This window comes from Notamacropus eugenii, chromosome 4 (genome assembly GCF_028372415.1).
Source record: "Notamacropus eugenii isolate mMacEug1 chromosome 4, mMacEug1.pri_v2, whole genome shotgun sequence".
In the NCBI taxonomy this organism is placed as follows: Eukaryota; Metazoa; Chordata; class Mammalia; order Diprotodontia; family Macropodidae; genus Notamacropus; species Notamacropus eugenii.
Genome location: NC_092875.1, coordinates 294,948,894 through 295,237,251, shown reverse-complemented (window position 1 = coordinate 295,237,251; position 288,358 = coordinate 294,948,894). Strand labels below are relative to the sequence as shown.

At 38.3% G+C, this 288,358-nt stretch overlaps 2 protein-coding genes and 1 long non-coding RNA gene across 10 annotated transcripts; 2 read left to right on the top strand and 1 right to left on the bottom strand.

Moving 5' to 3' along the window:
• Positions 1-57,333: 57,333 nt before the first annotated feature.
• Positions 57,334-153,920, top strand: JPH1 (junctophilin 1). Of its 4 annotated transcripts, none has more exons than XM_072604909.1 (6): positions 57,334-58,048; positions 66,134-66,890; positions 121,975-122,093; positions 137,165-137,811; positions 151,206-151,301; positions 153,241-153,920. In XM_072604909.1, the coding sequence occupies exons 1-5, from the start codon at positions 57,670-57,672 to the stop codon at positions 151,284-151,286; spliced, it is 1,983 nt and encodes a 660-aa protein (XP_072461010.1). In that variant the 5' UTR covers positions 57,334-57,669; the 3' UTR covers positions 151,287-151,301; positions 153,241-153,920. The 4 variants fall into 4 exon arrangements, with proteins under 4 accessions (XP_072461010.1, XP_072461009.1, XP_072461008.1 ...); XM_072604908.1 differs by having other exon boundaries at positions 151,790-153,920; XM_072604907.1 differs by having other exon boundaries at positions 151,517-153,920.
• An 18,493-nt stretch (positions 153,921-172,413) lies between these two features.
• Positions 172,414-255,259, bottom strand: LOC140501359 (uncharacterized). Of its 5 annotated transcripts, XR_011966151.1 has the most exons (7): positions 254,074-255,259; positions 238,911-239,122; positions 223,644-223,709; positions 187,725-187,898; positions 176,653-176,794; positions 173,944-174,153; positions 172,414-172,946 (listed from the first exon to the last, which is right to left on the bottom strand). It is a non-coding gene; the product is annotated as an uncharacterized lncRNA (long non-coding RNA). The 5 variants fall into 5 exon arrangements; XR_011966150.1 differs by having other exon boundaries at positions 173,944-176,794; XR_011966152.1 differs by lacking the exons at positions 172,414-172,946; positions 173,944-174,153; positions 176,653-176,794; positions 187,725-187,898 and adding exons at positions 204,118-205,323; positions 213,999-214,064.
• A 253-nt stretch (positions 255,260-255,512) lies between these two features.
• Positions 255,513-261,976, top strand: LOC140501358 (methyl-CpG-binding domain protein 1-like). Its single transcript, XM_072604904.1, has one exon. The coding sequence runs from the start codon at positions 255,632-255,634 to the stop codon at positions 258,341-258,343; it is 2,712 nt and encodes a 903-aa protein (XP_072461005.1). The 5' UTR covers positions 255,513-255,631; the 3' UTR covers positions 258,344-261,976.
• The last annotated feature ends 26,382 nt before the right edge of the window (positions 261,977-288,358 follow it).

Below are 288,358 nucleotides of genomic sequence, written 5' to 3'. Positions count from 1 at the left end.
ATGTATGAGTCAAAGTGCCTTTATCAGCCCCGAGGTCAGGGAAAGCTCCCTGGTGGGGGCAAGAAGGAGGACAAGGAAGAGGATACTGGAAAATTTCTGCCTAAATCATCAATCATACATCTCTAGCATTTTAATCTTCTTAATGATGACTGCATAACAAGGATGTAACCCAATCTATTGACTATCTATTCTACATTTATGTCACCAGCACATTTTATAAGCAAGTCATCTATGCTTTTATCCAACTCACTGAAACATCCTAATCATTGCAAGATCAAGAAGAAATCCCTGTAGCCCTCCAAAATCACTGATGGCTGCTTTTTGGCACTTGGATATTCAACCAGTTTTGAATTCATTTGAGTTATCATCTAGGGCATGTTTCACCTGCTTGTCCTCAAGAATACCAGATGAAACTGTCAAAATTCTTGCTTTAAAATCTGCTCTCCAAAAATCTGTTAAACAATAAATCAACAAGAATTTATTAAATATGTGCCAGGTACTGTGCTCTTAATGCTGAATAAATAAGCAAAATAGCAAGAGTCCCTGTCCTCAAGGACTTTATACTTGAACAGGGGGTATAACAAACATATACAGGGGTGTACAAAATATAAAACAAGCAGATATAAGGAAAGAAAACATTAGTGACTGGGGGAACTAGAAAAAGTCACAGAGAGAAGGTTGTGCTTGTATCTTGAACAAATCTAGGAATTCTAAGAAGCAAAGATGAGGAGGAAGAACATTCCAAACAAGAGGAATAGCCAGCACAAAGAAAAATGTACAGGAGATGGAGTGTTTGTGTGGAGAATAAAAAGACTCTCAAGTGGTACTATCATAGAGTTCAGGGAAGGACATAATATGTAATAAGGTGGAAAACATTTTGAAGAGCTTCAAATGTAAATTGGAAGCATTTCTATTTGATCCTAAAGGTACAAAGGAGCACAGGAGCTTATGAAAGAGACTAGAAGTGGGCGCAATGAGAGCAGTGGCATGGTCATACCGGAACTTTGAGAAAATCACTTGGATAGTTCTGTGGTATATGAATGGGGGGGCGGGGGCAAAGATTTATTCAAGGATATTGATGATGAGGATGTTACAATATTCTTACTGGTTGGACATATACCTAGAAGGGAGCATATGCAAAAGATTTTATAGAGGTAAAAATGATTTTTAATTGGCAATTAATTAGCTATGTGAGGTGAGAATAAGGAATCAAAAAGAACACAGATTTTGAACTTAGACAACTGAGAAGATGGTGGCATCCTCAAGAAAAAAGGGGAAGTTCAGAATAGGAGTGGAATTTTAGGGGTAGATAATGAGTTTTATTTTGGTGCCCTATGAATAACCAATCTGAAATGTCAAAAAGAGTATAGAGAAAAAAGGAAAGGGAAATAAACATTTATTAAGTACCCACTACATGGCAAGTACTGTACTTCACTAACATTATCTCAATGGATCCTCACAGCAACTCTGTGAGACTGATGCTATTACTATTCACATTTTACACTGAGGAAACTGAGGCAAACAGAGGTTAAGTGACTTGTCCAAAACCACAGAGCTAATGTATGAGACTGAATCTGAATCCAGGTCTTCCCCATGTATTATTCCACTGCACCACCTCTAGGAAAAAAAAAAAGGAGGATCAAGATAGATCCTTGGGATACATGTACTGTTCATGGACATGACAGAGATGGTGATCTTAAAAAGAATAATCATGTGTCACATGCTCTGGGTGACCTTTCACATAAGTCAGGGCTCCAGATCATAGCTATTCTAACTCTTCTAAGGGTCCATGGAATCTCTGAGGGATTGTAGTGTCATGTCAAGCATTTATTAAGCACTTACTGTGTACCAAACGCTGTGCTAAGCAAAGGGTGAGTCTTTCTGATACTGTAGCTCAAGAGCCCACAGTAGTATGCTTCCTCCCATGACTATCAATTGATATCAGTCAATGATTATTGAATTAGCTTTTACAAAGGCATACCTGTTTAGGTAATATGGTAAGAATTATACCAATCTGAATGGATTGACTGTGTAACAACACTCCAGGTAGTTCATTGGTTTCAAAGATACCTAAATTGAGCCAAGATTGTTTGCACTTAGTATAAACCCTATGTTTGAATGATTGATTCAGTGGAAATGTGCAGGCTTTGTTCCCACTTACGAAGTAGTTGGTACATGAGTTGGACTTAGAAGAAGGATTTCAACAAGCAGCTAGGTGAATGTAGTATAATCCAGACTTCAAGGAAAGTCTACATGAATTCACAGTGGCGATAGGAGGCAGAAGATCAGAGAAAACCCAGCAGCCAAATTTTAATAGGACATAGAGATAGCAGAGAGTAGAATATAGTAAGTCTGGAAAGACAGATTCGAACCATATTTCAGAGACTATGTATTTGTATAACACCTGCTGCATGTCAGGCATTGTGCTAAGAAGCACTTTTTTATATCAATATTATCTCATCTATTCCTCACAACAACCCCATAAGGTAGGTGCTATTATTATCACCATTTTAAAGTTGAGGAGATTGAGGCAAACTGAGGTTAAGTGACTTGAACCAGGTCTCACAGCTAGTAAGTACCTGAAGCTAGATTTGAACTGATCATCTTGATTCCAGGCACAGAGTTCTATCCACTGTGCCACTAGCTGCCTTTAAAGGGTTTCCAGAACAAAAAAATGTTGAGAACAATTGCTCTGATACAAACCAGTTATATGACTTTGGACAAGTCACTTAAGCTGTCTCTCTGTGTTCCCAGGCAATCAGAGTTATAGATTTCTTTGGGATCTGCACTGTTGTAAGAAATTTCTATAGTGGAAATTACTTACACCAATTAAAAGCATGGATCTCAAATCTGCCTCTCCCCACCGAAAGAAATTATAGGTCGATTATATTTTGGGGGCGGAGCCAAGATGGCGGAGTAGAAAGACGCACATACACATAGCTCCGAACCCACAACCCATAGAACGGCTACAGGGGAGTAACTCACGGCGAATTCTGCACCCAGAGGCCACGGAACATTGGAGCGAGGGAGATTTCTGTTCCGGAGGGACCTGCAAACCTCTCACGGGGGGGTCCTTCGCGCTGTGGACTGGGCACCGGGACTGGGAGCTGAGTGCAGCCCTGCCTCGGCCGCGGCACCGAGAGGAAAAGATCTGAGCGGGCTTCAGGGACGGGATCTCCAGTGGCCACGCAGGTCGCTCCACCCACAGAGGGACCTGCAAACCTCTCACAAAAGGTCCGTCACGCTGAGACGCAGAGCCCAGCCCAGACCTGCTGCGGCCACGGCACCAAGAGAAACAGATCCGAGCAGGCTTCAGGGACAGGATCTCCAGCGGCCACACAAGTCCCTCTACCCACAGGTGATGGGGGTCAGTGAGAGAGTCTCTTTGGCGGGTGGAGAGGGGAGTGGGGTGCCCCCATGATTCGGACCCCACCCCACCCCGGGAGGTAGAAGCTGAGAGGCAGCTGCAGACCAGGGCTCCCCAAGTGGGCGGGAGCCTGGATCCATTGTGGAAGGTCTGTGTATAAACCCCCTGAGGGAACTGAGCCTGAGAGGTGGCCCTGCCCTGACCTGACCACCTGAACATAATCTTATACTGAATAGCAGCCCTGCCCCCGCCAAAAGCCCTAAGACTGGAAGCAGCATTTGAATCTCAGTCCCCAAACGCTGGCTGGGAGGATCAGGAGGCAAGGTGGGTGTGAGGAGATTATTCAGAGGTCAAGTCACTGGCTGGGAAAATGCCCAGAAAAGGGAAAAGAAATAAGACTATTGAAGGCTACTTTCTTGGAGAACAGGCATTTCCTCCCTTCCTTTCTGATGAGGAAGAACAATGCTTACCATCAGCCAAAGACACAGAAATCAAGGCTTCTGTGTCCCAGCCCACCCAATGGGCTCAGGCCATGGAAGAGCTCAAAAAGAATTTTGAAAATCAAGTTAGAGAGGTGGAGGAAAAACTGGGAAGAGAAATGAGAGAGATGAAAGAAAAGCATGAAAAGCAGATCAGCTCCCTGCTAAAGGAGACCCAAAAAAATGTTGAAGAAATTAACACCTTGAAAACTAGCCTAACTCAATTGGCAAAAGAGGCTCAAAAAGCCAATGAGGAGAAGAATGCTTTCAAAAGCAGAATTAGCCAAATGGAAAAGGAGATTCAAAAGCTCACTGAAGAAAATAGTTCTTTCAAAACTAGAATGGCACAGATGGAGGCTAAGGACTTTGTGAGAAAGCATGATATCACAATACAAAACCAAAAGAATGGAAAAATGGAAGATAATGTGAAATATCTCATTGGAAAAACAACTGACCTGGAAAATAGATTCAGGAGAGACAATGTAAAAATTTTGGGACTACCTGAAAGCCATGATCAAAAGAAAAGCCTAGACATCATCTTTCATGAAATTATCAAGGAAAACTGCCCTGAGATTCTAGAACCAGAGGGCAAAATAAATATTCAAGGAATCCACAGAACACTGCCTGAAAGTGATCCAAAAAGAGACACTCCTAGGAACATTGTGGCCAAATTCCAGAGTTCCCAGGTCAAGGAGAAAATACTGCAAGCAGCTAGAAAGAAACAATTCAAGTATTGTGGAAATACAATCAGGATAACACAAGATCTAGCAGCCTCTACATTAAGGGATCGAAGGGCATGGAATAGGATATTCCAGAAATCAAAGGAACTAGGACTAAAACCAAGAATCACCTACCCAGCAAAACTGAGTATAATACTTCAGGGGAAAAAATGGTCTTTCAATGAAATAGAGGATTCTCAAACATTCTTGATGAAAAGACCAGAGCTGAAAAGAAAATTTGACTTTCAAACACAAGAATGAAGAGAACCATGAAAAGGGGAACAGCAAAGAGAAGTCATAAGGGACTTACTAAAGTTGAACTGTTTACATTCCTACATGGAAAGACAATATTTGTAACTCTTGAAACACTTCAGTATCTGGGTACTGGGTGGGATTACACACACACACATGCACACACGCACACATGCACACACGCACACATACATAGAGACAAAGTGCACAGAGTGAATTGAAGAGGATGGGATCATATCTTAAAAAAAAAATGAAATCAAGCAGTGAGAGAGAAATATATTGGGAGGAGAAAGGGAGAAATTGAATGGGGCAAATTATCTCTCATAAAAGAGGCAAGCAAAAGACTCATTAGTGGAGGGATAAAGAGGGGAGGTGAGAGAAAAACATGAAGTCTACTCTCATCACATTCCACTAAAGGAAAGAATAAAATGCACACTCATTTTGGTAGGAAAACCTATCTCACAATACAGGAAAGTGGGAAACAAGGGGACAAGCAGGGTGGGGGGGATGATAGAAGGGAGGGCATGGGGAGGAGAGTGCAATTTGAGGTCGACACTCATGGGGAGGGATAGGATGAAAAGAGAATAGAAGTAATGGGGGACAGGATAGGATGGAGGGAAATATAGTTAGTCCTATACAACACAACTATTATGTAAGTCATTTGCAAAACTACACAGATTTGGCCTATATTAAATTGAATGCCTTCCAAAGGGAAGGGGTGGAGAGGGAGGGAGGTAAAGAAGTTGCAACTCAAAGTGTTAGGATCAACTGTAATGTTCTTACCACTAGGAAATAAGAAATACAGGTAAAGGGGTATAGAAAGCTATCTGGCCCTACAGGACAAAAGAGAAGACGGAGACAAGGGCAGAGAGGGATGATAGAAGAGAGAGTAGATTGGTCACAGGGGCAATTAGAATGCTTGGTGTTTGGGGGGGGAGGGGATAAAAGGGGAGAAAATTTGTAACCCAAAATTTTGTGAAAATGAATGTTAAAAGTTAAATAAATAAATTTAATTATTAAAAAAAAAAAAGAAATTATAGGTCGTGAAAATTTTTTGAATCAGGGAATTAATCTTATTTATGCTTTAGGAAAATTATTGGTAGTTATGTAAAGGATGTTTTGGAGAAGGGAGAGACTGGAAATAGGAAGACAAGTTAGAGGATGATAACAAAAATCATCACAAATGGAGATGAAATAAGCGTAGGTGTGAGTAGAGAGGAGAAGCATATGGGAGCATTATTGCCAAGGTAAAATAAATAGCCTTAGCCAAAGATAGGATTGGGGGGAGAGGGCTCTAGAAAAAGGGGGATAAGAAAGTGTAATAAAAGGTGACTCCCAAGGTTTTGAGCCTGGATTAATAGGAGTACAGTGCATCAATAGGAAAGTTGAGAAGTTTTTTAGGAAGATGATGAGTTCAATTTTACATAGGTGGAGTTTGGGGTGGGTGCCAATGAGATATCCAGATGGAAATATCCAGCAAGAATTTGGAAATTTCTGACTAGAACTTGGGGGAGTGATAGAGATTTAAGAATTATCTTTGTAGAGATTTTAATTGAAGCCTTGGACATAGGGAGAAGAGGGCCAAGGACAGAATCTCAGAGGGCAGTCACATTTGGTAAACTGAGGGAGGAGAATGAACAAGCTAACAAGGAATAGTCAGAGAGAATGGAAGAAAAACAGGTTCAATCAATGCCCCTGAAGCCAGCAAAGGAGAGTACATCCGAAAAGAAAGTAAGGGAAAGTTATTGAGCAGTGTCAGATCCTACAGAAAAGGTCAAAGAATATGAGGCCTGAAAAAATTGAAGAGAATGTAATGAAGAGGAAATTATTTGGTGACCTCACAGAAAGCAAATTCAGTAAATCTGTCACTTCAGGAACCAGATTGCAGGAGACTGAAGAAAGAATAAAGCAGAATGAGGACATAAAACTATGACTGGGAAGATTATATCTCCCCACCTCCCACCCAAGCCCTGAAATACCTCTTAATTCAGTTTGCTGGTGGAACGATTCTTAGAATCGTACACCCTGGGCCTTCTAGAGCCCACTGCTGTCTGGGGACAAGGCAGCTTGAGTTGCCAGTGACTCAGGATCCCAGCAGGTGGGAGAGGAGGAGGAGGAGGAGGTAGTGGTGCCAGCTGGTGCTAAAAACCAGAGTCAGTACTCACATACCACACAATCAGTGCAGACTCTAACTGGCTTCAAAGCAGTAGCACCGTCCTCCCTCCTTCCAGGCCCAGGCTCACACACCCTGAGGCTACGCAGGCTATATAGGGCTATATATACCCCCTTTTTTATTGGTTTCTCCTTTTCCTTTCCAAGGCTGCCCTTCTTCATGTTAATCAGATTTCACTTTCAGAAAAACAATGACTGTTGCTCAAAGATGTTTCCCCTTTTCCTCAGTGTTTTATTACAAAGCAGGGCTCTCCACTTAGTAGCTACCCAGCTAATGGACATATATTAATTCACACTAACCTATAAAGATAAACAGTATTCTATTCTTCCTAGTCAAAACATTTGCATTTCAACCAGGGCTTTCAGAAAACAATCACTTACCCAGCAGAGTAACAAAAATGGTTGGAAGTTCAGAAAGGCTAAAGATGGTATTTTAACATAGGTTTCTGAACCTAAAGACTCCTATCTTATGCCTCATGAGTACACTCAACCTATGTATAATGCCAGCACCAGAAGTGCTAGGTTCAAATATTACCTCTGTGAACTTAGTAAGGTCATTTAATCTCTTTGAGTTTCCGTGTCATCTACAAAACAACGGATTTGTAAAGAGGTCAATGCCAAAAGATGGGATAGATAAATAAATAGACTGATATAGAAATACCCAAATATTTTGATATCAGTTTTTGTTGTTGCAAAGAACTGGAAACAAAGTAGGTGTTAATCAGTTAGGGAATGAATGAACAAAATATGGCATAAGAATATAATGGAATATTATTATACCTTAAGAAATGGATTAATAAAGAAGCATTTATTAAATCCTATGTCCTAGGCACTGTGCTGAGCACTGGATATACAACACATATGAGTTTGGAACTATGTGGGAAGTATCATGGTGGCCTGGTTCCAGGAAAGATAATATGAAAGCTCACCCATCAATGCCCAGGACCCTAAAGAATAGGGGTTCCGCACAGTAAAGTGAGGAGAATCAGGATAACAATTTATAGAAGGATGACAATAATGTAAGAGGAAACAATTCTGAAAGACTTAAGACCTATAATCCATGCAATACCCAAAGAAGATATTGGGAGACTGATGATGAAGCAAGTTTGCCATCTCTTGGGAGAGAAGTAAAGCCCTAGAGATGCAGGAATGAGACATTCTTTTTCAGTCACAGCCTTTGTCTAGATTATTTTGCTTATATGTTCTAAGGGAGGATTTCTATATTGGGTGAAGGTAATGCTCAAGAGAAGAAGAAGAAGAAGAAGAAGAAGAAGAAGAAGAAGAAGAAGAAGAAGAAGAAGAAGAAGAAGAAGAAGAAGAAGAAGAAGAAGAAGAAGAAGAAGGAGGAGGAGGAGGAGGAGGAGGAGGAGGAGGAGGAGGAGGGGGAGGAGGAGGAGGAGGAGGAAGAGGAGGAGGAGGAGGAGGAGGAGGAGGAGGAGGAGGAGGACAAGGAAACATCAATGAAACATTTAAAAATATACAGAAAAGAGGAGAAGCAAGTTCAAAAGGTTACAAACAAGCAGGATAGTTTTATTATCATGCCATATTTACTATACACTTTTTAAAAATTGTAAGAGAAGTTCACAATTTAATTGTCTTTTTCTATTCTTTGTTCATGTATGACTATGTATACGTTCATAATAAAAAAGAAACTTTTCTTTAAAACAAAGAAGTCAGACTAAAGCACCCCTAGAGTACTTTTGAGCTCCAAATCTCTGATCCTATGAAAATAGGTTTGCTATGGGTAGAGAAAGTTTCCCCAAATCAAGGAAATCACAAATTATTAATTTTGTTGTTAGTCATTTTTCAGTCATGTCCTATGCTTCATGACCACATTTGGGGTTTTCTTGGTAAAGATGCTGGAGTGGTTTACTATTTCCTTCTCCAATTTATTTCACAGATGAGGAAACTGAGGCAAACAGTGTTAAGTGACTTGCCCAAAGTCACACAGCTAGTAAGTGTTGGAAGCCAGATTTGACCTCATGAAGATAAGTCTTCCTGACACCAGGTCCAGCACTATATGCTATGCCACCTAGCTGCCCAAAAGATCATCCCTATATGCATAATAAAAACACTTCATAAGGATTTTAAACACATAAATTAGTACTTTCAATACCTCACCTATTTCTTGATTTTGTGATATACCTGTTTTAAAAGAAATACTTAAAGATATTGATGTCATTCAAATAGCATGTAGGATATTGAGATAAGAAAAGTTAAGGACAAAAAGTGAACTACTTTTCTAAAGACCGTAAAGACATCTGAAAGAAATAATGAATGTAATAACTAATATAATCCATTGATGTTTCACTCCAACCATAAAGAGTGCTTTTCAAAGATGCATTTGACAACTGTTGTCCACCCCCTCTTTCTTGATTTTCTCTCTCGTTATTTGGCTGCAGTGATACTGCTTGATTCTCTTCCTGCTTCACTGAAGCCTCCTTCTCAGTTATCTTTCCTATTCATTTTTCTCCGGTGTATGTCATAAACATGGTCATCCTCCAATTCTGTGTCCTCAGTCCATTCTCCCCACATTTACTGCCTCCCTTGTTGTTCAAGTCTATACATACAAACCAGATTACTTCTCTGAACTCCAATTCCACATTTCTGACTATTTATTTGACATCTCTATCTTGAGGTTTCATGGACACTTCAAACTCAATATGTCCAAAATTGAACCTATCTTTAGCCTAAATTTTTTTTCATCCCTTGAACTTCTCTATTTATGCTGATGATGTCACAATCTTGCCAGTTATCTAGGTTCAAAACCTCAGAGACATTTTGACTCTACCCACTCCCAATATCCAATCAATTCTTACTGATTCTCCCTTGGCAATATCTCTCACAGCTTCTCCCTCCTTTTTATTCTTATTACTAGCCCTGATCACCTACTGACTAGATAATTTAATGACATTGTAACTGGTTCTTTCTGCCTTCAATTTCACTCATTGAGAAATCATCCCTTATATAACTGCCAAAATAATCTTCCTCATCTATAGGTCTCTATGTGCTATTCTTCCGCTCAAAAATTTTATTACTCATTTTATATGTACTGGGAACGCAACAAGAAGATTCATAGTAAAAGTATATGAGTATTTCTTAAAGGTATTAAGTCAAGCCCTCCTCTTCCAACTGTACAGGCCAGAAGAGGACCCAAGGGCAAATACACTCAAGAATGAAGGAAATAAAGGAAATGCGCATTTATTAAGTGTTTGCTATGTGCTCAGCACTTTGCTAAAAGCAAAAAGAAAGACAATCTCTGCCCTCAGAGAATCTACATTCTGATTGTGGAAGACAGTACACAAAAGACAGCTAGCTGAAACAGGGGAGGGGTGGCAGGGATCTTTGGTACCTGGCATTTTTTTAATTAGCTAATATTTTATTTTTTCCCAAATTACATATGAAAAAAAATTTTAACATTCGTTTTTCAAAATTCTGAGTTCCAAATTCTCTTCCTCTCTTCCTCTCCTCCCCCATCACTAAGAAGGCAAGCAATTGGATGTGGGTTATATGTGTATGGTCATGCAAAAACCAGCATGATTTTGAAGTACAGAAACCATGAACAAGGCCAGAAGGGAAATGAAGGTCTACCTGGTCCCCTCCACAAAACAGAGATCCCAGGAGAAACATTGCAATTAAAAGAAAAGGGGGTTGACTTCATTGTGGGATTTGCCAGAGAAGGACATATGAATGAGTCCAGGACAAGGAAGTCTCAGTGCTGAGGAAAGCTGCAGGATGAATTAGTATTAGAGCCATGGTCTTGGAGTCTGGAAGCCAGAAACAGAAGGAGACCTATGAGAGCGATCACCCAGAGGACGAAGGTTTTCAGGTGGAAAAACTGCACTATAGATGAAAATGGATCTTCCAGATAGAGTGGCTCTGAGGAGTTCAGAGTTGACAGCAGCAAAACCAACAGTTATCAATCCAGAGCCTAAGATTTCCAGAGCAAAACCAGAAGTTGCAGGATTTACAATGACCTGCTTGTGCTGAATTAAATCCCCCCAAGAGTGATGGGACATGATGAAAAACAATAACTAAGGAAGATAGCTACAGTAGTGAGACTGAGCAGGGAAGCAAACCGCTCCCTGAAAGAAATCAGCAAGCAATGAGACAAAGTCATCCTTCTCTCAATGTTTCTTATGACTACATTGACACAGAAGCAACTTCACTTCTTGATCTGGTGAAGGCTGTTACTGAACTCTTGAGGGTGAAGTAGAGAAATTGAGTTCAACAGATGGCCAGCTATAACTAGTGTTTTGCTAAAGAGATTTAGACATGATTCCCTTTTTTTGCTCTTTTACATTCCATTAATAAATCTGGTCTATGGTTCTTGTTTTAGAAGCTTGATGCTTGAAGGAAATGAGGACCACAAAAAAATATGAGCCAGATTCTGATGTTCCTAGGAGATTTCTGAGTGGGGGTAATGAGCCATAGAGATTATTACTAAAAAGAAGCCCCCAATATTAAAACCAGCTTATCCATCAGAGAAAAAGGGTCATTGCATTCATTAAAATTTAGGTTGCATGTTTTTACATACAAACTCCATATCTTGACATTTAATACCTTCCACAGTCTGTCTCCAATCTACCTTTCTGTACCAATTTCATTTAATAAATCTCCAAAAAATCTATATTCCAACCAAACTGGGTAACAAAATTCTTCCTCATCTTTTTCCCTCTTCCTCCACCTCCATGCATTCCTTGTAAGCTACCCCTATATCTACTGGAATTTTTTTCTTCTATCAAGACCAAGATTAGGTGCCAATTTTGCCATGAAGCCATCTCAAGCCACGTTGCCATCTAAGTCGTCATCACTGTCCTGTTACTTCTCATCAGTTTCAGCATCCTCCAGACTCAACTTCCAGAATCTGTGCCTTCATTCTTTGCAGAGGTTAAGCCATTTGTTCAGCTTTAAAATTCACTCCCTGAGGCTGAACCATCTTATCTGGTAATTAAATGAGTAAAATATACCTAGCCTCTTATCTCTAGTTGGCCACAGACCATAAGACCATGTTTCACATCCTATCCAACCATCTACACAGACCATTTTTCCCACTTTCTCTGCCCACATGGTATATCACCCTATCTCACTCCCACTTTCCCCTTCTTGCTTTGGGCACCAAAATAAAATCAAATTGTACTTTAGAAATGTTCCTGTGACTCTCCAAACTAAAGCTTTCTTTCCTAGGCACTACTTCCCTTTATGTGTTGTTTCTCCCTGTTAGGATTAGAATGTCAGAAAGGATTGTTTTCCTTTTTATATTTGTATCCCTAGTGCTTAGCACAGTACCTGACTTTAATAAGTGAATCTTCATTTATTTATTCTCTGGTATCCTCAAATTAAAAATAATCTCTTCCTCCTGATTATAATAGACTTTGTCTAAATCCCGCCTTTGTTCTTATCATATTCTATGAAGAATGCCCTCTATTAGATCAACTTGAGAAAATGGATGATGCTACTTTTCCTATTGTATCCGCCACTTCTCACAACATGAGGACTGCTGTTCAGTCATTTTTTCAGTCATGTCAGGCTCTTGGCAAAGATTCTGGAGTGGTTTGTCATTTCCTTCTCCAGTTCATTTTACAGAGGAAGAAACTGAGGCAAACAGGGTTAAGTAACTTGCCCAAGGTCACACAGCTAGCAAGTGTCTGAGGCCAGATTTGAACTCAGGAAAATGAATCTTCCTGACGTCAGGACCAGCCTATCCACTCTATCATCCTTTTGACTGAGTCCAACTGCTACAGAACAAATCCTTTTATTAAGGGCATTTGTTCTGTGAAGTTTGGATTCAATCAAAGGAACACAATTGAGGACCTGGAGGGCCACATGTGGCCTTGAGGCCACAGGCTCCCCATCCCTGTGCTAGGAGTAAAAATACAAGCAGAAAGAATAGTCCTTAAGAATTTACATTCTAGTGGAAGAAGACAATACATAAAATGAAGATGAAACACGTGGGAGGAAATGTCGATACCCATGATGGGGCATGGTTGAGGAAAAAGACCAGAGAGTGAGTAACGACACCGGAAGAGGAATGAAGCATTTTTCTTAAAGTGGAGTTTCTAGGAATAACTGACCAATCAGAAGAAGGAACCACAGGTGTGGAGGGAGAAGGTCCCAGAGGCAGGTAATTGAAGTATTCAGTAATTTTGTTTTCTATAATTAAGTCCATATTTACTAATTTTTAAATATGTTGCCATGGATTGAAAGGGCTTTAGAAACACTATGTAATATGTCTTTTCACTTTTTTTTGTTGGGGGGTGGGGAATTCCAGATTTCACCAGAACACTTCTTATACCAAAGCAGATTACAAACTAGTCTGTAACATATAGAGAGTCTTAGAGAGTCAACAGGCACTAAGAGGTGAAGTGACTTCTCAATGGTCATGAAGCCACTATGTGTCAGATACAAGAGGTGAACCCAACTCTTCCTTTCTCCAAGACCATCAATGTGTAACTTACAATTTTGTTATAGCCATTCTCTCAGGGGAAGATTATTTAGTTAGGAGTTCAAGACAGCTGGTTTTATTACGCTTTGGAAATCTTCTGAGTTTTAAGATTGAGAATTTTATCCATCTTTGTCATTTAGATTAGAACATATTTTACATTACAATGGTGTTTCCTTTTCAGATTCCCTTGTCCTTGTGATCAGATTATTGATTCTCTGAGTAATGAATATGGAAGTGAATTTGCATTTGTATCCTCTGTTGCCCACTTGAGGAAAAATGCAGAACTCAACAGCATGAAATTTAAGGAAAGAAAATGTTAACGTCACAAGTACAGCTCTAAAAAGGAATTTGGTTTGTGAATGTATAAATAGGACAAGATAAGGTTCTGGGCAACAGCAGCAGCAGATACTGGGCACTGATTCACTGTCTATGTTCCCTTGGCACTGACTTTGAAACACTGATGTGACTTTTTCTTAACCACCCAACGTCACTGAGGAGGCATAGGGAACAAACAGCAGAGTTAGTGGCATGAAAAGATATTTTCTTTATCATGTTGTTCTTAATACGATTCTAAAGAAGAAAAACATAGGAATGACAATGGAACAAATGGCTGGATTTTTTTATTCAGGAAGACAAAAATGTAAGAAGACATCAGCTTTATTTTTTAATAGACATCATCTGGAAGCAGACTTGGGACCCACGGAGAGGATGAATTTGAATTTAAATCCTGTGCATGTAACTGATACAAATGAAAGCATGAAGTTGACTCTGTGCCCTGTTAAAGATTGCATGGGAGAAACGAGTGACGTGGGTGATGGTATGTCTGAAATAACAAACTCCCTTCCAGAGCAACTCTTTGAGTGGCATCAAGACTAGGCAAGAGAAGCGAGGAAACCACAGAGTGAATGAGCTCAATTCAGCTCAGCAAGACAGGATACAAACTTAGAGAAGTGAGGAAGAGCTTTAAAAAAAAGAAAGAAGAAATAGGATGGAGTTTATGGCACATGAGGACTCTAGGGATCTTTGACATAATGATAAAATTTATTATGAACTGATTGAGAGAGGGAGGAGCTCACGCTGGCTTCTATGAGACTTAGAGAAATCACCTACCAATATTGGTATATAGGATGTCTAGAATTTTTACTGAAAACAGTCAGGTAGCATTACGAGGGGTTCACAAAGAGCTACATGACACTCTGAAGAAAGCAGATGATTCAGTTCCTGCCATCAAGGAACTAACTATCTGTCGAACAGAGGAATGGACACAAGGCACAGAAAGAGATTTATAGATTATATAAGCATAGCAACTGAACAGACATGTAAGCATACGTGCTAAGAATTTGGAACAATGAGAAAAGAGTGAAGGAAGAAGCATGGTAAGACTTATTGGAATGACCAGTTCCAGGTGAATTTAGTCTGATAAAATGAAATATTTCTTGAAGTGGTTTGAGGGTAGGGAGAAATAAGTTCTTTCCTTCAAGAGCTCCCTGAGTAAAATGTGCTGATTCAGCAGAATGAAGTGGCTGAAATCTGATGGGACCTCTTTAAATAACCAGAGATGAAGAGAGCCCTCTTTTGCACTTTTATCATTACGCATGTGCCTTGATGACTTTGTCAGCTGCAGATAAGAGAGTTCCCAAGCAGACGTGCTGGGAAGTTCTCGGCTCAGCTCTCAGGAGCCCTGAGCCAGCTGTCTTAGAAGTTGATTTAGAACCTGGTCCCCTGCTACCATAAGTGCGCAGAGGACCCTCTGGTCCTATGATTGTGTGTCTTCCTCCCATATGCTTTATGTCAAAGCAATATGTTTTGGAATCAAGTCTCTCCAAAACACAGAAACATTTGTCCAGTTTTCCTCCAAGTCCCCAGGCACCTGGTAGCCAATGGGACTGTTAGGTTCTGTGAATGTGATCTGTGTCTGTCATCCGTGTCTCAGCAGAGAAGAAACATGACCATATTTACTGCTGTTGCTATTCTGGGGTCCATGTGACGTTCTTCTCCCCTTGTGGCAGAGCACTGCCTGTTCATCTTTCACCACTTGCTCCAAGGATAAACTCAGTTAAACAAATATCAGGAGGAAATAACATAAGGAATACTGAGAAACTTTCAAGTATATTCCGCTGTGTGCCCTTAAACCATTAAAATCTGATAGATCTGTATTTCATGTATGTGAACTCAGCAATGAAATGGAAGCACAGACTACCACAGTTGTTATCCTGGTGAAGAAAGAAAAAAGGAATATGAATCTACAGAAACAACAAATTGCATAGTCTCCAATTCAGTGTTAGGCATGTCCAAAGGATATTAGAATGATTTTTTTTAGCTTGTTCACTGCTGTCTATGTTGAGCTATCAATTCCTGACCTAGAAGTTGTAGAGGGACAACCATGATAGGCAAAAGAAACTACCTTGTGCCAATACTGTTGCACATGAAAGAACGCAATGAAGTTTCTTGTGTTAGCAAAAAATGGAGATAAAATAAATGCTCATCAATTGGGAAACTGCTAAATCAATTATGGTACATAGATTTGATAGACTATTACTGTACCATAAGCAATGATAAATATGTGAAGAATTCAGAGAAGCATGGGAAGACTTGAATGAACTGATACTGAATGAAGTAAGCAGTTAGGAAAAAATCCATCCTCTACACAGCCATCAAAGTGCTTTTCCTAAAGCATAGGTCATGGTATCTTCCTTCTCAATAAACTGCAGTGGCTCTCTATTACAGGATGAAATATAAAGTCCTTTGGCATTTAAAATTGTTCACAACCTGGCTTCTTCCTACCTTTTCAGTCTTCTAAGACTTTAGTTCCCTCCCTACATTCTAAAATCCAACTATGCTTACCTGCTCACTTTTCCCCACACAAAATATTTCATCCCTATCTCCATGACTTTCCACTAGTTCTTCCCCGCTTCTAGAATGCTTTCCTGCCTTACCCCAGGCTCTTAGAACCCCTCAGTTGTTTCAAAATTCAGTTCAAAGGCCACCATATTCAACATAGTATGATCATCCTAGGTGATAGAACCTTTCATCTAGTCTGAATGTGTCTTAAATATGTAGCCCCTAAAAACTCTGAGGATCCTTATTCCAACTTCTATTCTCACAGATGATTTGGGTCTCCAAGTAAGGATACATCTCCCCATCAGAATTCTGTGAGTGCCCCAGAGGGGCTGGAATCATCTTTCTCTAAAGCTAACAGCTCAGGCTCTTATTCTGATGTATCCTTCACAATATCAATCTCCAAAAATTAGTTCCAGTAACATTTAACCAATCAACACCAATTAGCTTTTACAAAGAGCTATTTCTTGAGAAGCTAGATCAAGAACAGAAGTATAAATATTCCTTTTCAAACACTTAGAGGCACGGTTGCTTCACTATCATTCTCATCCCTAGGGTAATGGACTCAAATTTAAAAGTTTCTACACTGCATTTACCCCTCACAAGGTTCACTTTGGGATAGCAGTTGCTCCCTCTTGACTGCCTTCAATCTACTTCTATGTTGAATCAAAGAGGTCACACTTTTGGGTCACTCCTCACTGGACCTGGCTGTCCACAAAATCTGGCAGGACTCCATCTCCTGGATATTTGCCAGCTCATTCTCCCAATTTTTTAAAGTTTACAAGGTCATAGACTGATCCAAAACTCCTTCACCTCAGAACATGAAAGATGCAGCACCAAGAGGAAAAGAGTAGAAGCGTGCATTCATTAGCATAAGTGGGCCCAAGTGAAAAGAGTTTCCAATTCTTTGCCACCACAAAAAGAGCTGTTATGAATATTTTTGTATACGTGGGTCCTTTCCCCTTTTTTATGATCTCTTTGGGACACAGACCTAGTAGTGATATTGCTGGATCAAAGGGTATGCATAGTTTTATAGCCCTTTGGATATAGTTCCAAGTTGAAGAGCAAGGACAGTCTTTTTCCTTACTTTTTATCCTCAGTGCTGGGCTTAGTACCTGGTACATAGTAAGAACTTAATAAATAAGCATTTGTTGATTAATTGGTTGACTTGACAGACTAAATAAAAAAATAATGAATTGAAAGATATGTAATTATAGTGACCAAGCTTGGCTCTGGAGAAGAGATGAGGAAATGCACCTCCCTCCCTTCTTTGTAGATGTGGGGTACTATGGCTGTGGAAAATTGCATAAACTATCAGACTTTCTTGATGTGTCTTGCTTAAGTATTTTTTTCTTTCTTTTTTATTCTTTTTCTGCAAAGGATGGCTTGATAGGAGAGGGAGAAAGGATAGAATTGGAAATCAAGTTGACCTAAAAGCAAATTATATTCTAAAATTTATTTTAAAGAATCCAATGCTGCTGTTGACTGCTTGGAAGTAATAGCCACAAATGTAGCAACATGCAGCAATCAGATCTAGATCATCAACATGCAGCAATCAATTCATGTCCATTTTAAGCAGATATTATCTCTTGCCCTTGAGAATGAGAGGAATCTCACAAACAGAAAGGATATTTACAAATTTATCTTCAGATACCAACAAATGTTATCTTCAGCCTTGAAGGCCTTACATCAAAACTGAGATATACAAATTAACACAAAAAAGTCTTAACGTAGCTTCACATAGTGGATAAAATTTGGAGTCAGGAAGACTTGGATTTAAATATACTCTCTAATACCTGGGCAGCTAGGTGGTGCAGAGGGATAGAGCACCAGTGCAGGAGTCAGGAGGATCCGAGTTCAAATTTCACCTCAGACACTTGACAGTCACTAGCTCTGTGACCTTGGGTAAGTCACTTAACCCCAATTGCCTCATCCTGGGTCATCTCCATGTCTGAGCATTCAATATCTGGTCACTGGATTCAGATGACTCTGGAGGAGAAGTGAGGCTGGTGACCTGCACAGCCCTCCCTCACTCAAAACAAAGTCAAGTGCAAGTCATGTCATCATTTCTCTGATGGCATGGTCTTCTTTGGAAATGAAGGATGAACACACACTCTCTAATACCTACTAGCTATTTGGCTGTGTTCAAATAACTTAACCTCTCTGAACTTCTGTTTACTTATCCCTAAAATGTGGATAAAGTAAAAAATGTTTCCCAGATTTTATAAGTACTATACAAACGTCATTTTTTTCTTTAACTATGTAAGATTATAAGAGAGTCACCTGTCCATTTACAAATAATAATGAAGAGAATCTTGGGTTCCCCTCTGATTATTGGAAAACCCTCTATTCATGGATTTACAATGCAATCATACATACTCACTTTTTACATGCTTAGCTTCAACCATACTCTCAGTGCCGTAGTACTCCCCCCAAACCTGGTTCAGCCCAAGAGTTCCTCCACTCTTGGACCTCAGCTCCAGGGTCTTCTTCACGTTGGCAATGTCTCTACCTCTACAATCTCTTTCTCTGGTTGGTAAATTTAATCAGAAGCTCCATTTCAGGAAGCCCCACACCAGCTAGTTGCATTTTCTGAGTTGTTGTCCTGCATTAGAATATAAGCTCTTTGAGGGCAAGGGCTATCTTTTTTTTCACTTGTATTTGTGTTCCCAGTGCTTGGCACATAAAAAACACTTAAAGCCTTTTTCTCTCTCTACCTATAGTCTACAATACACAGTTAGGAGATGGTAGAAAGGAGTCTGAGTTAGTTCCTGTTCAGAGAACAATTCACTTCTTGAGGATTATTCACATAATAGGTTAGTTGAGCACTTTCAGAATCCAGCCTAGTTGCCACAATGCCCATATGCTTCAAGGCTGTGGGGAATTTTACCCAAGGGATCGTTGTTACAGTTCCAAACCATCTGGAAACTTCAGCAGCTAGGGAGCTGAGGTTCCTTGCTAAGTGGGTGGTAGAGGAACAGTAGAAAGTTTCCCAGACCATCCTCCCTCCAGCTGTTCAGTATAGCTGGATAAAAGATGCTAACTATAACCATCATTCCCAGAACATTACAGGCGACAGTTCCCATAGTGGGATGCCAACAGCAACTTTAAAGGCACTAAATATGAGGATTTAGAAAATCTCATTAATTCACGCTCCAGTGTAGTTCAAGGTAATTTTTAACGCATGAATTTAGTTCCCGCCTCATGAAATACTACCATTTTTATAAACGTATCGAATGCCTGTCATTTATTTCTTTCATTGCCAGTTTCAATTGATATACTACTTCTAGAAAGGATACGTACTGGCAATAAACAATTAAACTTAGAAACAAAACAAAATTAAAAATGAGATAGGAATGGAGAAATACTGCTAGCCACTCAGGACTTCTTAAAAGATATCAGGCTTGGGATATTATGGAATTAAAATTTTAAAATCATTACCATAATATTTACATGTGTATAATGCATTTCTGTCTTGAAAGAGCCTTGGAAAATTCACAAAGGGCAAGGCTAAGTGTGGTATGATATATTAATCAGTACAACCAGGCAACTTAGAATTCATTTCATCAACTTAGAGAATCTAAGGCAGTCTGTCTGAGCATTCTCTAAAGGAGTCCCCTGGAGGGACTTGATTTTGGGAATGGAGCTAAGTCAGCCTAGGAACACGTAAAGAAATGGGGTTATGACTGTCTCTATATAGCAACGCCAAAAAATTCAATCCATCTCACTCCCCAGAAGCTTTCTTCACAGTACATGCTGGTAAGTTTGTTATTTTTACCATGTTTTACTTTGGTCAGAGATTTTACTCCTATCCAATTCTGCACACACTTACATTTATTTTTTCAAATTAGCGTATGTGTGCATGCACGTGTGTACATATATGTATATGTATGTATATATACATATGCATGTGTGTTTATATATACATACACATATATTATATATATATTATATATATATATATTCTCTCTCTCCTACATCTTCCCACACTGGGAAGAAGAAAAAGAAAAACAGACCTCAACTGATACACGTATTCAAGCAAAACAGTTTCCACATTGGTCAGGCCCCAAAATGTATGTCTCATCTTTGTATCTGGAGTCTCTCACCTTTCTGTCAGGAGGTGGGTGGTATGTATCATAATAAACACAGTCTACAGCTTACTCCATTAACACATGAATTGAAAATGATTCCAAAATTATCTATATTCTTTTTCTATATTAATTTTATTTATTTTCAGTGTTCTACAATCACTACCATATAACTTAGATTTTTTTTCCCTCCCTCCCCTCCACCTTCCCCTTCCCTCCCCAAGACAGCATACAATTTTATATAGGTTATACACATACATTTCTATTAAATACATTTTCACCACAGTCATGCTGTATAGAAGAATTAAAAAGAATGGGATAAATCATATAACAAACCAAAATGTAATACAAAAGAAAATGATCTGCTACCTTCTGCCATTGAATTCCATAGTTCTTTCTCTGGATGTGGAAGGCATTTTGCCTTAAAAGACCATTGGGAATTTTTTTAAGTCCTTGCATTGCAATGAAGTTCCAAGTCTACCAGAAAAAACTTCCGCACATTGTGGTCGTTGCTGTGCACGAAGTTCTCCTGGTTCTGCTCCTTTCACTCAGCATCAGATCATATAAATCTTTCCAGGTCTCTCTGAAATCTTCCTGTTCATCATTCCTTTTAGAGCAATAGTATTCCATTACATTCATATACCATAATTTATTCAGCCATTCCCCAGTTGATGAGCATCCCCGTGATTTCCAGTTCTTGGCCACCACAAAGAGTGCTGCTATAAATATTTTTGTACATGTGGGACCCTTTCCCATTTTTATGATCTCTTGGGGATACAGTCATAGAAGCAATATTGCTGGGTCAAAGGGTATGCATATTTTTGTAGCCCTTTGGGCATAGTTCCAAATTGCTCTCCAGAATGGTTGGATCAGCTCATAGCTCTACCAACAATGAATTAGTATTCCAATGCTCCCACATCCTCTCCAACATTTATCATCTTCCTGTTCTGTCATGTTAGCCAATCTGATAGGTGTAATGTGGTAGCTCAGAGTAGTTTTGATTTGCATCTCTCTAATCAATAGTGATTTAGAGCATTTTTTCATATGACTATAGATATCATCTTTAATTTCTTTCTCTGAAAATTGCCTGTTCACATCCTTTGACCATTTACCAATTGTGGAATGACTTGTGCAAAATTATCTCTATTCTTAAGGCAAACTTTGTTTTTGGTTTGAATGACTGGAGTTCTTGATAGTCCCAAATTCAGCAGACAATAGCTGAACTTACTTCAATTAGACTATAGACATCTTACCATGCTAAAGTTAGGCCCCAATTAGTACAAAAAACATGAATTCTATGAAATGTCACATGCATTCTAAATTGAACTATTTGAAATTATAGTTATGTAAAATATGGTCGTGGGTATCAGCAAAATGGCAATTTGCAATATAATTTTTAGTAATGTAACCACTTTGAGAGATTCATTATTCATACTAACAGGAATCCAGAAGACAATATATGAAGAGAGGAAATATGACATAGTGGATAGAGTCCTGAGGACATCAAGAAGACCTGGGTTTAAATCCTGTTTCAAATACTTGCCAGTTATGCAACTCCAGCTAATTCGCTTAATCTCTTTAGGTTTATTTCTTCATCTGAAAATGGGATTCATAATAGCACCCAGCTCGCAGAGTTGCTTTGAGGATCAATTTTTTCAAATCTTAAATTGTGATATAAATACGAGTTTTTGTTATCATTGTGCAGAAGTAAGTCAATTTATAAATTGGCAGTTTTTTCTTGTTTCTACAATGGGTGTGACATATCTATATATGTCTTTCTATATCTGTATGTTTATATCTCTATCTAGACTCAGGAAGTTAGGAAATTAAAAGGATGTGACTACAAGGAAGACAAGTGAGATGGAGGAGGTGATGGGAAAAATGCAAAGTAACAGAATCTTGAAGGTGGGGAGTCTTGATGTGGAAAGCATTGAGAATCCTAAAGATGCCGAATGGAATTTTTAGTATTGTGGAAATGGACAAAGATCACACAAGATAAGAAGATATGGAAAGGTTGCAAACTGCCCCACTGCAAGGAATACCAGATATATGAGCTCACAGATCCACTTATTAATAAATAGATCCTGCTGCAATGGGAGTGATGTAGAATAGACTGTAATACCTAGGAATAAAGTTCATTTTAGATGGTGTTGTGGGATGTATATTTAGATGTTGTTGCTAATTTCAACATAACTTACCTTTCATCAAATATAGATGTTTGAGAGACACAATTCTCTTTATACCTTTGAAGCTGTATAAGCCAACTATTCCAATATAGTCTACGTTGGAGGGAAGCAAAATATTCAAGAAATCAAATCAACAAGCATTTATTAAGCACTTACTATATGCTAGACAGTGAATAAGCACTGAAAATATAAATTCAAACAAAAAAAAAGTTCCTGCACTTAAGAAACTTACATTACATGTGGGGATGGGAAGAATGGGAATGGTAGAGAAAGAAGTTCAGAGAGTAATAAAAACAGAGGCTCCGGAAAGACCTAAATAACTAAGATGAATTTAAACACATTGTTTCAAATGCTATGCATTAGAAACATGAACAAAAATTCTGAGAACGTCAATATTGCAGAAATTATATAATGCATATATCTATGAAAGATGTCCATTTTTCTCAGCTACATTATCCCTACAAAAAATTTACCTACTCTTAGCTATCATTCAGCTATTACTCAATTCCTTTCTTATTCTTCCTGAGTATCTTTCAGAAAATGACATTTTCCTCCCAAAATTTCACCTCGTTATCAGTACATGATCTCATTAATTTTTCTGATTTTCAGTAAGATCTCAACATTTATGTTCTATAATCTTTTTTGGTCTACTCACCATCCCCAATTTCTGCTATTTCAATTGTTCTACTCCCTTTTAACTTTCTCTTTCAGGATATAACACTGTGATTTTAAATGTAACATGAGAGAAAACTAGCTCATTATATTACCTCCTCAAATTTCAGTGACCCCTTTTTTAGCATCTCTATTACTGTCTTCTTTTTTTAAACTCACATTCACATAATGTGTGTCTTTATTTTTTCTTCCACTCTACAGGGTCCTCCTTAGTTCAAGATAAATTTTCCTCTACAAAATCTACAATAATGTGTCCTTCCCTTTGTCCTGTCAGTTAAAGTTTTTGTTTAAGGCTAATGATTCCTAACCCTAGCTTCTCAATAGCCCAAAGCAGCTAAATATTTGAAAATGGGTCAGGAAATACTCTAAGTTTTTAAAAGTAGGTAAGCCATAAGTGTCAAGAACCCACCTCTGCTGGGGGCTGACATTGTGTGGCTCAAAGTGAGACAGAATAGAAATCTCTAGCCTCTTCTTTTCCAGTCCCCCTTCTCCAAGGGAAACATTTCTGCCATTAGAGGAAGCAGGATGTTGCAGCCAGACGCTTGACCCTTTCTCCACCAAATGCCACTTCCACAATGAATATACATAGTGAATAGTAAAGAAAATCCATTTATCCAATTCAATAACAAAGTAGGAATCAGAGAGGATATGTGATGTATGATATATGATATCTTCCTATGGCCAGGAAGATGTAAAAACCAGACTAGAGAGTGAAGTAACTTTCTCACTGGGTGGAAGATAACTCAGCTCAAACAAGGGAGAGAGTTCTGGATCTCACCCAAGGGATAAATGTTCAAAGTCTCTACTGTAACTGGCTAGTAACAGGGACATGATGGAATCTGCTGGCTCCTTTCATGTCAACTTCTCCATCTTTTCTTTCAGCAACCTGAAATGGAGTTGGCCTCAGTCATCTTCCAGAACAACCCAAAATGACTTGAAGTTTAAAGAGTCCCTAAGAACTAAAGAAAAGCTGAAATTCTTCAGCTCTCACAAACTGTCCCGTCCCTCACTTAGGGCAGGGCATTCATCTTCACCAATGAGGAGAGAGTCTCATTCCAATGGGCTTTCACACAGGTGTTACACTACTCCCCGGACCAAAACTCTTCATAGTCCCTTGCAGAGATCAGGTGGGACAAGTCCAAAACTTGTTAGTACATAGCATAAACACAAATATCAGCACTTTAAAAAAATAAAAATGATTTTCCTGGCATCTAAGGCAACCAACTTTCAGTACCATGGAAAACGAGAAAGAGTCAATATACATTAACAACATATGCAGTAGATACGACACTATACAAAGTATCACCTGAAGGGATACTGTAGTGACAACATGCCTAACTACATATAGGACACATGCATAATTCCATTCATCCATAATACTCAGAAATCAACCAAAAGTAATAAGTAAGGCTCACAAACAAACAAAGCTAGCTATAACAATTGTACTATCAATAGGCTAATATATGAAATTCAACTTAACTATAAGCTGTAGTATATACACAAAATAAACACGTAAACACTACTATAGAATGAACAAATAAATAAAAAAGCCAACTCAAATTACAGTAATTCAGGTGGATAGTAGTACGTATATGTATGGCACTTTTCACAGAGGAAATTTCCAGCATTGTCGCCTAGGGGACATGTATATATATACTTGGATTTACCCATATCGTTATAACTTAGCCTAGTGACTGATCTAATAGGCCTAGTTTTCCTGACACTGACCCATCTCTCTCTTCCAACATCATTTGGTACGGGCTAACCATCAGAATTATTATGAGCTTATGTGTCTTTCCCTGGGCTGCCAATTATTCCAAGTTGACTATCAGTATTTTTTTTGAGTTCTACAGGTTGAACCTGCACCCTATGCAGCAGTTTTGGGGAGGAAAGGAGTTGCCTGTGAGTTCACCTCTCCTGCCCTGTAATAATACACAATTTTCTACACTAGATAACATCATCTTCGGTGCCTGTCAGAAAGTTGTTGACAGTCTCTTTTCCTAGGCTTTTCTCAGGTGCGTGTTCATTAGTTCTCTCCACTTGCTCATGTGAAAATCCAGCTAACTCTCCTATGGGCTACAGGTGGTTGCAATGAATAGTCCAGACAGGGCCCCTTCTATTCTCTGGGGCTATTTGGTAAACAGGCAACTTGCCAAGTCTCTCAATTACCTTGTATGGGTAAGCTTTCCAATAGCCAGCTAACATACAAGTCCCTGAATAGTTGAAAGCAGTCTTTTCTTTGTTCTCCTCAGACATGGGAATCTGGCAGTATTCACAATGCAACTCCAAGATTGAAAACCACTGGATACCAGAAGACAATCCAGGGCATCTTGCACCTGTGGTACAGTGCATTGGTCCACTTTAATCCTTTTGTTCAAAGTTCAGTAATCAATACAAATGCATACATGTCCATTTTTCGTGGTACCATTAATATAGGTGATGCACAGAGATTACTGGATTCTGGATGCCATTAACCAACATTTCTTTGAGATGATTTCTGAGATTTCCCACCATAGGTAGAGGAATCTTCCTAGATTTTTATCTGAATCATTGGGAATCAGTAAACTTGATTCTATGGATTGCACTCTGAGCACATCTCCCACTCTCACTCATGCAATGAGAAAATATATGTCCTTTTGTTCAGTTTGTCTTAACCTGCTCTTCCATTCTTGTGGCACTGTGGAGTCCCCAGAGTCAAACATCTCAGAATCTAGCCCAGATAGTGAATAGATGGGGCTATAGTGGTGTTCAAGGGAACCTCTTACCTCTATCCTCTTAGAAGCATCTGCATAACCTTCATGGACAGTCAAAGTAGTTGAGTCCCAGCTTTTCACCTGCAATATCCTGCAAGAATTCTGAAAAGACTAGAATTAGTTCCAAGAAGTGCTGACACTCCAATGAATACTGGAGGGTCTTAGAAAAACCTCAGATAATTCCTTGGAAAATTTCAAGCTCACCTGAGTGTGTCCCAGTTCCGGATAGTCTTTAACTATCTTCAAACTAACTTCAAACTACTTCAGACTTCAAACTTTTAACTAACTTCAAACTACCAAGTCCAATTGTTGCCATAAACTTTGTATTACAAAATATCTCAGAGTTATTTTAATTTGCATTTCTCTAATGAGTAATGATTTAGAGCATTTTTTCATGTGACTATTGATGATTTGGATTTCTTCTTCTGAAAACTGCCTGTTCATATCCTTTAACCATTTATCAGCTGGGGAATGGCTTGTTTCTCTAAGTCTGGCTCAGTTCCCTACATATTTGAGGAATATGTAGGACTTAAAAGAAGCCTTTATCAAAGAAACTTTGTGTAAGAAAATTTCCCGTTTCCTGTTTTCCTTCTAATTGTGAAAAAACTTTTTAATTTCATGTAATTAAAATGATCCAATTTACTTCCTCTAATCCTCTTTTTCTCTCATTTGGTCATAAACTCTTCCCTTATCCATAGATCTGACAGGCATATTTTTCCATGCTCTCCTAATTTACCTATGATATCACCTTTTACATCTAAATCATTTATCTCTTTTGACCTTATCTTGGTTTACAGTGTGAGATGTTGGTCTATGTTTAGTTTCTGCCATACTGCTTTTCAGTTTACCCAGCAGTTTTTGTCAAATGGTAAGTTCTCACCCCAAAAGCTTGCATCTTTGGTTTTAATACCAGACTACTATGGTCATTGACTACTGTATATTGTATACCTAATGTATTCAACTGATCCACCATTCTATTTCTTAGCCAGTAGCAGATTGTTTTGATGATTATTGCTTTGTAATATAGCTTGATATCTGGAAATACTAGGCCACTTTTTTTCATTGATTCCCTTAATATTCTTGACCTTTTGTTCTAATTTTGTTACTATCTTATCTAGATCTATAAAATAATTTCTTGGTAGTTTGGTATGACACTGAATAAGTAAATTAACTTAAGTAGAATTGTCATTTTTATTATATCAGCTCAGCCTACCCATGAGCAATTAATATTTCTCCAATTGTTTAGATCTTTCGTTATCAATGTTTTATAATTGTGTTCACTTAATCCCTGTGTTTCTCTTGGCAGATAGACTCACAAGTATTTTATATTGTCTAGCTATTTTAAATTGAATTTCTCTTTCTATCTCTTCTTGTGGGACTTTAATGCTAATATACAGAAAAGCTGATGATTTATGTGGGTTTATTTTATATCTTGTAACTTTGCTGAAGTTCATAATTATTTCAACTAGTCTTTTAGTTGCTTCCCTACGATTCTCTAAGTATACCATCACATTGTCTATAAAGAGTGATAGTTTTGGTTCCTCATTGTCTATTCTAATTCCTTCAATTTGTATGGTCTTACTGCTATAGCTAGCATTTCTAATAAAATATTAAATAATACTGGTGATAATGGGCATCTTTGTTTCACTCCAGGTTTTATGGGGAAGGTCTATAAGAAATTGATGATGGCCTCCATGGGCCTCAGTTTCCTTGTTTGTAAAATGAAGTGGTTGAGATCCTCTCCCAAGAGATCTTTAAGCAGAGGCTAGATGATCACTTGCTGTGTAGGGATGCCCTTTGTGAGAAGATTGGACAAGATATTCTCTGAAAAGCCTTTCAGCTCTCAAATTCTGTGGTTCTATGAGATTATATAATCTCTGAGGTTCTTCCAGCTGTAAATCTCTAATTCTATGAACTTGCCCATCCTTGTTTCCAATAATACAGTGCCTTCCTATTGTCAAGGCTAAGCCCTGCATTTATATATTAAATCCAATTCTTTTTTCTACTAGGAATATGCTCCATGTATCATTCCCCTCTTACTTTCTTACCTTGAACCAATCTCTCCCCACTATTGTCTTTCTGCCAGTTTAAAAATACATTTCCTATATTAAAATCAAACAAAAAGAAAAAAATCTTCCCTTGATCCCACTACTCTTTTAAGCTATCTCACTCCACTCTTACCTCCACCACTAAAAATCTAGAAAAAGTAGTATATACTTGCAAATTCTACTACATCATCAATACCTACTAACTCCTCAATTCTTTATACTCTAACCTGTATCCCCAATACGCTTATGAAACTGACTTCTCCATGATCAGTGTTGGTTTGTCACCAAATCCAATGGCTATTCTTTGTCCTTATTCTTAAATGTTGGACAATGTTGATATAATAACAATAGTAAGTATTTTTATGGCACTTTATTACACAAATGCTCTCTTAACTTATCCTTACAACAACCCTGGGAGACAGGTGATATTATTATCCCCATTTGGAGACAAGGAAACCAGAAGGTTAAGTGACTTGCCCAGGGACAAACAGGTAGTAAGTATCTGAGGGTGATTTTGAACTCAGGTCTTCTTGGCTCTAAGACCAGTGCTCTATCTACTCTATAACCTGTTTTCCTGTGCACTCTTTACATTCTTTTCTCTCTTAGCTTCCATGGCACTGCTCTGTCCTGGTTCTCTTTCTGTTTGCCTGAACACATTATATTGGCTTTCTTCAATGATAACTTTTCCTCCTTCCATCTCCAAACTGTAGGTGTTTCACAGAACTATTTTTCACCCTTTTTTTTCTCCATGTTCTCTATCTTGGTGATATTGTTTATCTTCATGACTTCATCAATACGGTATGGAAGGGGAAAAAAACATTGAATTTGGAGTCGGAGGACGGGGGTTCGAATTTCAAATCTCTTTTTTCTATTGGTGTGATCTTGGGTAAATAATTTAGCCTATGGATCTCTCTCCTCATCTATAAAGTAAAGGGGTTAACTCAGTATATAAGATCTCTTCTACCTCTAAAGCCTATGAAGCCTTCTCTTAGTGCCTTCTTTCTAGGACTATCCCCAATTTGTCCTGCATATGACTTATTTATATATGGCTATTTGTATGTTGCCTCTTCCATTAGACTCTTTGAAAGTAGGGAATGGTTTTTTGCCATTCTTTGTATCCCCAGCACTAAGCACAGTACCTAGCTCATAAAAGCCACTCACTAAATGCTTGTTGACTGACTGATTCTTTAGCATCTATGCAGATGTCACCTAAATATTTCCAGCCTCAGTCTCCTGAGTTTCATTACATTTGCAAATATGTGATGGATCTCTCCACTTAAATATCCAAGTGACACTACAAATCAAACATGTCCAAAACCAAACTCATCATCTTTCCACAAAATAAATTTCTCTTCTAAATTTCCCTTTTTCCATTGACAGCAACAAAATGTTCCCAATCATCTAAGCTCAGAAATCTTAGTCCATTTTCGATCTTACTGTCATTTACCTCCAACATTCAATCAGTAGATAGTCCTTTGCATTCTGATTTGGACATATATCTTACACATTTCCTCTCCTTTCCACTCACATTAAAAACTTTCCCTCACTCACCTTAGCCCAATGAAGTCTATGCCTTCATTATCTAGCCTAGACTATTGTAACAGCCTCCCAACTCTTCTTTTTGATTCCAGTCTCTCCCTTCTCTAATCAATTCTTTACAACCGTTAAGTAATTTGCCTGTTATGGATATCTACTCTATCATTCTATAACTCAAAAAACCTTCAGGAGCTAGTGGAGATTAGCTACAAAATAAAATATATATTCCTAATTCTAACTTTTCAGGACTCTCTCAATCTGGTCCAACCTACCTCTCCATCCTTATTTCATTCTATTTCCACTTTTACACATGTTCTATTAAAGTCAAAATGGACTGGTAGGTGTGCCCAATCTCCTGCACTTTCCCAAATTCATTCATTCACACAGGCCATCTTTATTCTTCTTAAGTTGTTCACATTTTTTGTGTTAAGGAATCCTTTAGCAATCAGGTGAAACAAATGGACCTGTTATTAGAATAATGCTTCTAAATATATAATATAAATTACATAGTAATACAGAGGAAATCAATTACATTGAAATGTAACTTTATAAAAAAAAATTTTTAAGTTCATGGACCACAGATTAAGAAACCAAAGCATAAAGAAATCACTCAGCTGTCCTCACACAGGCCAGAGTACTACATCATTTCCTATTCTGAACCCAGAAATTATAGTTTGTGACATGGGTTCATCTCAGGGAAACTTGACCTCTAAATAGGGGAATTAAGATGCTCTCTGTCCAGGTTGTTGTTGTTGTGTTTGTCCTTCATTTTCAAAGAAGACCATGCCATCAGAGAAATGATGACATGATTTGCACTTGACTTTGTTTTGAGTGAGGGAAGACTGTGCAAGGTCACCAACCTCACTTTCTTCTCCTGAGCCATCTGGGTCAGTGGCCTGATATTCATCAGGATGACTGGAGAGGGCCCAGGATGCAGTGTGAGATCCTATCCCTTTCAGCCTAAGGCCTTATAGCATTCTCACTTTGAGTGAGATACACCCATTCAATGAATAGGCTTCTTTAAGTAGTTGCTCAAGGGATGGCCCCTTTAATAAAAAAAAAAAATCAAACTGGGAGGAGCTGGAAAAGGAAGGGGAGGAGAGCTGCTACTCACAGGCTGTTTGTCCTTTTTAAAAAAAATGTTGACAAGTAAATTTCTGTATAATTAATGTTCCTTGTAATACTGTGTATTTTACTTACTCTAGATCAAGGCTCATAAAGCTTTTATAAGCAATTTGCAAAAAACAAACAAAAAAAAATGTTGGGGGTGTAAGCTCAGTTTCATGTGGACAGTCTCGGACAGGTAAAAGTGAGGACTTCTAAAGCTCAGAGTTCTCACAAGATCCCCCCGGGAACAGCTGCAGATTGAAGCGTGAAACACAGGCTATCTCGTGCATTTCCACCTCTTCTCAGTGGGAAACTTGCTGGGGAGAGCATCTCACCCTTGAGATTGGTCCATGGTCTGAGCACACCTGTTGTTAATTAGCTAGGGGCTGAGAGCACGCATGGTATTCATGTGCAAACTATGCGGTGGGAGAGCTGAAGTAGGGACAAGAAAGCCTGAAGGTCTTCTTCTGGATGCGGGGTCCCCTTTGGGGGTCCCTCCCCGCTCTTCTTGCTGCAGGGCCCTTAGAGGGAAGAGGGTCCCTCCCCTCTGCCACTCCCATCCTCTTGCTGTATGATCCTTGCCCCTTGGGAGGAGGAGGATTCCTCTCTCCTGAGGAAGAATTCACCCTGCATATGGATATGTAACTAAGACCCTGAATAAAGCCTAACCCTTGTTTGACTCTGGAAAGTCTCTTCTCTCAACACGTTTATCCGGCTGATCACCGAAGACCTGCAAGAGGTAAGAAGGCTCGGGTAGCTCATTGGCCTCTAGGCCAAACAAAAAAAACCCTTACTTTACTCTTAACAAGTTTACATGGTGCAGTTAATGCCATAAGAAAATCCTTTTTAAGGAAAATGCTTTCTTTGGAAATAGCTGGAGTGACCCTAGGGTGTATGAGAGGAAGAGACTAGAACTAAGCAAAGAGAAATCTGAAACTCCATGATATGGGTATACTGTCCTAGGTTAGACCAGAATTAGAAAGTTTCTAGGGTAATCAAAAAGGTAAGAGACTCAGAAGATGGGCTGGTACTCAGCTGAGTGGAGTCAGACTGAAGATAGCATTGGTTCTTGTCCTTCATTCTCAAAGAGAACCAAAATGAGATCACTATGTTACAGTCAAGGTACAGTGTGTTCAGCTGTGACTGATCAGATCGATAAGAACTTGAAAGGCTCTGTCACAAATAGATATGGACATTTGGAGTAGAAATGTCTCTAATCTGCACATCTCACATTTCTTTTGAGCTATTGTAATTCTCCTTAATTCATAGAGCACAGCACTTTCTTTGATGCAGGCACACCATGCTGGATGGTCCTTTACCAACGTCTCCCATCCCTCACAATTGACTCCAATGTTCTTCAGAGAGACCTTGAGAGTGTTTTGCAGCCAGAGCTATTGAGGATAGAAGGACAAAGTGAAGTAGCTGAGGTAATCAAAACATGTGAAAAGAGAGAAGGCCAAGGGCTGGATAAAGGCTGAGTGAAATAGAACTAAGCTGGATGAGAGTTGTGGGTGAGGAAGGTCAAGTTAACATCTTCACTTTACAGCTGAGGAAAAAGAGAGGGAAGGTGAACTGTTCAAAACTAGACAGGTGATAAATAGTCAGGATTGAAACACAGGTCCTCTTTTAATGTTATCATTGACTCCAATTATTAAAACCCACCTTTTATCATACGTGTAATGTTCCTCCATCACTGTCTCCATCACTATTCAGAAAAGCAGTGGCTTTAGGCTAGGAGTGTGAAACAGGAAATGACAGGAGGCAGGAGCAGAGAAGGATTATGGCACCCAAGGTTTGAAAAAGAAAGAGAAGAATGGCAAATTGCCTTATAGACAACATCTTGCCAAGACTGTTTATTGGGTTCAACTACAAGTAATGAGTCAGTTATGGCCAGAGGCAATAGAAGATCCCTACAGGGGATATGTCAGGATCCAAGACCACTCCCTTTCTTTTTATTCCTCTCTTGTTACCATTAGAAGACACCCTGTTTTCCAGAACTAAGACCCAACAAGCAAGCTGTGCCCTGAGCTTGGCATAACAATAATCCTTTGCACTCACCCTCTGGATGAACAATGCTGCAACTATGTCACATGATCTCTTAGCTTGGGCAAGCACCAACAGGCCCAGACATGAAGCCCGGTTATGAATGGACTTTTTGTCACTAGACAACCTTGCTTCCTTGCTGCTGTCATGCCTAATTATTGTTGCTACACTACACTGTTTGATTCTTTATCTAACCACAAATATGTAAAATCAAGGTGTAGCCCCACTGCCTCAGGTCTCCTACTAAAGAAGGTCTTGACATATGTGTCTAATTTCTCTACCCCAACAAAATAAAGAAAGCTTTTTGCCTTTAGCCTGTGTGAGCCCTTTGGTAGTTTTGAAGTTAACAGTAGTTGCAAAACTTTTGTGAATTTTTGGTCACTTGTTACCAGAGCTGACAGAAAGGACAGCTAAGACTGGAGAGAACACTAGCCCTTATGTGCTCCTATTCACTGGATTCTGAGTACACCCATCCTCATTCCCTTGCTGTGAATCCCAGGTTCAGAGTTAGTGGGCAACATTCAAAAACTAGCTCTAATAGGTGTATGAGTCAAGTTCAAGTGGGCAATCCATTCCTCATTCACTAAGGTGCAGCAATGATGAACTAAATGGTGCATTTCCTAGAACTCCTGGGTTGAAACAGCTTTCTGAGGGAACTTTTGAGATTTAGGATAGCTGATCATACTGAAAGCTTATTAATATTCTATTGTTTTTATTTTGCATTGCAGACAAGTTATCATGTGCTATTTATCTTCTTATCACTTCCATGCTGGATAAAAACAAATGTATGAAGTATCCAACCATGTTTGTTTGATTTTATGAAGAAATGACCCCATTAAGCCAAGGTCACACATCCACATATCCCTTTGCAATGACTTGCTGCTACCCCAGAGAGGGAGACAGGAGAGGCAAGAGACAGGTTGCTAACTCTGAGAGCCATACAGAGCACAATACTAACTCAGCACTTCTTCCCTAAAGTACATTATAGACAACCAGAATGGGCATGGGACACCTCAGGACCCCTATGCTTTATGCTGAACAGGATTGGGTGAGTGGTTATCGTTGCTACCTGGTAGTTAAATATAAAAAAATTTTAAGGTAATAGAGTTATTTTAAAACTCAACTGAAGGCCTTGCTCTCCTCTCCTTCCTTCAGTTTTTAGCTCAATTAAAAGCCATTGTAGCTCAAAGAGAATCCCTTCCAGAGGCCCACAGAGTATTAGTTCCCTCTCACCCTGTTCAAGAAATAGGCAATTAAGTACACTAACTCTAAAAAAGAAAACAAAACAAACATTTTATCATTTGCTCTGAAGAGATTTTGACAAAGGAAGTGAATGCCTCAATAGCATTGAAAATAATGTGATAAAAACCATCTGCTCAGAGCAGAAACAGCAGGGGGAAAATAAGCAATATTTAAAACATAATCATGCTTTGCTTGTGCTTCCAGGGTTGTATCTCTCTACCAGTCATCTCATCCCCTTCCTGGTCCAGGCTGATTGCCTTCTGAGGAGGAGGATGGGATTCCCCCTAGGACTGGAAGCAAAGCCTTTGTTCTAAAAAATCTCCCCCTCCATAAATACACTTCAGCACAGACCTTCCTCAGGTTGACCTAGTCATCACTAGGGTGGCAGAAATGCACTCCACTTGGGCTCTGTCAATTCTTAATTTATAATGATTTTGTTTCCTTTCCTTCTATTTCATTCTTACTGGCATCACCCTACTCTGCATGACCCTATGCTTGTTTTACTGCAACGGCCCCCATTCTACCCAACAGCAAATAAATTGGGCATGTACACAGCTGATAGAACAATTTCCCTAAAACACTGTTTTTGGCAGGTAATCCCCTCCCTTCTTAAAAACCTTCAATGGCTTCTCATTGCCTAAAGGATAAAGTACAAATTCCCTAACTCACCATGATCTAGTCCCTATTTACCTCTTCATCTTTATCTCCCATTACTCCACTACTTGAGTCCTAGGTCCTAGCCAAACCCACCTACTCATTTTTCTCTTGTAGAAGTGTGAATTCCTGCCTCTCTCAGCTGTTCATAGGATCATAGATGTAGAACTTAAAGGGACCTTAGAAGCCATCTAGTCTAACCCTCTAATTTTACAGATAGGGAAATTAAAATCAAAGAGACTGAATGACTTTACACAGACAAGTTAGGTGGCACAGTGGATAGAGGGCTAGACCTAGAGTCAGGAAGACCCATCCTACTGAGTTTAAATCTGGCCTCAGAAACTTACTAGCTATGTGACCCTGGACAGATCATTTAACTGTCTCAGTTTCATTCATCTGTGAAATGTGATGGAGAAGGAAATGACAAATCCCTCCATTATCTTTGCCAAGAAAACCCCAAATGGATCACAAAGAATTGGACAAGACTGAAAAAACAACTGAACAATATACCAGCAATAATAATAAGTGGTAGAGCCAGTGGGAATTGGGCAATGAAATATTAGTCCATTTTGACCATAATTTGGTGTTCCCTCTATCTGAAAAGCCAAGAATTGGGCAATGTAATTCTGGTTGCCATGTCTGAAAAGCCTTTCTCTCAAGACCTAACTCCGTTTTTTTCTGTAACCAATGCTGAAGTTTAATCTGTATAAATTAAAGAGGGATCATTTCCAAAGTGTCTATCTTTATCCCCCACATAATAATAAAAAAATTTATTTTTTCCAATGACATGTAAAGATAGTTTTCAACATTCATTTTTATAAGATTTTGAGTTCCAGATTTTTCTCCCTCCCTCCCCTCTCTCTCCTCCCAAGTCAGAAAGCAAACTGATATAGGTTGTGCATGTACAATCACTTCAAAAATGTTTTCACATTAATCATGTTGTGAAAAAGAATCAGAACTAAAGGGAAAAACCACGAGAAAGAAAAAACAAACAACAACAAAAAAAAGTAAAATAGTATGCCTCGATCCGACTTCTCCAGACTTCTTTCTCTGGATGTGGACAGCATTTTCCATTATGAGTCTCTTAGAACTGTCTTGAATCATTGTATTGCTGAGAAGAGGCAAATCTCTCATACTTAATCATTGCACAATGTTTCTGTTACTGTGTACAATGTTCTCTTGGTTCTGCTCATTTCACTCAATGTCAGTTTTAAATCATTCCAAGCTTTTCTGAAATTTGCCTGCTCATTTCAGTATTCCATTACATTGATATACCACAACTTATTTAGCCATTCTCCAATTGATGGGCACCCCCTCATTTTCCAATTCTTTACCACCACAAAAAGAGTTGCTATAACTATTTTTGTACATGTAGGCCCTTTTCCTTTTTTTATATAATCTTTTTGGGATACAGACCTAGTAGTGGTATTGCTGAATCAGTTTGGTTGCTTTGGGTCATAGTTCTAAGTTACTCTCCAGAACAGTTGGATCAGCTTAATTTCTTTTTTGTTTATTTTGTGGTTAGATTTATCTAATTCAGAGAAGGGGAGGTTGAGGTCCCATTAGTATAGTTTTACTGTCCATTTCTTCTTATGACACACTTAACTTCACCTCTAAGAATCTGGATGCTATGTAGTTTCCTTCTTTATTCCTTTTATCAGATCTATTTTTGCTTTTGTTTCATCTGAGATCAGGATTGCTACCCCTGCTTTTGTTTTTTTACTTCAGCTGAAGCATAATATATTCTGCTCCAGCCTTTTACCTTCACTCTGTGTGTATCTCTCTACTTCAGATGTGTTTCTTGTAAGCAACATATTGTAGGATTCTGCTTTCCAATCCATTCTGTTATTCACTTCCATTTTATGGGAAGGTTCATTCTATTCACATGGAATTATGTTTATGTATTATGTATAGTTATGATTACTATGAATTTCCTTCCATCCTATTTTCCCCCTCTTTATACTTTTTTTTCTCCTTTCACCCTGTCCCTCCTCACGAGTGTCTTGCTTCTGACTATCACCTCCCTCAATCTGCCCTCCCTTATATCAGCCACCCTCCTTTTTCATTCTCCTTTCATCTTCTACTTCTGCCCTCCCTTCTATCAGCACCTCCCTTTCCCTCTTTTCTTTCCCCTTTTCCCTCCTACTTCCCTATAGGGTAGGATAAATTTCTACACCCAACTGAGTGTGTATATTATTCCCTCTATGAGCTACATCAGATGAAAGTAATGTAAGTAATGAAGTAATGTTCCTTCAATCTCTTCTTTCCCTCTACTGTAATAGGTCTTTTGTGCCTCTTCGTGTGATATAATTTACCCAGTTCTGCCTCTCCCTTTCTTCTTCTCCCAGTACAATCCCTTTTTTTAAATTCTTTATTTTTTTTATATCATCACATCAAAGTCAACTTATACCCACACCCTCTGTCTGTGTGTACTCTTTTTAACTATGCCCTAAAAGAGATACAGTTCTCAAAGGGCTACAAGTATCATTGTCCTATCTAGGGATGTAAACAGTTTGACTTTATTGAATAACATGTTTTATCTTTCCTGTTTACTTTTTTATGTTTCTCTTGAGTCTTATATTTGAAGATCAAATTTTCTGTTTATTTCTGGTCTTTTCATCAGGAAAGTTTGAAAGTCCCATATTTCATTGAATGTCCATCTTTTTCCCCTGAAAGATTATGCTCAATTTTGCTGGGTAGTTGATTCTTGACTGTAATATAAGCTCCTTTGCCTTCTGGAATATCATATTCCAAGCCCTCTGACTGTTTAATGTAGAAGCTGCTAAGTACTGTGTAATCCTGACTGTGGCTCCTTAATATTTGAATTTTTTCTTTCTGGCTGCTTACAGTATTTTCTCCTTGACCTGATAATTCTTAAAATTGGTTACAATATTCTTTGGAGTTTTCATTTTAGAATCTCTTTCAGGAGGTGATTGGTGGATTCTTTCAATTACTATTTTACCCTCTGATTCTAGGATATCTGGGCAGTTTTCCTGGATAATTTCTTTAAAGATGCTGTCTAGGCTCTTTTCTTATTATGGTTTTCAGGTAGTCCAATAATTCTTAAACTATTTCTGCTGGATCTATTTTCTAGGTCAGTTGTTTTGCAAATGAGTTATTTTACATTTTCTGCTATTTTTTCATTCTTTTGATTTTGTTTGACTGATTCTTGATGTCTCGTAGAGTCATTAGCTTCCACTTGCCCAAATTTTACTTCTTTAAGGAGTGGTTTTCTTCAGTGAATTTTTTTTTCCATTTGGCCAATTGTATTTTTTAATGAATTGTTTTCTTCAGTCAATTTTTGTCCTTCCTTTTCCAAGTTATTGTCTCTCTCTTACATAACTCTCATTTCTTTTCCCTATTTTTCTTCTACCTCTCTTATTTGCTTTTTAAAATCCTTTTTGTGCTCTTCCAAGAAGACTTTTTGGGCATGAGAACAATTCATATCCCTCTTTGAGGCTTCACCTGTAAGCATTTTGATATTGTTGTCCTCTTCTAAGTTTGTGCTTTGTTCTTTCCTGTTTCCATAGTAGCTTTCTATGTTCTGGGCTCTTTTCTGTTGTTTGCTCATTTTTAGCCTATTTTGGGACTGTTAAAGTTGAGCTCTGCTCCTGGAGTATAGGAGGCACTGTCCCAAGCTTCTTGTGCTGGGGACCAGGGGCCTGGTTCCTGGCTTTCTGAACTGGGACCTTAGGTGCTGGTGGCTTGCCTAGTGAACTGGGGTGTCCCCAACTCATCACACCTGTTTCGCCAGGGGTTCCAGGGCTGGCAATTTGCCTTCTGTTCTGGATCTGGAGGTCCCACAGCTGCCTTGCTGTGCCACTGGCCTGCTGAATCAGGACCATGGGGTCTTGGTTGCTAATCTTTCCTATGGCTAAGAACGTCCCACTGGCTTGCCCAGATACAAGCTATGCTAGGCTGCACTCACCTTTTGCCCAAGTGAGACAGACCTTTCCTGAAGTCCTTCTAAGTTATCCTAAGCTGGAAAATTGTTTCAGTACATCTTTTTGTAGGTTTTGTTGCTCCAGAATCCATTTAGAAGCTTAATTTAATAATTGTTTCCAAGGGAAACTGGGGAGAATGCAGGCAACTTCCCAGCTTTTCTCCACCATCTTGGCTCCACCCTCCAAGATCTATCTCTTCTATGAAGTATTTCCTGAACACCTCCCACCACAGGATCCCACCTTTCTCTGAACTCTGTAATGGTCATTAGCTGTATCATTAATTTGACATTTATCATATTCTATCTTGTACTCTTAGTTATCTTATAGGATTACAGATCTAGACCTGGAAAGGACTTCAAAAGTCATCTAATCCAACTTTTATTTTGCAGATAAGGACACTGAGATCTAGGGAAGATATGTGACTGTAATGCTATTGAGAGTTAAAGATCTTTACTACCCATTAATAGGCCTGCCTTTTAAAGGAAACTTGATTGGGGGTTGTTGGGGGTTTTTTTGTTATTGGAAAGCCCATACATTTTATTAATTTCTAATGAGGCACTGGTTCTCAAGAGTTATGATGCCCTCTGGCTCTGAAAAGTGTATACATACTTTGAGGTGAGGTTTTGTTTTGGAGTTTAATTTTTAGAAGAAGGTTTGTGTGCCAGATGAGACTCTGGGAAGCCACTAAAAAGTCCCCCGGCTTTGAAAACCCAGATGCTGGTACCTTTCTCTCTGGTAACTATGTATGTATGGTCAGACAGTTGAATCTGTCTGTTGATCTGTGATGTATGTATTGCTTACAGTCAGACAGTTGGAACCCCTGTCTGTTGATTTTTATTTCTCTGTATTTTCTCTGAAGTCCAGGATGCTGACTTTTTCCCCTGAACTAAGTGAATGATATATGTGCTTGATTAAAGTAGATTGTTGACCCCTCAAAAGTTACTTTCCTTTTAGAAAAGCAGATCTAAGAACCTGTACAGCAGGCACTCTTGTATATGTCAGGGTCCTTACTGTTACAATGACTTAGCCAAGATCTCTCAGGTAATGTCATGAGAGTTGGGACTTCAATACAAGTCCCATTACTCTAGAGCTAACGGTCTTTCCACTCTACCACACTACTACCTTTATATTTTGACCTTCCAACTAGAATATAGGTCTGTAAGAGAAGGGACTATATCTTATAACAATCAACAAGTATTTCTCAAGTGTCTACTATAAGCTAGACAATTAGAGATATAAAAGAGGCAGCTGGTGGATCCAGTGGATACAGCACTGGGCCTGGAGTCAGTCAGACCTGAGTTCAAATCCAGCCTCAGACTAGCTGTATGACCTGGGCAAGTCACTTAACCTCTATTTGCCTCAATCCACTGGAGAATAAAATGGCAAGCTACTCCAGTATCTTTGTCAAAAAATCCCATGGAGAGTGTTGGCATATGTTCCACAGGGTCATGAAGAGTTGGATATGACTAAACAAATAACATGTACACGTATAAGTACATACAGAGACAAGATAACTTGAATAGGAAGGCACCAGCAGCTGAGGGAACCAGGAAATAAGAGCTAAAGCACTTGAGCTTAGTCTTAGGAAGGTAGGGACTCCAAGAGGTAGAAGTAAGGAGGGAGAGCATTCCAGGTTGGGGGGAGCAGCCATTGTAAAATCACAGAGATGGAGATAGAGTGTTATTTGTATATTTCTTTGTATTTGAATACTGAATTCAATTATTGCATTCAAGTGTTTGAAGAATGTCATGCAGAAGATTAGATTTGTTTTGTTAATGAGGACAAGCACAAGGGGTAAAAGTTTCAGATGGAGATTTGGCTTCCATATTAAGGAAAATAACTTTCTAACAGCTAGTACTATGCAAAAGTGGAATAGGCTGCTTTTAAAAGTACTAGGATTGCCCTCACTGAAGATGTTAAATGGAATTCTGGGGATGATAGAGTGGTGGTTCTTTTTAAGGTTTGGATTGAACTAGATGGTCTCTGAGATCCCTTCCAGTTATAAGATTCTGTGATTCTGTATTCCAGGGTGAATCACAATAACTTGGAAATAGCATGCAGTAAATATTTGTTAGTCAATTGTGAACAGTGTTTATGGTATCCCTTGTCTCTGAGTTTTCAGAAAAGCCTACACCTATCCACTTTTGTTTTCCTCCAGCTTTCTCCCTAACTCTTCATAACATTCAATTTGTCAGTCATTCCTCCTACCCCACTCATTTCCAGTACTATTCTGAAAAGTGTTTATATTGCCCTATAAACGTGAATACACTTGGTCTACCGGGAGCTTTTCCCATAAGAGTAAGGACAAGAAAACATGCAGTATAATAAAAGGGAAACCCAAATTTACACAGCTGGTGTTTTTGTCTGAATTGTTTCTAAATGAGACTGTTAGTCCCTAGGGTAGGATCACTTAATAATTATATATGATACACCAAGCACACAAGACAATGCTAGCATATAGCTAATTTTTTAAATGTAAAATTAAAGACCAAATCTGTGCTCTATCACAATTTTCTATATTTAAAGACTATTACACTCTTCCCTTCAAAAGCTGTGATCTCATAAAATATAGGATTTTGAACAGCTGTTCTAGTTTTGCAATGTGACACTTCTTAAGCTCAAACTATGAGTTACAAATAATTCACCAAAATCTACTCATAAAAGATATGCTCTCTGTTGTCTTATATTTTGCAGTTGATTAAAACTAAACTTGGTTGTACTTATACAAAGCAAAATAATAAAAATGGAAAGTCTTAAAACAGCCCCAATTATATTTCCTTCATGTGCAAAGACTGGTAACCACTCTTGAAAAACAATCCCATTTCCATTTTAAAGTGATATTTAAACTTCACCACCCTGAATCATAGGATTTTAAATCCTTTGTGGGTTTAAAAGCATGTTTTTCATAGCCAACATTATTTTTTTTCCTTGATTCAAACTGGATTTACTTTTATTCACACAAGAGAAGAGAAACAGCTTTATCACAACAATTATTTCCCTCTTGAGTAAAAATTGTTGCCATCTCTCTCCATACCTCATTTGAAACTAGCCTTAGTAGTCAGTTTTTCACTCAATTGCTGTGATCAAAAATAATTTATCACCTAGTGGTCCATCTTCCAGGGGGAACTTTATATAGTGATACTAGTAATTATCTCATTCTAATGCCTAAATGAAATGAAAATTTTTTATAACATTTCAAGAAGAAAGATTTAAAAAAATTAAAGGTTAGCACACACCCACTCAATCATGGCCCAATAGGCAGTAAATATTAAAATACTACCCTATTTACTAGAATAGAGATTTCTTTGCAGCAGCTATTACAAGATCAAAATTAAGAAGAAATGAAAACAATGATTACCCCTTGTGCTTTCCACTCTGCTGTTTTCACTAGTGAAAGCAACACCTCTTCTTACTAATCTCACATTTAAGGTAAAATCAACTATTATATAGGGAACCAGTGAGAATACTAACTCTGACTCTGAATTTGCAACAGTGTTTCCACTGCTTCACAGTTGCCATATTGCCAGCTTCACAGTCTTTCTCTTGTTTTTTTTTTTTGTCTTCTCCCTCTTCATTCATTCAAAAAATATTCATTAAACAGTTACTTAGACACAATAGAAGATACAAAGAAAAAGATACAGTTCCAGTTTACATGAAGCTTAATAGTCTAATAGACTTAATAGTCTAATAAAGGAAACCGTGTAATCTGTAACCTAGGTTCTGAGCACCAATCCACTCACTATAGAGATTTTTGGCTCACAAGAAAGAGGTACCTACAATCCTAGGAACTTGACTGCATAGGATCCACTTATCTTCCTTTTCAACTTGTTGTCCCAATTAATCCAGATTAATCCAGAAAAGGCTCCAGAATTTAAAAAACAGAAAACAAAAACCACACACTTTAAGTATAGCCTGTGTCTAGTGTTTCCCAAAGGTGGATGACAGGGTCTCCAGAACCCACACTGGCATTCAATGTTCAATACAGTCTTTAGGTATACATCTTTTATTTCACTCTAGTGCTCACAGCAACTTTAAGGAAATACATAAACATGAAACAATCAAATGGTCTCTCATTTTCCCCCACCCATTTATTCAGACCCAAAGGGAACTGAATTTGGGGTGGCACATTAGCCCTCTGTCCTTCTGCTAAGTTCCTCTTGTGTACTTATAGTCTCCCTAAGACTCAGCACCTTCCTTTGGAGTTTCTTAAAAAGTAAATATGCTTTAGAAATTACAGAATAAGCAAACCTTTTCTCATCAGACCTGTGCTGTCTATTTCACGTACTGGCTTCGCTCTCCAAATAGACTGTTATGTAAGAACCATATGGACCATCCTTTTCTTTCTCTGAGTAGTATATTTTGCTAGGAAATTGCTCTCTAAAAGGCCCACTTCTTGAACTTGGAGTTATCCTCAAGTAATTCCCAAGGCTCCCCAGTTATGTTCAACTCTTCATGATCCCATTTGGGGTTTTCTTGGCAAAGACACTGGAGTGGTTTGCCATTTTCTTCTCTAGCTCATTTTATAGATGAGAAAACTGAGTCAAAAAGGGTTAAGTAATTTGCCCAGGATCACTCAAGTAAATGTCTGAGGCCAGATTTGAACTCACAAAGATGAGTCACAGTACCTAGTTAATTCAAAATCCACTCCTCCCCTTCCTCCTACACACACACACACACACACACACACACACACACACACACACACACACACACACACACACTCTCAGAGGAGTTTGGGATTCATTTGGGAATGTCCTTAAACTCCCTTCTCAGACTGTGTGTGTGAGCACGTCTCCCATAGCTATGGACTGTTACTATGTCACCATTATTGCTTCCCTTGGGGGAAGGAAAAGGGAAAGAAAAATTCCCTCCCCTTTTTGCATTCTAGAAAAAGGTGTAAGAAAAAGAATGAGGAGTTAGTCACTCAATAGACCTCTAGAGAGTGGGAACACTGATTTTATAAGTCAATAGCAAGGAGGACTGATCCTATCAGCTAATCATTAGGAATAGCCAATGTCCAGTCATGTGCCTCCAAACCATAGTTCATGCCTTGTAATCTCATAATCTACATAAAGTCACAAAATTAGATACAATTGTCAAAGAAGAGACTACAGGAGAGTGGGAAAGGAATGTACAAAAGTAAAAATTCCTAAAAACTGAAAAGTACAAAATCCTAAGTAATATAAATCTAAGGAAGTAGGAAGAGGAGTCAGTGAAGAAAAAAGAGAATTGACAGTTAGGGAGATAAGGGGAGAATCAGTTGAGTTCAGTGTCACAGCAAAGGAGGAGGAATATTTTTAAAAAGGAAGATGTAATCAACAGATCCAATTGTAGCTAAGAGGTTAAAATCGTTTAAGGACTCAGAAAATATCATTACATTTAAAAATTACATCATTCATTGACCTTTGAGAGAATTGTTTAAGTGGAATAGTATGGCACCTAGATGACCAAGATAAAACAGTGCTGGCATTAGAATCCAGAAGACCTGGGTTTGAATTCTGCCTTAATCATTTACTAACTTCTCAACTAGTTTCTTAGCTTCTTTCCCCTCATTTTCCTCACCTCTAAAATAAAGGAGTTGATGGTCTCTAACCTTAACTACCTCTATAATCTTACGTATAGAGACATATTAAGGGATTTAAGTAGTATATAGGTGTTAAAGAAAAGGAAGCAATACGGACTTTTCTTCCAACAGACTTGGTATTTAAAAAAAAAAGTTCAAGGCAAATAGAATGAAGTCGAGTGACAAAAGAATTAAGGGAAGTTTCTAATTTAACTATTACTATCATCATGAGAATCCTATCTACAGAAACTGAAGTCCCCAAGTACAGTTACTACAAAGTGGCTGGAAAAAATGATGTAAGTCCTGAAGGGATCAAGAAATAACAATAGCATATATTTTTATAGCATCTGAAGGTTCTCAAAGTACCTTGTTTACAACCCCAAGAGTTGGGTATTGCAAGTACTATTATTTCCATTTTACTGATGAAAAACTGAGGCGCTCAGCATGGCGTGCCCATATCAGAAAGGGTGCTGTGCTCTTTGATCAAAGCAGAATTGAGACAGCAGAAAGTAAAGGCAGAAAGCACAAATTTGGGATATCCACCCCAAATATTCACACAGACTATCTGTGCCCAACCTGTGGGAGAGCATTCCGAGCTCATATTGGTCTGATTAGCCATAGTTGGACACACTGATATTTCACTGTATCATGGTGAAGTCATTTTGGTCCCCTTCCAAGATGAAGGACAATAACCAATCTGTTGCTTACTACCTTTGTAACCTTGTCACTTAGTGTCTCTGGACCTCAGTTTCCCCTTCTGTGAAATTGAATAACAAATAGACTAGATTATCTCGAAAGACCCTTACAATTGTAAATCTTGAGATCCTGATTTGTCCAATCCACTTTATAAAACTAACTAGGACAGAGTTGGGATTTAAACCCAAGTCCTTTGAACTCCAACTTTAAATAAGAAAGCATTGTTAACAGATGGTGGAATAGCAATTAGAAGAAGGAACAGCTTTGGAAAAAAGACTTTGGAAGGAAACTATTTCTCTAGAGAAAAACCAATTAAGGAAAGGAGTAAAAGGCACATGGTCACATTAAAGAAGATGCTGTAGGAAAACTTGTTAGCAATTTAGCAAGTTTTCCAAAAATTCAGTAGTAAGTACTCCAGAGGAGTAGAGAGGGAGAGAGAGCCTGGGGATAACTTTGAGTTGGATAGGAATACGAGGATGGGAAGGGTGGAAATTTCAGATGAAGGAGGTGAAAGAGAGCAGATGGGAGTGTGGTGGGGGTAGAATTGCTAGATAAATTGAACCAATATGATTATATTGAAAGAGTTTGCAGAACGACCTCCCAAAATTCTTAATGAATTTGTATCTGCAACCCACTTTCCAAAGTCCATTGGTATGAGACTTTCTCCTTGATGGTGATGATCAATGCCCTAATTCTTGTTACAAGTCGGGTAAAATTGTAGAGAAATGAGAGAACTCCAGTCAATCTCTTTCATCTCTTCAGTTTTCTTCAAGCTTTCTTCAAGTTGCTGCATCTCTTTAGACTTAGGTGCTTTAGGCTTCCAGCATCAAGAGAAAATACGGACAAAGCCAATCCCAATTCAGGATGCTGAAGGAAAAGACTCTTGGAAGAAAACAGGAGAGGAGCTGGTAGTTTCCATGATGTCGCTATCCCCAACTTGCTACACTAGACTTCGAGAAACTTCCCTTTAAATGGGATCTAGGGTTCTCTGTCTCTCTCTCTCTGTGTGTCTTTCTCTAAGTGAGTGTGAGTGTGTGTGAGTGTGTGTGTGTGTGTGTGTGTGTGTGTGTGTTTTAAGCTGAGTTTACCTTGCTCCCAATGGGAGAATTCTTTTACTCATCTTGTATATATTCTGAGATGTATACTTTCTCTAATTTCTGTTTTGCTATTGAATTGGAAAAGGATTTTTGATAATTGCTATGTATGTTCATTATGAAACTGGTATTAGAAGAAAAGAGGTCATCTCAGGTATAGAGCTAACAGTGACTAGAAATTATCTTGACCCTGAAAATTATGTGCCCCATACTAATGATATGAAGGGGAGCAGATAGATATGATCCTAGTCCAGTGCTCTTTCTCTTTGAGGAGAGCAAAGCAATAGCCTCCAGCCCTAACTTCCTGCTTCCCTTCCTGGAAAGAATTAAATTCTCCCTTGGAAAATGGGGAGGCGGGGAGGGGGAGGGGGAGGGAGAGAGGGAGAGAGGGAGAGAGAGAGAGAGAGAGAGAGAGAGAGAGAGAGAGAGAGAGAGAGAGAGAGAGAGAGAGAGAGAGAGAGAGAGGCTACAGGTATTTATTCTGCCTCTCTTTGAGCTACACAATGACATATTACATACTGAGGACAGCCTTTGTATAGTTTCAGCTAATATGGGCTCCTGCAAATTTTCCTCTCCATTAGTTGAACTGGATCTGATGAGAAGAGTCACAATTGGGGGGGGGGGAGTAGGGGAGGGGAGGGTCAGAGACAGGGAAGAGAAAATAGGATGTTGGAATAGATGAGTTGAGTAATAACTCAGCAACTTGCCTTCTCAAGAACCTGGCTAGGTGTGATAAGAGCAGCAGCTTCTTGAATGGGACAAGCTGACAGGGTAGAATAAAAGGATACCTTAATAAGAAATCTACAAATGTTTTCTGAATGAAAGTATGAGCCCTCGGCACTGAAAGTAGCTAATACATAGAAAGAGTCATTTTCATCACTGAAGCAATCAACTATGATAGCTAAACGTAAAAGGAAACAATGAGTGACTACTGTTGGGATATAGTTATTCTGGCAAATTAAGACTTTTTCCAATCCAACAAACAAACCACAGAGCACTGTAATGGTAGTAGCAGAAATTAGATTTTTTTTTTATTTCATAAAGAGTAGGTATTCAATAAATACTTGTTGATTGCCTTCCTATCAATATTATTATCAGGATAAAGCAGGTACTCACAATGACTAGAAGTCATTAGAGTAATTCAAAATCTCTCAAATTCTCTACTTCCTCACCAAATTTTTTATCTGTGCTAAATAACATGTAATGTAATAAAATATAATTCTGTTAGCTGACAGCAACCTGCTCTCTGGTTTATATCATATCATTGCTGATTTTCAAAATGTAATTAAGATTAGTTTAAAAATAAACATGGCAAAATAATTTTTAAATGGAAATTTGAGGAAAGGATATATTTGGAAAGAGATGTGATATAAAACAAACAAACAAAAAAAACCAAGAAAACATGATCATTTTAGAAAACAACTAGATTGAAACTACACAGATCAGGTCCAAATACAGTCAAAGAGATAGCAGAACAAAAGAAGAAAAAAAATTTAACTGAAGTATTCTTTAATATGTTAGTTCTGTAAATGGAAATAAATGCTTTGCTATCATTTTTTTAAAAGTATATTGCTAACTCCTGTATTGCAAATAAATATTAAGCTATGAATAGCAGAACAGTTCTAAGACTAATGAGGACCAAAAAATATTAAAGGGGACAAGAACTGCCCTATTTAGGGAGGAAGCCAGTTTCAAAAGAAGAGGGAAAAGTTGGCTTCTGCATTCTCCTTGCTGTACTGCTTCTCAGATCAAACAGAACACCAAAATAGACAGGAATGTCTCTGATCTAGATCTGGTTTCTAGTCCATCCCACACCAATAGAAATGGAATTATGGCTTCATTTCAAATTATTAAGCTCTGTTTTCTCCAGGCCTAAATCAATCTCTAGTTCTATTCCGGATGCTTAGTAGGGATGCATTAACTGATTTAGTCAACAGAAATACCATTAATACTACCAAAATCAGTGAATCCACAGTTGTTTTTTAACCCTTGTAGGTTGTGTTCTGATGAAAGTTACAAAGTCTCTTTGGTTTTTTGTTTCTTTGCATTTTAAGATTTTCTTTCAGTATTTCAGCAAATCAAACAGAAATAGCCAGCTAGTTGAGCTGAAGTTTACCAGGCCAATTTCCAGTTCCTTTTCTGGTAGGTTTAGTCTACTTCTTCCCTGCTGCCTTCGCTGACACCTGCCCTTATATTTTTATCTGATTATCAAATGTCTGGTGAGGGAACACTTGGCAGCATTAATGTTCATCCAGTCATCCAAAGGCCACAGAGCTGAAGGAATAACATGAATACTCTGTAATGCAGTGTCCTTGAAAGTCTGCCTCCTTAAGCCCAACGTGACACATCACCCTCTTCCTATGCACTTTTCTTGCATAACTCAGAGATTCATATCAGATATTCTAGTGCTTATTGCTACATCTAGAGAATTAGGATTCTGCTCGTCTTTGGCAGTAAGGACCAGGATAACATCTTTTTGCACCTGATATCCTACTAATAGTACAGATTAACTGTTTACAGACCTTCAAAGTAATAGTAGATTTTTTGCTCTACATTGCATCATTCATTCAGCAAATATTTATCAAGCACCTACCAAGGGTAAAGTTAACAAATAAATATAATAGAAATATAAGTCTATATGAGAGGTACAATAAATAGATCATCCCTTTTATCATGGGAGGATTGGAAATAGGAAAGTGTCATGGAAGAGGAGGAATTTGAACTGTACCTTGAAGGATGGGTAGAATTTCAACTTGAAATGGGATATTGATTAAAGGGGGCATTGCAGACTTAGAAAATCACATAAGCAAGTTTTTCCTTACATCAAGCCTAAAACTACCTCTCTGAAACTCCAAATATTGTTCCTAGTTGGGCACAATCGAGCCAATCAAAATAAATCCTCAAGGTTTAATATCAACACATAATTGGAGGCAACTACCCTGCCATCACTTTACCATTTTGGATGCCCTTCCAGCTAATCAATGTCCTTTCTAAAATGTAGGGCCCAGAACTGAATACAATACTCTAAATATAATCAGACCAGGGCAGAATACAGCACAATTATCAGTAACATAGTCCTAGAAACCATGCTTTTCTTAATGCAACTTAGACTGAATTGCCATTCTGGGTCATTTGTCCATCAAAACCCATGATGTTTTTTAGATGAGTTCCTGTCTAAATAGAACTTCACCTTTAATATCAAAGCAATTCCAAAATGATTTTTTTCATTGGGTAGGAATTTGTATTTATTTCCATTAAACTTCATCTTACCATATTTGGCCCAACATTCTAGCCTGTTGAGATCCTTTTGGATTCAATATATGCCTTATTTTGAATCAATGATGAAAATATTAACAATAGGGTCAAACACAACTCTCTGGTATACTCCAGTAGAAAACTTCTAAGTTGATATGGAACCATTAATGACTTTTTGAATTCTGAATTCAATTAACTGTACAATGTGCTAACGCAAATTTGTCCTTCTTGTCCACAAAACTAACATGAGTGACTTTGTCAAATGCTCTGCTTAAATCTAGGATAAATGTAAAGATATATGTATACATATCTTTATATATATGCATACATATGATGATGGATAAAATTTTTATATTTATAAACATGTATGTGTTTATATGTATATACATACACATGTATAATTTCTCTCTCCCATCAGTCTAGAAACTGTATTTTAATAGTACTTGAACATTCAAATAGATCTGTGATCACATCAATTTGGAAGTTTAATTTGGCTATGTACATCATAACTCTCCATGCCTGCCATCAGCCAACATTTATTAAGTGCCTATGTGCCAGGTACTGTGTTAAACTCTAGAGATACAAAGAAAGGCCCATAGTTCCTACTTTCAAGGAGATCATAGTTTAAAGGAAGAGACAATCTGAAAAAAGATATAGACAAACAAACTATTATCAGGATAAATTGGAGATTGTAGTTCGGACATGAAGAAAGCCAGGAAAGTTAGAAGGCAGATGTGTAGCTCTAGACATGAGGGATAGCCAGTTAAAATGACAGGATTCTGGCAAAGGAGTGTCTTGTGCTAGGAACAACAAACAAGCCAGTGTTACTGGACTGCAGGGCAGGGAAGGAAGCAAAGTGTAAGAAGACTGGAAAGGGAGGATTTTCAGTGCTTGAGTGAAAGAATATTTTATATTTGATCCTACAGGTAATAAGAATAAACCTCTGGGGTTTATTGAATGGGAGTGGAGAGGGGCCACTGTCAGATCTATAGGAAGATTAGTTTGATAGCTTACAAATTAGAGTAGAGAAAGACTTGAGGCACAGAGACCAACCAGCAGGCTACTACAATAGTCCAGATATGAGGGGATAAGTGTTTGTATTAGAGTGTTGCAGTTATCAGAGCAGAGAAGGGCTCAGAGGTATATGAACAGGAATGTGCTGGTAAATGTTTAACAGCCCTCCAGGGGAAAAAAAATATTCAGGATACAGTTTTAATTTCTTCTGAATTATTAATATTTTTCCATCACTTTCTTAAGTCTAGGCAATCAACAAAACCTTAATTTAAATCAATCAAACCCTAATTTAAAGCATTTGCAGGTTTCCAAGAAGTAAATTCTGACACTGAAAATGTATTATAATCAGCTGTCTTGAGTCTGTATGACAACTATTACAAAGGCAGAAATAATAAGATTTAACAATGGAGGATATAAGAGATGGGTAGAGAAAGTAAAGAGCTGAATTAGATGATATCTTGGTTACTAGTCAGAGTACCTGGGAGAGAAACAGTACCCTTGATAATAACAGGAAACTTGGGAAGGAGAGAGGGCTTAGGGGGAAAGATAATTAATTCAGATTTGGATATATTGAGCTAAAGTTTTCTGAGGGGCATCCATTTTGGTATCATCCATCTATTAGGTAGCTAGAGATGTGAAGTTAAAGCTGGATAAGTACATCTGAGAATCACCAACACAGAGATTATAATTGAATCCACAGAAACTGTTAGGAACACCAAGTGAAATACAATGTCGGGGGTGGGGGGGGGGGTAGGTCCCAGGATAGCCTTGGGGAACACTCATATTTAGCATATGTGACCTATACAAAGATCTAAGAAATCTAAGATCTAAGACCTATACAAAGATCTAAGATCTGAGTAGTGTTCCCAAAACCTAGAGAGAAGAAAGTATCAAGGAAAACAGAGTGATTGACATCTGTCAAAGGCTGCAGAGAGATCAAGAAAGATGAAAGTTGAAGAAAGGCCACTAGATTGGGCAATTTAGCGATCACTGGTAACTTTTGGAGAGCTGATTTGATGGAATGATGAGGTCAGAAGCCAGGCTGTAGAGGGTGAGGAGGAGAGTGAAAAGAATATTAGTGGAGGCAGTAGTGTAGATAACTGTCACTCCATTCTCCATCTTCAGCTCAGCTTGATTTCTAGTCCATATAACAAGATCCTCCTTCCATGATAAGCTCATCACTTCTAATCTCATTCATGCTGCTAACTCAACCCTGGATACTCAGATACTTCCTCAGCCTCCTCTCCCTTTGACTTGAAGGGTGGAAGGTAGAAAACTTAACTCCTCCCAAAGTTTTCCTTTATAGGGGGCAGAAATTGGATTTTCAGCCCACTCCATTAACTATAACTCTGTTTGGCTTCAACTCCTGCTTGGGTAATCTCTGAACCTGCTCCCCTTTCCAAACTTCCGTTTGTGTGTTGTTTTTCCCCATTAGATTGTAAGTTTGCTGGAGGCAGATATTGTCTTTACTTTTTTTTCTTATTTATATCTTAGTATAGTACCTGACACATAGTAGGCACTTAATAATGTTTGTGGAATTATTGGAGGAGTTTAGCAACAAAAAAGGGGAGAAATTGGATGATAGCTAATGAAGATGGATGGATAAAATGAGGGATTTTGTTGTTTTAATTTTTTAGGTTAGGGAAGACATGGGCATGCTTGTAAGCTGTAGGGAAGCTGTAGAAGTAGACTGTAGAAGAAGTAGACTGGGAGAAATTAATAATAAGTGAGAGAGGAAGGATGACGGAAAAGGAAATCTACTTTAAAAAAAAGATTAGATGGAATGGGATCACTTGTGCATGAAGAGGGGATAGCCCTGAAAAGGAGACAAGTAACCTCTTCATGTAAGAAAAAAGAAAAGGAGATAGTTACAGAAGGCATCTGGGTGAACAAAGATGAGGAGGAGGGGGAAAGAGGGAAATTTCTGAACTGCCTCAATTTTTTTCAGTGAAATATGAATGGGTGGGAGGATAGCTGTGGGAGATTTGAAGAGGAATGAAAAGATTTGGAAATGTCACTATGGCAAATGAGATAGTGAGGTAATTTTTGTTGTTCAGTCACGTCTGATTCTTTGTGACCCCATTTGGAGTTTTCTCGGCAAATATACTAGAGCGATTTGCCATTTCCTTCTCCAGCTCATTTTACAGATAAGGAAACTGAGATAAACAGGGTCAAGTGACTTTCCCACGGTCACACAGCTAGTAAGTAACTGAGGCTGGATTTGAACTTATTCCTCTTGAGGGCTGGCACTCTTTCCACTGCACCACCTACCTGCCTGAGTTGAGGTGATTATGGAAGTGTTAAGGAACTGCCTTGCCACGGTGAGAGCCCAATTAAGGTTATGTTACTTAAATTTGTTGTAGGCCCAGTTATCATGGTTTCATCATTTTCTCCATGATCATTCATTAACACATGAAGAAAAGCTAAGATAGTAGATTGCAGGAATACAAAGATAAGACTTGGTAGACCAAACAAGACCTTTGATAGGATAAAGAGGAAAGGGACTAGAGAGGAGAGAAGAAAAAAATGTAGAGATGAATTCTTTCACTAAGAGGTCAAGATGCAGAAGTAAAGAAAGTATAACTAGTTATAGGAGTAACAGATGGGAAAAGAACTAAGGGATCAAGTGATTGAAGGGCCCCGTGAGGATGAAGAACAGGGTTTGGAGTTGCAAGGCAAAAAAAAAAGAAAAAAGAAGAAATGGCAATAGACCATGATCAGAGAAAAGTATGCATCAATATGAAAAGGGTGTATTTGTGGATGATGCCAAGAGATTTGTATGCTGCTGAAGTGTGGTAGAGAAATAAGTTATGTGAAATGAGTAAGTGGAAGAACTGGGCAACTAAGGTATCTGAGAATTAATATGTCTGTTGAAGTCCCCTGGTATGAAAGCGATTGGAAAGGGGTGAAAGACTATTAGCTAGGCACTGAACTCATTAAGGAAAGAAGGGAAAGGAAATAATCCTAGAGGTCAGCAGAAAAACAACTATGGGAATTTTGATTGGGTAGTAGATATGGATGCAATGAATCAAAGGAGAGGTTGTGCTGCTGGTACAGGGACAGCCTAGAAGTGGCAATGGAGAGCTGCAAGGAGTATCCAACTGTCTCACCTCAGCTAGTGAGTACATGTAATGGTAATGGGGTTTGAGTGAAAGTGTATTCAGTAGGGAAGGTATGACCAGGAAGCAGCCAGGTTTCAGTAAGAGGCAGAAAAATAGGAATGGCAAAGAAAAAGATTTAAGATGAAAGTAGGTTTGTTGCTTATTGAAAAGTTATTTCAGAGAAAACAGTGGAAAAGATGGGTGGTATTTGAGTGAAACTTGGGAGATGGAGGTGCTGTGTTGAGGAGAATAAGGAAACAGCCAGTGAGGAGTTCTGAATCACTAGAATGGGGAGAATAAAACTTAGTGGGAGTTTGCTAGTCATAGGGGAATTAGTTCAGATGGGTAAGCAACATCCCTAGGGTGTCTGGCCAGAGAGTGGAGTCTCTCAAGGCCTTGGGCAGCTCAGATAAGGGGACTGGGGGGAGTGGGGAGGAGCTGAAGAAATGACATGCCCCTTCTTCCTTCAAAAACAGGTGACCACATAGATCAAGTGTAGCCTTTCTATCCTATCCTACTCATCCTTGTGCTCCCACAAGTTTGTCACAGGGAATCCACTCAGTGTGCTGGAGATTTTCCTTTCTTTCTCCTAACATTTTGAGGATACCAGTGAAGCTGTCTGGTTCTCTGTCCATTGTCATTCTTGCTATGGGAACAACCTACCTTCTCATATCTCTACCTATCATCTTTGATGATATCTTTTATTCCTGTGCTTATTGAATGTTCCTCTTTGGTTACATGTTGTGCACTGTTCATATCTACCATGTGTGTCTCTCCATCATGTTCAAAGTAATAACTTACTTTTATTTCTTTGCAGGCAGTTGTAATCCATATCTCATTGCAATATAACAACAATGGTAGGATATATAGATTAAAAAGTTGGATTTTTGTTTTCATAGGAAGCTTGAGATGCATAATGGAACTTCACAATTTCTCAAAGGCAACATATCCAACTCTCCTCATGCTGTTCAACTCTGAACCCATCTCATTGTTCTTCTGTAATATATGTCTTGCATTCTTGAAGTTCAATTTCTATAGGGATTTCCTTCAAACATATGTAGAAATTTGGGCAATAGATATTCTTCATGTACTTAGTCTTTTTTTGGGTTAATGCTCTTTTCCAGAAGACTCTGAAATGTTCTTTGGCTTGATGCAGTCATTACAATATCATCCTCAAATAAAGGCATCTGGTAGGCCTTATTATCCCCAAGGAGTTCTTCTTTATCCTAGTAGTTTCTTTAACCTGTCAAAAATGGAAATGAGGTTTAGACTTGAAATTTAGTCCAAGATGACCTGTTATTGATAAGGCAGGTTGATTATTTGTAATAAACTTTTCAAACCAGTGCTACGTTAGTTAGCCAGCTACTATTAGAAAGTAAACATGATTTTCACCATTTTAGAAACAGGGAAATAAAGGTTTAAAGTATTTAAGTGACTTGTACAAAGCCAATTTAATAAAGCAATAGGCTGCTTGTAAATAGAACCCAAATACTATAGCCAAGTTGTGAAAATTACAGTTCTTCTTTATTAAGTCAACATCAGTGTTTTCTTCCACTTTGGAAGCTTCTACTTTCTTTCTCCAACCATAAACCCATGCAGAAAAGTAACATATAAAAAAAATGCTAGAATTATGTAACATATAGAATTTAGTTATTTGATTCTGGCAGTTCTTTTGGTATTTACATTTCAAGCTTAAAAAAAGTTTGTAAGGTGGTACACAGTTTAACAGATGTTAACAGCCTTTGAAAAGTAATAAAAAGTCTACAATCATGAAAAGTACTGTTATAACTATTACCAATAAAATTCATTCCATGGAATTTTTTTGCATTCCTTTTTTGTCTAATGTACCAATAAATACGTTCAGCCATACATACTGTGAAATAGGTAAGTATAAAGGATAGAGCTAGGAGCAACGTGTGAGTTGCAGTCAGATTAATGTAAAAACTTTCTAATAGCTAATCTGGATGGACGTCCTCAAGTTGATAAAGTAGAAGGGAACTGACTCTGGAGTCTAAACCTGTAGGTCCAAATATTCCATCTCTGATGCTTATTGCCTTTGTGATATTGGATAAGTTATCTGATTTTCCTGAGCTTCTCTTTCCTCATCTCAGTCTCTATTGACATTTACTAACATTTATTAAGTGCTTATGTACCAGGCACATAGGGCAGCTAGGTGGTGCCTAAATCAAATCGAGCCTAGAAGTGAGTCTCTGGGCAAGTCACTTTACCATTTTTGCCTCAGTTTCCTCACCTCTAAAATGAGCTGGAGAAGGAAATGACAAACCACTCCAGTATCTGTACCAAGAAAAACAAAAAATAGGGTCATGAAGAGTTGGACACAACTAAAATATGCCAGGTACTGTATTTGTGACAAGCACTGGGGATACAATTAAGAAAAAGATAGTTCTTATCCTCAAGGAGATTACATTCTGGTGGGGAAGACCACACACGAAGGGAAGCTAAAATAGGGAGGGTGTGAAGAAAGGTAATGGGGGTGGGGGTGATAATGGAGAACTCCAAAGAAGTCCAAAAGTATACAGAGATGAGTGGGAGTTGAAAAAAATGGCTCCTCAAGGAGGGGCTTTGGAATTCATGGCTCTACCCTCCAATCACAGGGGAAGGAGCAACTGATGAAATGTAAGTATCAAGGCTGATTAAATCTTTCAGGAGATGAGATTTTCCCAATGATGAGGCTCCTGGGGACATAATAGGGAATAGTAAAGAAGTTCAATGAAAGTGAAGGGGAATTAAGAAGCCCCTTGATGAGGGTGCTATGTACACCTATATAAGAGATATCCAGAACTGAAAGACTGAATAACAAAACAGTCCAAAAGAGGGAAGAATCTGGGTGGATAATGGACTACTGATATGAGAGGTCTCCTTAAAAGGAGAATTTATAGTTCATGGCTCCACCTTTCAGTCAGAGGGACAAAGGGTACTAATGAGGTGTGATCACTAAGGCTAATTAGACCATCTAAAAATTGAGGGGTCCCTGAGATCTTTCAGCTCTAGATTTATGATTTTCTAAGATCCTAAGAGTTATCAAGTTTCTCTACTTGGTATAGATGGCTGTACAGCCCCAGGTGGAAGGTGGGGATGAGAGGAGGAAGAGTTAGTTCTAAAGAAGATTTCAGTCAAGAGTTTGATTTGATGACCTCCGAAATCCTAGCATAGTTGTATGTTACTATCCTAGTGGCAATAATGTACGCCAGACTGGGGGCAAGTAATCTATCATTTCACTTTTTAATCTTTCCTTGGTTGCCTGTTTTTTTAGTTATGTCCGACTCTTCGTGACCCCATTCAGAGTTTTCTTGGCAAAGATCCTGAGGTGGTTTGCCATTTTCATCTCCAGTTCATTTTACAGATGAGAAAATAGAAGCAAACAGAGTCAATCATGTCTGAGGCCGGGTTTGAACTCAGCAAAGCGAGTCTTCAAAATGCCCGAGCAGCCACTCTAACCATTCCGCCATCTAGCTGTCCTGGTTACCTGGTTACACTTCCTAAATATTTGCTGAACGAACAAAATAATGAATTTATTGCCGTATATGCAACTAATGGCAAACTAAAACCAGTGCAGCCATCAAGGAGCTCGAACACCAAAACGACGGAACTAAAGGCTTACACAACAGAGTTTTCATTCACAGACCACTGCCTAACACAGCACCCTTCACACAGTAGGCATTTTGGTCCACTTCAAAGACGAAGGACGACAACCCACCAGCCAACCTAGAGAAAACCAGTGCACCCAGGAGCTTCCTCCACCTCCCGCCCCGACACAGAGACACACGTGCACACCTACAAGCACAAACACCGATGCTCACTCGTGACTACACTAGACACACTCTCGTTCCCACTGGGGCTACAGAAGAGGTGAGCCGCAAACGCTAGCAGCAAGAACCAGTCCGACCACTCCAGCCGGGGAGGCGAGAGCCACGGGAGGGGCCGGGGTGGAAAGAAGCAGCGGACCGAGGGGTGGGGGCGCAGAAGGGCCTGGCCTGGGAAACTCGGGGAGGGGACGAGGGCGGCGCCCGGGCTCACGTGGGCGGAGAGCAGCTGAAGGTCCGTGCTCGAGGCTTGGCTGTCCTCTCGGGCTGAGTGCTGGCGGCTTGGGAGGAGGAGGAGGAGGAAGAAAAGGAGGTGGCGGTGGCGGAGACGGTGGCGGTGGCTACGCCCGCGGTGCCGGAGGCAGCAGGACGCGGTGGCGGCGGGGACCGGAGGGAAGAGCAGGGAGGACGGGGGCAGCGTCGGACTGGGGACTGAAGAGGCGCGAGCTGCCCGGGGCGCTGTCGTCGGCTCGCCCTCCCTCCCGCGCCCGCTCGCCCGGCCCCGCGTACACCCTGCGGCTCCCCGTGCCCCCGGTGTCCGTGCCCCAGCGCGGAGCGCGCCCGGGCAGCCCCCTGAATGACGGGCGGAAGATTCGACTTCGACGATGGCGGCACCTACTGCGGCGGCTGGGAGGAGGGCAAGGCGCACGGGCACGGAATCTGCACGGGGCCCAAGGGGCAGGGCGAGTACTCGGGCTCCTGGTCGCACGGCTTCGAGGTGGTAGGTGGCTACACCTGGCCCAGCGGCAACACGTACCAGGGCTACTGGGCACAGGGCAAGCGCCACGGGCTGGGCGTGGAGACGAAGGGCAAATGGATGTACCGGGGGGAGTGGTCGCACGGCTTCAAGGGGCGCTATGGGGTCCGGCAGAGCCTTTGCACCCCCGCCCGCTACGAGGGCACTTGGAGTAACGGGCTGCAGGACGGGTACGGCGTGGAGACCTATGGCGACGGAGGTGAGTTGCGCGCGGGGAAGCGCGAACTGTGTACGTCTGTCTGTGTCCGTATGGACGTGTGTGTCCCCAAAAGGTGCTATCGTGTAAGCCCCACTGGCACTTCCCTTCCTCGTCTCGGCGCCAACTAAGGCGGCTGGAAGTGGGGAGGGCTCGGCGCGCGCGCACAGGCACACACACACACACACACACACACACACACGCACACGCACACGCGCGCACACACGGCCACACACACACGTCAGGAAAGCTGCCCCAAAACACCTGGAGCTCCTCATTCAACAATCCCCTGCCACCCCCACCTCGTCCTGCCAGAAAAAGGGAGGAAAAAGTTGCTTTTGTTTGGGCTGGTGCACTTGGGGTCATGGTCTGCCCTTCCCTTGGTCCGGGAGGAGGTGGCGCGTCCACTCCTTGGAGTTACGTGGCTTGAATGTACCTGACATAACGTCAGGTCCTCGCTGCCAAGGGGAAGGCGGGAGAGCCAGCCTCCACCCCCGCTCAGCTCTGGCCCCGGAGAGCTGATATGGAAGGGGACTGTCACTTGAGATTGTCACATTACGTTCCCGATCTGTCCCAAGCACTCCTCCTGGAGAGAGATTGAGCGCACTTGAAAACCCCGAGGCTTGGCGGCTCGTAGGCCCAGTGTATTGCTGTGGAGACCTGTAGTCTTCCCCAGACTGGTCAGGCTTCACACGGTATTTTACTTCCAACCCTGGTTAATTCTTCGAAGTGGAAAACAGATTCCAGTAATGGGGTAAGGGAGTCTCGGATAATTATGCCTCATTAGAATACATTGTGCCTTATTGTAGGCAGCAAAGAGGAGAAATGAACCCCAGCACAGTTTAGTAGAGGGAGAGAGGGGTCCCAGATATCACTTAAACTTAATTCTCAAAATAGTCTCTTAAACTAGCATAATTTATTGCTGGGCTGGAGCTCCAAGCAGGAATTACTTCGTTATTTAAAAAAAAAAGGAAAAAGTCTTTGTCAACAAATGAAAAAAATAGAATTTCAGAAGTAGAAAAATTGAATATCCCTGTCCCTAGCCCAGTGTTACATTGTCATGACTTAGAATTCAGATTACTCATTCACAATGCCAGCAGTGAAATCCCTAATATTTTTTCTGATTGTTGGAAGCTAAACACCATAGAAGGCAATGAACAAACTTACCGTAACTATGTCAACGTGCATATAAACAACCTTGGCAAAGCTGTTAATAAGGCAAATTATTCCTTTATTTGTCATTCGAGTTATGAAAATTTTTAATCATTAAGGTACAAGTCAATTGGTCTGTATTAGAAAGTTTAGCTAAAGATGTCTCCCATATACTTTAACAAAATAATATGGTCTGAATAATAATATAAATTGCTAGTTTCAAATAATTATTGTTTTGAGGCCAAGACAGATCTAAGAATTTATTCTCAGACTTAAGAGCTCTTAAGAGCTGACAGATACTTCAATGAATGCAACTCAAACCCACTGCAGTATCATGTATTGTTGCCTATATGAAACCTTATCCACTTGCCACTTGTCTTACTTTAGAGAACGTCTATAGTGTTTAAACTAGAAGTTCAATTTTTTTGCATGTTCCATATATAAAATGCCCAACCTTTACATTTTAGGTTATAGTGATTATTTAGGGCTTTTCAGTTATTTCAGTGCACTAGGGGGATGGGTAAGAGAAAGATGTGTGGAAGAAGGGTGCAGTGGTTCTTATAAATGGCATTATCAGTTGGTAGGCATATAAGTGGTGCAACAGAGAGAACACGGGGTCTAGTCAGGATGACCGGAGTTCAAAATCAGCCGCAGACACTTTCTAAGCTGTGTGATCCTGGGCAAGTCACCTAAATTCTGTTTGCTTCAGTTTTCTCATCTGTAAAATGGGCATAATAGTAGCACCTACCTGCTAGGGTTGTTGTAAGGATCAAATGAGATTATAATTGTAAAGTGCTTAGGGTGGCTATAGAAAGCGCTGTATAAATATTAGCTATTATTATTAGTTGCCTTTATTAGAGGCTTAAGGTCAGATTGCAAGCTCCGATGTTCAAATATCAATTAAGTCATTACCAGTTAGTTTTCTATTCAGAGCTCTTGGAATAGAATGTGAAATTTATTTGCTAAATGTAATGGGTAATTTCATTACTCCAACATTCTCATGTATTGTTAAAATTTGCTGCGAGTTATTTCTTGTATTTTTTTGTAATAATTGAAATTCTAGGAGGCAGTGCAAAAGTTTGGTAATCTGAGGGAGGAAGAGGAGAAAGTATGTAGTGCCCATAGCTTTATTCATGGTATAAACTCTTGATGAATTTATGCTGATACTAAGGTGCGTTACGTAATTCATGTCTCATTTTCTAGTAAGCACAGTACAAATAATAAAGGAAAATTTTAATATACATAATATTGAAGCCCAAGTAGATATCCATTGTAGCTTTTTATTAAATATCTCCCATTGTACATTGGGACTGTCTTGTTTTAATGTTAATTTTGGAATTGTTTTATTGAGATGCCCCAATATTTTGAAACTTCACCATAGTGAAAAGACATTTGAGAAAGAGACGGAGAGAGACAGACACGGACAGAGAGACAGACAAGCAGAGAGAAACAGAAACAGAGGCAGAGAGAAATGAGAACAGATAGATGATCTATCAGCAACACCATGCTTGCCACAGCCACTGTTGCTGTGTACAAATGCTGCTGGTAGATCTGAATGAAAGAGTATTGACGTACTTTTTGTAAAGGTACTCTCAAGATACAAGATATTATCCACCCTGAAAATATTTTTCAAAGCTTTTCAGATCCTTTGAAATACGTGTGATTTATAAACAGAATCAGACGGTAGATCTATATTTGCTTTCTTTTGTCTTTGCACATACTTCCATCTGTGCCTTTAGCCATGTAAGCACTCAATGCATTCCATTAAGTTCTGTGGTTATTTTCATTTTTTTTTTAAAAAGCAAGGTACAACATCTTCATCCTACAAATTAAGAAACTGAAAATCAGAGAGGTTAGGTGATTTGTTTATGGTTATACAGGTAGTAACTTGCAGAACCTAGATTTAAAGGAAGGTCTTTGATTCCAAATTCAGGGCTCTTTCCACTATACTTTGCTATATATTATAATAGTTCCATAAGAAGAATTATCTCATGACTTTTCTTAAAAACCAGCAACACAGTTGAATGCTGTTGAGGCTACAACATTTTATCTGAATAGGAAATGTTCTCTAAGAACTCCACATGATGATTAAAAATAGGATAAAACTTCACTAATCAATTACTTAATTTTAAAGCACCTCTTTTTCTTAGATGTCTTCTTACTGATTTTGACCTATCAGGGTTCATAGATTAAGAGCTGAAAGGGAACTCCTAGGATGTCTAATGTAGTCCATCCCCCGTTGTTTTATATATGAGGAAAGTGACTTGCCCAAAGTCCCATGGGTAGTCAGATCAGAGGTGGGACATGAACCCTTGTCCACTGACTCCAGAGCCAGTGCTCCTTCCGCTGTACAACTGCCCAATTGCCTAATGCTTTTTGTGCACATTTTATTATTTTTTCATTGGGTTTCTACCCATCATAAGACATTACTCTTAAGAAAAACTTGGAAGGAGCTATTTCTACTAATTTGTAGCATACATGTAACAGAGAAGGGTTAGAATCTTACTGTGATTGCAGGTTGCTTTGAGCCAAATGCTTGCCATAATCAAGTGAACACAGTTTGGAATGCTTTAAACTAGAAAATAGGGTTTAGTGAAAGAGCTGAACTAACAGTATTGTACATAATTTGTTGTATCATTATTTTTTCTGAACATGTTTCTACACTTGTAAAATTGTTTCTAAAGCAGTAAGAGAGAAGCCTTTTCTTTTTCCTAGTTTCATTTATCATGTCTTTTCTAAAGGTGAAATGTATCACAAAGTATCACTAAACAAATTTTTAAAAATCAGCTCTATGCATCAGCTTTTCTATGTTCCATATACATAACTATATAGGATGTGAAGTGTGCTAGTAGAGTTACCTAGTAGTTCTATACAACGTAAGTCTTGTAATTACTATTGTTGCCTCAAGGCATTTCCAGGTTTAAGTTGTCTCTTTTTTCTTGAAGTATGCCCAGGTTATTTAACAATTTCTTGATGAGGTAAATTATTCCAATTTAGTCAAATAACAAACCATATATGTTGTAGTTTTGGCCTTGAATTTAAAAACACTAAAATAAAGTCTTTTGAATATTTGTTTTAAAAATTCATCCTTTACATCTATCAGCATTTTGGGAATTATTCTAGGAAAAATTAACTTTGCTTTTCTTAATGTTTTAAGTTAGAATAGGAAAGACATTTCAAATGCATCTTATGCAAGAACCACAATCTATGCCATATTTTTAAAATATTTTTAATCACTACCTCAGGTTTTATCATTATCCTAAATGTCTTAGACTGTATACAAAAGCAAAAAAAAAGGAGTTAAAATTTCTACACAATTTTGCCCCTCATTCTAAGAACACTCTCGCATGCAGTAAGTGGTTTCTAAATTACTATGTCCAGTAATAAAAACTCATAATACAAATGCTCACCTCAGGCCATCATTTTCATAGTGTTATTATGTATATGTGACACAAATTCATATATGACAGATGAGAAATTCAGTCATTAAAGTGGACAGCCTGTGTGGCATCTTGGAATTATAGAGGCTAACTATCAAAAATGGTGAAAGAATAAATGTTTTTTACATTTAGGATTTTTAGGATTTTTAAGAATGAGGATTTCTAATGTTATGGTTATAAAGCTAAAGAAAGGTAGCCTTTCTTTATATAAGACTACAAACATAATATATTTATGAGCTATGATGAGTAATATGGTTGGAATTATCTTTTTAAAAATAGCTAAAATATTCCTTAATTTTTGTTTGGGAGAGTGGATGGGTGAGGCCCTAGAATTTAAGAGATAGTGTATTCCATGTATAGACTCTCTCTGTCCTATTTAAAAGAGTTGGCTTTGATTTCATCACCCTAGGAAAAAAAAAGATTCTGATCAACACACAAAGATAATAGAGTAATTGCCCTGGTTTTTACATTCTCATGGGTATCTGTTTCCTTCTAAGAACCAAAAAATATATGTCACAATTAGGTTATAATTTTGATCTCCATTATTGATTTTCATAAATAGAAGACCTTGGTTATGAATTACAACATAGAATTTAAAGTGTTTCAGGTAACAGCTCAATATTGGAAACAGACATCAAAAAGTGCTTTAGAATTGCTAAAGCCAATTTGATGCATCCCTATACTTGGTGAAAATTTTTTTTTTGCTTCACTTTAAACAGATTGGTTCACTGTTTTATGTTATCTAAGTTGTTGGAAGTATGGACATGTATGATTTTCTTTTATCTTAAATCAAGTGAAAAAGTAGAAATGACCACTTTCAGTGACTAAATATTGAATTGAAAATACATATCATGAATTGAGCCTTTTATAGGGAATTAAGGTCAATTGTATTTTGAATAATCTATTTTCTGTTCGTCTACAGAGGAAATTTATTTAGAAGATTGCAAACTATAAGACAAGATAGTACATATTTATTCAGTAACTGTAGGTAATATGACTCCCAACAAAGAATTTGGGGAATTTTGTGTTATGTTAAAAAGAAGTGATCCCTATCTTCAAGATGGGGAGATAAGATGAAAGGAATGTTAGGTGAAAATTAATTAGCATGTGCATGAGTACATCTAAATCTGTATCTAAATATACACGTATGTATGAATGGATGTTATTTAGATAATTTGAGAATGCCTCACAAACAGATGGAATTGGAATAGCTATTAGAAGGATGGTAGGACATATGATTCTGCAATGGGTTATTAAATAGATTTGTACCAGTATTATGAGGAAAAAGAAAGAAGAAAAAACTTAGGCACAGGAAGAAAACATGTTTGGAAGACAGTAACATTCTGGAGATGAGAACTAGGAAGGGAGATAATTTAATAATTGGTTCTGACTAGATTTGAATGAGGGAAAAATTTATTTAATTGTTGCTAATGACAAAAAAAAAAGCTATAAGAGGTTTGCAGCAGATTAGTGAATAATGTCATCTGGGTTCTGACTAGAAAGATGCAAAAATGAAACTGTTCTTGCTTATGGGGGAGGGAAACATGTAGCAATATAACTAAATGCAAACAGGGAATAGGTAGAAGGCCTCTCTGGCTGGAATGTAAACTGTGAAAGGAAGTGATGTGCAATACATCTGGAAAGGTAGACTAGACCTAGATTTCAAAGGACTTTAAATGCCAAACAGAAGAATTTGTTTACTCCTAGAGATAATAGGGAACCACTCTAGTTTAGTTAGCAGAGTAATATGGTCATATCTGTGCTTTAGGAATATCAGTCACTTTGGACTGAAGAGATACTAGAGGGAGGGAGATCAATTAGAAAGGTATTGTAGTAGTCCAGGTGAATTCTAGGAGCCAAAATGAGGATAAAGGTATTATATGGATGGAAAGATGTGTTAGACCGGAACAAGTGCATAAGAAAATAATATAATTTAGTAAATGTTTGAATGAGAGGAGAAAAGTGATATCAAAGCTAGGTGAAGAGGACAGTCTGTTCACTTGAGACGATTATGTTAGTAACTTTCACATGGGGAGACTCTATAGATAGTAAAGGGTGCGGTTAGGGTGGGAGGTATATTTCTGGGAGTTGCTATGTGCTGGTGTATTTGAAGCCATGGGAGTGAACAGATGAAATATCTGAAAGAAGGAAAAGTTTAAGAAGCCTAGTGTTGAATTTTGAGTAAGACAGACTAGAGGAAAGAGTCAGCAAAGGAAACCCCAAATACTAGAATCAAGATGAAATCTAGAAGAATCATATTTGAGAAACTCAAACCAAAGAGTTTGTTAAGGAGAAGGTGAATTTTTTTTATAATTTAAGCTAGGCTAAATCTCACACTGGAACAAAATAATCCCACAATTCCCCAGATAGATTTTGCATAAATATTGTAGCAAAAATGAAAGGAAGCCCTTATTTAAGATCAGTAACACAATGAATATAAAGTTTCACCTTTAACTCATTCCCCTCCCTGCAAAACAAACAAAAAAACCTTAGTTTTGTTGTTGTTTAGTCTTGTCCAGCTCTTTGTGACCCTTTTTGGGGTTTTCTTGGCAAAGAGACTGGAGTGCTTTACCATTTTACCAATGAGGAAGCTGAGACAAACAGGGTTAAGTGACTTGCCCAGGGTCACACAGCTAGTAAGTGTCTGAGGCTAGATTTGAATTCAGAAATATGAGGCTGGACCCTGCCCTCCACCCAGGGCACTGCCTAACTGCCTGAAAAGCATAGTAGCTAGTAGGAAATCCTAATCCATGTTTAATCTTAATAAAAGGATTGCTTTCTAATTGAATTATTAACACAAAACAGTTCACAGACAGTATACATTTCTTATCTTCTCATTCTTCCTGCTTCTCTAGAGGGAGTTTGGTCTCCCAAACTTAAAGCTTTTTATCATTTGAAAGCAGTTTTTGCTCTCTAGTAGATGATTTCCCTATTTTAAGACATCTAAGGCAGCCATCAGTGTAGAGATCTTCTAGTATGGAAACTCCATCCACCACATCTGTAATTTACAGAATTAAAGGTTTGTCTGGGGTAATGAGAGATTAGGGGATTTGCCAGAAGTCACACAGATGGTATTTATTAGAGGGGAAATTTGATATTAAATCTTCCTGACTACTAGACCAACTTTGGGCCCGCTGTTCTGTGGTCCGTTGTTCTGTGCCATCTCTCATGTTTAAAGTTATATATGAAAAGGCAATTACTAGGTTTTTGAAAATAAGACAAAAGTTAAAGCACTAAAACTGACATTTTAAATTACATTTACAAAGTAGGCCAGAAAGTAGAATAGGTGTTACAATTTAACATTAAATTTTTTAAAAATCTCTAGGCCTGATTATACCCATTGACTCTTTTCTCCCACGTGTGTTACAAATTTATATTATTGTCTCTTTTTACTGCTAAATCTAGCAAAATTAATTGTGGTCATAGATAATTTATTTTCATTTCCTTTTTCCAGACTAAACTCATTCTGTGCTTTATTTACCTTGGTCTTTCAAAGGTACTTATCAGGGACAATGGACTGGAGGGATGCGACATGGATATGGTGTGCGCCAGAGTGTACCCTATGGCATGGCTACTGTGATCCGCTCACCCCTTCGAACATCTCTGGCTTCTCTACGCAGTGAGCAGAGCAATGGCAGTGTACTCCATGACATTACCTCTGATAGCCCAGCTGGAACGAGAGGTGGGTTTGTCTTGAATTTCCATACTGATGCTGAATTAATGACTAGTAAGAAAAAAGGAGGCTTATTTAGAAGAGGATCCCTCCTTGGTAGTATGAAACTTAGAAAATCTGAATCCAAGTCATCAATCTCAAGTAAGCGTAGCTCTGTCCGCAGTGATGCAGCTATGAGCAGAATTAGCTCCAGTGATGCCAACTCAACAATTAGTTTTGGAGATGGTGATTGTGATTATTACCCAATGGAAGATCACGTTGATGCTACAACAACAGAAGCTTATATGGGAGAATGGAAAAATGACAAACGAAATGGTTTTGGCATTAGTGAGCGCTCAAATGGGATGAAGTATGAAGGAGAATGGCTCAATAACAAGAGGCATGGATATGGATGTACAGTGTTCCCTGATGGCTCAAAAGAAGAGGGAAAATATAAAAATAATGTTCTGGTCCGTGGAATAAGGAAGCAGCTTATACCAATAAGAAACACAAAAACTAGGGAGAAGGTGGACCGAGCCATAGAGGGTGCACAAAGGGCAGCTGCTATGGCAAGAACTAAAGTGGAAATAGCAACGTCAAGGTATGTAATAGCAAAATAAGTATTTCACCAGGTTATATAAGCAATTAGAATATGCTAATGATGTGATTCTGCTAGGGACATCTTTTAAAAGTTTCTAGAAATACTAAGTACAGGTGAAACAGAAAAATAAATATTCTCAAGTAATGGGAAGATTATGTCCTTACAGTTTTAGAAAATCTGGTTTCTGTTGCCAAAAAGATATATGTTATAAAAATTCTCTTATTTTAAATTGCCAGATTACCAATTAATGTTGTAATAAAATTTAATCAGGTTCCACTTTTATGTTCAGCCACCAAAAAGTTAACTGTCGGTGCTTTTAGGAACACTGCCAAACACAGAACATTTGAAATACTACAATAGGGGGCAAGTATTCTATGTTCCAGGAAGACAATATTGATCTATTGAGAAAGGTATCAAATACAAACATCCATTTTCATTTTTCTGCCTTGAACAAAGAAGAGCTCTGTAAAATTACTCATGTAGAGTATTCGTGTAACCCTAGTGAAGAGGCAGAATGCCTTCTCTTTCATTTACAGAGAAGAAAATGGTTGATGATATTGAGTTTGGAGAACAGAAGATGGAAGTCCAGGTTGGCTGGCAACAGTCTTCACAGTGAAATGAAAGGCTAAATCATGTGCTATAAGCATTAAGAGTAGAGTTGGAGAAAAATGAAAAGATTTAGGACATTGGCTGTGGAAAATTAGAGATGGCATTTGGTGAGGGTAAAAGATTGTTGTTGAGTACCAGCAAAGGTTCATCTGAAGCTTTGTGCCATGAATATATAGCACATGGCATCAGCTGCATTTAATGATTTTCTCTCTTTCTGTGATATTCTAAAGCCCCAAGAAGGAAAAGAAAAATATGACAGAAGGGATGAGGATCTGAAGGTCAGAACTGTAAGACAGAGAGGCAGGGAATTCTAGGGTAATAGAATTAAAGTGGAAGATCACTGGGGCACAAGGGAATAGAGGGATAAATGAAGTATAAGGAAGATGGAATGGGAAAATAAGGATGAGCCAAGGAAAAAAGATGGATACATGTAGTGTTAAATAAATTTAGTGTAAGAAAAAAATGAGAGGTAAAAGAATAGAAGGTTGTGGTGAGAATAAAGAATTTCTGAGCTGTGGATCTTAGAGGTTTTGCTGTTCTGGGAACTGATAAGGTCTAAGGTGTCACTATGCCTTTCTATGACTGAAGTGTGTATAGAAATCATTAGCACTGGGGAATTTTATGTTCAAATTGTAAAGGGGTTGTTAAGATGGAATATTTAAATCCCCACAAGACACAGAAAAAGATGGAGTGGAGAGAGACTGAATCTGGCACTGATGTGAAATGGGGGCAGATATTTCTCTCATAGAATTGTTGAGTCACTGGAGAGAATGCATTTAAAATACTTTAAAAATGTTAATGTATATAAATTTTATTATTGTCAATAACAGCATGGACCTCAAAAGAGAAAAGAGGTTATTGAGAATTTGTAGTAGAGGAATGGTCTTGAAATAACAACGGGGAGCCAAAAGGTAAGGCTGTCCTTTTTCAGATACTTCTAGTTTGGGGAAGTTGAAGAAATAGTTGGAAAGAATATAATAGTTTAGGAGATATGCAGGTTATATTCAAAAGGAGGAAGTTCAAAAGAATGCGTCAGGGTGAAATATTGGACACTTGAGATCTGAAGAGACCTCTGACACTTACTAGATAGACTGCATATGAGTGCATAAGAATGTCCTCTGTAAGAGCTTAATTTAAAAGGGTTGATAAGAGAATGAACAAATCTAGAGAGTATTTGGAAAATTCTTTTTCCCAGTGTAATTATCGTAAGTTTACATTTTCTTATCCCAAGTCAGAGTAAAGTGGGACTGGTCAGGGTTTCTTAGTGTTTAGCTCTTGGCAGCAGGAGGAAATGAAATATTTTAGGGCAACAGTCATAGTCCTCAGTGGAGGTGAGCTTGTTCCATATTCCCTGTATCTCAAGGTCATTTCTTCAGAGTTTCTCAAATTCCTCATCTCTTTATTTTTATCTTTCCTTGCCATTTAATTTTCCTGCAATCATAAGGTTTTATGTTGGTTTCATAGGTCAAATTTCACTTCCTTAATTCACCCATGGGTGCTTCTAGTTTTACTACATCATGTTGCTTTTAGTAATGATTAGCAATTACCAACAACATTAATCTTTTGATTTTGTTAACACTGCACCTCTTTTTAAACCTAATATCTTGTTTTACTTTTAATTTCACACCTGGAAATTTTTCAGCTGATTCTTACCTCATGGACCTAGTGATATATTAGAAGCAGCAAGTGTTGGGCATATGGAAAAGATGTATGTGATAGGAATTTAACCAAAAGATTTTTATATCCTTATCCTATTTACTTTCTTTAAAAGATTAGCTTAAATTTGGGGAAATTAACTTGAATGAGGAAAATAAGTCAGAAAATAGCAAAAGCTTGTGTCAGATTAGACCTGTAATCCACGGTATTTAGATACTTATTTGAAATTACAGCCTGGGCTCTTGGCAGCATTGACTTTAGTGATGCTCTTTTTGAAGTTATGGGCACAGAACTCTGTTTTGTATTGTTTGAGGATCTTTGGTGTACCTCTCAAAAAAGAAAACTCAGAATGTTCTTACCAAATGAATTTTTTTATGATAATAGAAAAATGTGGTTTCATACATTTTCCATCGTATGATTAAGCTAAGTATATAATTGATCCGAGGGGAAAGGAAAGAGTCAATAAAAATGTATTTCCTCTGGTGTTCACACACTCAGTCCACACTTTATGCTCACCTGTGGTGCCAGGCAAGGCAAAAGTGTCAAACCCACAAAACTCCCTGGGGCTGCCTGAACTAGATTAAAATATAATTGGGAAATATTTGAGAAAATCAATAAAAATCCAATGCAGCATAGATAATGTTCATTTGTAGTATTCTAAAGGGCCACTCAGGACACAGGAATCCATTTCTATTTCTTTGATATTGCTTGTGTAAGACCTTATACTTTTATCAATTAACACACATTTTAAACATTAAATTTGGACATTTAAAAGCTATCCTGTTATACTTGACTCATATTCTTCATTTCCTTTTTCTCCCATATTCTTTGCCTTTATTGTATATATTACAGATGTGAAGGAATGGTATTGTTTTTATTACCTGTTATGATTTCAGTTCAATTTCTCTGTGCAGTGTCCCAGCCTTTATATTTCTGTATAGGCTTTCTTAATTTTGTATATTTTGTATGGCTTTCTTAATTTAAAAAATAAAGAGAGATAGAAAGGGTGGAAAATGTCTTGCTAGAGTTTCTGAAAATATTGCTTGGGGGAAAAGATACTATGTACATTGTTGTCATTATGCATTATTATAACATTTTGTTGAGTCAAAATTTCCAGTTAATTCTTCCCCTGTTCATCTAATGGCTATTAGTTTGAATCTTGTTCTTGAAGGTACAGAAAAATTAAGCACTTCGGATGACATGGTTAGAAACCAGACTCTCTGGCCACTTTCCTGCTGATTAAACCACTAGGTCATTCTCTCAGTAAGAGAGAGGGAAATCAATTAGCAGCTATTGATTAATTTATATTTCGCAGTTCATCCAGTGGTTGTATCTAAAAATATTTTAGCTTTAACCTCCCCCACACTCCAAGGATTTTATAGTTCATAAACTCAGAGAAGAGCCTCTTCATTACTTCCTTTCATATTTTGCCTTAGAGTCAAGTTGACTTTTGAGGAGAAATTGCTCTTCTGAATTATAAGTCAATGATGTTTATCTGAAAGATGTACATAAGAGTGACTTACTACATCAGGAGGATAGTCTGAGAATGTAAGCCATCTACACTATAAGCAACTTGTGGATTCTGAAGTAGAGAATCAACATGGAAAGCTAATCTATCTCTGTGCTGTACACAAAGAGAGTTTTCCTCTGAGGATTTTTGAAAACATGCTTCCTGATCCATGAAAGGAAGTTACTTAGCTTAGAGGTATCTAGGTGGCTGGAGCACCAGGCTTGCAATCAGGAAGTTCAAATGCTGCCTCAAATACATACTAGTAGTCTGACATACCAGTTGGTCACTTAACTTCTGTCTGCTTCAGTTTCCTCAACTGTAAAATGCAGATCATAATAATTACCTATTCAACAGGGTTGTTGAGAGGATCAAAAGAATATATTTGTAAAAGTGCCTAGCACAGCGCCTACACATAGTAGATGTTCAACAAATACTTGTTCCCTTCCTTTATTCCCTTCCCACTTAACGTTTGTTAATTAGCATTAATTGCTAACTAATAAGTAAAAACTATTTGCAAGTAAAACCACAAAAGAGTCAGGTAGTTAGCTGTCCCATGTAGCTTTTCCCTGTTTGGTGGGTCTCTTTTATTTATCCAAAAGGTAACATTTATATTAATAAGACCCCAACGCAATAACTTGTTTCTCCCATGGTATTTTGTTTTGTGTCTTTGGAGTTACTATCAGCCCTGGTTGAAAAAGGATGAATTTTGAGATGGTCACAATCTCAATTAGAAGGGATTTCAGAAGTCATATAATACAAGAGGGAGAAGAAATATCCTTGGACTATGTAAAAAATATTTAATTTAATTCTCTTGATTCCTACACCCTGTTAATAAATTAGAGAGAAAATCAGGAGCTCATTTGTTTCCATGAAGTATTGTTGTTAGGTATATTATCACTATGCTACTGCCTTCTAACGTGCCAAATTTATTAACTGAGATGCCTTAGGAAATAATTTGATTGATGGCTAATGTGGACTGGAAGCAAAGATAATCATAGAATCTTAGAGCTACAAGGAACCTAGTTCAACCCCATCATTTTCATGATACTATTCTTACCTATTTTTACTCCTATCTGTTCAATTTCTCTGTCATCTCTATTGGACTAAGGTCCACGACATGCTCACTAACCAAATGTGTCCCACTAAGCTCTAGGGAAAGCATTGGAGCCAGGAATACCTGGATTCAAGTCTCCCATCTGACACACAACAACTGTGTGACCCTGCCAAGTCAACTAACTTCTCATTGCCTCCAAGCAAGTCTTAGAAGTAAGCTGGAGAATAGGTATCGATCTGCATTGGCAGAGTGTTGCCTACTTAACTGGTACTGATAAAATTACGGTCCAATTAAAAAAAAGAACAAGGGGAAATTAATGAAATAATAGTAGTACAATCTGAGCTTTACATGTTCTGAATATTGGGTGAAAAAATCCATACAAGGTAGAAACAGAGGGTTATATAATAAAAGGACTTAGGGAGAGGGATAATCATCAAGTAACTGAAGAACTCCTTGATTTTGGCTGCAGTGTCTTGGTTGTTCTAGAGAAACTAATGTTGAAAAATAAGCACAAGGCATAAGTAAAAGGCATTTTCCAGTTAAAGAGAGAGGAATGTCATGTTTTTCTAGCTGTATACTTGTTATTTAAAGGGGAGAAAAGAGGAATAATTATATCCAATGTGTCTTACTTGGACTTCTGTACATTGATTAAAATATGACTTTCATTTCTTCCTATGCTATGTAGTACTTTCATTGCAATAATGGGCCAGTTGGCCACAGGAGGCCAAGCATCCTATGGAATGGAATGTAGAGTAGTGGCTGGTAGAGGGCCTGGTTTCTGACTCTGATTCTGTCACTATGTCATTGGAAATTGTTAATTTTTGTGTGTGTATGTCTCCAGGAATACAAGTAAAACTAGTAACCATTAGAAAGGCATGAAGAGAATTAACTAAGAACTCTTGACTATAAAATGCTATTATAATCTATAATGGCAACAATGTACAAAGAGATTTCTTTCTATTCCAATATCAGGAAACCCTAGTTGGACCTCTTTTTCCTGCCTCTTCAAATTAAAAAAATCCTTAATAAACTAAAACAACAGAAATCTAAAAATGAAGACACTGTATAGAAAAACTTAGTGAAACCATAATAGTCTATGTTTAAAAAAAACCTGAAGTAGACAATAAGTTAAAGAATCTCGGAAGAGAATTGAAGAAAACAAGTCAAATATAAAAAGAGAGAAGGCTACTGAAATGTTGTAATATTGTATAAGTACAGCTTAGAAGTTGCTAATAAAAGCATTTGGATTTCTACATTTAGTTCTACATAATTAAAGCAAAGTAGAAAGCTATAGCATTAATCAATGTATTCAAAAGAGTCTAAATAGCCAATCCATTCAGAATTTCTTTCCCAACTGAGCAACCCTGCCTGTCTAAATAGTGCTGCTTTTTTTTCCATTGCGTCTTAACAGATGTAGCCTAAACATGTTGAATAATGTACATGTAAGCATTAAAATCTGTTAATAGTTATAGCTGGACTGGTTCTTTCGGTGGCTGTTAAAATTAACCTATCTATGACAGCGATGGAGGGATTGATGTTATGTGCCATCAGCTCTATTTAGAAAAATAACAAAAGAGTTCCTATTGCCACCACCACCACCCTCCATTCATGTTGTACTTGGCAACAACGTCTGAAGAGCAGACAAGGAATGGAAGAGGGTCAGGATAAAATGAATTGCCTTTTGGTCATAGTGGCTTGTCCTGTGGCTAAACTTTTTAAAATTGCCAATCTATTTAGATTTCCTTGGAATTAATCACATAAATTAAAACTTAACCATTGTAGACTAAAGTATAAATAGTGCAATGTATTTTTTTTTGGAAGATTTTTAAAATTCTTCTAAAAGAAATTTCACAACTCTTCACAACTAAAAATAACTTTCCAATTAATTTAAATACATAGATTATGGCCAACAGGAAATTACAATTAAAATCAATTAAAAGCTCTTTCTTTGACTAGAGATGTTGTGCTTTCTCTAGGTTTAATTTGGTGGTGGGTGCTTCTAATTTGTGTTGTATCAGACATGTTGACCACTATTTAAAGACTGATTTCCTTGTTTGTAATAATTTATTTTGCCATGAAATCTGGTATTCATGAATAGAAAAGATGGAAATGAATATTAAAGGTACAATTTTCCTTAATTAAGTCAACCTTGTTAGCATTGGTTATTATAATGACAACACATCTAAGGAAGCAGTAGCTCAAGATTTAGGCACCAACTTAAGAAACCAAGCTTTCCTTAATAACTATACAATCCTTACATGTTACAATTTACATGAGTAACTCTTTTATATATTTGTAAATTAAAGGAATCAAATGTTTTTCCTTTAATTACTTATTCAAGCTGTGATGACTTTAGTTCAGTTTTTTACCTCTGAATATCATTTTAATATTAAAGAATAGTCTGGAGAAAAATATGCCAACCTAGACCTTATACAAAAGATCATATCATATGATCTTAAAGAACTCTAACAGGAACATGATGAACATTTTTTTATCTTTTTGAAAGGCTATTTTGTGTTATAACTCCTTCATTTAAAAAAAATAATCCATGCTGATAATTATAATTTGACATGTGGAGGCAATTTGGAAAGGTAAATAGAAATCCCTGGCAAGATTAATATGCTAAATTTATTTTTTTCATTTATTATTCATCATTCAGGCTTTCTAACATTCAAAGCCCTTACTGAGTCAGCATACATTATAGATCCAAAGTGAACTTGCTACTACCATGAGGTACGAGACCTAGTCTTGCCAAGTTATTTTTTCTTTGTGAACATTGTTTTTATTGATATATTTTCTTCTTATAACATCTTCATTTCTAAATATATCCCTCCCCTCTTCCCTACCCAAAAAATTAGTAGAGGGAAGAGACAGCTAAACTAAACTAAGGAATACATCATTTGTGTCAGTGTCTGTAATATTACACATTCCACATGGTTTCTCACTTCTGCCAATAAGGGAGGGAGGCATTCTTGACTCGTCTCCAGGGATTTTGTTCAGTCGTTTTTCAGAATCAGTTATGTCTCATTCTTCATGACTCCATTTGGAGTTTTCTTGACAAAGATACTCGAATGGCTTGCCATTTCCTTCTCCAGCTCATTTTAGAGATGAGAAAATTAAGGCTAACAGGGTTAAGTGACTTGGCCAGGATTACACAGCCAATAAGTGTCTGAAGCCATATTTGAACTTGGGAAGATGAGTCTTCCCAATTCCAAGTCCAGCGTGCCATTTACCTGCCCCTACCAGGGTTAAGCTTGGTTATTTTGACTACACAGTTCAGTTTTGTTTTGTTGTTCTTTCCATTTGAAGTGTTTAGTAATTATGCATATATTTTCTGCTGAATTTTTCATATTCATAATTTCTTGTAGTATGATAATATCACATGACATTCATGGACCACAAAATGTTTAGCCAGTTTGCAGTCAATGGACATCAGTGTTGTTTTCTATTCTTGGGTAGCACAAAAAGTATTGCAATGAATATCTTTGTGTTTATGGTATCTTTCTGTCTTTGACTTCAGGATATATGTCTGTCATAATCTCTGGGTCAAGGGAATGAATATTCTGGTCACTATTTTTGTAACATAATTCTAAATTGCTTTCTAGAATGGTTGGGTTAATTCACAGCTCCAACAATGTAGATTTCATATGCCTGTCTCCCTGCAGTTCTTCCAACATTCACCACTTCTGTTTTTGTCATCTTTGCTAATTTGTTGTGTGAAGTGAAATTTTAGAATTTTAATTTGTATTTCTTTTATTATTCGTGATTTAGAGCTATCTTTCGTAATGTTATTAATGGTTTCTTGCCAGATTATTTTCCTGGAGCAGTATTTTAAAACACATTAATAACTATTATATATTGGACTTGTACTATTTCATTTCCCACCACAACCAGAGAAGGAATAAGAATAGTTTGAGCAAACTACCAGTGATTATATCAGAGGATAGAGATGACCCTATTACCAGAGGTGGTATTCAAGACAGTGCCAGTGATAGCCCTTGAGACTAATAAGACAGGTGAAAACTCAGGTAAGGGAGAGTTAAGAAAACTGAATTTGTTGTTCCTTTCTTAAGTCTGGAATTCCTGGAGACGCTTGAGGTCATAGTGGGTTTTATACATGGGCGTGTGTTTTAAATGCATTCTATTGATGACAGTTGAGTTGGTGTTTAGTGGAGTGTAAAAAGATATGTGCAATTCTAGTACTCCTTTCATGAGCATATGCAAAGATTATTCTTTAAAGTTACTGTTAGATGACAGTTACTCTGAAAAGACCTGAGGCTTTAGTGGACTGTCATAAGCCCAATATGAGGTAACAATGTGAATATGGTAGTCCAAAAAGATAATGTGATTGTAAGGTATGTTAAGAGAAGCTTACTGTCTGAGATTAGAGGATGGTTAGTCTAGCTGAATTCTTGCTCTGGTCAGACCATATTTGAAGTATTGTGTTTATTTCTGGTGCCACATTTTGGGAAGGATATTGAACCCCAGGCATGATGGAGCATGCGTATAATCCCTGCTGAGGAAGTCAAGGCTGGTGAATTGCTTCAGCCCAGGAGTTTTGAGCTGCAGTAGAGCTAAAGCCAATCACATGTTTGCACTAAGTCTGACTTCAATACAGGAAACCAGCCCTCAGAAGTTGGAGTGGGGGGAACCACTGAGTTGCCTGGGGAGGGATGTACTCGTCAAGGTAATTAACTGAGCTTGTCAGAATCTTTGCTCTGACCAGCAATAGGATTGTGGCTACTCTACATCCAGCCTGAACAAGATAGCCAAATCCAGTTCAAAAGAACCAGTTTGGAGGACTAGGGGTGAGGGGTGGGGAGGTTGGAGAGAAAGATATTGATGAGGTAGAGAACGTTCAAAAGTGAGTGAGTAGACAAGTTAAGGATTTCAAGTCATGTCATAAGAGAACTGCTTGAAAAACTGAGGATATTTAGCCTAAAAAAAAGACTCAAGGAGAATATGATAGTTGTTTTCTGGAAGAGGTCCCAGGGAGCAGAACTAGTAGTAATAAATGAGGCAAAAGTTATAGAAATACTTCATTACAATTAGAGTTATATAGAAATGGAAAGTTCTGCTTCAAGATGTAGTAGGCTCTCCCACCCTGAAAGTCTGCAAGCAACGGTAAGGTGGTATGTTGTTTGCACCATCTTTGCCATCTCTGTGATCTTTTCCTTCATCCTTCAGGATTCAAGTATAGAAGAAAAAATCAAGAAATTAGGATTAATAGGAGATAAAAAGAGAAGAGAATGAAGAATGAAAGGAATTGGAAAACAGAATGAGAGATGATTTAAGAAGAGGCAGTTAAGTCTCACTGACAGGGCCAAAGAACAATCTGTGGTTATGAATATATCTCAAGTATGTAGGATTTTAGCCCTACCCCATTCCACCATCAAATCTACGTGAAGTCATTTCTCAATATAAACAGTAAATCCCCAATAATATTTTTTAGACACAGGAAAAGAAAATGAGGAGGGGAAGAAAAACTAGACAGGAGACATTATATATTAAGTATTATTAATTTGGGCCTTTAAAAGCAAACCATGAGTAGATAAACAGCTTTGAGCCCGTGGTGTAATGACAAGATATTGTATTAACCACAGTAGACATTGTGTTAGAGATTGGTATAGCAACTTTTGTATGTACTATAAGCTTTGCATATTAATACAGTATCATTGAACTTAATTCTCCACTCGTCACCAAAGGCTGGCCATTTCCCAAGAAAAGTAGAAAAAAACTACTCTAGATCCTCCCAAGTACCTCTTGTAGTTGAAATGGACTATGGAACTTTAGAAGAAATTCATTTTTCTATCTGTGTAGTTATGCTTTCTCCCGTATAAAAGGCTTCATTCGTGACCATTTCCCCTTTAAGGGAATAATTCTTCTATATAATGCTGTGATCTAACAATTTGTATATAATTATGTGGTTTAGGAGCACAGGGCAGAGGATGATACTATTATCCCAACCCTCATCCTTTCAAGTGTAAATTTACTAAAGTCTGTTTTCCAAGTCAGGTTGATAAACATGCAAAAACCATTATATTACCTACTTTAATTTTATATATGTATATGGATGTGTGTGTGTGTGTGTGTGTGTATCAGCATCAGCATCATCTTCTGTTGCCATGTATCACAAACCTGCAATGAATACTTTCCTATCAGAATTTATTGACAATCATACAACTTCCAACTTATTCACAAATGTAGGCATGAAAGTGGCCATTTGTCCCAGTAATTAGAAGGGAGGAAGACTAGTGTATTCTGACAATACAAAGGCAATCTTGGATTAGAGTACTTCAGAGGATTCTGCAGCTATCCACATGTTTAGAACATTTAAAAATATATTTATCTTAAATTATCCAGCCACAAACTTTCTTTTCATTTAAACAGCGAATGTATCTGTACTCAGAAAGCAAGGAACAAAACGCCCTGCACAATGTAAAGACTGCAGTCAGTCTTGAACTTAGGAGTACTGTTTTAGAAACACTGGAGGAAAGGGCCTGATCGTAAAACTGTGACACACTGGAACGATTCAGCCATAGAGACGCAAGCATTGTTACAATGCTTCCTTCAGCAAAACGTATCTCATTGTGTCTAAAGGTATGAATTATAGCGCGTATTTCATTTTGTTTTACTGTAATTTACATTTATTTCAATTGACAAATAATTTTCTTTTCCTTTCACCTACCACCTCTCCCCCATTAAAAAAGAAAAAAATAAAACTCATAATATATGCATAGTCAAACAAAACAAATACCTGTATTAGGCATGTAAAAAAAAATCTAAATCTGTACTTCAGGTCCATTATCTGTTGGTTACAAGGTATATAACATGTTTCATGAGTCCTCTGGAATTGTGGTTGTTAAGTGTTCATCAAAAATATTAAATCATAAACAATATTTCAAGTATATATAAGTATATATATAAGTAAATATATAGTGAAATTTTTTCATATAGCCTTTTTTTTTTTTTTTACTATATTTGTAATGTAAAAAAATCTGCATGTGGTATTGTTTGTGTGATGAGACTAATACTTAATCAAAATGCTTAGTGCCATCCATTTAAAATTCAGCTGTGGCCTATAGTAGCTGTGGTTCCCTGTGAGTGGGAGAATTTAATGTGCATATTCACAGAGCTTGTACTCTCTCCTCAACAGAGCAGCTGCGGGTCAGCCAGACTATGCTGAATTATGTGCTCTGCACACAACTTTCCATTATGGATTAAGCTGACTCTACCAATCTCACTTTACTCAAGACACCAAACTGGACACTTGCAAGACTAGTGCCTTGCAAATCTTTGAGATGCTTTTCTTATTATAGATGAAATATGAACATTGTGTTTAGGAATAGGATCCAACAAATGCCAAAGGTATTTATGTAAGTTGTTCAGCTTTAGTACAAAGACTTCCTAAGTATGAAAGCAAACCAGATTTTTTAGTCATTTTGTTCCTAGGTCTCAGTTGTCGCGATGTTTTATATATGTTAAATTCACAATAAGTATTTAATTCAGGTTTTAGTTGTGAAAGAATAAAAAGTGCTAGAAAGGGCACACAATTAATACTGAAACTAATTTCCCTTATCTTTTCTGTGTGTATAATAAAAGTAAACTAATTTAACCAATTACATTTTATAATTTAGTCCCTTTTATGACAATTCAGACTATTCTAGAGACAAGTAAATATTTACCTTTTATAATATTGTATTTAATAGTTTAAATGGGAAAGTTTTCCTTATTAAAATACATTTTTTTCAAAATTTGCTAGCAATTTGTGTGTGCTGGACTTCAATCTGATTTTGTTTTCTTAGTTAACTGTTTGTTTATTCTTCTACATTAGTGGTTGGCCAGTTTTCTCAAGTGGCATGCCAGGTCTTAATTTAATCACTTCTCTCTGTCTGTTTGGAGGGATTGGTGCAGCAAGTGTTTGGGGAGCCTGAACTTGTTGGCAGAGGCACTATTAGTCAGTCAACAAGCATTTATTAAGCATTTACTATGCATTAGGCACTGTGAATTCAAAGAGAGGCGAAGAGAATTCAAAGAAAGGCAAAAATTGTGCCTACTTTTAAGAAGGATGCATTTTGATGGGGAGACACATAAAGTAACTAAGTTACAAGTAAGATTACCTAGAGCTAGAAAATAATCTGAGAGGGGAAGGCATTAGCAGTTGGGGTGGTGGATGACTTCTTTCAGAAAGTGGGGCTTGAGCTCAGTCTTGAAGGAAGCCAGAGAAATTAAGAGGTAGGGGTGAGGGAGAAAAGCATTCCAGGCATGGGGAACAATCAGTGCGAAGACGTAGAAATGGGGAATGGAATGACATATTTGAATAATTTCAAGTAGGTGGCCCTGTGACTAGAATGCTGGGTCTGAAGTCAGGGAACTTTTCTCCCTAAGTTCAAATCTGGCCTCCGATACTTACTAGTTTTGTGACCCTGGGCAAATCATTTTACCCGGTTTGCCACATATGTCCTCATCTGTAAAATGAGCTGGAGAAGAAAATGGCAAACCACACCAGTATCTTTGCCAAGAAAACCTGAAGTAGGGTCATGAAGACTCAGAAATGACTGAAAATAACTGAATGACAACCATTAATTGGATTACAGATTGTATGAAGGGAAGTAAAATCTAAGAAAATTGGAAAAGTAGGAAGAGGTCAGGTTTTGAAGTGGAGGATGGTTGGAGTCAGAAGAAACATGTGGAAGAGAAACCAACTAGAAGGTTTGTGCAGAGTAATAGCTATGTGAGTAGGAAATAGACAACAGGTTTAAGAGATTTGGTGAAGATAGAAAGGATAAGATTTAGAAATGGATTGTGTGTGTGGGATGAGAATAAGGAAGATGACACCAAACCTGTGACCTTGTGTGACTAGGAGAATGGTGGTGCTCTTGGCAGTAGTAAGAGAAAAGTTCAGAATAAGGGAGGACTTGTGGGAAAAGATAAAATTCTGTTTTGGACATGTTTTGTTTGAGACAATAATAAGAGGTAGCATCTCTATCACTACATATCTATGTTATCACTTAAGTATCTATAATTTTTGCAAAGTGTTTTGCATATATTATCTATCTCATTTAATCACCACAATAATCTTGTAAGGGAGATATTGTCATCCCCATTTTGCAACATGAGGAAGCAGAGACTGAAAGAAGTTGGATACTTATAAGTAAGTATGTGAAGCAGGATTTGAACTTGGCTCTTCTCATCTCCAAATCCATCACTTTATCCACTATTCCATCTAATTGTCAAAGGGATATCCAGTTCCTGATGTCCTAAAGGCAGTTTTTGATGTAGGACTGGAGATCAGTAGAATTATTAAGGTTTGATACATTGATCTAGGAATCATCTGCATAAAGATGATAATTGAACCTATGGAAACTCATCAAATGAGATAGCATAGAAGGAAAAAAAGAGAAAAAGACTCAGGATAGAGTCTTGAGCGACACTAATGGTTAGTGGGTGGGATATGATTAAAGATTTAGCAAAAAACTAAAAGGTCAGAAAGAGAAGAGGAAGATCAATAGTGAGCAGCGTCACTTAATATATAGAGGAAAAATACTTCAGAAAAGACCACCAATTCAGGAGACTTAATATAAGAATAGAAGATGAGACTCACTCAGCTTTACCATGTACATGGCCAGCAGAAATGTACAATTTAGAGATGAGAGATTGTTTAATCCAACCAATGAGTCATTTCTTTTCATTCCAAATTCACCTCTTTCCACTATATCTGAGGTTCTTAACCTTTTTGTGTGTCTTGGATCTCTTTTGTAGTCTGGTGAAGTAAAATGCCCCTTCTCATAAAAATGTTTTAAAATACATAGGACCACAATGAAAACCAATTATGTTGAAATATAGCTATCAAAATATTTTTTAAAAAACAAATTCATGGACCCCATGTCAAGAACTCCTGCACTATATTATATAACCTCTTAGCCTTGCGATTCTAGAGGTTATATATCTTTTGTCAGCTTTAACCTTTGTTATCGGTTACTTTTGGCAAGGAAGGTATGTGACATAAGAGGAAGAAGATAGCTAAAGGAAAAATGTCTACTACTACTGCTCCTCCCTACTCCTGTTCCCTAAATGTGAAGGAAGCAGGTGATTCAGAAAGATTAAGTGCTCATCAGTGAAGCCTGGGTGCACAGAGGATAAACAATTCCAAAGGGATCTAGTTATCACTATATTTTCCAGGTCCAATTTCCAGTTCACTTTTATAACCTACAGAGAAATGAAACTGATGAAATTTCCCTCAAAATCTTTACCTTTTCAGAATTCATAGAGACAGAGCTGACTTCATGTGGTTCTGTTCCATTTGGAAGAAGCCGCAGAGAGTAACATAAACTCAAACAAGAGATAGGATTCTGATTATCCTTGAATAATAAGGTCAGCCTAACTTATCATACCTGATATGACAGACGTGCCTTTTTCTGCTGCCTTTAATCTCTACCCCAAAGCCACAATGGAGACAGACCAGCATTTCCTTGGTACTCCATTATAAACTTTCCATGTTCACTGTTCTGTGATGTCTAGAAGTAGGGCACATCCACCCCTACTTTTATTCAGCATTGTTTATCCTTGTTCTCAACAGGGATGCTAGAAAAGGAAGTAGGAAGAAACTAAAGACTTTGCCTTTACAAATTCACCTACAGAGGCCCCTTGACTTGTACATAGCTTTCCATAAATCTGGCTGCACAACTACTAAAAATCATCTTGATTGAGTGATGACATAGGTGCCATGGTTTTCCAATTAATCAAGAATTTTTTAAGGGCCTATTGTGTGGTAGGCACTGAGGATACAATGACATAAATAAAACAGTTCCTGCTCTCAAAGAATCTTACATTTATTGGGGAAGACATACAGAATCTGACTTCTAGCTGAGATAATTATGGAAAAGGTGGAATGTGCACGGGACCATGAATCACAGAGCATCAGTAGAGACCCCAAAAGTCATCTAGTCCAACCCATTCCTAAAGGATAACCCCTTCTTTAACATACATAATAGCTTTAGTTTGAAGACCTCTTAAAAGGAAGATTTCACCACTTCTAGAGCAAGCCCATTCATTTTTTAATAGCTCTAATTGTGAGGAAGTTTTTCCCTACAGCAAGCTCAAATCTGCCTCTTTATAAATTCCATATGTTGTACCAAATTCTATCCCCTAAGCCAAAAAGAACAAGTCTAATCAATATCCCCTCCACATGGCACTCTCATGAGCTAATACACAAATTAAACTTTTTTTAAAAAACCCTCAAAATTCTCAGTATGTATCGATGGATTGTTCTATAAATTTTTTGTAGGCTATTTGAAAACTTTTTGAAGGTTTTGGACTAATCACTGATTAGCGGACATAGCTGTCACTCCCAGTCTTCCATTCAGCACATAATTTCTGTTTTGGAGAGGTTTGAGAGATCATGGGGATCATAGAAAATGCTTAGTCCTCTGTCTTGTTGCTCACATGACTCAGAAGTTCCAGGTTAATTCTCAGTTCCTTCAGTTGACCCACATGTGGCATGATCTGAACTCCTTTCATTGTCCTGGTAATATTTTCTAGCTTATCAATGTCATACCTTAATATGCCTAAAACTGAACAGAGTATTCCCTATGCATTCTAGCAGAGTTAGCAAGATGATTATCTATCCTTCCCCCTCCCACTCTAATCCTAGATATGTTTCATTTCATGTAACCTAACGTTACATTTATAAGCCTGTGTGTGCATGCATACATGCCATATCCATCTGTGAACTCCTATTGAATTTAGTTTATTAAACCCTCATTGTTTTTCATATGAACTTCTGTCTAACCATGTCTCTGCAATTTTATGAAGTTGATTTTTTGAAGATGTTACAATTATTTGTTTAGTTTTATTAGACTGTGCCTAGTACTTAAGTCTTTTGAGATCTTATAGTATCCTTTTACAGTCAGTCTGTAAGTAAAATATTCCCTCCTGGACCTCTGTCATCTGAAAATTCTATAGGCATCCTTTATGCAAAATCACAGAATTTTATAACTGAAAAAAAAAACCTCAGCCTTCTAATCTGTCCCATACTTAAGAGGAATGCCCCCTTTAACATTTCTGTCAGTTGATCACTCAGCCTCTGATTAAAGACCTCCAATGAGAAGTAAACCACAAACTTCAGAACCAGCCTGTTGCACTTTTGGATAAGTCTACTTGTTGGGAAGTTTTCCATGCCACTATATCCATCCAGTACTCCTGGTTCTACTTTCTGAGGCTAAACACAAGAAGTCCAATCCTTCTTTCACGTCAGTCCTTCAAATATTGAAAGGCTGAAATCGCATTCTGCCCTCCCCATTAATTTCTGCTCTTTGGGTCTGCACATTCAGGTAATACTTACTTCACCTAACTTCTCTATTGTCTAACCCTCTTTCCTCCATTTTGCCCAAGAGAATATCATGTCAGACTGTCAAACACTGTCAAAAATCTAGGTAAGTTATAACTGTGGCAATAACTCTGTTACTTCAATTTCCTCATCTCTACATAGGAATTTAATTAGATTACTCAATCTAGACAAGAAGCATTTGTTATGTATTTTCTATTTTGAAGGACAGGGCTCCCTTCTAGCTCTTACTTTTCTACAGATCTTTCAGATTAACTTCTGTATTAGAATGACTTGGGCTGCTATTTAAGTTAAGTTAAAACCTACTCCATGTCACTTTCATCATAATGTTTTCTTTGCTCTCCTACCTGACCATGATCTCACCCTTTCTCAGATCAGATCTCTTGCAATACTGGATTTATTTGTGTACTGAAAGCAGGCACCATTTCATATTCATCTTTATACTCCTTAAAACTAAGCACAGCTCATCATTACAAAGTACATCCGTAATAAATGCTCACTTAATTGAATTGTAGGAGTTTTATTGATTTTTCTCTTCAGCTTTCAAACAGAGGATTATATATCATTTATGTTAGAATTGTTCATAACTTCAGTGGGAAAAAATTTAGGAAAATGCATTGAGATATGCCAAACAATACTTTTGTATGTGTCTGAGCCAGTGAGAAAGTAGCATAAAATGCAGTGTTGAGGAAATTTATTTCATTTTTATGTTCATCAAACAAGGATCTCATTGCTTTATGTTTTAATTCTTGACTAAAATTACTGAAAAACATGTGATACCTTTCACTTTGATTACCTTCTCATACCACATGGCAGAAAATTTGGCTTGTTCTTTTATCTGTTCACTTTTTAAATGTCACCTATATAGTAAGACCTTTACTTTAAAAAATGAATATAATTTAATTCTTTTTATCTTATGTCTTTGTCTTAGCTTTTATGTTCGTCTTTTTTAGATAGACATTGGCAGAACAGTTTTTATTCCATTTTAAAGGCCCAAGTAAAATTGGATATTTTTTGTAGTGTTAAAGTGAAGATTAGTCCAAAGTCTTCCATAAGTTTTCAAATAACTCACCAAGAATTATGAAACAATTCACTTATACAAATTTAGAATTTTGAGAATTTAAAAAAATATGGGATCTGTGTATTAGTAATAAGAACTATCACATATTACCAGCAGTGTGAGTGTACTTGGTTTTATAGCCATCAAAGCTGCCACCGGTTTCTTCAAAATCTCTAAGATTTTCATCAGCGAATAAGATCTAGGGCAACTAAGAAGCTTAGAAATCATCTGGTACAACATCTTCACTTCATAGATTTTTTAGGGGGAGACCTGAAATAAACCAGTCATCAAGCATTTATTAAACACTTACTATGCCTAGGCACTGTGCTTATTCTTAGGCTTACAAAGACAAAAGTGAACCAGTCACTGCTATAGATTACTTTTAAGACCCTCACATAACAGACACAAGGTCATCTTGGCTGGGAAGGCAGCGGCAGCTGGAGGGACCAGCAAGAAGCTTCATGCAGAAAGTAGCACTTGAGCTGAGTCTTAAAGGAAGCTAGGGGTGCCAAGAGGCAGAAGTGAGAACAGACAGTCTATACAAAGACATAGAGATAAGGCAGATCATTGTGAAGAACAACAGAGTCGATATGGCTCTAATATAGAGTAATATAAAAAGAAGACTGGAAAGGTAGAGAAGGGGGCAGGCTGTAAAGACCTTGAAATGCAAAACAGAAGAGTTCTTCTGACTACTAATCTAATGTTTTTTCCACTAAGCCAAGTGTAAGCTAATGTGTAAACGGTGATTAAATAAAATTATAATGTGTTAATGTGAACACTTCCTGCATTGTATCATGTGGGTCATATATGTTTAGAGCATTTACATTAGCTTACTCCCTCTCCAAAGGCAAGATGGGGCAGTTTTTAGTAGTACTATTTAATAATGATAGCTCAGGTTTATATAACTCTTAAAGTAGGCAAAATGCTTTACATAAATAATTTCATTTGAACTATACAGTGGTTTTGTGAGTTCAGAACTATTATTGTATACTTCACAATTCCAATGTCATAATGTTGTGAGAATATAAAAAAGAAAAAATGTTAATGTCTCTTTATGAAAAGTAGTTTTATGTGCACATTCCCCTCACCCCATCTTTGACTGCTTTTATGCCCTCATTCTTAGAAAATCATTGCCAGTGTTTCTTCAAGGAAGTATTCTATTAGAAAATGCAGTAAAATGTCACTGAGGCAATAAGAATAATTAAAAGGAAACATCTTCCCTCTTATCTGTTGCTTTTATTGTGAGTCATTTCCATTGCGTCCAACTCTTCGTGACCCCATTTGGGATTTTCTTGGCAAAGTGGAGTGGTTTGCCATTTTCTCCTCCAGCTCATTTTATAGTTGAGTAAATGGAGACAAAAAGAGTTACTTTACTTGCCCAGGATCACACAGGTAGTAAATGTCTGAGGGTAGATTTGAACTCAGATCCCCCTGTGTCCACTGCCAGTGTTCTATACACTGCATCATCTACCTGCCTGCTCCTCCCACCTAGAAGCTTGCAAGCTAGTTCAAAAGAAAGTTTGCTAACTGCATAAGGCAGGCTGTGATTAAATGCCAGAATGAATGGCACAGAGAGAGTAAGGGCTACATGAGTTAAGAAGTTCCAAGAAACTACATGGACATTATCCTGGTTAAACTTCATTGGGTGGGGATCCTGCTGCCTTGAGGCCACATGTGGTCTTCTAGGTCCTCAAGGGCAGCCCTTTGACTGAATCCAAACTTCACAGAACAACTCCCCTTAATAAAAGGATTTGTTCAGTAAAACTTGGACTCAGTCAGAAGGCCACAGCCAAGGACCTAGAAGGCCATATGTGGCTTAAGGTCACAGGTTTCCCACCCCTGGTTAGTTCATGATACTTTATGAGCTTAATAGAATAAAAATAGATTTAAAGATACCTATAATTCACAGTTCTCATCCATCCCTAGCATTCTTCTCCCCCAAATGGCCAGATCTGAGAATTTGCTGTAATTGAAATGAGAAATGTTCTCATTTTAAATTTAAAAGTATGTTTACCAACCTTCTGCTTTTTTAATGGAGAGGAGAGGGAAATATTTGAGGTTTTTATGTTTCCTTTCAATAACTTTTCAGAATTGATGATAACTGGCATTTATAGAGCTTTAAGGTTTACCAGGTGCTATATGTATATTATTTCTTTTAATCCCCAGTTGTGTTTTACTTCCTGGGTTTTGTTAAGCCTCTGCTAATTTGTATAAATCTGTCTAAACTAAAGTCTTTCTATTCACATTGTTTATTTAGTATCCTGTGTGCAAAATGCTTGAGTAGTCTTGAAAGTAAAAAAAGTAAAAGTAAAAGAAACAGTTATTAACAGGAAAAAAATGTGTTTGTATGTGTGTGTACGTGCACACACAAGATTTGTTTTCAGTTTAATATTATCTCTTTTACTATCATCGTGTTTACTGTTACTCTTGTAAACTAATAGAAACTGCAGAACACTTTTTAAAAGAATGTACTTTTCCTCTTCCTTCCCCCAGAAAGGACAACATAATTTGTGAAAAGAAATGGTGGCGTGCCATACCAATTAAACTACCAGACAATTATTTTCTAGAGCTGGATAAAATAATATCAAAATTCATTTGGAAAAACAAAAGGTCCAGAGTATCAAAGGGACTAATGAAAAGAAATGCTTGGGAAGGTGGCCTAGCGCTACCAGACCTCAAACTGTACTATAAAGCAGCAATTATCAAAACCACTTGGTATTGGCTAAGAAACAGAGAGGTAGACAAGTGGAATAGACTTGGCACTCAAGATGCAGTAGGCAAGGAATATAGCAACCTTCTGTTTGATAAACCCAAGGACCCCAGCTTCTGGGATAAGAACTCATTGTTTGACAAAAATTGCTGGGAAAACTGGATAACAGTGTGGCGGAAATTAGGCATAGACCCATACCTGACACCGTACACAAGAATAAAGTCCAAATGGGTACATGATTTAGGTATAAAGATTGATACCATGAATAAACTGGAGAAGCAAGGAATAGTGTATTTATCAGATCTATGGAGAAGGGAAGAATTCTTTACTAAAGGAGAGATAGAAAGCATTATGAAATGCAAAATGGATAACTTTGATTACATTAAACTGAGAAGTTTTTGCACAACCAAACCCAATGCAACCAAAATCCAGAGGGATGTAGTAAATTGGGAAAGAATTTTTACAGCTAAGCTCGGGGATAAAGGCCTCATTTCTAGAATATATAGAGAACTGACTCATATGTATAATCATACAAGTCATTCCCCAGTTGATAAATGGTCAAAGGATATGAACAGGCAATTTTCAGAGGAAGAAATTAAAGATATCTATAATCATATGAAAAAATGCTCTAAATCACTATTGGTTAGAGAGATGCAAATCAAAACAACTCTGAGGTACCACATCCCACCTATAAGATTGGCAAACATGACAGAACAAGAAAATGATAAATGTTGGAGAGGATGTGGGAGAGTTGGAACACTAATTCATTGTTGGTGGAGCTGCGAGCCCATCCAACCATTCTGGAGAGCAATTTGGAACTATGCCCAAAGGGCTACAAAAATGTGCATACCCTTTGACCCAGCAATATCGCTACTAGGACTATATCCCCAAGAGTTCATAAAAATGGGAAAGGGTCCCACATGTACAAAAATATTTATAGCAGCACTCTATGTAGTTGCCAAAAACTGGAAGTCAAGGGGATGTCCATCAATTGGGGAATGGCTGAATAAATTATGGTATATGAATGTAATGGAGTACTATTGTGCCATAAGAAATGATGAACAAGAAGACTTCAGAGAGGCCTGGAAGGACTTATATGACCTGATGCTGAGTGAAAGGAGCAGAACCAGGAGAACTTTGCGCACAGCAACGACCACAGTGTGTGAGAGGTTTTTCTGGTAGACTTGGAATTTTGTAATAACGCAAAAACTTCTTATAAAAAAAAAAAAATCCCAAAGGTGGTTCTCAAGGCAAAATGCCTTCCACACTCAGAGAAAGAAATATGGAAGTCATTCACAAAATGTAGCAGATCATGTTTGTGTATGTGTATGTGTTTGTGTATCATGTTTTGATTTGTTATATGATTTCTTTCATTTATTTTAGTCTGACTACATAGCATGACTATAGTGAAAATACACTCAATAGGAAAGTATATGTAGAACCTATACAGAATTGTATGCAGTCGTGGGGAGGGAGGGGGGTAGTGGGGGGTAGGTGTGGGGGGGATAAAATCTCAATTGTATGGCAATGATTGTTAAACATTAAAAAATAATAATAAAAAAAAAAGAAAGAAAGAAAAATTCTACTACCCTAAAAAACAAAGAAAAAAAAAAGAAATGGTGGCTCTGCTTGGGTCAGTGTTTTGTGTTGGGCTGAAAGGAAATGATATTCATTCATATTGTACAGATGGAAGACTTAGGCACTAAGGATAATTACAGGAGCTGGACAGTTCCTGTCAGTTTTAGATAACATGACTTAGTTGTTGAATCACCAGAACTCAAAATTGTAAAATCTAAACCAACCTGTAGTTAAACAGGCAACTCCTTTGACTAGTATCTACTTCAAAAAATGTCACCGATAGCCATATTCAAATGAATGTACAAAAATTAATTCTAAAAACAGATTAACATGACTTTTGAATTATGTCATTCAAGATTATCCATACTTTCCTTTAAAATGTTTAGACAACAGTTATGTTTTGTTTTACTCTAGTATATATAGAGCAAGAGCTACTTCAGAGAAAGAGTTAGATCTGAAAGGAATGATACAAAATTATAATCCTTCCAATGGTGGGTTCAAATACAGCCTCTTAATACCTAGGTGACCATTAACCTAGTGACTTGACTTCTTTGGGCCTCTCCTCATGTCTAATATCCCTTCAAGCTCAAAATCCATGATCTTATTAAAGGGAATAATTTTGAGTTCTGAGAAACTGAGTTAATATGATAAAAAATTTGAGGTCAGTCTTTTTTTTTTTTTTAACATGGTAGTTTGTGTTAATGGAAAGCACTGGGTTTGGAAATCAGGGGAGATCTGAGTCTGAATTCAACCTCTTACCTTTGTTAGTTGTTCAGCCATGCATAAGTCACTCTCTGATCCTCAGTTTCCTCATCTGTAAAATGGGGATAATACAATCTATAGTACTAAGCCCAGAAAGTTAGTGGGTCAAAGGAGAGAAAGAAAAGTGCTACAAAAATGTTAGTTAAAATCAATAGAGTACAGTGGAGAAAGAGTAATGTGCAATCTGAAAAGTTGATGAGGAGACTACCTAACTTATCAGAGTGTTAAATTATAAGTCTTGCCTTGTGGACATGTAAAGCCAAAAAAGAAGAGGAAGAAGGAAAAGGTAGTGATCAATTGGGGGAGGGAGAAAGGATTTGTGGAATGATAATTTTAGGGTTCTAAGTCTAGCAGACTTAAGATCACAAGATTTGAGGGATATGATGATAACTATCTTGAATATGTCAGTTTTGGATAGCTGGGCATCCAAGCTGAAATTTTCAGAACCAAGAAGGATATTGCTAAAAAATTAAATTTGTTCAGGTGGTAATTAAAGAAAGGCATTTACACATCTGTGTGTCCAAGAGGAATGAAAAAGGATAAGCTTCAGATTATTTTTTGCAGAAATTTTCACTTTCCCTTCTCTTCCTCCCCAATAATTAATGATGGACAAAGTGAGGGCAGAGGGTGCGAGAGAAGAAAAGAGGAAAGTATGATCAGAGGTGTGAAGAGAACAAGGGAAAATGTTCCACCATCCTGAAATCAAAGTTAGAAAGATATTAAGAGGATCAAGAAGTAAAAATGATGAAAAACAGAAGGATGAAAAGATCATTTGATGAAATTGACTACCAATTATGTGAATTGTTAGTTCAGGAAAAAAACGTCACAGTTAAGATTTTAAAAATTATAAATACCTGGAAAATGCCCTGGTTTTCCTTAGAGGATATTAAAAGAATATAATATGTAAATTGTATGAAAAAACATTTATCAAGCATTTACTATGTACCATTTGAAGACAGTATGCTGGCCTCTAAGATAGAAAACCTTGCTTGCAGATCAAACTGAGAGTTCATATAACTTTCTAGTAGCAAAGTTTAAGTAAGCCACTTGAAAATTCTGAACTGCAATTTTTTCTTCAAAAAAGTGAATGTGGTATCCAAAATGGAGAGGAATGGATGTGTAAGACATTGGCACAGTATCTTGTTCCTCAAAGGAAAAAGAATACCAAAAGAAATGGAGGATCCAGACAAAGTGATTTATTGTGCTTGCTATGTTCAGTACTTTCTACAATCTTCCTTTCTACACTCTGTTCTGACACTTTTCAGGTTAATTCAGTCCTTTGAAATAACCTTCTCATGATTCCCTCTTACTCCAAGAGTAAGTATATGAACTGATAAAACTGTATGACCACAGACAAGCCTCTGGTTGCATGTCAGAAACAATTGAGTTTCCTTGATTTTCAGGGTCTCCAGCATCTGAGAATAAAGAATCATCCTTGAAAATCTCCTTTTCCTGATAGTGAACAAACTTAATTCTGACAGTACATTGAAGGAAGTGTCATGCTGGACAGGCCAAGTTTTTTGTTGGAAAAATATTATATATACACCTGTATCTTCTTGTGTTTATTGTTTTTAAAATTAAAATATTTCACTTGATGCTAAATCAAATGTAATGAAAAACACAGGAACATTTTCTTCAAAAACTTTTTTTATTCTGGCAGCACTATAAAATCTTGTAGCTTTCATTAATCATTCTTTGCAATTATGTATGTCCACATATGTATTTGGTATAAATACATAAGTAAAACTTCCAAACATTTCAAAATTATATGAAAATTCCTTTTTTTCTTTTTGAAGAAAGCTGGAATTTTGGTTTAAATGAAATTGACAGTGTTTATTTTTCATTACCCTGTGTAGAGATTTAAAGCTTGTTAACTTGTATTGTATAATTTGTTTTGCTCACAGGGCTAACAGGTCTGTTACATTTCAGAGTTGGAGGCCCAAATGAAAGCAAACAAAAATTTGAAGAGAACATTTTTTTTCAGATTTTTCTATTTTGCTTTTTGCCTCCTTCCCCTGGCCTTTGCTGTTCTAGGTTTAACTAGTTTTTGCCTTCTGCATACCAAGGTCCACAAATTGATTTTTAAAATTACTGTACCTGTCAACTATGTAAAGATTGAGATTGGCTGAAAGCACAAATTAAAAACTGGAATGCAGAAGACCAACACTTAGGAAGAAAATGCTCACTTGTGAGCAACAAACAGGTGGGTTTTTTTTTCTACTCCTTGTCATATTTAGCCAGTGGTAAGCACAGAGTAAGTGTTCAGTAAATATTTCTTATTTAGATAAAGTTCTGTCTTTTTTACTGATACAGAAAAATGTAGTGCAAAAAAAATTTAGTACAACTGTATAAAATAAAATTTCTATATGTCTAGTGTAACACATTGAAAATCTGCTCATATATTAAAACCTAATAGTAAGGAAACAAGCATTTATTAAACATCTACTTTGGAAACAGTATTGGATTTGGAATCAGAAGGTCAGAGTTTTAATTCTGTCTTGGTCATTGACTTCCTGGGTGATCTTGAGCAGTTCATTTCTCTGAATCTCATGTAGTGTTCATACTACTCCTTGTCTGATGGATGAAGTTCAGAAAGGTGAAGTCACAAAGAGAGTAAGTCTGCCCACTACCTTGAGAGGTACCATGGCATCCATTTATATGACCACCACCCCATATCAAACCTTCATTGCCTCTCACCTGAACTGTTGCACTAATACACTACCTCCTATCCCAAGTCTAATTCCAACGTGGCCAAAGTGATATTTGTAAAGTACAGGTCTCACCATGCTTAACAAACACCATTGGCTCCTCTATTAACTCCAGGATCAAATGAAACATCTCCATTTGACCATTAAAACCTTCACATCCTAGCTCCAACCTACCTTTCTAACTTTTAGTCCCCTTCACACTGACCTTATTCCAGCTGTTTTATCTTAGGTCTACCTTCTTGCTGTTCCTCACACACAACACTTCATCTCCTTCCTAGGTCCTTTGCACAGTTTGTCCCCCAAGTGTATCCTCTCCTCCCCTCTGCCTCTTAGAATTCCTGGCTTCCTTCAAGGTTCAGCCTATGTAAGGCTTTTGCTGATCCCTATAGCTACTAGTAACACCCTCTTCAAGAATGCCTTTTATTTTGTATATATCCCTTCTGATAGAATAAGTTTTTTAAAGGTATGGACTGTTGAATTTTCATCTTTCTATCCCTGGAACCTTGCACAGTGTGTAGAATGTATTACAAGCTTTATAAATTCTTGGTAACTGATATTACATATCTTTCAGCCATTTAAGGATTTCTAATGTTATATGGCATTAATATGGTCAGTAACATTCCATCAAGGAATCCATCCTAATTCAAAAATTCTGAGTCCATGAAGTACCTGTAGCAATTAATTATTTCTTGAGTCTTGAGATAGCTAGAAATACCAATCCATGCTTCAAGTAGGATAGGATACAGGATTTCAGATAAGTACATATGAAAAAACTAAATTTATGGTGGATAAATGAGCACTTCTGCCTATAGTTCCCCAAAATTTTTCCAGTACTCTAGTAAACTGTGGATATAGACAAAGACAACTAAATTAGGGGGAGTTTTCTGGTCAGATTTTTATAACTCATGTTATCTTCCTTTAGGTGGTGAGAATAACTTGATATATATGGTCTGCTGTGGAAGTTTAAATAGCTTTATGCTTAAACATCTGTTTCTTTATCACAGTCCTCAAATTGATGAATAGAACCTGATTACACTTCCCTTTTCAGCACTTTTCCACTTCATTTTGCTTCTCAGGCTTGCTATGCCTCATTTTGCCTCAGTTAACCTGTTCTGATGAGCTAGTTCACTTAAAATAGTGGAGAAAAAAATAAATAGAAAGGTAGGAAATTTCTTGTTCCGCTGTTTTTTTCTATTACAATGTTATGCAAACCAAAATGAGTGTAAAAACTGAGAGGTTTCTTGATTACTCAGAAGTATTTGTGTATCTTTTTTCTACTTTTTTCTCCCAAAATTCATTTAGGGAAGTAACTAAAACCAAATTCCTCATTATACTCTCATGAAAAAGAACAAATTAGCAAATAACAATTAAAAGCCAAAAAGACATAATCCATTGAGTATGGGACATGGATGTAGGCTCACACAGCTTCCTGGACTTCCTTAATCTGTCTTTTAAGACTTCTTTCATTTCTCCTTGTATGGTGGCAACAGGATCATTATTTTGTTGGCCCAGAATACAGAAAGCAATTTTTTCAGAGTATATCAACTACTGGTATAATAGAGAGATGTTTGAAAACCAGCATAATAATAGAAAGAATAAACTCATTCCCTTCAAAAGTTTTTGTTGTAATCTGTACTTGAATTTTCATTTTAGTGAAAAATGTAATTAATAGAAACAAAAAAACTTTGTGGTATAGTGAAAAAAGGCCAGGATTTTAGTAGTCCCCACTGGTTCTAGAATCAGTTCAAAGTCCACTTCCAAAACATACTCCCTGTGTGATCTTAGGCAAGTCACCCCCCTAGGCCTCATTTTCCTCATCTGTAAAATGAGGATACTGCTCTAGGTGGCCTCTGATTTTTTTTACAACCTTCCTGCTCTAAAACAGTGTTTCTGCTTACCAGCCATGCAGCCTTGAGCAAGTTCCTAAACTCTGTGCTTTGAATTCCTGATTTGAAAAGTGAGGTTATCTGACTTGCCTAATTCACAGAATTGTTGTGAAAATCGAATGATGCTTATGGAAAGGGCTTTTAAATGTCATACGAGAGCATAATGTTGTTTTATTACTAAATATGTTAGAAGACTAGAACTTTTGGCTAATCAGATGTGCTCTCTCTTCCCTGAAAAGAACCATATTATATGGAACAGTTGTGGTGTGTGTGTGTGTGTGTGTGTGTGTGTGTGTGTGTGTGTGTGTGTGTGTGTGTGTGTGTGTGTGTGTATGCCTTACACTGTGGCAGACTCACTAACTTGTGAAGAACCTTTAAAGCCAATTTGATTTTCTTTCTTTAAAGAACCAAATACCTGTATTAACGGAATTATCGCTGTGCTTCCACAAAGACAAACATTTCCCTCATGATTTAATATTGCTTAAATATATGTATAGTAAGATTTTATTAAAAGACTTATATTGGTTGCATTTTTTACTTTTCAACCAGCTATTCATCTATCCGTCTATTGCCAAATTGATCAAATTATAAAATCTTCTACTAGCAGTATTTTTATGAAATATTCTGAAAGATTATGAAGTATTGTTAGGATACACATGCTCCCTTCCCTGATAAAATGTAGTTGCCTTCAAAGCAGGAACTTTTTTTTGTATTTGTGTCCCAGTGCCTAGCACAGTGGCAAACAGTTGCTGCTTAATAAATGTTGATTGATTGATGGCCAATGCTGTTCTTCCTACTAGATACATTAGCATGGATATGCATCACAAGCTTCAATAACTCCATCTTGAGCTCTAGTTCAGCAACTTTCAAACCTAGGATTTTCAACAAAAGGAAGTTTCTTATTGAGTAGAGGAGAAAGTAACAAAGAGGGAAAAGAACCAGATGATGAAAGAAAAAAACCTACTCAGGGATGGAGAACCTATGGTCTCAAGGCCACATGTGGCCCTTTAGGTCCTTAAGTGCAGCCCTTTAACTGAATCCAAAGTCACCGAACAAGTCCCTTTAATAAAAGAATTTTGTTCTTAAAACTTGTAAAACTTGGGTGTGGCCAAAAGGCCACATGTAACCTCAAGGCCACAGGTCCCCACCCTGGTAGATTTGAATCAGGAAAAAGTTGTGTTGAGGAAAATGTGATTGAGTTGGTGATACTTTTCCCAACGTTCACTTCCTTATAGCCTTTTTTCTAGTTCAGTCCTTATCTCTGGCTATCCTCTACCTCCCTTGTTCTTTACTTCCCTTCCCATGCTCCTTTAGCTACATGAGTTGATTATTATAAAAATAACTAACATTTGCAAAATTCTTTTCATACATTAACTCATTTGACCCTCATCACACTGTGAAGGAGGTGCTATTATTACTCCCATTTTACAGATGAGAAAAACTAAGGTAGAGGTTAAGTGACTTGTCCAAAGTCACACAACTAGTAAATGTATGATGCAGAATTTGAACTCAAATTTTCCTGACTCCAGGCCCCAAGCTTTATCAATTGTATGAGCTAGCTAACTCATTGTAAACTAGGTCACTAGTTTAATTTCTACGTGTAAAGAAAAACTTGCTTTGAATACTGAATAAGAAATTCCACAACTAGTAGAATTTTGCTCTTGTGGAGAAAATATCTCCTTTTTATAAAATCCTTCAATTTTGATTGAATAAACCATATATTCTCCAGCGTGTTTAGTATATTACTGAGTTTACCTTTGGAAAAGAATCAGTCATCCAGTTTTTTTTAAGCAAAGTTGGTAAACTAAAGTCAGAAAGTAGAATAGTCCAATGAGATATCCAAATATGTGATTCAATTTTTTTTAAGGATCTTTGATTTTGTCCGTGTTGGGACAAAATGTAGACTGTTTAGTATGTGTGTGTAACTTAGATAGGCTGGTCCATGACCCATAGACACACAGGTAGTTAAAGTCCTTCCAGCCTCTTAGGATCTGACAAAGGGTGAAACTTTAATGGGAAGAAGTACCTACCTAAGGGCTTGGGAACAGGACTATGAGGAAAAGGGCTGATTTATAACTGGAATTTCCTAAGGCTTCATGTTCTTGTTTTTACCAAATTAATTTAAAGGAAAAAATTATAAATCATTTCCAAATAATTTGTAATTCAATATCTACAGTGAAAGAAATGAGTAAAAATCTGTAGCTTTCAGGAAGAACTGAAATATCTAAATCTCTATTTTTTGTAAATAAGTACTGATTTGCATCTCATTGGGGTTATAGTCAGTGAAGAATATGAGAACACTTTGAGGAACTTTAAAAGAATTTAAAATTAAGAATTCAAAGGTACAGCTAGTGTATTCTCTTGAATGTTGCAAATCCTGTTTTATTATGCACATATAACTTCATCCTTGAAAATAGCCACTCAACCAGAGTCAAGAAGCAATTTGTTCTAGAGAAGTAGAAAATGATGCCAGTTTGTATGCCTTTTACTACATGGTGTACCCTCCTTAAGAAAGAACAAGTTATGTTTGTGAGGGTTTTGTTTTTTTTTTTTAATTATGGCTGACTGTAAATTGTGTGTAGTTTTTTTCTTTCTGTGGCTAAAGATTATTCTCAGGAAGCTACCCAGAAACTACTAATTATTTCCTTTACCTCTGTCCTACCTTAATTTAGGAAGTTTTAAGATGAATGCAATGTGCCCTAGGACAGTTTATCAGAAGAATCTAAAGTAAACTAGATGTGAAGGAAGTCTAGAATAAAGGTGAGATATTTGACCTGCAGAGGCTTGAAGAATAAATCCTAGACCCAGTGTGTTCATGCCTTGCATGTGTGAGACTCAAGAGACTGCATGTGAAATCTTAGGGTCCTCCGACAAAGCAATATGAATCTAAAGAAGCAGTAATGAAGTCACTGGTCAGATTCAATCTCATTAAATTTTCCCACATATTCGGAGCCCCCGTAGGTGGTATATGAAAAGTTGGGGTGGGAAAGGGTAGAGTATGAACAGAGACAATTCAGGGCCAAAGGCTTTAAGAGTGAATCCATTGCTAGCCTTCTTCTGGACATTCAATCTTCCCTTGGCACACTAAGACACTATACTCTCCTAATTCTTCTGAGAACCACTCTGTCACAATCTCCATCTTCCTTAATGACTTTTCTTTTTCCTGACTTCTTTGGGTTTATGTGTTTTGGGTTTGGGAGTTTGGTTTTTTTGCTGCCTTTTCCTTTCCTTCTCAATACTTCTGTGACTTCAACAATCACTTTTATGTAGATGACTCCCAAACTTGTATGTCTGACCCTGAGTTCTCTTATTACCTCGTTATACATTTTCATTCACATTTCATTTGTCTAAAGGATACCTCTACCTGGAATTCGTATAAACAGTACAAATTCAGTATGTTTAAGACCAAGCTTCCCTTTCTTGGAAGAATGTGTTCTTTCTTCCTTTGGCCATCAGTGTTTCTGTCACCATTCTATGATACCGTTATTCAGTTTCCAGCATTCGTCAGTTAGATGTTGTTTTTTCACTCTTCACTCAACTCTCATGTCCCATTAGTTTCCAAATTTTACCCATCAGTTCTAACTTTGTATCTTTGGATTTCCAAAGCCATCACACAAGGCAAGTTCAAGCCCTCATCACTGACTAATATTAAGTACTGTTAATATTAAAATTGTCTTTTCTTTTCTGCAACTGCTTTCTAATAGATATTCTTGCCTCTACTATATTCTCACATCCATTCTTCATGCTACTTAAATCTTATGCATAGATGGGGTCATATCATTCTTATGGAATATAATGATAGTACTTACCTTACAGAGTTGTTGGGAAGATTAAGTGAAACCATTTACCTATGGCACTTTGCAAATTTTAAGGCACTGGATAAATGCTAGCTATTGTTTATTATTTAGATTTCTCTTTAGTTAACATCCCAGTCCTTCCACTCTGCCTTTCTTGACTTGTTTTATGTTACCCACCCCCTCAGCATAGTCTGTTCCAACCAAATTGAATCAGAGCTTCTTATGCACAACTGATGCTCGCTCTCTTACTGCTGTTCCTTTTCTTATCCTGGTCTATCTGCCTAAGATGTCCTTCTCCCTTCACCACCCTATTCACCGTATATTGAAGTGCTATTAATCCCTTAAAGACCACATGAAATTCAGGTTCCTACATAAAGGTATTATGGCCTTTCCCCCCAGATCTGTTAGTACTTGATTTGCACTTACGTATTATTTTATATTACTGTTTTTGTGTAGAAATAACATATATGTATATAAAATCAGGGATGATGTTTATCCAGATTTTATTCTTCCATAGTGCCTAGCACAGTGACTTATGGTAGATGTTAAAATATTTGTTCAGTGGATGTGCAGAAAATGCTAAACTTAGTAGTCAGGTGACCTGGGTTCTAATGCTACAGGATAAATCATAGAATATCCTTGGGTCTCAGTTTCCCCATCTATAAAATAAAAAAAGTTAAACTGTATGATTAAGTTCTTTTCAGCTTTAAATTTTAATAATGCTGTGATTGTAATGCCCCTACATTCTTCCCCTAAAAGAAAGTTCATTTTCATCTGACATGTCTATGTAACAAATCAAAGGTTTTTTTATCCTGTCTTACCTAGATGATTTTCTGTTTTAGTAACTTTTTGTGACTTTTAAGCTAAAAAGCAGAAAATTGATCAAGTTGATACTGACAACCTATGTGATGATAATAATCCACAAATTTGCATTGATAAGCATCTATTCTGTATGTGAGAATTGTGCTAGAGTAGACACTGGCAAAGACTCCAGAGTATGATAGTCCGTTAGGAAGGTTATAGTCATAATAGAAACAAACGTGATATGCTCTAACTTGCATAAATAACTACAAGGCAATTGCTACCCTCTGTTTGTCCTCAATTTATCTTATGTTTACTTCTCTATGTATTCGTTGTATTTCTCCAGTGGATGATAAGGTTTTTGAGAGTAACATAGCTATTTCTTTTTTATCTTTATATTTCCAGCATCTAGTACAGTGCCTTCTATATAATAAGAGTTTAATAGGTGCTTCCTGTTGTCTATTTTCAGTGCTAGAATATATCCCCAAAGACTCATTTTCCTTCTGTACATAAAATGCACAGACTTTGCCCTTCTCACCAATGAGAATGAAAAAATAAGTCATTAATATTTAAAAATAAGACCTTTGCCCATAGAAATAGCTTTCATAATGCAGCATGAGGCTCATGCCATCCAGTCACCATTTATTATGCACCCTCAGTGCTCAGAGAACTATGAGGAGTTGCAAAGGAAGTAAAAGACCCTGTCCCAGCTCTCAGCCAGTTTCAAGTCAAATGGAGAAAATGGGACAAATACAAATGACTATATCAAAAACAGTAACAAATACAAAAATAAGTACATCCGTCTCCCGTTTTAAGTTCTAAAGTCCCTTCCAGAGCTAAATTTTTGTACAGTTACACTGTGTGCATCAGTTCTAAGGTGACATTAGGAGGTGGCTGGTGACCAGGATGAGGTTAGATAGAGAAGGGTTTAGAGAAGGTGAATTTTGTAACCAGTGTCTTGGAGAAGGAAGGACAAGATTATGGTACCAGGAGACATTTAAAACAAAAGGCAAAGAGGGAAGCACAGAGTTTATGCTGGTAGAAAAGCAGAAAATGTAAGTAAAAAAAATTCATAGATAAAGTATTCTCTAGTGATAGACCACAGCAATTCTTTTTAGCTCTCTGTAGTTATTACTTTGGAAGTAGGTATGAAATATTTTACAGATTGAAAACATCCTTTTTAAAAATTTATTTTAAAATAGATCAGACTGGTACCATATGCTCTATAAGTAGTACATTCTTTTTCAGATAAGATTAGCCCAAGAACTAGACATTGGGGGGGAACCAAAAAGAATCTGTGATTCACATATATATTCCTATATGTCATTATGATGGAGCTGAATTATGTTGCAAATTTCTGCAGAATTTTAGAGAATTTTAGTACAGTGTCTTAAATATATTAGATACTCAGTATATTTGTGTTTATTTTATTTTGACTTCACCTTAATACTTCTAATAGTCCCATCCATAAAAAGGTTGTGACTAACTCAGCACCTTTATGATAGAACAGAGTCTAGAATCCAGATTTCTATACTTTTAAACCAATCCTCTTTCATGTGATCATACTGTCTTTTGTTAGAAATCAATAGACATCCTCACTGGATTGGAATATTCAGAAATAATATAAGCCTATGGAAAATACTGAGAATAGCTGAATTAATAAACCACTAATCTAATAAATTCAAAGCAAGGTGGTGCATTGGAAAGGACACTGGATCTGAACCAGATGTCCTGGGTTCAAATCTCAGTTCTCCCTCTTACTATTTATGTGATCTTGGGAAAGCCATTTCATCTGAGTCCCAGTCTTATCTGTACAGTGAACTAAATGACCTGAGACCTCTTCTAGCTCTAAATATATAAACTATGAGCTTCTATTGTCAAAATAAAAAAAAAAGTTGCAGAAATGAGTTGACTATACTCTATTTTGTTCTTGTAAGTAACACTTTTGCTAAGTTACCATGCTTGGATTTTTTTTAAATATTGCTTCACAGAGAATTTGATAGTAAAAGCAATAAGACCAACTAAATGGACACAGATAAATTTTAATTTAATGTGTACGTGTACTACTGAGAAAAGGAGACAGGCTTAAGACAGCATATGCACATGTTACTGTGACTGGTGTTTCAGCAGAGGAGTCTGACTAAATAAGGCAACACACGAGTTGGCCTTATCAACATTTGACAGGAATATAGTCTAACAGCTGATACACAGAAGCCCATCTTTTCTGTATTATCATCAGCTTCTTCACAGATCAGTTTATCATTTCATATCTATCATTTATTTGAGCATTCTACATTTTTACTTTATCCATGTATCTCATTTATTTGTAAAATCCCAATTAAAATATAATGCTAGATTCAATGGGATGATATAAAAGGCTTATCTTACCACTTCTAAAGTAATATACATGTTTTTCAGAAGAAAGTTCGGCATTTATCCAATACCACTATCTCGTTCCTTTTTCCAATTCACCAATGACTCTGCCCCAGATTGAATGACCAAGGAAATGACTGCCAGAGACCCCTGGTTCAAAGTCCTGGCAATGAACAGATGGAGTTGCCCTGCAATGGTTCTCTCCTTCGGTTCTGTGTGCAGGCTGATGGGAGAAAAAGCTAAATTCAGAACTCATAGATTCACATGCCTAATCCTTTTTCCTGCCAGTTCCTTGTCCACTGTGTGCATGAACTGTTGATGTTCCATATGTATGAAAATCATTTCACTTTCTAGGAATATCAGTTTAAGCCTTTAATGAGAAAGGTGTTTAAAGGAAAGGAAATCCAAGAGTTTGACTCTCATAATGAATATAGTACAAAGTATCATTTTTGGTCAGATTAAAATTGACCTTTTTTTTAAAAAGAGAGACTTCCATTCTAAAGCTTAAAAAAAAAAACTTGGCAATTTCATCACCAGTTTACTACTCTAATACTTTCTTGTACTAGATCAGATCAGAGAATTAAAGTAAGATTTCAGAAAAAAAGAGTTTTCATCTGAACTTGAATTTGTTCACTTTAATCTTAAGGTTTTAAAATACTAAGATTCACTTAATTAAAAACCGGTGTTCTTGATAGATTTCTTAAAGTTTTAAATACCATTTGTATTATGTTTTCCTCAACACAGTTCAAGTCATTTATAAGTGTTTATAGTTTCCATCAAACAATTCCTATTCTCTTATCCTGTGGACTAATGGCATAGAAAAACAGGAGGAAATGAAATATAGCTGGTAAAAATTATCTTATCTTGCTAGAGAGACATTATTGGGCAAGCTCTCTAGTAACAAATAGTCGCTATGGCTGCAGTAAGTTTAATGTATCATTTTAAAATGAAATTCTCACTTCTCCCCTAATGATATGTCATGGCTTTGATACCACCACAATAGTGGGATCGAAATCTAAACCATTAAATCCTTGTGGAAGACCATAGCTCCTTTTTAACACTATCGATCCTGCAAGCATTTTAATGTTGTGCTATACGCATAGTACATGCTTGGGATAAAGTAGGAGACTGATAAGGGATTACTGTTAGTGTTCTTTTTTAATTCGCTTCCTAGAAAAAAGGAGGAGATGATAGTTTCAAAAACTGTATAATACTACTATAAGCAAAAAGGTAGCATAATAGGGTACTAGGCTTGTAGTCAGGGAGACCTGGGTCCAAACCCTATTTGTAATAAATACCATTTCTGTGTTTCTGGGCAAGTCACTTAACCTCTTCGTCTCAGTCAACTCCCTAGTACTAAGATGAATTATGTACCAAAGTAAGCTTCTCGTGAGCACGGGTTGCTTCATTCATGTTCCTAGTTAGTGTCTGATACAATACCTTCTACATAGTAGGAATTTATTATATGTTTGTCTAAGAGATCTGAAAATCACTAGTTGTGAGGTTGGTCAATCAGCACATTAGAGTTAAGGAGAGAATTTGAACATACCTTAAAATGCTCAGCTTACAGGGAGTTTGTTGTTGTTGTTTCATTTTTTGACTTGTCTGTGTATGTCTTTTGGTTTCATTTTTTCCCATGAACCAGGGACATAATGGTTCCAAGACACTAGTACTGGAAAAAGTTAAGAACTGTAGATTGACTATAAAAAGGCTGATAGAGGATAATAAAAGCAAAAAAGGTGTATGATGCAGGAAATATTAGGAGAGAGATAAAAAGAACATGATAGGATGATACAGAGGTGGAAGCAGCAGATTTTAAAATTGAAATTGGGACTATTAAAAATATCATGCTCTTACAGAACTGAAGAGTTGGAGGGAATTTAAAGGCCATCTTATCTAACACAGACATGCCCAAAGCACAACTCTTCACAACTCTTCCCTTCAGTGACAGAGACATCAAGAATTTGTTCATCCACTTCCTATTTAAAGACTTCCAGAGGCAGGGAGCGCTTTTTATCTAAGGCAGTTCTTTCCATTTTTGTACACTTCTAATTGTTAGGTAATGTTTCTTTTTGTTGAGTTGAAATCTGCTTCTTTGTAACTTGGCACATCTTTAGTCCAAGTTCTTCTCTGTGATTCTAAGGAAAACAAGTCTGTCTTCTGTGTTGCAGCCTTTCGGATATTTGAAGGCAGTGTTCCATCTCCCCTAAATCTTGTCCCCTGCAAGTGAAATATCTTCATTTCTTTCAACCTATCCTCATGTTACAGCTTCTAGTCTCTCTCACCATTTTAATTGTCTGAGTTCCAGCTTATCAATATCTCTTCTAAAATGTGACATAGAGACCTGAGCATAGAACTCCAGATGTAATCTGACTGATGCTAAATATAGCAGGAAATCTCAACTACCCTTTCTCTAGACCCTTCTTCTGGACTTCAGAACAGCTGTGCTTTCATCATTATAGGTCCTACCTACACTGCTGACGTGACAAACAACCCCTCCACATCTGGTTAGTGTGGATGGAACCAAAACATTTATTATCTGCTACCAACGCTTCTAAAAATAGTATAGTCCCATCAGACTAAGTCCAGAAAGTTACCCCCAGACACTTGCTTCCCTCCTTTGTACCCCTCCCTCTCTCTTCTCTTTCCCTTTTCTCCCTCTTCATCTCCCTCTCACACTCCCCTTCTCTCCTTTTCCTTTCCTCTCTTACATTTTCTGTTCTCTTTATCAATTTGACTTTCTCCTTATATTAAGAGAAGCCTTTCCTAAAGTATCTTCCTGATATTATCATTAAATCCCATTGGGTTGGTTGTCTTTAACCCTTGAGTACTAACTTTGTTTTTAACCCTTCCTGAATACTGAGGAGAAAACTGTTCTGGACCACAGGGTACAATTAGGGAGCATCTGCCTTGTGCAGACATATCTTTAAATGGATTGTTCACTTATAAATGCTCACTAGTTGGTTCTAATGGAGGGTAAAGTTTTCTGTAATAGATACAATGTTAAATATCGAGTACATTAAAACTTAAAAGTAGTCAGGTCCATAAACAAATGTGTAACTAAGAAGTCGTGGTGCTTTCGTCCCCTACCCACTTTACCCCCGTCACTATGTATTCAGCCACAGCCTCTCAGAGTCCCAAGCAAATCTCTGGTTATAGATGGCAGAATAAGGGCTGATCATTTTGCTAGGGAGAGGGACATCTCTATCCAGCTGAAATCTTCCCCTGAGAAAAATCATGCTTATGTCTTTGCCCTTCGTTTACTTATCTATAAAGATGGGGTAGTTCACCCAGTAGCTGAAAGCTCCCTGAACAAAGGCACTGCTACTTTTGTGCTTATATCCCCTGCATCTAGCACAGTTGTAGTAGGCATTCAATAAATGCCTATTGAATTACCTAGTTTGTAATCCTCGTAGCTCTTACTTTCATAAAATAATTTCTCTCAAGTGATGAGATTCATATGAGCCAGAGTTAAGCCTAAATAACAGATGTATATACACATTATACATAATATATTGTTTTCCTTACTCTTTATTTTTTAACCTCATAATGTAGATTTCCTCCATTGATCTGTTTTTGATGCTTTTTCTGGCTATGATTTTTTGCTCTTTTCTTTCACAATCACATTCATTTCTGCAGCTTCAGTTACCATCTTTGTACAGAGGAACTCCAAAGCTGTTATCCTTTTTGAACACCAGACCTGCATCTCCACCTGACTGTCCCTCTGAATTTCTTATATTCAGTGTTTATGTTATTCTATTCTGTAATTAATAAACATTCATGTTTCCAGGTTCTTGGCCCCACATCCAAAATAATGCCCTGTTAATATTGTGGTATATGTCAGTCTTTCTATCTTTGATCTCCTTAGGGTATATACCCAGTAGTGGGACCACTGCATTATGGACAGTTTCATGTTTAAAGTTTTAAGCTCTAAATTCTATCCCTTCCCTCCCCTGACCCCATCCCTGAGATGGTAAACAATATATAGGTTATACATGTGCAGTTATGTAAACATTTCCATTATTAGTCATTTTGTACAAAAAGACTTGAACAAAAGAAAAAATGAAAGTAAAAAAATAGCATGTTTCAGTCTATATTCAAACAATATCAGTTCTGGATCATTGTATTGCTGAGAACAGCTAAGTCATTCACGGTTCTTCATCAAACACTCCTGCTTTTACTGTGTACTGTGTACTGTGTGCTGGTTCTGTTCACTTCACTGCATCAGTTCATGGAAGTCCTGGTTTTTCTGAAATCATCCTGCCTGTCATTTCTTACAGCACAATAATATTCCATTACAATTATGTATCTATCACAGCTTGTTTAGTCATTGCCCAATTGATGGGCATCCCTTTGATTTTCAGTTCTTACCCAGCACAAAAAGAGCTGCTATAAATATTTTTATATAGGATCTTTTTCCCTTTTTTGGATGTCTTTGAGATGTACACCGAACAGTGGTATTTCTGGAATAAAGGGTGTGCACAGTTTTATAGCCCTTTGAGCATTGTTCCAAATTGTTCTCCAGAATGATTGGATCAGTTCTCAACTCCATCAAAAGTGCATTAATGTCTCAGTTTTCCCACATCCCCTGCAACATCCAACATTTTCCTTTTTTGTCATATTAGCCACTCTGATAAGTGTGAGGTGGTACCTCAGAGTTGTTTTAATTTGCATTTCTCTGAACAGTGATTTAGAGCATTTTTCCCATAACTATATAGATACCTTTGATTTCTTTGAAAACTGTCTATTCATATCCTTTGACCATGTATCAGTTGGGAAATGACTTATATTTTTACAGATTTGACACAGTTCTCTATATATTACAGAAATGAGACCTTCATCAGAGGTACTTGTTTCAAAATGTTTTCTACTTTCATTGTAATTTTGGTTGCATTGGTTTTGTATGTGTAAAACTTAAATTTTGCATCATCAAAATTATCTGTTTTACATTTTGTAATGCTCTCTATAGTTTTTTTGGTCCTCAATTCTTCCCTTATCCATAAATCTGATAGATAAACTATTCCATGCTCTTTCAATTTGCTTATGGTATCATGGGATGCCTCTCTTCTTGGAGTTCCTCCCACATTGACTCTATCTTTTGTTATCTTATTGGTGCTGTTACACTTTAAAAGGAAAATTGATTAACTGGTGCATGTGTAAGGGAGATTGACTAGGATGATGTAGGGTCAGAAGGTTGAAGGGGGTAGTGGTGTTTAGACTGGGTAAGAAAAGATTTAGAAGCACTTATTGTTATTGTCTTTAAATATTTTTTAAAACTATGATGTAGAAGAGGAAGAAGATTCATGCTTTGTAGCACTGGAAACTAGTTAACAAGAAGGCAGATTTCAATTTGTTAGAATATTCTTTGTATTAGAATGGCTTAGAAATAGAATAGGGTGTTTTATGAGGTAACAGATTCCCCATCACTGAAAGTATTCAAGAAGAGGCTGAATGGTCATCTCTCAGAGATATTGTAGAATGGATTCTGTATTGGTTGATTGAGCTAGGTGACCTCCAAAGTCCTATACAAAGGATAGGTTTATAAAAATATAGACCTAGAGCTGAAGGGAGCTTTAGAAGTCATCTAGTCTAGCTTCTTCCCTCTCATTTTAGAGAGGAGGAAACTGAAGCCTGGAGAGGTACAAATGGCTTTTATCAAAGCTTAAGCAGGTAAGTGAGATTTTTAACCCAGGTCCCTTGAACTCTAGTGTTCATTCATTCCACTACACATTGCTACCCTTTTCCCTAAGCTAAGTTCCTGCTTCTCTTTTGGCCAGCAAATCTCAGGGTCTTCCTCTCCCAATTTTATTTTATTTTTTTTTAACGAAAGGGGCCATCCCTTGACTCACTTCGTAAAGAGGTCTATTCGCTGAAAGGGTGTTGCCTCACTCAAAGTGAGAACTTGAAAAGACCTTAGCTTAAAAAGACCAGGGTCTCCCATTGCATCCTGGCCACTGGACCCAGATGGCTCCAGAGGAGAAAATGAGTCTGGTGCCCTCGCACAGCCCTCCCTCACTTAAATCTAATTCAATTGCAAGTCATGTCATCATCTCCCTGATGTCATGGTCCTCTTCAAGAATGAAGGACAAACCACAACCTGCTTTTACTACATCCAGATCTGCTTTCAATCTCCAGAATGACCAAGCCATCCCTGAAGTTACCACCCTTGACCTTTAAATATGCTAGTAACTTCATACTGCCTTGACCTTAAGTATATAGGGCAGTGGTAACCCCCTATGTTCACTGCTGTATTTTTTGTGAGTAAAAGTTCTCTGCTAAGCTTGTCACCATTGCTTCTTTGTTCCTGTAACTTGTGGTTCTGTCTGTGCCCTCCCTTTGCCCTACTGTATCTACCACACCCCAGTTTAGATTATTGCTTCTTAGAAAGTAAAGAAATACAGAAGAGAGCCTATTCAGATGTTATCTTCCTGGTCTATTTCTAAAGACTGCAGCTTTATGACTGAATTGCTTAATAGGTAAATAATAAAGGTGAAAGAATGGCATGCCCTTCCTTTTTGGAGTTAAATGTTAGATTGTTGCTATGGTGATATCTCCCTCTCATGAACTATAATCTGGTTTTCTCCACCAGTGAGTTGTATTACTCTAAGACAAACATGGTCCGAATCTTATTCATATTTGTTATTGCTTTGTAATACTTATAAACATTTTCATTTTAAGCCATCAGGTTTTTTATATGTAGTCTTTTAGAGCTTAATACAAGGGTGCTTAGAATAAATTTCTTAATACATTAGCATAAAAGACTACCTTTGTTACATTGAGCCTATCAAAGTGCTCATCTCTCTGATATCAAGAATTTAAAAGGAATCACTTTCTCTATTTCCCCTAACATGGACATTTTGCTAGTTTTTCATTTTCATTAAAAACTTAGCTAGGTGGCAGAAACCAAAATTTCCATATTGGGAGGTTAGCAATCCTTGATATGCATGCCAGCCTGTGGCACATGAAGCCATCCTGCTCCTTTCTGGCCAGCCAACCCAGAGCCTCATTTGGCTCCCTCCTGAGAGTCCCTTCCACTCTCCCCTTTTGGAGCCCCTCACTTTCTCTCCACTTTATTCCCTTGTCATGCCCTTGTTGCCACGTATTCACAAGTGGCAAAATGAAAGTCAGTCCCATTGCTTGCACTAATTCAGGAGTTCCCTAATCCCCACCCCCAACCCTATTTGAATATATTTAAAATAAAAAAATATTTAAAGACAACTCACAGTTGATAATTAAAAGAAAAATTCTCTTCTCAGCAACACATTGAAGCAGTACTTAGCAGGAAAATATACTATTTCGATGGGTTGTTGAAAACACAGTTTGGAAGCATTTTAATTATTTGGAGTTGAAAACATAGCTGGCTAGTGATCTGTAATATGTTAAAACCACAGAAGAAATATGGGCTAAAGATTAGTGTATTAGAAATACGAGACTTTCTCTGGATGTTAGTATGAACCCCTTTCAAGTCAATTAAGCCACATTTAATTCAGAAATGTCAAGATTTTTTAAAGGTGTTAACCATTCATAGCTAAATACACATGTATGTGGTTATATACACACACACACACACGTGTGTATATATAAAATAAAAAAATAGGATACTTTAAAATATGAATATGCTTGTTCACCTCAGTGTATTCCTATGTGGAATGTTTACTCATTGAATTTGATGATGTCCATATGCCCCATTTTTCTCACTCAGAGGTAGTTCAGATCGCAAACACTAATAGTATAAGGACTGTTTGTTTTACTCATTTGCACAGTAATGCTATTACACATGAGCCAAATCAATTTAACAAATATTTATCAAGCACTTCCTGAGTGGGACTTAAAATCATCTCACACAGAAGCACTCAAGTGATAGTTGCAGAAGAGGAATGCTACGTGACCAAAACATCCATATCCAGGAATTCAAATTGTCTTGCAATAATACCCCCCAATCCACACCCAATGCCAGTAAATTTGGGACTCTATTGGATCACTGTAGGTTCAGAACTAATGGGAAAACAGCTACAGGAAGTTGTGAGAGTATGAGGGAAAGGGACAGACAGTGAAAATGTTCCATTGGGACAGTGAATGTCTTATGCAAGAAACATCTGGAGAGACCAGACTATGAAGTACTTTAAATGCCCAGTAAGGCAGTGTGCATTTGGTCCTGGGAGGGAATAGGAAGCCACTGAAGCTTTTTTGAGGTAAGGCTGGGGAAACAAGGGAGGTGAGGTGGTTGATGTTGTCAGACTTATGTTTTAGAAAAATCATCTTCACTGAGGAGAAAGGAGAGACTTGAGGCAGGGAGACCAGTCAGAAGAATATTAGGGTCCTCTTTATGGATTATATGCCACTTCTAAGGCAGGAGGGGCTCCTCAGAGGTCCACACATAACCAGACAGAATTTGTTGAGATGTTATCATCTTCACAGATTGCATGGAAGCTTCAGTGGTATGTCAGGGCACAGCCTAGAGCTGTGACCTCAAGGCCACAGGTTCCCCACCCTTGGCCTAGAGAAAGGGTAGGATGCAACAGTAGCATGGCACTACCATTGGCTTTGCACTATTATTGTGGGTTGAATTCTGGAAGCAACACCACCATTCTTGACCCCTTAATTTAAGGAAAAGTCACAGATACCTAGGAAATATTAATTGAATTCTTTACTTCATCTGAGTCCAGCCAAGCTAAATAAATTCAAGAAGCAAAATCTGGCACAGCAGCAGTGAATTTGCCATTATATCTCAAATTTGAACACATCATAACATGAAATCAAATTAGAATTAGTATCTGAACAACACTAGTATAATTACTAATAAGAACAGATAATATCACCTGTAATCCAATCTAATCAGATTTGAAGGAGATACACATGCTTTTCTGTTTTACCAATTCTCTGTCAGGGGCTCTGTCTACTAAAAAAATTTTTCTTTACCTTGTGAAAGCAAGATTTTTCAAACATTTTAAAATAATCTCATTAGCTAAGGAGAAAAGTTGCAGTAGCTTGATAAATTTTCATGAGTCTATTCAATATAGCTTTTCCTTACTAATTCTGAAAATACAAACAATTGTATGTTATTTGGATACTCAGAGGTCAGGTCTGTGTAGCAAAATAAAAAAGAAGAGTGGATAATTTGGGTCACAAAAAAGCAAGAAGTTCCAGTTTTGTTTAATTCTAGCTGCCAAAGTCAGCCTCTCAAATGACTGAGCAACTATGTCCGTACTTTAATCTTCCCACAGGCAAAATGAGGAACCTAATGCCTGTCACCAACATCAACTGAGATAATTATCTATAAGGCAATTTGAGGTCTATATATAAAACTACTATTTGTTTTTAATGCACTTTGTTAAAATTCAAATTTTAGTGCATGTTCAATTTTCTTTATAATGTGTTAATATTTATAATTACTCTACTGTGAGAGTTAATGAAATCCCATCTGGAAATTAGTATTTTAACTTTTAATGATTCAGTTATATTGATGATTTAACCCACCTTCCTTCCCACCCTCCCTCTTTTCAGCCATATTGCTTCTCAGGCTAAGAACTTGGGTTTCTTATCAAACAGAAAAATACTACAAGTGTTAAAACCAAAAAGAAGAAAATTTTTTTAAACGAAAGTACAAAAATTCATGATGAATGTAGTCTTGAAGAAAGAAAATTATTACTGAAAACATCTGCTTCCAGTGTCTGAGATGGAGTTGGCTTTTATATTTTGGGGACATCTCATAAAGGAGCTGTTGGGTGTTATGAAAATTGAAGGACGTGAATTGTCCCATAAGAATTATTGAACTACAAGTCTAGAGCTCTACACATGTTCCTAGAACCTAGAGTTAGAAACCACAGGAGCCTTAGCGGTTTTCTTTTCCCATAGTTCATGGCTCTGATAGGCTCATATTGACAGAACACCCACAGGGGCAAGTTCTGCTTAGGCTCATGCCTGCCAGCTTACTACCACCAGAACAGTGGTAATCATTACATGATTCTAATGGGACAGAATTCATGAGAGTGATCCTACCTCTCCCATTTTAGCAGTAAAATATGTACAAGGAGGGGAAGGGCAGCAGGATCATTATGCCAGTAAATATGGTATAAATATACACAAAGCTTGTTCTTAGGCCAAAGTACAATTGGATTATGTAAAAAAGGTGCCACCTCCATTTGCCATGTTTCTCTTCACAGAGCAGTCCAGTTTAAATATAGCCTACTACCACAACTTGCCCAGAATAAAAATAGCCGAGAATGAAGTTACAACAAATGGCAGTGAGAGGGACTCGTTGCCAAAGGACAGCTAACAGATGGGAAAAGATAGCTTTGAGGTAGATGTTAAAGGCTGGGGGAAAAAATGATAGTAGGTAGGACATCCTGGGTTCTTGCCACATAGTAAAATTTGTAAGTCAACATAAAGTCCCAGACCACAAGAAAGAGTAAAGCAGAAGCATTAGTCGAGTTAATAGCCATACGTTGAATAAACTGTTTATTTTTTGAGTTAAATTCAAGAAACATTTATTCAGCACCTACTGTGTGCCAGGCACTGAGCTAGTTTCTAGGAATACAAAAGGAATAGAAAAGAAAAGCAGACCCAGTCTCCAAGGAGTTAATATTCTGTTGGGGGAGTTTAAAAAATATATACAAACAGTCGTGGAAATGCAAAACAGTTTGGCAAATGAGAGAAAACAAGAAAATTAGGAAAAGTTTCTTGTGGGAGGTGGTACCTGAGTTGAGCCACTAAGGAAGGAAAAGGGTGGAAGGGAGAGAGTGAATTTCAGATATGTGAATAGCCTGTGTGGAGGTACTGAGGCAAATTGGGTTGAAACAGATTCAAATGTTATCCTGACATCAAAAATCAAGAATATACATTTATTAGAGACTACTTTGTTGTATTGGAAAAAGCATTAATATCAATAACATATATTAATATATATATATATTAATAGGGACATAGGAGAGAAGCATAACAATCCATGGATTGGTAAAGTACTTCAGAATAATGTAGTTTACCATAAAGCTTTTTCAAAATGAGACTAGATTTTTGACAGATTTTCCCAAAGAAACTTTGAGACTTTGGCCTAGAATTCCTGTTAACCCATAGATTCCTGAAGGATTTTTTCACCAAGTTTTTTTTTTTTTAGGTTTTTTACAGGGATGAGGAACCTGAGGCCTCAAGGTCACATGTAGTCCTCTGGGTCCTCAAGTGCAGCTCCTTTGACACAGAATCTGTTGATTATTCTGTGAAGTTTGTATTCAGTCAAAGGGCCGCCCTTGAGGACTAGAGGGCCACATAGTGGCCTTAAGGGCTCAGGTTCCCCACCTCTGCTAGTATGTATCATCTTTACTAGGATCCAGCTTTATAAAAAAGGGATAAGAATTCAATCTCCAAGACTTCAGAAATCTAGAAGTGCTCATTTTCTTTCTTTGGGGGATGGGAAGTGTCCAAACCTGTAGTTTCACCTGTTCAGAGAATTCTTAATAAGGAAATCTCTTTTAATAGTGTAGATTGACAACTATTCTGCAACTTAAGGGTCTCAGAAAATTTCCTGGGACACAGAGAGGTTAAAACCTAGAGTAAGGAAGACCTGAGTCCAGATTTAGACACTTATTGGCTGAAAACAACCCCTAGTCAAGTCACTGAACCTGTCTGCCTCAGCTTTACCCTTAAAGTATAGCACCTACCTTGCACAGTTGTTGTGGCATTAGATGAGATAATATTTGTAAGATGCTTTACAAACTTTAAAGCTCTATATTTATTCATTTCCATAGTGTCTTGACTCTTCATGACCATAGCTGGGGTTTTCTTGGCAAAGATACTGGCGTGGTTTGCCATTTCCTTCTACAGCTCATTTTATAGATGAGCAAACTGAGGCAAACAGGGTGAAGTGATTTGCCCAGTCATACAACCAGTAAATGCTGAGCTCATATTTGAACTCAGGTTTTCCTGACTCTCAGCTGTCCCAGTGTAAATGCTAACTATTACTAAATGCTAGCTCTTCCAAGACTTGCAGGGGTCACACAGTGTGTGTCAGATTTGGGAAATAACAAATCCCAAATAGCAGTTGCAGTTTGTGAGCACATGAATCTTTATATAAAGTCTCACAAATATTCATCTGAAGACTAAAATCATAAGAATGAGTATTCAACAATCATTTTTGGAATGGCAAAAGGGATTTTATCACCTAGGCCCTAGGGTAATGTCTGTGGTAAAATGAAAGAGAAGACTCCAAAGCAAATTTCTCAATTGTCAGTCAGTCCTCATTCATGCTTTCAAAATGCCACGGGAAATGTACACTGCAGCCATAGACTTTGAAGTGTTAAATAGAAGGAGCTTTCTGTTCCCAGCGGTCTGCTGAAATGAAAGGAAAAAGACTGTCCACAAATTAAGCAGTAGCTTCGTTGGAAACCAGCTCATTAAACGATACTTAACCAAATGAACAATAATGAGAAATAACTATTTTGGTACTTCCACAGAAAAATTGTTTTTAACTTCAAGTTTACACACTTCACATTCAAATGCAACAGGCAGCTGTGCCATGAATCTTATAGTGATGATGGCAGATGGCTCCCACTATTGGCTAGGGCCATCTCATTTGACTTCATTTAGTGATACCATATTAATTAATTGTCTTACTGCATTTATTTCATTTGGGATTTCACTCTATGAGTTTCACTTTTGTTTGACCTTGATTTGAACTTTGTTTTTATTAGGGAAAATTTAATTTAAAAAGAAGTTTAAATATTAAGTAATTCTGGCCATCGTTTCCTCCTTTCCCTTGGAAAAATTCTACCATGAAAGGAGAGCTAATTATTATGAAAGGTAGTACTTATTCCACATATCCACAACTCAAAATATAACTATCATTTCTTTCAGCCTCACTCTCCAGAAAATCTTCGCAGGAATTTTTGTCAAATATTCTCATTTTTTGGAATCCTAGAATCCATCACCGATTTAGAGATGAAAGGGACCAACACTGTTTCAATAACCTCAGATGAGCCAACTCAGGCCTATGGAAGCCTTAACTTGCCCTGGGTCACTCAGCAGAGCCTGGATTTGAATTGTTTTATTGCCTCATGCCCCATCTCTCTTTTGGTTAGTACCCTAAAGTACAATCTACCATCTAGATCTTTTGACCAGTTCATTTACTGATGGAGAAAAAAATGTCTCTTTCATCTTTACCTTTTCCTTCTCTCTGCTTCCAGGTAGGCCCACTGTTAGTTCTTCAGTATTAACCAAGCCTAATTGACAGCCAGAGGGCCAATAAAAAACTAGACACCTTTATCTGTCTTTAGGAAGGCAACTTCCAACTACAGAATAATGGATTAATGTCCCTGCTTGGCCTCTCATCTAGGAGTGGATCCTACAGTTTGCATCTCTTTGTCATAATTTACCATATCAGTATATTCTCCCTTCCCCCTTTCCTCTAAAAAATGTGTGCCTCCACCTAATATCAAATACCTTTCAGTGCTTTTTTAACCCTTTCTTGACAGTGCCTCTGACTTTTGTGCTTTTCCTTTCTGATTCCAAGGTCACTATCCTCCTTGTAACCCTTTAACTTGCTGCTTAGATCCAGACAACTTTAACAGCTTCTTTTCTCCTTGCCTCCAGCAGCATGCATTGCCCATATGAATCTTGCTGAAACACCACTTTGATTCTTGCATATTGAATAAACAATTGAATCCCACTCCCCAAGCATAGGAATCTTCCGTGGTTCCCCCCTTACTTCTAGGATAAAATACATAATTTTCAGATGTTTATTCTGCCAGGCAAGAATTTTTTTTCTGCTACTGTTCTAGTCTAGTCTGAGAAAAACATAAAAGAGTGACTTCAGATTTACTTTTGTCCATTGCTGGCCATGGCAGTGGGCCAGGTGGAAATTTCAAGGGGAAAAAAACCCACCTTTCTATTTCATCATGAGAATTGGAAGAGGTGTGTGGCACAGGGAGGGAAAATGTGTGAGAGGGAAAATACATCGGTAAATAGTGGTATTTACTCTACAAATATAGCCATAGGTTGGTCTTAGAGAAAATCATCATAGATTAATATGTCAAAAAAAAAGGGCAAGTAAAATCTTCATCAATAACTCTTGTACAGAAGAATTCTTAATAATGAAATGAACAATTTTCTTAAAATTGAGGCAGAAATAGCATCAAGATAAAGTGGTCAGTCCTGGGTATTCTGATGTAATATTAACAGTTTAGATTTTTTCCCCCTAGACATGTTTTCCTGATGTAGCTAATACAGGAGAAGGGGGTAGACTCTAATTCAAGTCAGTAGGCAATCTGTTAAGATTTTGTTCTGTATAAGGCGTTGTGCTGAGGCTTGAAGAAACAAAGATGAAATAAGGAACAGTTTCTGCTCTGAAGGAACTTGCAATCTTGAGACAAATTTATAGTCTCATAGTACCAACTATTGCTCCTTTTTCCATTTCAGATTCTACAGTAGTACTTAGGTAATAATGCATGCTACCTCCAGATTACATGTACCCCCATATTAAAGGGACTCTGAATTTCAGCAAAAGAAGACTTTTCTCTAGTAGCTCCAGGAATAATAAATAATAGTAACAGCAACAATAGTGATGGCTAATTTTACATAGTGCTTAAGATTTGCGAAGCACTCTACTCATCCTAACAGCCACTCTATGAGAAACTGGAGCTGAGAAAAGTTAAATGAATTACTTAAGCTTGTATACCTTTTAACTATCTAAAGTGCGATAGAGCCCCCGTGTTTCTCACTTTTAAGTCCAGCAGTCTATGTAGTATGCATTTGTTGGTCAAGCTACTTGTTATCTCAGTAGCATTTGAATCCACCGTACCAGGTTAACCATGATAATTCTGAGACTGTGTCCGAAGGCCCATTCTCCTATTCCTGTGTGTTAAGCAAAAAGAGAGACAGCTAGAGATCCTACAATATGGCTCAATGAAGACCTGCATGTCTTTTACCCTGGAACCATCCTAATCAAGTTCACAGAAGTTTATCAGTAAATTGGCCACAGAGTGATGAATTCTTTGGTCAAGGAAGCTTGTGGAGATTGTCCTCTAAGAAGACAAAAAGGTTACAAAATTTATGATAGAGGAAGCACCTACATCAAAGAAACCATATTCTTTTCTTGAATTCATTCTTGAAATTCATATTCTTGAAGCACTGAATTATCTGTATAACAGAGAAGCCCCCATAGGTTGGATTTAGTGGGCAAGATGGGGAGGGGAAGAATTGAGGGAACCAGCATTTTTTCCACATCTATGATGTGCCAGGCACTATGCAAAGTGCTTTACAAATATCTCATTTGATCTTCACAAGTCTGTGAGGTAGGTATTATTAATTATCCCTGTTTTACTGTTAAAGAAACTGAGGCAGACAGAAGATTAAGTGATTTGCCCAAGGTCACACAGCTAATTAATGTCTGAATCTGGATTTTTATTCTTGCATGAAGAACCAGTTTAGGCAGTAATGAAAAGTATCAGTCAGACTGGTCATGGAAGGTTTTTGGGGATGTTTTATATTCATAGCTCTGCCTTGGCTGCCTTGATGTTGTTGGACAAGCTGCTACCACTTTGTGTCTTTGCCTCCACTTCTCCTGCCTCATTAGAAAATATTCTAAAACCTGGCAGAATCAAGATAAAGAATGTGGAGAATCTCAGAGGCGAAAAATAATTGAAAAATCTTCAGAGACAATTTTGTGAATTTAGAATACATGAAAAAACAATGATAATTTGATATTTGCAGTTAAAGTTCAGAGCCTCAAATCAATGGGAGTTCAAAACAACTTTAAAATGACCACTTTTTTCCAACTTGAGTAATAATAATCTTCTGTGACATTTCAAAGCTGCAATATGCATAAGCCAAAAATTAATGTAAAAATATGTGAGCAACAGAGGAATGAAAAATTGTAGAATTATAGAGCAGTCAGGAAAAAAAGCTCATGAAAAGAAAATGTGCATGAAGGTAGAGGATGCATGGGAAAATAATACTTTGAAACCAGAAAAAATGCCTTTGACATTAAAGAAAAAGAATTTTACTTAGTAGGAAGAACATGCCTATACCATAAAAGTAAGAGGATAATGATGAGTGAATTTTACAGCAGAATTGTTTTTAAAGTGTAAATAGTTAAGTAAGTAATAGTGTGAATGACCAGTGAATTTGGAATCAAAAGATTCATTCTGTGCCTTCTCTTTCCCACACTTCTTTTTGACATATATATGAATGCGCCTGAAGGGATATTGGAAGACATCTAATTCAATTCCTTCATTGTGTATGTGTCTGTGTTAAATAGAATGGTCCACAGCTTTTGCATCAAATCTAGCACGCCACACAATCACAGTGTTTGTTCAAATGGTGGCACCATGTCATAGCAAGCTCCTGAATCATCAGAGAAAGATCTACTTATATTGTGTGGAAGAGTATACTTAAAAATTTTAGAAAGATTTGAATTAGGATTTAAACAAAAAAAGCTCTTATGGCAAACTCAGTTAAGTAGGTTTCTATAACCAGATCAGCCAAATTATAACCTTCAGTGAGGGCCCTGGAGAGGGGGAAGGGAATAAGCATTTCTATGGTACCTCTTCTGTATCAGGCACTGTACTCTAAGAGCTTTACATATATTATACAGTAAAAACCCTGAAGTGATGCAAAAGATAACAAGGGAGTATTGAAATGCAAATGGTTGTTTGAAACCGCACTGAAGTATCTCTTAATTGAAGGGGTATATTAGATAAAAACAAGGGCACTTAACCTTGAGTGGGACAGTGTGAACAGTGAAGAAGAGTTACGGGCTTAAAGAAAAAGCACCGGTTCAGTTATAAACATTTACTACCTGAATCTTGTAGACAAGTCCCTAAATGAGGAAATGAACTCTGAGATCTCTTCTAGCTCTAAATCTATGAGACAATGGAACTACAGTGAATTTTATTAGAATTTATCTCTCATTAGATGCCACCTTACCTTCATTAAAATGTTTGCAAGAACATTTCTTATTCATTTACAAAACTTGAAATGCAAGACTATATACATTATGCACAGAAGCTGATGTCATCAGGCAATTTGCTATAGAATAAGAAGGCTCAGTGACTGGCTTTGTGAGCGAGCATTTCAGCCACAAAAATTTTTCTCACACCTAACATTTCAACAATTGAGAAAAAACATTAAGTATTTGAATTCTTAAATATAGAAACACTGGCTCCCTGTGATATGACCTTGCAGGCCTTCAGATATGTCTATTTGATTTGTCTTTGGTAAGTAGGACATTAAGAGGTTTTCCACTAGTAGTGATGGATTTTTATTGATCCATCCTATTTTTCTGTTGGCCCCAGTTGTTACCAATAGCAACATTTGCAAGTTGACTGATTATAATCCTGTCACATGATCATGGCTAGGAATAGAATAATGCTAATTCATTCATATCCAAGTTGAAAACTCACCTTAATTCACATGAATTACATATACCGTAAGGTTAACCAATCCAGGGGAAATCCAAACATTCTGGGCACCAGTCTACATTAGGATTTTAGAGTGAACTGTTCAGATCATAGTTTTCCTTGTCCAGAGCTGCCAAGGGTGTAGAAACTGAATTTCAGTAAGTGAGCTAAAAAGAGACGTGTTCTCTACTTAGATTATAAAGCCACATTTGAGGGCACATACTTTTGTGTATCCGTTTATATGCTTTCCCCATGTCCATGCAAATTTTAGCATGCTTGATCTGTTTTCCAGTCCCGGTTCTCTGCTTCATTGTGTTTACATTCTGTTGGCTCTAATAAGTAGATTGCTACAATTTACCATTAACTCTTTGCCTCTCAGTTTTGTAAGACATGCTCCCCAGAGCCAGAGATCCAGCCCGTAAGGTCTAAGCATCTGATCTCAGGATCATTAGAGTGCCTGTGTATTATTGACGTCTTTGTATATGAACATCTGGTCAAGCTGTCACTAGCAGTAGTCAGTGATACAAAAGCTGAGTCTTTTTCTCCTTCCTCCCCTGTTTAGCTGTAGAGGCAACAAAAAAAAACCCCACTGTAATGAAGTCCCTGGGAAAGGACATAAATATTGATGAGGAAGAAATCACTGTCTAGAGTGGGTAAAGGCATCAAAATGCAAAACCTGTTCTGGAAGGGGATAGCTTACATGCCCTCTCTGTGGGTAAGCCACCAAAAAGAAATTGGAAAGCACTGAAAAAGCAGTGTGAAGGGACACAGACAAGAATCTACACCTCAAGATAGGTTTGGCATAAATACTTAGAAATTCTCACATGAGATATGAAAACTATGGATAGATTCCTTCTGGGTTATAGGATCAGAGCATTTCTGAGTTAGAAGGGATTTCTTCTCATCCAACCCCTACCTAAACAGGAATTCCTATTCCATCATACTTTTCTCATTCTTACTCCTTGACCTATCTGTTTAGCTTCATGCTGTTTACTTCCCGGTGTCTCCTTGGTTTTCATGTCACTAATCTCTCCTAGTTCTCATTTGCTACCTGGGCAAATTTGTCCAAGTTACTTATATCCTCTGAACCTCAGTTTCCTTAGCCACAAAATCAGGAGATTGGACTAAATAATCTCTAAGGTCCCATCCACCTCAAAATCAATTATTCTTCTACCTGACTGGCCGTTTCTCATCAATTTCCTTTGATGGATTATCATCCCCTTTGTATGGGGGGACACCAGGGCTTTGGCTTGAGTCCTCTTCTCTTCTTTCACTAATACATTACTCTCATGGGGTCAGCTATCATCTGCATTCAGATGCCTCCCAGATCTATATACCTACCTGTCTCTAGTTTCCCTCCTGAACTTTGGTCAGGCATTGCCAGCTGGGATAGACATTTTGGACTTGGAAATTGGGCTTCTGCAACTGTATATCCTATAGGCATTTTAAAATCAACATGTTTAAAACAAAATTCACTTTCACACCTCTCCTCAAATCTTCCCATCTTCCCAACTTCTTTATTTCTTTTGAGGGCACCACTATTCTTCTACTCATTTAAATTTAATACCACAAAGTCTTCCTTCCTCTCCTTCCTCTCTCTTATCCATGTATTTACCAAGTCTTGTTCCTACCTCTACATCAGTGTAAAATTTTCTCAATTATCTCCCCTTGTTTATACTCAAGAAGCCCCCAACACAGTTAATACCTTCATCATCTTTCCCTTGGACTATGCAATAGTCTCCATCTCCACTCTCTCTAATCCATCCTCCATATAGTTGCCAGATTGATTTTCCTAAAGCACAAATTTGAGAATGTTGCTTCTCGGTTTAAGAAATCCCACTAGCTTCCTCCTGCTATCTCCCCAATTATATTGTGAACATGAAAGGTGGAATTGAGGTTTTTTGTTTAGTTTGGGGTTTTGTTGTGTTTCTTTTTATACCTAGAACTTAACACAGTGCCTGACACACACCTGTTGACTGACTCTAGGATAAAATACAAACTATACTGTTTGGCATTTAAAGCCATTCATAATTTTAAAACCCTTCAAAGGCTAGTCTGTCTTTCTTGACTGATTATACACAATTCCCTTTTTAAATACAAGCCCAAAAAAAGCTGACTTGCTGTTTTATCTCCATACCTTTTCCATAGGCTGTCTTTCAAGGTTGGAACACGCATCCTCCATACTTCCGCTTATAAAAGCTTCAGCTTGCTTCAAGGTTTAATTCAGTATCGCTTTCTACATCAGGCCTAGCCTAATGCCTTAAGCTGTTAGGAACCCTGCAGTGAGAAATTATTTTGCATTTGTTCTGTATTTATTTTCTCTGTATTGATCTGTATGTATATTGTTTCCCCCAAATAGAATGTAGGCACCTTGAGGCAAAAGCTGTTTCATTTTTTAATAAAAATTTTATCCCCAGTGCGTAGCACATTACTTGGCACATAGTACGTTTTTTAAAAATGATCTTTCAATGAATAATGAGTGGTCATCTAGCCTTTGCCTAATGACCTCTAGTAAGGAGTAACCCACTACCTTCCAAGGCAGCCTCTTCCATTTGGGTCAGATTCCATCTTCTCTTGCACAGATATGTTGACAGCAAAATAATCTTAAATTTTGACCATGAAAGGACTACAAAGCAGGCTCCACAATCTCTCTCTTTGCACGCTCCATTCTTATTTCACTTCCCTAACAGGACTAGAGAAGGAAATTGGGGAGAATGTAAGGATAGGCTCTGTGGGTGTTTGGTAGATGTTTCTTTTCATAGAATTATAAAGGATTTGTTTTTTCCCAACCGAGTGAGTTAATAAGATGGTACCTTTGCTGACTCCTGACTTTTGTGCCCTGCTTAGGACTGCACATGCAAGAGCTAAAGCGGATGCTGCTGACCAGGCTGCCCTGTCTGCCCGCCAAGAATGTGATATTGCAAGGGCTGTCGCAAGAGAGCTTTCACCAAATTTCTATCAACCAGGTAAAAGCCTTTGTTCTCCTTTCATGAAAGAAGTGTGGGAAACAGACATTGGCCTTTCAGTTTATTTGATTTCATTTTACTTTCCATAGAGAGTGTTCTTTGTTATACTAAATATTCCTGCCTTTTGTATCCCAGCAATAACACAAAACAAGTGAGAGAGAACAGGAACAGAACTGTCTGAGTATTGACTTTGGGGATTTGAGATTTCTTTCCCTTGTGGGTTTTTTTGTTTGTTTGTTTTTGTTTTTGCCTTGGCAACAAATAACCATTAAACTTTAGTACTAAGCAACTCAAACTGGGAAGGGACCAGAACCTAGAAGAAATTTGGATGATAATGCTCATAAATTTAGGTAAAAATTGAGAAGATGAGGATGTCCCTCATGTCATTATAAATGTCTATCAAAATATCAGAGAGTGATACTAATATTAATGGCAGCCACACCTATATAGTACTTTCAAGTTTGCAGAGTGCTTACAAATAGATATTTAATCTTCATAACAACTCTGCAAAATAGTTGCTATTATTATCTTTCTTGAGGAAACTAAGATAGTGAAAATAAATTACTAGCCCTCGGTCACACAGCTATTAAGTGTCTGAGGCCAGATCTTCCTAACTCCAAGTTCAACGCTCATCTCCATGAGTGCTCTAACTTTGTGGGAAAAGCCAGTAAAAATTTTCTACCTGATATATTTACTAATCTATTTGTAAGACCAAGCTACTTATCTGACTTTGTAGGAAAAGTATCATCGATTTATCTATAAACAGCGCTTCAAATGTCATAAAGCAGTAGATGAAAATTTGGAGCAGGATAAACAGCCTACTTCTTGATAAAGAACTTAAAATGGATCTTCATCTCTATAGCATCATTGTCTTTTCAGTTTTTTTCTCTATTGTATAACACAACCCCCCTCCAGCTCCCCCAGCTTTTCCCATCTGTTTACGTAAAGCTACTTTGTCCAGTGTCCTAAGCCTTCGGTAGGTGTGTTATGTGAGAGGCCAGACTCTCTCAACTGTTAACACTTAAAGGTGGTTCAGAGGAAACCTTTTGGACAATGATACTTGACTGGGATTTTCTGCATTGATAGGTCTGAGTTTTATGCATTTGAGTTAATTATTATTTATCTTCATTCTCTTCTGAAGGACTCAGTTCATTCTGTTATAACTTCAGTAAATGTTTGTGTTTGATGATCAGGATTAATTTTTTTTACTCTGAACTTAAATACCAATAAAATAACCTTCTACATACATAGTAGAAGCTAAAAAAATGAAGTACACGAAGCTCTTAAGTCTCATAAGTTGCTTTTATTTTTAAATATATAAGCACAACCTCTAGCTTTCAAAGCTATCCTGTTTATTTCTATTTCTTTTTTCCTTCGTTCTGTTTTTTTTTAATTTTTAAGATTCCTCAATTGCCGTTATTTTGTTTTGTCTCATCTCATATCCCTATGAAAGTATACATTTAGAACATATAAGACTTAACCATTGAGGCTGAAACAAGGAAGACAAACCATGGTGGAAATAATGAAAGGATCAAGCCTAAAAATGGGAGGGTTAGCTGTTACAAAGATTAAATAGATGTGAGATGAATACTCTGGGTGTTCTCTATTTGCCCAGAAATAAAATAGGAAATGAAGGACTGTGCTGGAGAAATCAGACTTTGCTGAGGGAAATAGTGGTTAGGGTGGGGACCACAGGGACTGGATAGGCTTAGAATACAATGACTTTTTTCTAGTGTTCAGAATACATTTCTTGATTCAACCAGTGATAAAGAGGTGTTGTTTTTCACCTGTATTCCTTGTTTTTCACTTCTTGTGGAAAATATAGATCAGTCTGCTTATGAAACCTAAAATTTCCATTTTTAATGTAGCCCCTCATAAGCTATTTCATACATTCAAAATAAATCAACCCATTAATTCTTCTATAGTACCAGAGTTCATCTGTCATACTACTTATCCTAACATACCAAGTGGAACCTGGGTCTTCTGAAGGAGTTTTTACTTTCCCCAGTGACTCTTCTATTCCTTCCTTCTTGGGTTGGCTCACTCAAGTAACTGTAGAGAATCTCTTCAACCATAAAACAACGTATTTTTATGAAACAGCACTTAGTTTGTGCCACATTTGAAAGGAAACAAACTCACTATTGTTGTCACTTGATGGTAATTTACCATTTCTGTTTTTACAATCTGTTGGTGCATGGTATCCCTATAGATTTCCACTAGGCACGACTGAGAAGTGAATGATATGTAGAGTCATCTCAGTTTCCTTCACTAGTCTTTTAAAGGGCCTTTATAGTGCAAAAAGTGTTTGGAAAAAAAATATTGTGGGAAAATGTAATTCCACCCTTTTCTTAGCTAAAACAGCCACATATAAGTAAACTGTCTTTTTTGTAATGAATACCTCACAGAAGCATGAAATGACAACAGGGCTGTTAAGAAAAGAGGCAAGGGTGGAGGCCACAATCCCATTTGACCCACAGCCAACACTTCTTTCAAACAACCATAGGGAAGGCTTTTTGTTTGCTGAGGTATTATTGATGTCCCTCAGGGAACAGCTCATACTTTCTACTCTTCATTTACAGGATGATCAAACAAGATAGGCATTTTCTAAAGGCACTTTGAATAGTTATTTCTAAGTTACCCTGCTAAGCTAATTTACATATTTAAGATGTAAAACTCTGTTGTTTCAAGTGAATATTATCTTTCATATAAAAGTTGTTAACCCTGGGCAGAGGAAAAGAGGGACTTCACTCATAGCTTATTTTATCTTTCACAGCTTTCAAAATTAAAATAAGTAAATTCTTTATACTATTTTCTTTCATATTCTTTTGTCTAGGCACATTAGCTTAATCTAGATACACAACAAGAGGATTGTATTTTGCTCTGGGAGAATAATTGTTGTATAATCACAAAGAACACCATAGAACACACCCAATCCTAGACCATTGCAATGTGTTGGTTATTTGTCACAGAGACTGCCTGCATTTATATGATATATTTTCAGTCAAGATGGCAATTTAAAGAGAATAACTGAATTTATTCTGTTTCAGGGAAAGCCAAGGAATGATATAGCCTGTGTGTTCATACACACACACACATACACATGCACACACAGCACTTTACTCATCTAGTACCCATACCATCAATCAGTTGACACACACTGGCAAATTTATCACAAGTTATGTCTGCTCACGAATTATATATTTTAACCTTAAGTCTAAAGCTGAAAATAACACAAAAAAGAATGCATGTCTCATCATTGAAAATTTTGAAGTTTATTGTACTCAGGACTCAAATACTCAAATGAACGTGTGATCTCAAGTGGATATCATCTCTTCAATGTGAGTGTTCCCTACATTGTGTACAAATCACAGCCCATCCATTTCTTCCCATCATGTCTACCCAATAATTTCACCACGTTGGGGGGAGTGGGGATCAATGTGCTGAGGGCCTTCCTCTCTACTCAGCAAACGCTTATTAAATACCTACTATGTGCCAGGCAAGAGTGATATAAAGGTAGGAATGATAGAATTTGTGTCTTCAAGAAGTTCATATTCTAATTGAAGATGCCAATGGAGTATGCATAGGTTGTCTGTCACTCACTCTCACCATGTGACCAGCCGTTCTTTTTCTGTCATACATTCTTTGGCAGTATCCTGGGTATATGTACATACTTATAATTGGGTTTTTATAAACTATAAATTGAGTCTGTTTTGTAGTCTTTCCACATCTTAAGGAACTTGAGGCATCTTATTGGTTAAAGTGTAGTACATTGTATGACATTTTAAAGAATAAAACTGAACAGAGATTATCTAGAGGGTATTAGAGATAAAATTATATTTTCAGGGACCTGAATTGGACTTCTTCTTATAACAGTCATATCGTGTACTTTGTTTAAAAGTTTTGTGGATGCTGAAGAAAAAGGGAAGCATCTTAGGTTACAGACTTACTTAAGTCCATAGATATAGAAACTAGTATCATTACAGATGAAAAAAATTCTTATAATTTTTCATCCCCATGCTACTAAATGTAGGAAACCTCAAGGGTCAATTGTCAGTAGAGTTGAGCAATGCATGACATGAGATCATAGACCTAAAGCAGGAAATGACCTCAGAGTCCATATTATCCAACCCCCTCATTTTATAGATGGCTCAGAAATGTTCAGTGACTTATCCAGTGTCCCAGTTAATAAAAGGGAGAGCTTAGGATTTGAACTTGAGTACTGTGATCCAAGTTCAGCCTTCTTTTCCCAAGGAAAATTATACCTTAAATGAAAGCATCAGGTGTTCTATTCTGTGTCAGAGGAGAAAAGGATAAATAAGTAATAAAAAGTGGAAGGAAGTCATGGAAGAGATTTAGCTGATTTTGGACTATAGAAGTAGATCAGAGGTTGAATTTGAAGAGAAATTTGGGAAATATTGAGGAAAATTTAAAGGAGAACAATCTCCAGTCCCAAATGCTGGTCCAAATTCTACTCCAACTTGAAAACAAACAGGAGGACAATAAAGGGGAATATAAGAGATTTAAGGAGAATAAAGGGAGGCTAGGGAGTAGAACCTACAAAGGAGTCAAGAAAGATAAGCAGAAAGTAGTTGGGAAGGTAAGGTAAGGAAGGAAAGACAAATAGAATGATGAGAGAGTATGGTAAATTGATAGTTGTTTGGTAGGTGGGAAAAATTGGTGAAAAAAATGAAATATTGGTGCAAGGCTATAAAAAAAATTGGAACTGTGGAGACAAAGGAATAATTTTTTAAAAAGAATAAAAATAACATTCATTGAAGAGGGTAGGGAAAATTGTGCAGTGACTGGCATCCACCATGCGATGCTTGTATTTCTGCCACAGCTGGGTTATCTATATAACTATTCCAAGTGTAGGCTGACCTGCCTCATGGAGGAGATGATTGCTGAGCCATTGTCAGTGATATTTAAAAGATTATGGAAAATGGAGGAGGTACCACAAAATCAGAGAAAGGCAAATATCCCTTTTTTTTTTTTAAAGGGAGCAGAGTCTACAAATTCTGAGCCCATAAGCTTGACTTGAGTTCTCAGGAAATGTCATAAAAGATCACTGAAGAGATAATTAGAGAAACTCTAGAAAGAGAACAAAGAGTACAAACTCCAGAAAGAGTACAAAGCCAGCATGACTTCGTCAAGAACAAGTCATGCTAAACCAACAGTGGAGAGGAATCCTGGCATACGGTTTATCTCTGAGACTGTATGATCCTGAGCAAGTCTCTGAACCTCTTTCTACCTCAGTTTCTTTAAGTGTAAAATGTAAGAATTAAATGATATACTATTTGTAGATTGTTTTGCAAGCTTTAATGTCCTACATAAATATTAGTTATTATTATCTAGGTTTTAGCAAAATGTTTGATGAAGTAACCTATGCTATTGTTCTGAAGAAGATATGGAGTAGATCATAAATAGAGTTAGAAAGATTCATAACTAGATGATGCTAGATTTTGACAAGCTAGGCTATTGGGCTGATTTAATAAGATTTAATTCGTTGGAAAAAGTCTTTTGGATATTGAAAAAAATGAACTTTCCAAGTGTAAGATGTGAGAAGCATGGTTCAGTAGCAGTTATTCTGGAAAAGATCTGAGGATTTTAATGGACTTACAAGCTCAATATGAGTGAGCAGTGTAATGTGACAGCCAGAAAACCTGCAGTTAGAGGGATATACCTTCCAGGAATATTGGGATGATGGTCCCACTATAACTCTGCCTTATTCTGGGCATTAGAGTTTATCCACTGATAAACTGGAAGGTATCTTGAAGGTAGCTATCAGAATGGTGAAAAACCATAAGTTTATGTCATAGGGATCATTTGAAGGAACTGGGAATGTTTATTCTGAAGAAGAGTCCCAGGGAGGTCATAGTAATTATCTTCAAGTATTTGAAGGGCCGCCATGTGGAGGAAAGTTGAGACTTGTTCTGTTGGGTCACAGAGGCCAGAATTGAGATCAGTAGATTGAAGTTGAAAGGGGTCTATTTAGGCTTGACAGCAGAAAAAAAAATTCCCTGACAGTTTCCCAAAAATGGAATAAGCTGCTTGAAGAGATTGCAGATTTTCCCCTCTTGGAGGTTTTCAAGCAGAGGCTGGTTGACTATTTCTTGGTGTGTTCTAGTGGTGTTCCTTTGGTGTATCTCTTGGACTGGATGGCTGCTAAGAATCCTTCCAAATTTCAGATAGCTGTTGTCAAGTATATCAAAAGCTGTCACATGGAAAAGGGATCACACTTGTTCTTCTGGAAGCATTGGAAGGAACTGGCAGATTTAGACTTGATGTTTTTTTAAAAATTCCTAATGATTCTAGATTAATAAAAGAGGAATGAGCTGCCCCCAAAAAGCAGTGAGTCCCCCCTCATTGGCAGTCTTCAAGCAGAAGGATGAAGTGTACCATCAAAGAAATTATTTTTCCAATGTAATGCAGTGAAAAGAGCACTAACTTTGAAATCAGAGGATCTGGGTTTAACTTCTGCCTCAGAGACTTGCTACCTGCATGACATTGCATGAGTCATTTCCCCTGTTCTGGCACTCAGTTTCCTCATCAGCAAAATGAGGGAACAGAGTATATGGCCTCTGAAGTTCCTTCCATGATCCTGTTATTCTAAACTTAATACCGGCCCTTATTTAGAGGAAGACCTTTATTTCTGAGAGATCCAGTTCACAGTCTTTGTTCTAGCCAAGAAAGCCTTTTTTTTTTTCCACTCCCCTTAACTCCCACCTCCACCCCATATAGTTGGTCCTTTTCAGCCTCTAAACCATTGCATGTCATTCCCCAACATCCCTTTTGGAGTGATGGCTGTCATCCCCTTCTGCCAAACATTTCTTGACTCTCCTTCCAAAACTCTCTAACTGTAAAATTTGTCCAGATTACTCCCATCTCCAGGCATGTCTATAGTATTTATCCTTTTTGACTTTTCATGAGTGAAACATCTGTAGAGTTTTTAAAGAAAAAAAAATTTTTTTAGAACTTGAATGTGGAAAAGTTCTAAAATCATAACCAGTCAAATCTATTACAATATTGGGAAAATGTCTTGGCCCATTATTACCATTTGCCAACAAAATAATTAGTTATTAAATGTTGAAAATATCACATGCCCTATCAGGTGTTTTGGTTCTCTTAGCATTTTGTAAAGCAGTATTATCTCATTGAGTATTTTTTGGTTTGGAGTTGTTGGATTGTTTTTTTCTTCATATTTTGTTGTAATCAGGGATTCTATTAAGTTGCTCTGTGAATTAAGAGAAATAACTTACAATGGAATATTTCTAAGCATAGTAGTTTATTTCTTTAGATTCTCATTTGTGTTCACCATATGACAAATGTGACAAAAAAGAGGCAGCTGTGGTATGATAAGTTGAAAACTGACCTTAAAGCCAGGAAATGCTATCTCTCAACCACCTCTGACATTCACTGTCTGGGTGGCTTTTTTTCAAGTTACTTAACATCATAGCACCTCAGGCAACTCTTAAGGTTATACAGCAAGTACCAATATTGGTGGATCTCACTGGAAATTGACTATATAAACAACACCACAAGTTTGTTTCAAAAAGTCATCAAAAAATAAACTGTCTATTGAATTACATTGTAAGGGAAATTGGGGGGTGGGAAAGGAGGAAGGGTGCCTATGTTAAAGTTTTACTATTAGTATTTATAGACATAGGAACACCACAAAAGTTCTACTCTGATTCTTCAGCTGGTATGCCAGCTTATATTTCCTACCACACTAAAAAGACTTCAAGTGTAAGACCTAGTGACTGACATACCAGTTACTGACATACTAGCTTTCCAAGGACCAGTCTAAGCACATCATTGGAGGCCCATTACCAGTAATGTTTAGCCATAACAAACCTCAGAGACTGTTTGGCTTAAAGAAGTTTAAGGGCTGTCATGTGAAGACTTGGTCTGTTTTCAAACTACCCACTGTGAGTGGGAATTGCAAAGAGGTAGATTTAGGATTAGTAAAAGACATGCAGACAAAGGCTAGATGTCCACTTAGCAAGTATGTCCATTTGTTCATGTTAGACTGGATCACTTCTACGGCCGCTTCTAACTTCTGAGATTCTGGATCTATGAAACCTCAAAGTGGTTGCCATCTACATCAATCTCCATCCTAACCATTGAGCCCTTCCCAGGGGAAGAGGGCTTCTACCACCTTCGTCTGCACCATAGAAAGTCCATCACTTGGCTCTCTGTCTTCTCCATACCCCAAACTAACTTGACTTCGTTTAATTTCACTTCTACTAATTCAGCAGTGAGCTTTTCAGTTATTGTTAGCAGTAGCTAGGGAACAGTTAAGGTTATGCTTTTACCCCCTGGTTGTCTTTCTTGGGTAATCCAGACGGCCAATCCTTCTGAGTTTTCAGGGGCTCCATATTTATTGCATACCTGGAATCTGTTCTATAAATTCCATAATTCCTGTGCCACCAAACAGTAGGGACCAATGTCAAGCCACCCAAGCTTGGAACAACCCAGCCTTCATCATTGCTATGTCTCCCCCTAGCAAGATAGGATCCCATTTTCAATCCCACCAGAGCTTTCATACCATACCAGAAGTCTTGAACTGGACACATACAGACCCCAAATACAAGTTCATGATCTGAAGAGACTGAATCATTGAGGCAAATAATTACCAAACCTTTTCACTAAAAATAAACTAACAAGAATATGCAAGTTCAGCTCTCCTGCTCCTTAGTTTAGATGCATCTAGGCCAATAGCAACAATAGCCTTTGAAGGAATAAAAAATTAGTCAAGTTAGATAAGCAAACCCTTCTTCTTAATACTAGTTTATATAAGATTCCTCCAAAAGCAGGTTTTAGCACATTTAGGCTACCTCAAGTTTTGGGGTATCTTTGATAAGGTACTTTCATTCACCAACTGTATATAGCCTTAGGGCCTAAGGTCTTGGCAACAGTAAAGATGTTAGTACGTATTTACAAGCATAATAAGTCAGAAGAGTTCCTTTGCTAGAGTTCTTTTCCATACTTAGCGCATATACAAATTTGTCCTATCATGCACCATTTCTTTTAGGACATCACAGTAGTCTCATAAGAAAATTTTTGCTCCTGCTATTACTTCCAGCTACTAATGTCTATACCACACCAGTAGGCCTTTGTTCTTTAAGGTCTTTTTGGCATTATGTATGCCTGGAACCGAGGTACTTTGGCTTGCTACTATGAAGAGCTTTTAGGAATTGTCATCCACCTTGCCCTTCAGACTAATAGGGTTGGCAGCTTTAACCAGCATATCAGTGTTGTTGGACCAGCTGTGTGCTCTTAAGTAAGATTTCTGACAAACCTGTATTGCCAGAAGATAACATTTTAGGTGTGACAAGTGGCATCCACCTAGGTCCTTCTTTAACTTGGAACATTGAGTAAAATCACCTCAGATTCAGACACTGCTACTGTCTTTCGAAAGGAAAGATGAGAATGATGACTGCCACCACTACCAGAATTTATTTCTTTCCATCTCTGAAAGGTTCTGAATAGTCTCTCCAATTGGCTTCTCTTTAATATCATTAACTCAGTACTTTCACCATCAAAAGGGTGCCATACATTGCTAAATAAGGAATGACTGATCTTTTAAAAGCAGAAGAAACAGAAGTTCCAAGAAAAAGACCAATACCTCTACCCTCTTTGTGTGTGTGTATATGTAAAGCATTTGATGACATCAGTAGTCCTTTAATAAAGTAGCTTTAAGTATGAATACCAATTAATCAGCCAGTCCACATTTGAAGGCTATTTCATGATTAAATGACCCATCAGATTAAAGTCATGGCACCACATTGTTGCCATTCTCTGTTAAAAGGGATTTTTTCAAGGTATGTCTTAAGTACTGTCTTATTCATCCTGTTTTATGCATGTGTTAATATTCAGCAGCAAACTTGAAAACCAATAGTAGAATACTCCTTAATTGCTTTGATTCCAGTTCAACAAGTTATAGAAATTTTGGAACAAAAAAGATTTAAGAATCATTGTTCATTGAAAATGAACATACAAGTTTTGCTTTTTATTCAGCCTTTGTCTAGGGACATGCAAATGTTTTGTCATGGACAAATGTTTTCGTTGTAGTACAGCAAATGAAATGAGAGTTGTCCTAACAGTTTAATTATATAGGGTTAATATAACAGCTTATAGACAGTCAGCCCAGTGACATAGATTTGTAATGAACTTGAAGAAGGTTCCTGTTTTTTCATCTTGAAACATTTCGACTTAAAACTGTCTCTTGTTTTTGTTATCACTTTTAGATCAGACATCAAAATGGTATTTTGGGAAGACGTTACTAGAGTATGGGACCATTTGCACCAGGCTTGCTGAAAGTTACTAAGTAGCAGCAAATTTATTACTTAGTTGTCAAGATATATGATGCTAGTTTTTTTTAAAAAATGATCTGAAACCAAAATATCTTTGCCAATATAGTTTCCATAATTCTGTTTTGTTGTTATACCTTGAAACTGATTTCACCAGTGGCAATCAAATAGTTCCCACATTTGATGAAAATCCATTTTAAAAGCAATTAATGTTGAAATGTTGTGATGGTCAAATACTGCTCTTATATTTCACTGAGAAATGAGGTCTCCTGAATGAGGACCTTTCCCACATAGTGAATTTAATGTTTAAGTGGGTATTTTGAGAAAGAGCATGAAATAGTTGACTAAGTCCTGGACTTGGAGTTGAGAAGACTTGGGCTAAAATAAAATTTGTTTTGATTATGAATGCACGTTTTACTGCCAAGTAAATATACCCACTGAATCAACTTTCCAACATTCTCCCTCTTTGCATACTCCTTGGTCACTGCTCAAAACTTTCACCACAAACATTATCATTCTGTCAAAAACCACACTCCATCATTCCCAAGTCTATCTCTGTCCATTCACTTGACCAAACACCAGCAACAAGGTAATTTCCTGGTGCTCTTAATAAGCCCTCAAGATTTCAGTTTCCTCCCTTGTCTTGAAACCTCTAAGGCATAGCTGAGTCTTTCTTCTCCCTTTGGCCTAGTTGTCCCCATCTTCTCACACATGCTGACAGAGGTTATCAAGTATGTGGAGCAGTTTTTTTCCATTTTTGTTTGTTTGTTTTTTGCTGTATTTTTCTAGTTGATGGGGTTTCCTGGATTCCTGATTGCATCTTCTCTCACTTTATGCAATCACTAGGTCAGTTTCTTAAGTATCTTCTACCAGTTTCTCATCTGCACTTCCCTTAAATAGCAAAGCTCATTATATCAAGAACCTTTACTTTTCTACAAAAGTCTTAGTCAATAAAAGTCTTAGACAGCCTAAGAGAGCCTTCATATGTCTCTTACCAAGTAAAGTGCATGGGCTTTGTAATAGGCTTTCCCTTCACTACTCAGAGGCTTCCTTTGATTTCCAGCTGGTTTTTTTTTCAGGATGATTCAGATGGTCAGAAATCTAGTTGCTAAATTTAATCATGTATGACGCTTTTATACTGGGGGGTGGGGTGGTGAGGGGTGATTTTAAAATGTTAAAGTCAGGTTTTATCTAATTCAACCTAGGACAAGCCAGGTTGTCTCAAGGCTTCCTTGTCCACATAGACATTGGCTACTTTTACATAGCAGTATCTTGTAAGCTAGACACTGCACAGTGTAAACTCTTCATAATGTATGTATTTGATGTTTAGTTTTCATCTTGTTCTTTACATATAGCCATGTAGATTAGTGTTATTTGTCCTAGATGATAAGCCCCTTGAGGACATAGAGCATGATTTGATTGTCTTCTTTATACATCATCTACATACCACTTCTAGCCCCATTGGGGTGGGGGTGTAAGAGGAAATAAATTTGCATCTACATAGATGAGTATGCAGTTCTTTTCCTCCATACTCCTCTATTCCATTCCTCATATTGTGTTTTGTTGAAATAACTATAACAGTTGACAGCTAGCTGGGCATCTGTATGACCTTGGGCAAGTCACCTCAGTTTCTTCATCTGCAGTATGAGGCTTAAACAAGATAATATATTTTAGAGCTCTTTGTAAACCTTCTGGTGGTATAGAAATTGAATGCAGGGACTTTTGTTTTTACAGTGGTCTACCCAATGCCTCACACTCTGCCTTCAACATCGTAACAGCTTAATAAGTGTGAAAAGAAAGGTGCTCATTAATTCAGTGGCCTCTCAATCCAGGATGATAGCATCCTTCTCTATAAAGAATAAGGAATAAGATTCATCCATGAATTAAGTTATTTATTAGAGGGCTATTTATGGAGGAATATTATTCTCTAAAATTCCTTATTAATGCAGTCTTCAACTCCTACCCATTGGAGAGCACGATCCCTATTAGTAGGTTAAATGTTTATTTGTTCTGTGCTTTGAATCTCTTCTATATGATGCAATCCTGTGGGAATAATTTAGAAATAGAAATGCTTGATGTCTTCTGTGATTTCTGCTGCCTTGTTACATTTCCATACTGATGTGCCCCCACTTTTGTCTCATGAATATTTATACTTATTCCTTGCTGAAAGATCTCAGACACAAATACCAGGGATTTTTTTTAACCATTTTAACTCATCAAGTTTTGACAATAATTCCAGTTCATAATACATTTTAAATGGTAAAATAAGTTCCTGGCATGTTGTGAAAATTGCTAAGCCATCTGGTCCTCAAATCAGAAGAACTGAGAGTGGGATAGCCTAGTGATGCTAACTCAATAAATCTAAGGAAAAAGTTCTTTCACAGGTTTTAAAGATATCTAATGACAGATTTAAAGATATCTAATCTCTGAGATAGAATATTATCCTATACTATATAGGGCCTACAGGAATTATATGGCTGTTTTGGGATTGTACATGTGCCCAGCTCCAGAGCCACATCCCTCTGAGCACCACTGGGATAGCATATGGCAAGCACATGATTCTGTGGAATGAAAAACAATCCCGATAAAGCCTCTGTGTGGAACCTTTAGTGAACATATTTGTAGGTGAGTGGTGCCAGTGGGCACATCACTAGAGGAGACAGAAGTAACTTATCAAGAAATTGGATGAAAACAGTCAACTTCCTGTACCTAGGAGAGGCAGTCATCACCTCTTGCCCAAATGTTTGACTACTCTTACTGGATTGACCAAAGGGAATGTACACATATGAGAAGGGAAGGTTCCTAGGAGAAAATTATGTACAGGTGAGTTGGGAGGATGTAAAACAATTATCATACTACTAAAGGTTTAGAGCTGGAAGGGACTTTAGAGGCCATTGAGTCTAGACCCCTCATTTTACAGATAAGGAAACTGAGACTAAGAGGTTAAATGACTTACCCAGCTAGTAAGTGCCTGAGACAGGATTGCGGTAGACACAGAGGGTCCATGAACATCACTTTGTTAAATTTTAGAGTAAAAAAGGTTATCTTACAGAAAATCACAAGGCCTGCACTGACCACTAGTATTTTCCTTTTGAAGTAATGTGGTGTAATGGAAAAAGTGGTAGACTGTAACTTTGTAACTATTAACAAGTCATTTAATATCTCAGAGCCCATGTCCCCATCTATACCTGTAGTACCTACTTAACAGGATTATTTTGAGGATCAAATGAAAGAATATATGTAAAGCACCTTGTAAATCTCAAACCACTGATTATATAAACCTCCATTCTTATTACTGAAGATTTCATATTTCAGGAGTGGGAAATCTGCAGACTCGTGGTCACATGCGGCCTCAACTTCACAGAACAAATCCTCTTAATAAAAGGATTTGTTCTATAAAACTTGGACTCAATCAAAAGGTTGCACCCAGGTTCCTAGAGGGTCCCATGTGGCCTCAAGATCTCAGGTTCCTCACCCCTGTTCTAGACCACAGGAATAATTCTCCACACTTTCATTGCCCATGTTCATCCCTTTGTTCAACCCATTTCTTAACTTGCCAATCTGAGACAGCCCCACAAAAGAGATATGATGCCAAATCACAACTGATGGGAACATGGTATGCCATAAGTAGTTTGTTATGGTGTTACCAACTTTCTAATTCAATTTACTGAGATTGTGAGTCCAAAAACAGTCTCTGTGTCTTAATACATGCATATTGTTTTTGTTGATTTGGTGAAGGGGAAATAAATATTGGCCTAGGACATCAGGTTAGGTAAAAGCTTTTCTGATAGTAAATATTGAAATGGGTCAATTAGAGAGATTTTAAGACTCTCCTGTCCAACTATCTCTAAAAACCATCTCTAATGTTTCTTTTCAGCCTTTTGATTCTCTGACATTATTATTTAAAATGACACAGTGAGTACTTTGCAAAGCCCCATGTTTAAATAAAAATTCTATACCTTATAAGGTTTAGATTGTGTCATGTAGATCAGAATTGGATAAATGAATTTGGTGTGTATCACAATTTAGTTACCAATGTCACTTTGGTGAATATGATGAGAGGTCATCTGAGTCTTCTCAAGCTTTTTATTTCTATATTAACCTTTGAATGCAGGACAAAGGGAGAAATATTAAGAAGGCATTCTAGATCTATTGTCATCAAGGTAAAGAACTTGAAATTGTGAGGATAGAAATTTCTTCCATCGATGTAAGTCTGCAATTTATGAGTAACTTAAAATCTTAGAAAGTTCCGTGCAGCACTAAGTGGTACCCAGACATCTAGTGGCAGAATGAATACAAAATTGGGCCTAGAGTCAGAAAGGCCAGAGTTCGAATCCAGTCCCACATTTATTAGCTGTGTGACCTGGGCAAGTCACTTAGCCACTTTTTGCCTCCATGTCCTTAACTATAAAACAGAAATAATATCACACAGAATCAAATGAGATAATATTTATAAAGCTCTTAGCACAGTGCCTGACACATAGTAGTTGCTTAATGATACTTCTTTCCTTCCTTCCACACAGATATAGATGGAGAACTCGAACTCAGGTCTTCCTAACTCCAAAACCAACCTTTTATCTACCTATACTAGGATACCAAATATATAGCCACCTTCAGATTAAAACATGTAGCTCGTCTAAATATATCTGTTTCACATCTAAAGGCAGAATAAGTGAATTTAATCTAGCAGAAACTGTCATCAGAATTAATAAGACATTATATCCTATTTTAGTCACATTTTTCCATTGTCATCTCTTGCAGGTCCTGATTATATAAAACACAGATTTCAGGAAGGCATAGAAACTAAAGAAAACCCAGAAGAAAAAGTCCCAGAAAAGCCACCTTCACCAAAGGAATCTCCTCATTTTTATCGGAAAGGCACCACTCCCCCCAGATCCCCTGAGCCAAGCCCAAAATCAAGCCACTCTCCTGAGCCTTCCTCCCCAGTGAAAAAGCAAAATCCCAGCTCAGGGGCAAGACTCAGTCAAGAAAACAAGAGTATAGCTGATGAGTATGTAATAGCAGTTGTCAACAAGCCCCTACTTTCAAAGGTACCCCCAAAAGAGGAGGTAACAGTATTGCCTCAGTCCAAGTACACTGGCCGCCACAATACCTCCTTCCACCCTGGCAACGGGGAGTTGCATTCGCAGTATCATGGCTATTATGTGAAACTGAGTGCACCGCAGCATCCACCAGAAGACAAGGAGGAAAATGAAGGGATGAGCCAGTCTTCTTTGGCACTGGTGTCCAAGCATCCACATCAGAAGTTAAGTCCCCCTAAATCCACGACAAAACTAGCTGCCAAAGAAAGCAAATCTGAGCCAAAAATGAAGAAGTCTGAACTTGCCACACCAAAGAATCCAGCAAACAATGATTCAAGTTCTTCTTTGGGAAAAGAAGATAATTCGGTAAGTTTTATAGGAAACTTCTCCCTCTTTCCTAGTACATACTCTTAGGGAATTTTCCTTTCTGCTAGCAATGTGGGATGATTATTAGCCAAGAGGTTATTGAATTACACAAGCCAAGATCTAAATGTCCACAGAATTGCTTCTAAAGTTTAGCATCTTACTTTAAAACCATGAATTTTTGACTCAGAAATCTTCTAATACCCATTTTCCAGTCAAGTTAAAATAATCCAGAAAACTAATGGTCACCTGCCCTTTTTTTATCCTTATTGTTTTTCAAAAATAGGAGCAACTTTTTAAGTGCTAGGAAGGAATTGCGGCTCTTGCTCCTGCCTGGTATTAATACCTGCTGTTTGCAAAACACCGTGATGGACTTAAAGGAGAAAAAGAGATGATACGGAAGCTGCTCTTCAGAGGCTTAATATCTAGTAGGGAGTAAAAGGCATGTGCACTAAAAACTCTGATACTAGACTTGTAAGTACAGAAGAGCAATATGCTTTGAGAAATTTGAGGAGGGAGAGATGACTTTCTTCTGGGTTTCCCAGGAAAAGCTTCAAGAAGAAAATGTTATCGAAGTTTGACCTTGAAAAAAAGGAGAACTTCAGACAGATAGATAGGGGGTTAGTAAGGAATTCATTCTAAAGGATAATGTGGAAAAAAAATGACTAAGGAGAAAGCAAGATAGGAGTAGTCCCTGAGCCTTGGCTGGTTTTCCTGGAAAGTACACAAAGAAAGTATTGAAAAGGCAGTTTGGAACTCCATGGTAGAGGGCTATACATTCTAGGATCAGTTTATACTTTATTCTCTAGGCAATGGGGAGCCACTGAAGGATTTTTAAAAAATTTGTTTCTTTTTATTTTTCAACTAGAGAACTGATATGATCAGTCGTGAGGAAGATTACAGAATGAGTAGTGTGAAGGCTAGTTTGGAGATCAGTTAGGAGATTGGTGCAGTGGAAAAGGGATGAAAGCCTGCCTGAACTGGGATCATTTCAGTGGTAGTGGGAAGTAAGAGAAGAGGTGATTGTGAGAGAGATGGGGGAGATAGAATCTTCAGAATCTGATAATTAATTGGACATGGAGACCAAAGGAGAGAAGGAAAAGTGAAAGATGACTCTAAGGTTACTAGGATGCATGACTGGGAGGTAATAGCAACAGAAATATAGAAGTTGGAAGAAGGACATGTTTGGGGGAGAAGATAATGTGTTCCATTTGGAGCATATTGAGTTTGCAGTGCCATCAGTTCATGCAGGCAGAAATACCCAGCAGGCAGTTGGAAAGATGGATATTGATTGGGGAAACTTAGCCAGTGAAGGTAGAGATTTAGGGGTCATGAGCATAAATGTGATTATGTTAACCTTTGGAAGTCAATGAAATCAACTAGGAAAAGAACAAGACCCATGACCAAAGCTCTTCCTCCTCCCACCTCCCCACCTCCATGTGGAAGAACAGTAGGAAGGGATATATGAGAATATTGTATCACAAAATCAATTAAGGGAACAAGTACCAAGAAGTAGGAGGATGATCAGTGATGTCAAATGCATTAGATCAGTCAAGCATAATGAGCACAGAAAGCCATAGATTTGGCATTAAAGAGGCCGTTGCTTTGAAGAGAGCACTGTCAGAAGAATGGCAAGGATAGAAGCCAGATTGTCAAGGTCTAGGTCAGTAACATGCTCCTAGACCTTCCTTTAGTACTAGAGCTAGTCTGTAGCCCTACACAAATAGACACACATAGGACCTCTTTAGTCCCCAGTTTCCTCATCTCTAAAATGAGAGTTGTTGTAGCCTATTGGCTAAAAGATTAGCTGTATAGTCAAGATCTAACATTAGCTGTGTGAGTACAAGCAATTCACTTCAGTGCCCCCAGACAAGTCTCTTGAGTCTCCAAGTTACAGGTGGGCTCCATCAGGGCTCCATCAACCTATCAAGAATTCTTCATGCCAATGGAATCACTGGTCCCAATCACCCACCCCTACTTCCCAAAAACAAAATATGAGGGGGTGGAGGGGTTGCTTCAATATTATGTGATTTTTAGAACCAGGCATTTAACTGAAGGCATTTTACGTGGCTAGTAGTATCCTGTATATAATGTTGCCTTCACATGTACTTCTTTGAATTTAATTTGATGAACAAAGCTTTGTAACCAGAACTCCTTTCCTCACTACCAGCTTCCTAAGTAGTGACTAAAAAATTCCAGCATTTTACAAAAGAAGTCCATGCAAGGAAAATGTTGTACTAGAATGTTCTTAGACAGCTAAGTTTTCTAGCGGATGATTTTGTTACCTATCATTTCTCTTTTATTTATTATCAGTGCTTCTAATTTAGTATTTGTCAACACAAGATCTGCTGTTATTCCCTATTATTATGTTGTTGGCAACTTCTAAATTCTCATCTACATGTAACGGATCCTCCTACATGGCTTGTGGAGATTGTCTCTTTACTGTATAGGGATATGTGGTACACAGTGACAACCAAGAAAGTGTGTTCCCAGACTCCATAGTACTTACAGACTTTGCAGCTGCAATTAATGGTTAATCGAAATCTGTCCAGCAATTGCAAAACAGCCCAAATGCTTGTGGGTGGAATAACTAGCTTAAGAAAAAGACTAACAATTTCAGAATGACATTTTTTTATTCAGATCTGAATAATTTTAACTGAGAAAAAGGACAGTCTGACTATGGCCTTGATATGATGATAAAATAGTTGAAGTTCATCAGCTGAAGTTAAATACATTTTTAAATTAACATATAATATTAATTATATAAATCAATAAAATATAATTTATATAATATATAAATATATTTAATTTACAATGTAAGTATTTTTAAATTAAATGTAAGTGTATATTTGGAGTCTATCCCCTTGAGTCTTCTTTTTTCTAAGAGTATGACAAACATTTATGACATTAGTTACCATTGTTATAAATCTAGATTGTTTTCTCTAGATAAGTGTTCTTAAATTACCAAAAATAAATTAACCAGATGAACTGTATCATCTCCAGAAATGTCATTCTGCAATAGAGTAAATGATTTGCTAAGACAGTGAATCTTTAATGAAGCATCAGTAGGATGGTATACATTGACAGTGAGTGTCATTGAATTTGTTAAACATGATTCACCTGCCATTTATTTTTCAGCATTTGTTATCCATATACAGGTTATTTTTCAAGGGCTCATGAGTAATAAATAATGTACACACAAAGAAAATTAGAACTAGTGTTGTCCAAGTACCTTTTCTTTATATATACATGGGTGAAAGTCATTCTTATTCTTTAGCTCTCTTAAAAGTAGTATTACACTGTAATTCAACTGTGTGGTTTAACAGAGAACCAGGATCAAAGAGTATTGGGTAGAGAGGACAGATTGCAACACAATAGTTGTCTTAAAATGGAACAGGTTACAAGGGTGGCACCCTTAAATGATGAGCTCCTTATCAATGGCCACAATCAAGTAGAAGTTAGATAAATATTTACTGAGAATATTATAGAGGGGATTTATAATGTCAAATAGGGGACTGGGATAAGTGATTGTAAATATGGGTTATGTATTTTAGTCAACATAATATAGTAGGTGGAGTACTAAGGCTTGGAGTCAGGAAGATAGGTTCAGATCTCATGAGCATTGACACTATGGTCAATTCCTTCCACCTCTTAAAGCCTCAGTTGATCTGTGAAATGTGCGTCATAGCTACAGTACTGATCTCACAGAGTTAGCGTATGGCTCAAATGGAAAATGATGTGTGTACAGCACATGGCACATAGTAGGTACATAATAAATGTTTATTTGCTGACAGTCTTTTGTAAACTTAAAAACCCTGTATAATGCTGATGAGTCAGGAAACAAAAGTTCTAATTCTTTCGTTACCATAATTTATTATGAGTTTAGAGTAAATTATATTCCTACTGTCCATAGTATCTTTTCTATAAAATGAATTTATTAATTGTAGAAGGTGGAGATACACCTATCTGAAATGAAGAAAGGGTCTAGTTGACTTCGAAAGATTATCCCTCAATATTATAACACCTTCCTTGCTCTGAATCATTACTCAGTGAGTAGATTTCAGGGTTGTGTTTTGGATTCCTGATGCCAAACCCTTAGGTACAGAATTCTCCTCACCATCAGACTCCCTGATTCCAATAGCGATTGACAATTATCCTTGATGAGAGGTATATTTTATCTATAAAGATTTTTTTGTAAGTGCTCTGTGTTGTCATCTTTGAAAATTAGAGCTGCTAGTCACATCCTCAGTAACTTTTTTTTTGCTCCTAAATAGTCATTCAATACCAGTATCCACTATTTGGTGTGTTTTAATACCAAAACCTACAGTCCCCCTAATAAACTGTGACAACAGTCAACCTGTCTCAGATTTTCTGCATCTGAGATATGAGAATTATCTAGCATATTTAGAGAAGACTTAGATAGCATAGCACAAAGCAGTACTTGCCATAAATTTGGGAAGGAAAAGCCATATGTAGCTTTGCTACAGTTCTCTCCAGAAAAAGATTTCAAATTCATAGCAAACAAGTTCAGTAATGTCTATCTTCCTTCAGACACTAGGAAAATGGATAGAATAAAAACCAAAACTTTTAAACCAGAAAGGTAGTGGTTTTAGCGGATCTACTGAAACTGCTACTCCAAGACGCAAGAAAGACGAAAGCAAATTAAAGTGGAACTTGACAGTAATGTTCAGTACTTGTGCTGGTTCTGCAGAACAATCCTAAGGAATGCCTTAGCTCTACAGTAACATTTGATCCATCTGGAAGGTGATCATAGGTCCTCTCTAAATATCCTAGACAATTCTCACATCTTAGACACAGAAAATCTGGGACACAGTCTGATTGTTAGCACAGTTTATTAGAGGGCATGAAGGTATTGGGGAAGGGGGAAGATGTTAGGGATTACCCATGAGAATTGCGCATTATATGAGTATGTGACTGTACATATGTAACCTTATTCCATAAGTGTGCATTTCCATTTGATACACAAATTAATGAGATTTTTCAAAATGATGACTTTGTTATGGGCCAGTAGAAACAGATTTAAGATACTGTCTCAGAGCCAGCTGAAACTTTTTCCAGTAGAGAATCCTAACCAATTATCTTTGAAAATTACTCATGATTTTTCCTGTTTTTTTCCAGTCATTACTGTGATCTTCCAGAACACTTTTGAGCATTACCTTGAATAGAATTCTTCCTCAGGTCATACATAGTTTCCTTTGAATTGAAGTAAGCCCTAAATAATCCCCAAATCAAATCAGGCTTGAACCTGGAATAATCTGTTAATAATTATTTTTAGAGAGAGGCTTCAGGTTTATTTCAGGTAATAAAGAGAACTGTTTTATACGTTTTGTTTTGGCTCAGAATAATTCCATTTTTACTCAAAGGATAACAGGCAGGCTCACTTAACTAACATTAGAATATCAAAGATGAATTTGGTTATATGTTTTCTCCAGATATATTTCTAATTATCTTTGATTCACTTTTCTTTATTTGTCACATCAGATTCAGAATTTCTTTCCAAAAGAAAATTCTTCCTAATTGTGTATAGGAGCAACAATACCGCTGAATAAAACTGTACTTCCTTAAAGTTAAAATTTAATTCCATGTTTTGACTGGCCCATATTTTGTTACATAAGATATTGTGTTGATTCTAATCAAGACTGAATCTTCATGCTGCTGCCCCTTCTTTCATTGCACCTGCCCTGATCACTCTTGAAAAGCAAAGACTGATTTTTCATTTTGCTATGTTAAGCTCCTACTGGGCACGACAGTCATATTTCTGGGACTTTGCCTTTCCCTGCACATAACATAGATATTTGAAGAATGAAAGGGTCACCCACTGGCACCTGTCTCTAAAACACTGTGGCCTCGAGCTAAAAGTGACAAAATAGCCTTTTTTTCTTCATGTTGCTGTTACTTAAGCTTAACAACATAACTTTACTGAGGCTTCTTTAAAAAGAGTTGTAGGGAATATTTCAAAAAGTAGCTTAACCAGTGGTATATTTCATAACTTAAGGAAAGATTTATAAGATAGTTTGCAGACTTGCTTACTAAATCTGGAAACCAGAACAGTGGGATGCCGCTACAGTGTGTCCCAAAAGTATTAATACCCAGCTTTTTTTTTCCTAGGACTTTAGGGTTTTATTAAGAGCCTATGTGTATTTTTTGTCATTGGAACTTAGGACAGCCCTGTGGAGCAGTGTCAAGATAAGTTTTACCGGTAGTAAAACTTAGTAAAGCATAGTCTCCCATTTTACAGATGGGAGAGACTGTGGCTCAGCAGTTAAGATCTGTCCAACATTACATCATCAGAATCCAGATCTCTTATATCTACTTTCCTTTGATCTCCCCCTATGAGGCCATGAGGCTTCACACTAGCTAGTGAGCATAATTTATACCTTACAGACTATACAAGTGAATACATTTTTTACAAATTCTTGGGTAATTCCACCAAGTTATTAAAAGAAAGGAGAAAGGACTTGGGATTTTAACATAGACATCATACAGCCAGTATGATATAGTGGGAAACATGCTGGAGAAGTTGGCTAAGGAGGGACCTGGCTTGAAATCCTACTTCTACCACTTAGCTAGGTATTTGATCTTAAGCATGTCATTTAAGCTCAGTGTCCTCATCTTATAGGGGTGGTGCCTACAGCTTCTCACAAGGTGTGATTGTGAAGAATCAAATGAAATGTTGTATGTGAAGTGCTTTACTAGCCTTAAAAGGCTACAGAAATGGTAGCTCTTCTTATATAGAGGACGCTTACCATCTAGCATGGTCCTTAGTGCCGCCATGGTGCATGGAATGTAGTATGTTTTGCCTACTGCTATTGGAATAGGCTGAGGTATGTATTTCACTTCAGGAGTAATGTATAAATTCCAGTGTCCTGAAAGGATTGAAATGCTTTGCAACAAAACATGATCATTGACAGACTGCTAATTGGAGTGAATTGAAGTACAGCATCTAATTAGTCTCCATAGTGAATGATGGCAAAGCCCAAACTAAGATCACCTGAAGATTTCATTTGTTCATTTATTAATAACATGGAACATATAATCAGCATTAATATGTCATGCCTCTTTTTGTACTAATGGGAAACCACCTTTGAAAGTCTATGTGAGAAGAGTTAATTAGTTATTATCAACACATCTTATTTTTCCCATGGTCCTAAAGAGACTACATTATGCAGAGAGAGTGTGATTTTAAAGAACTTGGCAGCATACTAAAATTGCTTTGTTGCAGTCTAATTTTATGTAAATTATGATCTCTCCCTACAGTATTATCATCTATAAGGATCTTTGTTATTGCTACTATATGCCAGCTCAGGGCTTGCCCCATTTCCATTTCTTCTCATTTTTACTAAGCCCATTTTTCTACCTTATAATTGTCTGTTCTCCTTAGCCTGAAAGAATTTCTCTTCATCAACACTTCCTTAGGGGGTGGGCACACCTTAGAAAAATTCTACTGATAAAATCTGTAATTTAGTTAGTGTTAATTTACATTCTATTCAAATACTGTCCTGCTATAACCAGTTTCTTCAGCTGTAAAAGAAGGAAGACAATTTCTACCCTGTTGTGAGGGTCAAATTGAGATAAAAGGGTATGAAATATCTTTGGAAAAAAGCATTAATAATTTGTATCAACTGATTAGAGAAGCATCATTGGCAGTACCAAGAGAATAATATACACAGTGATACCAACAGTGCAAGTGAAAAGGAAGTTGAAGTCTGAGAAATGGAAAAAACTGTAAAAATCCTGAAGATGAAGTCATGAAATCTACGTCCTCCGTCACAGTGCCCAAGTGGAGGGCTTCCAAAATGCCATACCTGTGGTCAGACAAGATTTCTGCGTCACGTGTTTTTGCTTAATTATTTCTCTTTATTCCAAAAAAGGGTTTACTTTAAGAAAGGGGTGGGAAATGACTGATGTGAAGCCATAAAACAAAATTTAAGTGTAAAGCTCCATATAAATACAAGGTATGATTAGTAACCATTTAATCTACAGGCATTTGTTAAGCACCTACTACAAACCAGGCACAACGCTAGACAATAGAAATAGAGATACAAAGAATGAATAATCCCTACTCACAAGGAGATTGCATTCTAATGAGTAAGCATTAGGTACATATATAAGCATATGAAGAATAATTACAAAATAGTTAAAAGACATTTGGGAGGGAAGGCAATAGCGGGAAGTGGGGTAGGAATCTGAAAATCGTGTGTGTGTGTGTGTGCATGTAAAGTATGATGTTTGAGCTGTGTCTTGGAGAAAGAGAAAAACAAAGGATAGTATTCTGTGTATGAAGAAGAGCCAATATAAGGAAACAGAGATGAAAAATGAAGCGTTATGTGAGAGGAACAAAGAAAAGGCGAGTTTGACTAGATTCCAGAGTAGAAGCAAGGTATTAATGTACAGAGGCTAGAAAGATAGGAACCAGGTTGAGAAGAGCATTAAAAGCCAAACAGAGGAGTCTGTATTTTATTCTAGAACCAATGGAAGCCACTGGGACTGACTGAGCTCCAAAGACTCAGTTAAGGAGAATTACTTTGGCTGCTGGGTGGAAAATGGATTGTAGTGAGAAGAGACTTGAGGTAGGGACATAATTAGGAAACTTGCAATTATGCAGGTGAAAAATGATGAGGTCTTGAATTAAGATGGTTGCATGAATAGAGAAAAGGGGTCATGTACAAGAGAAGTTGTGGTCCTAGAATAAGCAAGATTTGGCAATAATGACTGAATATGTGAGGAGATGTAGAGAACACAGCTGATGAGCCTGAGAGGCTATTAGAATGGTGATGCCAACTATAGAAATAGTGACATTTGGAAAAGGATTGGATGGGGTGGGGGCAGTTGCAGAATTGAGTTTCAGATTTCTTGTACTTCCAGTTTGAAATCTCGAATTGTCTGTTGATGATATGGAACTGGATCTCAAAAGAGAGAGTGGGACTGGATATTTAGATGTGAAAGTTGTCTGGATAGAGAAGATAATTGAACCCAGAGGAACTGATTAGATGACCAGAGAAGAGGCCCCAGGACAGTTTGAGGGAACACTCAGTATTAGAGGGTGTGATGTGAATAATGAGCCAGCAAAGGAAACTAAGAGGGAGTAGTCAGATAGGAGGAGAATCTAGAGAAAGTAGTGTCACAAGTACCTAGAGAGAAGGGAGTATCCAGGAGGACAGGATGGTCAAGATTGTCAAATGTAGCAGAAAGGTCAGTTAGGTTGAGGACTGAAAAAAGAACATGTGATCTGGAAATTAAGAAATCATTGGTAATTTAGAGAGAATAGTTTCGGTGGAGTGAGAGTGGTAATGAGATTGCAACGAGTTGAGGAAAAGGAAAGAAAATGAAAGCAACAAGCATAGATAGCTTTTTCTAGGAGTTCAGAGGAAGAGAGGCAAGATATTGAATGACAACTTGAGGGGAGTGGATCTGGAGTTTGGTTTGGTTTTTGTTTTTTTTTTTTTAAGGGAGGACTTGGGCATAATTGATGCTTAAAAGAGGATACAATCTGCTGGAGAAGTCAGGAGAGCATGAGATCAAAGATGTGTAGGGGTTTGCCTTGGCAAGGAGGAGAGCTATCTTATCAGAAACTCACATAAAGTGAGAAAGGAAGAGAAAAGAAAAGATGATTCAAGGGATTTTGAGGTATAGGTAGAGGTGTCAAACTCACAGCTATTTGCAGCCCAAACCAGATTAAAATGTAAAGAAGAAACGCTTAACAAAATAAATAAAAATACAATATAATATGACGTTGATTTGTTGTTTTCTAAGTCACTGTATAGTCTCCAAGGATCCATTTCCTATTTGAGTTTAACATCCTTGAACTGTTGAGAACTATAGAAGAGGGAGTGTATGCTGAATGGCCTCCATTTTCTCAATCAAGTAAGAGGTTAAACTCCTCAACTGAGGAAGTGGGAGAAAGGGGGCAGGAATGGAACACTTGAGGAAAGGAGAAGGTTTAGAATAGCTTCTGAAAGGAGTGAGATGGAATTAATTTGGGTGAAATTAATTTGTAGTATACCCAGTCAGCATGGTTCTATGAATTCCCCCAATTCTGTTCAGCACATGAGTTAGGTGAAAAGGAGGAGCATGGTGGGAATAATCTAAGGGTTGAGTTTATCACGAACAAGGGGGTAAGGGGTTCAGATAGATGGCAGTGTAAGAAATTGAATTGCTTGACTGTAGTGTGAAGATTGGGAAGTAAGAAAAGTAAAATCAGAGCAGAGATGGTAATGACCTGAGAAAGTACTGAAGAGTAGAAGGATTAACCTTCACAGTGAGCTCAAAGAAAAGGTTTGGGTGGGACAGATGCAGTGATAGGAAGTTATGGTCAAATAAAGGAATGTCAGAGTTTTTCATTACGGAAGTGGAACACTTGTGGGTAATGATAAATCCAGGATATGACTATCCCTGTGTATGGCTAAGGTGGAGTTGAGTGGGTTGTAGAGTTTGAAACTGAGGGATTAGAAAGTTAAGAAGTTTGAGGGAGCAACAACGTGGATATGAAGCCTTTAACATAAGGGTAGTTGTAGAAGAGAGGAAGACAGTGAACCAAGCAGTAATTTATTTAAGAAAGAAGAGGGAAATGACCTGAAGGCCAGTAAACAACATATAACATGATTTGAATAGGGTAGAAAAGTTTGATGCAAAGAAAAGCTTTGCTGTAAAGAAGAGATTGCTGAGGAATGGTGGGAGAGTCTAGAAATAACAGTGAGGAGCAAGGAGTATTCCAACCAGTCTTCCAAGACCAGTATGTGGGGAGAAACAGGAATGGGAGTGAAAGTATAGCCAGTACAAAAGATTGATTCCTAATTGGATCAGATCTGGTGAGGAGATTGATTATGTGAGACTTTTTATTAAATAGAACTTGTAATCAAATCAACAAGGCAGATAAGTGGCACAGTAATAGAATGCCAGGACCTGGAGTTAAGAAGACTCATCTTCAGGAGTTCAGTTATGGCCCCAGACACTTACTAGCTGTGTGACCCTGGAGAAGTCATTTAGCTCTGGTTGGCTCAGTTTGCTCATCTGTAAATTGAGCTGGAAAAAGAAAGGACAAACCACTCTAGTATCTTTGCCAAGAAAATCCCAAATAGAGTCATAAAGAGTCAGACAGGACTGAAAAAACAACAAAAATCAAATCAGCAAAGTAATTAGGGCAGGCCATGTAAATAGCCTTGTTAGATGAGAATAGACACTGGTAAGGGTCTCTGTTAAAAAGGGAACCTGCCTTAAAAAATCATCACTGAGCATGATGATATTGGGTTTTAGGGCATGTTTTGATTATGAATATAGGAAATGAAAATTTGCAGCTATAAAGTTAAGTAATTTAAATCTAATTTAAATTTGAGAGAAATTAATTTGTAGTGTACCCAGGGTGAGTAATTTAAATCTAATCCACTATTACAAAATTGTCAGGATATTTTTTAATTTAGTTTATTTTGTCACATTCTTAATTCTGAAATGTCTCCCTCCCTCCTCACTCCACACGAGAGAAGGCCACCATTTAACACAGATATATAAATATATGTAAAATGATACTATATGTACTTCTGTTTATCCATTCTTTCTCTGGAGGTAGATAACAGCTCCCTTCATAGGTCTCTTATTTGCGTCTTTTGTAGTTTTGGTGGAACTCAGAATAACTTAGTTGTTCACAATTATTCTTTGAACAATATTGCTGTTACTGTATACAGCGTTCTCTTAGTTTGGCTCATTTTGCTCTTCATTACTTAATACAATTCTTTTCATGTTTTTCTAAAATCAATTTGCTCATTATTTCTTACAGCATTATACTATTCCATCACAGTCGTGTGCCATAACTTTTTTAGCCATTCCCCAGTTGATGGACATCCCCTCAATTTCCAGTTTTTACCACCACAAAAAGAGCTGCTATAAATATTTAGAATACTTTGGGAAATAGATGTAATGGTGGTATTGCTGGGTCAAAAAGTATGCACAGTTTAATATCTCTTTGGGCATAATAATTGCTCTCCAAAATGGTTGGATCAGTTCATAGTTCCACCAACAATGTATTAATGTTCCAGTTTTTCCACATCCCCTCCAACATTTATCATTTTCCCCTTCTGTCATTTTAGGCAATCTGATAGGTGTAAGATGATATCTCAAAGTTGTTTTAATTTGCATTTCTCTAATCAGTAATGATTTAAATCATTTTTCATGACTGTAGCTTTGATCGCATCTTTGAAAAACTGTCTGTTCACATCCTTTGGCCACTTATCAATTGGAGAATGACTCATATTCTTATAATTTGGCAATGTATATTTGACAAATATATTTGATCAATATATATTTGAGATATGAGACCTTTATTTGAGAAACTTTCTATAAAAGATTTTTTCCCAAAATTTTCTGCTTTCCTTCTAATCTTGGCTACCTTAATTGCCCAAAAAAGCTTTTTAACTTAATGTAATCAAAATTATCCATTTTCTGTCTCACAGTGCTCTCTACTTCTTGCTTATTCATAAATTCTTCTCCTATCCATAAGTCTAATAGGTAACGTGTTCCATGTTGTTCTAGTTTTCTATCATGTATTTCTTAAGTATACCACCTGTCAAACTGGCCTGGGGAATATGGACTTGAGAAAATGTATGTAAAAAGTGCTATTTCCCAAATGTGTGTGTGTGTGTGTGTGTGTACATATGTATGTATATTTACTTTTAAAAGGGAGTGGTATGCAAAAAGGTAAACATAAAAAGGTAAGAGAAACAGAATTTCATTTTAGCTTTCTCTAAATTCTTGTTATAGGGCAGGGGTTCTTAATTTTTTGTGTGTCCTGGACCCCTTTAACAGACTGGCAAAGCTTGCGCACTCTCAGAATGTTTTTAAATGCATAAAATAATTCACGGGATTGTAATTAATTAGATTACAATTATTTCAATAACATTGAATTTCAAACATTCAGACATTCAGTAACATTATTTCAATAACACTGAAACAATTATACAAATATTTTCAAAGTAAATTTATGGACCTCATGTTACAAAACCCTTATGGTAGAAGGTTTTTATTTAACCTGACTACGTTCATGAGAAAGTAAATCTTCCTAAACTGAATTCCCAGTAGCTGAAATCCACAGGAATGCTGAATGCCATCCCATGTGATGCGTCTATCTTTACAATGACTGATACTCCAATGTTGGGAGCTACATACACAGAGTTGTGTTGTCACTTATAGAACAACCTCTAGCATTAGGATTGCTCAATTGAGTTATATCAATGTCACTTTTACCTTTTTTTTTTTTACAGCTTGGATGACTGGTTGTGTTTGAAGTTATAGAATTGAGTTCATTGGTAATTCACTTAATGCGTTAACTTCATCCTTGAGAGTTTTTTTACCCTGAAGAAGTAATATTTATTTTGTTTTGTTTTCAGGGTCCTAATTCAGTCATGATTGTCCTGGTCATGCTGCTGAATATTGGCTTAGCCATTCTTTTTGTTCACTTTCTAACTTGATTGGAATTAGGAAAGGTAAGACTAGTATCATTTTCATGTAAACTCACAAGACATAATAGTTTCAATTCCCTTAATTCAGATTTATAATCACAATTTTTTTGTTTTTGTTTTGTTTTTGTTTCCTTTTTTTTTTTTCCAATATTTCTGTAATGTCCTTTATTTTCATTTTGGCTATGCCTGAATGTGATTCAACGTAGTTACTTACTGATATCACTGTTTTGACCCTTCAGTGAAGTCATGACAACTAGTGGAATTAGCCCACAGTTCTCTGCAGTAGTGTCATCAGCCTTTTAAATGGCAACCCACCAGTCATGCTCAGACACAGGGAAGGAGGCTTGGAATTAGGATGGGATCGCAAGAGAGATATCTGAGACTTGGAAAATTCAGCCAGAGGACCTGTTCAGTTCCCTTGGGGATGGTTTGTGGCTTTGGGGTCCTCTGAAGGCTGAAGCAAGCAGCTATGTTGGAGAGCAAAACTTAATAATTTTTTTCTATTTAAAAAGCAAAAGCCAAACAAAACACCAAATCTGCTGCTGCAGCCCCCAACCGGTGAAGTGCATTGGCTACAGCAGAGTGTGACTAAACTGGAAATGTATGGAGCTGCACTTTTTGTTGATGGAAGCTAACAGCTGCCTTACTGTTTTACCATCTGACGTTTTTAGTAGGGAGCTGGGGAAAGGACTGCCAGAGGAATGCGGGCAGAGGATACTGTTGCTGTGGAAGTGACTCCAACGTTCACTCCTTTCTCATTAGAAGAAATAGTTAGCAGCATCACTCACCAGTCTTATGCCATTACCTGCTGCTTTTAACTTCTCCTGTGGTGTTCTGGGAGATTACGTTTTCTTTTGCTTGTGCATGACTGTTCATTTTGCTGTTGATTTACATTTGATGTATAGCCATGATAAGTAATGGTGTGAAGTCCTGGCTAGTGAAAATGTAATTGTTGCATCTTGAGGTAAATGCAAAACCCATCTAGTATCCACATGTATTTTCATAGGAAGGCAGAGCTCTTCATTTATTTTCCTAAACTGGTAAAACTCTGTTTCTCTTTCATGCTGATTGGGCAGAGTCTGGAGGCACTACGATGTCTTCCTGAGAAATCACTAGACTTGACTTGTTTGTGTCAGTACCACACTGAATTACTTATGGAACATGGAGGCTCTTTGGGGTGATATTCTTAAATGGGTAGCTAGACTACAACAGGATTCTGAGAAATAGAATCAAAGCTTTGCATGGTTTGGGGATTTGTTTTTTCTTTTTTTTTTCTATTGCCTTCATGTTAATAGCGATAAGTGTTCAAAAGATTCAGTTTCATCGCTGACGTACCCTATAAGTGAGTAATCTTGTTAGAGGCCAGTTCCAATGAAAATGAAGCTGAGATGCTAATAATAACTATTATTCGGTGGGGATAGACTTATTTTGTGTTGAATACATTCAGGTAGAGCATATAAATGCGTTTTTAAAATCACTGCTTATCAAATTTATGCCTTTCGTGTTTTTTTAAAGACCATATGTAATTTTGTTTCAAGTTTAAAAGCCTTAGAAACTTTCATTTGGGGTATTTGTTTTTTGTGATATTTATTATTAAATGAGCTGCATTTATTTTGTGATGTTAAACTGTAATTACTATATCCTTTACTATTAAAAAGCATGCATATTTACTTGCAGAAACTGTATGTAGGATGCTTGTCCTCAAAGTAAACATTTTTATTATTTAAAAAATAAATTGGAGGAAGGAAGAGACTTCCATCTCTTTATTTCAAATATTTCATCATCTGCAGTTTGGGAAACTTTTTGTAAACCTTTTCATTTTGTGCACGATATAACAAGAATTATTTCCAACTTGTATGCTGTCTTTTCAGGACAGCACTTACAGTAACATAGGTGAGGACTTAATGCTTTGTCTCCTGAGCCAGCTAACTGCAGGGTAGTAACCCAGTGGTGTTTTTTGCAGAAGTACAGTATGTTGAGAATCCTGTGTGTGACCAGTATGGAATCAAGAAGAAAGCAGAAAGAGAGCAAATGAAAATTGCAACCTGTGTATTTATTTTTTTAAAAAAATCATACTTTTACTTTGATATTTAGGAAGCAACATTTTTAAATTAAAAAATGTTTGTCTCTATATAAATCTTGGTACTAGAGGTCACTGCTCCTTCCTGTCCCACTCCATGTCTCCTTACTGGGAAAGCTGATTTTTTAACTGAAATATTTAATTCTTATTAAATGTTTATTTAAAGTACTTAATGCTTTGGAAATAATGAGTAACAGATAACTTCAGAAAATGTTTATAAAGTAAGCATGGTGGTTCCATTTATAAATATATGTATGATTTCTAAGCTTTTTTAAAAACCAAGCTCAAAACAGAAATTGTTGGTATTTTTCTAAAATGTGCACAAGCTGTATTTTACATGAAAGGCTATTTATAATGGGTTGTTATACTGTACACTACATTTTGGACAGCACATGAAGTCTGCCAATGTACTTAATATGTCACTTTGTTTATTTAAAGTTTCTTGCTGTGAAAGAACTCTTTACCTATGAGTTCCTTTATTTATAGTCCTTGACCCCAAAATGTATAATGTACAGTTTTCACAACTGTATTTGCTCTAATAAAAAAAGTTGGTTATTAATAAAGTTGCAGATGGGTTTCCTTTGTGTTTAAATTAGTTTTGTACGGTGCGTACTTTTTTGTTGTTGACATTGCCAATGGAAATTTAAAATGGATCAATCACATTATTTATTTCTTCATTTCTGCCACCTTCCCCCTTTAAAAAAAAAACAATCATTTTAAATGTTAAATATGAAATTTCATCTTACACTTTAAAAAATGGGATTACTGCTTTATCAAGGGAGTTTACTTTTACATTTAAAGAACTCTCCAAGTTAGTATAGACTTCTCTCCTACATAATAACCTTTCAGTTAATTAAAGTTGATTCAGCTATTTTGCTCCTTTTCTTAATGCCCAGAATAAATTAGTGTGTTACCATAGTCTCCTAGTGCCTAAGCTGATAAGTGGCAATTTAGACACCGTTGTAAGCCCAATTAACTCTCAGGTTACTGAAACTCCTTGAGTTTTAAGCTCCCTTTTGAGCCCAGAACGTTGCTGGGTTAAGATTAACCTGACATGTAAGCATACTAAGCAGCTAAAAGGTCCCTCTGGCACCAAATAGTTCCTCCATTTTCTTTTCCAAAGTAACTACCTACAATTTCCATATTAGCTACTTTTTTGGGTGAAAGGATTAAAGGTCTCTATTAAGGTGTTTCAGTCATTATCACAACTAAGTGAAGTAGCTGATCACCTTTAAGTACTTAGCAGGCTAATTTTTTTTTTAAAAGAAATGGTTTAACTTTTCATGGAAGGAGGTAAAGACCCATAGCATGTGGAAGGACAGACTGCTTATAAACATGATTACTGTTGTGGAGGAAGGGGCTTGAAGAAACTGAAGGCAACAAAGACCTGTGGAAGCCTGGGCCCAAAAGATAAGGAGAACAGCTTTTTGCCAGGTAGTAATTGGCCCCCACTGAGCCAGGTACCAGAATATATAAGTAGGCATGACTTTGGGGAATCTGGAAGATTCTTCAGACCCCATTTCTAGTAAATAATTTCCGATAGTGTGAAGCAAACTGAATAACTGACTTGCCAGTGGTCACACAGCTAGTTGTGTCCCAGCTAGGATTTGAATCTAGGAGGTAACTAGGTAGTGCCTTGGGTAGAGTGCTAGACGTAGAAGTAGGAATATCTGAGTTCAAATAATGACTCAGAACTTCCCAGTTCTGTGACTCTGAGCGAGTTGCCTCAAGAAACCTTGTCTATAAAAGAGGAGTAATAATAGTACTTACCTCCCAGGGTTGTATAAGGATCAAATGAAGTAGCATTTGTAAAGCATTTTGTAAAATTTAAAGCTAAATATGAGCTGTTGTTTTTATTATTACCTGACTTAAAGTCCAGTATTCTAACCATTGTGTCATGTTGAGTTAATTGAAGTACTCTTAATATATTCCTGGTGTACGCTTCCTTATCCTAAAAATCTACTCATTACCACTTCTGTTCCCATACCTCTCCTCCCATCCCATGAACACAGTGATAAAAAGTGTTTATCACTCTCTCCTTTTATCACAGCAAAGTAAGTCTCCAATTCGACATCTCCATCCTGACCTGATCCAGTAATATGATTGTGTGCAACTTTCAGCTAATATAATATGTGGAAAGCACTCTGAACTTGAAATGGAAAGGCCTGCTTTACAGTCCCAGTCTGTCAGTACTCCCTCCCCAACCTTTTAAATCATATTTCAATAATGTTGAATTGAATTAATAATCCATCCAAATGGTTGCATAAGAAGGAACACATGCAGGCGTTTCAACACAGTATTCCCCCCTCCCTTTTTTTTTTAATCTTATCATCCCTGTTCTATGCTAAAGAATGTGCTGGGTTGGGAGAGAGGAGGGAAGATCGAATAGGGAGAATGTGATATAAGGGAAACGAGTACCAATAAAAAATATTTTTAAGATCATTGTCAGCCCCCTCTATTGATCCAGGCCTTTCTCATGACTTATTAAATCATTTTGAAAGTTTCTTTATGTGCTATACATATATATATATATATATATATATATATATATATATATATATATACACATACACATATACACTATCTATAGTATGAACACACATTACAGTGTATTATAGTCTGCTCACAGAGAGAGAGAAAAAGAGTGTATGTATGAAATCAACTGTGCAAACTTGTGGTAAAGAGCATCTCTGCCAGGTAGCTGGTTCTCAGATGACAAGCACACAAGCTTTCCCAGAAGTGTAGAAACTGTCAGAACTGGCACTTGTAATTGATTGTACCTGTAATTTATTGTCTTCAAGAACCCAGAGACACTTCCATGTCATGATGAAGCCCTGGATTTCAGTAGAGCTTTAACACAAGGTAGTTTACAAAAAAAAAAAAAAAAACACAAAGAATTTTCAAAGTTCCTTAGAGCATATCAGAAGTTACATGTACTCACTGGTGCATCACTCATAATTGGTTCAGAAATATTCAGGAATCCATTCATTATATATACTAGGTATAAACATTAATGTCTGTTATCAAAATGCATGCTAGAAAGATACAATTAGGGAATATGAGAAATGAGTCTGACAAAGGTCTGCCACATTGTTTGTACCCTTAGCGACAAGAACTGGATTACCAATAAGTGCACAACCTAGAAAGATAAACACTAGTACAGAAAAATGTATTAATAGGCTTACTCAGCCATTGTGTTTAATCAGAGGGATTATGAAACATATAAATGACTCTGACTTTGGAGAAGTGAAAACATGTCTAATGAGAAAATGAAGGCACACCAGGGTAGCACAGTGTCCAAAGATGTTCCAAGAACCAAGGATAGAGTCTCACTAATGATGACTTGAAGGTCTGTGGTCGATGCAGGAATGACCAGAAATCAGGTTATTCCCTGAGGTGTGAAATCAGGTTATTCCCTGAGGTGTCATATGAACAGCTGAATGGTTCTTTACAAATTCTGCATCATCCTAACCTTGTGAGCTTTTTCTTAACAAGTAAGAGGTAAAAGAAGCTTTTTAAATTTAGCCACATACTTCGTTAGCTATTTCATGGGGTGTTTGGTTGTTGTAAAAATAATTCACATTTATATGTTGCTTTGAGGTTTACACAATATTTCCGTACATTGTTTTGCTTTATTCTCACAACCACCATATGAAGTAGGTGCTGTTATTATCCCTCTCTTACAGAGGAGGACACTGGGGGTGTCAAAAAGTTGGTAACTGTCTGAGGTGAGATTTGAGCCTAAGTCCAAGTTCCGTGTTTTATCTGTTGTGCCATGCTAGTTAAGGGAGAATGGGGAGCCATAGAATCCTAAAACACTCCTCTCCTCCCCTCCTCTTACCCTATAATAAACATGGAGATTCAGGTCACAGAAAACCTACATTTACTAAACCTTATTCCTTTTTCATCACTCTCCCCCCACCCCCACCAGAATATCTGATTTATCAAACAAGTAATCGGCAACAGAAGCAGTATTCTGTAATGGATGGCCTTGGAATCAGCAAGACCTAGAGTCTAGTCCCTCTGACACTGGCTGTGTGATCCCAAGCAATCGAACCTTTCAGTGCCTGGCCAACTGTCTATGCCTGGAAGTTGCAGAGCAGGTATCATCTAGCTGCATTGGTAGAGAGACCTTCCTCTTTCGTGAAGTTCTGCACCAATGAAATCACAGGTCTGGGGGGAAAAACCCAGCAAGAAAGCATCAAAACCATAACATGTACCCAGCATTAGAGATGGGACCATTGTGACTGCCTTGAATTAGGTAAGCTAAAAAATGAACGTTACCTCCCAGGTGTGGCTGAGACAGCCATGTGAAGGAAGACAATATGCTTTCTATGACGTTATTGGACCCTAATTTAATATAGCTTGTCTAACAGACCTTTCCTTTCAAGTCTGACCATATTCTTCTTTAAGTATGCACCCTTTAATAATCTTATTTTTATCGGGCTGTTCTCAGATTCCCACATTTGCAAGCCTACACAGAACTCCCTCTGTCCATCTGTGTAGGCTGCTAGTGTGTTCAATGTTCTGGTTAACAGATGAAAAACCATAAAAAATATGGAGGGATGTGTCAGTCTGCATGTATAGCTTTCATCCCATCCTTCCTAATTCCCTGTGAGACCAAGGACCAAAGGAAGCTTTGTTATCAGGAAAAGCTTAGTGATTGGCAGGAAATAAGGGGGCTTTTAGGAAAACATCCTGCTGTAGCTCCTAATTTGTGCCCTTAGCTATGGAACAGATGAAGGAAATCCACTCTCTGAGGAGGTTTTGGGTAAGCTCTGCATTTGACTTAGAAGTATAGATCACTAACATTTTTACATTAAAGGCATATATCCAAAATTAATGAAAAATGTTATTCAAAATTTCACTCCAAGTTGTCATCATTAGGCATCACTAGGACTAGGTTGCTCCCCATTTACCTTTTAAGAACTAAAGTATTAAGGTCCTCCCAAAATATGAACCCTACAGAGAAACTTCCAGGTTACAAGGAAGTGGTCAACATCAAATTGGACAAACGTTGGTCATCCTAAAGCACTCACATAATTACATGGGTCAACTGAGAAGGGGAAGGTCTGAGAATTACTAAGGGAGACAGCACCAAGATTTGGGGTGTTCTTTGATCTGGACTATGGCCTGCCTGCGAGCCCTGTTTTGTTCACTACTCAATACCCTTATTCAAATAGACCTCTCTACTTAGGAAGGCTCTTATTAGTTTTGCTTAGTTCTTAGGCATAACTCCACATACAAATTAAATTTTACCAAAAGCAATAAAACTACATTTCTTTAAAAGATATTCCATAACTGTCAATTCCCAAGCTGTCCTGCTGGTTATTCTGACAGTGTGACACTTCATTATCTATAGAGGCATTTTCCATTTATATCACAGAGGCTCCTTAGAAAAAAGGGACTTGAAAAGGTCGCTTGAAACTTTTTGACCTACAATTTTCTCATCTGTAAAAGGGAAAGTGCTTTACTTGATACCCTTTTTAAGGTTTTAAATTTATTTTTATTGCTATCTTTTGTTTTTATATCACCTTTATTTCCAGATATATCTCATCCTCCTCCCCTAACCAGAGAACCATCCCTTGTAATAAAGAATAACAAAAAGAAGAAACCAAAAACAGTTCAACAAAACTAACCAACATAGCAACTATTTGGCTCTCTATATTTAATGCTCCGCACCAGTCCTCCTACCACCAGCCCTTCAAAGAAGATAGAGAGCTGTATTTATTCATACTTTCTCTGGAGCCAAGCTTGATTATTATAACATTTCATTTTTTATGGGTTTTATTAGGGGGGGAGGGAGTTGTTAGTAATCTCTCTGCACCTTAGTTTCTTTATCTGAAAAAAATGGAATTAAAAATACCTGCAAGTACTTTGCTCACTGGGTGAAACTTCAGTGAGATAGTGTGTGAAGTGAGATATACATATATCCATATGTGTATATATGTGTGTATGTGTATATAAATATATAGGTGTGTGTGTGTGTGTGTATACACACATATATTATGTCAGCTGTTATAATTAGTGGGATGACAGGAGCGCAAAACAGGTGGGTGAAGATCAAGCCATTATCAATTCCTGTGAATGCTGAGCTTTCAGAGGGAACAGTTAGTCAAAAAACATTAAGTTCCTACTATGTATCAGGTACTATGCTAAGCTGCAGGGATACAAAAAGAGGCAAAACATAGTCCCTGCCCTCAAGGAGCTCACAATCTAAAGGAAGACAACAAGCAAACAAAATGTACAAATAAGCTATACACAGGATAAGGAGGAAAAAATCAACAGAGGGAAGGCACTAAAATTAAGAGGGTTTGGGAAAGACTTCTTATAGAATATGGAATTTTAGCTGAATGATAATGGTATTTGAAGAAACCACGGAAGTAGAGGAAACCAAGGGTCAGGAAGGGCTTCCTAAAAGGTTTTAAGGAAAATCCAGGGTAGCTTGCCAGATGGAGCCAGGTTGGGGGGATGGGGGGGTTAGAGGGCCAATTGCTCATCCTCTCCACATTCATCGCCCATTCCTCTTCCTTCTTTAGGGGGCACAGGATTTCTTTTGTGTTTCTTCTTGGTTTGTTTCCTGTACACTTGGAACAGGAACCCTTCAGTAGAACTCACAGACCAAGACTGAACTCCTGAAAACGTTTAATTTTAAATTCTGGAGAGAATGTAAGGGAAAAAGAAACAAGACAGAACCTCATCCAAGGCCATATCTTAGATTTGGGAACTTTTCTTTTTCTGCTCTAAAAGGGGACTTACTGGCACCCTAAAATTATTGTGGGTGCAGCTCCAGTATTCCACTGTTCCTGCCCCCAATTCTTGACTAGGTTGCAGGATTTTTTTCTCTTTTTCCCCTTGGCTTTACCCCAAAGATTGGAATTTTCTAAAAAAGGCATTAGTAATACATAAGTTGGAAAAGATTAAGGTATAAATGACACCTAGAGAGGAGTGAACTGTTGAGGTATAGAGCACACGAAGCTTAGCCCAAACTAGCCAAGTAACTCAGCAGAGAACAGAAAGCTAAATGTGGAGTCAGGAAGACCCGAGTTTGAATCCTGCCTCAGTCATTTATAGCTGTGTCACCCTGGGCAGGTCCCTTTATCTCTCTGTGCCTTATTTCTCATCTAGAAAAAGGGGGTTGGATTAGATGACCTCTAAGGTCCCTTGGAGCTGTAAATCTATTATCCCTGATCCATTGCCAGTCATCTCTGGAGGTGAGTGAGGCTGATGACTTTGTGCAGATCTGCCTTACTTAAGTCCAAATCACTTGCAAGTCAAGACAGCGGCCTTATATCATTGGTCTTCTTCAAGAACAAAGGACAGATAACAAAAAGCTATTATCCTATGACTAACAAGCCCATTCCCCTTTGCCAGTATCTGGCCCAGTTGCCACATGACCTCTCCATCTTGCCTTGTGAAAAACCCCAAATCCAAGAATTGCAATTGACCTTAGAGGCTGTAGAGTCCAATTCAATCCCTCACCAACTTACCTGACTTTTGACTACCCAGCATCTTCATGAAGAGTTTAAGTGAGAGAGAACTCACTACCTCCTGAGGTTGGAGAAAGGCAGCCCTTTCCAGCTTTGAATAGCTTTGTTGGTTGAGAAGTATTTCTTTCACATAGCCTCCTTAAATCTGCTCTCTGCAGCTTCTTCTCATTTCCCCTAATTCTGTCAAGACTCAAGCAGAACTAATGAGACCCTATATATACAACCTAAAGTATTTTATGAAGCCATCAGTATAAATAGAAAGAAAGGAGAAGGCAGACAAGTGCACAGTAGGCATTGGTAATCATCTTTCTGAATTCAAATCTGACCTCAGACACTTACTACCTATATGACACTGCACAAGTCACTTAACTCTGATTGCCTCTGTTTCCTCATCTGTCAAATGAGCTAGAGAAGGAAAGGATAAATCACTACAGTATCTTTGCCAAGAAAACCTCAAATGAGGTAACGAAGAGTTGGATTTGACTGAAAATCACCAAACAACAAATATACCATTTTATCCAGACAGTAGAAAAATTTGATTGAATTTGCTTAGAAACATTTTTGTGCCTACAAGCCCTAAACTGGGAGTTAGAAGGTCTAGGTTCTAGTCCCAATTAAGATAATTTATTATTAAATTATTTATTATTAAATTAGTCACTACCACAATTGGTTCATTTTAACACACTGCTTTACATATGAGTCTGTGTTTCTTCATTTGTAAAACAAATAGAAAAATACCCACATTTCTTGTTTCCCATGGATGTTGCCAGAATAGCAAGGGAAGGTAGAATGTTATCATGGAAATGACACTAGATCTGTAGTAAAAGGACCTGAGTTCAGATTCTACCTGAGGCTTCCAACCTGTGTGATTTTTGACAAAGCACTTAATCCCTCTAGGTCTCAGTTTCCTCATCTGTAAAATTGAGCTAGAGGGTCTCCAAGGTCCCTTCCAGCTCTAGAACACATCACCCCCTTCTTCTCCCTGAAGCTTCTAGACAACAAAACCACCAGGCCCTGCTTGTGCTTGCCAAAGTCTGCTCCCAGGACACAGCAGTTCTTGCCTCCAGTGATCTTCTGCTCATATCTGATGCAAGGTGGGCTTCCAGATATCTCTTAGAACAAAGAAATATAGCTGCCAGGCAGTTAAGGGTCATGAAGAATCTACAGAGCCAACCTTGACTCTTCATCTGCTTTTGTCATCAGACTTCACTGATACTCATTTCCCAATTGTTAGCATAAGCCTCACCCCCACTTCCTCCACCTCCACTCTCTTTTACTTTGCCCATTCTGGCAATACTGAATACCTGAATGTCAGAGGACTCAAATACCACCTGTTGGCTTCCTCATTTCCATTCTTAACCTTCCTCCAATGTCTTACTACAGATCAGGACAGCTAGGTGGTACAGTGGATAGAGCACCAGTGAAGGAGTCGGGAGGACCTGAGTTCAAATCTCACCTCAGACACTTGACACTCACTAGCTGTGTGACCTTGGGCAAGTCACTTAACCCCAATTGCCTCATCCTGGGTCATCTCCAGTGATCCTGATGAATATCTGGTCACTGGATTCAGATGGTTCTGGAGGAGAAGTGAGGCTGGTGACCTGCACAGACCTCCTTCACTCAAAACAAAGTCAAGTGCAAGTCATGTCATTATTTCTCTGATGGCATGGTCTTCTTTGGCAATGAAGGATGAACACACACACACTCCAGATCATTCCACCCCATTCCTTCCATGGTGCCCTTCAAGTTCTTTAATTAACAAACTTCTTTTCATATTATACCACTTCCTCTCTGATTTCTTCCATCTTCTATTACTCACTAAAACCAAGCCTTTCCACCTAACATTCCTTCCAGTAGTTTCTCTCATTTCCCTCCTATTCACTGGTCAGAATACTCCTTGCTTCCCATTGCCACTTCCACACTTTCCCTCTACTACTATCTGTTTTACTTCAGACAACTGCCTCCTCTATTCCACCCTCCCCTTAACACCTCCCTTTCTCTCATCCCCTTCCCTACCTACTTCCCTGTTGAGTAAGTATATACCCATCTGAGATAGAGACAGAAAGAGAGAGAGAGAGAGAAAGTGCACTCTTCCCGCTTTGAACCAACTGCAATGAGAGGTTCAAGTGTAACACATTACTCACACTTCATTTTCCCCTCCACTATAAAAGTTCTTCCTCTTTTATGTGAGATAATTTCCCCAATTCTTCATCTCCTTTCCCCTTTCTCTCATCTATCTCTCACCCCTTCTTTTTTTTTAGATCATCCCAACATAATTGACTCATACCAATACTTTCTACCTATGTAAACTCCTACTGCCCTAATAACAATAAAGTTCTTAGGAGTTGTATCTTCACATATGTGAATGTAAGCAGTATACAGTCCCTTGTGATTCCTCTTTCATGTTTAACTTTTTTATGCTTGAGTCTTGAATTTGAATGTCAAATTTCCTATTCAGCTGTAGTCTTTTCATCAAGAAGATTTGAAAGTCCTATATTTCACTAACTGCCCATTTTTTTCCCCCAAATTATGCTCAGTTTAACAGGTAGGTTATTCTTGGCTATAATCTTAGATATTCCAAGGCCTCTGCTCCTTAAACATGAAAGCTATTCAATCTTATGTGATTCTGTCTCCAGAGTATTTGAACGGTTTCTTTCTGGCTGCTTGCAATATTTTCTCCTTGACTTGAGAGCTCTGGAATTTGGCTAAACTCTTCCCCATAGTTTTCACTTTGGGATCTTTTCCAAGAGGAGATGAGTGGATTCTTTTCATTTCTATTTTACCCTCTGGATATAAGATATTGGGACAGTTTTTCTTTATAATGTCTTGAAATACTGTGTCTAGGTTCCTTCTTTGATCATGGCTTTCAAGTAGTCCAATAATTCTTAAATTATTTCACTTTGATCTATTTTCCAATTCAGTGGTTTTTCTGGTGAGATATTTCACATTTTCTTTTTTCATTCTTTTAAGTTTGTTTTATTGTTTTCTGCTGTCATATGGAATCATTAGTTTCAAATTGCCCAATTCTAATTTTTAAGAAATTATTTTATTTGGTGATCTTTTGTACCTCTTTTTTCATTTGGCCAATTCTGCTTTTGAAGGAGTTCCTTTCTTCAATGAATTTTTATGCCTCTTTTACTACAGAATAAATTCTTGGGGGGTTTTTAGGTGTTATTTTCTTTAGGTTTTTTATGTTCCTATCAAATTGTTAATTCTCTTTTCATAATTTTCCTTCATCACTCATTTCTTTTCCCAATTTTTCCCCCATTACCAATAGAAAGACAAAAATAAAACAATTCCTGCTCCCAAGGAACTTGCTTTCTACTGGGGATATACAACTAAATAGGAAGTAATTTGAGAAAGGAGAGAGCAATACAACAGGGGAGAGGGAATCAGGGAAGGCTTCATGGAAGAAGTAGCACTTGAACTGAGGCTTGAAGGAAGATAAGGAATTAATTCTGAGAGGTGGAGATGAGGAAGGAATACAACTCATTTGTGAAGGATGGCTGTGCAAATTTGTGGAAGCTGGAAATGGAATATTGAGTCTGGGAAATATGGAGAGTACACGAAGATGAGTTGTAAGATAGGACTCAAGAGTACAAGCTGTGTGTTCTGGGCAAATCACCTAACCCTGATTGCCTAAAAAGCAAAAAAAAGATAAGTCTCAAGTGGAAAGTTGGAAGCAAATTGTGGAGAACCAAGGAAGCTGTATGTTTTCTAAGAGGCAACAAGGGACACACTGAAAGTTTTTGAACAGGAGAGTGATACTGTCAGGACTGTACATAAAGAGCCATGGACCCATTGGAATCAAGAGACCTTGGTTTTTTTAAATCTAGCCTCTGCCTCTTCTTTGTTGAACAAGCATGGACAAGCCACATTATATATCTGAACCTAGAAGTTTCATCCTCTAGAAAATGGAGATAGCCAAACTAACATTACTTCACAGGATTACTCAAGGAACATGTTTTTTAAACTACAAAGCACTACAATAACATGAGCTGTTAGCCATGTTAACATATCAGCTGCATCATGATGTCATATTCAAAAAAATTTCCTAAAGACAATACCCAAGTCCACATCCTCTTCTATAAATCCTAAAATTCATATTTGCTCAGTACTAGAAATTGGCCTTTTACCAAGTGATCTAGTTTCAATGCTCTCCAAGTTGCATTATATATTTCTGCAAGATGTATATTCCTAACGCATAATGTTGCTCCTTGCTCACAAACTTCCAATAGCTTCCCATTGCCTCTGCCATCTGAGACAAGATCAAGGCCAGAGTACCTACCTTCCCATTCTACTCCCTCCATTGGCCCAACTGTCCTTTTCAGCCTATCTTACACTACTTCCTTTACATACCTTACACTCCAAACAAATTGTTCTACTAGTCACTGTTCAAGCATGTCCTTAAACACATTGATGCTTCCCTACTTCTACACCTATGTCAGTTTCTAGGCCTGAAGGGCTTTCATTTGACTGTTGAAATCCTATCTAATCTTCAAGGCTCAACTTAAATGATACTTCCACCATGAACCATTCCCAGAGTTTTCCATCCAAAAGAAATCTCTTAAGCCTTTGTGTTAGATCAAAGCTTTATCCAGACATATAAAGTGAGTTGGAGAATTGAGACAAGTATCTGGATCATTCAAGCCCCAAATTAGCACTTTCAAAGTATTTTCAGGCAAAGAGAATCAATACAGAAAAGCACTGGAGTGAAAGCTTTAATAAACAGTCCCGACCCTGATTCTGCTAATTAGTTGTGTGATCTTGAATAAGCCTTTTAATTCATCTGGGCCTCTGTTTCCCAATCTGTAAATGAGTGTGCAAAATATGAGATACTCTCTCATCCTGTGATTCTACTTAACCTTGACATTTCAATAGGTACAGGACATTCTGCATCAGAAATTACTGTCTGCAAACATTGGAAATGATGTTTATACTTCACTATAAAATAAAAGTATTTGATGACTCAGACAATAATTGCTCTCCTCATTTTAGTATCTTATGTACTCTTTTGGACTTCAAACCCATATTAAGAAAAAAATAGAAGGTTGCAAACAAACTAGTAAAGTCTAGAGACGTCTATATAGAGGAAAGAGTAGACAAGCACATAAATACATGCTGGACATTTGAAATGTATTTGTTGAATTCAGCAGTGGGTTCTGTCACTTACAAAGACAGAAACCATCTCATTCAGTGATAAGAACTGAGAGAAACCCAGAATTTATTTTCCAATCTAGTCCTAATTATCTGATTAATTCAAACTGACTATACCTCAGTTTCCTCATAAAGTGAAGCAAAACAACTGTCATCTCCTTGATATGGTGTTTATGAGGCATAATTTTAAAACCTTTATGAAATTTAAGTTTAATATTGTTCAATGATATGTTTATAGTAATAAAATGCACATAAATACATATATGTAATATTTGCATGTATACATATATAGGTATGTATATGCATATATATAGATGAGGCAACAAGTTATAGTGAAAAGAATCCTAGGCCTGAAATAAGCAGAAATCTAAGTTCAAAACCTGTCTCTTGTACTTTAAAGTCATGTGACCTTTGTCAAGTCATTCAACCTGTACAAGTATCAATTTTTACATCTATAAAAATATAAGTAATTACTACTATCACATTACTGAAAGTCATATGACCAACAGTGGGCCATATTTAGATTATGACTGGCATAATAAAAAGCATTAAATATCCCCTTCACTTGTAATAAAAAGTTATCTTTGTTGCTGCATTTAATGGTGAAATTAAGATAGGCTGAACTCTTGCCCAAATCTCTGAGGAAGTTTTATATTCAATAGTGCCATTGTTTTTTAAATGTACTGGGAATATTGGTACTTTCAGAATGAATACAAAGATAAAGTTAGTATCCACTGTCAGATCAGGTGTTGAAAATTTCTTAGATCCTTTACAAAATTTCATACAAATACAGAATTGTACCAATTTTTTGTATGTTTCAGAAACTTTTATCATACACTAGAATACGCTATTTTCAAGCCTGTCCTAAGCAAGAATCTCTATTCATGACATAAAGGTTAAATGGTATGGAAGTGTTGCCATCCAAATTAGACAATGATTATATACACATGCTACCTCTATTCCTGTTGGTCTAAAAAGATACAATTCAATTGTGTACCGGAGGTTGTTCTCATTCTTGAGCACCATTGTTCCATTGGTAGCTGTTCCATTCATCCATATTTGTTTATTGACATTCAGGTTTAGGATATGTTTTATATTCAACTAGTAAGCCTCCATTTACTCCAGGACCTCTATATATACTACAGCATATTTTTTCATGGATATATCATTGATGAATCCTTTATCTACCCCTTTCAAGAACATTTTGACATTTCCTGATCCAAAAATGTTCTTGGTAAAACACACAAATACAATCACTCTCAATGAATTGATACTCAATATTTTTTTGAGTCTGTAAGATTATTTGGGGAGGGGGATGCTAAAGACAGACCATTATAAACATTTAGGAGGCGTGAAACCCAAAATCCCAAAGGCTTAATTACTAAAACAAAAAACACAACTTTGGGATATTGCATATTTATTAGGTCTTGATTATTTAAAGATATTCTATATGTGCTATTGGTATCACGTTGATATTGGAGTTTTCCTTGGTGTTCCTCATCCTTCTTAGTCATGTGCCTTCTTCCCTTTCTGTATATAAGGAGCCCACTTTGGCCCTATACAATTGCCCTGTCATCAAAAAAAATGCCTACGCCTGCAACCCTCCATGACAAGAAAACTACAAAAACTAGTTCTCTCCAAGTTAATCAACTGCTAAATTTAATAGTTTCATCTCAGTTCTCTTTGCCTTGGATGCCTACGTAGCTATCAACATTGTGAACTACCAACGCCCTTTTCCTGAATATTCTCTCATCCCTTGGATTTCACTCACATTAATGTCTATTTATTTTCCTCCTATCTGATCCTGCCTTCTCATTTCCCTTTGCTGGGTAATCATCCATCCTCCACCAGCTGTGACTGTGTCCTAAGATTCTGCCCAGGGATCCCCACTTTTTCCTCTTTACACTACCTCCCTTACTGATCTCATCAATGATCATTTCTTACTAGATTCACACAAAACTATATGTCCGTGCTCATCTCTCCCTTAAGTCCCACTCCAGCAACACCATTTAGATGCCAGAGATCTCTACCTGGAAATCTTTTGGGCATTTCAAACTCAACTTTTCATACTGAAGCACATTGGCTTCCCTTCCATGAACTCCACTTTATCTAAGACTCACCTCTTCCAAACTTTATTTTTTGGAGGGTATCATCATCTTCACAATTACCTGCCCCAAAATCTTCCATGGCTCCCTATTTCCTCTAGGTTCTACCTATATGTAAGGTTCTTCTCCACTGTCAAATTCATAATCTCTGTCATCCTTGACTCATGCTCTCCATCACCTTTCCTATCTAATCACTTGTCTGGTCTAGTAGATAACACCTCCACATTATCTTTTACTTCTGTCCTCTTCTGTTCACTTGAATGTCCATGACCCTCAGTTCAGATCACGTATGTGCTTGACCATCAGCCCTCACCTTCACCCCAGAGGGAAAAAAATGTACACAGGACACATTTAGATTTAATCTGCATTATTAACACTCTAAGTCTTGATAATCAACAAAATAATAAACCAAGCCCTGATCTGTGCAGCTTATTGATTTCTGAGGTGTTAATGCACTGACATTTTACTAATTGGTTCTTATGAGGTAGTTAGAGCTGACTCCAGTATACCTCTGATTCAGTACCTCATGATCTCCTGTTTGGATTATTATACTAGGTCCCTAATTGGTGTCTCTTCTTCTAGCCTTTCTGCCTCTCCAATTTATACTCCACACAGCTGCTAAAATAATCTTCCTGCATCACTCCCCTGTTTAAAAGCCTTATGTTGGTCCCTGTTGCCTCCAGACTCCTCTGACATTTAAGACATCTGTATATGGTTCCAACCAGCTTTCCCAGCTTTATTTCACATTTCTTCCCTTCACACAGTCCATGGTCCATCCAAATTAGCCTGCTAGCTGTTCTTTGAACCCAACATGCCATCTCCTACCTTTATGCATTTACATGAATTTACATACATTTACATGAGCCACCCCACATACGTGGTAAGCACTCTTTCCTCACCCCAACCTCTCAAATCTTCCTCTTCATTCAAGGCTCAGTTCAAGCATCACATCTTCCCCAAAGTCTTCCATGGTCCTCTCAGTTATGTGCTCCCTCCCTTCTCAATTCACCCTGGACTATATTTATTTGTGCACAGATTGTATCCCTCCAATAGAACACCAGCTTATTGAGGACAGAGGCTCATTTTTCAACACTGTATTCCTGACATCAAGCCCAGTTTCTTGTCCATAGTAGATTCTTTTGTTCTGATCTCTACAGTCAAAATATCATCCTCTCTGGCAAAGGAAACAACCAAAATATGAATTAAGCAGCTCCACCTTCTCCCTTTTATTGGTCATCCCATCCTACTGAACAGAGGTCCCTTTTGTTCTTTCATCCTCTTCTCTTCCCCAATGCAGCTAAAAACCAAATAATTATTTTAAATAACATTTTGTTGTCCTTAACCTTCCCCCAATCACAGCTCAATCTGAGCTTTCACCCTTCTGACGTTATTCATAAAGTACAGTGCCACATATTTGTGGTTTATCCTGTGTTGTCTGTCCTTGCTTCCATCTTGTGTGCATGTTATTTGTAAATCTAAGTTGGCAGGTTCCCAATGCACCAACATCAGTCTTTTCAGACAACGTCCCCTTTTCCTTCTCATGAGAACTGTTTCTATTTTTTCTTCAGAATTTCATTCTTAGAGTTTCCCATTGCTAACTTCAGTGGTAGAATATTAGTCCCTGACATTCTATTTACCTGTTCGATAAAGATCTAGACTCTACCTACCTTTGTTTCTTCTATCTCTCTCAAATTCTAAGTTGGAACAGTCACTTCCTCAACAGGGTACCCAATACACAAAGAGACACTGAAGTTCCTACCATGCCCTGGTATTGCCATGAAAATCCCCAACACAGGTTTGTTTCTATTTAAGATAACGAAAGCCTTACCCCTATTTACATGTTTTTCATCACTGGAGTTAGGCATCCTTCCTCTAGAGGGGCAGCATGATGCAGAGAAAAAGAGTGCTGACTTTGGTGGCAAAGGACCTGGATTCAAATCTTACCCCTTCCACTTGCTATCTTTGTGACCTTGAGCAATGGAAGTATCCTAGTACAGTAGATAAGGGAACTAGCTTGGGAATCAAAGGATCTAAGTTCGAGATGTAGCTCTACCTCTTACTACCTGTATAAACCAGGGCAAATCACTTCACCTCTGTGGCCTCAGTTTCCTCATGTGTAAAATGAAGGATTTGGAATAGGTAACCTCTAAGGTGACTTCCAACTTTAAATCTATATTCCTATGACTAAGCTTCCTTCCAGATGACAACCTTTCAAATACTTGAAAACAGCTATAGTGTCTTTCTTTCTCAAGTCTTCTCAGCTAAACATTCCTACTTCCTTCAGTCAATCTTCACATGGCATGCTTTCATATTTGTCACCCTCTCAGCTCTAGATCCATGATTCTCTAAGAAAATACTCAGCATTTGCTTCAAGACTGCTGAGGAAACTTAACTGTTCAAAGCACACCAGGTGACTCTGTGTTTCTTAGAAGAAATCAATATACCTTTACCTTTAATGCCTTCCACCAGCCCTCCCAAGTCAGAGGATTTCGAGGACCTAGAGGATTTAGAATATACTTGCCATTAACACAATTATAAGATTATATGAGAAGCAACCTGATAGAATGGATAGAAGGAATGCCTTGGATTCATGAATACCTAGGTTTAGTTCTTGCCTCTTACAAAAATTTACAGTAGCAATAGCAGCCGCTTGAGCTCTCAGTACTGCAGGCAACCTTCTATGATTCTGAGGGGTAGATGAGTTACTAAGCAGTTTGGAAATTACAGTGGGATTTTCCCAGCCCTGATCCCAATAATCAAAACTCTTCCAAATAATTCCAAAACTATTTTGCTTTTGGAGCAATAATGAACAAAAATTGTATTTGCATCTTCCAATGATCCATCAGTTCTGTATAAACTTTCTCATGTGGTGGGGAGGAGGGGGGAAGGGGAGAGAGGGAAGAGAGAGACTTCAATTAAAGTCTTAATTGAAATGTATTAGGGAATTTGGAACAAGTTCTAAAGATTTCTTGCCCCACACTTCCTATCACCCTCCCCATCAATAGACAGATCTCCAAGTACTTATCTTGGTTAGAAAACATTTAAGAAGGCTACCTACTTTCTCTCCAGAGTTTCCCTGCTCTTTCAACTCTTCTAAATACAAGGGAAAACTCCCAGTGTACTAAAAGAGATCTTTTAGTACACTAAAAGAGATCTGAGCAGCTGAGTGTGTTCATCCTTTGTTGCCGAAGAAGACCATGCCATCAGAGAAATAATGACAAGACTTGCACTTGACTTTGTTTTGAGTGAGGGAGGGCTGTGCAGGTCACCAGCCTCACTTCTCCTCCAGAACCATCTGAATCCAGCGACCAGATATTCATCAGGATGACTGGAGATGATCCAGGATGAGGCAGTTGGGGTTAAGTGACTTGCCCAAGGCCACACAGCTAGTGAATGTCAAGTGTCTGAGGTGAGATTTGAACTCAGGTCCTCCTGACTCCTGCACTGGTGTTCTATCCACTGCACCACCTAGGGGCAGCTGAGTAGTGCAAATGTTAAAACAACTGCCCTGGAGTCAGGAGATCCTGTGCTGAAATCCAGCCTGAAGCATTTACTAGCTGTGAGACCCTGACCAAGTCACTTAACCCTGCTTGCCTCAATTTCCTCATCTGTAAAATAAACTGGAAAAGGAAATGGCAAACCACTCCAGTACTTCTACCAAGAAACTTCCAAATGGGGTCACAGAGAGTAGAACACAACTGAACTGACTCAACAACAACTACCCGTGTGTGACATTCTCTTTAACACCCACCTAATCCCCCATTTCAAATTCAGTTCAGCAAACACTGAGTAACTGCTATGTGGACGCCATCCTACTAAACACTGAAGAAAAGCAAAGTAAAAGCTAAACAATTCCTGATTTCAAGGAACTTACATTCTACTGGGAGATGAAACATGTACAAAAGTACAGGAAATAAATGCAAAATACCACAAAGTAATTTCAGGAGGGAGAGAGGACTGTAACTGGGGAGCTTCATGTAGGGGAATTTGTGCTTTGAAGGAAGTTAAGGGCACTCTGAGTTGGGAGTGAGAGAGAGGAGAATGTTCCATACATGAGGGACCACCAAAGTGAGTGATAGAGTGTTAAGGGTAGGGGACAACTAGGAGACTAATTTAATTAGAATGGTGAGAGCTTAAATGGAAGTGAAATGAAGTAAAATTAGAAAGATAGCTCGGGGTCAGATTGCAAGGGATTCCAAATGCCAGGCTAAGAACATTGCACTTTATCCTAAAGGCAAAAGAGAATCTTTGAATGCTTTTGAATAGACAAGTGTTCATCCCTGCAAAGATCAGAAGTCTGGGAATTAATAGGCTTTCCTATATATTTTTTAATAGCATTTTTAGGAATAGGAATATATTAGACATAGGAAAAAGACTGTCTTCTTGACCTGATCATCCACTAGCTTTCTATCTTGTAAACAAGTGATGGATAATAACTCACGTTTTCACAGTGCTTTAAGATTTACAAAGCTCTTTCCTCACAACGCTGTGTAATGTAAAAATGGGAACGCTGATGTCTCCAATGTTATAGATGAGGCAAATGATTACAAAGGAACTGGAAAGCAAAGCTATAATCTGAACTCAGGTTTCCAGGATGCCAGTATAACATTTTGTCCAGCATGTAGGATCACACCATTGAAAGTGAGGGTTCTTCCATCAATCACAGTCTCAAAATGGATCTTCCTCAAATTTCTCTGGATCTCCCTATATCTTCCATGGTATATATTATGAGAACAGTGCCAATGCAGTTTGGTGTAGTAAAAATAGCAAAGGCATCAGAAGTCCTAGATTTGATGCCAGCTTTGCCACTTAGTGACTTGAGTCTCAGCTTTCTCATCTGTAAAATAGGAATAAAAATATTTGCATTACCTACTTCACTCAGTTGATGTGAATTTCAAGCGAGGTGGTCTGGTGAGGACTACCAGGACTTGACATCTTCCCTACCATGATGCCTTCTAGACCCCCTGGGCACTATTATCTGACCTGCTGATACACCCTAGGGACCTCTAAGTCTTGTCATCCCCATGACACTGTGCCCTTGGCAACCTGCAACTGGCTTCTTTTGTGTGTGTTGTCTCATATAATTAGAGTGTGAGCTCCTTAAGGGTTCTTTTTTTATTCTATTTGTATCCCTATACTTGGCACATAGTAAACACTTAATAAATGCTTTTTCATTTATACATTCCCTCACTCTTTCCAGTAGGAGAACAAGGTTGAAGATGAGAGAAGCTACAATTTGGAGCCTTCCAAATCAGTTCTCCAATCTTATAGGTACCCCCCAGGGCCTTACAATCATAGTTTCTTACAATCATAAATCTGGAGCCTAGAGCTATTATTATCGATTACATGGGCCACAGAAATTCCAGACCCCTGGGACCTTTCTTCCATTTCCTTTGTCTCTAGGTGCATGTAACTGAGAAGTCTCTTGCACTCATCATCCCTCAAAACCCAAATCACCTGACAAATTGTTTTCCTGAAATTATTTGGTCTGTAGTTCTCTTTAAAACAAATTACTAAAATCCTCAGTCCATCCCTTATCATGACTGATAGTCCAAATGAATACTTTTTTGGGGACAGGTCAGGAATAGGAATTGACTTGAGGTGAGTCATAAAAACTTCTCCTAACACTTCTTACATTCCCATTCTCTGTGTTTATGGCCTACTTCAAGTCATTTCCTATTCCTAGATTTTTCCAAAGAACAGACATTGATGATTATCAGTAACAATAGCCTTAAAGAGGAAGGCTAAGGTTTTCAGAGGTTTGGGGGTTTTTTTTAGGGGAAAGTAAGTAGACAAAAGGAAACATGTCAATTGTCTACATTTCCTATTCTTACAAATAGCTTTTCCTCCTCCTGAGGCATCTGGGAGTCTGAACAAAGAAGCCCACTGGACACAGAATGCCTTTATATTCTCTCAAATCTGGGGGATAATCATTAGCCCCTTCATTTCAAGATGCAGCCTGGAGAGTTCTGAGTGAGCACAGCAGAAAAAGATCAAGAGATGCAAGGCCAAGTCCAACATGAGTCAGAAAAGCATCATCACTGCTGAAAACAAAAGATCAGATGTGTTACTGGGGAATTATTATCATTGGCATAATAAACATTGTAAAAGATTTACAAATTCGGGATGCAAAATCTTTACTGCTCCCTGTGGACCCTGACAACCCATCAATGGTTCTCGCTCCCAAGTACAGCCATAGCCCTGATTCACTGCCCTTACTTCTCCTTACCCCTAGTGTCTCCTGCTGCTTACACACTGCTCAGAGACAGAGGGGAACCTTCCTTATTAAAAGGGAGATTACTGGGTATCAGGGATTTTATGTACCTAATTGAGGCCTTTTTCTCAGATATTGCTAAAAGACTTAAAAGAACATCAAAAAAAGAACTTTGGGAGAAAAACTGCACAGTTATCTAAAGCATTTTGTGTCAGGTAAAAAATGCTTGCAGATTTCTCCATTGGCAGACACATTCAATAATGACTTTTATAATATCTAGCACTTTGAGCTTGCAAAGTGCATTCGTGAACATCATCTCTCATTTAATCTTTACAAGAACCCTAAAAGTCAAAGCCTTATTTGGTAGGGGTGATTCCCACCAGCAGATCACAACTAGTCTATAAACTTATTACAGTTTTAAAGAATTGAAATTCAGAGGTTAAGTGACTTGCTCCATGGTCACACAAATGATAGAGTCAGAAGTGTGATTTGACCTCAGGCTTCCTAACCCAAAATTCCCCTTTCTATTCACCGTAACATACTGCTTCTCATGGCAGGCAGAGCAGTGCAGTACAAGTATTATTATTCCCGTTTTATAGATAAGGAAACAATCTTAGAGATCGATTTGTCCAAGGCAATGAAATCATAATATCAAAAGGACTTTAGAGATGATCTAATCCAACTGACCTAGTAGGCTACACAACTACATGATAGCTTTTCCCCCATTCCTCATAATCCATTCTCAGAGTACTTTACAATAATTGTGACCAATCCCTATGGACCCCATGACATTGGTAAGGTAAAAATCACAAGATGTCACAATGAGGAAGGATATCAGAATCCCAGCCTTTACAGGAATCCCATCTAGAACAGCCACAAAACTGATCATCCAATATTTGCTTGAAGACCTGTAAGAAGTGAACACCCACTACCTCCCAGAGTACAACATTTTGCTTTTAGATAGCTGTAATTGTTAGAAAGTTTCTCTTTACGTTGAGCCTACATCTTCCTCTCTGCAACTTCCAGAGATCATTCCTAGTTCTGCTCTCTGGGACCAAGCCAAGTACCATTACAATGGGTAGAGCACTGGATTTAAACTCAGAGGTCCTGGGCTTGAGCCCCAGTTCTTCTACTAACTACCTGTATTACTTTGAGCAAATCACTTAACCTCTACGGGCCTCAGTTTCCTCATTTGTAACATGAGTGGGTTGGACTAGATGGCCTCCAAGATTTCTTCTGCCTCTATATCAACTTGTGATCCTAAATCTAATTACTCCCTCTTTCACACGGCAGTTCTTCAAATACTTGAAGGCATCTCTGAGGCCTCTGCCCCAAATCTTCTTTCTCTAGACTACACATTCCATCTCCTTCAACTAATCTTCATCCTCTTCTTAATGCTCTCTGGTTTATCCGATGTCCTTGTTAAGATGTGGTGCCCACATGGATGGAATGAAATATTTCAAATGAGGCATGTTCTTTCCAGAGAACAAGGAAACTATCACCTCCCTATTCCTAGGTATCATTAATCTCTTCATTGTTGCAACTCTCTGGGACCCTATTTGTGCTTTTCTTGGCAGAGATACTGGAGTGGTTTGCCATTTCCTTCTTCAGTTCATTTTACAGAAGAGGACACCAAGGCAAGCAGGCTTAAGTGACTTGCCCAGGGTCATGCAGCTAGTGAATGTCTGAGGCCAGATTTGAACTCAGATCTTCCTGACTCTAGGCCTGGCACTCTATCCCCTATCCTCTATCACAACTGAAGGAAATCTAAATTTCAATTAGAGATTAGTGAAAAGAAAGATGTAATTTTTTTCTATCCCAATTAATGTACCCTCTAAAATCTGTTCACAGACCACAAGGGTCTGCAGATCCCAATTTAAGAACCCCCTTATTGAGTTAGGTTGTGCACAACCATTTAGCCTTTTAAGTATTTTTTGGGGGGAGAGGATCTCAAATCTGCTGTCCAACATGTTAATTCCCTTCTACCTTTGTGTCAGTTGCATCTCTTCAGTACAACATCTATACTTTTATTCAGGTCATTGACAAAAATCCAAAAAGACCAGGGCTGGAATGCTCCGCTAGAAAACTTTCAAATACCATACCTAACTATTAATGACTACTCTTTGTGTCCAGTCATTTAATCAATTCCAAACCCATATAATTATGCTATCATCTAAAATGTATCCATCTCTATTTTTTTTTCATGAATAGCACAAAAGACTATCAAATGTCCAGCTAAAGGTACGTAACCTACTCTCTATACATTCCCCTGATCTATCATCCTACTAACTCTGCTCAAAGAAAAAGGATATAGTCTATCATGACTTACTTTGATGGAGTTCACGTTGATTCTTTCTTGTGGCTGCTCCCTTTTTTGAATTTTCACTAAATTTTGATAATGTGATCTACATTTTTTCCAGGAATCAGAATCATGCTCACTAGCCCATAGTCTATAGATTTGGCCTTCTTCCCTGTTGTGAAAATTAAGAGAGTTCCCAATCAATAAATGGTTAAGTGATATGAACAGGCAGTTTTTTGATGAAGAAATCAAAACTATATATAGTCATACTAAAAAGGCCCTAAATCTTTATTGATCAGAGAAATGCACATTAAAACAGTTTTGAAATATCATTTCCTAACTATCAGATTGACTAAGATGGTAGAAAGATGAAATGACAAATGGTAGGGGCATGTGAAAAAATTGGGACATTAACACACTACTGGTGGAACTGTGAACTGATCCCATCATTTCAGAAAACAATCTGGAATTATGCCCAAAGAGTTATAAAACTGTATACCCTTTGATTCAGCAATACCACTATTAGGTCTGTTTCTGAAGGTGATCAGGGAAAAAGCAAAAGAACCTATATGTTCTAAAATATTTGTGGAGGTAAAGAACTGGAAATTAAGGGGATGCCCATCAGTTGGGGAATGGCCAAACAAGTTATGGTATATGATGGTGACGGAACACTACTGTCCTATAAGAAATGAGGAGCAGACTGATTTTAGAAAAACATGGAAAGAATTGCATTAAATAATGAAAAGTGAAATGAGCAGAACCAAGGAAATGCTATACACAGTAACAGCAATATTCTTTTAGGAATTACTATGAATGACTAAGTTATTCTGAGTATTATAAATACTCAGATCAACTACAAAGGACCTATAAAGGAAGATGCTATTTACCTCCAGAGAAAGAACTGATATATAGAATAAATAGCATGAAATGGATATACATATACATATAGATATACATAGGTTTTACATGTACACATATGTGCATATATGTACTTATATATGCACATATATCTGTGTCAAATGGTGGCCTTCTCTAGTGTAGATAATGAGGGAAGGAGAGATATAGTTCAAAACTTTAAATGTAATAAAAATATTTTTTATTTAATTTTAAAAAAGAAAAATGGTTGGCAGAGCTTTTGCCCATTTCTAGTTCTGGGATACCTCTCCCATTCTCCATGAGCTTTCAACAATTGTGACAGTGGCTCAGTCACATTGACCAGATCATCCAGGGGTTTGGGTTATATTTCATCCATAGCTAGAGAAAAACTCCTCAAGGCCAACTAGCTGTTCTCTTCTGTCTCACTTCCTTACTTGGATTTAAGCTTCCCATGAGCTGCTTTTGTTATTTCTATTACCATCCCAAGATAATTCCCATCTGATCTTCACAATAACTCTCTGCAAGAGTCACTACAGATATTCTTATCCCCATTTTACAGCTGAGAAGACTGAGACTCCGAAAGGATACATGATTTCCATATGATCATATGACTAGTAAGCATCAGAGGCAGGATATGAGCCAGGTTTTACTGAACTACAAATCTTTCATTTCACCGGGATGCTCGAGTAAGCCTCCTAGAGAATATATAATTGTATACCTATTTGTGTCTAATGGTAACCATCTCTGGATCAGAGGTGGGGGAGTGGCGGGAAGGAAGAAAAAGAAGAAATTTAAATGATAACTTTATTTTATGTTTTAAATGCATAGCAAGTTGTACATAATAGATTTGCAGTTTCAAGTGCAAGCATCTCTTTTATTATGCTGTCACAGAAATACTTGTTCTATTCCATAAATTTTAAAAATAATAAAAATAATTTTTAAAAAAAAGGAATCAGTCAACAATGATACATTAATCTCTGGCTATGTACCAGACACTGTGATGGGTGCTGGGAATATAAATTCTAAATATGATAAAGTGAAACACTTTCTGTCCTCAAGGAGCTTACATTCTACAAAAGAAGGGAAATTTTAGATATCTTATTAACCATCTTCAAGGACGGAGTTATTCAAAATACTTCAGTCATTAACCAGCTCTTCTGTATTTCTTCTGACAGCATAATAATCTCAGAATCTTCTTCAAAGTTTTTTTTTTTCTAACACAGTAACATCCACATTTCTCTGACTGTACCACATGTAAGTATCTGAAATCTCAATATCTAGTTTAAAAAAAAAAAAGACAGAGGCAAGGGGAAGAAATGAGAAAAAAAGCAGCCAGATCAAATCCACATGGAAGAAGAGGATGTCTCATTCTATTGAACGTGGCCCAAAGATACAAAATCAAAGTTGAAAACATCTAGTAACAAGTGTTTGTGCTGTCCTGAGCTGACACGGACAGAAACCAAGACAGTCCAGACCCGACCATCCTAGAATCTGACATTACAGTGTGTGGTATCAATGTAAGGGACTCCAAAGCTATGCAGTGGCTTGTATGTTAACACCAGTTCTAAAATTTACTGGCAGCAGCATGAACATTGTAGCCCGGGGAGCTGTGTGCTTGCAGTTACATTGACCTAAGTGAGAATCCTTGATCCTGCATTTCTCAGAAGTTGGAGTAACCACGACATTCCTTAGGCATTCTCCTGTAGTAACAAGCCTCCAAAATCATCAGCTTCTGCCCCTACAAATAACTGGCAGCCAACAGAAAAAGATACCAGGATTATCGGCCAAACACATACAGTTCTTACAGTAGGGGAGAACAGAAGTCGTGACCTTTTCTCCCAAACTCCAGTAAATTAAGGAACACCCTTCTTCCCATCCAGTGGAGAAGATGAGGTTTGACATATAATATCCAGAAGACAGAGAGGCATTCATTTAAACAAACATACAGAGCAAATACACATACACAAAGGCTGGTCCCCCTCCATTCCCTAAGTTCTCTCCTGCAAAGCAAGGGGACGGCAGCATGCCACTATCCTTTCCCAAGTCATGCCAGCGACCAGTTGTTATGTCTAGGCACGGAAGAGGCATTTTCAATATTCCAAACATGCTTTCATCAGAAACTCTGTTGACGTGCTCTCTTGTGCCCCATAGGGACTGAGAGAGATTCCAAGATAAGAATGCCAAAGATATGGTCAAAAAGTTGGTACTGATAATACCAGACCCAAGAAAAGATATCATTTGCTGTGTCTAAGTGGTCCCATTTGGCAACCATCCATCTATTCATTTGTTTGTTTAAACAGATATTTATTGAGTACTTGCTATATGCAAGGTCCCTGAATTTGGAAGCAGAAAACCTGGATTTGAATCCTGACTGATAGCTCAGCTCTGAGCAGGTCATTTAGTCTCTGTAGTACTCAGTTTCCCTAATGAAAAAATTGTACTAAATGACTTATAAAGTCCCTTAGAGCTCTATAGCTATGGTTCTAATAATACCTGTGGTGTAGCTTTGGCAGTGGCAGGTATTTCTAAGACACCACAACTGTAGTGGAAATGTTCCCAGTTATAGCTTCCCCCATCTCCAGCCTTGTTTTCTTGCTGGGAATAGTAGGAAAAGGATGAAAACCACATCCTCCCCATTTTTGTTTTTCCTGATTCTACGCTACAGTATTGGGAATTAATCTATTGAGGTGACTTTTAAAACATATTCCCTGAAATCACTGAAAACCTGTGACAATAATAATTGCGTTCATACATAATTCTTAATTTTCCTCATTTTTTGATATCCCCCTTTGTTTTCACTTTACCTTCGCTCCAGAATATAAACTGTCCCAAAACTCTAAGTGCAGTTTTAAGCTTTAATAGTTTATCCCTCCCTTACCTAGTGAGCCATCCATTGTAACAAAAATAAAAATTAAAAAAGAAACACAAGGAAGGAAAAGCAGCTCAGTAAAACTAACCAGCCCATCAACTAACAACGTCATGCAACATGGTAAAGTTTATATAGAGCTTTCTTCACAATCACCCTTTGAGGTATGTAGTGGAGGAATTATAATCCTCATTTTATGGATTTGGAAACGGTGTCAGAGGTGAAACTCGAACCCTAGTATCCTGAACTGGAGTCCAGAGCTCTTTTCACTAACTATAGAAAGTTTTTATTGAGAGGAAGAGGAAGCAAACGGTATCCTGAGGGGGGAGGGAGTGGCTGGGGAAGAACAGTTCTTTGAGCAAGCAGAGGACCCTGGATTTGGAGGGAAGTGGGGAAAGAGGCCCCAAATAAAGGAAGAAGGCAGAAAGAGAGGTGGAAGGGCACCAAAGTCAAATTTTATTTAACATTTTGCCAGCTATCATTTAACTAGCAGAACATTCATTTCATTCTTTCTAATTACCATGACACCTGTTTCCTATGGTGGATAGACGATGGTAAAGCCCACCAATGCTAGAACATCTCTGAAAAGCTTTGAGTGGAATCAGCTGTGGGCTGCCATCACTTCATGCTTTAGGAATTAGGAAAGCAATCTAATTAAACTCATCAACACTAATTTCATTCACCAGACATTTACATTGAAGTAAGAGGCATTCTGACTGGGGTTCACCTGGCTTTCCATTAAAGCACATTCTCTCCTAATCCTTACTCCTGGAGATGAAAGAGTGCTGACACCAAGAAGGGCATGTGACTGGCCTAGAGCAGTTCCTGAGGCAATCAGATTGTAAATGTCCTGCGATGAAGAAGCAGGGGGACTTGATTTCTCCTGTTTAAGGATTCAGGGGTTTTGAGAAAGTCTTGAACAGCTTCCTGGTCTCCAGTCTATTCAATTTCCCTTCTCTGTTCCTCATATTTGACCCCAGAAATTCCTGGTTTGACTGAGTACATGCAATGCTATAGATGTATGTTAAGTGTGTTTCATTGTCTCTCATCTAGCATAATGAACATTTTGCTAAATACATATAAATTTGACTTTATTGTAAGCTGTAAGCTTATTTGATTACAACCCTAAACTTTGTTCTCTTGGGTTGAGCATTCATATGAAAGGTTACTCACTCATGACTTTAAAGAATATTTGAATGGCTAAAGAAATAAATCCAAGAGATGTCATCAGGCAGTAGAGGCTGACCCCAACTTACAAACTCAGCTTGGGTTCTGGTGCAGAATTCCATTTTTATAAATCACTTATTAAGAGCTTGGAGCATGCTGGGCCATAGGAACAATGCTATGTACTAAGTTCAAAGACCAGCACAAAGAAACAAACTGAAAAACCTAAGCACCATGGATAGGTTTTATTCCATGAGCATTTTGAAGGTTAGCGTAGATCTGGGTCATCATTCCTATCTAGTACTGAGTGTAAGGAGAGAATGGGATTGTCTCGTGATATTTATCAAGAATGGTGGTGGTGATAACGAGAGAGTATGATGTCATGGATAGAACATTGGATTTGTATAGTGATGGAAGCTTGATGAGGGAAGGAAAGGTCTAGAATAGTAGATTTGGGAAATTATATAAGGAAACAATGGAGCAGCTAAGTGGGACAGTGAATAGAGGGTAGGGCCTGGAGTCAGGAAGACTCATCTTCCTGAGTTCAAATCTGGCCTCGGATTCTAACTGTGTGACCCAGGGTAAGTCACTTAACCCTGTTTGACTCAGTTTCCTCATCTGTAAAATGAACTGGAGAAGGAAATTGCAAACCACCCCAGTATCTTTGCCAAGAAAACTCCAAATGAGGTCACAAGAACATCAGACATGACTGAAAAACAACAAAGAGAAGGTAAGTGGGTGCAGTAGAGAAAAATGCTGCTAGCCTTAGGGACAGGAAGAGCCAGTTCAAATCCTGCCTTAGATGCTTAGTAGTACTAAGTACTACTTCAGTAGGGGGAGAATTTGGAGGAAAATATGGGGAGGTTGGGAGAGGGAGGTGCCAGTGATTAAGGGATTAGGTGCTCCAGTGGTGTGGCATAAGGAATGAAAGCAGATATTGGACTTCTTAAGGGGCTGGAATGGAGGGGGCAATGTGAGATGGGGAGGAAGGAGGTAAGATGGTAGTGAGAGATTGTCAGGATGTGGTTTTCCCTTCACTTCTATATCACATCCCCACTCAGGGCTATTGACCTGGTAATTCTAGGGCTGATTAAGAAGCCAGGTCAAAAGTTAGATGGGACAATGGGAAAAATAACCGTGACCTGATGATTAGACAGCAGTCACAGAATGAATTTACCTTCCACCTACAATTCATTAATAACAACTGCCACTTATATACCGCTCAAAAGTTTGCAAAGCACTAATATAGTTTCTTCCTCATAACCTCATAAGGTAGGTGTCACAGGCATTACTGTTCTAATTTTTTTTTTAAACATTTTTTTTTCTTTTTTTTTTTTATTTAACTTTTAACATTTATTTTCACAAAGTTTTGGGTTACAAATTTTCTCCCCTTTTATCCCCTCCCCCCCCAAACCCAAGCATTCTAATTGTCCCTGTGACCAATCTGCTCTCTCTTCTATCCTCCCTCTCTGCCCTTGTCTCCATCTTCTCTTTCGTCCTGTAGGGCCAGATAGCTTCCTTTACCCCTTAACCTGTCTTTCTTATTTCCTAGTGGTAAGAACATTACAGTTGATCCTAACACTTTGAGTTCCAACTTCTTTAGCTCCCTCCCTCTCCACCCCTTCCCTTTGGAGGACAAGCAATTCAATATAGGCCAAATCTGTGTAGTTTTGCAAATGATTTCCATACTAGTTGTGTTGTATAGGACTAACTATATTTCCCTCCATCCTATCCTGTCCCCCATTACTTCTATTCTCTTATAATCCTTTCCCTCCCCATGAGTGTCAACCTCGGATTGCATTCTCCTCCCCATGCCCTCCCCTCTATCCTCCCCCCCACCCTGCTTGTGCCCTTGTCCCCCACTCTCCTGTATTGTGAGATAGGTTTTCCTATCAAAATGAGTGTGCATTTTGTTCTTTCCTTTAGTGGAATGTGATGAGAGTAGACCTCATGATTTTCTCTCACCTCCCCTCTTTATCCCTCCACTAATAAGTCTTTTGCTTGCCTCTTTTATGAGAGATAATTTGCCCCATTCAATTTCTCCCTTTCTCCTCCCAATATATTTCTCTCTCACTGCTTGATTTCATTTTTTTTTAAGATATGATCCCATATCTTAAAAAATCAATTCACTCTGTGCACTCTGTCTCTATGTATGTGTGCGTGTGTGCATGTGTGTGTGTGTACTCCCACCCAGTACCCAGATACTGAAATGTTTCAAGAGTTACAAATATTGTCTTTCCATGTAGGAATGTAAACAGTTCAACTTTAGTAAGTCCCTTATAACTTCTCCTTGCTGTTCACCTTTTCATGGTTCTCTTCATTCTTGTGTTTGAAAGTCAAATTTTCTTTTCAGCTCTGGTCTTTTCATCAAGAAAACCTGAAAATCCTCCATTTCATTGAAAGACCATTTTTTCCCCTGAAGTATTATACTCAGTTTTGCTGGGTAGGTGATTCTTGGTTTTAGTCCTAGTTCCTTTGACTTCTGAAATATCCTATTCCATGCCCTTCGATCCCTTAATGTAGAGGCTGCTAGATCTTGTGTTATCCTGATTGTATTTCCACAATACTTGAATTGTTTCTTTCTAGCTGCTTGCAATATTTTCTCTTTGACCTGGGAATTCTGGAATTTGGCCACAATGTTCCTAGGAGTTTCTCTTTTTGGATCTCTTTCATGTGGTGTTCTGTGGATTCCTTGAATATTTATTTTGCCCTCTGGTTCTAGAATCTCAGGGCAGTTTTCCTTGATAATTTCATGGAAGATGATGTCTAGGCTCTTCTTTTGATCATGGTTTTCAGGTAGTCCCAGAATTTTTACATTGTCTCTCCTGAATCTATTTTCCAGGTCAGTTGTTTTTCCAATAAGATATTTCACATTATCTTCCATTTTTCCAATCTTCTCTCTTTGTTCTGTGATATCTGTCTTTCTCATAAAGTCCTTAGCATCCATCTGTGCCATTCTAGTTTTGAAAGAACTATTTTCTTCAGTGAGCTTTTGAATCTCCTTTTCCATTTGGCTAATTCTGCTTTTGAAAGCATTCTTCTCCTCATTGGCTTTTTGAACCTCTTTTGCCAATTGAGTTAGGCTAGTTTTCAAGGTGTTAATTTCTTCAACATTTTTTTGGGTCTCCTTTAGCAGGGAGCTGATCTGCTTTTCATGCTTCTCTTTCATCCCTCTCATTTCTCTTCCCAGTTTTTCCTCCACCTCTCTAACTTGATTTTCAAAATTCTTTTTGAGCTCTTCCATGGCCTGAGCCCATTGGGTGGGCTGGGACACAGAAGCCTTGATTTCTGTGTCTTTGCCTGATGGTAAGCATTGTTCTTCCTCATCAGAAAGGAAGGGAGGAAATGTCTGATCTCCAAGAAAGTAGCCATCAATAGTTTTATTTCTTTTCCCTTTTCTGGGCATTCTCCCCAGCCAGTGACTTGACCTCTGAATATTCTCCTCACACCCACCTTGCCTCCTGGTCCTCCCAGCCAGCGTTTGGGGACTGGGATTCAAATGCTGCTTCCCGCCTTAGGGCTTTTGGCGGGGGCAGGGCTGCTATTCAGTGTGAGAATTAAGTTCAGATGGTCAGGTCGGGGCAGGGCTGCCTCTCAGGCTCAGTTCCCTGAGGGGGTTTATGTACAGACCTTCCTCAATGGATCCAAGCTCCCGCCCGCTTGGGGAGCCCCTGTCTGCAACCGCCTCTCAGCTTCTATCTCCCGGGGGGGGCCAGAGCCATGGGGGCACCCCACTCCCCTCTCGGCCCGCCAAAGAGACTCTCTCACCGACCCCCGTCACCTGTGGGTGGAGGGGCTTGTGCCGCAGCTGGAGATCCCGTCCCTGAAGCCTGCTCGGATCTGTACCTCTCGGAGCCAAGGCCGCTGCAGGTCTGGGCTGGGCTCTGCGTCTGCAGCTCAATGGACCTTTTGCGAGAGGTTTGCAGGTCCCTCTGTGGGTGGAGGGATCCGCATGGTCGCTGGAGATCACGTCCCTGAAGCCCACTCGGATCTTTTCCTCACGGTGTCACAGCCACTGCAGGGCTGCCCTCTGCTCCCAGTCCCGGCGCCCAGTCCGCAGCGCAAAGGACCCCCCGTGAGAGGTTTGCAGGTCTCTCCGGAACAGAAATCTCCCTTGCTCCAATATTCCGTGGCCTCTGGGTGCAGAATTCACCGTGAGTTGGTCCCCTCTAGCCGTTCTGTGGGTTGTGGGTTCGGAGCTATGTGTATGTGTGTCTTTCTACTCCGCCATCTTGGCTCCACCCCCTACTATTCTGATTTTAAAGACGAGGTTTTTAAGGATCTGACACGTGATCACAGCATTAGAGTCAATGTATAGCCAGAGGACCTTGAACTCAAGTCTTCCTGACTTCCAGGTCAAGCACACAGTGGCCTACCTCATCCTGCATCAGAGTGAGACTACAGGATGGCAGCTTGGGAAAAGAAAGAGCAGCAGAGGATTTTCCTTTCCCTCACTGAAAGCAAGCAGAACTGGGGAAGGCGGACAAGGTACTGAGAAACAGAGGAAAGTTTCCTAACAGAATGCATTATCCCTCCCTACTTTTCTTTCTTCCTGCTGCAGCTGTCCCCATTCAGGGCTCTGCTACCAACAGTCAAGAAGTGAAGTAAGGAGGAGTAGGGTCGATGAGAGAGACAGAGTGTTGCATTCTATGAGTGAAGGTGGTTAAGAAGTTGTGAAGGGAGATTGGAGAAAGGAAATTCCCAGTGACTGTGTGGACAAAATTCTTTCCCTAAGGCCCTGGCTGGAGTAACAATCAGGATGTAAGAAACATCCGTGAGATGAGATTTTTAAAGTCAGGGGCTGTATGTAAATGATTAAATGATGAATAAATTGTGTAGACAATAATATCTATAATAAGAGTCACAAAGAAGGGGGAGATTGGGTGGGTAGGGGTCATGAAAGAAGTGAGATTGGAGCTGGGTTTACGACCTTGAAGAGTGGGGAAATTTTTGATAGATAAGGGAGTGGATGCCTTCCAGGGACAGACATAAATAAAGGAATACACATGGCACGGTCAGACGTGGGTGACCAGCCTGGATGGATCTGTCGGGTAGTCCTGGAAGATAAGGTAGAAACAAAACAGTTTGAGTTCCAGTGTGAAAAGCTTTTCATACCAAGTTAAAAAGATTAGGCTTTGTCCCATGGGTAATGGAGCCCTTAGAAGGTTAACCCAGACCTGGGTCATCATTCCTATCTAGAATTAAATAGTAAGGAGAGAATGGGATTGTCTCACGATACCTGTCAAGAATTGGAGCGATGGTACAAAAAAGATATACGGTGGCAAAGTGCTGGTTCTGGAGTCAGGAAGACTGATGTTCCAATCATGCATAGACACTTATTAATTATAAAAGGGGGGGCAGCTGGGTGGTACAGTGGATAGTGGGCTGGGCCTGGAGTCAAGAAGACTTATCTGGGCAAGTCACAAATCTCTTTGCCTCAGTTCCTCATCTGGAAAATGACATGCCAAATGTCAAACCAGTACCTTTGCAAGAAAACCCCAAATGGGATTACAGAGAGTCGGACAGAATAGAAATAACCGGACAAGCACAAATAAAGAAGATGATTGATGGAATAAAGTATTGGGGGAAACAGGAGCTAATGAGATTCAAAGCATAGATGGAAGGACTGATTTAAAGAAATCTTTTCCTCTGAGACTGCAGGGAAGGCAAAGAGAATGGAAATGAGACTTTAGAGCATTCTTATCAGATGGCCTCAACTTTCTCATTCAAGTAGGAGGTTCTGTAATCTGTTGTAATTATGTGGGTGTGGGGGGGAAGCTTAATGAGGGAAGAAAAAGTTTGGCCTAGGCAATTTGGGAAATTATATAAAGGAGATAATAAAGGGCACCTGTGTGGTACAGTAGCTAAGTGGGCTGCTAGCCTTGGAGTCAGGAAGATGAGGTCAAATCCTGCCTTATGCACTTGCTGTTGTGCAACCCTGAGGAAATCACTTAACTTCTCCGATTCAGATTTCTCATCTATAAAATGCAAAGATCAGATATAATGGACTTTTTTGGCCTTTCTAACTCTAAATCTGTGGTCCCGTTAAATAGAAGGACAGTCAAGCAGCAGTGAAGGCCTGAGGTCACCATATACCAAAAAGTGAGGTAAATAGAAACATCTGTGCCATAATTCCCTCCAGTCACATTTCAGCAGCCCAGAATCAAGATGGGAGAAATCCCATGGTGCAAGTTACCTAGGGTGGATAGTTAGCAGGTCAAGAACAGCCAAAGGTACATAGGAGTGAGGTATTCTAGGTAGCGAATCCTTTCTGATCCTTGCCAAGAACTCTACCAGGGTTGTGAGACATGATTCATCTTTACAGAAACCATCTTGCCTCTCTCTGTCTGAGACTTCCTGCATTTTCTCTCTGTGAGGAGGCACAACAGGGATTATCAGAGGTTAGTGTGCAGTCATTTGATTTACACATACCACTTAATCATTATCAATTCTTCCAGCATAGCCCATATGATTCAAAATGGTTATTCTGAATAAATGCCCTGCATAAAATTATCAAGTGGGTGAAGTTTGTCTTCAGTGTTTCTAAGCTTTCCCTTCCACTCTTCCTCAGTTACCGTGGGCCTTCCAAATGCCCTCTGGATGCCCAGGGACTCCCCTTTAATTACTCACTTGGATCTGTCTTCCTCATGGAATTTCCACTGTTCTGAACTTCTGCCCACCCAGCTTTCCCCTGTGAAAGCTCCTATTCTTCAGGAATCCCTCTGGATTAGCTTTCCCTTGAAAGGACTTGATAAACTCCTTCACACTACAGTGTTCATAGCTGATAAAGCTAACGTATTGCTCTTCCTAAGGGGGTTTGAATTTTAACTGGAGAGGACAATATCTTAACAACAACAGCAAAAGATTAATAATGGAATGTCAGATATTTCAACCACCAACAAGTTAATGAGGAAGGTATTTTTAGTCAAGAAGCTCCCTTAAATCACTCCACAAAAATGGCAATCTACTTGTATCTCAGTGGATATGGAATAATGAATCACTAAATTCAAAGAGGACAAGCAAGTTGGACCTGTACACAGCCTTCACTGCCTCACCCTGGAGAGGTTCATTTCAATGCAGATTTTCCAGGTTTGATAGACTATTGTCTTTCTCTCCTAAAGAGCTTTCTGATATGTTCTCAATGAACCAAGTTACTTAAGAACTGCATATTATTTCCCCCTTACTTCACAGACGATATTTGCTTCAGCCTTCCCTAGGCATCAGGCCAGAACTTTCCTACAATAGTAGAGCTGGTTGCCTCTGTACTCCCCCAGCAATCACCAAGTGAGGGCAGAGCCTCACTTCCCTGTGGGTATGAAGCAGAGCAAGGGTGGAGCTCTACCTCATCCTTATCTCTATAAGAGTTTGACTGAGACCCTGAATCTGGGGCCATCTTAGACCATCCTGATATGTATCTGACCCCTGGACCCAGATGGCTCCAGAGGAGAAAGTGAGGCTGGTGACTTTGCATAAACCTCCTTCACTTAAATCCAGTTCACTTACATGTAATAGCAGCACCTCCCTGATATCATGGTCCTCCTCCAAGAATGAAGGACAAACAGAAATCTCTATAACATCAATCATCTGCTGCAGCCTCATTCTAAGACCTAACAATGAGCAGGAGGGGTGGGGGTTGGAGGATATGACCTTGGCTGTATTTCCTTGGCACCTACTTCTTCCCACAACCTCTGTCAACCCCTCCCTCTCAGGACCCATTTTCAATCTGCTCTCCATGTTTGTTTTCCTAGAATTCCTTCTACCTTCATGAACAGTTCTACTGGACCTAGGCATTCTTTCTCCTACCAAATCAAGCAGCTTCAGTGACTCTACGTTTGGAATAACCGTTAGGGAGGAGGGGGAGAGATAAAGGACTCTCAGATGCCAGATTTAACATGGTAATATCTGTATTAAAGCGAATGATGCCCTCTCTTCCCCCACCAAAAAATCTTTTTTTATTGTTGTTGTTGAATCATTTTTCAGTCATGTCCAACTCTTCATGATCCTGTTTGGGATTTTTCTTGGCAAAGATACTGAGTGGTTTGCCATTCCCCTTCTCCAGCTCATTTTACAAATGGAAGAACTGAGGCAAACAGGGTTAAGTGACTTGCCCAGGGTCATACAGCTAGTAAATGTCTGAGGCTGGATTTGAACTCAGAAAGAGGAGTCTTTCTGACTCCAGGCCCAGCATTTTATCTACTACACCACCTAGCTACCTCTTTACATTTTATAGGGGAAGACAAAATGTATATATAGGAGTATATGTATCTATATGTGTATATAATGTATACATTGTGTATTTGTATGTGAATGTACATATTTGCATTGTATATACATGTATACACATATGTACATTGTGTGTGGCACACACAGGAGAACCTGAGTTCAAATCCAACCTCAGATACCTAACTGTGTGACCCTGAACAAGTCACTTAACCCCATTTGCCTCAGTTTCCTCATCTGTAAAATGAGTTAAAGAAATGTATCAGCAAGCATCCTAACACGTCCAGGATGGCCTGCTACACAGGTTCTTAGATCTGCTTTTCTAAAAAGGAAAACAACTTTTGAGGGATCAACAATCTTCTTTAATCATGTACACAAACAGAGAAAATACAAGCAGAGAAATAAAGACCAACAGACAGGGGCTTCCAACTGTCTGACCATACATCACAGATCAACAGACAGATGCAACTATCTGACCATTACGTACATACACAGCTACCAGAGAGAGAAGCACCAATGTCTGGGTTTTCAAAGCCAGGGGGGCTCCTTAATGGCTACCCAGAGTCTCTTGTAGCACACAAACCTTCTTCCAAAGAGTAAGCCCCCAAAGCAAAACCTCACCTCAGAGTATATATACACTTTTCAGAGTCAGAAGGCATCATAACCCCCATGTTTCAGTGCCTAATTAACAAAAGGTGTGAAAGTCTTCAAGCAAGCAAACTTCCCCATAAGCAAACTTTCCCTTTAAACAAGTTCCTCCCCCAGTGGCCTCCATGAGGCCTATGAATGGGCAGGGAAGATCTTTAACTCTCATTACAAGAAGGAAATGGCAAACCACTACATTCTCTTTGCCAAGAAAACCCCAAATGAGGTCACAAAGAATCAGACATGACTAAACAACGACAAGAAAGTATAATGTAATCTCCCTGAGGTCAAGGACTTGCTTCGTTTGGTACTCAGTAGTACCTTTCAAAGTGCTTGTTGACTGATGCTAGCTAAATGTGTTCTCTGAGAAAACACACACCCACAGGATGCTTCTGAGAGTACTTAGATTCCTGCTATAATCATGTAACACAGACCTCAAAAAAAAGATATGCAACAAGGCCCCATGTATAACTTTCACACCTCTACCCCAGATAATGTCATTTCCTGACAGACCCCCTAAACTGTAATCTTTCCCTCATCACTGCTTTTTTAAGAGAGCTTTCTGATATGTTCTCAATGACAAAGGTTATTTAAGGACTGTGCATTATTTCCTGATGACTTCACTAACAATATTTGTTACTGCTCCACCTGATTCAAAATAGCAGACCCAGGCAGTCATTTGGCACTTTTCCCTGCTTGTTTCAGATTAGTATAGAAAATCGAAGTGCAGAACAGAATATAGCAGGGTAGAATATAATGTCATAGGATTTCAAACTGAAAAGGAACCTAAAGCCCAGAACCTTCCCCCATATATAGATAAAGAAACTAAGGGCCAGCAGGATTGACTATTTTCCTGATAGTCTCAAACCTAGGAATACTATAATTCACATTTGAACTCAGATCTTCTGATCTGAGAACTTCAGATCTTCCAGTTCAGATCTTCAGTTCTGATCAGAACTTCAGATCTTCCAGTATAGTTTTCAATAAACCATCTTGTGTGATGTGATAGATTGAATCAAGGGTAAGAGAATGTTTCCTAAGGCCTGGAAATGACAATGAAAATCACTAAGAAAGAGCTGAAATTCAAGATAAGTGAGAAGATAGTGTGATGAGATAATGAGAGCTATTCTCAATGAGCTAAAGTCAGCAACTTCTTAATAACCACATCAAAGAGTATTAAATGAAATGGAAGATCTAATTGCTGAACCACCATCAGTGATCTCTGAAATATAATTGAGTCATTTGTAGAGGCAGGGGACTAGGAGTGTAAATATTGTGTATACCATCAGACACAACTGATGTGTTGGTTGGTTTTGAACTGAAGGGAGGGGAGAAATATAATCAGAACTTATGATAGCATAAATATAAACCAACAAAAATAAGTTGGTTTTAGGTGATAACAAAGAATAGGGAGATGGGCATAACTAAAAGAAGATCAAATGTCCCAATTTTCAAAAAAAAAAAGCAAAGAGTAGAATCTTGGTTAATGAGCTTGACTGATTTCTGGCAATATTATAGAACATATATATTTTTAAGATAATATTTTATTTTCCCCAACTACATGTAAAAACAATTTTTAACATTTTTTAAAGTTTTGAGTTCCAAAATCTATCCTTCCCTCCTTTTCCTCCCCCCTCTCTGAGACAGTAAGTAATGTGATATAGATCATACATGTGCAATCATGTAAAACATTTCCATATTAGTCATTTTGTTCAGGAAGACTCAAAAAAAAAGAAAGTGAAACTAGTAGGCTTCAGTCTTTACTCAGGCAACATCAATTCTTCCTCTGGAGGCAGACAGCATTTTTTCATCATGAGTCCTTTGGGATCATCTTGAATCACTGAATAGCTAAGTTATTCACAGTTTTTCATCACATACTTTTGCTGTTATTGTATACAGTTCTCCTGGTTCCACTCACTTCAGTTTGTATCAGTTCATGTAAGTCTTTCCAGGTTTTTCTGAAACCATTCAGCTTGTCATTTCAACACAATAATATAGAACATGTGTTTTTAAGAGATTAGAGGATTAGTGAACATCTAGAAAAGTAGGCAGTGATCATAAGAAGCCAGCATAGAGTGATGAAAGACAAACCAATCCAGACTAACCTCTTTTTTCTTTAATAATGTTATTAGACAAGAATGTTGGAGACCTAGATTTCAATAAAACATTTAGCAAAGTCTGTCATGTTATTTCTTGTGGGGAGATGTGATCTAGATGAGCCATTCTCAAAGTATGGTCTGGGGACTCCAGAGGTTTCCCAAGTCTCTTTCACATATCCATGAGATAGAAACTATTTTCATAATAATACTAAGATATTTTTATCTCTAATATGGTAAGTATCAATTGACATAATTAAAAAGCTCTTAGAGGGAGGGGTCCTCAATAATTTTCAATAGTATAAAGGTATTCAGGAGTGGGGAGGCAAAGAAAGGAGACAGAGGATTTGGAACTCAGAAAGTTACTTACGTGTAATTGAAAAAAATCAAAAGAAATTTTAATCCAACAAAAAAAAAAGAAATATAAAGGTATTGTCAGACTAAAAGTTTGAGAATCAGTGGTAAATCTGCAGCCACAAGACTACATGTGGCCCTCTAGGTCTTCAAGTGTTGGTCTTTGACTAAATATAAGTTTCACAGAAGAAATCCCAGGATTTACTCTGTGAAATTTGGATTCAAAGAGTGGCACTTGAGGAAGGATTTGTTCTATAAAGTTTGAATTCAGTCAAAAGGCTGCACTTGAGGACCTAGAGGACCACATGTAGCCTTGAGGCTGCAGGTTCCCCACCCCTGATAGATGATAATTGGACAATGACAGGACACACTGTGAATGCCATAGGCACTATTCAATATTTATATTTCTTGAACTTTGGTAGGGCCTGTCAACAGAAGAACAACCACATATAACCCATAACATGCCTCAAATCCTACCTCAAGCAAATGTCCAGAGAAAACTAGAACTATAAAGGAAATAGAACTCTTTTTTTACTTTTATTTTTTACTTTATTTTCGATATTTAAAAAAAATTTTTGTTACATTTGAGTTCCAAGCCATTTACCTCCCTTCTTCCCAACCTCACCTTAGGGAAGGCCAACATTTTACACAAATATACATGTGAAACAATACAATACATAGTTCTATATATCAGTTCTTTAGGAAATAGAACTTTTCAACAAATGTTGTGCCCTAAGTTGATTTAGGGAATTAGGAGTCTCTTCTCAGAGACTAGAAATGACTAGGAGGAGAGGAGGAGGTTTATCAACCCAACCTTGCCTCAGTCAGCTTCTGATGGAGGGAATTAATTATAGCTGAGGAAAAATTAGCATATTCCAGAGTAAAGAGATTCCAAAAATCATCCTGGAACACTGAGCCACAGATTGCTCACAGTTAGGCCTCTCCTGCATTCCATGACTATTCCATCTGGGGAAGCAGCAGACTTAGTGGAACGCAGATAGACTCTTCTGGTCCCAACAAAATACTTTTAAGCCAATTGTCCAGCAAAATTCCAATTAACCAATTATCCCATTAATACATAAATTCCTTGGGGGCAGAGACCATATTTTTGCTTTCCATATCCCTGGCCTTTAGTATAATACCCGGCATATAGTAAGTATTCAATAAATAGCTTATTTAAGCTGTTTAATTTAACAAATGATTATTATGTTAACCTGCAATATAGAAAAAGCGATAGGAAGTCAAAGGATCTGAGTTCAAATTCCCTCCGCTGGATATTGTGAGAACCAAATGATGTAATATATAGGAAAGTGATCGGTAACTGGAAAGTGCTGAATCAATATGAGGTATTTTTATTACTTCCAGTTATTTAATAGTAATGTTAGAGCCTAAATTGATTAACGCTATTCAGAAACACTTCCTCTTACTAAGAATTGGCATTTGTAATGAAGGACATGTGAAATAAAATGGTAAATCCTGAAAGATGCTCAAATTCTACATCTGTGATCTTATAGTCTTGTAGCTGCTAGGTCTCTCTCTCCCTAAAATACTATTTTGTATTTCTTCTATGTCCATGTATATATATATATATATAAAAGAATTAGAAAAAAAACATGATTGTTAAGAGAAAGACAAAGAAACAGCCACATGGATAGAGAAAATGTATATTCATCTTAACTTGATATAATGTAATTCCCTTAAACTCAGGGACTGTTTAATTTTTATTTTTTATGTGTATATGCAGCACCTAGAATAGTTCCCAGAATATGTTATTCAGTCTTGTCTGACTCTTAGTGACTTCATTTAGCATTTTCTTCATGAAGACACTAGAGTGGTTTGTCATTTCCTTCCCCAGCTCATTTTACAGATGAGGAAACTGAGGCAAACAGGGTTAAGTGATTTACCTAGAGTCATACAGCCAGTGAGTATCTGAGGCCAAAGTGGAACTCAGAAAAATGAATCTTCCTGACTCCAGGTCCAGTACTCTATCCACTGTGCCATTTAGGTGACTTAGAAATTAGTGGGCCACGGCACCAAGAGAAACAGACCCGAGCAGGCTTCAGGGACGGGATCTCCAGCTGCGGCACAAGTCCCTCCGCCCACAGGTGATGGGAGTCGGTGAGAGAGTCTCTTTGGCGGGTCGAGAGGGGAGTGGGGTGTCCCCATGATTCAGGCCCCCCCGGGAGGTAGAAGCTGAGAGGCGGCTGCAGACAGGGGCTCCCCAAGCGGGCGGGAGCCTGAATCCATTGTGGAAGGTCTATGCATAAACCCCCTGAGGGAACTGAGCCTGAGAGGCGGCCCTGCCCCAACCTGACCACCTGAACATTAATTCTCACACTGAATAGCAGCCCTGCCCCCGCCAAAAGCCCTAAGGCTGGAAGCAGCATTTGAATCTCAGTCCCCAAACGCTGGCTGGGAGGATCAGGAGGCAAGGTGGGTGTGAGGAGATTATTCAGAGGTCAAGTCACTGGCTGGGAAAATGCCCAGAAAAGGGAAAAGAAATAAGACTATTGAAGGCTACTTTCTTGGAGAACAGGCATTTCCTCCCTTCCTTTCTGATGAGGAAGAACAATGCTTACCATCAGCCAAAGACACAGAAATCAAGGCTTCTGTGTCCCAGCCCACCCAATGGGCTCAGGCCATGGAAGAGCTCAAAAAGAATTTTGAAAATCAAGTTAGAGAGGTGGAGGAAAAACTGGGAAGAGAAATGAGAGAGATGAAAGAAAAGCATGAAAAGCAGATCAGCTCCCTGCTAAAGGAGACCCAAAAAAATGTTGAAGAAATTAACACCTTGAAAACTAGCCTAACTCAATTGGCAAAAGAGGCTCAAAAAGCCAATGAGGAGAAGAATGCTTTCAAAAGCAGAATTAGCCAAATGGAAAAGGAGATTCAAAAGCTCACTGAAGAAAATAGTTCTTTCAAAACTAGAATGGCACAGATGGAGGCTAAGGACTTTGTGAGAAAGCATGATATCACAATACAAAACCAAAAGAATGGAAAAATGGAAGATAATGTGAAATATCTCATTGGAAAAACAACTGACCTGGAAAATAGATTCAGGAGAGACAATGTAAAAATTTTGGGACTACCTGAAAGCCATGATCAAAAGAAAAGCCTAGACATCATCTTTCATGAAATTATCAAGGAAAACTGCCCTGAGATTCTAGAACCAGAGGGCAAAATAAATATTCAAGGAATCCACAGAACACTGCCTGAAAGTGATCCAAAAAGAGACACTCCTAGGAACATTGTGGCCAAATTCCAGAGTTCCCAGGTCAAGGAGAAAATATTGCAAGCAGCTAGAAAGAAACAATTCAAGTATTGTGGAAATACAATCAGGATAACACAAGATCTAGCAGCCTCTACATTAAGGGATCGAAGGGCATGGAATAGGATATTCCAGAAGTCAAAGGAACTAGGACTAAAACCAAGAATCACCTACCCAGCAAAACTGAGTATAATACTTCAGGGGAAAAAATGGTCTTTCAATGAAATAGAGGATTCTCAAGCATTCTTGATGAAAAGACCAGAGCTGAAAAGAAAATTTGACTTTCAAACACAAGAATGAAGAGAACCATGAAAAGGGGAACAGCAAAGAGAAGTCATAAGGGACTTACTAAAGTTGAACTGTTTACATTCCTACATGGAAAGACAATATTTGTAACTCTTGAAACACTTCAGTATCTGGGTACTGGGTGGGATTACACACACACACATGCACACACGCACACATACATAGAGACAAAGTGCACAGAGTGAATTGAAGAGGGTGGGATCATATCTTAAAAAAAAAATGAAATCAAGCAGTGAGAGAGAAATATATTGGGAGGAGAAAGGGAGAAATTGAATGGGGCAAATTATCTCTCATAAAAGAGGCAAGCAAAAGACTCATTAGTGGAGGGATAAAGAGGGGAGGTGAGAGAAAAACATGAAGTCTACTCTCATCACATTCCACTAAAGGAAAGAATAAAATGCACACTCATTTTGGTAGGAAAACCTATCTCACAATACAGGAAAGTGGGAAACAAGGGGACAAGCAGGGTGGGGGGGATGATAGAAGGGAGGGCATGGGGAGGAGAGTGCAATTTGAGGTCGACACTCATGGGGAGGGATAGGATCAAAAGAGAATAGAAGTAATGGGGGACAGGATAGGATGGAGGGAAATATAGCTAGTCCTATACAACACAACTATTATGTAAGTCATTTGCAAAACTACACAGATCTGGCCTATATTAAATTGCATGCCTTCCAAAGGGAAGGGGTGGAGAGGGAGGGAGGTAAAGAAGTTGCAACTCAAAGTGTTAGGATCAACTGTAATGTTCTTACCACTAGGAAATAAGAAATACAGGTAAAGGGGTATAGAAAGCTATCTGGCCCTACAGGACAAAAGAGAAGACGGAGACAAGGGCAGAGAGGGATGATAGAAGAGAGAGTAGATTGGTCACAGGGGCAATTAGAATGCTTGGTGTTTGGGGGGGGAGGGGATAAAAGGGGAGAAAATTTGTAACCCAAAATTTTGTGAAAATGAATGTTAAAAGTTAAATAAAAAAAAAGAAATTAGTGGCCACTTAATAAAATAAAAAGTAAAAGAACCGATTGTTCTAAAAGATAAAAGAATAACCTGTAATCTTCTTTCTTAGGTATGTCTAATTGAGTTCAAACTACGACTATACTCTCTGGGACCTTACTATTTTCTTCTTTGGGTACATAGAATGCATCCCAGGTATCTGAAGTGAAGCCTTAAATTCTGACTCAGATGTTTAACAGCTTGGTGATGTCAGGCCAAATAATTTAATTTCAATGAACCTCAGTTTTTCATCTGTAAAAGGGGGATGATAATAACATCAATTTCACAAGATTAGTGAGAGGATCAAATGAACAACAGGTATGTAAGTTGATCTGCATACCTTAACTGGGTATGTTATATAAATATTATCTATGTTTATTATTCTTTTCATTGGCAGAATTTTTAAAAGAAGAACTCAATGAAGCTACAAGATTTTGTTGTCTACTACGTGGCAGGCACTGTGCTAGGGGAGGAGGATATGGAAACAAAGGTTGCTTCCCTCTGAGCTTTCGTTCTATTGGGGGAAGCTATACCAAGAAGAAAATGCACAATAATTCCCAGTCAGGAAGCATTAACTTCATGAGCATTGGGAAAGAAAGCTTCATGTAGGAAAGTGTCATTTGAGATGACATTTAAAGGAAACTCAGGATTACATGAGCCCAAGAGGAGGGAGCAGTGCATTCTAGGCTTGGAAAGCCACCTTTTGCAAAGGCATGGAGGAAGAAAATCAAATGTCCTCTATAAGGAGGAATAAATACGGAGGTCAAGTTGGCTGGAAGAGAATGAGTGTTAAGGGGAGTAATGTATAATCATGTTGGTAAAGTAGGCTGTAACCAGATTGTGAAAGACTTTAAATGTCATTCAGGGGACTCTGGATTTGTCATAGAAGCAAAAGATTCTTGAGTAAGGAACTGGTGTGTTCAGACCTATGCTTTAGGAATCCTAATTTGGCAGCTATGCGGAGGATGCACTTGACAGGAGAGAATATAGTGGCAGAGAGACCAGTTCAGAGGTCTTTTATGGTAGTCCAGATGAAAGACAGGGAGGGCCTAGTGGTGGCTATGTCAGTAGAGAGAAGAGGTTGGACGCAAGAGATGTAAAGACAGAAACAAGACTTGGCAATGGATTGGTGATGAGAAAGTAGGGAAGGGGTGTGAGAAGGCGAAGAATTGAAATTTTCTCTAGTTTCAAACCTGGATGATCGGAAAAACAGGTGGTGTGCTTAGCAGAAATAAGGAAGTTTGGAAGGAGGTTGAGGTTAGAAAGAACTATAAGGAATCTTCTTTGAGATGCTGCATGAGAGATAATCTATAGGACATCCAATTATAAATGTCCAATAGACAGTGGGTAATGTGAGACTGGGGCTCAGGGAAGAGACAGACAGACAGACAAGAGATAGAGAGCAGGACTGACTCAGATACATATTGCATATATACTGCATATATACTCGGATATATACTGTAGATTTGAGAACATAGGTCTGTGCAGAGTGCAGACTCCGCATATCCTGTGCTTGCCAATATCTGGGAATCATGTGCATGATTGAACCCGTTGAAATTCTGAAATTACCAAGTACGAGAGGATGTAAAAACAATTATGGTCCCTCACAATTCCAGATCTAGGACTTAAGGAAGGAGGGAGGCATAAAACTATTCTGAACATCCTAGAATGTACTTCATAGACCTCTTATGATGGTAATGCTTTATAAATCTTAAACCACTATAGAAATGTGATCTATTATTGATAGAGGGATGAGGACTGCATTTGTAGTTTCACTGACAGAACTCAAAAATAAGGAAAATCTCTGACAGTGCACATTGGTACCTTATAGTCTTAGAGAGCTGCCTAAACCCATGGCCTATAAAGTGGGGTCCAAGGCGTAGCTCGACTCAGCCTTTCTGTGATCAACCAACCATATCCGACACTTGCGGTATTAGCCAATCAGAGGACTCAGTCCCCCACATAATACCATCTACTTGTCCTCAATAGTCTTTCCTTTGTTGTTTCCTTTAGGGCAGTTAACAACTAACTTCTACCCGCAGCAATTCTACAGGTGCTATCCCCTACCCCCTGCCCTAGTTTACCTCATGGTTGTTTTAAGGCTTCTTGAGAAGGTGAGCTCTATGATCCAGGGCAGTGATAGGAGAGTAAGAGCCCTGCCCAAATCAGTCTTGGGTGCAACAGGATGAGTTGTCATGACAGGTTTGTGATCTGGATGGCAGGTGTGATTACATTATCTCCCCCACCCCCTGCCCCATCCTCTACTTCCCTATTCATCCTTCCCGTTACCCAGGTTTCCACAACCTTAGTTTCATCTTTGACTCCTACCTCTTCCCCCATCTCACATACTCAGTCAGTTGCCAGATTGTTAGTCCTACCTATACCTCTCACCTTTGTCCCCTTGTCTCTAGTCACACAGCCATCACATATGTTCAAGTCTTCATCCACCTAGCCTTCTCATTGGTTTCTCTGCCAAAAGCCTCTCCCCACTGAAGTCATCCCCAAAACTACCAAAATGATTCCTCTGTCATGTCACTTTACTCTTCAATATACTCTAGTGGCTCCCTGTTGACTCTAGGGTCATATATTATTTCATTTTTTTATTTCTATAATTCTGAGCACAGTGATACATGTATGCAATTTGTAAATAAGTAAATTTACACAATTTACAATTTTACAAAGATACAATTTGTAAATAATAAATATATACAGATTGAGGGTATACACAAAAACATTTTTACAGATGGTACTGATGGTGCAAAAAAGTGGAATCCACTGGCCTAGAGTACAATGAGGTTAGCTGATCTGCCCAATGTCACACAGCCAATAACTGCCAGAGGTGGGACTTTAACACAGGTCATCCTGGCTCTGAGGCCAGTTCTCCAGCCACTAGGTCATTGCACCTTTCACTATTTTTATCCTCATCATCATCATTAACATTATTATTATTATCTCCAACCCCAGCTCAGTCACTCACTATCTGTGTGACTGCTGAAGTCCAACCCATAATTTTATGCTTCTGATACACTTTACAACTGGGTGAGGAATGTAGTAACAGTGTTTTCCTCATTTTACTGAAAAGGAAACTCGGGCTCAGAGAGTTCAATTCCCTAACCAAAGTCATATAATGGCCCATCTGGGAATAAAGTTATGGTCTCCTGACTCTCAGACTAGCACTCTTTCTACATCACCCATATTACATTTACTAGAACTCTTTTGGACTTTACCTAAGAAAGAAAGAAACAAAGTATGTCTTCAGAGCACTCTCTCTGGCATCCCTTTTTGGTGCCCTTTAAGACATCCAAGGGCAGCTAGGGCACATTAGATCATAAAGCTCAGGGCCTGAAATTAGGAAGATTCACCTTCCTGAGTTCGAATCTGGCCTTAGACACTGTGTGTGACCCTGGGCAAGTCACTTATCTCTGTTTGCCTTAGTTTCCTCATCTGTAAAATGAGCTGGAGAAGGAAATGGCAAACCACTCCAGTATCTTTGCCAAGAAAATCCCAAACTGGGGTCTGACACAACTGAAATTACTGAACAATAACAAAAAGAAAACTGTCCCTGACTGCCCAGGGGATTCCAGAACTCTGAATCTTTCTTGACACTGTACTTTTCTCAGAGTCAGAAGATATGGGTGCAAATCCAAACTCCAAAACTTACTTAGGCAAGTCACTTGAACTCTCTTTAGACTCCAGTTTCCTCTCTATAAAATAGAGATAATACTTAAACTACTTACCTCACAAAATTATGAGGAAAGAACTTTATAAAACCTCGAAATATTACGTATTTTTTGTTGTTGTTGTTCAGTTATGTCCTACTATACATGACCCCCATTTGAAGTTTTCTTGCCCAAGACACTGGACTGGTTTGTCATTTCTTTCTCCAGTTCATTTTACAGATGAGTAAATTGAGGCAAGTAGAGTTAAGTGATTTGCCCAGGTTCACACAGCTAATCAATGTCTGAGGCCAGATTTGAACTCAGGAAAAATGAGTCTTCCTGACTCCAAACCCAGCACTCAAGCCACTGTACCACCTAGCTGCCCCTATCAATATTGGCTTCTGTTTGGTTTTAAAGCCCTTCACAACTTGGACTTTTCCCAGCTTTCCAGTCTTCTTACATTGAAAGTTACTCACTTCCAAATACTCTACAATCCAGTGACTCTGGCCTCCTTGCTGTTTTGTACACGACTCTCCATCTGTCAACTCTGTGTCTTTTTACTGGCTGTCCCCCATACTTGTTAAGCTCCCCATCCTTACCTTTGCATCCCTAACTTCTTGGGCTTCCTTCAAGATTTATATCTAATTCCAACTTCTGCAAAGTCCTTTCCTGGTTTCCACCACTGCTAGAGCCTTCCCTCTTTGGTTACCTCCCATTTATAGGATGTACTGGTAAATGCTTAATAACTGGTTCTTAAAGGGAGGCGGGGGAGATTAGAGGAGGAGAAACATACATGATATACTTCTAAGTTCATTCTTTGTTAACATTTTTTCCATCACTTTCTTGTCTATTCAATAAACAAAACAATACATCAAACTCCGATTTGTAGTATTTCCTGCTTTCTGAGGTGTAAAAACTCACACTGAAAACTGAATAATTGTCTTTCATACCAGTTCAAGCTTGCTCCATCACACTACTGACTGTATATACTATATGCATATGTATATGCATATACACATACATACACATATACGGCTCATTATATATATATACATATATATATACCTATATATATATACCTATACATATGTGTATGCATATATACATATATATTTGGCTTGTAAAGACCTTCACAACTTAATCCTTACCTATCTATTCATGCTTTTAATGTTTTATTAACCTCCACAGACTTAATCTGTTGACAACAGCCTTCTTGCTATTCCTTGTATATGGCTCTCCATCTCCCAACTCCACAGCTTTTCACTGGATGTCCCTCATGCCTGAAATGTGCTCTCCTCCCTCCCTCCCTCCCTCCCTCTCTCTCTCTCTCTCTCTCTCTCCCTCCCTCCTCCTACTCCTCCACTCTCTCAACCTTCTTCTTCTTTTCCTTCTTCTTCTCCTTCTTCTTCTCCTCCTCCTCCTTCTTCCTCTTCTTCTCCTTCTAATTTCTTCTCTTTCTTTCCTTTTCTTATCCTTACCTCTTTCTCCCTCTCTCCCCATACACACACTCCTCCCCTCTTTCTGCCTTCATCCCTCCTTCCGCCTTCATCCCTCCTTCCTTCTACCCTGTGACTTCCCTGGCTTCCTTCAAGATTCATCTCATATCTCACCTTCCAGAGGCCTTTCCTATTTCCCCATCTGAAATTCTCCCCCGTTCCCTACTGCTAGTGCCTTCCCTCTGAGAATACCTCCAGTTTACCTTGTATATGTCTTGTATATACATACTTGCTTGCATGTTGTCATTCCCATTATAGACTGGGAGCTCCTTGAGGGAAGGGATCAGGTATTTGGGGTTTGATTTTTGTTTTGGTTTTATGTCCTTTTAATCTTCAGTGCTTAGCACAATGCCTGGTTCATAGTGGTAGGCTCTTAATAACATCTGTTAACACCTGTTTGTTAACTGAATGACTGTTTGGAAACCTATTCTAGCAGAGCCTGCTCTCTACTAATGAAATCATAAGTGTTAGCTGGTTAGTGTGGTACCACTCCCAGAAACATACTTGCATATTAATAGGAACTTTCCAGAAAGAGAAACTTCACTTAAAGGAGTGGCCCTAATGGTGGCGATTTCAGGTACTACAGAAGTCCAGTGAAGGACCTAGCTTAGGAAAGTCAGGCAATTCAATGCCAGTTACATCCTATCTCATAGGTAGCAGCAGATTTTGCCTATGCAAGTCCCATGCCAATTGAATTGGTCCTCCTCCTTGTTTTGTCTATCCTTCCTTTCTTTTCTTCCTGAAGACTAGCCAGAGTTGAATGACTATTTCTAGTAAGAAGGAGGTTGGAGGGAAGACTCAGAAGATAAGGATCTTTGCTCTGACCAGGATGATGCAGAAAGATGGGCTCTTGGCAAGGTAAGTATACAGGGGCTTATTACAGTATCTGGGATCAGGTCAGATTCACCATAGGAACCAAAGAACCCTGCCCAGCCCAATGTGGTATAAAATATGAATTCCAGATTTCAAAATCTCTCATGAACCAACATGGTCACCCACAGAGGTTTGAGATACCTGCTCCTTGCTAAGCAGAACAAACAGCAACTTACTGAACCAGCAACTTTAAGTATCACAGCATTGGTTTGGAGAATTTTTAAGACAATTGAACTCAGTAGGCTGCAGGATGATGTCCTGGCATAGATGCCTAAGAATACAAAGAATTTCAAGTGATGACTTCTGGATGATGTCACTACTTTCTGATAAGCTGATAAGTCCTCTTGCCAGGTTGGAGAACTTTCCCACCATTGGGTGGAGGAGCTATTGAGTTAAGGGACTAGGAGGGGACATTCCTATTTCAATTACTAAGCCAACAATTCTTGGTGGGGAGGATTTGACCTAACTCAAAGGGCTGTAGTTATCCTCAAATAAACAGCATACATAAACCAACTGATAACTTTAAAGCACCTGATGTTAGTCGTTATCCCCATTCCCTTTCCCATACAGTATTTACCATACTCATCTGGATCAGAACACTCACAAACACCAAGACTGGTTTGATGAAAATGATGGGGAAATTCAGAAGCTGCTAACGAAAAATGAACACTCCACAGTATATGCCAACAGGATAGTTCATCCACCTCTAAGAAGGCAGCATTTAATTCCATCAAAAGCAAAGTACAAGCAAAGTTTAGACAGATGCAGGATTCCTGGCTCAGTAAGAAGGCAGGTGAAATTCAGTTTTATATTGATAGTAACAATCCAAAGCACTTTTATGAATCCCTGAAAGCTATTTATGGACCAAAAACCTATGGTGCATCACAACTACTCAGTGGTGATGGAGCCACATTGACTAGTGATAAGGACATGATCCTAGAGAGATGGGCTGAACGCTTCCATAGTGTTCTCAACAGACCATCATCAATCAATGCTGAGGCCATTAATTGTTTACCTCAGGTTGAAGTCAATCCCTCCTTAGCTGAACTTCCAACTGAAGAAGAGGTTTTGAGGGCTATTAGGCTTCTATCATGGGCCAAAGCACCTGGTGCTGATTTTATTCCAGCTGAGATTTGCAAGGTAGGGGGACCACTGCTCAGACAAAAATTGACTGAAATATTCCAGTTTATATGACAAGAAGAGGTTATCCCCCAGGAATTCAAGGAAGCTTCCATTATCAATCTCTATAAAGGGAAAGGGAAAGGGAATAGATTGTCCTGCAACAATCACAGTAGGGTCTCTCTCTCAGTCACTGCTGGCAAAATTCTTGCTAGAGTCCTCCTTAATAGACTGATCCTTCACCTGGAAGATGGTCATATACCTGAGAGTCAATGTGGCTTCAGAAAGAGCCAAGGAACAGTCAATATGGTGTTTGCTGCCCAACAACTCCAGAAGAAATGCCAGGAGCACAATAGAGGTCTGTACACAACATTTGCAGATCTGACCAAAGAATTTGACACTGTTAGTCTTGAGGGTTTATGGAAAAGTATATCAAAATTTGGTTGCCTGGAGAAGTTCATCAGTATTGTACGTCAATTTCATGTTGGCATGTTTGCCTGGGTTCTAGATAGTGGACAATGCTCTTATGTCTTCCCAGTCACCAATGGAGTGAAACAAGGCTATGTGCTTGCTCCCATGCTTTTTTAGCATGATGTTTTCAGCCATGTTATCAAATGCTTTCAATGAGGATGAACACAGCGTTAAGGTCAACTACCGTACTGATGGTAAGTTCTTCAATTTGAAAAAGCCAAGACCAAAGTGGAGGGAGTGTTGGTGCATGATTTTCTGTTTGCAGATGATTATGCACTCAATGCATCCTCTGAAGCTGAAATGCAACAAAGTATAGATCAATTCTCTGCTGCCTGTGCTAATTTTGGCCTAATAATTAACACCAGGAAAACACAGGTGCTCCATCAGCCACCACCACACCATCCATATGTGGAACCATCAGTTACAACAAATGGAGAAGTTTTGAATGCTGTGGATAAGTTCACTTACCTTGGCAGTGTACTTTCCAGGGATGTACACATTGACAATGAGGTTGAGGAATGCATTGCCAGAGCTAGTTCAGTGATTGGGAGGTTTCAAAGAAAAGTTTGGGGGAGATGAGGTATTAGATTGACTATCAAACTGAAGGTCTACAGAGTCATTGTGCTGACCTCATTGTTATATGCTGGTGAAACATGAACAGTCTACCAGCACCATGCCAGGAAACTGAATCATTTCCACTTCAACTGTCTTAGGAAGATTCTGAGGACCACCTGGCAGGATAAGGTACCAGACACTGAAGTCCTTGCTCAAGCTGAACTGCCAAGTATTCAAACTATGCTTCAGAGAGCACAACTCTGATGGGCTGGCCACGTTGTTCGAATGCAAAATGTACACTTGCCAAAAAACTATTTTATAGAGAACACACATGGGGCAGGCAATCACATGGTGACCAGAAGAAGTGATACAAGGACACTCTCAAGGTCTCTCTCAAGGACTTTGGATTTGACTGTGCAACATGGGAGACACTGGCACAGGACCGCTCAGCATGGTGTGCCCACATCAGAAAGGGTGCTGTGCTCTACAAAGTAAATGCAGGATGCTCAAATTTGGGATATCCGTCCCAAATATTCACATGGACTATCTGTGCCCAACCTGTGGTACAGCATTCCGAGCTCATAGTGGTCTGATCAGCCACAGTCGGACACACTGAAATTTCACTTTATCATGGTGATGTCATCTTGGTCCTTTTTGAAGATGAAGGACAACAGCCAACTTCCTAGGTATGGGTGACTAGTTTTCCTTTTCTCATTTCTCCTAGTCACAAGGCTTAAAGTAAACGAATTAATCATAAGAAGGGAGGGAAGATGTATTTGTTAAATACCTACTATGTGCTAGGCCCTGTGACAAGTTCTTTACAAATATTATCTCACTTGATAATTATCTTAGAGATTCAAATTTCTTGGTTTTCCTGCCACCTTCCCATTACTTCTGTCATTTCTGAGATATACCTCTGAGGAAGGTGAATATCACACCCTGATCAAATGGGCCAGATGTCTAAGACTATAGTTCCTTTTTCGTTAAGGTTATTACTTTGACAGATCAGGGACTATTGTAGGTATAATTTATTTACATTTAGATTTTTAAAATTCAATTTATTTAATAAAATTTTGTTGATGTCTTTTCTTTTTCTACCACCTACATTCCCCATTGTTTTGCCCTATCTTCTCCACAAGAACCATGCTTTATAATAAAGTTTAAAATTTTTTTTAATATTCAAAACTAGCCAATATATACAAAATGTCTAATCCTATATCTATGCAGCATTCCTCAGCTGTGGACACCTAGCTCTGCAAAGAAAACAGAGGAGTTATTTTCTCATATTTCTTCTTTGAGGACAAACATCATTATAATTCCATAGCAGTTTCCATTGTTTTATTGTTATCTTTTTTCTTGTTGTTCTTTTCATTTACCTACTTGAGAACACTGTATATATTGTTTTCCTAATTTTTATTACTTAATTTGCATTAGTTCATAGAAGTCTTTCCAAGCTTCTCTGTATTGATCATACTCATCATTTCTTACAGCTCAGTAATATTCCTGTTACATTCATTTGCCACAATTTGTTTAACATTTCCCTCTCCCTGATGGACTCTGTTGCTATTCCTGGGGAAAGGAGGCTAAGTATGGGTTAAATGATAGCATATGTAGGTGACTATGTAAAGGTTTGAATGGCCAAACCTCAAGAGTAGTCATTAGTGGATTGATTTTACCTTGTAAGGAAATCTCCCATGGAGCACCCCAATATCTGTCCTTGGCCCTATTCTGTTTAACATTTTTATTGGTGATTTGGACGAAGGTGTAACTGTTAGGCTTATCAAATCTGCAGATGATACCAAGGTGGAAAAGATAGTTAACACCAGGCTTGAGAGAATCAGCCTCCCAAAAGAAGTTGACTAACTAGAACATGGGGCTGAATCTCCTCAAGTGAAACTTAGTAGGAATGAATGTCTTGAGTTTAAAGAATCAATTTCACAAGGACAAGATGGGGGAAGTGTGGCTAGACAGAAGTTTGTCTGATAAAGATCTAGAGGTTTTAGTGGACCTCATGATCCATATAGGTCAACGGTGTGACATAACAGCTGAAAAAGCTAGTAACACTTTAGGTTGAGTTAAGAGAAACGGTGTCCAGGATTAGGGAGGCAATATCATGGGTATGCTTTACTTAACTGTTTGTTGATTGATTTATTCTTCTTTGGTCAGACTAATGGGCTCAGTTTTAAGTACCACATCTTATGAAGAATACTGATAAGCTGGAGAGCTTATTAGAAAGTAGATGACCAGGATGTAATAATCCATTCCAGGAACTACTGCATGCCCCTTCACTGAAGTCTTTAAGTAACAACTGAAACCCCACTTGTCAGGAGCTCGTTGAATTCTGAAGTCCCTTTCCACTATGAGATTCTATGATTCTAAAATGTGACTATTCCATGATGTAGGGTTTCAGGTATTTTCCTGTGCTATCCAACCTCTGCAAATTGTCTTGGCTGAAATGAGTCAAAACTTTTATTAATAAAATGTGTGGTGATGGTAAAAATCCTTTTTTCTCATATTTCTCATACTCAAATAATTCACTCTCATATAACTATTTTCTTTATAGAAACCCTATGCACAGACATCATTTCTCTAATGTTTAAATGAGGAAACTAAAGCTTTAGGAAGTAAACTCCCTTATATGTGGTCATGTAAAGGAAAGAGTTGCTTGCTTAGTTTACTGTCAGTCTACTAAACCAATGGTTTCCAACCTGCGGACTGTTTACCTCTGGGGTACTGCAGAGTTATTGTAAGAGGTCCATGTCAAGTCATGTATTTTTTTCATGAAAAAAAAATCATTGATGTTTGTTTTTAATACCAATCAATTCCTGATATCCAGCCGCAACATTAAACCCTCCCTTGTTACAATGAACAACAGCTAAGCAAAACCAGATAATAGAGATCCCATCAGACATCATATACCACATTTCAGGGCTGTAATCCCTCACCTCTCTACAAAGAGAACAACAATAAAGAGATCATCATTCATCCTCTGTTCTCTGGGTCTGAGATTGGTTATTATAATTAATTAAGAGGTTGATTTCTTTTGAGTTTTATTTTATGTTTATTTTAGTCATTTGTACAAATTGTCCTTCTGGATCTACTTAGCTCTCTTTGAATTCTTTATATTAGTCATTTCTTAGAATACTATCTTGCATTGCATTCATACCTACAATTCATTCAATAATTCTCCAATATGCATTTTGTTTTCATTTTGATTTTTGCTAAAACAAAAATTTCTGCTACCAAATATAAATTTTCTCAACCAAAAGATTTTTAACAGCACAACTACTATTATCTGAAGGGCAGACATTTTTTATATAAAAAAGAGGTCCACTTTTCCCTGTTCTGGACTATAAAGTTCATGAAAGTAAGAATTATATCTTTTGATAGCTGTTCATTGAATTGCTACAACTGGATCTACCAATTTGTGTCAGTGAATCATAGGTAATATTTCTATTACACTTTACATTTGTCTGGATATCTCCATCTGGATATCCTTTAGGCATCTCAGACTCTACATGTTCAAAACAGAATTCATTATCTTTCCTCCTAAATCTACTCTCCTCCTTAGCTCCCCTTTTTCTGCTTAGGATGCCACTGTTCTGCTAGTCACCCTATATTCACTGCCTAGAGTCTTTGATTCTTGACCATTTCCAACCCTTCAAATCCAATCAGTTGCTAACTTTTGTCAATTCTGCCTCTGTAACATCTCTTGCATTCATCTTCTCCCTCCCCTCACATATCTATTACCCTAGTTCAAATCCTCATCATTTCACCTGGACTATTGCAAAAACTGCCTAATTAACGAATCTTCCAACTTCCAATCTCTCCCATCTCTAAACCAGCCTCCAAACAGTTGCAAAGTAAATAGTACAAAGCAGAGAGTACATTATGTCTCTCTCCTTCTCAAGAAGCTTTAGGGTGTCCCTCCCCCATTGCCTCTAGGACAAAATACAAACCCCTCTGTTTGGCATTTAAAGCCCTTTAACAATCTGGCTCCAGCCTATCTTTCTAAACTGATTTCACATTACTCCCCCTCACATACTCTACATTCCAACCAAACTGGTCTGTTCCTTCATACACAGCATTCCATCTCCTGCCTACATGCCTTTGCATAGGCTGTCCCTCATGCCTGGAATGCTCTTCCTCCTCACCTTCAACTTTTAGAATTTCTAAATCCTTAGGTGCCACCTCACACATGAGGCCTTTCCTTATCATCCCAGTTGTTAGGGTTTCTCACACACACATATACAACCAAAATTATATTTCATTTGCTTGGATGTATGTGTATGTATGTATGTATGTATGTGTATATACCTACCCATACACATATGTATGTAGCTATCCATGTACATATTGCTTCCCTACAGGAAAATGAAAGTATAAGCACCTTAAGAACAGGAAATGTTTTGTTTTGTTTTTTCTTTGTATTCACAGAGCCCAGCACAGTACCTGGCACCTAGTAATTTCTTAATAGGTTCCTACTGAATCAAATCAAGTGAGAAAAATTTTTTGTAATTCTTAAAAGGACAGTATACATGCTGGTAATTATTGCCATATCATTTGATCCTTATAACAATGTGTGAAGCCAATGGTGCAGGTATCACTAAGAACCACATTGCACAAAGGAAGACTGAGGCGTAGAGGTTCTGGTCTTATAGTCAGTCAGGGACAGAGCTGGGATTCAAACCCAGGTCATTTGATTCCAAATGCAGCGTTCTTTCCAACACAGCTGCTTTCGTTACAAGTTATTTGCTTTTTAATCCTTTAGGACATGTTTTTCCAGGAGCTCTTTCCCTGACAATTATAGCCACCAAGTTGTCATGCTGGAAACCAGAATGAAACATCAAATTTCCACTGAGGCTATAGTGAAACATGAGTCAAGCAACCAGACACGAGTATATAGTGGACACGTAAACCCCACTTGACCAGCCAAAGCTCACTGACTTTCCATAATATTTTAAACCTGTGCTTGGCATCTGAAGATGTCCTATTTATAGTTTTACGTGCAACCTAATATTGCTCCAGTCTCCAATAGGGATACTTCTATTAAATGTCAGCAGATTATTTACTATGGTAAACTAATTAGTTACATAAATGCTTCCATTTTCGGGGAGAGTGAGGAAGAGACTGTTAATGCTTCTTGGATTACCCAAGCATTATAGTTGTTTGAAGTTCTTTTACATTTAAGATACTTATTACAAGATGGCATAACTTTGAACACTTGGAAGAGCCACTGTTTGAGAGAAGAGAGGAAGATTTTTTTCTTCTTAGTCACATGTTGATATCTGTGGAAAGTCGTAAGGATTCTTGACTTGCAGTGGAAGGGACTGGATTCAAGTCTCAGCTTCACTCCTAACTAGTGACTTAGGCAACTTAAACCTTTTTGAGATTCCTTTTCCTCCTCTATAAAATGCAGATAACTAGACGTACCAGTTCTCTCAAAAGGGTTGTTGAGAGGATCAAAAAAGAATTTTATGTAAAATACTTTACTATCATAAAGTTCTACATATGGATATTAAGTTCAGAATTGAGATTGAATTGGCACAATACAATACAAAAATAGCATTCAATATCAAAATCATAGTATGAAATCTGGAAACATCTAATATGAATTGTTATCTATATTATTCCTAATGCTGACCGAACTAGTAAGTATGTGTGTGTGTGTGTGTGTATTATGTATATATATGCACTGAATCTTTAAAGCTGGATTTAGATTGTGAAAGACTTTAAATACCAAACAAAAGAGTTTGAATTTTATCCTACAGGTAGTTAGGAGCCACTGAAACTTTTTGAGCAAGGGAGAAGCTTAGGCCACCCCTCACTTATGGAATAATAATTTGGCAGCTATGTGGAGGGTAAATTGGAGAAGGGAGAGACAAGGTCTGGAATCTAATGGAAAAGCTATTACAGGAGGTAAGAAGGTACTACATTAGGTTGTGATGTGAGTAGACAGAAGGGAACAAATATGAGAAATATTGATGAGGTAAAATCAGCAAGACTTGGTAACTGATTAGATGGGGGTGCGAGGACATGCGGAAAAGGAAGACATTGTGGATGATTTTTAGGTTTCAAACACACGTAATTGAAAAGATATTGATGCCCTTGTCAAAAATAAGAAAGTTCGAGGGAAGAGTGGGTTTAGGGAGAAAGATAATTAGATCTGATTTGGACGGATTGAATTTGAGACATCTATGTGACAGCCAGAGATGGTCTAGCAGGCAATTGGAGCTCAGGAGAGAGATGAAGACTACACTGAGACCACTATGGACACACTCTTGTCTCCACCCACCCAGATCATAACTAGTATAGCCAAGTGGCAGTAAGGCCCTCCACCACCGGGGATGGTCTCCTCTTTGCCCTCCCTTCTCCCCCTGCTATGGGGGAGCAGACCCCATCAGGCAGCTATTTGGGAAGAGTGGCACTCAAATCCTTCTGGTGAGGTAGAGGAACACCAAGCCTTACCATCCCTCTTACCACTGTATCCTAAGATTGGCTTACAATTTCCCTGCCTCAAACCACCCTTCCCCCTTAAGAGCACTGTCAGCTAACCTACTAATACAACCCAAAGGACCCTGGGCTTTGCCATCTATCCTGCAACTGGACATTCTTTGATGTTTTGTCTTCTCCCACTTAGAACTCTTTGAGAATGGGAGCTGCCTCAATTTTTCTATTTGTATCCCCAATACTTAGCAGTATTTAGCACATTGTTGTTGTCCAGTCATTTCAATCATGTCCAACTCTTCATGACCCCATTTGGTGTTTTCTTGGCAAGAGTGATTTGCCATATCCTTCTCCAGCTCATTTTAGAGATAGAGAAACTGAGGCAAAGAGGGTTAAGTGGCTTACTCAGGATCACACAGCTAGGAAGTGTCTGAGGCCAGATTTGAATTCAGGGAGATGAGTCTTCCTGACTTCAGGCCCAACACTCTATCCACTACACCACATACTGCCTTGGAACATATTTAATAATCATTTTTTCATTCATTAATTCATTCATGAAAACTGAGTATATAGATATGGAAAATCATAGATGATAGTTGAATTTATGGAAGATAATGAGATCACTAAGAGAAATAGAAAGTATAAAGCAGAGATCCTTAACCTGGCATCCATACATCCTCAAGGGATCCCTAAATATATTTCAGGGTCTGTGAACTTGGTGGGAAAAAAATCACATCTTTAATTTTACTGATCATTAACTGAGATGTTATATGTCCTTCAATTATGGATTTAGACAATAAACTACAAAAGCATTAGTGGTACCTATGACTTGGTCACCAATAGAAATCACATATATTGTCATATCATGGTATAACTGAAAATCAATTAGATATTACATGCCTGTTTCCCTGTCAAAAATCATCTGCCAGTTTGCAGTTCTTATTAAAGCTAAACAATAGCCTTCACACTCTGTCTATAAAAAATAAACTTTAACTTCACCTTTTTTCGTATTTTAAAGATACTGTTTTATTATACAATGTATTGATAGTCACATAGATTGCTATATCATAAATGTGTCTTTTCATACTAAAAACCATAGTTCAGTATAACAAGCCTCCTTTGTAATCCTATGCATTTTATTTATACTGCTAAACACAGTATTCTGAGAAGGGATCCATACGTGTCACTAGACTGGCAAAGAGCTCCATGACACAAAAAAAGATTAAGAATCTCTGGCATATAGAAAAGAAAAGGACCCAGAATGGAGCTCTAAGTTACATCTATGTATAAGTTATAGGGCATGGTGAAGGATCCTGCAAAGGACACCAAGATGGATGGGTCATACAGGTGGGAAGAAAATGACAGCAAAGCAGCATCACAAAGCACCCAGAAATAGGAGATGTCAGCACTATCAAATATTGCCAAGGCATGAGAATTAATAAGAGGCGTTTGGATTTAACAAGGAAGAAATCATTGAGGAGTCTGGAAAAAGCAGGTGCAGTCAAATGACAGGAATGAAAGAGACGCTGCAAGGGTTCAACAAGTGAATGGGAGGCAACAGAATAAGGTGGATCATAAACATAAGTTTATACTAGGAACAAAGAGGCCTGGCCTTAGAGGCAAAAGGAAGTGCCTGATATTGGAGGGACAGACTGGATTCAAGTTCAGCACAGAATTTAGCATAAAACCTTCCGTTTCTTGGGGAAATATATGTGTGTGTCTGAGTGTGTGCATGTGTGTGTGTGTGTGTGTGCGCGTGTATGTGTGTGTGTGTGTGTGTGTGTGTGTGTGTTCATGCTCTGGTATGGGAAAGTACCTTTCATCTTTCCCTAAATCTGCTATTGCTAAAACAATCCCTAATCCTGCTGCCAGTAGTATGCTTAGAGGAAACCACCATCTCTAAGGACCAGTAGACAGCAGGTTCCCTGGCTCGTGGTACATTAAATTATCAAGTGTAGGTATACTCACCGTACCAAAAGAAAAGCGAGCCAACAACAACAAAAAACTTCCTTTACAAATTCTGTTCCAAGAGCACTGGAAATGGGAAGGAAAAAAAAAGTGTCTGGGGGTAAACACAGAAATAAAAGCCAAGAAATCAAAAAGCTATAGGCAACTTGCCAATCCTATTCATCGTGAATTCCCAGGAATCACATCATAAATCAGATCATGTATACAGTGGGTCGTATTTTCTCATGAGAAAATAGTTATAATTAGCATTTGCATCTCTTACCAGTGACTCAACATTAATTACATCATAGCTCTGACCAATATTTTATAAAAGCAAATCTCCTTTTCCATAGTCATTGACAAGTCACATTGTGCTAAAGTCTTATAAAATAATCATAAATAATACCCTATACTTTATTTTTAACTTTAATCAATGGAGATTTTTTACATTACAAAAATTTATAGAATACCTCTGCTCTGTGAGAGCTCTCTTACATCCAAGTAAAACAATAAGCAAAACTAATAATACTCTGACCCCATCTGAAAGTGCATGTAACATTCCACATCTGTAGCACCTTCCCACCTCTCTATTTTTTTAAATTAAAAGAAATCTATTTTCTCTCCCTCCCACTCCCATGCCTTTAAAAATAAGGAAATAAAAACAAATGTCTTATAACAAATATGTAAAGTTAAGCAAAATAAATTCCCTCGTGGCTACGTGTGTGTATCACGTTTCATTCTGTACTCTAAATCTATCACCTCTCTGTCATGGGTAGAAGGCTTCCTCATCAGTCCTCTGATGGTCATGAATGGCCATTGAATTGGTCATAGTTCTTGCACTCTCAAAGTTGTTTTGTTTTTTCTTTACAGTGTTGTTTTTATTGTATAGATTGTCCTACTGGTTCTGCTCATTTCATTCTTCATCAATTTAAAAGTTTTCAAAATTGTTTATTTTTTTATGTTAATGTTATGGTATAAATTGTTTTTTTGCTTCTGTTAATTCTCCATCAATTTATACCAGCCTTTCTATGTTTTTTTAAAAATAATTTCTACAATTCTTAGAGAACAATAGCATTCTATTACATCCATATGCCACAACTTATCAAATAATTTCTCAGTTGGTAGGCATCTTCTTAGTATTCAGGTTTTTGTCCCCAGAAAAAGAGCTACTACAAATATTTTTGTACATGGAGGACTTCTTCCTCTTCCACTGTTATCTTTTAGTTATTGGTCCTGCAGTGGTATAGCTAGGTCAAAGGCACATAATATTTAGTAATTTTTTGCGTATAATTCCATTTTTGTGTATAATTCCATAGAGAATTTCCTTGGGGGAAAGTTAAGCGGACTGTGTGTTTCAGAGGCAGTGTCTGAATTCAGGTTTTACTGATTCCAAAGCCAGCCTTATACCCCCTAACCCCCTCACCCACTCATCCAGACAACTAGCTGCAAAGCTAGCTCAACCCATCTCTTCCTTATCTCCCTTCCTTGCTACGCACTTTGCTACTAGAATCTTACAGGTCCTGCTGCTGTCAGGACTTTGCCATGTCTCTCCTAGATTTATTGCAATAACTTACTAACTGATCTCCTTGGCTGTAGTCTCTCTGCTCTCCAATCTGCACAGTGACCTAAATAATTTTCCTAAGACACCTGACATAAGATATACAACTAAGATATACAATGATAGATATAGATATATCATTCTCTTACTGAAAAACCTTCAGAGACTCTCTATTGTTTATAGGATAAATCCTAAGGCAAACAAATAAATGTCTTCAGAATATGCCTCTAACCAACCTTTTGAGCTTCATTGTTCATGACTACTCTTCAGACATGCTATGTTCCTAGCAAGTTCCTTGAACTCATCAAGCTTTCTCTCAATGATATGAGTTCACTCACACCAACTCTAACACACACACATACACACACACACCACACACACACACACACACACACTGCATTCCCTCTTCATCTCAGACTGTAAAGAAGCTTTCAAGGCCTCTCAGGTGGCACCAGCTCTATGAAATCTTTCCTGATTCCCCCAGTTCTTCATACTCCCTCCTTCCTCAAATTTTCTTTTTATTTACTTATCTGCATACCTATTTTATCCACCTCTTCAATAAAGTATTGAAGACTTGTCTTCACTGAAGACAAGTATTGTTTCATTTTTTTTCTCTTTATGTTACCAGTGTCTATCATAGTGCCTGAAACTTTGTTTTTGTCTATATCTATCCTTGGTTTGGGAAGTGGAAATTCTCTTAGCTTCAGCAACTGTTATGAATCTGTAGTTTTAGAGAGTTGACTGAGGCACTGAGACATTAAATGACTTTCCAAGGGTCACCTCGCCAGTATGCATCAGCAGTAGGACTTGAACTCAGGTCTTCCTAATTCTGGCTGACTGTCTATTCATTAGGCCATGATCCTTCATCCAATTTAGGTACTTAATAAATGTCTGTTGAATAATTGAATTGAATTGAATTTACCAAAATCTCAGTGTCAACAAGTCTCTAGGAAGATCAGTTTTGTAGCTTGGTTTTAATCTGTAGAGGATCACTCAAGATTATGTGCCAAATGCCCTTCCTAGTACAGCGTTTGTACAAATTAGTAGGACTTCCCATGGAATTGAACTAGAACTAGAACAATCAAAACAACAGGTGTGGTATACTAGCGAGAACACTGGATTTTATAAAGAAGGCCTGGGTTTGTGACTCTGCCAGTGATTACTAGTGCAGACTAAAACAACTGAACTAGTCATTTTGATCTTCAGTTTCCTCATCTTTATTAAAACAAGGATGAAAATACTTAGCATTACTTATTTCATGGTATTACTGTGAGAATCAAATGAAAAATGTATGTAAAGTATTTAGCAAAATATAGATCATTCCACAAATATCGGCCAAACACACCATCTCAGAGTAATGTAGTCCTTCACAGGCTATCTAGCCCAGTAACTCATAACTAAACACTCGTTCTCCCATATCATACACCCTGCAAATGATTAGCCAACATATGCTTGAAGATTTCCAGTGAGACTGGGAAATGAGAAAAACAGGTAATGGGGTATAGAAATCTATCTTGCCCTACAAGAAAAGAGAGAAGATGGGGATAAGGGAAGGGTGGGGTGTGATAGAAGGGAGGGCATATTGAGGGAAGCGGTAATCAGAATGCAAGGCATTATGGGGTGGCGGGAGAGGAGAAATGGGAAGAAAATTTGGTACTCAAAATTTTGTGGAAACAAATGCCGAATACTAAAAATAAATAAAACAACATTAAAAAAAAAAAAAAGATTTCCAGTGAGCAGAAACCCTCTATTTCCCCAAGGCAGCCCTTTCCATTTTGGGACAATTTTAATTGTGAGGAAGATTTTTCTGATGTCAAGTCTAAATTTGGCCACTTTGCAATTTATATCTATTGCTTCTTATTCTGTCCATTGGAGTACAGAAGAATAATCCCACTTGGAACTAACAGTTCTTCAAATACTTAGACAGCTGTCTTATTACTGTCCCTTCCCCAAGTCTTTTCTTTCCTGTGTCATACATATCAATTCCTTCATCCAGTTCACTTATGCCATGATCTCAAGGGCTTTCAACAAACTGGTTGGCCTCTGCTAGACATCTGTCAACTTATCAGCATCTTTCCTAAGATATGGCATAATACTACAGATGTGGGCTAAACAGGACAGGCTTAAAGATAGACTCTCACCTTTCTTATCCTGGACACTACACCTCTCTTTATGCAATCCAAAATTATATTAGCTTTCTTGGTTGTCCTATCACACTGTTAACTCCTCTTGAACTCACAGTCTATTAGAATCCCCCAAGGTTTGTCAGATAAACTCCTATCTAGACATACTTCTCCCATCTGGTACTTGTGAAGTCAAATTTTTGAACCTAAGAATAAAATTTTGGATTTATCCCCATTAAATTCCATCTAACTAGATTCAATACAATGTTGGAGTCTATCAAGGTCTTTTTGAATTCTGACTTTGTCATCCAATGGTTAACTCTTCCTATTAAATGTATTATCTGATTAAAAGTACTGTCAATGCATTTATTTATCAAAATCATTGATTTAAAAAGAATGTACATAGCTCACTGTCAAGTACAGATCTCTGAAACACTCAAGTCAACACTAAGCCATTAATGGCCATTCTTTGGGTTTGCTCATCTAACCGACTGTAAATCCACCTTATTATGAGGTAGACCACATTTTATAGCATCAGACATTTTCAAATGCTTAGCTGAAATCTAGGTTAAACTATATATATATATATATATATATATATATATATATATATATATATATATATATATATATATATATATATATACATACACTCACATATGTATATACACACACACACATATATATATACCATATTCCCCCGACTGACAAATCTAGAAATTCTATGAAAAAAAGAAATACAGTTAATCTAGCACATGACCTACTCTTAATAAAACCATGCCAAATCTTTGAAATTCCAGCTTTATTTCCTGGGTGCTTATTGGCCAGCCCTTTCAAAAATGTCATCCTAGAATTTTACCAGTTACTGAAATCAAGCTTACTGGCCTATAGTTTGCACACTCAATTCAGATCAAGATTTTTCTCTTCTTCATCCTTGCAATTCTGCTCCAGTTTTTTATAATCTTTCAAAGATCACTGACAGCAGCTCAGCAAGCCCATCTTCCTGTTCTTTCATAGCCTAGGATGTAATATATCCTGGTGACTTGAACTCATCAAGGACAGCTGGGCACTCAGCTCCCAGTTAGTCTGTTTTGTTCAGTTTTTTGTTTTTTTTTTTTTTAACAATCAAAGAGCATTCTCTTTGGCAAGTAAAATAAAGGCAAAATAAGATTTAAGCCTTCTCTCCATTATCTTTTGTCATCATCCCACCTACCTTGAGCAAATATCATAACTCTTTCTTGATCTCACTCTTGCCACAACATAGATTTTAAAAAAAGTTTTTTGTCCTTAGCTTTCCTTACAAGCCTCAGATCATTTTGACCTTAGCTCTCCTGGAACTCTTCTTACAGAATTATCTTTTGTATTCATCATCCTTTGCCTGACTTTGCTTCCATTTTCTGTATGTCTTTTAAAAATTGAAATTTTGGATAAGTTCCCAGATCATACACATCAGTATGTTTAGAAAATGCCTCCTTTTCCCACCTAATCAGAGTTGTTTTTCTTTCTGTCTTCAGAATGTCATTCTTAAGAGTTTTGTATTCCTCCAGAGCTCCCGTGTAGAATTTTAGTTTAGAGGATACTACCTATATTTTCTCTATACCTTTTGAAATCTGCTTTCTCAAAATATAGGATGCATGGCAGGCTATGCCCAGCTTTTTTTTCTTCTCTATCACAAATTTTGAGATGGACTGGTCACTTCCTCACAAGATCACCAACATTCTCACCCCAGTAACCAGTACCTATAAGGTAGCTAGGTGGCACAGTAAATAGAGCGCCAGGCCTCAAGTTAGAAAGATCTGAGTTCAAATCCAGTGTCAGATACTTACTTAGTTGTGTGACCCTGAGCAAGTCACTTAACCCTGTTTGCCTCATCTGTATAATGAACAAAGGAAATGGAAACCACTCCAGTACCTTTGCCAAAAATAAAATAAATAGAGCCTAACTGAAAAGCCAGCACCTAGAAAAATCAGACACAAATAGAACATCCCCTTATTCCTTCCTCTATCATTTGAAGCATGAAATAATTATTAAAGTAAGTTTAAAAATTACTGACTATTGCTTTTCACAGAGAAAGTTCCAACAAATTTTTGGATAATTCAAAGTCTCCCATCATAATACGTCCTGCCTCCAAAGCTGACTTGTAGTGCACTTCTTTATCTCCTCATGTATACTGAATTGTAGTACAGTTTGATAACACTATCACTTTCTGATTCTGCCTCCATTGAGCTTCACCCAAGTGTTTCCCACTAAGATTCTCTTCTCTCGTTCTTGGATTTCTTCATCTACTGTAATTGCACTCTCTCTCCTACCTCCCCTTTTATCTATCCAAGGTATTTTGAATAAATTATACTCTTATAGATCCATATCCCAGTCATGGGTCTCATCCCATTGATAGTGAAGGGCTCAAATTTACTTCCTTGCATTGGAATCTTGCTTTTTGCCTATACTCTATGCATTTTTGTGTAGATACACAAGGTCATGGGTTTTTCATTACTGATTCTTATCTTTGATTATATCTCCTCTGAATTTCTAGACATCTATTATTCTTCTTCCTACACTAAAATTCTTCTCTGTGATATACAGTCTGAATGAAAAATATATAGGCATTTTTCCCCTTCCACTTACTTTTCACTTGGAAGTTCTCTCGATTAGATTTTCAAGACTCCATAAAAATGCATTCTTTCTAGCCCTTAGAAGAAATACTCCATCCCTCTTTTATAAATCTATCATTTCTATATTTTAACCTTGGTTCAGAAACCCAGTTCCCATTGCCAGCTACCATCTCCTTATATATCTTCACTTTGTAAATCTCTCTCTCTCTCTCTCTCTCTCTCTCTCTTCCTCCCTCTTTCTCTCTCATCATTTGCTATCAACCCACAAGATTATGGAAAATATCACCTTTGCCTATGAGGTCTTCATTTTCTTCTCCAAATATTTGTAATCTTTAGCTAGAATTTCTATCTTCTTTTGGGAAGTATTATTGGTTTCCATGTGAATCACCAGAAGTGGATAGCTGTCATCCAGCTAGACAAGTCTTGGGACACTCTTTTATATCTTTGATACATAATCTAAGAAATTAGAAGACCTCTCTATTGTAATGAGATTAGCAAAAAGGGACTTCAGTATCCTCTCAGCATGGAACCAAAGTCACCACTTCTTTCTCTGACTCTGTGCTGGATGATCTCTTACTGACATCACCTATGGATCCATATCATTATTACTTGCAGGCCAGTAGCTGCTTCCTCTTCAGAATATCCTGTTCCCTCCTTTTTAGGAAGAACGTCCTATTTCTTTATTAGTTCCAAGTATCCAGGGGACATTCTTCCCTTTCTCCTGTGCATGACATTCGTCCACTCTTGAATTCTCTCCTGCCCCTTCAGATCATTCTTCCTCTTCTTAATTTTTACATTTAAACCCTACCTCCATTGTTATGAAGTTTATAACTGACTATTGCATGGTCAATTAATAATGAATCAACCCATTAAAAGTCGTTTAAAATGGGTTTAAAAAAATCAGCTGCTCAGGTTTAAGACTAAGAATATGTACATAGAAAAATAATTGGTTCAGAAAGACCTTAGAGGGTTAGAAGATTGTAAGCTTAGTATAAATCAATAGTGTAACATAGCAACCAAAAAAGTTAATGTGATGTTAAGCTGTTTTAAGAAAGACATAGGTGAAGAGAAGAAAACAAGCATTTATTAATCACCTCCCATTTTCCAGGAAGTGTACTAAGCACAATACAGATATTAACTCAGTTGATCTAGTTGTCCAGGATTAGGGAGAGGATGGTCCTGTTGTACTGTACTCTGGTAAGACCACATTTAGAGTATTTTGTTCAGTTCTAGGTGTTATATTTTAGGGAAGGCAATGATAACAGAAAATGTCCAGAGGAGAGGGATCAAGATGGTGACCATACATATGACGATCAGTTAAAGAAACTGGGAGTGTTTACACTGGAGAAAAAAGAGACATAAGGAAGACAAGATAATTATCATCAAGTGTTTCAAGAGTTATCATAAGGAAAAGAAATTCAATTCATTTTGCATGACCCTGAAGAGTAGAAACAGAAAAGAAAAAAAAATTTCCAGTTTCAGAGAGGCAGATTTTAGCTTAATGCAAGCGAAAACTTTCTAATAGTGAAAGTTATCCAAAAACAGAACATGAGGCTTTGTATGATAGTGAGTTCCTCATCACTGAACATATTCAAATGGAAGTGGGGTGACCACTTTGGGAGTATGTTTTAGAAGGGATGATTATTTAGGTATGGGTTAGAGTAGGTTACCTTTAAGGTTCTTTTCAACTCTAAGACAACTATGATTCTTCGAAAAAATTTTCATTAAGCATTGCCAGTGTGCCTTGAGTTGTCATTGAGAAAACAGATATATGTTCCTTTAGCAGATGAAAGTTTTTTCTTGGCAAGATCTATCAGAACTTATATTCTGCTACCACAGCCATTGAGAACCCAGGGTAAGTTCCACACCATAATGAAGCATCAGAATAGAGCTTTAGCATAGTACATTTTATTATTTTCAATACTTCAGAAGATTCATGATTTCATTGCTGGGAGTAATCCTTTCATTGATACAGGCGGCAGTGCCTTCATGCCTTAGAAGATAATCATTATGAGTAACCATGACCCTCAAAAACTACCAAATGGGTCATTCTTCTGGGGATGAGCATCTTTGTACTTTGGTAAGTTGGCCCTCAAATGAATGATACGTGGTATGTCACTGAGCTCATACTCAAAGCCTTTCCAACTTCGTAGAAACTTTCTGAACTTCTAGAACTACACTGATAGTGTAAAGTTCCTCCAGGAACTTTAGGTCAACTTCACTCTAAGATAAGATACTGAAATAGAACTTTCATTTTAATGGTATAGAAATTAATCATAAAGAGTTTACTGGGCACCAAACATTGTGCTAAGCATACAGGCTACAAGCAGAGAAGAAAGACAGTCCCTGCTCTCAAAAAGTTCATATTTTAATTGAAGGAGACAAACATGTTAGAAGGTTTTAGGTTCAGGGAGAATGAAAAGGCCCAATGTTACTAAGGTTTTAGTAGCAGGGTTAATGACAATGCCTAGAGGTCACAGGGTACATTTTGGAGAAGGGGCCTTCTTGAGTAATGACTAAGGAATGTAACAAATTTCTTTTTCAAGAATATATATATAATACTCAGGTACCTTCCCCTCATTATCACAGATAATGATGGATTATTCCTGGTCATTTTTTAACCAAGATGTACCTTGCACACATTTTCTGAAATGATTACCATTTCATTGATAGGCTTCATATGAGATATCTATTAATATTCACTCATTAATTAAATTCACTCATTAAAATAATTAAAATAATATTTACTTTTTAATATAAATTCTTCTTGGTCAGAAGCAATGATATCATAGGAATTGAATTTGCAATGAAAAGAGCTACATCCTACTGAAATACTTTTTATTTATAGTAGATATTGTAGGGTCTTTACTCCAAAGTCAGGGATTATATAAATGACAATTCATTTTATACAGGTGACTCACTACTTTATCTCTTCCAGATTCCTGGTAATCATTTTATTTATTCTTAGGAAAGGGCTCCTAAATAAAATAGATGACTAGAGATGTGAAAGGATGAGGTCATACCAAAGGAATGTTGGCTTATGGTATACTTAGTACTCAGCTAGTTCTACAAGGAGCCTTAGAAATGTTTTGAAACCTGAAGTTGTTATGGAAGTTCATAATGTCAATGAACACAGAATTTTTTATTTCTATTAATTAATTTTTATGGTCCACCCAGATTTTGTGGTTCTGTAGGAAAGGCAGTGTAGTACTGAAGCCTGCTTTAACACTTATTCACCATATGGGCCTTAACAAGTCACAACCTCTAGGAGTTTTGATTTCTGATTTCATAAATGGGCAGCTAGGTGGTAGTGAATAGAACACTTGGCCTGGAGACAGGAGGACCTGATTCAAATTTGGTCTCAGACACTTACCAGCTATATGACCATGCGCAAGTCACTTAACCCTGTTTTCCTCAGTTTCCTCACATATAAAATGACCTAGAGAAAGAAATGATAAATTAGTATTATTATCAAGAAAACTCCCAATGGGGTCATGAAGAGTTGGACACAAATGAACAGCAGACAAAAACAAAAAGGAGGGGGATAATAATCAATCAATCAATCAATACTTATTAAATGTCCACTCTGTACCAGGCACTGCATGCTAAGCACTGGGAATGGAGGAGGAGGAGGAGGAGGAGGAGGAGGAGGAGGAGGAGGAGGAGGAGAATCATTTATATGGAACTTACTATGTACCAGACGCTAAGTGCTTTACAATTATTATCTCACTTGATCCTCACAACAACCTCGGGAAGTAGACGTTATTAATATCCCTATTTTACATATGAGGAAACAGAAGCAAACAGAGAATAAATAACTTGCCCAGGGTGGCAGAGTAATTGGATTTGAACTCAGGTCTTCCTGACTGCAGGAAGAGTACTCTATCATTTAAATGCCCCATGATTTCCTCTTTCTATCTGAAATATATCTATCTCTATATATCTATAAATACAGTTGTAGAGAGAGACGTACATATACATAATATATGTATAGCTGTAGAGAAAGATGTACGCATATACATAATATATGTATGTATTTATCTTAGACCTTAAGTTTTATTTAGTCAATAGAAGGAAGGAAAGGAGTCAAGAAAGGTTGTTGCCTAAAAGGCAGGAGGAAGAAGAAGACAGTGCAGTACCACAAAGCCTGGGGAGGGGTCTGAAGACGGACAGAATGGACCCCCACAAAAAAGACCGTTTGGCACTGGGGGGGATGACCAAAAGTTGCCAGCAGCAGATAAAAAGCCTGGCTAATTAACAAACTGGAGCATCAGTTGGGTCTGTCTCATGCACAGATACAAAAATTGTGTTTTACTCATCTTTGTGTCCCATTCCCTACAGGGCTTTGCCCAGTGAGAGAAATTTATTCTCTTGGGGTATTCATTCATCACACAGGGTTTTAATACAAGAGATGCCCAATAAATTTGTTGGGTACCAGTTTGTGCCTAACAAGTCAATTTGTCTGCTCCACACATTGGAATGTGCAGAATTTCTTTTACAGTAATATCACTAGGGAAGGAAGGAAATATGCATTTAATAAGTATCTACTGTGTTGGTCTTCTTTGAAAAGGAAGGACGAACACAGAACTGTGAGTAGACCGAGCTGCCCCAGTGGGGACCCAACCAGCTGGGTAACTCAGCTCATGTGCTCCCTTCTGTCCCTTCCCTTCCTCCCCCACTTCCTTCTTCTCTGCAAAGGAAGATAAATTTGGATAGCCAGAGGACACCCAGTTAACTGAGGGTTTATGGGCCAGATTCCTTGCTTCCTTCCCTCCCTCCATCATTCCTTCCTTCCTTTCTTTCTTTCATGTCTTTCGGAAAACCTTAAACTCAGTAGTGCACTCGGAAGCCCACACATTGCACAACAATAGATCCCTGCCCAAACTCCACCCGAGGGCTTCAGAGTGGTTATCAGTAATAACTTTTGTTCTTTCCCTGCGGGGATTTACTTATTTTTTTCTTTTGCTCATTAAAGGGGCCATTCCCTGTTTACTTCTTAAAGAGGCCAATTCACTGAATGGACATTTCCTCACTCTAAGTAAGTACCTGAATAGGCCAAGGTCTCCCAGTGCATCCTGGGCCTTCTCCAGTCATCCTGGTGAATATCTGGTCACTGGATCCAGATGGCCCAGGAGGGGAAGTGAGGCTGGTGACCTTACACAGCCCTCCCTCATTCAAAACAAAGTCAAGTGCAAGTCACGTCATCATTTCTCTGATGTCACGGTCTTCGAAAACGAAGGAAGAACACAGACAGAGAGACTACGTGCCGGACACTTTATAAATATTATCTCATTTAATCTTCACAATGCCCCTGAGAGTTGGGTTCTAATATTATCATCCCCACTTTCCAGCTGAAGAAACTGAAGCAGAAAGAGGTTAAGTGACTTGCCCAGGGTTACATAGCTGGTAAGTGTCTGAGGCTGGATTTGAACTCAGGTCTTCTAGGCCCAGCACTCTATCCACTATACCACAGACCTAACCACCTGGGAAGAGAAGGCTGATACAAGAGACTGGGTAAACACAAGTATAACAGAAACACCAACATGATTCCAACTAAGCTTCATACCCAGTGACATCTTAACCTGTGGCACACTTCCTCCATATTGGTATTTGGTAACAAAGAGTATAGAATTCTGCGTTTTACTCTGCCTACTCTCTATTGAGAAGGCTGAGCTGGGAAGCACATGCTCTTACTACTGAGATCCACTATCCAGCATCTCTTAATGAATCCAAAAATTCTGTTTGTTGACCCTCTCTGCCCTGCCACCTTTGCCTCTCAAACACGTAGAACCTTGGGCTCATAAGATAACAGGCTTAGAGGATTCTGAGTTTTAAGGAACTTTAGAAACCATCTAGTCTAATCTCCTCATTTTATAGATAAGAAAAATGAAGCCCAGAGATGTTAAATGATTCAATAAAGCTACAAGTAGGTAGTAGGATCAAGATTCGAACTCAGGTCCTCTGACTCTAGTTCTCTTGTTTAGTCTTGAAACATCATTAGAATGTTGGCATAGCAATGAGATTAATTCACCAGACCTAGTTATAAAGTATTCCACAGGTGTTACCATCAGATTAGCACACAGGGGCCTTCTAAAGTCAGATGACACCCAAAGCTCCGACAGAATAATCACAGCCTTCCTCAGGGTGTTTGGATCATAGCAGCCTGAGGATGGCCAGTTCAATCAAGAATATTCTAAGGGCAAAAATCTGGTTCCCTGGTTGGACTGGTCGAAAGAATATTCAGGACAGAGGATTACTTCCAAGATTGCCCTAGATTTTAACACATTCATAGATGGACCAGAGAATCTTGTTCAATTTATCATTTCCTGTTCAGCTCATGTAAGACATAACCTCAATCATCTCAATGTAAAAAAAAAAAGCCATTCTAAAATATTTCAAGTCATCACAACAAGCATCAGTGAAAACTTTTTGCCTTAACATTTCTTTTTTTTTTTAAGACCTTCCCCATGATTTCATTGTTATAGGGAATTTGAGCAAAATCCCCTTAACGAATCCATCAATAAACATTAGTTAAGCATTTACTATGTGCCAGGCACTGTACAAAGAGAGGCAAAAGATAGACCCTTCCCTCAAGGAGCTCACTACCTAATGGGGAAGACAACGTACAAACAAATATATCCAAAGTAAGCTAAATGCATCTTCAATAGGAAGTAATGAGCAGAGGAAGCCACTATATAACTAAAAAGGCTGGAGAAGGCTTCCTACAGAAGTTGGGATTTTAGCTGGAACTTAAAGGAAGCCAGGGAGGTCAGTAATTGGAGTGAAGGTAGGAGAATGTTCCAGGAACGAGGGACAGCCACCGAAAATGCCCAGAGTGGAAAGATGCAGTGTCTTGTTTGTGGAACAGGTAGGAGGCCAGCGTCACATTGGGAAGTAAAGTGGAAGAAGACAGCTGGATACCTTCTAAGCCTACAATTTGCCTGGGGCCCGAGAGGTGAAGTCCTGAGGCCCAGGTTCATACAGCTAGTACGTGTCACAGGCAAGACTAACCAAGGTCTTTCTGGCAATAAGGTCAGCTCTGTTGCCACCATGCCATGGTGCCTCCCAATAAGTTCTTCAAGTTTTTAACCTAATTCCCTCAGACAACCTTTCAACTGCTATTCCTAACAAAATGTTAATAAGCCAAGTTTAAGAGACAACTTCAAATTCAAAATTCATCTTCTGGCTTCTCAGTCTCAGATTTTATTATTCTAACAGACTCCATCATATTCAGTTATTCCAATTCTAAGAGTTTCATGTATCTCTATTCAAACTTTACACTTCAAAACACCTGTCATTTCTCTCAGGCTCCTTAAAATTTCAACTGAAGAACTTACTACCCTTCCTAGGTGCAGAACTCACAGCTGAGGAGAAAAGTGCAGTCAATACTTTATGCCCATCGTAGGATTAGTCTATATTTGTGGAATGAATAAATTAATGAAGTTGATTTTTATTTCTTCTTAATACTTCATACTCTGCTTCAGACACTGTACTAGATGTATGACCTTGGGCAAGTCACTGAATCTCTATGATTCAATTTCCTTATTTGTAAGTGGAGATTATGATAGCACTTACTTTCTAGAATTGTTGCAAGAAAAGAAATAAGACAATAATATATGAAAAGCAGTGTGCAAACTTTGAAATACAATATGTTAGTTACTGTTATTCAATTTCTGGATACCACTAACTGTAAGCAAGTTCTTCCTTGCATTGAGCTGTAGTCTGTTTCTCTTAAATTTCCTTTCAGTACTCTAAGGTCATACAGAATAAGTCCAGTCTTCTTTCATATTCCCTGTGGTTGTACCTCTTAGCTTTTCAAATTTGCATTTTTATCAATTCTCTCATAAAGTGGGTTGACCCTGATGTCTCTTTGTAGCAAAGTGTGCCTGTAGCTGCTCCCTGGTTTTGCAAGGATTATGTCCCACCATTTATAACACTGCCCAGTGTCTTTTTCCCCCAGAATAGAAACCTGTCCTTTGGTCTAGTTCTGTCTTTGTGAGCTAAAATATAATGCAAGCCAAAAAACTCCAGGGCAAGAGCTCTGGTAATAAGCATCCCTATGCCTACTGGGACAAAGCAATTACAAAGTCATCCATTCATTCAATAAAGTCACTGGGCAAAATGTGACAAAGTCAAATAGAACAGAGATTCACCCATCAGTGACCTGCTTCCACGAATACTTACCAGTGGGGTGATACAGCCTACATGTACTTGCTGCAACGCTAGGGATTTGGCTAGCACACTGAAATTCTCCCTGCAAATTGTTATACTGTCAGGCATAGAACCAGAAATCTAGAAGAAGTCCTGAACGTTACCAGCTCCCCACCTGGCAATGAAACCCTTCTATAACATCCCTGACAAATGTTGGTTTTGCAAACTCTGCTTTAGCATCTATAGTAGTTAAGAACTCATTCCCTCACGAGGCACCCCATTCTGACAGGTAAGTGGGGCAATGGATAAAGTGTTGAACTAGCAGTCAGAGGGACCTGAATTCAAACTCTGCCTCAGACACTGACTAGATGCATGACCTTGGGCAAGTCATTGAATCTCTGCCTGCTTCAGTTTGCTCATCTGTAAATGGAGATAATGATAGCACCTACTTCCTAGAGTTGTTAGAAGAAAAAAAATGAGATACTAATATATGTAAAACAGCGTGCTGTAGACAAGTTCTTTCTTGTATTGAACTGCCATCTTTTCTCTTAAATTTCTACTCATTCAGCCCTCTAAGGCCATAAAGAATAAGTCCAGTCCCTCTTCTACAGGACAGCATTTCTTTCATATTTCCCCAGTCTTTTCCTATAGTTTTTGACAGATGTACAAGTATCACTTATTTACATATAAACATATAGCCACATGTACATGCATGGATTATATATACAATATACGTGTATACACACTATACTTCATCTGGGTCCTTCAGGTCATTAAATTTTCTCTAACACAAGAGTTACATATAGGTGTATTGTGTTGAGTATATACATATGTTCCATATGTGCACACAATGTACATATGTATATGTGCCATGTGTATAGAAGTCTACATATTGAATTATTTGTATGCATGTACATACATGTATTTTATATGCACCACACACAAACCATTGTGTACATGTGTGTCTATATTACATGCATGTACATGTCATGTATGTGCATGTGGTAGTTATATAAATGCATGCATACTATATAGGTATACACACACATACTGCTGTTCCTCCCCTCATATTTAATGGAGTAACACTGAAGGTCTGGGGGCATCTTTATATCATTATGACCTAGTGTGTTCTCCCAATATCAAATAATGACCTCTCTCCAATGTGGGGTACGCATAAGCTTACATGTGTGTATGTAACTCTTGTGTCAGAGACAATTAACTTTGGGAAATCCCATCAACCTCTTGGATCATAGCTCCCATTTGGGAAACTTAGGAACAAGAGTGCATGGAACCTGCCCCTTCTCCTCACCCCCACTCCCAACCCCCATATGTTGATGACAAACCATTTCCTGTGGGCAAATATACAGCCCACAATATTGAAAATGAAAGCTTCATGTAAAAGAGAAAAACAAACATAACCTTGAATAAGCAAACATTAGTCCCATATATATCAGTACATATACATATATATTAGATATAGCTCTCTGCTCCCTGTCCTACTGCAAACTTTCTACTGTCTTGCATAATACCATAACATAGCCAATTGGTCTATGAATTTCTTAGACTAGTCTAGGATAAATCTCTAGAGTTTTTTTAAACTTTAATAAGATCTCGTCACTAATTTTCTCTTATAGGGTCTTCTCTTCCTTTCTTTTCCAAGTCTGTCCCACTTCTCCATCCCAATGTGCATAATTTAGGACAGAATCACCATTTTCCTCATTTACTCATTTCAGAGAATAAAAGGGGGAAATATCGTAGTACTCGTTACATGTAGCATCTCTAGGGTTTTCAGCAGCCTTCCTCTCGGAACCCAAGCCGCTAGGCTGAGAATGGCTGAGAGAGTGAACTCAGAGCTTCGCTGTACATGTATACATATATGTGTGACCCGAAGGAGTTAGTCCTTGTTATATTTTTTATACATAGATTGTTCTTCCACTACTGTCAGCAACATAGTGTGGCAGGGAAGAGATACTGGATTTGGAGTCCAAAGATCTGAGTTCAAATCCTGAGTCTGATACATACTACCTGTGTAAATTTGATCAAGTCCCATTACCTCTTCAGATCTCAGTTCCTTCATCTGTAAAATAAGCAGTGGGCTTTCTAAGCCTTTTCTCAAATCTCCTTCTGAGGTTTTGAGACTAGGAAAGATCAGATAACATCTACTCTGCCACCTCCCCTAATACAACCTGGCAAGGACCCTCTAATGATCTTACAAATAATACACATTTTATATTTGATATCTTCCCTCCTGAAACAGAAAAAACTTAAGCAAACAGGCTAAGCAGAATCTGAATCCCAATGTAATGAATCTGGGTATTTTTAATGTCCAAAATAGCACCAGGAAATTTTTTTAGCACCAGAATTTCTAGCTGGTATTAGGAAAGTAGTTTCCAGGGTTGTTTCTTGGCAGAGCTATAATCTGTCACAACTAAATCTATCTTTGGAGTCCTCTTTGATAATACTGCCTTCTGAATTGCCCCCAAAAAGCTCTTTTCCCAAAGCTGGTTAAAAGTCTATCCTAGAACCATAAAACCACAGAATGCTAGAGCTGGATAAAACATTTAAGATCATCTCGTCCAATCTCCTTATTGTCTAGATAAGGAAACTGAGGTCAGATGGTGAAGCACGCTCTCTTCAGACAATTAGGTGCAAAATAAGGTTTACATGTCAGACATGGAAGATATGTTGATTTGTTTTGCTAACCTATAATTCTGGGCTACAATGGCAGGGACTACTAGGGAGGGAGCTCGTTGGGAAGCGATAGTAGTTAAAAAAACAACAAAACCTCATTTTTATTTGAGGTCCAAGAAAGAAAGTCTCTGACCCGAGATTACACAGGTAATGTATGTAGGTCTAGTATCTAGTTCTTTGATTTCAAGTCATTTCCACCATTCAACATTAAGTTCCTTAAGGGAAGGGATTGTTTCATTTTTGTTTTTATGTCTCTGGTACCTAGCACAGGGTCTGACACATAGTAAGTGTTTCATAAATGCCTTTTTCATTGATTACATTGATTACAATCTCTAACTTATCCTCAAACCTTAGTTTAGCATTTTGGTAAAAATCACTGAGTCATATCTCTTAAACCACCATGGGCAGGGATGTCTAGTGACAATTAGATTCAAAGGCACAAAACCATTACTCAGGTTTAATCCTAAAAACAAATTTTCCCATGTGGCACAAAAGCTCTTCCTATAATCCACATCCAAATGATTTCTCACACCGCCCAATCAATCTGACAATCACTGCTTAAACAAGAAATTTATGACAATAGGAGCTTTTCTATCCTGACTTACAAGTGAGTTATGAGGGCATCATGGTGTGAAGAAAATGATTAGACTTGGAGTCAGGAGATCTGAGTTTGAACCGAAGTTCAAAATCTGTCATGTGAAAGTTAAGTGACTCTTTAAATCTCACCTTCCTCATCTGTAAAGTAGATATAATAATGTAATAGGATGGTTATGAGAATCAAATTAATTAGTATCTGGAAAATGAAATGTAAATTATGTCAAAATTATCATTTTGAGGTTGTAAATTATGTAAAAACGTCAGTGATGATGATGATGATGACGGAATCCCTTAATCACTCAGGAAACAAAATCCCTTATTTGTTCAATTACAGAGCTTTGATGAGCAGCCCATTTTCATAATATGATGTGCCAAATACCATCAAGGTGACTGATGCTCCTTATTTGTGCATCTCAGAGAATTCAACCTTCCAACTACGAAGAGGCCTAAAAGGAAATTCAGCCTAACGTTCTAATGAATGATCTTTCTATGTCTACATGTATTTTAGTTTACTATGTATTAGCATTTTGGAGAAGAAAAAAAGATGCAGTTAACAAAACAGTATTTGGCTTCCAAAAAGAAATACCGTTTTTTCTAATGTGCAGCACAGAAAAAGGGATTTGCCTTTCTTAACTGCTTTTTTTGAAGCCAAAATGTTTCTTCCATCTCCATATAATTATTCATGACCATAACAGAATCAGCTGAGAGATCAAGTGACTCTTAAGAAGTGATTGGACACTAGGGTTTGAAGCTAAAAGGACCAAAGCAAGAAGAAATCTACCACCTAAATTGGGATTTCAGCTCCTACACAAGGTTTCAAAACCCTGAATACCCCCTCCCCCTTAAACAACTTAATTTTTGGCATTAACACCAGGGAGCACTGGAAATGTCTCAAAGGAAGTCACTGCCAAAAAACAATGTTAAAATTTCTTACTAAGACAAATTTGGTGGAATGTAAGCTCTTTGAGGACAAGGACTAGTTCTTTTTTGTGTTTATACCTCCAGTGCCTGGTATGTAATCAGCACATAATGTTTATTGAAGAATTTCACATTAATTCATTATAATGATGTCTCAGCCAAAAAATATCAAAGAATCAAGGATTTCAAATCAGAAGGCGTCTCAGAGAGGGTAAGTGATGTGCCCAGGTCACACACACAGAAATTAAGTGGAAGAAGAGGGATCTGAACCCAAACCCTCTGACACCCAGTCCAGAGTTCTTCCTATTATACTACCCTGTCCTTCAGGCACTACCACAAAAGAATTCTCCCTTTTTTGGATTCTCAGTGCTCAGCACAGTGCCCAGTATGTAGAATGTGCTTGATAAATGTTTATTGTTTGATTCACTGCTTGACTGAATTCTCTACATATGTCCCAAATACACCTGTATCACATTATGAGGGAAAGAAAGTTCTATCATGACAATGGAACTACCTGAAGATCTAGTTCCATTCTGCCTTCTGACAAGGAAACTGTCCTTGGACATTTTAAAATCCGGACGTATGCTCACTTCTCCCTGCCTTGTTTTTTCTCTTTGCATTGACTTTAAAAGGAACAAGCATATTAAGCTGGAAGTGTCTCCAACCCCCCTGGGCTTGACCCAGGACAGTACATAGCATACTTTCCTGCATCAGCAGATAATGTTACACAGCATGACAGCAGGCCAGAGCATGATAGCTCCACTAGCCGAGGAGTTCTTAAAGGATCCATTACTGGGTTTTCCAGGCACCTATGGGACTTCTTTCTTCAACTTCTTATCTGCTTGCTTCAGAGACCACGTCAATGTCACCAAGATCAAGTTTGAAACTGAGCATGCCTCCAAATGCTAATTTAGCCAGGCTGAAAGTGGAACTGCTAAAGAAAAGCCCCATCGTCCAAAAGAAGAAAAAGCCCCAATGGTGTCAGAGCTCACCCACAGCAAATCTCATAGTTGGCCTAGTTTGCACTAGCAGGTGTACACACACACACACACACACACACACACACACACACACACACACACACACACACACACACACACACACTCCGAGTCACTTCCCACCCCACCCCCACTCCTGTTCTTCCTGTCTGCTCTGTTTCCTATTCTAGCAGGGTAGCTCCATGAACAAGAAACCTGCCATGTGGGAGCTGGCTTTCTGTAAAAGGGGATATTCTGCCAACTTCCCTAAATGGGAAAAAGGCAAGAACAGAGGAATGGTGTGGCATGCACTTTCATGCCCACAAAGCCAAACAAAAGGTGGCAGGTCAAATCTCAAACACCATTCCTCCTAAGCTCACTCAGACAGCCTGAGATTTGATTTCCAACAGTTTTGAAAGCGTAAGCTAAGAGACAGAGAAAACAAGAAGTTTGGCTCTTAGGGGAATTACCATATAATTGTGACTTTGCCTTGTGTACTTTTTCTTTTGTTTGACAGGAGGAGCAGGAGACAAGCTGTCAGCAACCTTTATACTACCCCCAAACAAGGGTCCAAACCAGAGGAAACATCCACATTAACAAATAGGATGTCATCTGCAGAGATAAGCTTAGCCTGGAGTATGCTTCTTAAAGTCCATTACTTACTTCACTATTTAAGCCTTCTTATTTAAATGGAACTTTTAAAAAGTGTGATGTTCCAAAGGCATAGGCTGGGTCTCTGTGCACTGTGACAGATGGATCAAAGTACAAGTATTTTAGATATAGCCCAGCTCAGACAGCAGGAAAGGCATGGAATGGTATTTGCCATACATGGAGATAAGAAGCCAAATCTAGTATGAATAGTACCATCGAATCCAGAAAATCACTGGGGCAAAAGGGCTCTGAGAGGCTCCCCAGCCCAAACTGGAATAGACCAAGAATCCCCACTACAATACCCCCATCAAGTGGTCAAGTAGCCTCTGCTTGAAGCCTTCATGTGAGGGGAAGCTCATTACCTCAGGATTGAGGTAGGTCTGACTATTAAAAAATTGTTCCTTATGCTCTAAATATGCCTCTCTGTGACTTCTCTCTATGGGTCCTACTTTTGCCTTCTGGCCATATGACAGCCCTTCCGGTATTTATGAAACGCAGGAGGCAGTTAGGTGGTACAATGGAAAGAGCTCTGGGCCTGGAGTCAGGAAGACCTGAGTTCAGATTCCTCCTCAGACACTCACTAGCTATGTGACTTTAGTAAGTCACTTAAGTACTATCAGAGCCTTAGTTTCCTCATCTGTAAAACGGAGATAATAACAGCATCTCCCTCCCAGTTGTAAGGACCAAAAAAGATAATATTTGTAAAACATTTAACACAAGGCCTGATACATAGAAGGCACTTAAAAATGTTTATTTCCTTCCTTCCCCCAACCCAAGGCTTTTGTCCTCATAAAACCTATCCAGTTTCTTCAACTAGACTTGTTAAAGCATGATCATAAGTCCCATCACCATCCATCAACCTAGTTGCCTATCTCAGAATGCTGTCCAGACTATCAATGGTCAGAACTGAACACAATGGTACATGCCATGGGAAATTGAGATTGCCCTAACTATTCAGTCACATCTATAAGGACTACCATAATGCTTAAAAACCCAACCATAAATTAGCCCCAAGTATGCAAGCTTTCATGTAATTCAAACATGTCCTTCATTCATTCTCACCCTTTTATGCTTAAGAATGGGTTATGGGAGAAGAGAGAGAAGCCAAGTTCAACTGTTGACTGGACTGGACAGGAGGGATGTGAAATACCTCTCAACTACCAGCAATGGAAGCTAAGGGTCTTAAGACCAAAGAGGAAAAAAAAGGAACATGAGGATGTAATGGAAGTTTTGTCCACTTCTGGTTGCTCTGCAGATGGACACAACAACAATTATGGACCAGAGGTCCTTGTCAGTGGCAGGACATCAAGGTGGGGAAACTTCCCATGCTCTGAATGACATGGAACTGAAGGCCTTAGATGTCTACAAAGCACTTTCCCTAGATATGGACATTATACTAAAGTTATGTCCTTTATCTAGTGACTTGCCCTATAGAATAAACAAGCAGAACAGGATTTGGAAATTGCAATGAATTGTTCATATTGCCCACTTGCAGAAATAGCCATGGATCACTAAACGAACTCAAACTTCGCTAGACCTGCTAAATCCAAAGCAGTTTACATATTGTCTAGGGATTGCCAGGGTTTGAGTGTATCAGAATAGTAGATCTTTTATTATGTCTCATTTTATCAATAGTATGAATTATTTTATTGACTTGATTCTATGTCAAAAGTAAATACCGCATACATTTTTTAAAATTTTGTCTATTTATGTGTGGGAGTTGACTTCATTTTGCTAAGATTATGTGACTAGGGCTCAGGAAATTTAGTAAGTTTAGGGCACAGACAGGATTTGCCAGAGGTGGGGGCTTAAGAGATTACAATTATCCCCACTCTCCAGCCTATCCTATCAATGCAGCCCCAAAGAGAAGGTAGAGGGCAGGAATACAAGGTCCTCCACTTTCTAAGAACCATAGCTAACTCCACATTTTCACCCAGTAAGGTAGATATGCCTAATAATCTGGGTGGAGCATGGAATATGCCCAGCTCCTGATCTTTTCTATTTGAACAGGTCCAATAAAGTAGCTAGCCAAGTCACCCGATAGTTAAGCACAAAATGAGGATAACAGTATTTACACTAACTTAATTTACAAAAGTATCCTAATAATCTAAGATGTGAAGTATTATTGTTCCCAGGAATTCAAAGCATTGAATAAATGCTTCTCTTCTTGAAAAAATGAAATTATACCTAACTTTTCAGATGAGACACAGATCAATTAAAGAACTGATCACAAATAAGGGAAGTCAAGATCTTGGGAATACACCTTGGAGATGAGAACAATGAGTTTGTGAATCAGAAGACAAAATCTTCATACTTGCAATGAACCAGGTAGCTAGAATCTTAGTACTAAATTCTCTATGTTGCTTCCCAAAATAGCACAGAACCAACTACATCTGCCATCTGTATCCTTGGCAAATATGTATAACACACAACCAAGACTTCTACTGGAATCCCTATAGCCTCTTTACTCAATCACATCATTTTCTTCTATCTGAGCCAAGAAAAATCACAGACTCTCAGCGTTATGAGGTTCATTCTAATGAACCTCAGAGGCTAGCTAGGATCTAGAAGTCTACTATCTTGTCCAATCCGTACTTAAAGAAAAATTCCTCCTAAATCTCCAAGAATCGGTCATCTAACCTTGAGGTAGCACATTCCTATTTTGTCTAGCTCCAATTTTTAGAGAGTATTTCTTTAGAGCAAATAAAAAACTGCCTCCTTTCAGCTTCCACCCACTGCTTCCCAAACTAAACCCAATACTCAAATGTGGTCTGACAAGGGCAGAGTACATCAAAACTATAATTTCCCTTGTTCTGGATACAATGACTATTTCACTTCAGTCTAGAGTTGCATTAATTTTTTTTTTTTTTGGCTGCCATGTTACACTGTGACTCATTTCGAGTTTGCAATACACTAAATACCTCCAGATCTTTTTTTGCATAATCTGTTGTCTAGCTACAAATCCCCAATCCTGTACTTGTGAAGGCGATATTCCAAACCTGAAAATACAACTCTACATTTATGTCTATTAAATTCCATCTTATTAAGTCTGTCCCTTGATGCTAAACTGTCAAGATCTTTCTGAATCTTAGTAAACATTTATTAAACATCTACGTGCCAGGCACAATGCTAAGTACTGGAGATCCAAACAAAAGTAAAAGACAACCCCTACTCTTGAGGAGTTCACAGCTTAATCAGAGTAGACAATATATAAACAACTCTGTATAAATAAGGATAAATGGGAGATAATTAACAGAAGGGAAGGCATTATAATAAAGAAGGATAGGGAAAGGTTTCCTGTAAAAGGTGGGATTTTAGCTGGGACTTGAAGGAAACCAGGAGTCAAAGAAGAGAAAAAAGAGAGAATTCCAGGGAAGAGGGTTAGTCAGCAAAAATGTCAGTCTCTCATCCAGCTATTAAGTATTTCTTCCAGCTTTAGGTTTCTGCAAATTTGGTAAGCATGCCACTATGGCAAGTACCTCTGTACATGTATCTTTGACATCATCTAATCATTAACAAAAACATAGAGCAATACAGGACCAAGGTTAGATTTCTGTGGACTCTGCTAAAGACTGCCCTCCAGGTCAACATCAACCAACCCTGAGGGTCTTCCCCTCCCAGTTTGATTTGTTTTTTTTTTTTTTATTAAAGAGGCCATCCCTTGAGCAACCACTTAACAAAGCCTATTCACTGAATGGGTGTACCTCACTCAAAGTGAGAATGCTATAGGACCTTAGCCTGAAAGGGCTAGAGTCTCACACTGCATCCTGGGCTACCTCCAGCTATCCAGATGAGTATCAGGCCACTGGATCCAGATGGCTCTAGAGGAGAAGTGAGGTTGGTGACCTTGCACAGCCCTCCCTCACTCAAATCAAAGTCAACTGCAAGTCATGTCATCCTCTTGATGTCATGGTCCTCTTCAAGAACGAAGGACAAACACAACAATTGAATCAATTTGACCACACCTAACTATGCCATCCTTTAGAGACCATCTCTCCATCTCATCCCCAAGGAAAGCAATCATAAACAATATTTATAGTGGGAAGGCTTCAATTATCAAGCTCTGCCAATTCAGCCCAAACTGCCTGCTCCAGACTAGTTTATTCTCCTGGAATTATAGGCCCTTTAAAAGTTATCTAACCCAATGCTTATCTGAAGCATTCATTTCTCTGGCACATGCTCACTGGTCTGTCAGTATAGCCTCTCCAAATGAGCCCAGTGTCTCCCTGTCCAAACCCTGCACCTTTGCAGTAGATGCAGCCAAGAAAAGAAGTAGAATAAAGAGAAAGTAGAGAAGATACATGCCTGTTTCTGGGGGGGAAAAAATAGCAGATCTGTTACTCTTACATAGGCTTCCTGCCCTTAGCTCCATCACCTCCTCCCTCTCTCTTTATTTTGGGTTCCTATTCTTTGAGGAGCTTCCTCCTACATATATTTTCTATTTATTCAGACATTTAAATCCTTCTTAAATTAGAAAACAACCTTCTCTCAGAGGAAAATCATAATCTGTCTTACATGAGGCTGTTATACTTTGTGACATTGATATCATCTTGTTATTGGAAAAACACAGGCTGAAAAAATTCTTTGTTAGTAATGGCAGTTAGGAAGCACGTATGATGCTGATCCTCAGAGATAAAGAAACATTACTGACTTACCATCAGTAGATTTATTTTTCCAATAATGTTGATGCATTTGTAACGAACCTCCTCGGCTAGTTCACTTAGTCCCACATGTAAACAGATGCACTTATTTTATGAACTGTTGCCTTGGATCAGGACTGTTTGACCATGAGAAAGAGTGTAGTTAACTGGCCAACATGGGGATTCCATTGATGATCTTGCTGTCTTTACTGAGAAGCTGTAAATCACTGAGTAAATCAAAAACAGGTAGGAAATATTACACACACTATGGCAGTTTTCCCTATTCCTAACCCAAGATTTGGAAAAAACAGCAATCCTTCTTGCTAGAAAAAAAACTTAAGATTTGAACACAACATGAATCTCCAATTTATCCAAATACTCATGTTCATGTCCATTTATATGAAAAAAAATACCTAGCAACAAAAGCATGATATGCAAATTAAGGGCCTTGCCCATCAGGATTGCCACTGGGTCAGATCTATGGTCCATCAAACCAAATTTTCCATCTTTAAGAGTGGTAGCAAGGGATGCCTGTAGATGGGCATGTTTGTCCCTCTTGACATCAACCTTAAAAGTAAGGGACCTACCTCAAATACGTAGTATTTCATAACTGCCTACTATAGATCTCTCATACATTAATTGACCTTAACCTTTTTTGAGGTTATTCATATTTTCAGCCCATGTTTCCTCTTAGGACATGTAGAGGGATTTCAAAAGATGGATGATGAAACAAATCTCCCACCACTTGAATTAGTGATAATGGATTTCAGATAGAGTATAAGAGATGAATTTTCAGTCATGGCCAATGTGTTGATTTGTTTTACTGAAATGTATCTTTTTGTTTTTAATGAGTTTTTAACTGCTTAGGGAGGGGGAAAAGCAGTGGTAGATTAGTAGACAGTTATAGATATACAAAAAAGAGCATCCATAACGCATTTTTAATGAACAGAAGGAAACAAAACAAAGTACAGAAGGAGATACAAACAAATGGAGCAGTTTTGTTACCACTTTAAGTTTATACATTTATATATATACAAAAGTACAGATATAGTCTTTTTTAAAAATAAATTGTATATAAAAGAAGTTTATAATTTCTTATACAAGTCATTTTTTTCTTTGTATGCTGAAATGTTTGTTGACAATTGTTAAATGCACAATAAAATAGGAAAGTTTAAAAAATTAAGGACAAGTAAGGGTGCTTAACATTTAGTTTTCTTTTTTCACTGTGAATGGAATCATCAATAAGCATGAACATTTCAATATATAAAGAAGAATATCATATGAAACTGTGAGCTTCTTTTTCATACAGTTTTTAAAGTGTTTCATTAAATTTAACACTAGAGTAACAAAATTGTCAGTAACAAAATATTTCCTTCTGAGTTTTTTAAATGTTTTAATTTTTCATGTCTTAAACAAAAATTATTGGGAAAACTGGAAAAGAATACTTGTTGGTTAATTATTAATTCATCTATCTTTCTGTAAGTCTTTCCAGATTCCCCTTAAATATTCATGCCTTCCCTCTGAGATTACCTTCAACTCAACCTGCATATATCTTGTATTTACAGAGTTTTTTTTAATATGTTGTCTCCCCATTAGAATGTAAGCTCCTTAAGGACAGGGACTATTTTTGTCTGTCTTTTTATCCCCAAAATTTAGTACAGTGTCCAACACATAGTGTTTAATAAATGTTTATTGACTGACACCGATTCATCCATTAATTCAACTATTAAGTGCCTACTGTGTACTATACAAGGTACTGGGGTAGATACAAAGGTTAGACAAGACATAGTCCTTGACCACATGTAGTTTGCAACATAGTAAGAGATTAGACAGACACAGATAACTATAATATAAAACATCATATAAATACCTTAAAGATGTGTAAAATAAAGTGTTATACGAGATTAGGTACTTAACTATTAAGATACTAGCTAGAAATGCTTACAGTAGGATTAACTATTCATGTTGGCCAAGGAATGCTCAGGAATTCAGTGCCTGGGCTCTTCCAGCATTCTCCCGCTATGTAAGCTGCTTATCTACTTCAATATCAAGCCAGCCCTACAGAAAACATCTTCTTGGGTCATTGATTAGCAGCCCTGGGTGGGCTCCTACAGAGACTAGGCAAAAAGCAGCCTGGCAAATAAAACAAAGGAAAACTGGGCCAAGGGGCATCAGGGATAAAGGCAGAACCCCAACCTCCCACACCTGGTCTATGTGATGGACAAGAAAAACAAGGTAAATGGTGATCAATCTGAGTAGCTGAGTCTGGAAAGAAACCTCACTAAGTTCCTGCCATGTCATTTGGAATTGGGGTTTAGTCTTTTCTTGGAGCTACACAAGCAATGGTTCCCACCCCCTAATTGCTATGTGTTGTTTCAGTACAAAAAACACTGTGTTCTTTTTTATAATAATTGATGGTTTTGTCATTCGGGAAATGTAAAATTTCACCAGTTGCTGAACCAATTGTTCAATTAAGTTGTCTCTGTGTTTCCCAGGCTTGTTGGCTCATCAGTGACACAAGTGGCTTCCCCCTCCTTGCTCTCACAGTAGGGACTTATTTTGCTTCCCTATGTAGCCTGACTTGCCCCAGCACCAAAAGAGTTGATGCCATGGTGAAAGGAAGGACAAGATTTCCAGGGCATTTATTCCTGCTGAATCACAGCACCAATATTTAATGGGGATCAGAATGCAATTAAGATCTTAATGGCTCTGCACCTATGGGGAAAGCTGGGCACAGCCTTTCCAGTTCATTGCTAGGGAGAGATAATTTCCTAAAGACACACTTTATAAATGTAATGACAAAGTGTGGTGATAAACACCTGTTGTGTACCTAAGGGCCTGGACATACATACTGGGCTGGAAGAGCTCTTACACCCCAAATCTCAGATTTGGAAGGGATCTCAGAAAGGTATCTGGTCCAGCTTCTACAAAAAGAATCCCCTCTTTCACATAGCTGGCAAGCTTCCTCCAGAGGCAGTGTGGGCCACAGCCTTTGACCAAAATCTGACCAAATGACCCACAACCCATAGAACGGCTACAGGGAAGTAACTCACGGCGAATTCTGCACCCAGAGGCCACGGAACATTGGAGCGAGGGAGATTTCTGTTCCGGAGAGACCTGCAAACCTCTCGTAAAAGGTCCTTCGTGCTGCGGACTGGGCGCCGGGACTGGGAGCTGAGTACAGCCCTGCCGTGGCCGCAGCACCGAGAGGAACAGATCCGAGCGGGCTTCAGGGACGGGATCTCCAGTGGCCGCACAAGTACCTCCACCCACAGGTGACGGGGGTCGGTGAGAGAGTCCCTTTGGCGGGTCGAGGGGGGAGTGGGGTGCCCCCATGGCTCGGGCCCCCTCGGGAGACAGAAGCTGAGGGGCAGTGGCAGACCAGGGCTCCCCAAGCAGGCAGGAGCCTGGATCCATTGTTGAAGGTCTGTGCATAAACTCCCTGAGGGAACTGAGCCTGAGAGGCAGCCCTGCCCTCACCTGAGCATCTGAATTTAATCTCACACTGAATAGCAGCCCTGCCCCCGCCCAAAGCCCTGAGGCTGGAAGCAGCATTTGAATCTCAGACCCCAAACACTGGCTGGGAGGATCAGGAGGTGAGGTGGGTGTGAGGAAAATATTCAGAGGTCAAGTCACTGGCTGGGAAAATGCCCAGAAAAGGGAAAAGAAATAAGACTATAGAAGGTTACTTTCTTGGTGAACAGGCATTTCCTCCCTTCCTTTCTGATGAGGAAGAACAATGCTTACCATCAGGCAAAGACACAGAAATCAAGGCTTCTGTGTCTCAGCCCACTCAATGGGCTCAGGCCATGGAAGAGCTCAAAAAGAATTTTGAAAATCAAGTTAGAGAGGTGGAGGAAAAGCTGGGAAGAGAAATGAGAGACATGAAGTCAAAGCATGAACAGCAAATCAGCTCCCTGCTAAAGGAGACCCAAAAAAATGTTGAAGAAAATAACACCTTGAAAACTAGCCTAACTCAATTGGCAAAAGAGGTTCAAAAAGCCAATGAGGAGAAGAATGCTTTCAAAAGCAGAATTAGCCAAATGGAAAAGGAGATTCAAAAGCTCACGAAAGAAAATAGTTCTTTCAAAATTAGAATGGCACAGATGGAGGCTAAGGACTGTATGAGAAAGCAAGAAATCGCAGAACAAAGCCAGAGGAATGGAAAAATGGAAGATAATGTGAAATATCTCATTGGAAAAACAACTGACCTGGAAAATAGATCCAGGAGAGACAATTTAAAAATTTTGGGACTACCTGAAAGTCATGATCAAAAGAAGAGCCTAGACATCATCTTTCATGAAATTATCAATGAAAACTGCCCTGAGATTCTAGAACCAGAGGGCAAAATAAATATTCAAGGAATCCACAGAACACCACATGAAAGAGATCCAAAAAGAGAAACTCCTAGGAACATTGTGGCCAAATTCCAGAACTCCCAGGTGAAAGAGAAAACATTGCAAGCAGCTAGAAAGAAACAATTCAAGTATTGTGGAAATACAATCAGGATAACACAAGATCTAGCAGCTTCTACATTAAGGGATCGAAGGGCATGGAATAGGATATTCCAGAAGTCAAAGGAACTAGGACTAAAACCAAGAATCACCTACCCAGCAAAACTGAGTATAATACTTCAGGGGAAAAATTGGTCTTTCAATGCAATAGAGGATTTTCAAGCATTCTTGATGAAAAGACCAGAGCTGAAAAGAAAATTTGACTTTCAAACACAAGAATGAAGAGAATCATGAACAGGGGAACAGCAAAGAGAAGTCATAAGGGACTTACTAAAGTTGAACTGTTTACATTCCTACATGGAAAGACAATATTTGTAACTCTTGAAACATTTCAGTATCTGGGTACTGGGTGGGATTACACACACACACATGCACACACGCACACACACATAGAGACAGAGTGCACAGAGTGAATTGAAGAGGATGGGACCATATCTTAAAAAAAATGAAATCAAGCAGTGAGAGAGAAAGATATTGGGAGGAGAAAGGGAGAATTGAATGGGGCAAATTATCTCTCATAAAAGAGGCAAGCAAAAGACTCATTAGTGGAGGGATAAAGAGGGGAGGTGAGAGAAAAACATGAAGTCTACTCTCATCACATTCCACTAAAGGAAAGAATAAAATGCCTACTCATTTTGGTATGAAAACCTATCTTACAACACAGGAAAGTGGAGGATAAGGGGATAAGCAGAGTGGGGGGGGATGATAGAAGGGAGGGCATGGGGAGGAGAGTGCAATTTGAGGTCAACACTCATGGGGAGGGATAGGATCAAAAAAGAATAGAAGTAATGGGGGACAGGATAGGATGGAGGGAAATATAGTTAGTCCTATACAACACAACTATTATGGAAGTCATTTGCAAAACTACACAGATCTGGCCTATATTGAATTGCTTGCCTTCCAAAGGGAAGGGGTGGAGAGGGAGGGAGCTAAAGAAGTGGGAACTCAAAGTGTTAGGATCAACTGTAATGTTCTTACCACTAGGAAATAAGAAATACAGGTAAAGGGGTATAGAAAGCTATCTGGCCCTACAGGACAAAAGAGAAGACAGAGACAAGGGCAGAGAGGGATGATAGAAGAGAGAGCAGATTGGTCATAGGGGCAATTAGAATGCTTGGCGTTTGGGGGGGGGAGGGGATAAAAGGGGAGAAAATTTGTAACCCAAAATTTTGTTAAAATGAATGTTAAAAGCTAAATTAAAAAAAAAAAAAAAAAAAAAAAACAAAATCTGACCAAATTCCCACTCACCATCTATCCTACCCACACTTCACCTATCCAAGACTACCTAATAAGGGATTCCTGTTGTGCAGTTAACTGACCTAATTCTTGGACTGGCAACTGGAAAGGGTAAACAAATAAACACTTTAGCCCAGTGTGTAAGAAGTGAAGAAGGTAGGGGGAAGTCCTTGTACTTATGGAGACAGGAGGGATTTTGGCCATCACCTACTCCAATCTTATCATCTCCCATAGGAAGTCCCAGAGACATCTCAAACTCAGAATGTCCCAAGTAGAACTTAATATATTTTCTCCAAAATCTACCCCTCTTCCAAATATCCCTATTTCTGTTAAATATCACCATTCTACTAGTCTCTGAGATCCACAAATTCAGTACATTCCTTGACCCCTCACTTTTACTCAATCCACACATCCAATCAGTTGACAAATCTTGTGATTTCTAGCTTACAACTTTTCTCACCTACAATCCCTTATCTCCACTCACACAGCAATCAACCTAGTTCAAGCCTTCATCACCTCTCAGCTGGCCTCCTGGTTGGTATCCCTGACTCAAGTTTCTCTCTCCACTCCATATCACTTGACACAACTACCAAAGTGATTTTTCTAAAGAGCATAGCTGACTATGTCACTGCTGTTAAACTGCAGTGTCACCCTACTGCCTTTGGAACCTCTATTTGGCATTTAAAACCCTTTACAACCCATTAGAATATGAGTTATCTGAAGTCAGATTTTTTTTTTACCTTCCTTTGTATCTTCAGAGTTTGGTATAATTGCTGGTTAACAGCAAGTGCTTAATAAATGTTTGATTGACAACCTGACCCCTTTCCACATCTCCAGTCTCCACATTCTCTATGCTCTAGCCATACTGACCTGGTTGGTAATTAGTCCTTATACACCATCCTCCATCTCCCCTATCTACTATACATTTGCACTGGCTGTCCTCTGTGTCTAAAGTACTTTACCTCCTCACCTCCACATCTTGGAATCCCTGATTTCCTTCAAGATGTTTGCTCAAGCATGATTTCTGAAGAAGGCCCTCCCTAGTTCCCTTCCACCCACCTCCATTTGCTCATGTTTTCCCTTCCAATGTTACCTGGTATAGATTTTATATGTGTCTTTTACATACCTCTGTGGGTGTTTATTTTTTCCTCCAACTAGAATCCCTGAGAATAAATACAGTTTTCCTTTGGTTTTTGTATCTGCAGTGATTTGCATAGTGCAACACAGTAGGTACTTTAAAATAATTGTTGACTGATTAATTCAATAACTCACATTTATACAGCACTTGAAAACACAGCATTACGTAGTAGATAGAGGGCCAGTCTGTGCTGAAGTACTGCCTCTCATGAATTCTGGCTGTGCAATATTGGTCAAGTCACTCAGTTCCCCTAGGAAACCCTAACAGTGTGAGTTATAAACAAACTCCTGGCTTACATTGGTGATGGAGGGAGATTTCACACCAGAAGTACTCCATATTAACAAAATCACAGGTTCAAACTCTGCCCCTCCCCCCAAAAATAGAGAGAGAGCTATCTAAATTTTACAAAGTACTTTACATACATTATCTCCTTACACTACATATATTTATTTCCCTCTTTATAAAGATAAGGAAACTGAGGTCCAGAGTTTAGTGATTTGTCTATGGACCAATAGTTGGCAAATATTCAGGGCAACATCCCAAATATCTCTTAACTTCTCCTGCTTCTTCATTGGGTCACAATTCTTCCTTGGGCTCTATTTGACTCATCTCGAGGAGCATGTCCCTTCCTAAGATTCATTGGCTCAGTCATATGACTCCTCTCAGCTTCATTCAGGAAACTCTCCAATTTGAGGATTAAAATATACCTTCTAATACACACTTCTCTATGGATTCAAGTAGAAAGAATATGTTTTTGCCTCCTTCTTAACAAAATTATATAAGGAGTTTCTAGGAGGATTATGTCTGCCCAGAAGAGATTTTAATGAGTTGTTTAAATGGTGAAAAGATTGAGCAGTCATTGATTGATGGATAGGGTTTCACAGGGGAGCACTTATCTTAACCTCAGAAGCAAATGTCAATTTATCTCAGTCTAAAATGAATTTGAAGTGGTCAGTGTCTATAAGGGATGCCACTAAATCATACCATAATGTGGAGATCTAATTTCAGTCAGGACAATCTAGCCATAAAGCATGTTACCTTGTGAAAAGTCACCTCCCCGGTGAGTGCACATTATAAAAACTATTAGGTAACAGTCAGTTTCATGTGAGCTAAGGCTCCTAATTCTCCCAGTGTAGCCAGGGAAGAGATCTCCCTCAAGAGTTCATCTAAGAAAGCTTAACCACTTTCTAAAAGCAACAGATGAGATGTCAGGAAAACACAAGAAGGTGACTCTTTATATAAGAACATAAATAAGCTTGGAACACAACCTGGATAATTTTTCATATAAACACTGCAATGTTATAGAACATGATAAATTTTCAAGGAACTTAAAAATCATGACTGACTCTTGGTGGGCAGTGAGCTAGGGTCAGAATTGAATAAGAGGCAAAACTTTAACTGGGATGGGAAAACTCTCTAGAGGGCCAAGTTTAGAGGGTGTTAAAAGCACTTATGGTCCTTCAGCATGTGACAACAAAAGAGTTCAGTTTGAAAAATCTTCAGTTCAGAAGATTGAATTGAAATAGTAAACTTTCAGATGACCCACTTCTTCTCCAGCTCAGTGGCCGTACTACAAGTGAGTTCTTTCCTGACCCAGGTCTCTGTCCATCTCATCATAATGGACTCCCTAATAGCAGCCTTTAATTATGAGGGCTAGCGTCCCCACTTAAAAACTTAAATGGATATCATGTTTCTTGACATTTATCTTGTTAAGTTGCCCTTAACAAGAAATTCCTAGTTATGGCTCTAGGAAGAAGAGTGGGAAATTTATTTTTGGAAATTATGTAGCATTTTAAATGGTCTCAACCTTCTCCCTGAAACAGAAGCCCATCTTTTTAATATCAATATTTTTCCAGTAATGCTATATGGTTGTGAACCATGGAATACTATAATCTCTGAAGAATTAAAATTATGGATCACCCAAAAGGCCTAAGTATAAGGTGAATAGGCTATAACATATTGCCAAAAAAGAATTGTGCAAGGGAAGCTGTGAAGACTACTAGGAGAGAGATGCATGACTGGAAAAGGAAATAAGTCAGTTGTGTAGCAAGAGAAAAGGATAACCATTGGATGGTCTGCGTACTTCACCAACATCCATAGTGTCAATAAAAGGAAGATCCCCAGCAAGTTGGTGAATACTTGTGGAAGATTTATGGAAGCACAGTAAGAGCCACATAGGATGAGGTAAGAGGAGGGGAAAATGGCAACCTTCACCACTAGATAGAATACTCACATTGATTATATCACAACTCCATTGGAGTAACTACTCAAGAAGTCATGCTTCACATTTCCTTGAAGGTCATCAGAAAATATTTTGAAGCTTGGATTTTTGAAGTACTGAGGACTATAGGATTCTGTGACTGTTTACACACACACACTAGTTAGAGAATGTTATAAAGTCTCTGCTCTGTCTCAAGGTCAACAGGTAGCAGCTACAGAACCCCCTTTTAACTAAGAATGGTAATCTATTAAGTAAACCTAAGCTACTAGGTGGAGCAGTGGAACTAAGGATTCCTAAAGGAATGGGGCAGCTGGAAGCTAAGGGATAGTACAGAGATGATAGAAGGTGCAAACCAATGAGCATCCAGTCAGTGGAGCCAGGAGTTCAACTAGAGATTCAAGGTGGAAACTAGCAGGCAGGAATTGGAATAGACCAAAAGGGGAGAAGACAAAGTACATGACTTCCAATACCTCCATCCCTCAATTCTTTCCCATGCATTGGCCATACTCTTCCCTTCCCCATCTTACCCTACTGATAAAGCAGTTCAACTTTACATTACTCTCTTCTGAGTATCTTGGCCTTTTATCCCATCAAAGATCTTGTCCTGCCTAACCTTAAATTATTCCCAATATCTATTGCCTTTGGTCCTAATGAACCATTTAACAAAGGTGGAGAAATCACCAAAACATGCTGGCTGGGTCTGCTACAAATTTCTGTTATATAATATTTACTGAGCCAACACTGTGGCAAGGCAATCTTTTTACACTTCCCTGAATGAATCACTATCCCACTCACCACAGCATCTTTTCCAAACATTTTTATCCTTCCTCAAACCTTCCATAGCTCCCCTATCCCTCCCACTCTTTCAGCTGAGAATCTTGTCTCATATTTTACAGAAAAAATTTTAGCCATTCACTAAGAGCTCCTTCTCCTGTACCCAATTCACACCGAAGCGAGGTATACATCCCTATCTCATAGCCTTCTAGTACTATCTCCTCTTTTACCCTATTTCACATAAAGAGATGGCCCCTTTCTTCGCTAAGACAAACTCCTCGACATGCAAAACTGATCTCATCCTATCCTCTTTGTTCCAGCAGATTGCCCCTACATCATCCCTAGTTTCTGAGTAATCTTCAATCTCTCCCTACCAGCTGCTTTCCTATTGCCTACAAACATGTTAATGTATCCCCCATCGTCCAAAAAAACCCCACTTAATCTATCCATTCCTACTAGTTATCATCCTGAACGAAGGTGTGCTGATAAATGTTTAACACTAGCTTTCTGTAGAAAAAATACATTTATGTATGTGTGTATATATACATATATCCTCATGAAAATACTTTTAAGTTTCATCTGCATTATTAATATTTTCTCCACCATTTTCCTAAGTTTAAGCAATCAACAAAACAATAAATTAAGCACTGATTTGTAGTGTTTACCCATTTTCAAGGCATAAATGCTCACACTGAAAATTTAACAATTGGCTCTCATGAGTTGGTTCAAGCTAACTATAACACACCCTTGGCCCTAAATCTCTCCTTCCTTTCTTGGCTGTCTACAGTGGGTACGTCCATTTCCTGTTCTTTCACGCTCTTCTTAACTCTCTGCAATCCATCTTATCTCATCAACTGAAACCTTATTCAGCTGAAACTGCTTTCTTCAGAGTTACCATGGTCTCAATTACCAAAATTAACGGCCTTTATCCATCTTCATCCCTCTTGATCTCTCTGCAAGTTTTGATAATGTCAATCACTCTTCTCTCCTTGAGATTCTCGCTTGGTTTTCCTGACTCTGCTTTTTCCTGGTTCTCCTATTTATGTGAGCATTTCTTCTCAGTCTCTTTTGCAGGATCTTCACTTGGGTCACACCCACTAACCATGGGTGGCCTCCGACGCTCTGTCTTCACCGGCTTCTCCCTCTATATTATTTTGCTTGGCTATTTCATCAGCTCCTATGAATTCAATTATCATCTCTCTGCTGATGATCCTCAGATTTAGCTCTAACCTCTCTCCTGACCTCCAAACTCAAATTTCTAATTTCTCAAATTGGTTCTCCTATAGACATCTTTAACTCAACATGTCCAAAACTAGAATCATTGTCTTTCCCTCCAAACCCTCCCATCTTGCTCACTTCCCTATTACTGTTCAGGATACCACCATCCTCCCAGACACCCAGGTTCCTAAGGTAGGTGTCATCCTTTACTCCTCACTCTTACCTCCTCATATCCAATTACTTGTCAAGGCCTATCATTTCTACTTTCATAACAATTCTCATATACACTCCCTTTCTCTCTGACACTGCCACCATCCTGGTGCTGGCTCTCATTATCTCATGCCTGGACTATTAAAATAGCCTGGTGTTTAAACTGTGTGCCTGGAAGTCTCTCCCTACTCCAGTCCATATTCCACTCAAATTGATCTTCCTTAAGCACAGATCTATGTTATTACTTCTAATTAATAAATTTCAGTGGTTCCCTGTCATCTCAAGGATCAAGTATAAAATCCTCTGGATCTTAAAGTTTTCTATAACCTGGCAACTTTCTACCTTCACACCTTATTACCCTCCGAATACTCAGATCCAGTGACACTGGCCTCCTTGCTGCTTTTCATAGATAGCATTCACTCTCCCAACTCTGATCATTTTCATTAACTGTCCCTCATGCCTGAGATTCTCTTCCTCCTCATTTCTGGCTCCTGGCTTCCTCAGCTTCCTTCAGGTTTCAGCGAAACTCCCACCTTCTGCAAGAAGCCCTTCCCAGATCTCCTTAAACATTAGGCCTTCCCTCTCAGGCAGCTAGGTGAACCAGTAAATAAAACCCTCGGCCTAGGATCAGGAATCCCTGAGTTCAAATATGACCTCAGACATTTACTATCTGTGTGACCTTGGAAAAGTCATTTGATCTCTGCCTCAGTTTCCTCTACTGTAATAGTTCTCAAGGTTGTTGTTAGGATCAAATGAGACAATATTTGTAAATTCCAGTCAGTGCCTGGAACATAGTAGGTACTATGTAAATGGTTATTTTTCTTCCCTCTGAGATAATCTCCTATTTGTCCTGAATATATATTTGTATACAGTTGTTTGCATGTTGCCTCTCCAATTAGACTGTGAGCTCCTTGAGAGAAGAGATTATTTTTTGCCTTTTTTTAATCCCCAACATTTAGCATAGTACCTAGCATACAACAGGGGTTTAATAAATGTTTGTTGACTGACTGACTCACAGTGAAGTAAAGAAATTGACAAAAGAAATTCCAAGGCACATTAGAGTAAGGCCGGCACTACTGAGAAGGAGACAACTGGGCAGTTAAAATCATGTTGGCAAACCGTAGCAACAATCCCTTCTTGTCAACCAGTCCTTTTTTAAAGGATACATTCTAGGGATGATAACTGCCCTGACAAGAAGGACTGACTTGGCCTTAAGGTACCTCTCCTGATTGAAAGGTAGATAATGGCACACCTTCCAACCACCGGAATGAATCCCTGCAATTCTTAATCTTTCCCCCTGGGTGACTCTTGGAGGTAAGGCAAATAATAGGGAAATCATTACTATTCAAATTTAAGGAACTTGAATCCCTGTGGAGGAAGAAGACCTGGAAATAGGAGTGCTGCCCGGCACCCTAACTGACTATAACATTTTTAAAGGTGACATGTAACTTGGACAATGTTGAAGCAGGCACAATGATGATACATAATGGAAGGAAATTCTGCAAAGTGGTCAGTGTTGTGGGGATGTTCAACAATCAACAGTGCCTAGTATCTCAGGGACTTCTATCAAAGCTCACAACCTTATTTTCATAATCTACCTGTAGCCACAGCTCAGGCTTCATCCCCATTATAATTCACCCATAAAAGCAGATTTCTCATCATTGTCCCCAAACAATTGCAGGCATATTTCCCCAAGGTCCAACTTTACTCAAAGATCACTTCTTGTCCTAGCAAGAAATTTATATATAAGAACCTAAGTGAGAAAGAATTCATCAGAAAATCACTTCAGAAATGATCTGATCAGTGGTACTCTAAAGTTTTTAGCCTGAAGTATGTATATCCCTGAGTAGCAAAAGGGGTGAGGATATGAGAAATTTGTCAAGGGGGTACTAGAAAATATTTATTAAACAATAATATTATACTATTGAAATATTCCAGAAACTCCAAATTGATTAACAATCAATAAAGCCACAAAAATTTTGCTGTACCCTTGGAGAAAAAAGCAATAATCTATTTTATTTAAGTGTATATTCATGATAAATTCTAGAATGTATTCCCTTTCATCCTGAATAGATGGTTCAGGAAGGTTTACTGAAAAGTCAAGGCAATCCTTGAATAAAGGTTGGAAATCCCTACCCTACATTCACTCTAACTAACAACCTAGATTCTAGATCTTTTGTCTTCCTGTTACCTAAAAAGCAGATGGTCTTTCAGTCTTTGGTTGATTCTCTGGCTTGTTCCTGGCTATTTGTAACTGCAGACTCCTTATCTTTTTAACACCTTCTTTGCTGAGAATCCTTCAGTATTATTTGTTCTTCCTTCCTGTCCTCATTGCCTGGCTTCTCAATTTATGATTTGTCCCCAACATAGGCAACCATGGGCTCTGTAACCAACAGCTTGCTATCTCAGTGCTGGACCCCTTTCTACCTTTCCTCTTCTTGACCTTGCCTGATGGTCACAGCCTCACTTCTACCGTGTTTCATAATGATAATGGTTCTATTGGGGGAAAAAAGTAACTAAATAAGAGTTTCTAAGATCTGTATTTAGTCCTAAAATAGTTATGTGAAAGAAATCAAATATAAATATATCCTTTATGTAAACAGAGCAGATTGATTTTTTTTTTTCATATTTTCCTATCTTACATCTGATACAGCTCCACTCACATCTTTCTTTGATGTCGCATCATGGTGTGGAGACAACCCTATGTCCTCAAAGCCTCTGCCAGCAGATCATAAATTCTGGCAAGTCTAATTAAGCTTTTAAAAAAAGTTTCAAATAATAGTTAGTCAACAGTCTGTATGTCTGCTGCCTGAGGACCAGCCTAGCTCAGTTCAGAGACTCTATCAGGAGGCTGATCAGCAGATAATGCATTTTTTCATGAAAACCATCTCACAAGTCATAAAGTGGCAATACTAATATCAGTGGGGAGGATGCCCACACAAATGCTGTCACTGAGTCCCAGAAATGTTAAGGTACATCTAGGATAATGTCTGCTGTATGATATTGGTGCCACCCCACCCTTCCATTGGTATATCTCCTTCAAAGTCTATTAGACGATACTGTGGCTCAGTGCCCTCCCACTATCAAAGAAGCACATCTGCTACAAGGTCCACTATATCATGCCATGGTTCAGTGTCATTCCAATATCACAGAAACCCATCCAATGCAGTAGGTACTATACTATACCACACTGTGACCCAATGCCACCCCATCATTCAAAAAGTATATCTGATACAATATTGACTATAGCATATTCTGTCTTAGAACAATCATAACACTCCAGAATCATAGGTTCACAGTATTTCCCAAAAGCCAACCCCAAAAACTGTCAGTTTGGCACTTTTACCACCTACAAAATATCACAACTGTTGTCTAAAGTTGTTCCTCAGCTGTCTCTGACTCCCCATGATCCCATTTGAGGCTTTCTTGGCAAAGACACTGGAATGGTTTGCCATTTCCTTCTCCAGATGAAGAAAGTGAGGTAAACAGGATGAAGTGACTTGCCCAGAGTCACACAGCTAGCAAATACATGAGGCTAGATTTGAATTCAGGAAAGTGAATCTTCCTGAATCCAGGCCCAGAACTCTATCCACCATACCATCTAGCTGCCCACAACAGGGACTCAGAGCTAGAAAAGAAACGCACAGTCTTAGGCTCTGACTAGTAACAAAGGTTTTGTTTTGTTTTTTTAATCCCAATTTCTTTTCACACATAGACAACAGAACTCTCTCGCCACAAGCTCCAGTTAACAAGCTACAAAGGGAGGTCAATTTGCATTTGTCACAACAAATCTTCCCTTGAAGGCAAAGAAGGGGTGAGGGTGGGGATGAAATGGAAAGAGGAAACAAAAGTCGTGACTTTTCTCACCTGGTATGAAGGTTTTGAAATGCTGCTCCTCAGCTGTATAGAGAGCAGCTAGGCGACACAGTGGATAGGGTGCTGGGCCTGGAATCAGCACTCATCTTGGGTGCAAATCTGATCAGCCTCAGACGGTTACTGTGTGGCCCTCAGCAGGTCACTTAACCCCATTTGCCTCAGTTTCCTCATCTGCAAAACAAACTGGAGAAGGAAATGGTAAACCACTCTGGCACAACTGAAAATGTCTGAGGAACAATAAAAACCTGCGTATACCCAGGAAATCACCAAAGAGGGTTGCTACTAGCAAGCTCCTTGAGGGACCTGCCTCCTCTGCTGTGCATTCCTTTCCCTGAGCTTGGGTCATTGTACCATGATTCTGAGATGAGGGTTTCCAGCCTTGGCAGCTATATTATGAATTCAGGAGGTCGAGGGTTCCTGAGTCAGTTAGGTGCCCAGGAAGAGGAGCTCACCGAAACTACGCTGATTTTCCAAAGGAGAAAACAAGCCACCAAGAAGCAAGTTTAGCTGATGTCTAAGTCCCAGTTTTCCAGAAAGCCCAGACTTAGGATTTGGCAGACAGTACAGGTCAGAGGGAAAGTGCAATATTGTCTCAGGAGTTGAAAAATAACTTTTTCTTCTGCAATCCTCAGAGGAACGATGGATTGTTTCAGGTTTAAATATTTGTTGATGTGCATTTCTGAGTCTTGTGCTTTAACCATCTCTTTTTGTTTAGAGAAAATAACTGATGTAAAATAACTTGAGTATGTTTTCTACACATAACCCAGTGAATCCCTTTGAGGGGAGACCCCTGACAAAAGCCATAGTAAGCTCTGTTTATGAGCCTTTCCGGGAGCTCCCGGAGGACAGCACAACATGCCAGAAAGAGTAAAAAAAACAGCAACTTGATTTCCGTCTTTTATGGGTCAGCCTCCCTCAGGACTAAACCTGGGTTCCCTTCAGCCTAGAACCCTGCATGGGACTGGGCACTCCCCCGGCTTGTGGGATACCAGGCTTTGAGATGACTTCACATGAGAGCTCCCACTTACACGATGGCTTACAGCTCACGTGGCATTTTTCATGTTTTTTCAAACAAGAAATATCCTAAGAGAACTCCTGTCAAGTGGGGAGAGGGGGCTGTGAAGCTTGGACAAGCACTGTCCACCTCTCCCAGCGCAGGGTTCTTTAAAGGTCTTCCCCCTCCCCCACCCCTCTCCCCTCCCCCTCTCCTCCAACTCCCACCCCTCCCTCTCTCTCTCCCTCCCTCCCCTTTCCACCCCTGTTACTCCCTCCCCCACTCCCTCCCCCCACTCCCCGTCCCTTTCCACTCTCCCTCCCACCCCCTCCCTTCTCTTTCCCTCCCCCTCCCCTCCCCCTCCCCCTCCCCCTCCCCCTACCCCCACAGAGCTGGGATCAAGTTGAGGCAGGGCAGAGCTGGGGCAGGGCTGTGCTTCCGGTTCCGGTTCCGGGGTCAGCACGCACGGGGTCTCCAACAGGCCTGTCTGTGCCCGAGGCGCCTGCCTCGAAGGATTCTCGGGGCCGATTCCGCCGAGGCGGCTCGCGTTCCAGCATGGCCCCCAAGCCTGGCAGCCGAGTCGATCCCAAGGCAGCCCAGCGCTCCCGGCCCTCCGGGCGCCGTTTCATCAAGGCCGAGGACTGGTTCGATTTCCCCGCGTTAGGCCCGGGTTGGAAGAGGCGGGAGAACTTACGAAAAAGGGGAGCCACCTGCGGCCTCTCGGATACCTACTATCTGAGCCCGTCTGGCCAGCAGATTCGCAGTAAGGTGGAGCTTGCCCGCTTCCTGGGCCCGGACCGGGATCTCAGCGATTTTCATTTCAAGCGCGGGGTTTTCCAGCCTTCGCCCGCGCAGGGAGCTCCGCCTCAGAAGAAGACCGAGAGGCCGCGACGAGGACAGAGAAGGCCCAGAAAGCCACCTGCGCCCTCTCCTCCCGAGCAGCCGGATCCCGAGAGGCCGCTGGCCAGGCTGCTCCCAGCCGAGGGCGTCGAGGCTCCTGAGCCCACACAGCCCGCCGAGGCTCCCCACACGGATTCCACCGAGGCTCCCCACACGGACACCACCGAGGCTCGCCGGACGGACACCACCGAGGCTCCCCGGAGCGACCTTGCGGAGGCCCCCCATAGTGACTGCCGCGGACCCCCGCGGTGGCGGTGGCGGCAGCGGTGGCTTCAGACCCTGGGCTGCGAAGTCCAGAGGAGCAACCCCCCGGGGGAGCCAGAGAAAGGGGCGCCCAGCGGGGGGCCCGAGGGCTGCTCTGCAACCGTGGGGGCCGCCACCACCACCATCTCCTTGGCCAGTGCCATCGCCGCAGCCAGCGCCATTTGCGAGGCCAGCGCTATCTCCGAGGCCCCCTCCCAGGGCTGCCCCTTCTCCGAGGGCTGCCCCGAAGGCTGCCCCTTCCCCGAGGGCAGCGCCATTTGCGAGGCTGGCGCTATCTCCGAGGCCCCCTCCCAGGGCTGCCCCTTCTCCGAGGGCTGCCCCGAAGGCTGCCCCTTCCCCGAGGGCAGCGCCATTTGCGAGGCTGGCGCTATCTCCGAGGCCCCCTCCCAGGGCTGCCCCTTCTCCGAGGGCTGCCCCGAAGGCTGCCCCTTCCCCGAGGGCAGCGCCATTTGCGAGGCCGGCGCTATCTCCGAGGCCCCCTCCCAGGGCTGCTCCTTCTCCGAGGGCTGCCCCGAAGGCTGCCCCTTCCCCGAGGGCAGCGCCATTTGCGAGGCTGGCGCTATCTCCGAGGGCTGCCCTTTCCCCGAGGCCACTGCTGCCCCTGGTGGTGCCTCGAAGGCACCGGCTTCTGAGCCGGGCCCTCGGGCCTGCGGCCTGTGCGCTGGCTGCCAGGCCCAAGAGGACTGTGGGGCCTGCTGGATTTGTGCCCGTGAGGGGAAGCCAGACCTCAAACGGCGCTGGCGGTGCCTGACCAGGCGCTGCCTCCAGAAGCCCTGGAAGAAGAGATCCAGAGGCTCTGGGGCGAGGAAGCCCCCCAGCCGGCACCGCCGGCCCCCCCCCACCCCTCCCCGAGCCCCCGCGACCCCTCCCCCGGCCTCAGCGGGCCCTCCCGAGGCTCGAGCTGGCAGCCCGGTGGGCACCGAGGATCCCCACTACCGCCGAGCGCGCCTCAATCGCCGATGCGGGACCTGTGCAGCCTGCCTGCGCCTGCTGGACTGTGGGGAGTGTGACTTCTGCCTAGACAAGCCCAAGTTTGGGGGCTGTAACCAGAAACGCCAGAAGTGTCGCTGGAGACAGTGTTTAAGTTTTGCTGTTAAGCGACTGCTGCCAGCCTTGAGAGGCAGCTTCTCCGCCGGGAGGCCTACTAGGCGCCAGCCGCCTCGCCGCGGGAAGGGCGCTTTTGGTAACCGGACCTTCTGTCCTGGCTGGTTCAAATACAGGGGCCGCCAGAGCCAGAGACTGGTAACTGAGACTCTGAGCAGGAGGCCTAGGCACAAGCAGCAACCTGTGCCAAAGGAGGAGTTGGATACTGACTGTATGCCGCCGCAGGAGACTAACTTGGTGGCCATGCAAGGGGATGAGAGCCTCCCAGTGTTTGGGGCCAGTACCAAGCCAGAGACCTCTCCTGCCCATTCCCCACCCCACGATGACCTCCAGGAACATGAATCTACAGGACATGAGGTGTTCAGTGCATCACCTCAGCTGAAGCAGGAGGTGAGGAACTTTGGGTCCCAGGCTCCTGAAGCTACCTTGTCACCCCCTGTTGGTTTCCTTCCTGACCTGTCTAGCAAGGAAGCTAATGGAGCCTATCCAGAGCAGTCTGTGAAAGAGGAGGAAGACTTGGGAGAGGAAGTCGCAGGCACCCCTGTGATCATGGAGATCTATAGTCTGGGCAAGGCTGCCCCAACAGCAGCAGGACTCTTTGGAACCCTGGACAGTGTATTACAGGAGTTTCTAATGGAACTAAATGAGCTGCCCTTGCCTGCCCACTGGGAAGTGCTGCCAACAAGGGGACCAGACCTCTGCCTCATCCAGCGATCCATCTTCTCCACTGTGGCTGCTGCAGTTATCCATATCCAACCAGGCCTGTATTTCCGTGTAGTGGTACGGGATGTCCCAGTGCCACCCAACCATGAGCTCTATTCTGCCCACCCATTACGACTCACCACTGTGGATGAGGTGATAGAGCTCATCTGCAACCTAGAAGCCTACCGCCTGTGCCCTGGTTGGCCTGATGGCTGGCAACAAGGCCAGCGCTCTCCTGGCTGTGATGTTTTGGTCTATGAGGGTCGCTGCCAGTACTGCTGGGGGAGGAAGCAGTAACTGAGCACCCTTTTACCCTGCATTTTCCTTGGGTCCCTATGCACTGAGTTGACCCAAGGGCCCGTGTACCCTACCTCTTTCCCCTATGTTGTGTAGGAGAGTCTGTCGATCTGCACTGGAAAGGCTGGGGTGACGGCAAACAGTCCCTCTACCAGCCTCCCCCTAAGAGCCAGCACTTACCCATCTTCTACCTCACCCCTTTCTCACTATGGACTGCTCTGAGGGTCCCCACTTGATTCTCTTGCCCTTCCATGATCTACTCCATAGGAGTAGAGAAACCTATCTCCCCTCCATGTTCTCCCCTCCCCCCCAAACATACACAAACCATATTCCTCCTTTCTCTGGCTCCTCAGGGATGTGGGCTGGTTCCGCAGAGGGGAGTGAGGAATCAAGGGTGTCTCTAATCAGAATTTGCTGGGGGTCATGTAGGCTTGGCCCTGGCTTTAGAAGTTTGATTCTAGAAGAGAGGCCATTCTGCAATAATTACTAAAGTTGCTAGAACAGATGGAGAGGGAGGAGCAAGGGAAAAGGGATGCCTTCTTCCACTCATTCCTCTGGTGTACCTTCACCCCATCCCTGCCCAAAGAGGCTATGTTGGAGATAAGCAAAATGAATCATTTTTTAAAATTTTTTTATGTATCAGTATCACTGTGTAGCTAGCTGTGCGCCAACCCTATTTTGCTATGTTTACCTTTTATGTTTCTTTAAAAAAAAACTTCCTCCCAATTCACAGACCATTTCCAAGTTTTAAAAGGCATAAAGGCTGAAAAGCAGAAAACCCTTTATAACACAGGTCCCACCCCAAGCTAGAACCCCTTACTAACCAAGCCAGGGTGTTTTATGTAGCCATAGTTTTGCAAATATATTTCAAGTCCCCTTCCAGTGTATGGTCTACTAACAGACCAGGGACCATAAGTCAGATAGGAAAGATTTTAAGATAAAATTGCAAGTATATAACATGGAAATCCCTCAATCACAAAGAGGTATGATTTCCTATATATTCCAGTTGTGATAGTGGGAAAGGGTGCAATTCCAGGTGTATGTACCTAAGGGTATATCCTAGTTGGGATACCTCCCACATTTCCTCCTTGCTGTAACTGTGGTTCACTGTTGGTTTATTTCACCTTCACAGTGTAATATTGATTGATCCTTTGACCAGTTGCTGCTGCCATCTGCTGCTGATAGTGTTTATTCCTCAAAGGGGAAGCATTCTTTTGTGAAACTGCCCAATCAACATTCCTGGGGCTAATCAACATATTTTCAGCTCTTCTGTTAGGCGCACAGCCATGCCCAACTGGCACACCAAAGAGATTCTCAGGTTTGTCAGGACTTATTGTTCAACCACATTCTCCACGCAACTGGAAGTTCCCCACTTGCCTTCAACTCCTGTCATGTTCTTGACAGGTAAGTCCCAACCCATGCAGATTACACTGAAGCTTACTAAACTGCAAGGAGACCTTTAATTACACTGGAAGGAGGTAGGGTAGACCTAGTAAGCTTTGCCCTATATTTTTGCCATGATATTGAGCTCTTCCTTTCCCATATATATGTATTTCCTCAATCCTGGAAATAATAGACAGTGGGAAATACTCTGGGGCCAAATGGATTCATCCCAGAATTTTGCATTGTAAGTTGTATGTCTTGTTGAATGTCATGTTCACTAATTTTTTTTTTACCAGGTTTCAAGCTATTTGTCAGATGTAAAATTTGACCTGCTTTTTAAAAATGAGTTAAAGACATCCATAGTTCTCCCTCAGACAGCTCTCTTTAATTAACATTAACACAAAAATCTGAGCTAACTCATGCCAAAAGAATATGGTCTGCAGAGACCTAACTGGGTTTGCTACAAGGAGATTCTGAATGATTAATTTGATACAACTCTGGATTCCTTCACCTCCCTTCAAATCAGTGGCTGTCTACCTAGTATATAAGGGAGCTGATTATTAAGTCTTTGTTTGCCTTTTATAACAAATCCAAAAGCTACAATGGAATTATTTAGCGTAAATGAAGATTTATGGAAATGTAAGATGGAAAACTAAATTAAATCGGGAAGCAAGGATGCTAGTCTTGTTACTTCCATTGGCTTGTTATGTTGATCCAAGTCACTTTACTCATCCTTAAAGTGGGATGATGTAATGAAATTCAAAGGATTATTGGTGATTAATGATGGAATTAAATAGATTCCTTCAAAAGACTTTGGTATTCCCAAACATGCTATACTATTCAGTCAAATACAACATTAGCAGAATATAGAATCATCAGCAATGCCACATTAAGTTTAGAAGAGCCATGTATCAACTGTCTAAACAAATTTTTTTTTTTAACAGTTTGGCAGTGTATTCATGCTATTTTCTTCCAGGCAATCAGAATATTGATAATGACCAGAGTAGAAACAAAGGCATTTCCTCAAACAGAACCCTACTTTTGGTATGACTGAGTCCAATCAAAAAGTATGCCTGCTTAAAATTATCTTTCCCTGGACCTGCCAGGGTATCTGGAATATTCACTAAGAGAGTTGTCATTGTGTCTCCTAAAGTGCAAATGTATTATTTGAAAAGGGATAGATAGCATATTAACGTTGGCAACTACAATGATACCTGTAAACTTTTCAAACTAGCTTACAAAACTAGTTAAAACAGAAAGCAGCTGAACATGGAGAATGAAACACAGAAGAGGTCAATTTTGACATGAGGACTCTACAAGGGTAAAGGAGGGCAAACTGGACCTTTTTGGTCAGCCAGGGAGTAGTATAAGAGCCATGCGCTCCTTTCAGAAAAGAGGAAGAAGAACCAGCAAGAGAGAAAAAAGAAGATATAGTTAAAGCAAAATTTTCCTATTTAGTTTTGCACTGTTGATCACTGAGTCTGTTCTTGATAGAGCTGATTAATAACTGCATGAGAATAAATGAGGACAAGGTCAGAGTTGCATTCTTTTGCATGGACCAAGTGCAGAGCTGAAACTGGAGCTAAGCAAAAGGGGTTAGGCCCCCTGGTGCTGAAATCATGTTTGGGGCAGGCGGAAGGGAAGAACACTACAGGTTCCTAGCAGATTAGTCCCAGAATAAGGAGCAGGGTGGGGTGGGACCTGTTAGAGAGGCTGTGCTTCTCTATACCAGGTGCAATCATGGGTGGAGAGGCAACTTTGGGCAACCCAAGGTTCCCAAGGTTGAGTATCAGGTGGAGGCATAGAATCCCCTCTCCCCCAACTGAGGGGACCTTTCAGAGATTTCTCATTATGTTCTGCTCAGGGAAAAGGGACAGAATTGTCCTATGTGTAACAGGTGGAATGAAAGTAGAGGTTATGGGAATTAAAGAGACTGGTAAATTGGGAGGCCAGATGTTTGAAGGGACATCAGTGGTCATAAGTTATCTGTTGCCCTCTCATGTATGATCTCTATGCACATGCATTTTACTTATGTACATTTATGCAGATGCTTATCCTAGGTTGATGGAACAAATGTATTGAGATTATCTCCAGTTTATCCTCTGTATATCTTATTTGTACATAGTTTTTTTTTTCATGTTGTCTCCTCCATTAGACTGAGCTCCTTGAAAGCAGGCACTGTTTTTGCCTTTCTTTGTATCCCCAGCTTTTAGAACAGTGTAGGTGCTCAATAAATACTTCTTGAATTGATTTGACTTGACTTTTCTTCTGCTGTTTCATGAAATTATTTTGCTGTGGACTGAGTATGTCATCTGTTTGACTAAAGGAAAAAGTAAGCACATAACACATTGGTAGGTGCTCAGGAGCTATGAATTTGAGTCTTCATGGATTCATAGACTGTCATGAACCTGAGGTTGCTATTTTGGGGACCCCTTTGGGGTCATACCCCAAGTACTACAAGTAAATGAAAAATAACTTAAGGAAGGATAAATCAACAATCACTACTAGATCAACAAAAGCCTATAGAAAGTGTCACCTGAGCTGAGCCCTGAAGGAAGCTAAGACTTCTGAGGGGAAGATTAGGTTATACTATATCCCAGGTATGGGGAACAACCTGTGGCAGAGCAGTAGTAATATAAGGAATGCCAGGTTCAAGCAACTGCAAACAGGCAAGTTTGTCAGGAATTAGAGTGAATGAAGGGAGGAATGTGAAATAAGTCTGCAAGGGTGTGCTGGAGCTAGATTGTGAAGGGCTTTAAATGTTATGCTGTGATCAACCTTAGAGGCCTATCAGCCCTTAGACTCGGGAGGCTAGGTAGGTCACTGTTCTAAGGAGGTATGGGCAAAGGGGAATCAAGCATGCCTGAAGTGGTGATACCATATCAAGGCAGATAAACTGAGGAACCATGAGCAAGAAAATGAGCACCAAGCTTTTCACCCTGACCTATGAAATTCTATTCATTCATTCCACACTAATAAAAACAACTTGTGTGGCAGATTTCCATTTATTCCACAAATGTGTGCTATTGATCTCATTCCACATGGTGGATACTTGTGTCTTACTCCAGAACTTGTCTGTTCTTTTGCCCCAAAAGAAACTTCTTCATTGCTTGGATCGGAAGGATTTCAAGGTAACTTTAAATTCCTGACAATTGAGGAAAGGCAGAGGATCTAGTATGTCACTCCGCCCTTATAACTTCTGCATCCTCAGAAGAGTCATCATCAAGCTGGATTGGTAGACACCTGGTGCAGGAAAAAGGCACTCAGCCCTGGGTAACAGACATCACTGATGGCAAGGAAAGACGGAGTCAGCAATGCAGGAAATGGCTGACTTTGGGGGAGACACTAAGCTCTGTCTTCTGTTCTATTCTGCTGTTTGTAAAGGCAATATGCCCTCTTTTTATAAAGGAGGCCATTTAAAAAACAAAACAAAACATACAAACTCTTCAATAAAGACATTCTTAAGTGAAAAAAAAATAGGCTGAGGATAAATGCTAAGTAATACTGTCAGTAATATCACACACCAAAAAAAAAATTATCACAAAAGATGGGAAGCAAATGGTTATTAATGTAGAATCATTTCAAAATCAGCTGTTTCTATGTAGTCAGACTATAAACTTAGAGCAAAAGTCAAAATCGACACCAATAACAGAAGGATAAACACAAAAAGACAGTATGTAAGCAATTCCAAGTTCTAACTTGACCTAATCAGATAAGCTATTAATCCTGAAAAATAGGAAAGGCATAAAGGAAAAGATTTGAACAGAGACAATAACCATTTCCTACAGAAGTTTAACTGATAGAAAGCAGTTGCCATAATGAAGAAGTCAAAAAAATCCCCAAATTGCCTCAGCAAGTTAATACCTTGATTACCAAACAGAGAAACTTGGCAACGCAAAGGCAACACAAATTTGAGAATAAAAATGTGTTTATAAACCCAAAAAGCTATTGGGTTTATGAAGCATACATAAGAAATATTTATTTTGGAATCTACATAATTTTTAAAGCATTGGTTTTCAATATATTTGAGGGGAAGCTCTAAGTGGGGAACCAAGGAAAGGATCAGTTTATTGGCCAAAAAGTGATCAAGAAATATCAGTAACTGCTGATCCATATGCCTACTTTATTATCTCTATAAAATCTTTATGAAAGCTGTCTGTATGTACATCAAAAGGTATCCTTGATGAAAAATGTGAGGAAGGAATGAAAGGAATAGAAAGAAAGGTTTCCAAAAAGTTTTTATACAACAGACCACATCCTCACAATCTCCCAAATAGCTAAAAATAGTAAAGAGAATGAAAGATCCTACTGTGTTAACAATTAGGAAAAGAGTATTTAACTTGACAGAGAAAGAGGACATTTAATGCAAAAGATACTTTTTATAGGAGAATAATAAATGCTCTATTTTGCTCACATTTTGGGTTTTTTTTTTCATCACTTACAAACAAATAACCAATGGGCTCTTGTATTCTCAGGTCTTCTCCAAGGTCACAATGGCTAAACCCAGCTTAAACCCAAGTTCTCTAAATACAACCCTGAGATTATGTTTGCAAAAAGCATTTTCCTCGTGCATGGGAGATGCCCCCTTATAGATTACAAATGAATTCTTACAGATGATGATGGCTTCCAGATATCCTTATATGGATACTATTGTGTGGATTGCTTTTCAAGCCCCAGAGTACAATATCTTCTCAACAAAATACGTTACCACTCAAAACATATAGACCTAACAATTGATAGAGTAAAAAAATACTTAGGGGAGGAATTGCATAGGCAAACAGATTGGCAGTCCACTGAGGTAAGAGGGCAATTAGTAAATAAATCTTGCACAGGGACTACAGATGAAAGAGCTGAGCCTAACAGCTCTTTTTAAATTTAAAAAAACAGACATTTAAAAGTGGATTGTACTGCAGTTGGGAAACAGCATGGCTCTTTAACAATCCAAAGCAGCTACCTGACACAAAAGTCTCATCTTTTTAATACTTTCCCTTTAATACTTCTTCAAAGAGATTCTTCAAAAAATGTCATAATACACCAAACCCCCAAATGCCATAATCTCCAAGGAATCAAAATTGCAAAATGTCCCATCAACAGCATGTAGGCTACAACATTTAATTGAAGGTGGCCTGCACACACAAAGTAACATAGAAGATACTCCTGGAATTTATAATCAGAAAAAGAGGTGGAGATAGTCATACGTTGAGAAAAAGGGACACCAGAAAGACATCCTCATTGCTGCACTGGTACCCATGTAATGTCAAAAGATCATGGAAGGCTTCCAACATCCTAAGAGGATTTATGGGATGACACGAATAAGAATTCTACAAAACTATAAGGGATGGATGACAAAGTAGAATATTAGAAGGAATACTCACATTGATGAAATCACAAATACACTGAAACATTGAAGCAACTATCTACAAAAACCAAGCCTCAATCATATCAAAGTTTTTAAAATATGGAAGAGTCAGGCAAAAGAAAAATGGGAAGAAAAAACACAAATTGAAAATAAAAGAATGGCAAGCAACAAAAGTGTTGATAGAGATTCAGAGTGGCAATAAGCAGAACCAATGACAGCAGTGAGAAGTGACAGTGGAGAAGCAGTCTGCCACAAGGAGCCAGAAGAAAAATTAGAACAGCCTTGTAGCTTAAGGTCAAACAGTACCTCAGTAGCTCCTGACCGGATATTCATCTTTGTACCTCACAGAGAACACACTGACCACTTAACAGCTTTGAAGCCTGGGGCACATTCAGGGCAAAAAGCCCTACGTATCTCTGCAGCTCCTTCTCGACCAATAATTGTAAGTCAATAGACTTACAATTGTAAGTCAATAGACTTACAATTAAATTGTAGAATAATTTTGTAGTTAGAGAGAGATACAAAAGAACAAGGTAAGTACTTTCCTTAGTGAGAGTAAGGTAGGTTCTACTTCAACAATCTCTGAATTATAATACAATACAGTAATTGCTGTTCATAATAAAAGCCCTGAGTCATTAAGAAAAGATTGTTTTCAGTGTATGCTGTTTTACTAAGGCAGAGGAGACATTTTTAAAAGATTTCCAACCAAAACAGTTTTTAAAATGTCAACACTTGAAGCGATAAGTTTCTGTTACCTACAAAGTTCCCTTATTTGAAATACCTCAATGATACCAGATAAATGAAGTCTCACTAATGCCTTCATTTTAAGTCTTCACTCTGGTGACTCAGTAGAAAGAATGCTGAGCCTGGGAGCGAGAAAGACCTGAGTTCAAATCCAGTCTCAGATACTTACTCACTATATGACCCTGGAAAAGTCCCTTAACTTCTGTCTCATTTTCCTTATCTGTAAAATGGGGATAATAGCACCTATCTTCTAAAGTTGTTGTATAGTAGTAGCAAAAGACCTGGCATGAGAGCTGGGATTTCATTGGAATAAGGAACTCCTAACTGAAGAAACTCCCTCCACCAATGCAGTATGACACCTTATCTATAATTTATAGTCTTGGTTGTCTAGTTAAGCAATTTAGTCTCACAATTAGTATGTGTCAGAGGCATATCTTGAACCCAGGTCTTCTTCTGTATTTGACTTTGAGCTGTTTGATATTTTATCAGTGACTTGAATAAAAGCATAGGTGGCATGCTTATTAAACCTGCCAATGACATAAAGCTGGGAGGGATAGCCAGCACACTAGATGATAAAGTCAAAATCCAAAGGCTCTTCAATGGTTTAGAACACTGGTCTGAATCTAATAAGATGAAAATCAGTAGGGATAAATGTATATATAGTCTTATATTTGAATACAAACAAGTTAACAAGTGGTGAGCAGTTGTTCTAAAAAAGATTTGGAGATGATAGTTCTGCTCTACTCTTCCCTCATCAGACTTCATCTAGAGTATTGTGTCCAGATCTAAAGTTGAAGAACACTAATAAGCTGGAGAGCATCCAGTGAAAGTCAACCAGGAAGATGAAGGGCCTTGGCTTGGTGATATATGATTATCAGTTGAAAGTTCTTACCTTGTTTAGCCTGGAGAAGAGAAGTCTTAGGGGCACATGGTAGTTGTGTTCAGTTATGTGAAAAGCTGTTGCATGGAGGAGGAGTTAGACTTGTTCTTTCTGTCCCCAGAAAACAGAACCAGAAGCAGTGGGTAGAAGTTGCAAAGAGGTAAATCTAGGCTCAGTGTCAGGAAAAACAGAGCTATCCAAAAGTGGAGTGGTTTGCCTCAAAAGGTAATGATGGTTTCTCTCTTCTTGGGAGTCTTCAAGTAGAGACTGGATTGCGCTTATTGCACAAAAATTATAGTAGCGAATCTTTCGGTACATGACTTCTACTAAATGGTCGTGGCAGTCCCTTCCAACTCTCAGATTCTGTGATCCTGTGATTCTGAACTTTTATGCCAGCCCTGTATCTACTGAGCCCTACCACCTCTCTGTAGAAATAAGGGACATTTAGATAGCGTTCTAAGATTTGTAAAGTGCTTCATATGTATTACCTGGTTTAATTGTCATAGCCCAGTAAAGTAGTTATTATCCTCATTTTGCAGATGAGAAACTGAGGTTGAGAGATAAAGTGATTTACCCATGGTCATATAAGAAATTAGAGGTAGGATTTAAACCCATTTATCCCCAAGTCCTGTGCTTTTATCAGTATACAAAGACATGTAACATATCATCTTTACAGCAAAGTCACCTTATTAAGCCTATTTTATTTAGGTTGATTTGGGGCTGGAATTATAGTAAACATGGTTTATTAGGAATCATTCAACAACCATTGATTGAATTGTTAAAGCTTTCTCAGTCTCTACTAATCCTCTTTTGTTAGCAAATAATGGTAGTGGTGGTGGTCCTTCATTCTCAAAGAGGCCTAATGATGCAAACCTGTAAATCATTAAGCTTATGCTGCAGGAATATCAAAAAGCAAAACCTAGGCAAAATCCTACTGTGCCAAACACCATTACAAATAAAGCATAAATTCATTGAGGTCAAGGACTGTTTTACTCTTTATTCCTAATGCCTACCAAACACAGTACCTTAATAAATGGAAGTTCTTAATAAAAAGCTGCTGTTGAATCATTTTGTAAATGTTCTCTAATCTTTAACATCTATCTTTGTTGTCTCAAGACTGTATTTAAAGCCCCCAATGCAAAACCTACTTCTCTACACCCGCACCCCACCTTCAAAATTAACTGGCTATTCCATAATTATTATTTATGAAATAAAAATAAACATTAAAAATAGTATGGAAATCCTTGACTCTTGTGAACTCAAAGTGGATTAGGAAATCAGATACTTGGGTCTGGGTCCTGATTCTACCAGTTATTGTGACCTTGGATATGTCATTTAATCTCTATGCCTCAGTTTCCTCATCTGGAAAACAGCATTAGTGCCTATACAACCTATTTCACATAATCATTTTGAAGATCAAATTAGAATTATAAAATGCTATGCAAATGTGTAATATCTTGTTATTTCTAATAATAATTTTATTTCTAATATATATATTAGATATAGATAGATAGATAGATATTAGATATATATATATATATATATAATATTAGTCCTAATATTAGAAATATATTAGAATATATTTCTAATAAAAATTTCTATATATATATTTTCTATATATATATTCTAATTTCTATTAGATATAGAATTCTATTAGATATAGAATATAGAATATATATATATTCTAATTTCTATATATATTAGATATATATATAATATTAGTCCTAATATTAGAAATATATTAGAATATATTTCTAATAATAATTTCTAATAATAATTTTAGAATTCATGCCCTTAAATGAATCATTTACCAGAATTCTGTCCCTGATTTTCTTCAGTAATGAAAAAAAGATAACCTATTTTAACTTCTTAGGAGAAATATTTCTTCTACAGTTGAAATGATTTGGGATTTTACTTCTATCAAGGTAGATGAAAGTTTTCCATGCCTTACTATATGGTATTCATTTTTAGCTGTGGTTAAAAACATCTTCAGTTTTTGGCTCACCTTCTGATGATATATCTGAATTTAGTTAGGCTGATCCTTGGAGGACAGACATAGTCTGTCTCTGGGTCCATGTTTGAAAACTTCTAGTAGAATTCAATCTCCTTGAGAGCAGGAACCATCTCACTTTTGCATTGCTATTCCCATCATCTAGAATAATGCCTGGCACATAGTAACTACAAAATGAATTCTGATTGATCAGTGGGACATGCCCAGAGATTCGGTTTACCTTTGAGAACCCATGGTACCTCCAAATACAATGAGGCATTGGAGGGAGACAGGACAATTTGAGAAACCACTAATATAAATTATTAGCATGTAGTATTCAATATATTAAGTGTAATATACGTATCCCTACAATAATTATAATAGCCTACACAGAAGGCTCTAATTCTCCATAATTACTGCTTACTTAGAAATGGACTTGTACTTCAAGCTATACTTAAAAATCAGTTCAAAGTAGACTCTCTACATTTGCCAGCACTGTGAAATTATTTACTCATCTAAAGATATTATTCATGTGCACTGGCAATGGCATAAATTCTAACAGCTTTGTACAGCTACACAGATTACTCCAAGCATAAATCTTATGGAGGAAACAAGAAAATCGTGCAGAAGAATACAATCAGTTCTCAGTTATATATGAGTATCATATCAGTAATTGCTCAATGTTATGTTTCCTGAAAGCCACTACCCTATTTAAATACTGTAGATATAATAGCACGTAGTATAATAGAAGACTTATAGTCAAATAACCTTAGTCAAGAGTCAAATCTCAATCCTGGTTCTGACTAACTATATGATGATAGACTCAACCTCTCTAAGTCTATTTCCTCATCTATAAAATGGTTTTATAGTTGACACCTAGTACCTAATATGAAATTTGTGTCATCTTTCAAATCCCTCTATTTGTATTCAAAGAAATCCTTTCAGACCCAAACATTTTAGTCAGATAAATACATATGTATGTACACACATACACACACATACACACGTATATATAAAACGTACCCTGTGCAAAGCATTCACTGTGCTGTGAACTGTGACAGATGCTAAAAAATAAACTCTAGCCTTTCAGTATGTTAACAATGAGATACATAAATACTCAGAAGAGACAAAAAATATAAAAGATTATAATCTGGTTGCCCTTAGAAAGTTGAGAAAACCAACTTTATGGGGGCTGAGAGAATAATCTGTTTCTACCATGAAATGGGACCAGAAAGCAAAAGAGTAGGAAGAGGAAACGTGAAAGGTTTCCTAACTCTTCCATAGTAGTGCTTCATTATTTTATTCAAAGTGAATTCTCAAAACATCAGATATAACCTACATACTAATATAAGTAGAAAAACACATGGCAACAACAGATAAGGTGATGTTTTACATTTCTATAAGGCTTTATGAGTTATAAAGTTCTTTCATATAGTCTCTCATTTAAAGTTTATGTAACAAGGACTATATGCCCCCAGTTTATGTGTGGGGGCCCTTCCCTCCCCAGAGAACTTCTGTGCCAAAGCACAAGAAGTTATGGTTTTTGCACTCTACAATTCAGACAAATTGTTCTAGTCTCAGTTTCTGGGAATGAGTTATGTGCATCACTCTATGGATTCATTTCTTAATCCATAAGAAAACATCATAAACCTTCAAAAACTATTACCATAGTCTTTTTTTACCTCCTGATGTTGATAGTTATTAATTTCCTCCCCCCGCCAAAAAAAATTACATACATAAATGGTAAATTGGGAAGTTGAAGTGAATTTTAAAATGTTTCCCTTCAGTTCAAGTAACTAAGATACCAAACTGTTACTTTTCTCTTTAATATCTCAGGTTTCCTTCAGCACCCTTCCCAAGTTTCTACCTGAGAGGTTTATCAGTATTGGGTAGAGGTGACATAAAATGGAGATGGGTTTTCTATAGAATGATAAAACTAGTCTAGACAATAAAGAATGATTTATGAGATCACAGAATTTCAGAACTGCAAGTAAAGCATCTCATTTGGGATCACTCCCCCAAGTTACCCTCACAGATTGAGTTCCCCAGGGGAAGGATAACCACTACTCTCCTCAGAGCTCTAAAGCCAAAGTATCTAGGTTTCTAGAAATGTAGCTCACAAACCCCCACCAACGTGCTTCCCTTAAAAATGTTGTTCAGTCATTTTTCAGTTGTGTCTAACTCTTTGTGACACCATTTGGGGTTTTCTTGACAAAAATACTGGAGTGATTTGCCATTTCCTTCTCCAGCTTATTTTATAGAAAAGAAAATTGAGGCAAACAGGGTTAAGGGATTTGACTTGAAAATGATTATTCCTGACACTAAGCCAGGTACTCTATCTACTGTGCCACATAGCTGCCCCATTAAAAATGAGCCAGACAGTTATATTTTTAGTATTTACTGAGGTGTGCTATATTAAGGGCAGCTGGCATAAAACATTCCTCCCCAAAAGTCTGGGATATACTTTCCCACAAAGAGACACAGAGTCCATAGAAGGTATTCCAACTTAAGAGTACAATAGTAGTGAGGCATATATGTGGTATATGCATGTGACTAAAAGTTAAATCACACAACTCCTTGCTCTTTATGGCCTAGAATTCTTTTCCTGAGTCTCCAACTGGCATTTTTCTCTGGTACAAAGGGTCATGCTACTCAAAGCAGCTATCTTTCTATATCTGTATTTGTTCATGTTTGTCCTTAGTATGTCTCTCTTTGCTCTGGACTGGATGTGTTGCCTTCTCCTGATTCAGACTACTTAATAACAGTGTCACTATTAAAATTAAGGCAAACTGAGACACAAAGTTCCAAGCATGTTTAATTTATCAGCAAGGCTAGCAATTATCAATAAAAGAAGGTCTCTCAACAAGTCAGTCTGTCAAAAGACCATAAGGCAGGCCTTACTGGCCTTCATGTAGCATAAAACAATATGATTGGTCATAAAGTCTAAAGTATCTTAGATGATGGAAAACAGTATGATTGGATGGAAGTCAAGAATACAGAGCTAGCAACCCTGTCTTCTGTCTTATTGCTAAGGAAAGACAGCTCATTGCAGTATTCACTGGTATAGTTAGTTAGTGTCACAGTGATAACAGTCCAGAATTTCCCAAAGAACAGCTAGCATTGTGAAATAACAGACTTTTTGGCACCCACCTGCATCTTGCAAGGCATGTTAGGAAGAGTATGGATCTCTCTTAATTGTACATAGGCAGTAAGATAGTGTAGAGACCATTTATTTCTTTGAATTAAGATGAATTATGAGGCACCAGCTCAGAGAGGAAAGTTGAGCTTCTCAGCTTGACTCAGAGACAAAGAAACAAGGCTTGGGCAATTTTACAACATGTTGTGGGTAATACACAACAGAATCAATTGCAAAATGAAATCAAAACAATTTGATTTTCTCAATAGTAACTTTGGATGGGGGAATGTTATACTGAAATAAAGAAATTGTCTTATCCACACAATTTATTTAGCTGTGCATGCAGTTGCAAACAAACTGTGTTCAAGGCCAAGAACCCAATTAGTTTCTACCCAATTAATATATGATTTGGAGGAAGTGAAAAACAAGAAAAATAGGATGAAGTGATTATAACACTCAGGTTTCTTATTGGTAGAGGACAGCAGGAGATGATCAGGTGAGGTGTAAGGGAGTATTCTTGTGTTCAGGTGAGAGTAGGGAGAGGAGTAACTTTTTGACTTAAAAATCAGGACTTACAAATTGACTTACAAACAGCTGAAATTTAGCTTCACAAAATGGTGGTGAAAAAGCAAAATGGAATGACTTATGCTATTTTTAATATTACATTTCCCCCTTTGAAAATAGGGTTCTCAACCTTCATGATCACTTATTTAAATGCCTTGTTAAGGATTTCTGATAAAATGATAGTCTAAAGGCATCAAAGGAGTGGGGTGAGAGGCACAAAGACTCTAAACAGAGACATAATCTCCTATATCACCTAAAGAGACAAACTTTGTTAAAAAGACTCTGTAGGTAAACTAAGTCAGACTACAGAACAAACTACTTAACTCACCATGGACTAATTTTGAGAGAGAAGATTTACATAACACCAAGGTAACCAAGAACATTCTTTATCAGAGAAAGTCTTTCATACAATTAACTAAGGTAATAAATCATTTTGGGGAGCTTCAAATTTCCCTGTTGCTTCTACCTAAGGAATGTCAAACAGTTACCGTTATTATTCCATAAGCCAAGTTTTGGTCAAATGAGATTAATGAAGCAGAAAATAAGCTTTCAGTTGACAAAAAGTTTCAGGAAGAATAACACTGATCCCCAAAAAATAAATAAAAAGAACTGGGCCATACTTTTCTTCCAGGCAGACATAAACACCATGAAACCAAAAGCCAAAGTAATACAATAATGATCATCAAAAAATCCTGATAATTGAGTAACCCACTGCCAAAGTCCATTCAATCAATACATTTCATCTTTAGTCCCAGATGCTCCAAGTAATCAGTCATCTGGTCCCTGGAAATATCTTTCTTTGGACATTCTAGAATAGGCTTCATTCTCAGAACAGTTCTGAAAGGGGCTCTTCTTCAACAGATTTGTTTCTCTGGTCCCAAGGCACTCATAGAGATTCCTAGATAATTTTTCTAAAATCTGCAAATAACAGGACTCAATTCAATTTAGTACAGCCTCCTAAATTTGGTTTTTCAATAACTAATTCATGATGAACTAGATGAAAACCAGCTCAAGCCTATGTTCTAATCTTGTTAACAACAGATCTATAAGAGTGCCTGTAATTCACCTGAAACTTCAAAGAATTTAAGCTTTTACATGTCATTTGCTATTTCTATTTTGACCCAAACCCTATACTTGATATGGACACTGCCATCAACAGACTGAAGGAAGGATCTTAAAAGAAAAAAAAGAAAACCATGAGGGAATTCACTTTCAGTGCAATTTTATATGTAAAATCCTTATCCAATTTTGAGAACTTATTATTAAAATATACTTAAGGTTTATATATCCCATTAGTAAAAATATTTGGAAAACAATCATATGTGTGGGTATGCTTGTGTCTGTGTCTCTCTGTGTCTGTGGGTATATATCCTAGTTCTTAGAGCACTTTGTTGCTTTCTCAAAATTTACTACTCTAATTAAAAAATGTTTACATTACCTTGTTTTATTTCTCCCCTTATGAGAATAGTATCCCCATATCATCTTGAAAGAATAAGAATTTTCAAGGACCTAGAATGTGGATGATAAACCCCAAAACTCCTATGATATGGAATTAATTATAAATTCAAATTGAAAATAGTAAGATTTTTCATATTTGCATCATATTATAATGATGTTTCAGTATTACTCTATTAATTAATAGATTTAGCATCATATTCACAAACTTCCATTGTTTACTTTCTCTGATTATAGAAATTTGCTATAAAAGGGAAAAAGAAGGAATATACTTATGATAATATCAAGGCAGTCCCTTTAAGGGTATAGACTGACCTGACATAAGCCAGAACAGGGGGAAAACTCCCTTAGCTCTGTCTGATTCCAGGCACAAGTCATATCTAACAGCCAATCATACAGTAAAACTCCACATTATTCACAGGGTATCAAGACCCAGGTTCAGAATTAAGTAGGTTGGGAAAATTTCCTCTTCAAAAAGGAAACAGTACAATGAGGAAACTGAATCAAGAGGATCTTACTTTATCCCATGCTAAGACTGTCCCCCCAAGTTTCCCAGGGATAGACATTGTCTTGTAGAAGTTCTCAGACTGCAGCACACTGTATTTCCCTTAAATGGTGGACTATTAACTTTGTAACAATTTAAATAATCACATCTGGAATCACAAACTAGAATGATATTAAATCAGTCTTAAGTGATTTTACCTTAAATAGCAAGATTTCACTGATCACAATTCAGGGCTTGGAACAATTAACAATGAGCAAATATGAGAACAGTTCAATTATCCTTAATTTCTAAATTAAGAATAGCCACATTCTGGAATTTTTACACATACAGTGAATACCTGATAATTAATTCAAACATCCCAGAAAGTTACTGCCTACTGTAAGATTCCAGACTAATTAATAAATAGTAAAAGGCAAAATAAAATCTCTGAATCTAAAGTGTATTGTTACTAAGTTAGTTCAAAGATGTAACTCACATATGCTATTTATTAATAGATACAATTTCAAAATTTTCATACACAACAGCCAAATAATCTCAAATGAAATTCAAACTTATAATTTCTCCACTGTAGCTGGGAGTTCATACTTCACAATTTTAACACATGTTGGCAGCATTGCTGATATGATCTTATGATCTCAACCAAGCAGAAGGTCCTCAAGGAACTTCCCAAATAAGGATAACTTAAGGGGTCTGTGCAACTTTTCTCCCAATAGTAAATTATCACTTTACGCCCCATTAAACATTTAACAGTTTTCAAACTTTTTTTCTACATTCTTCAACACCTCAATTCATAATTTAACAGCATTTCTGATACAACATGTCCCAGATTTCACAAAATAAGAAAACTTTAGAAATATAATAATAATATACATGATATTGTGTATTAAAAACATGAAACAGTACCAATCAGATATCAATTCATAACTTCCAAATTATCTTACATAAAAAAATTGGAATTTAATAATATTCAATCTAAAAACCCAGCATGAAGTTATCCAATAGGGTGTAATTACATTCAATTAAAGAAATGATAATAATGGTAACAATAGTCAACATTTACGTAATGCTTACCATATGCCAGGCACTGTGCTAAGCACTTCATTGTCAACGTATCATTTCATCCTCACAACAACGTTGGGAGGTGGGTACTATTTTTTTCCCTTTACAAATTTAGTACAAACATTTTTATACAACCATGAATAATTGCAATACCTTTTTGGATCTTAAGAGCTTATCAAATGTATAATCTTTGCCAATTTCCTCAGGTGATCTTGCTTCTAGTCTACCTAAACAATTCATTCTGTTTCATAAGATTTTGTAAGTTCTACTTCAACCTTCCCAAAAAGACATTCCTAATTAGAAGTACCTTCCCACCTTCTATCATTGTGAATATCTATCCCCGTTATCCATAACAAGGTCTGGGCCTGGACAGTGCTTGGAGTGACAGTCCCTCTTCATGGTACCCTCTGCAGTTTTTTTTTTCTTAAATCTCCCTTTCCTTAATTAAATTTCACTTATTTTCAAGTTGCTTTCTGACTTAAGCTTCTTTCTTTTCATGGTCAAGAAAGAATTAGTAGGTAGTTTCCTAAGCAGAGAAAAATTATTTTTAATCATGCTAGGACACTGGTAAATTTCCTTCCGCCACTGTTGGTGAAGCTAACAACCCCAATTATAATTATGATACTCTGTCCTCTGTTTATTTTGTGCCTGTTCCTACCAGTGTTGTGTGTCTTACATTTACACAGGAAGGAAGATCTTAGAGGACAGTTACTGGACTGATGAAGTTCCCTTTCTCTTGTACCAAACTGAGAGCCATATGTAATTAGATGCTTAATTGGTAGGATTCAGTGGTAGATGTTTGAATGCCACATTTATAGCCTTCTAACAAAAAAATCTGGAAAATCTCTGGAATACCTTAAGAATCAATCTTAAACTTCTAAATAAAAATCAACACCACTGCAAGAGAAGTAGCCATTTTCCCTCCATTTTCATGCCTCTTATTAGGCCTTTATAAGACTTTACAGAACAGCCAAGGCTTTACGTATAGAGAATATGGACTGATAGCACAGTGGGAAGGTGCCAGAAGACATGAAACCAAGCTCTTTGAACCTCTAATTTCTTCATTTTTAAAATGAGAAAAACAGCATTTTGTATCACTTTCACAAAGTAGTCATGAGGATTAAAAGAGATAACCAATAGGAAAATGTTTGTAAGAGTTATTACTATTAAGCTAAAGTATAAGGATCAGAATCACAGATTTAGAGTGGGAGGGATCTTAGAGATCATCTATTCCATCCTTCTCATTTTACAGATGAGTAAACAGAGGCTCTGAGAGGTCAACTAGGAAGTAAGTAGAAAGAACTTACTTGAACGTAGTTCCAGCAGACTCATGCTGCCTCTGAAAAATAAAAGAAAGGTTGGCTACTAAACTGACTGTCTCCCTCTTGTTCCCTAGTAAAATTGGATGTCATCAATGCCCAGAATGAAAAACCAACCCCACAATAGTGGAAGCTCTTCTCTTTTTCCTTTTTTTCTTTTTTCTGAGGCAATCAGGGCTAAATGACTTGGCTCCTGATTCCAGAGCCAGTGCTCTATCCACTGAGTTACCTAGCAGAAGCTCTCCTAAAGACAATTTTCATCTTAAGAATTTGTCCAGCCTGCTGTGGGAAAGTAGGGCAAATTTCAGCATTACTGGTCAACATTTACTTCTTGTTTTCCTGAACAAATCTTTGCAGTTTTGCCCCTCCTCTTATGATTCCATATTCTCCAGAAATTCCTAGGGTCTGGTTGTTGTCCATCTTGTTGTACAATCCACACAACTGATAAAGGCACACCATGTGCAGATCAGCTCCAAATACAGGGTGCATATCTTGTCCAAACTTATGATCAGCCATTTGTTCTCTCTTCCTTTCTCTTCTGGGAGCTCAGCCCATATGACACATTTTGTTGTGTTGTTGTACCATTTTGGCGATATAGGCTGCTTCTATCATAGCACAGCAAAAATGTTCATTTCAAAATATGGAAGCAACATTTACGGAAAAATAATATTTCTTCAAATTAAAAAGGTTTTCACATCAACAACAAAGCTAACAAAAACCACATGATTATCTCAATAGATGCAGAAAAAGCTTTTGACAAAATACAACATCCATTCCTACTAAAAACATTGGAGAACGTAGGAATAAAGGGAACTTTCCATAAAATAATAAGCAGTATCTATCTAAAACCTTCAGCAAGCATTATATGCAATGGGGATAAGCTAGATGCATTCCCAATAAGATCAGGGGTGAAACAAGGTTGTCCATTATCACCACTATTATTCAATATGGTACTAGAAATGTTAGCTGTAGCAATTAGACAAGATAAAGATATTCAAGGAATAAGAATAGCCAAAGAAGAAAATAAGTTATCACTCTTTGCAGATGATATGATGATTTACCTAGAGAATCCCAGAGATTCAAGTAAAAAATTACTTGAATTAATAAACAACTTTGGCAAAGTTGCAGGGTACAAAATAAACCCACACAAATCTTCTGCATTCCTATATATTAGCAACAAAGTCCAACAGCAAGAGATAGAAAGAGAAATCCCATTTAAAGCTAGGGTAGACAGTATAAAATACTTAGGAGTCTACCTGCCAAAACAAACCCAGGGATTATATGAACACAATTACAAGACACTTTTTGCACAAATAAAGTCAGATTTAAGTAAGTGGAAAAACATTAGTTGCTCATGGGTAGGCCGTGCTAATATAATAAAAATGACAATTCTACCCAAATTAATATACTTATTTAGTGCCATACCAATTAAACTATCAGACAATTACTTTCTAGAGCTGGATAAAATAATATCAAAATTCATTTGGAAAAACAAAAGGTCCAGAATATCAAAGGGACTAATGAAAAGAAATGCTTGGGAAGGTGGCCTAGCGCTACCAGACCTCAAACTGTACTATAAAGCAGCAATTATCAAAACCACTTGGTATTGGCTAAGAAACAGAGAGGTAGACAAGTGGAATAGACTTGGCACTCAAGATGCAGTAGGCAAGGAATATAGCAACCTTCTGTTTGATAAACCCAAGGACCCCAGCTTCTGGGATAAGAATTCATTGTTTGACAAAAATTGCTGGGAAAACTGGATAACAGTGTGGCGGAAATTAAGCATAGACCCATACCTGACACCGTACACAAGAATAAAGTCCAAATGGGTACATGATTTAGGAATAAAGATTGATACCATGAATAAACTGGAGAAGCAAAGAATAGTGTATTTATCAGATCTATGGAGAAGGGAAGAATTCTTTACTAAAGGAGAGATAGAAAGCATTATGAAATGCATAATGGATAACTTTGATTACATTAAACTGAGAAGTTTTTGCACAACCAAACCCAATGCAACCAAAATCCGGAGGGATGTAGTAAATTGGGAAAGAATTTTTACAGCTAAGCTCGGGGATAAAGGCCTCATTTCTAGAATATATAGAGAACTGACTCATATGTATAATCATACAAGTCATTCCCCAATTGATAAATGGTCAAAGGATATGAACAGGCAATTTTCAGAGGAAGAAATTAAAGATATCTATAATCATATGAAAAAATGCTCTAAATCACTATTGGTTAGAGAGATGCAAATCAAAACAACTCTGAGGTACCATATCCCACCTATAAGATTGGCAAACATGACAGAACAAGAAAATGATAAATGTTGGAGAGGATGTGGGAGAGTTGGAACACTAATTCATTGTTGGTGGAGCTGCGAGCGCATCCAACCATTCTGGAGAGCATTTTGGAACTATGCCCAAAGGGCTACAAAAATGTGCATACCCTTTGACCCAGCAATATCACTACTACGACTATATCCCCAAGAGATCATAAAAATGGGAAAGGGTCCCACATGTACAAAAATATTTATAGCAGCACTCTATGTAGTTGCCAAAAACTGGAAGTCAAGGGGATGTCCATCAATTGGGGAATGGCTGAATAAATTATGGTATATGAATGTAATGGAGTACTATTGTGCCATAAGAAATGATGAACAAGAAGACTTCAGAGAGGCCTGGAAGGACTTATATGACCTGATGCTGAGTGAAAGGAGCAGAACCAGGAGAACTTTATGCACAGCAACAACCACAGTGTGTGAGAGTTTTTTCTGGTAGACTTAGATTTTTGTAATAACACAAGAACTTCTTACAAAAAAAAAAAAAATCCCAATGGTGGATCTCAAGGCAAAATGCCTTCCACACTCAGAGAGAGAAATATGGAAGTCACTCACATAATGTAGCAGATCATGTTTGTGTATGTGTATGTGTTTGTGTATCATGTTCTGGTTTGTTATACGATTTCTTTCATTTATCTTAGTCTGACTACATAGCATGACTATAGTGAAAATATACTCAATAGGAAAGTATATGTAGAATCTATACAGAATTGTATGCAGTCGTGGGGAGGGAGGGGGGTAGTGGGGGTAGGTGGGGGGGATAAAATCGCAATTGTATGACAGTGATTGTTAAACATTAAAAAATAAAAATAAATAAATAAATAAATAAAAAGGTTTTCAAGAAATTTCTAAGAGTTGGCTATCAATTACACAATCTCTGGACATTCATGGAACCTGTGTATGTTGACAAATATACAAATACTTTAGCAAACAATTAATTCAGGTTTGGTTTGGTTTGGTTTTAATAGGGAACTTGGTGAAGAAATTCCCTCAATCAATGCAGAACACTACCTACACTGCAATTTATGGTCTTATGAGTAGCTAGGTCTCACAGTGGGTAGAGTTACAGAATTGGAATTATCTTCCTGAGTTCAAATCTGGCCTCAGAAACTTACTACCTGTGTATAGTTTTCAGAGGAAGAAATTAAAGATATCTATAGTCATATGAAAAAATGCTCTAAATCACTATTGATTAGAGAAATGCAAATCAAAACAACTCTGACATACCACATCACACCTGCCAGATTGGCAAACATGACAGAACAGGAAAATGATAAATGTTGGAGAAGATGTGGGAGAGTTGGAACACTAATTCATTGTTGGTGGAGCTGTGAGCTGATCCAATCATTCTGGAGGGCAATTTGGAGCTATGCCCAAAGGGCTACAAAAATGTGCATACCCTTTGACGCAGCAATATCACTTCTAGGACTGTATCCCCAAGAGATCATAAAAATGGGAAAGGGTCCCACATGTACAAAAATATTTATAGCAGCACTCTTTGTGGTGACCAAAAACTGGAAATCAAGGGGATGCCCATCAATTGGGGAATCGTTGAATAAATTGTGGTATATGAATGTAATGGAATACTATTGTGCTATAGGAAATGGTGAACAGGAAGACTTCAGAGAGGCCTGGAAAGACTTATATGAATGATGCCGAGCAAAAGGAGCAGAACCAGGAGATCTTTGTGCACAGCAATGGCCGCAGTGTGCGAGAGTTTTTTCTGGTAGACTTGGAATTTCATAGCAATGCAAGGACTTAAAAAAATTCCCAATGATCTTTTAAGGCAAAGTGACTTCCACATCCAGAGAAAGAACTATGGAATTCAATCGCAGATTGTAGCAGATCATTTTCTTCTGTATTACGTTTTGGTTTGTTATATGATTTCTCCCATTCATTTTAATTCTTCTATACAACTTGACTATGGTGAAAATGTATTTAATAGGAAGGTATGTGTAGAACCTATATAAAATTGTATGCTGTCTCAGGGAGGGAGAGGGAGGGGGGAAGGAAAGGGGAGGGAAGAAAAGAAATAATCTAGGTTGTATGGTAGTGATTGTGGAACACTGAAAATAAATAAATAAATAAAATTTAAAAAAAAAGAAACTTACTACCCGTGAAACCCTTGGGCAAGTCACTTATCCCTGTTTGCCTCAGTTTCCTCTTTTGTAAAATGAGCTGGAAAAGGAAATGACAAACTGCTCCAGTATTCTTGCCAAGAAAACCCCAAATAGGGTCACAGAGTTAGACACAACTGAAACAATTGAACAACACAAATTTATAGTCTTAGAGAGTCACAAGGATATGAAGGGGGTAAGTGGCTTGCGCAGAGGCATTCTACCAGTATGAGTAAGAAGTGACACTAAACCCAGGTTTTCTTGCCCCTTACAACACCATGCTCCCTATCTTAAAGACATTATATACTTTTTTAATACACAAATCTCCTTATATTGTGAACATTTAAAAGAAGGTAGACAGTGTATAATGTTTTCACATTTATAATGAGAAATATGGCAATATGTAATGTTTAATATAGTCTAATAATAATTCATTATATAATAATTGTATTGATTATATAATATATTTTAATATCTAAGAATATAATATATAAGAATAGTTAATTAGACTAGCTAACATTTGTAGAGCACTTTAGGATTTGCAAAGTGCCATACAAGTATTGCATCTAATCTTAGAGGGTGGCCCACCTGTAATTCTTGGAAAGAAGAGAAAAGGTTACCTGTTAGCCAACACACAAGAACTAGTAGACCAAGAAGGTCCAGCCACCTGCCCACAGCTATTTGCTTTAATTAACTGAACCCAAATATTGTGCTAGCAGGTCAGAATCAATTAGTAACTGTGAGTGAAGGTGGATATAATTAATTCTATTTCAACAGATCTGTGAAACCATAACCAAGTAACTCCATGCGGTGGTAAAGATCTCAATTCAATCATCCTTTTTGTACTACGTGATTCTTGTCTCTCTTCTTCATAGAGGTTCTGAGGAACTAATTAAAGCCCTTCCTCTCTGCTAGGCCCAGTGTAGTACTAAGGCTGTTCATCTATTATCCCTTATTCTTATTATTCTTGTTATTCTTGCTCTTCTTATTATTTTTAGTATTATTATTCTTGTTCCTTTCCTTTTCTGAACACATATTTTTTGGACTTAGGTTTATGCTACTCTTGTATAATATAATATGGTATAGTCTACTTGTGATCACCATGCATCTCTCCATTGCCAGTGCATTGGCCACAGTTCTGCAAAAAAGGCAATATGGTGTAATAGAGAGAATACTGGACTACTAAATACTAGAAGCAGGAAGACCTGGATTCAAATTGGCAAAGATAGAAATGATGTTAGAAGCATTTTGAAAAGAAAATGATCCCCTACAACATCCAAAAAAGAAAAGCATAAAACAGCGAGATCTGTATTCTCTAAAATCATTTATTCATCACCTTTCATAGAGGATTCCTATGTAGTATACAAGGGTTTACCTCTAAATGGTGAGTTGTATTGGAGCAGGGGCAGCGGCTTGATGCAGTGGATAGAGGACTGTGCCTGCAGTCAGGAAGACTCACTTTGTGAGTTCAAATCTAGCCTCAGGCAAGTACTAGCCATGTGATCCTGGGCAAGTCACTTCACCCTGTCTGCCTCAGTTTCCTCATCTGTAAAATGAGCTGAAGAAGATAATGGTAAGCACCTCTAGTATCTTTGCAAGAAAAACACAAATGGGGTCATGAAGAATTGGACATGGCAGAAAAATGACTAAAATAACAACAAACACTAGATCAAAGGTCTCAAACACACAGCCCACTGACCATTGGCCACAACCCCCCAAATATAGTTCAACTGAGATTAAAATGTAATTTTAAAATATTTAACAAAATAAAAATGAAATAGAATATACAAAAAGCTAATATGTGGTTTTCTTTTAAAATTGTATTTTATTTCATTAAATATTTCCTAATTACTTGTAAAAAAATTTTAACTCATTTTTTTAAATTTTGAGTTCCAAATTTCCTCCCTACCTCCCATCTCCCCTTCTCCTTAAGAATAGAAGTAATTTGATATTGAGTATACACGTGAAGTCATTCAAATCATATTTACATATTAGCCATGTTGTAAAAGAAATCTTCTTGATGTCATAGTTGTCTTCAAGAACAAAGGACAAACACAACAACAAAAGAAAACAGACAAAAAAAAACCAAGAAGAATAAAGTTTTTAAAAAGTATACTTCAATCTGCACTCAGAGTTCATCAGTTCTTCCTCTGGAGATGGATAGCATTTTTCATCATGGGTCCTTTGGAATTATCTTGGATGATTGTCTCGATCAGAGTAGCTAAATCTTTTATATTTGATCATCCTTACAGTATGTGTTTTTCTAAATCCCATGCAGCCCACTGAGATCCTTACGTACAGTTTAATGGCCCCCTTTTCTATGTATGACATCACTGCTTTAGATGTTCCTGTTTATGATAGCATCATGCTGATCATATCAAACCCAATCTATGACTTCCCAGATCTACTGCTGGTAGAGTTGAGAAATGATTCACTGTTCTATTGGAAATGAAGTGAGAAAAGTAACTAAACTCTTTGGACTCAGCAATCCTATGGCTAGCCATGTATCACAAAGAGACCAAAGAGAGCAGAAAAAGCAATTTTTTACTGATAGCAAAAATTGGAATGAGGAGTGTCTGAACAAATTGTGGCATATATATACAACGGAACATCATTGTGCTTCAAGAACTACTGGATATAAGGATTCAGAAAAGTGTGGCAAGACCTATATGAACAGATAGAGTGAAGTGAGCACAGCCAGTTGTATAGTATGCACAATAACCACCAAAAGGTGAAGGAAAGAAAAAACAAAGAAGGCAGCTGAGCTCTGATTAGTTATAATGACCAATTTTGGTCCCAGAAAACAGATAGTAAAAGACACTTAAGATATTTGAACTTTGACACCAAAGGAGTAACCTAATTAAATTGAAGAAAAGGAATATCACTCCTGAAAACGTTTCTAAAGAATTTGATCTTGAGGCACTGCCACATAATATGAACAATCTGGACAAGTCATGTGTCCAGTTGTGAAAGAGGATGTCAAGATTAGAGAGCCTTACAAAGGGTAGGGGAGGATAGTTTTGGGAAATAGTGAAAAATGTTTATGGCCTCAGAGGTGTTTTTGAATTTACTAGAAGTTTTACTACATTAATTCTAGGAAAAAATGAAGAGACTACAAAATGACTATAAAATAACTACATTTATCTGCTCTCTGTGTTGCATAGAACGCTATTGATTTATTTACTGATTTCCTCTTTGTTTTTTTAAATTTTTTTTTAATTATGAACTTAACACACTGGAATATTTTAAAATACAACAAAGAATAGAAAAGAGAAATGTATATGAAACTGACTTCATCTTTAAAATGTAGCAGATATGCACAAAAAAGAAAAGATGACTGAGCCTTTCTTGTCTTTTCACCTTTTCCTTGCTCCATTTGTAAAAGATCTAAGGAAGAAGAGGGAAGAAAAAGGGAGAAGGAGACGCTATAGTAGCCATAGGGTCAGCAGGAAAACAATCCATGTCCTACATGTTGTGGGCCAAAGGCACATAGCAGAAGAGAGATGAGCGTGAGCAGGAAGAAGAAAAGACTATGAGGAAGGAGGGAGATAGCAACAATGAGAGAATCTGTGTTATCTGCAAGAATGGTGACAGCAATTGAGAGGTCAGAAGTGCTAGAACCAAGCCAGGGTCAGAAAGGGTAACAGCCAGCAACACTAGGACTTTAAATGAAAGGCAGTGGTAGTCACAATCATGGAAAGATAGATTTCTTATTACTTTACTACTTATTTATTGTTTTTTGAAATAACTGATTCTGTGTTCATTACTCTAAAGTAATATTCTATGTTTAAATACTGATTAGACTATAGGTTGTTTGCAGGTTGTTTTTCAGTCATGTCTGACTCTTTGTGACCTCATTTGAAGTTTTCTTGGCAAAGATACTGGAATAGTTTGCCATTTCCTTCTCCAGCTCATTTTACAGATGAGAAAACTGAGGGCAAATAGGGTTAGGAGACTTGCCCAGGGTCACACAGCTAGGAAGTATGTGGTCGGATTTGAACTCGTAAAGATAGGTCTTCCTGATCCAGGTCTAGCATTCTATTGGCTGTGATGGAATGTTTGCAGGAGTGGAGTAGACTACCCCTAGTGGAAAACCATAATGAATCAGTAATAATTTTCCCAGAAAAAGAAGCGGGATGGAATTGTAGTCACTTATTTAATTACTGGTAACTCCCCTCCAGTTATGCTTCTTACTTTAGGGACTTCAGTACAATGCCTGTGCTGCAGTCTCGCCCTGGAACCTCCCTTGGTGCCTGGGGTTTCCTTGCTATAGAACATCTGCCTTGCAATACCAGCACCCTTTTCCCTTTAGTGATTTCCTTGTGAGGCCTCCATTTTTGAGAGGAGTCCAGACTGGACAACCTTCATTCTCCTCATGGATGTGCTTCTGACTTTCTGGACTTCAGCATCATGCCCTCATGCTGGCTGCCTTCATCTTCCCCCTCCCACTTTTAGTTTTCTTTTTATGTGTTGTAGAATAAAATAGAAGTTCCTTGAGAACTGACATTATTTTTCTTTTTACTTGTATTTGTATCCCCAGTCCTTAGCACGATTCCTAGCATAAAGCAAGCACTTAATAAAAGCTTGTTACCTACCTAGATTAAATTCAGTCCTCAGGAGACACCTGTGCTATAGAAAATGTAAACTTTCTTTTGTCCTTTAAAGAATAAGACTGGGTATTTATAGTTAGGTCTATGAAACTATAATGAAATCAAAATAGAATTTTAGAAACGTGTCTAGTTACTGAGAGGCCAACTTAGTCCCACACAAGTATCAGGAGCTGCTCCCAGGTAACCAACACATGGTTGAGTTGAGATCCATACAGTGGCAGTGACAAATTAAGAAACCCAAACTTTTCAGTGAAGTCCAAATAGACTGCAGGTATATAAACAAAGTCAGAGTACTCTCAACAAAAATCAGTGTGATTTTTTTTCATGTTTCTAAACCAGATACTATGAGGATGGACATTGAGTCAAAGATTTGCTTAGCTAATATGTATTTCTTTAATAAGTATATTTTCATTTTAACAGAGCAGATGTAGAAATAATAATTAAAATGAAATCTCAGCAACATAGCAGAATGCTCTGATATTAACATTCACAAGTCTACCAGGTATTTTGCTTAAACTGAAAGATTTTAGGATTAGTAAAGAGAGAATTAGTAGACTGTCATGAATACAGAAGAGCTTATTTTTTTCCTTACAAAAGTGAATTACTCAATACAGAATTCATATGCTCTAGCAGGTGGATCTGTTTGGTTTCATTAGCAAGATAACCAGAAAAGCATTTGGAGCCCTGCTGTAGTCAAGCTGCACCTGTTCAGAGGGTGTGCCTATGGTATTTCTGCAAGTTCTGACCTGCATCTCATAACAAGACTAAACATATAGTGTCTGTGACATCTATTCCAATATTTCAAGCATCATAATCATATGAAAAATAGCAGAGTTAGTTTCTCCATTTTGTCTTAGCAAAGAATTACTTCTGGTCAAAGAACAATGGGAAACTTTTGAAAAAAGAAGTAGTAATTACCAATAACTGCATGAGAAAGTATTTAAACAGTGAATGTAGAAAACTGAAAACAAATTAATAAAAAAAGAAAGTATTCAAACTCATAATTTGAGAAATACCAATGAAAACGACTTGGGGATACTTCCTTATATCCAATAGATTAAAAAAGAATTAAAAACAATAATTGTAAAGTTGGCAGGACTTGAGGGAGGGGCAGAGAATGGCACACTGTATTACACTGCTAATGGAATTGCTAATTAGTAGAATCTTTTTTGGAAAAACTGTGCATACTCTTTGACCTAGTAATCCCATTTTGAGGACTATATCCTACAGGTGTTATTGGTGGGGGGAAAGTATACAATTGTAAACATATATATATATGTATTATATATATATACATATTCAGGAACATAAATTACAATAGAAGAAATTTTTGAAAAAAGTATTTAGTAAACCCCTGCTATATGTGAGGCACTATTCTAGGTACTGAAGATACAAAGACAAAAACTAGCTTCAAAGAGCTACCACCATGTTAGGGGGAAATAACACACATATTGACTACTAAAAGCAAAATATACATGAAAAACTTTTCCAGTGGTTAGCACTAGCAACTTGGAGGATCAGTAAAAATTTCCTGTGGAGGTGGCACCTGAATTGGACTTAGAAGGGAGGTAGAGATTCTATGAGGTACAGTTAAGGAAGGAGTACCTATGAAAAAACATGCAAGAGACAGTCCACACAAAGGCATGCGTGAAGGGAGATGCTATGTCATATGTAGAAAACAACAAGCAGCCAGTTTGAAACATGAAGTAAGATTTTGTTGTTCAGTCGTGTCCAACTCTTCATGACCCCATTTGGGGTTTTCTTGGCAAAGATACTAGAGTGGTTGGCCATCTTCTTCTCCAGCTCATTTTACAGGTGAAGAAACTGAGGCAAATAGGGTCAAGTGACTTGCCCAGGGTCACAAAGCTAGTAAGTGTCTCAGGATGAATTTGAACTTCTTGAGTACAAGTCCAGCATTGTATCTACTATGCTACCTGGCTGCCCCCTTATAGTAAGAGAGTAATGAGCAAGAAGAATGAAGAGGAAATTTGGAGCCAGACTTTGAAGGGCTTTAAAATCAGAGAGATGTTATATTTTATTCTAGAGGCAAGAATAAGCCATTGGAACTTCTTGAATAAGGAAGGTACATGGTCTGACTGTGCTTTAATAATATCAATTGGGCAAGGCTGGAGAAAGAATTAAGAGTGAACAATGACAGGGGGTGGTGAGATAAACTAGAGAATGCTACAATAGTCTATGAGAGAGGTGGTGAGGGCTTGAAATGGGGCACAGTGGATGAAGGATATGTTAAAAAGGTAAGTCTTGGAAACTGATTGTATATAATGGTTGAGAGAGAAGAACATATTGAGAATGCCTCTAAGGTTGTGAACTTCAGTGACCAGAAGAATGGCCATGTTCTCAACAGAAATCGGGAAGTTAGGTAGAGAGGAGTGTTTGTGAAGAAAGATGAGTTCTGTTAAATATGATGTGCCTATGGGATGTGCCTTTTAGAGCTAGGTAACTGATGTCATAGGACTGAAGTTTAGGAGACAAACTAGTGCAGAATTTATAGATCTGTGTTATTTGCATAGAGTTGAATCCATGGGAACTGGT

What these genes read in the sequence shown, in the direction of transcription:
- LOC140501358 (XM_072604904.1), top strand. Translation starts at nt 255,632, where the DNA reads ATGGCCCCCAAGCCTGGCAGCCGAGTCGATCCCAAGGCAGCCCAGCGC.
- JPH1 (XM_072604909.1), top strand. Translation starts at nt 57,670, where the DNA reads ATGACGGGCGGAAGATTCGACTTCGACGATGGCGGCACCTACTGCGGC. An exon ending in GGAGACCTATGGCGACGGAG is followed by an intron (nt 58,049 to 66,133) that starts GTGAGTTGCGCG and finishes GGTCTTTCAAAG; the next exon opens with GTACTTATCAGGGACAATGG. An exon ending in GTGGAAATAGCAACGTCAAG is followed by an intron (nt 66,891 to 121,974) that starts GTATGTAATAGC and finishes TGCCCTGCTTAG; the next exon opens with GACTGCACATGCAAGAGCTA.